Below are 288,358 nucleotides of genomic sequence, written 5' to 3' on the forward strand. Positions count from 1 at the left end.
TGTGAGATGCTTGTGCCTGTTTCACCTTCTGCCATGAGTAAAAGCTCCCTGAGGCCTCCCCAGAAGCTGAACAGATGTCAGTGCCAAGCTTGTATAGTCTGCAGAGGCATGAGCCAATTAAGCTTCTTTTCTTCGTAAGTTACCCAGTCTCAGGTATTTCTTTATAGTGTTAATAAAAAAAAAATGATGACACAAGTCTCAATCATTTTAGGAGGTTTATTTGCCAAAGCCAAGGACAGGAACTCATGACACAGCCTCGGGAAGTCCTGACGACATGTGCCTAAGGTGGTCGGGGCACAGCTTGGTTTTATACATTTTAGGGAGACATGAGACATCAATCAATATATGTAAGCGGTGCATTGGTTTCGTCCAGAAGGGTGGGACCAACTCGAAGCAGGGAGGGGGCTTCCAGGTCACAGGTAGGTGAGAGATAAATGGTTGCATTCTTTGAGTTTCTGATACACCTTTCCAAAGGAGGCAATCAGAATGTGCCTCTATCTCAGTGAGCAGAGGGGTGACTTTGAATAGAATGGGAGGCAGGTTTGTCCTGAGCAGTTTCCAGCTTGACTTTTCCCTTAGCTTAGTAATTTTGGGGCCCCAAGATTTTCCTTTCACAATAGTAACACAAGAAAAGACTAACACAATATCTCATTCTCATGGATTAGAATAATTAGTATTGCTAAAATGTCTATACTACTTGTATTAGTTCTCACACTGCTATGAAGAAATACCTGAGACTGGGTAATTTATAAAAGAAAGAGTTTAATTGACTCACAGTTCCATATGGCTGTGGAAGCCTCAGGAAACTCACAATCATGGCGGAAAGCACCTCTTCACAGGGCAGCAGAAGAGAGAATGAATGCCTAGCAAAGGGGGAAAAGCCCCTTATAAAACCATCAGATATCACGAGAATTCACTTACTATCACAAGAACAGCATGGGGGTAGCTGCCCCCATGATTCAATTAGCTCCCACTGAGTCCTTCCCACAACATGTGGGTGTTATGGGAACTGCAGTTCAAGATGAGATTTGGGTAGAGACACAACCAAACCATATCACTACCTAAAGCAATCTACAGATTCAATAAAATTCCTATCAAAATAGAAATGACATTTGACACAGAAATAGAAAAAAACAATTCTAAAATGTATATGAAACCAAAAAGAAACACAAATGGCTAAAGTAATCCTAAGCATAAAAAGTAATCCTAAGCAAAAAAAAAAAATAAAATAAAACTGGAGGTATCACACTACCTAATTTCGAATTACACTACAAAGGTATAGGAACCAAAACAGCATACTACTGGCCTAAAAACAGACATTGACCAGTGGAATAGAAGAGAGAACCTAGAAACAAATCCACACACTTATAGCCAGTTCATTCTTGACAAAGATGACTAGAACACACATGGGGAGAAGGACAGTCTCTTTAATAAATGGTATGGGAAAACTGGATATCCTAATGCAGAAGAATGAAACTATATCCCCATCTTTCACTATATACAAAAATCAACACAAAAAGGATTAAAGATTGAAATGGAAAACCTGAAATTTTGAAACTACTGGGAGAAAACATAGAGTAAATGCTGCGGGACTTTGATCTGGGCAAAGATTTTGGAGGTAAGACCTCTAAAGCATAGACAATAAAAATAAAAGTAGACAAATGATATTACATCAAGCTAAAATATTTCTGCACAGCAAAATAAACAATTTTAAAAATTGAATATATATCCTATAGAATGTGAGAAAATATTTGCAAACTATCCATTTGACAAGAGACTAGTAACCAGAATATATAAGGTATTGAAACAACTCAATAGCAAAAAACAAAAATCCATTTTAAAAATGGGCAAAGGATCTGAATAAACATCTCTCAGAAGAAGACATACAAATGGCCAACAGGTATACAAAAAGATGCTCAACATCAATAATTATCAGGGACGTAAAAATCAAAACCACAATTAGGTATCATCTTACCCAGTTAAAATGGCTATTACCAAAAAGACAAAAATAATAAATACTGGCAAGGATGTAAAGAAAAAGAAAAACTTATACACTATTGGCAAGAATGTAAAGTAGTACAACTAGTATGGAAAACGGTATGAAAATCCTCACAAAACTAACAATAGGCCTACCATACAATCCAGCAATCTCACTGATGGATATATGCCACTCCCACCACCAAGAAAAGGAAATCCGTATATCAAGCAGACATCTGCACTCTTGTGTTTATTGCAGTACTATTTACAATAGCTAAGATATGGAATCAACCTACATTTCCATCAACAGATGATAGGATAAAGAAAATGGGGCACATGTACACAATGAACTAGTATTCAGCCATAAAAAAGAATGAAATCCTGTCATTTGCAGCAACTGGATGGAACTGGAGGTCATTGTGTTGCGTGAAATAAGCCAGGCACAGAAATACCAATTATCACATGTTCTCAGTCGTATGTGAGAAATAGAAAAGTTGATCTCATGGAGGTAGAAGATAACAATGGTAATTACCAGAGACTGTAAAGGTAAGTGAGAGTAGGGGAGGAGAAAGATAAGTTGGTTAATATTTGAAAACATACCATTAGATAAAAGGAATAAGTTCTAGTATTCAATACTACAATAGGAAAATTATAGTTAAGAATAGTGTATTGTATATTTCAAAATAGCTAGAACTTTAATGTTTTCAACATAAAAGAATGGTAATTGTTTGAGGTATCTCAATTGCCCTGACTTGATCATTACATATTGCATGCTTGTATCAAAATATCACATGTACCCCATAAATTTGTATAACAATTATATAACTATAAACATATTTTAAATGGGTAAAAACAAGTATGTTTTGAACTGAATTATTCTGTCTTTATGAACTTTCTTGTATAATTTACAAAAATATTCTGAGTTATTGATGTCTAAATTCTTAAATTTTAGTGTTTTGTAAAGCATAACACACTAAAGGTAGAAAATGTTAACTCTGAGTCAGAAACCACTTACAGATTTCTTAAAGCCAAGAAAGTAAACAGGAACAATGTAATCAGTACCACCAAATCTATATCCAAGTTGTAATCTACTGTGGTAAAATCGGCCGGTTTGGTAAACTGTGAATGGGTTAAAGAGGTAATGGTGAGCATTTGCATTCTTGTTTATACAAAATACGTCATGTCAATCCAATAAAGGCAATAAAGGCTATAATAAAAATAACCTATAATAAAAACATCTATTTTTGATAACCCCCAAATTCATTTCACTGCAAGCCCTGATGGGGCCAAGAATAGGAATAGGAAAAGTAGAGGATGCTGGATGATGGTAGTACAACTCCATGGCATCATGTGGAAAATTATCAGGTTGCAAGTTCTCTGGACTGGGCTTTCTACTTAAATACACAACATACATTCATTTATTCTTGTTAGTCCTGGTCCCCCAGAAGCAGACACCAAGATGTAGTCAGAAACTCAAGAGGTATAAGGAGAGTAACACTTGTGCAAGATAAGGAGTAAAGGGAGAAAGAGTAGGCAGAGATAGCCTACAGTCCACCATGCAAGTCCGACACCTGAGAAAGAAAAGGCATAAGGAAGAAAAATGGAGGGGGAAGAGCCTCAAACTGTGGTGCAGAAAATCTCTGTGGTGCAGAAAATCTCAGTGAGCCCAATGGGGAGCTCTAGTGCACAGATTGCTAACAGAAGAGTTTCAAATTGAGAGGAAATTGCCATGACCTAATATCCCTTCTTTGTTTAGTTATCTGGCACTCCTGATGTGCTTAGCGTCGCTAGGGAGCTGACTGAAGAGAGTTGGAGGCTGTCAGCTCACTACACTCTTTGTGGCAGGCTCTCTCTTGAGGAAAGATCTAACACATCTTCATGACTGTCACATTTCCTGTTCAAATTATAGTGGCCCTTGAAGTTTTCTTTCCCCATAATGATAACATAGCTTTTGAATGCCAAATGTAATATATACTATCTTAACAATATGTCATATGGACAATTTGATCTTGCACTTACTGTGAAAATAAATTATATACAAGAAAACTTTCCAAGAAGATGCAAAAAGATCATATATAATGGAGAAATAATTAAACTGACATCAGGCTTCTCAACAGCAACAACAGAAGCAAGGGGAAAACAAAGCAGTAGCTTTTAAGTGCTGAAGAAACTTTAAATTAGGATTTTGTGTCTAGATAATCATTTAAATGTAAGGTAAGTTGAAGACGTTCTCAAGCATATGAAGTCTCATGTTGCTGGAAGTCAGGGACCCTGAATGGAGGGACCAACTGAAGCCATGGCAGAAGAACATAAATTGTGAAGATTTCATGGACATTTATTACTTCCCCAAATTAATACTTTTATAATTTCTTACTCCTGTCTTTACTGCAATCTCTGAACATAAATTGTTAAGATTTCATGGACATTTAACACTTCCCCAGTCAATACTCTTGTAATTTCCTATGCCTGTCCTTAATCTCTTAATCCTATCATTTTTGTAAGCTGAGAATGTATGTCACCTCAGGACCCTGTGATGATTGTGTTAACTGCACAAATTGTTTAAACAATATGAAATCTGGACACCTTGAAAAAAGAACAGGATAACAGCAATGTTCAGGGAACAAAGGAGATAACCATTAGGTTTGGTTGCCTGAGAACCAGGTGGAACAGAGCCATATTTCTCCTTTCAAAAGCAAATAGGAGAAATATCGCTGAATTCTTTTTCTCAGCAAGGAACAGCCCTGAGAAAGAGAATGTGTTCCTAGGGAGAGGTCTCTAAAATGGCCGCTCTGGGAATGTCTGTCTTTTACAGTTGCAGATAAGGGATGAAATAAGCCCTGGTCTCCCGTACCACACCCAGGCCTATTAAGAGAGGAAATTCCCGCCTAGTAAATTTTAGTCAGACCAGTTGTCTGCTCTCAAACCGTGTCTGCTGATAAGATGTTATCAATGATAATGTGTGCCTGAAACTTCATTAGCAATTTTAATTTTGCCCTGGTCCTGTGATCTCACCCTGCCTCCATTTGCCTTGTAATATTTTATTACCTTGTGAAGCATGTGATCTCTGTGACCCACACCCTATTCTTACACTCCCTCCCCTTTGAAAATCACTAATAAAAACTTGCTGGTTTTGCAGCTTGTGGGGCATCATGGAACCTGCTGATATGTGATGTCTCCCCCAGACACCCAGCTTTAAAATTTCTCTCTTTTGTACTCTTTCCCTTTATTTCTCACATCAGCTGACACTTAGGGAAATAGAAAAGAACCTATGTGAAAAACGTTGAATTATCAGGGGTGGGTTCCCCCAGTAGTTGCCCAGGCTGGAGTGGAGTGCAGTGGCACCATCTCAGCTCACTGAAACCTCTGCCTCCCAGGTTCAGGTGATTCTCATGCCTCAGCCTCCTGAGTAGCTGGGACTAAAGGTGTGTGCCACCTCACCTGGCTAATTTTTGTATTTTTAGTAGAGATGAGGTTTCACTATGTTGGCCAGGCTGGTCTTAAACTCCTGACCTCGGGTGATCCGCCTGCTTTGGCCTCCCAAAATGCTGGGATTACAGGCATGAGTCACCACATGTGGTGGTGTTCTTCTTGCTTGCTTGCTTTCTCTCTCTCTCTCTTCTTTCATTTTCTTTCTTTCTTTCTTTCTTTCTTTCTTTCTTTCTTTCTTTCTTTCTTTCTTTCTTTCTTTCTTTCCTTCTTTCTTTCTTTCTTTCTTTCTTTCTTTCTTTCTTTCTTTCTTCTTTCTTTCCTTCTTTCTCTTTCTTTCTTTTCTTTCTCTTTCTTTTCTTTCTTTCTTTCTTTCTTTCTTTCTTTCTTTCTTTCTTTCTTTCTTTCTTTCTTTCTTTTCTTTCTCTTTCTTTTCTTTCTCTTTCTTTCCTTTCTTTCTTTCTTTCTTTCTTTCTTTCTTTCTTTCTTTCTTTCTTTCTTTCTTTCTTTTTCTTTTCTTTTTCTTTTTCTTTCTTTCTATACTTTTCGTATTGGTTGCCCTTTCAAATGATGAATACAGATGTTAATTAAAAAATCGTTTCAATCTAGGAATTATGAATATGCTGGATGAGTCTAGATCTTCTAGTCTTTCCACAGTGATCATTTGTAGTCATGGTGGAATTATCTGACCTTGGTAAGCTTACTCAAATATGAAGATGAAATCTCTAACTTTGGCTGGTTACCACTCTGCTTTTTCTATCCACATGCTATGTCATTAACTCTCTTCAGTTTCTTTTTCCCCCAAATGCATGGTGAAACTTCAAAGTTGATATCAACCATACAGGCACATTCTGGGGAAAGTGGTAGCAAGGATTTCAGTCCATGACCTCAGTCTTTTTCAGGCTCATTACAAAGACATTGGGAGGAGGTGTTAAGGTGTTCGTGGGCCCTTTTATAAAAACTTGTGTGGGAATATTAATAGCTTGGGTTTCAGTTAGTAGTAGTTCCCTGTAATATTATTTCAATATAATACTCTATTAAATAAAAACATTTCTCAGATATCTGTAAATCTGTCCATCCTTCTGTAATAGTTTATTAAGCTTTACAATATTTGTCCCAGAACTTTGCTAGGCTACAAGCTAAGGAAACAGGAAAAAATATGTATAGCTTTTGATGTCAAGGAGCTAAGAGGTTTGGAGAAGATGATAATGAAAACAAGAACCATAGGGAAAATAGGTGTTCAAGATAATAGAGGATATAGCAAGAGAAGAAGTTGAATGCTAATCTGGAGTGGAGAAAACTAAGAGAGGTTTTAGGAAAGAGGTATTACTTGAGCTGAGTTTAAAGAATGAATAAAATTGATCAGGGGCTTTAATTTATAAGCAAGTTAAGTGTAAGAGCTGGGGGTAGAGTATAAAATAAAGTTGGAGAGGAGGGCGGGGGCCAGTCTTCTCCATCTTGCTAAGGAGCAAGGACTTGATCCCACACAGGTAGTGGGGAACCACTGAAGGATGTAAACAAGAGAAAATCTGGACCACCCTTGAGATTTAAAAGATGACTTCACCAACTTTTATAGAGGACAGATTGCACTTGGATAGAGTTGGATGTAGAGATAGCAAAGGAGAGACAATGAAATCTTAAACTTGAGACATAGTAATGAGAAAAGGAGAGAAGGGGATGAATAAGAGACCTATCAAGGTACACACTAACTTGATGTGCTCATAAGGGAAAGGAGGGATTGAGGAAGCTTCTCAGATTTCTGGTTTAGTTTGGTTTCTTGGGAGTCTAATGGAACTATTAAACAGAAATAGGGAAGCTTAGAAGAGGAGAATGGGGCAATAAATCATAGTAATGAAGTAAGATTTTTACACGTTGAGTTTCAAATGCCTATGGGCATTCAGTTAGAGATGTCCATTAAACTGGTCGCAGGGCTGCCATGAGTTGTTATTGAGGTTGTCCACCATTCTAGCATGCCATTCTCTTGATCTGCAATGTGAATGTTGCTCCCTAGTTTGTGCAGAGCATTGTTTGTGCAGAGTATTGTTATAAGTGGTGACCATGTCACTGGTCTAAAACAGAAGGAAAGGATATGAACGAGGAATAAACATTTCATTTAATCTTTAACAAATTTTTGAGTGTGTGTGATGTGCCAGGCACTTTTCTAGGCACTAGGGATACAGTGGTGAGCAAATCAAAATCCTTGATCTCATTGGACTTACATTCTAGTGGAGAAAATACTTATTTGCTAATTTTATTTGCTTTCTTGTTATTTATTTGCTTATTTTATTTGCTTATTTTCTGTCTTCTCCATTAGAATATAAGTGCAATGAGAGGATTTAATGGCAGATAGCAGTATTATTAATACATCTGTAATTAATAAATAAGTAGTCAAGTGGATAACTATTCCAAGTAACTTAAAAAACAGGGAGTCCCTGAAGAAATAGCTGGTTCTAGATTTTAGACAGGAATACAAGAAGATAACCTTATAATATCTTCTTATTCAAGAAAGCAAGTGAGTTACCAAAGACTACGATGTTGTGTATGTCCAAAGGACTCAGGAGCCAACTTGAAGAAACTCTTTATCAACTCAGATTCAGACAAGAGAAGAGCCATGACAACTATTAGGGAAGCAGAAAGGTTTATGATAAGAATTGAATTTATATGAGTGTGGAAAAACTGGGAAGGAAACCAGAGGATCACATCATTAATGTTTTCAGCTTGAAGCTTGAAGTGGCTTGAAAGGCAAGAATTTGAGAAGAGTGTGAGAAGCTTTTAGTCTTCCTCCCACAGGCAAAATGGCAGCTCATGGAGAGCTCTGTGAAGCCACTGAATATCTGCTTCCACTTCCAACTTCCAAATTTTGCCTAAGTTACATCTGACTCCAAGCCACATAGGGAAGATAATTCTGGGAATTGTAGTTTTCAGCCATAGAAGATATGTCAGGAAATTCTCAAGTAAACATAGGACCCCACTCTCCAAATATGGACAACTTGAATATCAATGATGATATTGACAAATACATCACACAATCAAATCCGTGAGTTAATAATGATCTTAGAATAATGATCTGATAACTGGAATACTGATCTTAAGTCAGGCTGACTGCAAAAACAGCCTAAAGTATTCTCTTCCCTATATTCGTGTTCATTATGCTATATTGGCAGCTCCTTCCATAAAGAAGTATTTTTCCCCATCTCTTGAACCGGGACTAGCCTTATAACTTGCTTTGATGAATAGAAGGCAGCAGAAAAAACAGTATACCAGTTCTGAATATAGTCCTCAAGAAGTCTTGTGTGCTTTCTGCTCTCTTATACAATTTTGCTTTCTCATTTTTGCAACACTGCCACCACTGTGTGACAAAGTTCAGGCTAGCTTCTTGGCCAATAATAGATTACACGGAACAGAATTAAGTCATCTCGGCTGAGGCCTAGACCAGCCAGCTATCAGCTGACCAACAAAGCTCAGCCCAGAGAAGCCAAACTACGCAGCTTATTTTTAATTCCTATTAAAAAAAGTTTTATTGAAGTATAACAGACACACAATAAACTATACATATTTAACATGTACAGTCTGCTAGGTTTTGATGTATGTGTGCACACATGAGACCATGAACATGATGAGCATAGGTATCCATCATCCACAAAAGTTTTCTGAAGCCCCTTGGTAATCCTTCCTGCTTGTCCCTACTGGTCCTCAACCCCAGGAGACCACTTCCATGCTGTTACCACACATTAGTTTTCATTTTCTAAATTTTGTATGTGTGAATAAAATAGTATGTACTCTTCTTCTGGCTTTTACTCAGAATAATTATATTGAGATTCAACCATATGGGAGTGCTTATCAATAGTTCATTCCGTTTAAGAACAAATTTACCTATTGATGGAATTTGGTTGTTTCCAGAGTTTGGCTTTTACAAATAAAACTGCTATCAACATTCACGTACAAGTGTTTGTATGTATATATGCTTTTATTTCTCTTGGGTGGAATGTGGAATGTTTGGATCATAGAGTAGGTGTATGACAAACTTTTAAAGAAATTGAACGGCCTAAACTGGCAAAGTACTTGTACTATTGCATATTCCCACTATTATTATTCCCACCAGTATTAAGAACATTCCAGTTCATCCACATTCTCTCCTACATTTGATATAATCAGTTTTAAATTTTATTTTAAATATAGCCATTGTAATAGATGTGGAGTTGTATCTCAATGATTCTGGCTTGTGTTTCCCTGATAACTAATGATACTGATCGTCTTTTCATATGCTTATTTTCCATGTGCTATTTTCTTTGATAAAGTATCTGGTCAAATCATTTGCCAATTTTTATTGAGCTGTTAATTTTCTTACTATTGAGTTTCTTCAGACTGTCTGAATACAAATTTTTTATTCTATATGTAATTGGCAAATGTGTTATGCTTGTTTGTGGTTTAGAGATTATAGAAATATCAGTTTTTGTGTATTATTCCTCTATTCCGTAGACTTGCTAAGTTAATTTATATGTTCATAAATTTTTTGAAGATTTTATTGGATTTTATTAATGAATAGATTATCTACTCAACTGCTAATAAAGAGAATTTTACTTCTTTCTTTTCAAACCAAGTGCTTCTTATTTATTTTTTCTTGCCTATTCACACTGAATAGAACCTCTAGCACAATGTTGAATAGAAGTAGAAATTTTTGTGATTTTTTTTCTGATCCTAGGAGGAAGGCATTCAATCTTTCACCATTAAGTATGATGTTAGTTATAGATTTTTCATAAATGCTCTATATCTGATTGAGGATTTCTCTTCTATTTCTATTTTTACCAAGATTTAAACATTTTTTAATTTGATTACCGTTTATTTATTTTATTTTATTTTTTGAGACAGGGTCTCACTGTTGCCCAGGCTGGAGTGCAATGGTGCAGTCTCAGCTCCCTGAGCCTCCTGGCTCAAGTGATTCTTCCACCTCAGCCTCTGGAGTAGCTGGGACTACAGGTGTGCACCACCATGACAGGCTAATTTTTTTTGTACTTTTTGTAGAGACTGTGTTTTGCCATGCTACTTAGGCTGGTCTCAAACTCCTGGGTTCAAGCAATCTGTCTGCCTTGGTCTCCCAAAGTGCTGGGATTATAGGCGTGAGCCACTGTGCTAAGACTAAGATTTATTTGTTTTTTTAAAATCAGAAATGAGTGCTGTCAAATCTATTGAGATGAACATACAATTCTTAACACTTGGATTTTTAAAAATGTTAAACTAGCCTTGTATTTCTGGGATAAATACCACACTTGAAAAACAATGGTGAGTCAGGTGCAGTGGCTCACACTTGTAATCCCAGCACTTTGGGAGGCTGAGGTGGGCTGATCACTTGAGTCCAGGAGTTTGAGACCAGTCTGGCCAACATGATGAAACCCCATCTCTACTAAAAATACAAGAATTAGCTGGGTGTGGTGGCACGTGCCTTTAATCCCAGCTACTCGGGAGGCTGAGGCAGGAAAATCGCTTGAATCTGGGAGGCAGAGGTTGCAGTGAGCCGAGATTGTGCCACTGCACTCCAGCCTGGGTGACAGAAAACAAATAAACAATAATAAAAAAAATGGTGTATTTTTCTTTTACATATTGTTGGGTTAATTTGCTAAAATTTTGTTTAGAATTTTAAATCTATGTGAGAAATACTAGCCCATGGTTTTTTTCCTTATAATTTTTTTTTTTTTTTTTCCTCACAGTAATGCTGGCATCACAGAATGGACTGGTATGCATTCCCTTACACTGTGAGGCCTGAGATTCCATGGGTTGCCTTGACATCTTCAAGCCTCCTGGGCTTCCAAGGCCTAGCTGCGTGTTCCTGTGCTCTTATCAGATCTGCCTCCCACCAGTGTGAAAGTTTCTCTGTCCAACTAGTTCTTCTATTAGCTGGACCAATTGCACTCTACCTAGTCTTCAACCTAACAGGTTTTATCTCCCTGTCAGCTTGTAAAATTATTCAAAGAAACCAATCACATCCTCCCATAGGGACCAGTGGTCACCCCACCCTGTTTTCCCTACATAGCCTGCCTCCCACAGTTCCTGCTTTACTCTGTTCCTGAGTGCAAGCTTCATGTGGCCATGTGGCTTGCAGTATCATTTTCCCCAGTCTGTGAGTACTGTATATGTGACTAATCTTAATCTCTTAATCTCTTAGTCTCATCTGTGCAGTGTTATGTGTTGTGTGTTTGGCCATCTTGTTCTACTCAGGGAGGGGACCCCTCCTTAACGAACAGGGTGAGTAGGAAGTGATTAGAACATCTCTTCATTTCAGTTCTCTAGAAGAGCTTGTGAGGAGTTTGTATTATTCCTTCCTTTAATGTTCGGTAGAATTGACAGTGAAGCAAAGTGGCTTGGGGTTTTCTTTATGGGAAAATTTTAAACTATAGATTCACATTTGTTAATAGATATATGGTTATTAGGTTGTAATTTCTTCTTGATTGAGGTTTGGTAGTTTCTGTCTTTCAAGATTTTCTTTTTTTTCCCACTTCATTAAGGTGTGAATTTGTAGGCATAAGGTTGTTTGTATTGTTTGTATTTCCTTATCATTCTTTAGTAATTGTAGATTCTTTCATGAGGTTCCCTCTCTCACTGTATCTTCTCTCTTTTTCATGATCAATCTGGCTAGCGGTTTATCAAGTTTATCAATCTTCTGAAATAACCAACTTCTGGTTTCATTGATTTTTCTCTTTCTTACATCATTAGTTTGTGCTCTGGTATTTATGATTTCCTTTCTTCTATGACTTTGAGTTAATTTAATCTTTTAAAATAGTTTCTTAAGGTGGAAGCTAAAGTAATTTATCTGAGATCTTTTTCTCTTCTAATACTAGCTCTTATAATAAATTTCCTCCTAAGTAATACTTTACTGGTATTTCATCAAATTTGTTATGTTCTGTTTTCACATTCAATACAAAATAATTTCTGACTTCTCTTTAGTTTTCTTCTTTAACCTCTAAGTTATTTAGAGTTGTATCAATTAGTTTCCAAATGTTTGAGAATATTCCAGATAACTTTTTGATATTAGATTTTATCACGACCAGTGAACACATTTTGTGTGGCTTTAATCCATTTGAATTGAGACTTGCTTTATGTCTCAGAATACAGTCTCTTTTGATAAGTGTTCCATGTACACTTAAAGAGAATGTGTATTATGCTATTGTTGGATGGCATACTTCATAAATGTCTATTAGGTCAAATTCTAATATTCTATATCATGCATCAGTAAACTTTTTTTTTTTTTAAAGAGAAGATAGTAAATATTTCAGGCTTTGTGGGCCCTAGATACTGTGTCACATTATACTACTCCTAAAGTGGAAGCTGAAATCATTTATTCAAGATGCTTTTTCTTTTCTTTTTTTTTTTTTAAGACATTCTCCTTGCTCTGTCACCCAGGCTGGGGTGCAATGGCACAATCTCGGCTCACTGCAACTTCTGCTTCCTGGGTTTAGGCCATTCTTCTGCCTCAGCCTCCTGAGTAGCTGGGATTATGGGTGCCTGCTGCTATGCCCGGCTAATTTTTGTGTTTTTAGTAGAGATGGAGTATCACCATGTTGGCCAGGCTGGTCTCGAACTCCTGACCTCAAGTGATCCACATACAAAATCATTCGATGAAATGATTTTGTAACATTAATGATTTTAAAGGCTTTAAACTGTTGGTTTAAACTCTTGGCCTCCCAAAGAGCTGGGATTACAGGTGTGAGCCACTGCGCCCAGCCCTTTCTCTTTTTTTATAATGGCACATAGTACTATCGATTTTCCTCTAAGTACTGCTTTAGTGGTGTTTTCATTTTCATTTGTTACAAAATATTGGCACCTAGTGTCAATTTCCTTCTAAATCCTACTCTTCTGTTGTAATGTGAAAGCAGCCATAGATGCTATCTAAGTGAATGAACTTAGACACAATTTCAGGGATTGCTGGGTCAAATAGTCGTTCTGTTTTTAGTTCTTTGAGGAATTGCCACACTGCTTCCCACAATGGTTCAACTAGTTTACACCCCCCACCAACAGTGTATAAGAGTTCCCTTTTCTCTGCAACCTTGACAGTATCTGTTATTTTTTGACTTTTTAATAATAGTTGTTCTGACTGGTGTGAGATGGTATCTCATCATGGTTTTAATTTGCATTTCTCTAGTGATCAGTGATGTTGAGCTTTTTAACATATGCTTGTTGGCCGCATGTATGTCTTCTTTGGAAAAGTATCTCTTCAAGTCCTTTGCTCACTTTTTAGTGGGGTTGTTTGATTTTCTCTTGTAAATTTTTGTATATTCCTTATAGACGTTGGGTATTAGAGCTTTGTCAGATGCATAGTTTGCAAATATTTTCTCCCATCCTGTAGGTTGTCTGTTTACCTTGTTGATAGTTTCTTTTGCTGTGCAGAAGTTCTTAAGTTTAATTAGATCCCATTTGCCTTTTGTCAGTTTTTGTTTTTGTTGTGATTACTTTTGACATCTTTGTCATTGAAATCTTTGACCGTTCCTATGCCCAGGATGGTATTGGCTAGGTTGTCTTCCAGGTCTTCTACAGTTTTGGATTTTACATTTAAGTCTTTAACTCATCTTGAGTTGAGTTTTGTATATGGTGTAAGGTGGAGGTCCAGTTTTAATTTTCTGCCTATGGCTAGCCGGTTATCCCAGCACTGTTTATTGAATAGGGAATCATTTCTCCATTGCTTGTTTTTGTCAGCTTTGTTGAAGATCAGATGGTCTTAGGTGTGTGACCTTATTTTGGGGCTCTCTATTCTGTTCCACTGGTCTATGTGTCTGCTTTTGTACCAATACTACACTGTTTTGGTTACTGTAGCCTTGTAGTATAGTTTGAAGTCAAGTAGCGTGATGCCTCCAGCTTAGTTCTTTTTGCTTAGGATTGCCTTGTAGACACTGGGGCCTACTTGAGGGTTGAGGGTGAGAGGAGGGAGAGGGGCAGAGAAAATAACTATTAGGTACTAGGCTTAGTACCTGGGTGATGAGATAATCTGTAAATGAACTCCTGTGACATGAGTTTACCTGCATAAAAAACCTGCACATGTACACCCGAACCTAAAATAAAAGTTTTTTTGAAAGGAATTCACAGAATAAAACAATAAAATTGTGGTTGGTTGAATCCATCATTAAGATTTTATCTTAATGAAACAGAATTTTATCTCTAATTGATTCATTGACTTTTTATAGACCCTTAATATTTACAGTTACACTCATGTCTCCAAAGACTTGCAGATGTGGCCTGCCATTTCTCTCTGCTCAAGTCTTGCCTCTATTCCTTTTCTGGATGTGATGCCATCAGGGATTCTTGGGCAGTTTTCACGTGGTTCTGTAGTTACTGATTCTGAACAAGGAAGCCAACATCTCTATGTACACATCACGACCTGTTCATAAAAGACGAAATGATTTTGTAACATTAACGGTTTTAAAGGTTTTAAACCTTTTTAAAAAAAATCTCTTTGGACTTGTGTTCTGCATTTAGATTGAGATTCTTACAGAAAACCCCAAGTACAATTCATCATTTATTAGAGAAGATATTTGCCTTTCAGAAAAAAAATGAAAAATGTGGCCTGACTATGAGCTCTTGAAGGCAAGAATGGTATGTTTGTTATTTTTCTGTATTCACAGATGTGATCATTCACGATACATTTACATTGCAGCATGAATGAACAGATGCTTGATAAATGTTGTCCAATTGACTCACTGACTGAGAAATGGATGTTTCTTCATTTGTAAAATATAAAGAATAATAAAGCCTACTCTCCTCTCAAAAACAAACAAAAAAAAGATTACCCTGGTTTTGAGCAATTTGATTGTAATGTACCTTGGTGTATTTACCTTCATGATTCTTGTGCTTGGGGTTTGTTGAACTTCCTGGATCTGTGGCTTTATAGTTTTCATCAAATTTAGAAAAATTTCAGTTGTATTTCTTCAAATAATTTTTCTTTTCCCCCTTTTGAAACGTCCTTTAGGCACTTATAAATATGTGTACATTAGTCGGTTTCAATTGCGTGACAGCTCACAGATCTGTTCATTACAAAACGTTCCCTGTTCTCTGTGGTTTTATTTTGGATAGTTTCTATTGCTGTATATGCAAGCTTACTAATCTTCCAATCTCTTCTTCTGAAATGCTAATCTGCCATTAACTACATTCAGCATTTTCATTTTACACATTGTTGTTTTAAGCTCTAAAACTTTGGTTGGGGTCTTATAAATATCTTTTACATCTCTATTTAACTTTTCAAATGTGTGGAATACAGCTATAATTTTAAAAATATTGTTGGTTGCTAATTCTAACATGTGCTGACCATTCTAGCTTGGTTTTGATGGAGTGACTTATTTTCTTACTTCTCTCCAGGCCTAATAATTATTTATGGGTTGCCAGATGATGTAAATTTTACTTCGTTGGGTGTTGAATATTTTTGCATTCCTATAAGAATTTTTGAGCTTTGTTCTGGGTTACAGCTATGTTACTTGAAAACAGTTTGAGCTTTTGGGTCTCGAATGTTAGATTTCTTTGATGAGACAAGCTCAGTAGTTAGGCTAGTGCTAATTAATCCCTTTCATTGAGATAAGACCTTTCTATGTACTCTTCCCAATGTTTTATGAATCATAGGGTTTTCTAGTCTGACTCATGGGCATAAGCACTATTCTTGACCACACGTGAATGACTGGCACTGTTGGCTCTCTATATGTGAAATTCTCTATAATAGAATTAAAAAAGGGATAATGTCAGGGAAAGCAACAGAGCCATAATGAGTACTGTTTTAGTTAGGGTGGTCAGGGAAAGCCTTTCTTACGGGATGAGTTTTGAGAAGAGGCTTGATTGAAATGAATTAGCAACATGAAGATTAAAATAAGTGAAGTCTATAGTGTGCTTCAGTTAGAAAGCCATTGATGCCTTTATTCTATTTTACTGTTTTCAGTGGAGAGTGGGGGATGAAGTTTGAGTGAACTGGCTGAAAATGAGGAGGGGAAGACAGTATTCTTTTTTTTTTTGAGACATAGCTTTGCTTTTTTATCCAGGCTGGAGTGCAGTGCAGTGGTGGGATCTCAGCTCACTGCAACCTCTGCCTCCCAGGCTCAAGCCATTCCCCTGCCTCAGCCTCCCGAGTAGCTGGTACTACAAGCATGCACCATCACACCCAGCTAATTTTTGTATTTTTACTAGAGATGGGGTTTTGTCATGTTGGCCAGGCTGGTCTCGAACTCCTGATCTCAAGTAATCCGCCTGCCTTAGCCTCCCAATGTGTTGGGATTACAGGTGTGAGCCATTGTGCACGACCAGTATTATTCTTTCTAATAGTTTAGTAGAAATACCTTTCTAATAGGAAGGGAAGAGAAGAGAGCTGTTTTTCTTCTCTCTGGTGGGAAGGATACTAAGCATCTCTGATACAGTACAGAATTTTCCATGCCTCTGCTTGGAATTGTCATCTGACTGTAGCTTGCTTTCTGGGGCCACTTTTTCTGATCCTATTTCCTTTGAATTTTAGGTAGTTTTCTTTCTTTCTTCTTTTTTTTTTTTTTTTTCTGCCTAGTTATCTTCTTCAGCCCTGCATAATTCCCTCCTTTAGGGAGCCACCTTTGAATCTCTTACCAATACCAGGTACCATGTAGAGAGGATTACCAGAATCCTGTGCTGTCAGAGGCTTTTATTTCCTCAGCTTTTACACACATCGATTCTTCAATTGTTTGTCTTTTTACTTGTTTTCTCTCTACTGACTTTTGACTTCATTATTCACTTTCCATTTCAACCTTGTCTTGCCTTTTAGACTAGATTTTCAGCATTGTTTTCTTATCTATAATCTTGTCTACTTGGCCAAAAATTAGGTCCTTTGTATACACTTTCTTGGGACACACTGTCTTGGGATTATTTCAATGCCGTCCCAGGATCTATGTGCTGTTTACTGAAGTTAAGCTACTAAAAACCACACATTAGGTTGTTATCCTACAGTTCTGGATACCTTCTTGGCAAAACTATGGCCAGTTTGTGCTCAAATTAACATCCCCCACGGCTAGCTAACCTGTCATGAGAGGCAGAAAAACATCACTCTTATAACCAGAATCCCTGGGCCCAGTAACCAGTAATAGAGACCAGGGCAGAACTGCTGTTTCTGCATCCAAAGGTGCAACTCCACAGTTCTGGAAACTGTCAGAACACTGTGGTTTATTCTAAAGCACCCACTAAGGCATTTTTTCCAGCAGTTCAGTCCTGCTGTTTTCTAATGTTTTGTGTGATGACATGGGAAGTGTGCATAAAGCACTTTTGTTGAACAATGAGGATGACGATGGTTATCTTGAGAAAATCACTAGGGATCTAGTTTGAATTGCAACTGAATTATCTGCTTCTTACCATGGAATGTTTTTTCTACTTGAAAGAGTGACTGCCAGACAGACCATGGTTATTCAGATGTGTGCATTTGGAAAATACTTTCTCAAAAATGAATGAAATGAACTTGTTACTTCAAGAAAGCGACTGATAGTATTTGTTGTCAATGATAAATGTCAAGTTTTCAAGCAAAGGAGGATGCCTTATATTTATGGGGTTTACTTTAGTATTTTTTTCTACTTAACTTTTCTGTAAATTATCCAAGTGATGGCCAGGAAACGGCCTCTATTAAGCAACTCCTCCCATACGGTGTTCTGTTATTTGACACAACCAACCGGTACAATTCTTGTTGTGGTAAAGGAGCTATTTCTTACAAAATAGAATTTTAGTGGCCAAGGACTACACTTTAAAAATGTGATTTAGCAATTGTATTATCTTACCAGTAAGGGGCAGCAAATAACAATGTTTGTTGGAAATACTAAGCCATTATTGTACAGTAATTTGGAATCTGTCCTTTTCTTCTTTTGTTTAATGAATAAATCTCTGACTCCTGTCTCACTCTTCCTACTGATGTTAAAGTCAGAGAGATTGAGGATAAAAGGGATATTCTAAAGGGAAAAGAGTAAATTATAACATTTAAACTACAATACTAAGAAAAGGATAAAATCTGCAGTACTTTTACGCTGACAAATGGTGACTTTCTTTTCTAAGTTGGGTCTTAGTAACTGCCATAAACCAAGTATCTACAAAATGTATTCAGTCCACTAATGAATACATTAAAAGTAAAATGAATGAATGAATACCATTAATGAATACATTAAAGGTAAAAGTAATATCTTGCCTTAGTTCGGTATTTCTATCAAAAGATTGGTTTCTCATCTGTGCTTTAGCCATCTAGTTTAATAAAAACTTTTATGTCATTTTAATAAGTATTTATCAAGTACGTACCATAACCAGGGCCGTTCTAGGTATTTGAGACAAAGGATAAGCAAAATAGATTTAATACCTGTTCTTGGGGTACTCTGCTTTAGAGGGGAGAGTTATCCAAACTAAGGGAGGGGTTAGGTAGAACAGAAGAAATGATGAACACCCAACATAAACAGAGAGTAAGATGCTAGTGAAAGGATGGACAAAAGCCCAGTGATTGCGCTGGCAACATTTCTTCAGAAACTTCTTTCAAATCTTTCACTATTTTTTTCCCATCACAAACGCTGGTGTGGAATGTAATGTTTTTCTTTCATCTGGATAAAATCTCTATCTCCATACCCTTTTCTGTCTGAAGGATAAAGCTTAATGATTTTCAAGTAGACTTCATTGCTCCATGGATTTCTCAGTGTTTCACTTGACTCAAATTCAGAATCTGTTCTCCCTAACACTCGTTCACCTTAGGGTTAGGAAACAACTGTTGTTGTTGGAGCTGTCTCAATGCTGTGTTGTCATCTTTGAAACATAACTCATTGCATATGGTACTCGTGAGTTCTGTTTCCATGCTGACGTCAATATCAAGGTGTGAGTACAACCAAGATGTGATCTGCTGTGGTGCCTTCTGGCGCTCCAGAGGACCTCTGCAGGGCAGCTAATGGGCGTGCACACACGTGCGCGCTCTCTCTGTCTCTCCGACTTTTACATCCTTTCTGGAATCTTTCAGAATCCCCAAGCCAAACCGGGCTATAGGATGCTCACTGGGGCTGCATCAGATCTCTTACAGCCCCTATATCCTGTGTGGCTATATTTAAGAAATTGAACCTATATTCACCTCAAAAAGAAAATTACGTGGAAATATTCTGTGGAATAGAATATTTCAGTTGCTCAGGGTGCCATAAGTAAAGTAGGCTCAGAAACCGTTCACTTTTACAGTCCTTCATATATTCTGGGGGTTTCTATTATCCATACCTATACTTTGAAACTTAATAGTTGGAGGAATTAAATGAGATATACAGTCTTTTACGAGGCTTTTGAACTTGAGGGCTGATATTTGCACTTATTCCAGAAAAGTTTCCTTGAATGAGGGGTAGTCTAGTCAACTAATGAAAAGGAATTTAAAGGAAAAAAATGATTCAATATGAATCAAGCAATGATTTACAATTTGACCTACATGTTCAACTACACTGTTATTTAATAATCAAAATCAAACCAACACATAACTTCTATCTTAAGTATATTTCTCTTTTCTTTTTACTGCTAATCTTCTCAAAAGAGAAATACCTACTTCTCAATCATCCAACATGTAAAATTTCCCAGTCATATGGCATATATGAAATGGAAACAGAACTACTTTGCAATTTCATGAACAGTCTTATTTCAAGTTTACTAATGTTCATCTGCATTAGAAAGAATACAGAAGTTTCTGTGTTTTCCAGAATTCCAATATTGTCTGTAAGTTTTAGATTCACCTGCAGAGGGCAGCAAATAGCAGTGCAAATCCCTGTTCTTTAAAGGTTTAGACCTCAGGTTTGGTAGTAGCAATTGATTATGCAAGCATGAATGCTTGTTTACGTTACTTAAAATCAATACTGAAAGGTTTTTTTGACGTAAGAAAGATTTTTTTTGTGGCTACTTAAAAAAAATAAAAGTAAATGCTGGGCTGACAGTGAAAAAGACGTAGTCAAATTTATTTTTGGTAGCTCTTTATTCCTCTGGTACTTCTAGAGCTTTTTTTTCTAGACAACTATGACTCGCTCACTTAAATAAGTTTAAGGCAGAAACCATGAGAGAAAAGTAAAGCACTGACATTGGTTTTTTGCCTTAGTGGCATTTGCTGAGCACAGAAGATCTCAAGCATTTGTTGTTAGGGGTTCATGAATGGAAGACAAAGCCTATGACCCACTCAAGTTTGACATTATATCAGGAGATTCCTTCTAAACAAAACCAGAACCTAGTGTTATACTCCGAGTTTAAGAATGCATTAGAAATAAACTCTGACAGTAAACTGGAACAAAACAAAAAATTTCCTGTCTTGAAACTTGATTATTCAACCTTGATTCTCCTGGGAGGTGGAAAGAATTTCTCCTGAAGATTTGCAACCACAATTTGGCTTCTATTCAAGTTTGCATCCAGAATTCACACCACCTGGTGTTATGTAACACACACACACACACACACACACACACACACACATTCAAGCAAGAAACCTGAAGCCAATGATTTAGTTTAAATTGATGCAGCACTAATAATGTCCACAAATACCTGACAGAAGCAAATGCTAATCCTCCCATGAAGAAATCCACTTTCATCTCAGGCCTCATATAATGTCCACAGATAAAGTTCAAATGAAAATGAGAAAATTCAGGCCAGGGACGGTGGCTCACGCCTGTAATCCCAGCACTTTGGGAGGCCGAGGTGGGTGGATCACTTGAGGTCAGGAGCTTGAGACCAGCCTGGCCAACATGGTGAAACCCTGTCTCTACTAAAAATACAAAAATTAGCCGGGCATGGTGGTGGACGCCTGTAATACTAGCTACTCAGGAGGCTGAGGCATGAGAATTGCTTGAACCCGTGAGGCGGAGGTTGCAGGGAGCCAAGATCGTGCCACTGCACTCCAACTGGGGCAACAGAGTGAGACTTTGTCAAAAAACAAACAAACAAAAAAGAAAACAAAGAAAAGAAAATGAAGAAAATGAGAAAGCTCAAAGTAAGGAGAAAAAAAATCACTAAATATATAGGGAAACAAGACACTGTGAATGAGAGCAACTATAAACAATATTAAGGCTCAAAAGTCTTCATATGTAGGAATTCTAAAACTGAAAAAATAAAAATAAGCTTGTTTACAATGTTTCACACAAACATATAGAATGGTGAGTAAAAAGTTAATAGATGTGTAAAACCCAGCCGTTCTAGAAATGAAAAATATAATGAAAATGGACGATTTTACACAAAGTTGTCTGTAATTGAGACCCAGAGTTGTAAAGAAACAGAAAATACAAAAGAGACACGAAGGACAGAATAAGACGGTCTAATATTTATCCAGTTGGGATTGTAGAAGAAGAGAGAGATAGAGATAGAACATGAGGTAGAAGCTATATTTGAAGATACTGAGAACTTTTTAGAACTTGTGGAATAAAACAAGCATTAGATCCAGGAACTCTAGTGAACGAGGATAACTTAAGAGAAGTCAAAGTTAGAGGTTCAGCAAATTGCAAATCATTACACAAGAAAGAAGAAAAAAAAATAGAAAAAAAGAGGAAAATATTCTTAAAAATTTGATGGAATTTTTTCTGAGTAAGAAATTTATCCAAATCCCATTTCCTGCCATGTCCCTAAGAAATAATTTGTCTTATTCTTTTCCCCAAATACTTGGACAAGAGCTAGAAAAACCTGTACTGTAAATCGTATTCCTGAATAAAAGAAAATGAGAACATTTTTTTTGGGGGGGGGGGTATGGGTCAATTAGAAAGGTTTTATCTTAGTTGACACCTGTTAGATGCTTCTGGAGCAGTGTCAAGACGTGATGTGGACACCTCTATCTTTGAACAGGTAAACGTGGTATTACGTTTGTGCTAGTATCACAAAATTAAATTCAGCTGAGCTAAGCTGACAACGTACAAGATACAATTTGCTCTGAGAAAACCACCGTGCGGCATAATGGTTACCAGCAAGCTGAGTAACAGGCAATAAACAGTCCGGTTATTCTACAGTCAATTTACTTCTGCATGAACCCAGTCGCTGATGTGAAGGGGAGGGGTCAGCGTAGTTAGGGAATTTGAGGCTCCTGTGACTGCGCATGCTCTAAGCTCCAAGCCCACACCCTCCTTTGAACGAAGACTACCGCCAACGCTAGCGCAAGGGGGCAGATGTGGTTGTGGGTTTTGTCCCTGCAGAGGTAGAAAAATAGTCCATTTAACATCTTAGCAAGCAAGTCGCAGGAACCTTCCAAAGCTCCACCCTCTAAACCGCAGCTGTATATACGGAAGTGATACTGTAATCAAAATAAGGAGGAGGAGGGGGAGAGGGGAGAAAAGGGGATACAAAGATACAAATAAAAGCAAAAAAACTTCACTTTTCTCGAGTAAGTACAATTACCTGTTCACAAATATTTGGGAATAGGCGCAAAGATTTACTTTAAAATAATTTTTTTTAACATAGTTTCCTTAATAATTAATGAAGGTATACCTTTCTCTATTGAATACTTGCAAACATACTTATTCAAAGAGCATTCATTATAACTTTTTCTTCTCATTCTCTTAAATGCCAACAATGTTTTTCGCTTTTTCTCTGTCAAGATTTATTTTGGGAGGGAAAAGTTGAAGGAAACTTTCTCAAAATTTAATACATAATTCTACGTGATTACATTCAAAACTGTTCTTGCAAGATTTGAATTCAGAATATTATTTAATAATATTTCAGTAACTATGTTTACTTATTTTTTAAAAATTTAAAAAAGGAATTGTCTAGAATATTATTTAGTTATGATATTTCAGTAACTACATTTACTGAATTTTGTTTCATTTCAGAAAAATAAAAGGAATTGTCTTTGTTCTATATTGAGTTTTAAAAATGAGAATGCTAACTCTTTTGATTTTAGTGAAGTGAGGTGAAGGACCAGAGGTGAAGTTATGGTAGGTTTCATGGTCAAATGAAGGAGACTCATTTTAAAGTTCAGGCTGCCACAAACACTTTGGACAAACACTTGGACACTTTAAATTCATGTCTACTGCACACTGTTATTCTTCCTTTGTAGTTTTCTTAACAGGATGCTATAGGATGTTTTGAAATCATTAAGTTAAAGCCAACACTCGTTATTTGAAGAACATGGTTTATTTCATATTATATTATATTTTTGGGCTAAGCAACATTAAATTCCAGCATAGATTTATTTTTTTCCCACCCTCAACAACAGCAACAAACTGAGCAGATTATACCTCATAGATTCCTAAAATTCATGTTTGAACATTCTCTGTAGTTTGGGCAATTGGTGTTAAAATTGTTAAAATAAACTTGACTGTTTTTTCTTGTCTTTTTTAAATGAAAGAAAACAACTACTATATATTATTTTTCATTAATGGGAAAATTTTGAGAAAGAAAATGCATTTAAATTTTGGCTCAAGTTTAATTGCATACATACACAAGTCTCGTTCAGACAATACTCAACAGAAAATACAAATATAAGAAATCTGTTGTTCAACCTGAGCCTCTAAACATTTTGCATATGATATACTAATAAGAACAGGGAAAAGGACAGTCAATTCCTAATATATGCATGCATTTATAATTGAAGTTGTGTTTGTGTAAGTATGGCAAGTAGAATAGATAGTATTTAAACCTTTAGATTGATAGGATGATAAAATAGGAAAAAACCCCAAAGCTTAACACAAAAAGTCATTGTTGAGTTCAGTTTCATATTTTGAAACACTGAAACGAATAGAAACACAATAAATCAATCTATAAACTTGCAATTTACCTTTTATTCCCTTTTTTCTAGGATATGTAATGACAATACAAGTTTGTGAACAGAGGGACAACCATGACGAACAGGCTTCTTGGAGAACAAGGCGAGTCCAGTTCAGTTGCCAGAGTTAACATATAGTGTGTTTCCTGTGATTGGTGTGGTTCTCAGGTGCTTGCTGTAAATTTGGGCAGTGTTAAAGGGTTGGCATTTCTATGTTTGGTCAACCTGATAGTGCTTGTACCATAATCATATAGGATGGTGAAACAGGTGTGGGACTTAAGTCCTTAAGAAATTTAAGATCTAACTTTTTAAAATGTAAAAGATCTAATCTTTTATATCATTAAGATTTGATCTTTTAAGATGCTTGAATTAAGCGAAACTCATAAGAAACTGGTAAGTTGTTTCTCTAGCCTTTAAAAATATATGGAGTGAGTTCTATAATTCCTCAAGAGGTAAGAGCTGTTTCTTTTGAGCTGAAGAACATATCACATTTCCTATTTCATTGCAGAGATATTTCCCTACTTAAAAATGTTATCCTCTTTTCATCCACACAAAAATTGTGAAACAGAGGGGGTTGGGGCCAGCAAGGAAGTTATGAAGAAAAGTAATTTCACACTAGGTGGGCTGGAAGCCAATAGCTTAATTTTAATGTGACCAAGTAGATTATTTATTATTTATATCTGTTTTAATATAATAATAATTATAAAGACAATAATAAAAAATATTGTCTTTAAAATAGGTGATTTAAAGCATATTTATATATTGCATAAATGATTAATAATGTATGATTAGCAAGCAGCTTTTTGAAATTTATCATTATGCATAGACATTTCCAGAAAATTAGTGTTCTATGAATTTTATGTATTTCATTATCAGTAAGGTATTCTCTAATCCTTGAAAAATAAGCACTGCTTTTCTATTTTTAGCAACCTCTCAGTTTCCTTTTTGATAAGAGCTCACTTGTATTTCTTTTATTACATATAGAAGTGAAGATAAACATTTGGGATATATGTGGAAGGGACAGAAATAAACACATGTCCTTTAAGTAACTTACAGTACTCTTTATAGTTGGTATAAAAACCAAACACTCATGAAGAAATTGGAGATATTTAAAACAAATAAGGAATTATTGGAAATAATATTGAGAGATACTGACTTCAAGCGCAGTATGGATTCAGTTTCAAGGAGGAAGTGAAATTGAATCTGTACTTTGAAGGATAAGTTGCTTAACATCAAGGAGGTGGAGGGCACTTCTTGTGGGAGAGGAAAACAAAAAGCCTGAAGAGCAATGGAGACAAGAATGAGGAAGGCACATGGTGAGGACAGGGGAGAGAGGGACCAGACTGGAGAAGATAGCATTTGTTGGGACTAAGGAGGACAGTGGGAAGTAAGATTTTCCAGAGAGTGTACTTTGCTTATAAAGACCCTAAAAGCCAAGCAAGAGAGTCTGGATGCAGTGAAATAAGCAACAGAGAGACACTGATATTGAGTAGTTTCTTAAGTATTAATATTTGCATATAAATGAGTAGTATTTTTTCTAATACTTAATAGAACCTGAAATTACACCTCTAGTCTTGTTTTCATCAACTTAGAATTTTCATTTCAAATGAAAATTTCACCTTTATTATTTAAAGGATTGAAATAAAGCCCTAATCTAGAACATATGAAAAAACGTCTCTGAATGCATCAATAGAAGAAATTGCTCCTGGAATAATTGCAGTTATGAATTCAATAAGGTAGCATTACATTTTTCTAGAAAGCTAAACAAGCTTTGAGCATGCCAGTCTTTTAGTAATAAGGATGGCAGTATAGAGCAAAGGAAAAGACTGTGAGTACCCACAGGGTGGTATTTGTGGCTGTGTATGGGGTTATTGGGAGTTACTGTTCTACCATGGAGAGCCAGGAGCAGAAGGCCATCGACGACTTACCGGCTCTTCTCCACACTCAGAAACAGGAAACACATAATGCAGAACACCAGGTTGCATGTCAAATGCCCTCTGACTCACTCCTTAGTAGGGGGAATAGTGATAAAGAATGCAAATTCCTATTTTGTAGTCTTTTAGCATTTTTTCAAGAGCATTTGCTTTATTTCACTTTATCTCCGTAGTTGTTCATCTCTAATCTGAAGAAAGCAGGTTAGATGAAAGTTGCTTAGCATCAAGTTAATGATTAGCAGAAGAACCATAATTCAACTTCAGCCTTTTCTGATTTCAAATCTGGAATTTACCTTTGTAACAAGCATCTTTGGTGATTCTTATGCACATTGCTTTGGTTTTCTATGTCTATATAAATCAGTAAGGTAATTTTAGTGTCCTTGCAGAGGAAGAAACTCTGCGGTAAAAATTGGAACTGAAACTAAAAACAAGTTTTGATGAAAGATTGCTTTGACAAGATTTACCATTGTTACTGTTGATAAAATAATATGCTTTTTACTCAAACAAAAATTTTATCGTTTGTGGCCTAACCAAAGTGTGTAAATTCTTTGAAAAAATTCTATTCTTCCCAGATTGACTTCAAGCATGCCACATTTTGTACGGAGAAGATATTCTGTATGAATAACTCAGTATTTATTATAATGCTGGAAAATATTTCTCTCAACAATAAGTTTCTCTCATTTAAAATAATGAGAGAAAGCATATTGACTCAAAAGAGCAAGAAAAATTATCACAATATCATAAGAAAATATTTACTTTATTGATGACAAAAATATTAGTTTGTTTTTAGAATATTTTCTGGCAAAATAAAGGTCTGAATATAATCATTTTAGTTATCTAGTTATTAGAGTCTAGGACCACATTTTCTGAAACAAATTAATATGGACACGTTTTGAATTGAGCAGGATTACTTTTGAAGGACTTCAGGATATGTTAAGGAAATATTTTTCTTACTTCCTTTGTACTGCAAAGCAGTAAACCTAATTCTTTGACCTATAAGTTAAAAATAGTCTGGTATAAAGTCATCAGAAAATGGTTTCTTCCTTGACGTAGAGGAATGTATTTCAGCAATAACCTTATGATAATCTCCACTTTCATGCTATTGAGTGGAGCAAATCAATGCATTGCCTAGTAATTGGCTTCCGATTAATTCTCCATTTAGTTTTGACACAGGACTCTTTGGGTACAGAGGGACAAGCTTAACTTTGAGCCTGTGAATGTGGGGATGATTCTGTGCTAAGGGAATTTTAAAATTTGGAACTGACATAACTGATATAAACAAGGGACATACCACTTAGGGCAAGCTGAAGATGGGTGGGTGGGGAATCAAAATCACTACAAAAGGAAAAGGAAACTGGTTTTGGAGATTCAAAATGGAAATCGGCTCTACTTAAGGATGGACCCACCGACTGCCAGGACTTGGATAAACTGTGCTATAGATTTGACCCTGTGTGTTTATTGTAAAATAGAACAAAACCAAAACCAAAAAAATTCAATTAACTTAGACAATCCATATACTTAAACCAGTTCTACAGTTAAGACCATATTTCACAAGCAGAAGTGAATTTTCAAGCATAATTTTTACATAGGTATGTCTAATGGTAGAGTATTGGAGTGAATTTAGTTTTTAGTAGTGTGACTTTCTGTCTTTCTTTAGTCTCTTTTCCATGCCTTTCATCACTTGATGAATTTTAGAGGAGTGGAGCAAAAATAAAATTTTCACTTAATTTTCTAGTGCCAGTATACTTAAAATTCTAGCAGGAGGTAACTCTTCCTTATCTAGTATTTAGCTATTTCTATGATATTTATATTTTCTTTTTCTACCTTATCAGTTAAATACATAAATTCTTATATTGCTATATTTGTTGTAGGTGCCAAATATATATATATATTTCTGTAAAAATGCTTAGCTATTAGTAACTTGGAGGATTTTTCAATGATAGAAAAATCTCGTTGAAATCCTACGTATTCAGAGAAATATATCATGTTAATTGTAATCTGTCCTTCATAAGTTTCAAAGAAAGTACAAATTATAGATGATTAATCTCTACGTAACCTACCTGACCCTACCACTTTAAAGATATTAAAGAGAGGCCAGGTGTGGTGGATCAAGCCTGTAATCCAAATGCTTTGGGAGGCCAAGGTGGGAGGATCACTTGAGGCCAGGGGTTTGAGACCAGCCTGGGCAACATAGCAAGATGTCATCTCTACAAAAAGTAAGAAATAAAAAAAATTATCCCGGTGTGGTGGTGCATGCCTGTAGTCCCAGCTACTTGGGAGGCTGAGGTGAGAGGATCACTTGAGCCCCAGGGGTTCAAGATTGCAGTGAGCAGTGATTGCACAACTGTACTCCAGTCTGGGCAACAGAATGAGACTTTGTCTCTAGAAAAATAAAATGGGCCAGTTATGGTGGCTCACACCTATAATCCCACCACTTTTGGAGGCTGAAGTGGGAGGATCACTTGAACTCAGGAGTTTAAGACCAACCTGGACAACATGGTAAAACCCCGTTTCTACAAAAGATAGATAACTTAGCCAGGTGCAGTGATGCATGCCTGTAGTCCCAGTTACTCGGGAGGCTGAGGTGGGAGAATGGCTTTAGCCCAGGAGGCGGAGGTTGCGGTGAGCCAAGATCACACCACTGTACTCCAGCCTGGGCAACAGTGAGACCCTGACCCAATAAAATAAAATAAAATAGCTAAATATTCATATTCATATCTTTTGATGAAGGAAGGCATGTTCTGTACCCTCAGTATGTGGGGGAAACACATAGGTGAAGTGACAATAATTGGAATTTGTTGTGGTCCTTTGGATCATACACAGTAATGATAAACTTGATTCTCCTCTGAGCTCTGAAGGGATCTATGACTTTGTCACTTACAGTGTTATTTTCCTTGATTTGGGTCTCAGTCCAACTCAGACCAGAGGGCAGTATCTGTATTTGGGTGAGCCTTACTCTCCTTGGGTTGTTGATGGGTTGTGTCTCTTAGTTTCCCAGTACAAATACATAAATTTCTGAGATGGGTATAAATAAGTTAACTTAACAGATAATTTTAACTTTAGCAAAGTCATTGAATGAAGAAATCACAGAATTAAATTTTGGTAAGCGAGAAGAGAAGGGAAAGAGAAGTAAGCAGAGAATGACAGGGACTATGGCCGACTTTGGCCTGTCAACATAGCATAAGGGCCCTTGGGCGGTCAAGTGAAGTGAGGACAAAAGAGATGGCTGGGACACTTGTTTACCTGTCAGTTTTGAGGTCAGAGAGAAACCTCATCTACCTGTCAGTGTTGCTTGAGCCAGACGTGGTCATTAGTATCTATGAGCTCTGACATGTCTTTATGTGTTTAACATACCCAAAAAAGAAGTAACTGTTTCACCAATAGGCCCTTTCTGTTGGGTTCTTCATTTTGGTTAAGAACGTCATCTCAGTGACTGACGTCTCTCCCTCTGCTTGCTTATTAAAGAATTTGTTCTAACCTGAGGATTGTACTTCTTTCGTTCCATCGTTCATCTGTTTCTTTCTTTTCATTCCCATTGCTAGAATCAGGTTCAGGACTTCATCACCTCTTGCCTGGATTATTGATTTGCTTTCTAACAGGAAGTCATTATATCAATAATAACTCTGCTTTCTCTCTGATGGAATTGAGATAGAACCAGTTTTCTTTCTTTTTTTGCTTAGATTCACTCTAAACTTGTAATATTTTTGCTAAAAAGTATCAGTGATTACCCATCATTACCAATAAAATTGACTGTAGACTTTTTGTTCTGACATTCGAAGTCAGCCACAAAAATGCCCAATTTTTCTTTTAGGCTCCTTTTCCTCTATTGCTCTTAATAGTTGCCAAACTCATTGCTATTTCATGAACATGCCCCACCAAATACTTACGTGGTGCAGTTTGTATCCTGATGTTGCCATCACCTGGAGTGTGCTCTTCCACTTCTCTTGCCCCAGTGCTGTGTACTTGACATGTGTTCCGGATACATTCTTTGTGAAACATTTCTGATTTTTCTAAACAAGATGTAATCAGTTTTTCCTCTGTACCATCATAACTGTGTAAACGACTGCCATGCTAGATTTTAGTTTGCTCTTTTCTATTATAGTTTTAATTTTTCTTGTTTCTCCTTTTAGACTGTAAACATATTCAGGGAAAAAACCTGTATTTTATTATTTCCTGTATTTTCTATCTAGTATATGTCTCAATGCCTTGTATAAAACGGGAACTCTGTAAATGTTTGTTAGATTGAGAGTAATTTGTCACAGATATATATATATATATATATATAGACACATACACATACATAAAATGGATGTAATGTGCTTTTAAGCACACCATCAGGAAGGAATATTTACAATGCACATAAAGGTACAACTTTAAAAAAGGTATATATTGTTTTTCAAATGATCTTGGTTGATGATACGTCTTCCCAAAGATAGTCTATGACCTTGCTGGTTCAAATAGAATAAAATTCTCTCAAACTCATGGTTCTATTGTTTTCAAATCCTTATGTAAATATGGGAGAAAAACTTACGGAATTGCTTTGGCTCACTGAAGTAGTAGAGTGACTAATTATAAAAACATATATAAGTGTGTACATGTATTAATTAGTGCAATATGAGTCTTTTTGCCTGTTCATTTCTATCAGTTGGAAAAGTGGAAATATTTTAAAGTCAAGGGAAAGTTCTAAAAATTTCCATTACCTTCTGTCTAATAAAGGGGAAATAATGTTTAAATCAAAAGTACAGAAATACTGAAGTGCAAAGTACCACAGACAATGTAGTTAGTAACTGAGCTTATTAACATTAACAGAAATGAAATACATTTTATACTTTTAAAAAGATGTTAAGAGTATCATAACTGTGGTGAGTAATCTATGATATTTAGTGCCTTAAATTTGATTCCTAAGTAAACAAGGAGCAATTATAACAACGTCACCCATGCCCCTTTGTGGAGTTATTGTTACTAAGGTAAGGCTTTGATTTCAAATGCTGATAACATATGGATATGGTAATATTATTCTAGAAGTTTATTTAAACAAACATATTAAATATGCACAAGTTCAGTATCAAATTATTTTGCTGTACCTAACCCACTTTATGATTACTCTTTACTACCTAAACACAAGGACAATTTCAAGCTCTGACTCTTTTACATTTTCTCCAGTCACACTAAGTAAGAGTTGCCTCCTTCCCCCTCCCTTTTGCTCAGGGTGAGATGGAGAAGGGACAAGAATGGAGATAGGTGAAATGTGTGCTTTGTGATGAATTATATTTTCTTCTACAAAATAATAGAATTATATTATAGAACAATAGGACTAGATAGAAATTATGGAGGGAGGTATGTTGTTAATTGAAAACTCCTCTATAATTATTGTGAGACATAAACATGGAAAATCACTGTCATTAATATTGTGTATATATGTATTTTTTTTTCCAGTCAACTTTTAAGGAACATTGCATAGGCAAAATATTGTTTATAACCTACATAAATTATTTTCTAATTTTGAGTCCCCTAGAATAATGGTGATCAATAAATTTTATATTCACATTGCTATTAAAATATAAATTATAGCCTTATCATTTTAGCAGTATTCAGGTATTTCCCTCTAAAAGCTTAAGTGCTTTATTATTCAGCATTCATCTAGTTACTCCTCCCCTCAAAAACCCCCATCCTTCAATAATAAACATTTTTAAAACTAGCATCGACATCGCACAAGTTTTTGGAATGCTTTCTTGAAGTCTTCATTAAAGATGGTGTAAATCAGTGGATTTATAAGCGAATTGAGATATCCAAGCCATGTCAAAAAATTGGACATTTCTTCAGAAATTTTACATTTTTCACAAACATTAACAACTAATTCTTTTACAAAAAAAGGAAGCCAACATATTACAAATGCACCCAAGATTAATCCCAGGGTAGTGGCTGCTTTCCGTTCTCTTGTACCTGAGATCTTTTGCCTTCTCCAAGATTTCTCATGCTTGAATTCAGACCTGAGACTCCTCACTGTGCTATGAATTTTATCAAAGTCTGTTGATGGGTCAGTTAAAGACTTTTCTGGTGCATACGGTGTGGAAACTGATTTAGTGCTTTTCTCACCACTCTCCAAAAGGACTTGGCCATTCACCTCCTCCTTTGAAATCCTACTTGCTTGTCTCTTGTGGTATAATGTCTTTGCTGCTCGATATATTTTGTAGTAAAGGATCAAAATCAATGCCAGTGGGATGTAGAAAGCTCCAAATGTTGAGTAAATGGTGGAAACAATGTGGTCGTGCTTGATGATGCATTCATCATCTCTGCTAGTTCCTTGGTGCCTCCAGAATAGAGGAGGCATAGAGATAAAAACAGATATAATCCAAACTACTGTAATCATAATGCCAGCATGCTTCGGAGTCCTTTTCCTGGCATACTCAACAGCATCTGTGATTGCTCGATACCGATCCAAAGCTATAGCTGAGAGATGCAAGATGGAGCACGTGCAGCAGGTAATGTCAACACTCAGCCAGATGTCACAGACCACTTGCCCCATAATCCAGCTCTCTCTCACAATGTACACAATGCTGAAGGGCATCACCAGGACAGCCACAAGAAAATCTGTGACTGCAAGAGAGCAAATTAGATAATTGGCTGGATGGTGCAGCTTCCGGGTCACAATAATTGCAGCAATCACAAGGGAGTTGATAGTGGTTGTCATCAGTGCCAGCCCAGAGAGAGTGAGGGACACCAGAATTTTGGACGGCATTCTGTTTAACAGTTCCTCTGACGTCAAGTTTTGATCCGATGAATTTAAGAAATCCATTTTCTTTGTTTTAAAAGATTAGTGTTGCTGAAAAATGGATACCTGTAACAAGGGAAGAGAAAAAACAGTTCAGAGAAGGCTTCAAGAACTTTTCCTTTCGGAATAATTTTTAAAAAGTGTATGTTATGTTTTCCCAGAATATTCTATATATGAAAAAAATGAAGTTCAGATGGGAGGTTTTAGTTTTCCTTTTTATTTAATTTAAGAAATTCAATGAGAACAGTAAAAAAAAAAAACCCAGTAAATTCCAAAACATTCTTAAAATATAGGTTAAATACAATAATTTTTAATGGATACACTAGTTTGTTACTCAGTGAAATCTCTGGCATTATAGAATTGGTTTTTAAAACTGTATTAACTCTTGCTATGTTTTTCTCTTTGTCCATGTCAGAAAAAGTTTAACAGTGTGGCAGGCCCGGTCTCACTAACACAGGCCTCCATAACATCTGTCTCAGTACTACTGACTGAGTAGTTAAGTTAAATATTCAAAGCTGATAGAGTCAGTGCCCTTATTCAAAGACTGGAATATAACAAAGAGCCCACCAAGAGTTTTGCCTAGGCTTTTCCTAGGCTTGAAGCATGACAAAATAACAAAGGAATTCTTAACAGGATCCATTTAGGACTAACAAGTTTTATTGGGGGTCTGAAGAAACTCCACAAACGAGTTTACTGGGGTCTAAAGGAACTCCCCAAGCCTTTATGATTTAGCAGGAGACAAGAAAACGGTCATCACCCCAGCACCTTAGACCCATTTAGATTAAGTAAACTTACTGAGGCTCCAGAAGAAGGCCTTCAGGACTCAGGCCTCAGCTATAAATGAAAAGAAGTTAATCTTCTTTGTGTTTAGATGAATGCACACTTACACGCAGACATATAGCTTAGAAGGCGTTTAAGATCTGGAAAACGTTGTGATTTCCAGGTCTTTTCGCTGTAACCGGTTACAGAAATGAAAACTCTCTTCCTCCCCAGTTTATCTGCATCTCGTTACTGGGCTGTGAAAATAGCAGCCCGACCCTCGGTTTGGTGCGGGAACAAAAGCACGTGCCATTTGTGCACTGTATGATGTAATATGAGAAAATATATTAAAAACAGTATTCAAAATAATAAACAATTTTGTACTTAATTGAAAGTTACATAGAGAACATTATCATTAGGCTTGTGGAGACTAAAGGAACTTTTAATATATTTTATGTCAAGCTAAGGAGGTTATATAAAGAGAAATAGCAAAAAAAAAATTAGTATATCCTTAGGATTCCATGATCATTGTATGAAATTAGGAAACTGTCAGAGTGCTTACTTGTCTTTATGGATATAAGTAGTTAATTTGGTTTAAAAAGATAAAATAAGATTAGTTGGAGTCAAATAATTATACAACACTACCCATTATAATAATGACTACTATGACCAAACAACTCAGTTACCAAAGAAACTTGCTAGTAAGGACAGCTCCTAATGGCACTCACCCTGAAATAGAAATTCTTCTTCTGTATAAGTCACCATTGTAATGTCCGGGTTACCTTGCTTCTGAAAAAGGACTCTCCATTCATGGCTTATAAGTTTTGCTTTAGTCTGTGATATTAATTACAAGTCAATTAAGAACATTTGGACTATAATAAAATAGGATTAATATCTTTGATAAATAGCATATTATTTTTTATCAATCCTCTTCTCTTTAATAACTTTTTAGCAGTTACCTATATTTTAGGAAAGGACAATATGGAGACCTGATATTTTATTCTTAGTTAGAGCTATTAGTATATTTGCATATTCCTTAAATTAACTTTAAAGTAGTTCTATTTTATTGGAACTGATAAAATAATACTTTAAAATACTTAATATTTTTATATCAAGTACTTCATAAGAATATGAGTAATCATACATATAATGTGGTTAGGTATATTATAAAACACCTTGAACCGGGCCTGGTAGCTCATTCCTGTAATACCAGTACTTTGGGAGGCTGAGGTGGGCAGATCACTTGAGGTCAGGAGTTCGAGACCATCCTGGCCAACATGGTGAAACCCCGTCTCCACTAAAAATACAAAAAAAAAAAAAATTAGTAGGGCGTGGTGGCACATGCCTGTAGTCCCAGCTACTTCGGAGGCTGAGGCAGAAAAATCACTTGAACTTGGGAAGTGGAGGTTGCAGTGAGCCAAGATCATGCCACTGCACTCCACTCTGGGCGACAAAGTGATACCCCATCTCAAACAAACAAACAAAAAAACAAAACAGAAAACCTTGAAATGCAGCATATTTTCTATTCTATTCTACTTTGGGTACCAGTACTAAATTTAATTTTTAGTAACTGTTTGGGTTAACAGTACTAAATTTAATTTTTATTTTCAGACATTCACTGAAGGCAAGTGCTGTTAAGCAAATTGAGTGGCAGAAGAAATTTGAATACCTGAAAAAGAGCGATTGTCTACTGGGTATTTGAGAAGTAGTTGTCTTTCTATTTTTTTTTTATGTCAACATTTAGCCAGTTTTAAAGGGCAACTAAGACAACTCCTGGTAAAGAATGGAGGTTAAAGTCTTAGAAATTCTAAACCAGTAGTTCTTGAATTTGGAGTACCTCAGAATCACTTGGAGGGCTTGTTAAAGCAAATTGCTGTGTCTCACCCTCCGGAGTTGGTGACTCGGTAAGTCTGGTGAGCCTGGGGATCTAAAATCTACATTTCTAACAAGTTCCCAGATGATACTGATGCTGTCGGTCCTGGGAGTCAGGTTTCCGGGCATAATCAACAGGTTGTTTCTCATCGGTTTGTCTGATTTTTTTCAATGCTGCCACATCTGTGGGTTTCTCTCTCTTGATTTTTGTCCTCTGAATTTCATGCTATACAGTTTTTTCAGTGTCTCTCATTTTTACATTCTTATTTCTTGGAGTTTCCTAAATAAATTATCTTACACTGGCATGCACATATATATATATATACACACATATATATATGTGTGTGTGTGTGTGTATATATATATGCATTTCCCTATTTTTATTGCTATCTTCATCCAGCTCTTGGACTTTATTTTCTGGGTCTTTTAACTCCCCTTCTCTCATATTATTTCTATTCTTTTCAGCCAATATGAAAGTTATGTTCTGACCATATTTCCTAAAATTAGTATTGGATCACAGGGCCTATGATGTAATGGTGTGCTTAGGCACCATCAGGACAGAAATTAAAATTCTTGATATGTGTTTTTAGTATCAGTGAACCTCACATCTTTAGCTATTTTCCCTGGAAACATTTATAGAAGGTCAGTGATTACATGTAAAATGCTTACTTCAAAGTCAACAGGATGTATTAGTAATGTGGCAAATTAATTTCTACTTTACTTCCAATATTTCCTCTATTCCCTTATCATAAAATTTGCACTAAATATTAAATTTAAAAAACTGAATATTTTCTTAATTGGTTAATTCCTTTGGAATGGTGTTTGTTTGTTTATCTATTTTGTTTATTTTATTTTATTGTTTTGAGACAGAGTCTCACTCTATACCCCAGGCTGGAGTGCAGTGACATGATCTTGGTTCATTGCAACCTCTGTCTCCCAGGTTCAAGCAATTCTTGTGCCTCAGTCTCCCAAGTAGCTAGAATTACAGGCGCTTGCCACCACGCCAGGCTAATTTTTTGTATTTTCAGTAGAGACGGGATTTCACCATGTTGGCCAGGCTGGTTCAGAACTCCTGGCTTCAGGTGATCTGCCCACCACGGCCTCCCAAAGTGCTGGGATTACAGGTGTGAGCCACCATACTCGGCCTGCAATGGTGTTTATTTCGTGCTATGGGAATTGATTTAAAAGTACTGACAGTTTTCATAATATGAGCAAAAATAACTTTTCATTTTAATTTGCCTGATAAGAGCTCTTCAAGAGATGATTCCAAAATTACCTTTTGAATACAATTTTAAACAAGAGAAAGTGTCAGAAAGAGTTATGTGAGTTTCCAGAATAAAAATTAATTATGTAGCAAAATTGACAAGCTTAAAATTAGAAGGTGAATTAGTTGATAATTCAATGGATTTCCCTAAGCATCAAGTTGTAGCATTTAAATTAAGCTCAATAAAATGGTACCTAATGCCAAGAAAAAAAAATAAACATTTGGGGTCATATTCTAGAATTATATGACAAAACTTATCTGTCATATAATTATATTGTAGCTTTCCAGAAATCTTGTTAATGTTAAATTTAGAACTGTAATTAATCTTCTGATAGTTGTATTTATAGACAACAAAGAAAATAGAAAAACAAAGGCAACCAATGACATTGGGTTTTATTTTTAGTTTTCTCCTATTTCTCTTGCTATTTACAATGATAAATGTAATAAACCATCTACCTTTATTAATTTAGACATGGCCTCTGACCAGGTTTTTTAATGTTCCTTTATATCTTAAGTTCCGACTGTGCATCCTTATGGTGCTAGTGACTACTTCTGGGTTACTGGACATAGAGTATGTTACATATATCCCTCCTACTCTTAGAACATAGACTGCATTCTATATTTGAATGTCTCCACTGGGAAAGAATCAAGATTAGTTTGTAAGTAGAGCCCTCAGTCTCATGTGTTATATACAGCCTTCTTGATAATAACAGAGAAAGAAGACTTCCCCAGGTTTTATTCAACATGAATATTTGCCAATTTGTTGATTTAGCTGCATGATGCATTTACTCCTCTGCTTACTCAGTTTTTAAAATCTAATGCTTATTTACATTCAGGTGTTTGTTTGATCTTGATATCCAATTATATTGTCCTCAAGATTAAATTACTAGCTCCTAGCCACACAGTTTAATTCATTTTATATTGTAAATAGCCTGAGAGGGCTGTCATACACAAATAGTTTTTGTAATAACATTGTGAAGTAAAATTCAATTCTGTCGAGACCTCATGAATACCTACAAGTTGGCTGTTTTAATTAGAATAACAATAACATTCATCTTTCCTGAGTGTTTACTTCTGCATGCAATGTACTAAGTGCTTTCCATGCACTAACCCATTTAATCCTCATAGCTAACCTCTGAGGCAGGTACAATTATTGTCTTTCTTTTCATAGATAAGATAACTGAAGCACAGATGTTTAATAATCTCTACAATGACAACACAACAAATAATTGGTAGAAAAATCTATTCTTCTACCATCATTTTTCTCTCTGTCAGAGATGTATTACTGAATAGTTGTATTTCAGTCATGAGGCTTATCAAGTAACTACTTCTTCTTTTCTTTTTTTTTTTTTTTTTTGAGACGGAGTTTCCCTCTTGTTGCCCAGGCTGGAATACAATAGCGTGATCTCTGGCTCACCACAACCTCCGCCTCCCGGGTTCAAGTGATTCTTCAGCCTCAGTCTCCTGAGCAGATGGGATTACAGGCATGCACCACCACACCCAGCTAATTTTGTATTTTTAGTAGAGATGGGGTTTCTCCATGTTGGTCAGGGTGGTCTCGAACTCCCAACCTCAAGTGATCTGCCTGCCTTGGCCTCCCAAAGTGCTGGGATTACAGGTGTGAGGCACCATGCCCGGCCCTCAAGTAACTACTTTTTCTATAAAATAAAGATTATATAATAAAATGAGAAGGGTGTTCAAATGTAAGCAATTATCCAATAAAATTAATGTTTAAGGTAGCAACCAGGTCTACATGTGTTGATTGTAACAGTAGGAATGTATTCATAGCTCTTTCCATTTTTTTTTACTGCCTTTTCAACTCTGAGACTTACCTTTTGCTCTTATATTTCTTTGCTTTCATTTATTACTTTAAGAACTTTTTTAGTGAGTGTTATTTTTGTGCTAATAAATAAATCTGAGAGTTATAAAAATACCTCTTTTGGCCGGGTGTGGTGGTGCACACCTGTAATCCCAGCACTTTGGGAGGCTGAGGCAGGTGGATCACCTGAAGTCAGGAGTTCGTGACCAGCTTGACTAACATGGCGAAATCCCATCTCTTCTGAATACAAATAATTAGCTGGGTGTGGTGGCACATGCCTGTAATCTGAGCTACTTGGGAGGCTGAGAGAGGAGAATTGCTTGTACCTGGGAGGTAGAGGTTGTAGTGAGCCAAAATTGTGCCATTGCATTCCAGCCTGGGCAACAGAAGTAAAAGAGCAAAACTCTGTCTCAAAAACAAACAAACAAACAAACAAACAAACAAAAAACCTCTTTCCTACCACCACCAAGAAAAATCTACCCCTGGACAAAACAAAACAAAACAAAACAAAACAGCAAAACAAAACAACACTTTGCACTTGTCATTAAGAAGCTAGCTTTGGCAATGAAACCTCTTAACATATAGTTATAATACAATTATACAATGCAATAAAGGCATTATGGAGATATATATATAAAGTATCCTGGAAATACTGGTGAGGGAGAATTAATTAATCATACCATGATTAAACAGGGAAGGGCTTTGCAGGTAGAGGAAAAAGTGTGAGCAGAAGCAGAGGCATAAAAATGCAGGATGCATCAGACATGTGAAATTAGCAGTCTGATGTGCTACCTGCTTACTGCAAAGGCACTTTAGGGCTAGAGTTGGAGGTGAGAGATGAAAATTCACTGAGGAAGACAAAGAGGAGGCTTGCATGCCATGACGAGGACACTAGGTTTTATTTTGTAGGCAGTCAGAAGTCTTAGCAATGTTTAAGAAGGTAAGTGAAGGGATATCTGAGGTTTGGCAGAGTGGGGTGTGTAGGTGGCAAGGTACGGCTTGAAGAGAGTGGTGCTGCTGCTCCAGAGAAAGGCGTAAGCAAAAGATTAAAGAACGCTTTCGAGAATATAGCTGAAATTATAACCTTCAAAAGGTAACTGGAATAAAAATGGTCGATTTTTTTTACTCTTCCATTAGTGCTTGAAAATTAGGGTTTGTATTGCTAAGTAAAACATAATTCAATTTATTCAGGATTGGATCAAGAATTGGGCTGCAGACTGGGGTCCAAGGCCAAGGGAAAAGGTTGGTGGGTGTGCTGGATCAGTACTAGTTTCATAAAACAGCTGGCCAGAGAGGGCAACATGCTGAGAAAATAGGACAGCATTGATGGTCCTGATGAGCTTCAGGAGCAGGTGTAAAGTGGGCTCAGGTAATGTGCAAGGATGAAAAAAAGATGAGATTGTAGTTAGATTCTGAGCCTGGGATTGTAGAGCTTTGAATTTAGGGAACGATTGCAGGGCTGGAGTATGAAAATATGTAGGATTGCTGTGTAACTCTTCTGTACCAGTGAAGACCTGCTTACAGAGAGAGATGGGAAACCGCAAGGCTTTTACAGCACTTCAGTCCATGGAACCTTGCCTATATTTGCCATGTATATGTATACATTTTCTTTTCCCTATATTTTTAAAATCACTGCCTGCTGGATCTGGCCTCTAGGATCCTGACGTATACTTCTCAGATTTGTACACTTAACTTTTTGACTTTGAATACTCATCCCTTCCCACAATGTCTTGCTTTAACCGTCCATGTCCAACTTAGGGGTGTGCTTGTGTTTCCTAGATGTCTGACCTATTCCTTCTTAGTTTATGAAGTATCTTCCCTTTAGTTTGTCTATTGGCTCCAATGCCTTCCATCCATTTCATAAGAAAAATATATTCACCTGCTCCCTAAGCTCCCCCAAATCTCGTCTAATCATGGCACCAGTCTTGAAGTCCATGATCTCATGTATTGTATCAGGTGAAGAAACAGATGAGGCTCCACTTGAGGCTGCAATGCCACTTGACTCAGAGAGCTGTGAACTACACAGGCATTTTATCTGTTCTCCAATCCTTTATATGTAATGGTGAGTTGAGGGCAGGATAATTGCAATAGACACCTCCATTCAAAAAGATAAGGAAACGGGAAACACATAGTGGCCACTGACCTGAAATTCACCCAGACAAATATTATCAGAGTGCTCTCCTCTGAGGGTTAGAAATTCACCGTCATTAGTGTCCACTTCTGCTTCCTGATTTGGTTCTCTAATTCACTGCACTCCACGGCTCTTGAAACCCTCTCCAGGCTCTTGACTCTGCTCTTGAACAGATCCTGTCTGGTCTCTGGAAAGTAGTCTGGATTATAGCTAGATAGCCTTCTTAGCCTGCTTTCTGCCGACAGAAAGTCTTTTCATTTTGAGCTTTTTCCCTTTTAGTCCAAGTTAGTATAGTTTTCTTCAAAACTTTGTGTCTCTCTATGAATTGGATTGACAGTCACTACATGCCCCAAATGTCATATGCATAATTCTTTCCAAGACAGACTTTCTTCTTTTTCAGACGATTTCAGACTATTCTTAGACTATTAGGGCTGTGGGGCAACACCCTTAAGATTTTTAGAAGTCCCTTTCTCTAGCTTAGATATGTAGAAAATATCTGAGATATTTAAAAATATCTAGATATTTAAAAATGTTTAGAAAGAGCAGGGCGCAGTGGCTCATGCCTGTAATCCTAGTATTTTGGGAGGCCAAGGTGGGTGGATCATTTGAGGTCAGGAATTTGAGGCCAGTCTGATCAACAAGGTGAAACCCCAACTCTATTAAAAACACAAAAATTAGCCAGGTGTGGTGGCAGGTGCCTGTAATACCAGCTACTCGGGAAGCTTGGACATGAGAACTGCTTGAGGTGGAGTTGCAGTGAGCTGAGATCTGCCACTGAACTCTAGCCTGGGTGACAGAGTGGGACATTAAAAAAAAAAAAATTGGAAAGAAGAAAGCATTCTAATTTTAAATTGAATTTACATATACACACACTTCATTGCTCAGATGGATCTGGTTATTGTTTTCAAGAGACACCTGCTTGGTAGTCTGCTACACTTGAGAAAATAAATTGCAACAATGACAATCTTAGAGAAAATGACACCACATTCAATGAACACACTGAAACCAGCTACAGGAGTACCTGGTGTGGAAAAGAGAGCAAATACACGTGTACAGACTCAGTAGGTTGTACTATTTGCTTTGTTTGACTGTTGCTGAAACCTAAAGAGAAAAGAAGTTGAGTATGTGGGGTGGAACGTAAAGGAAGGGTGGGGAGATATGGCAGAAGTGGAGTTGTGAAGGTAACAGAAACTGATGTTTATTCCTGAGATTATGACTTCGGCTAATTAAGAGACTATCAACTATTGTGAATAAAACGCACAATTGTGGCCAGGCATGGTGGTTCATGCCTGTAATCCTAGCACTTTGGCAGGCTGAGGTGGGCAGATTGCCTGAGCTCAGGAGTTCGAGACTAGCCTGGGCAACATGGTGAAACCCCATCTTTAGTAAAATAAAAAAAAAATTACCCAGGTATGGCAGTGTGTGGCTGTAGTCCCAGTTACTCAGGAGGCTGAGGCCAGTGACTTGCTTGAACCTGGGAGGTGGAGGTTGCAGTGAGCTGAGATTGTGCCACTGCACTCCAGTCTGGGTGACAGAGCAAGACTCTGTCTCCAAAACAAACAAACAAACAAACCCAAAACATAAAACAAACCCACAAGTGCTAGTGATGGCAGTGATGGCCCATCTGGAGAGGCTGCCGCAAACCTACCAGCTGTGGCAGGTGCGGCGCAGGCTGGGTTGTGCACTTCAGGGAGCTGGTGGGAGTTGGGAGCAGGTGAGAACCCTGCACCCTTCTGAGTTGGTAGGGTGGGAGCCCCATCCCCCAGGTGCAGCAGCAGCCCCCAGCTATAGCTGTGGACATGGACATTCCTATGCTCTCAGGGTCATGGGAACCCTCTGTGCCCCCGAAGGCTCAGAAGTGCCTACTCTCATTGCCTGATCTCTCCCTACTCCCAGTGCCCACTCTCATTTAGGAGCAGAGTTGAAGCTGAGCCAAGTGCTGTGTGTATGCTCGAAGCAGTGCTGACATGTCAGCCCCCTGCCACCTTGGCATCCTCTGGACTTTGGGCACTGACAAGCATGGGAGGGAGTCCAAGGGGGAACCGAGGGCAGCTCGGTGCAGGCCTGCAGACGCCTCTCAGCATGAACAGCCTGAGTGCCATGGATGATGTAACTGATGGTGGCAGGAGGCAGACAGGCTCCTGGGTGGAAAGGAGCAAGCCCCCAGTGAAACTCCACCTTCAAGTCAGGGATGGCCTGAAGCCTGGAGGCTGGGCTGCCTGTTCTGTAGCCAGGAGTGAAAACTTATGGTGCTTTTTCCATGGCTGCTCATGGACCAGTCAGAATGCACTTCCTCCCTTCTGAAGCCCATGAAAACCCTGGACTCAGCCAGACTTGGAAAGATGACAGGATGACCTGCCCATGGATAGGAGCTACCCACTCTGGGTCTCCTCTCCACTGAGGGCTGCACAGATGTTGGGATGACCTGCCTACAGGCAGAAGCTACCCACTCCAGGTCTCCTCTCTGCTGAGGGGTGGAGAGATGCCATCAGGATGACTGCCTGCAGATAGGAGCTACCCACTCTGGGTATCCTGAGAGCTGTAATATTGCTCAATAAAGCACTCCTTTGCCTTATTTCCTCTCCAGTTGTCCATGTACCTCATTCTTCCTTGAAGCAGAACAAGAATTTGGGACCCACTGAATGGTAGAACTGAAAAAGCTGTAACACAAACAGGGCTGAATCACACCCTGCTGCTTGCCACAGTGTGGGCAATGAGGAAAGAAGAGCTGTGGCCTTTCCAGGAGCCCAGACCTAAGGGCTCCCTGAACCAGGGCTGTGACACTCTCTTTGGGGCTCTGCAGTTCCTGGCATTTTCAAGCTTCCGGGTACCACTGTATTCTCCTCATCTAGATGTGGGTGCCCACAGCAGAGTCTGCTTGCAGAGCATCTGATTCAGCTGCAGGGTTGCACAGAAGTGGCACCTGGGGCTGCCTGCCCTGCCACAGCAGACAGCATGCCTGGCTGTGTGCAGTAGCTGGATCCCCTACTCACTTGCTTATGCACCCCTTGCTGCTCCACTCCATGCCTGGCTCACCCTTGGAAGGCATGGAGTCTTGGCTGACAGCCAAGCTGAGAGCAGCCTGCCAGGCTGAGTGGGCAGAACAAGCCCAGTGGGCCGAGTAAAATTCAGGCAAAGGTGCCACTGGCCACAGAAGCTTCTGGCTGGAAAAGTGACAACCTAAGGATCCTGTGACATTTTTGGGGGCTCATCCAGGATCTGTGGAGGGGTGAGTACTAGCAGATTTGCTGCTTTATGTCCAGTTTTCAGAGTCCCTAAACTCTACAATCACCAGAATGAAAGGAAAATACTGGGCCTCTGTCGGCCAACTAGAAATGACTATCATTGCTGCTGGACTTAGGACACATAGGACAGGCTTGCCAGGGAGAACACTGTCAATCCCCCATCACCCTCAGGTGTTGAGAATGTGAGATTTGTTCCAATCCAGTTTCTCTTCATGGAGGTCTAGTGGTTGTGTGGATTGGAAGGAGGTCCTGGGGCAACTGAAGGTATGGCTGAGGCTACTCCTTGGTGTTATCCAAAAGCCCCTGGACTAACTCCAGTCCCTGACTGCCCATTAAGGTATACCACTAGGACCCTCAGTCTTTCCCCTCCCTCCCTCCCTCCCTCCCACCCTCTCTCCCTCCCTTCCGCCCTTCCTTCCTTCCTTCCTTCCTTCCTTCCTTCCTTCCTTCCTTCCTTCCTTCCTTCCTTCCTTCCTTCTTTCCTTCCTTCCTTCCTTCTTCCCTTCCTCCCTTCCTCCCTGCCTCTCTAGTCCCTGATTGCCCATTAGAGTGTAGCATAGGACCCTCAGCTTTTCCAATCTCTCTCTTTTCCTTCCTTTCTTCCTTCCTTCCTTTCTTCCTTCCTTCCTTCCTTCCTTCCTTCCTTCCTTCCTTCCTTCCTTCCTTCCTTCCTTCCTCCCTCCCTCCCTCCCTCCCTCCCTCCCTCCCTCCCTCCCTCCCTTCCTTCCTTCCTTCCTTCCTTCCTTCCTTCCTTCCTCCCTCCCTCCCTCCCTCCCTCCCATCCTTCCTTCCATCATTCCTTCCACTCCAGTCCCTGATTGCCCATTAGGGTGCAACAATAGGACCTTCAGTCTTTCCCATATCTCTCTTTCTTTCTCTCTTTCTCTCCCTCCCTCCCTTCCTCCATCTCTCCTTACCTCCCTCCCTCCCTTCCTTCCCTCCTTCCTTCCTTCCTTCCTTCCTTCCTTCCTTCCTTCCTTCCTTCCTTCCTTCCTTCCTTCCTTCCTTCCTTCCTCTCTCTCTCTTTTTCTTTCAAGACTGCCATGGCCACTGTCCTCTTCTTTACATACAATGTTAAGGGTGTTGTTACACACCACAAAGATAATATCACTGGGTAGAATGAGATTTTGGCTGTCATCAGTAGTGTAAATCAGAACAGTGTAGTATCTGTCTATCTTTAGAAGCAAGGAGGATGTCACAATTGAGACTTTTCTTTCCCATACTCAAAAGGAACCCATTTGCATAGGGCAAGAGGCTTTTCCCCCCAGGCACCTTTCCCTCCTCTGCACTCAAGTTGTTTCTTTCTTTCCTCCACTATGTCAGGAGTCAATACAGTCCTGTGAATACAGGGAGATTTTTTATGTGAGATATTGATTTTTTCCTTTTGGGAAGCATCTGATTAGGCCAGGTCCCCAATTCCCAGGACTCCTTTTCTCTCCCTTGTTTGGGAGGACTTGGTTCTACAGTGTCACCTGCTTATGATAAAGAAGCAATGAAAATTAAGGGGGATCTTGGCAAGTTTTCAGATGACCCTGTCAGGTATATAGAGGCTTTCCAGGACTTAATCCAAGTATTTAAACTCTCCTGGATAGATGTCATGTTACTTGAATCAGATCCTGACTACCATGGAAAAGCAGGCTGTTCTGCAAGTGGCAGAAAATTCTGGGGATGAGCTTTGTATCTCACGTAGTGCCAGGGAATGGGATGAGCCTTATCCAGTTGGAAGAATAGCAGTACCATTAGAGTACCTTAAATGGGTCCCCAGTGATGAAATGGGAGAATGGAAGAGAAAACACTTTCAGGTGGGCATACAGGAGGGAGGGCTGACGTAGGACTAGAACTAAGCCTCTCAATTACTCCAAGCTACCCATGATACTCCAGGGATTAGATAAGAATCCTACTGCCTTCCTGGAAAGGCTAAGAGGGCCATTGGTAAAGCAGACCTCTCTCCTAATTCAGTTGAGCGACAATTACTCCTGAAGTGTGAACGTATTATTTAGGCAGTCCCAGATATGAGGAAGCTGCAGAAACAGGCCATGGGGCTGGATAGTGCATTAGGGAACCTCCTGAAAGTGGTCATCTTGGTATTTTACAATAGGAATCAGGAGGAGGCCCAAGAGAGGGAAAGGAGACACAGGAAAAAGGCAAAGGCTCTAACAGCCACCTAACAGGCTCACAAACCCCAGGGTCCTTGGGACGCATCTGTTAACTGCTACAAATGTGGCAATCCAGGGCGTTTTAGGAAGGACTGTCCAGACAGCAGGAGGAAGCCACCTTGAACCTGTCCAATTTGCAATGGGGACCACTGGAGGGTGGATTGTCCCTAGAGACACAGGTCTCTGGGTCCAGCCCAAATCGTCCAGCAGGACTGACAGGTCCCAGGGCTCCTCTCCCTGGTTCCAGTGGTTCAGAAGTTGAAGGGAGGAAGTTGGACCTCTCCCTGGACACTGGAGCAGGAATTTGAGTTCTCTTCTCCAGTCTGCCCCCTGCCTCTCTTAGCATGATCATGGGGGCGTATCTCAGGAAAACCTTTAACCTGCTATTTTTCCCAACCCCTTAGTTGTAGTTGGGGAGAGCTTTTGCTTATTGTTCTCGCCTTTGTTCTTTTTCTCACCATAAGGTGTTTTTGTCAAGGACTCTTTAATACTGAATTCCCAAAGGATTATCTACTCCCCTAAATAGCTATTTCTCTCTTAAAATTTAATTGTCCCTGTACAAAATTCAATTTCTTCCACTAGGGTTAAACAGCTCTAGCCACAATATTGTTTTCCAAATAATTAGTCCTTTTTTTTTTTTTTTTAAGGTTTTTTCCTTTTAGCTCCTCTTTTTATAATACTCATATTTGGTCCATGCATACTTACCCTCCTTGTGAAATTTGTGTCTTCTCACCTAGAGGCCATCAAACTCCAAGTGGTCATGCAACTGGAGCCTCGGACAATGACTCCCTTTTAATGGAATAGGCATCTGAGAGAGATCTGACTGTCATTTTCCCCAAAACAATGCCCCTTGTCAGCATGAAGCAGTTAAAAGCAGTCGTTGTTTTTAGTGCCTACTGCCTCCCTGGAGAGGCTAAGAGGGCCCTTGGTAAAGCACACCTCTCTCCTAATTCAGTTGAGGGACAACTAATCCTGAAGTGTGAACTTATTATACGTATTATTTAGGCGGCCGCAGATATGAGGAAGCTGCAGAAACAGGCCATGGGGCTGGATAGTGCATTAGGGAACCTCCTGAAAGTGGCCATCCACCCTAACAGCAGCTGTATGTACTTCTTAAGAGTGGGAATTGATGGCAGTGGCAGCCCGTCTGGAGCAGCTGTCAGGAAGGTGCCAGCTACAGCAGAGAAGGTGCGACTGGGGCCATGTGCTCCACGAAGCCAGCAGGAGCCAGGAACAGGTGGGAACCTGCCACCTTCTGAGTTGCTGGGGTGGGCGTCCTACGTTTCTGGGAGCAGCTGTAACTGTCTAGCTGCAGCAGTGGACCTGGGCATCCTTGCACTCTTGAGGGCCCAGGAAGCTCCCCTGCCCCCTCAGGCTCAGAAGTGCCTGCTCCTACTGCCTGGCACCTGGCACCCTGCTCCCAGCACCTGCTTCAATTTCAGAGCAAAGTCGAAGCTGAGCCCAGGCTCTGTCGTGACCTGACCGGGTATCTGTGCACTCAGGTTGGCACTGACAGCCCCCTGCCACTCTGGCCCCCGCTGGGCTTTGGGCACTGACGAGCATGAGAGGGAGGCTGAGGGGGTGCTGATGGGCTGATGGTGGCTTGGCATGGACCTGCAGGCAACCCTTGGCACGAACAGCCTTGGTGCCATGGACAACATGATTGATGGCAGTAGGAGGCAGACAGGCTCCTGTGTGGAAAGGGGCAGGTACCTGGTAAAACCTTACCTTCAAGTCAGGGTTGACCTGAAGCTTGGGGGCTGGGCTCCCTGTTCCATGGCCTGGAGTTAGAACTTGTGGTGCTTTTTCCAGGTCCTCCCATAAACCAATCAGCACTCACTTCCTCCCTTCTGAAGCCCATAAAAACCCCTGGACTCTGCCACACTCACAGAGACATTGGGACGACATGCCTGTGGAGAGGAGCTATCCGTTCCTGGACTCCTTTCCGCTGAGGGCCACACAAATGTCAGGATAACCTGCCTGTAAATAGGAGGTACTGCGTCTCTTCTCCCCTGAGAGCCACAGACAACCTGCCTGTGGATAGGAGCCAACCACTCTGGGTCTCCTGAGAGCTGTACTTTACTGTATTGTACTGAGAGCTGTACTGTACTGAGAGCTGTACTGTTGCTCAATAAAGCAGCCCTTCACCTTGCCCACTCTCTAGTTATCATTCTTCCTAAACGTGGGACAAGAACTCAGGACCTGTCAAATGGTGGAACTGAAAGAGCTGTGACACAAACAGGGCTGAAACACAGCTCCCCCACTCATCAGGTTGTGGGTGATGAGAAGGAAGGAAGAACTGTGACCCATCTGGGAACTCAAGGAGCGGTGCACTTGAGATGACACGCTCTTTGGGGCTCTGCGATTTCTGGAGTCTTCCAGCTTCTGAGTGCCATCATGTTCCCCTCATCCAGAGGTGGGTGCCCACAGTGGAACCTGCTTGTGGTGCATCTAATCCAGCTGCAGGCTTATATGAAGCTGGCACCTATGCCAGCTCCTGGAGCTGCCCGCCCCTCTGCAGTTGCAGCTGTGTGCAATGGCTGGACCCTGCGCTCACTCACTCACTACCCCTTGCCTCTATGCATCTAGCTCTCCCTTGGCAAGCATGGGATCTGGTCCAGTTGTATGAACTAAGTGCAGCCTTCCAGGATGAGTGGGAAGAACAAGTCCAGTGGGTCTGAGTAAAACTGACGCAAAGACGCCACTAGCCACATTGGCTTCAGGCTGGAAAAGCGACACCCTAAAGATCCTGTGACACTAGATTTCAAGAAAAATTAATTTAAAGTGACTCCCCCACATAATAGTGTGAGCTCAGGAAAGTCATTTCAACTTTAAAAGACTCAGCTTCGGCCGGGCGCGGTGGCTCACGCCTGTAATCCCAGCACTTTGGGAGGCCAAGGTGGGTGGATCACGAGGTCAAGAGATCGATATCATCCTGGCTAACATGGTGAAACCCTGTCTCTACTAAAAATACAAAGAAAAAAAAAAATTAGCTGGGCATGGTGGCAGACGCCTATAGTCCCAGCTACTCGGGAGGCTGAGGCAGGAGAATGGTGTGAACCCGGGAGGTGGAGCTTGCAGTGAGCTGAGATCGCGCCCCTCACTCCAGCCTGGGTGACAGAGTGAGACTCCGTCTCAAAAAAAAAAAAAAAAAAAGATTCCACTTCATTATCTCTAGAGGGAAAAAATAAATGTCAAACATTATGAAGGGTTGTTGAAGATTATATATAAACCTGTTAGGTACCTGGCTTCTAAAACACTTAATATTTTTATTTGTCATCTGGAGTATAGGGCTAGCAACTCTACCTTTAGGATTGAGGTTAATGTTGTTAATCGTTATGAAATAAGTCTAGCTGGGTAAAAAGCATTTTAATTTTTACCCCAGTCTTCCTTTGATAGTATCTGTAGTACCATCATTGTCTAATATCAAGTTTTCTAATTCTACAATATGTAAAGGGGATGGTGGGAGGAAATACGGTACAATTACCATACATGAGGAATGGGGTACTCTCTCCTATTATGTAAGTTAAAATGAAAAACAGGTAATGTCTTAGCAAGCTAGAGATGGAAATTTTGAAAGCTTATGGTCGTGATCTTTTCCTCCGCCTTGACTACCATTCCCTCTCCTTGAGTAATAAACAAGGCAAATAGTTTTCTCCATGGTGACATTGGATCTAATAATAGATTATGTAAGTGGTTATCACCAGGAACTACACAAAGGGTCTGGGTATTCTGTGCCCTTACTGGAAAGTTACTAAAACGTTGTTTTTTAACTATGTGCAAGATATGAAAAATATTTTAAAACTTTTGTTTGTAAAGTTAGCTATCTGATAAATATCTTAATCTAGGGAAAAATATTGAGTTGGACAAGGTCTATCTCAAAATGGGGGGTGACAATAGCTATTTTTCTTAAACATGAATAAAAACATTATGTTAAATTATTTAGAAAAATGACATGCTTAGGGTGTGTTAAAACTTAATGAAAGCTTGTGATGTTTAAAAGAAAATTAATTTTAGTGATGATATTTGATTTAACAATTTCAGTTTTTTTTAAGAGATGGGGGTCTTCCTATGTTGCCCAGACTTGACTTGAACTCCTCAGTCTCCTGAAAAACTGGGATTATAGGCGTGTGCCATGGTGTCCAGCTAGATTTTTTTTGGATCAATAATAATTAGTGAACCAAGCTAAGCTGGCAAAGTTTAAGCAATTTCAAGTACAACATATTTATTTCCCTCTCTTTTATTTTTGTTTTTTACTAGCACCAGCAATTAGACTGTTACTTATATTTTATACAAATGTAATTAATGGAATAAAAGGTATTTCACCAGATCATAATGTAAGCTCTTCCATTGTATTCCATTTTTCTTTTGAAAATATGTTAAATTAAAAGTATTCATTCTCTTCTTTAGTCTTCAATCTACTTTTTCTCTTTTGATTCTCTTAAGCTTTATACTGAAAGTGCATTTTACATCAGGTAGGCTTAATAAGTACCAGATGATTAACTGAGTAGCATAAATAAGACAAATGATTAATACTGACATTTATCGGGCACTCATGGCTTGGTGGGGCTGGTGCAGACAGCAGAAGTCTAGTAACATAGCGTGAGTGCTAATTGCTCTCAGTTGAAATTGGGCAGTTGATTTGTCATCTTCAATTAATGGTATTACAGAATGTTCAGCACTCAACACAAGGCAGATGTTATATGGTCATGATTTGGAGCTCTGCTCATATGCAATCTGGTCTTTCAGTCTGCTCACTAACCAAGGCTGTCAATGAAAATATGAGGAAAAACTTACCTTTTAAACTTGGATAAGGCAGGCAGTGATTGGCTGAGACTTGTTTAGTATGTTTAGTATCAGTGTACACTGGCTTTATCTAAAGTTGAAAAAGGCCATGATTTTAAATAAGAAGGGTATCTTTCTATTTTTATTTTATTTTATTGGCTTTACTTAATGCTGTAGAATAAAATATCTTGTTTCTTCCTGTTTTATACAGTAAATTATCATGGAATGCAAAGATACACACTGAAGGACGGGACATAATTAACATACTAACGTATTGAGATTCAGCTCCAAGATAATTAGGACGCATTTGTCTGTATTTGAATGACAAGAAAGGAGAACTTTCTTCAAGTACTTTGACTTGACATTCTTTTTACCATTTGAGAATACTGAAATTGATACCAAATAGTATCAATTCTCCAAGATTTTTGGAGAAAAATCCAAATATTGGATTCCAAAGTTTGGATTTTTGCAAGGTTTGGATTTTTTTTGAGATTTGGATTTTTTCTCCTTTTTGGAGATTTTTGGAGTGTTCGTTTTCTCCAAGATTTTTGGACTAGCATTTTAAACTTAAGAAGTTCTTATGCAGTTACTCTGATTACTTCTGGACTTCGTTGACTTTGGTTACTACTGTAAGAGTAGCAATTATTATCTCTAGGTTGAAAGTATTTTAATACATAAGTACACTTGAGACAGATACTAATAAAATTCTTATGTTTTAGAGAAAATTATAAAAGATTATAGAGTATGTTGGATATTTCAGAAATGACATGGTTAAAGGATGATGGATTTATATATTCCCTAGCACAGAACAAATCTGAACTGTCATCTCAATGGAATTAAAAAATACTGGAGAACATAAATGCTAAACCTTTGAACTTGTTTCCTAAGTTTGGAGCATCAATCATTCAATGTTTATTAAGCAATACAGTGTGTGTTAGTTTCTATATGTAATACACGTGCATAAAAGATGCAGCTCATACAATCAGGAAGAACATTGCTTATCAGTAGTTTAGGAAAAGACACGTACACCTGCTCTGCAAACGTTTATTTATCCACCATTATAGTTGGCACTCTGGATATAAAAAGAATATGGCCTAAAACATTTTCTCAAATAGCTCACTATTACATATAGGAATCACCGCAATACGATGAGATAAAGGCATTCTGGTAGTCATTTTTAAAAAAAGATTACCAGGCATCTAAACCTGTTTTTCTTATACTAGTAGAGATACTAGCAGCCATATTTGTTGTTAAAAATATACAAATGCTTCTATACCAGTTGGTAAATAAAATATTAAGACTGTAACAAGCAGTAAATTTAATAACATGAACTCTGAAATAGACTCATTAGTACAAGCCAGTCAAAACAACTACGGAAAAATTGTTCCCTTAACATCCATTGATAATAGAAATATTGAATATGGAAAAATCTTGGCAGATTTTAAAGGCCAGCTTCAGCCGATATCTCAGCAGAAGCTGAGGGAGGATTCCGCATGATGAACAAGATAGCTGCTGTTAAGACATTTTCTCTACTTGAGGCCACAAGTTCTGCAAAGATGTTGCCCGTTGGCCACAATGAGGTGGGAAATAGGATCTGGGCATGGCTTCTGCATGGAAACTAGTTTCCCTGGTTGCCTGCTGAGCAGACGAGGTTTCAGCAGTGGCATAAGCAATTATCATCTGCTGCTCGAGAGTTGTCTGTCACACCAAATTGGCACTGGTGGCTCGTTGGGACTTGTCTCTGGGTCCAGGTCATGTGTAATTCTGACATCTAAGTTCATACCTGGCCACAGTGAACAGGCATCCCGTCTAGACTATTGATTAAGCTCCCTTACCCACACCACCTCTTTATAAATAGTTCTTACATAAATATGTTCTTTCTGCATTATCCGAATTTGAGCATGCCATCGGTATTTCCCATTATGAACCTGATGGGTAATAAAAATCATAACTCCTTGGCAATGACTGTTAACTAATAATAATGATTAGTTTAGTAGGGCATGTGTCCAAAGGCAAGTAAATCCTAGTAATTTTACAGGAGTTTCCAGGAAGTAATTTTTATTTTTATTTTCTCTCTGGACAGGCAGCAGTGAGTATTTAAGCCTGGATCTCTTGAAATCCCTTGCATCCACATGAGACACAAAGCACAATTTATTATCTGAAGTAGCCTATGCATTATATGTATTAATGAATGTGTTTTTTAAAAGCCATTATCATGCATAGATGGTTATGGCAGTTTTGCCTGGGAGGAGTAGAAAAGATGTTACACTGAAGTTTTAAATTTAAGCTAGGCTTGGGTAATTAGTTTATTGACTCAATAGATGGTTGGGGGGAGTAGGCTGCAGAGAGAGTCTTTTTGGGAGAAGAAATAGAATTTGCAAAGTTATAATATCAGGAAGAGTATGGTAGGAGAATAATTTGAATAGGTTACGGCAGTTGAGGATTGAAAAGTTGAATGGAAAGGAAGCTCTTTACATACTACAATCCTGGAGGCAATGGAGAGCGACTGAAGATGAAGCAGAATAGGTAAAAGATTAGAGACCACGATAGGGATTATTATTACTTATCTTTTTGATATGGAGTTTTGCTCTTGTCACCCAGGCTGGAGTGCAATGGTGCAATCTTGGCTCACTGCAACCTCCGCCTCCCGGGTTCAAGCGATTCTCCTGCCTTAGCTTCCCGAGTAGCTGGGATCACAGGTGCACATCACCATGCCTGACTAAATTTTCTTTTTGTATTTTAGTAGAGATGGGATTGGCCAGGTTGGTCTTGAACTCCTAACCTCAGGTGATCTGCCTGCCTCAGTCTCCCAAAGGGCTGGGATTACAGGTGTGAGTCATCACACCAGGCCAGTTATTATTATTAAGTAGTTGAGATGACAGACAATGAGACTCTAGCCAACAAAATGAAACAAGGTGATGGAGAGAAAGAAAACAGGTTTCAGCTTCTTAAGTGTATGACACAATTCTATAGCTTATTTTTGGAGGGGAGAAGGTGAGACTTGAGGAAGAAGGAGGTTTGATTCCTACGTTACTCAGTGGGCAACTAGTGGATGATAATGTCGTTTACCTGATTGGGAACATAAGAAAAGGAGGTTTAGAAGGGATTGAAAAGGATATAGGGTCAGGGAAAGTAATAAGTAGTTTCAAACACATTGAGACTAAGGTATCATGAGATAGACCACATGGAGTTGTCTAGAAGACAGATCTGGATTGAAATGTAATTTAAAACACATAAATGATTAATCACAACCTTGTGCATCTATAGTCACCAGAGATTGGTGAAGACAATATATTGAAGGATGAATAAAAGATGAAGAAATCGGGAAAATATATGTGAAGTGTTCATTTAAAGATTTGGTTACTAACAAAATACTTCAAATTTAGAAATTTGAAAAAAGGCAAACAATAGATGGAAAGTTGAGAAAATTGATTTTTTTAAAACACGAAGATACTTTGATATATGTATGTGGTAACGGAACTAAATCCGGCAAAGTAAAAATTTGAATTACAAATTTAACCACCATTTATAATTTATTATATGTCTTCCCTCATTAGAATGTAAGATCTAGAAGGGTGGAGACTTTAATCGCTGGGCCTAGAACAAAATTTGGTTCCACTAGTCACTCAAAAATTGTTTAATAAATGAATGAGCGAATGAAAAACACTGTGTGTTAATTGAGGGTGAGGAAAAGCATGCACACTTACACATTGCTGACATAGATTGGTAACCCCAGGGAGACAATATGGCAATCATTTTGATCCAGTCATTCTAAAAACTTTCCCTATAAATAAATTTGCACGTGGTATGAATGAATATGTATATCAATAGAAGTAGGCAAGTAAGTTATTGTATATACTTAAAATGAACAAAGCAGCTCTTTATATTTTGATATGAAAGAATTTCCAAAACATATTTTAAAGTGAAAATAAGTGCTGAAAAGTGTACATGGCAGGTTACTATTTATGTAAAAACAATGTACTTGCTTATTTGTATATGGAATATTTCTAGAAAGATACACAAGAGGTGGTTAACTGTGATTGTCTCCAGGGAATGTATGTCTAAGAAAACAGTTTGGATAGACTCTAAAATTTTGCACCCATTATAGATTTGTTACTTATTTTTAATTTAATTTAATTTAATTTAATTTTGAGACAGGGTCTCCTTCTGTCACCCAGGCTGAAGTGTAGTGGCATGATCACAGCTCATGTCAGAGTCAACCTCCTGGGCGCTGGTGATCTTCCCACCTCAGACTCCCCAGTAGCTGGGATTACAGGCACTCCCCAGCATGCCAGGCTAATTTTTATAGAAACGGGGTTTTGTCATGTTGCCCAGGCTAATCTCAAGCTCCTGGGCTCAAGTGATCCTCCTGTCTTGGCCTCTCAAAGTGCTAGGATTACACGTATGAGTCACCATGCCTGGCCATTGCTACCTATTTAAAAAAAAAAAAGAGTGAAACGAACCAACCAAATGTATTGAATACTTCGATTGGTGTCAAATACTTTTCCAAGTACCTTACCTTGTCCTATTTGAGGTCAGAAAGAAGAAGGTAAGTGAAGGAAGTAAATTTACAGCTGGTGAATATGTGAGCATGTATGTGTTAAGGTGGTGGTAGAAAATGGCAGAAACTTAAGGGTTTTCATGTGTCCTAATTTCTATTTTCTCTTTGGATGGAAGGTAGTGTCATCTGTGGAAGGGGAGGAAGCAGGGATCATGAAGGTCGAGGAACATTCAGCACAGTTGCTATAGGAAGGAAGGTGAACAAAGGCAGATAAACGAATTCTGTGTATCATTTAAAGTTGAATAGGCATCAATCTATACTACTGTGCAATTTTTCTTTGGAAGTGTTCAGTAGCCATGTAAGAGTGGAAAAGAAACATTGTTGGATTATATATGTTGCTGTGGGGAAGCACATGGTAACAAGAGAGCTGAAGATATTAACAAAAAAGTAGCTAAAGTCAAATGTAAATAAAGACATCAATAGGGAAATAAGTTTAGATTATAAGGGAAGGAATCAGTGTCTTGAAAACAAGGGTGAATTTCATTAGTTGAGAGAAAGTGAGAATTTCAAGGCAGAGCTCTTATCTTTTCCGATTGATCACAAAAATTCTCCCCTCAGGCCACAATTTTTTGGTTCTCATCCCATAGGCTCTGAAGGGAGCCCTCTTGAGTAAAATTATTTTAGAATAGTTCCAGCTATTTCCTGCACGGCCCTCGCTCAGGGAAACATTTATATTTCTCATGTACATTCCCACTTTGGGCTTTTCCTCTACCTCAGCAATTTTCAAAGTGTAGTTTCTGGATCAACAGCATCAGCATCACCTAGGAAATTTAAGAAATGCAAATTCTTGTCCCCATCCCTGACACTGAATCAGAAACTTTGGGAATGAAACTCATCAATGTGTTTTAACCCCTGCCCCCACCAGGGGATTCTGATACATGCTTAACTTAGAACCATTGTTCTAGCTGTTCCCCTATATCTTACCTGAGATAACCACTTGGTTAATTAACTCCAACTCCTTCAAATCTTTGCTCAAATTCCCACTACTCTGCTTAATTTTGCAACCTACATTTACCTCTCATCCTCCATGAATTAGTCTGTTCTCACACTGCTGATAAAGACATACCTGAGACTGGGTAATTTATAAAGAAAGACAGGTTTAAAAGACTCACGGTTCCACGTGGCTGAGGAGGCCTCACAATCATGGCAGAAGGTGAAAGGCATGTCTACATGGCAGCAGGCAAGAGAGAGAGCATGTGCAGGGGAACTCCCCTTTATAAAACCATCAGATCTCTTGACACTTATTCCCTATCATGAGAACAGCATGAAAAAGATGTGCCCGATGATTCAATTACCTCCCACTGGGTCCCTCCCACAACATGTGGGAAACACAGAAGCTACAATTCGACATTTGGGTGAGGACACAGTCAAACCATATCATTCCACCCCTGGCCCCTCCCAATATCATGTCCTCACATTTCAAAACCAATCATGCCTTCCCAACAGTTCCCCCAAATCTTAACTCATTTCAGCATTAACTCAAAAGTCCACAGTCCAAAGTCTCATCTGAGACAAGGCAAGTCCCTTCTGCCTGTGAGCCCATATAATAAAAAGCAAGTTAGTTGCTTCCTAGATACAGTAGGGGTAAAGGCACTGGGTAAATACACCCATTCAAAATAGGAGAAATTGGCCAAAACAAAGGGACTACAGGACCCATGCAAGTCTGAAATCCAGCAGGGCAGTCAAATCTTAAAGCTCTGAAATGATCTCCTTTGACTCCCTGTCTCACATCCAGGTCATGCTGATGCAAGAGGTAGGTTCCTATGGTCTTGCGCAGCTCTGCTCCTGTGGCTTTGCAGGGTACAGCCTCCCTCCCGACTGCTTTTACGGGATGACATTGAATGTCTGTGACTTTTCCAGGCACACAGATGCAAGCTGTCAGTGGATCTATCATTCCAGGGTCTGGAGGATAGAGGTCCTCTTTTCATAGCTCCACTAGGCAGTGCCCCAGTGGGGAATCTGTGTGACAGCTTTAATCACATAGTTCCCTTCCACACTGCCCTAGCAGAGGTTCTTCATGAGGGCTTCATTCCTGCAGCAAACTTCTGTGTGGACATCCAGGTGTTTCCATACATCCTCTGAAACCTAGGTAGAGGTTTCCAAACCTCAATTTTTGACTGCTGTGTACTTGCAGGCTCAATACCACGTGGGAGCTGCCAAGGCTTGGGGCTTGCACCCTCCAAATCCATGGCCCAAGCTTTACCTTGGTCCCTTTTAGCCAGGCTAGAGTGGCTGGGATGCCAAGCACCAAGTCTCTAGGCTGCACACAGCAGGGGGGCCCTTGGCCTAGGCCAGGAAACCATTTTTGCCTTCTAGGCCTCTGGTCCTGTGATGGGAGGGGCTGCCACAAAGGTCTCTGACATGCCCTGGAGACATTTTTCCCATTGTCTTGGAGAGCAATATTTGGCTCCACATTAGTTATTTTAAATTTCTGTAGCCAGCTTAAATTTCTCCTAAGAAAACGAATTTTTCTTTTCTACCACCTTGTCAGGTGGCAAATTTTCCAAACGTTTATGCTCTGCTTCCCTTTTAAACTTAAGTTCCAATTCCAAACCATATCTTGTGAATACATAAAACTGAATCCTTTTAACATTTAAGTCACCTCTTGAATGCTTTGCTGCTTAGAAATTTCTTCTACCTAGCCAGGTGTGGTGGTTCATGCTTGTAATTCCAGCACTTTGGGAGGCCGAGGCAGGTGATCACCTGAGGTCAGGAGTTTGAGACCAGCCTGCCTAACATGGTGAAATCCTATCTCTACTAAAAATACAAAAATTAGCTGTGTGTGATGTCAGGCACCTGTAATAGCAGCTACTCGGGAGGCTAAGGCAGGAGAATTGCTTGAACCTGGGAGGTGAACCTTGCAGTGAGCCAAGATCATGCCATTGCACTCCAGCCTGGGTGACAAGAATGAAACTCCATTTCAAAAAAAAAAAAAGAATTATTCTGCAAAGTGCCCTAAATCATTTTTCTCAGGTTCAAAATTCCACAAATCTCTAGGGCAGGGGCAAAATACCACCAATCTCTTTGTTGAAACATAGCAAGAGTCACCTTTACTCCCGCTTCCAACAAGTTCCTCATCTCCATCTGAGACTACTTCAACCTGGACTTTATTGTCTATATCACTGTCAGCATTTTGGTCAAAGCCATCCAACAAGTCTCCAGGAAGTTCCAAACTTTCCCACATCTTCCTATCTTATGAGCCCTCCAAACTATTCAAACCTATGCCTGTTGCCCAGTTCCAAATTTGCTTCCACATTTTCAGGCATCTTTACAGCTGCGCCCTACTATACTGGCACATATTTACTGTATTAGTCTATTCTCATGCTGCTGATACACATACCTGAGATTGGGCAATTTATAAAGAAAAAGAGGTTTAATGGACTTACATTCCACATGGCTTGGGAGGCCACTCAATCATGGCAGAAGGTGAGAGGCATGTCTTCCATGGTGGCAGGCAAGAGAGAAAGCATGTGCAGGGGAGCTCCCCTTTATAAAACCATCAGATCTCATGACGCTTTTTCACTATCATGAGAGCAGCATGGGAAAGACCTATCCACCCTGCCATGGTTCAGTTACCTTCCACTGAATCTCTTTCATGACACATGGGAATTATGGGAGCTATAATTCGAGGTTTGGGTGGGCACAGTCAAGCCATATCACTCCTCAAGGTACCACTTTCCCTGTGTATTTTTTTGTTTTGTTTTGTTTTTGTTTTTTTTTGGGACAGAGTCTCACTCTGTCACTCAGGCTGGAGTGTAATGGCACAATCTCAGTTCACTGTAACCTCCGCCTCCCTGGTTCAAGTGATTCTCCTGCCTCAGCCTCCTGAGTAGCTGGGATTACAGAAGTGTGCCATCATGCCTGGCTAATTTTTGTATTTTTAGTGGAGACAGGGTTTCAAAATGTTGGCAAGGCTGATCTCAAACTCCTGACCTCAAGTGATCTGCCTGGCTTGGCCTCCCAAAGTGTTGGGATTACAGATGTGAGCCCCCGTGCCTGGCTGAGGTCTTGATGTTTTCATTCAGGAGGGGTACTATAAGAAAAAGAGTTAAATAAATGTCATTTAACCCATTTCTATTTAAATTTCTTTACTATTAGGATAGACTTAATATTTTCATTGTATGTAGTAGAACTTTTCAGCCAATACATTATGTAAATAATTCTGTAAGCAAACTTCATTTGTAGGTTTAATTTATTTGCATTAACTCATATACTCTTAACTACTAAATAGCATAAAATGGGAGTATATGAGTTAATGCAAATTATTTCTTGGAAATCCTCAGTAGCCATATGAGAGTAGAAAAGGAACACTGTTGGATTATATGTCTTGCTGTAAGGCAGCACAAGGTATTTTTGTAAAACGTGTGATGGCATTCTACTCTTACCTAATTAAGAGTATGTGAGCTAATGTACTTAAGAAATTTTCTATGCCATGACAAAGCAGTTATCTTTTATCTTATTAGTCTTAAGAAGTATGTAATGTAATTAATGAGCAAGTATTTACTTTAATTCTTAGATAACTAATGAAGATGATAAAAATCACTTGAATTGAGTCATCAACTTAAAATTTAACCCATTTACCATTTTCTGTCCAATATTAATTGTCATAAAACAAGGTTAAAGAAAGTACAATGCAAAAAGTGTCCAAGTGACAGACCATTATTTTTCTATCAAAGGTGAAGTTTAACATGCAACAGACATAAGACATCACATTTAGCCATCAATTTTCTTCTTTGGATAGAAAAAGCTCACAAAAGTGGGAAAGACTGATCCAGAAGTTAGTTATATAACAGTTCTGGTGTCTTTCTGCCAAGCTGTGAATTGTTTATGTCTACCCAAATTTATACATTGAAATCCTTACTCCGGAGGTTATGGTATTAGGAGGTGAGGTCTTTGGGAGGTGATTAGGTCATGGGGGCAAAGCCCTCATGAATGGGATTACTGTCTTTATAAAAGAGGCTTGAGAAAGTTCCTTGACTCTTTCTACTACATGAGGTTAGAGTGAGAAGGTGGCTGTCTATGAGGAACATAGGCACCGAATCTGCTGGTGCCTTCCTCTTGGACTTCCCAGCCTACAAACTCTGAGAAATAGATTTCTGTTGTTTATAAGCCACTCAGTTTATGTAATTTTGTTATAGTAGTCTGAATGGCATAAGAGGCTCTTTTAATGTCCTATTATGTCTAGGAGGAGGAAGACATAATATGAAGTCCCTAAAGGACATTTTAGTAAAGAATTTAATAAGCCATCTGAGATGCAAGGGAGCTAAGCGAAGAGGGTGTAGTGTTAGTTTCAGCTGATGTGGCTCTAATCTGTGTATAAACAGCTTTAGTCAATAAGCTTTTGGCATTGATTTGAAGAACAATTCAGAGACACATTTCTTGCCTTAACACTCCTTGCTAAATTTTGTATTGTGTAAGCTATCTAAAATTAGTGCTTTGAGGATATAATCTCAGGCATTTGTGTTAATTCTGTGCTTGTTTAGTATCTTCTTGCAAAAGTTGTTCCAAATAAGGTGCGTCATCAGTTATTATCTTAAAGACATTATTACCTTGTGTCCCTGGAATATGTCTATTGACTTTATTTTTAAGAAGCCAGCATACTATCAAAAGGCTTTTTAAGTGTATGGAAGGTCCAAAAGGAAATGATGTGCCATTTTCAAATCTTGCTTTAGTCCAATTTAATCTCACAATTTTCATCCTCCTATTTCATAATTTGACAACACTTATGTCCTTTGGATTGATATTTAGTTTTGCAATATATGTGAAAAAATGTGAATTGTGCAAAAAATGATAGGAGATGTGTATCAAACAGATTTTGAAACATCTTTTTAGACTCCATAATGTAGAATATTATTTGCTTAGAAATGTATGTCACCAATTCAGACTTTCTGCAAGTTCATGTTATTAATTGAATTAATCTGGGTTTATGAAAGACATTACTGTTTATAAAAAATGAAATCCAATTAAATCAGCTTAAGAAAAAGAGGTCGTCAACAAGTGACTTCACAACACACAGGGACAGTATATTAGTCTGTTCTCATGCTGCTAACAAAGACGTACCTGAGACTGGATAATTTATTTTAAAAGAGAGGTTTAATGGACTCACAGTTCTACGTGGCTGAGACCTCACAATCACGGCAGAAGGCAAAGGAGGAGCAAAGGCACATCTTACATGGGAGCAGGCAAGAGAGCTTGTGTAGGGGAACTCCCCTTTATAAAACCATCAGATCTCATGAGACTTATTCACTATCACGAGAACGGCATGGGAAAGATCCACACTCATGATTCAATTGCCTCCTACAGGCTCCTCTCATGACACCTGGGAAATATTGGAGCTACAGTGAAGATGAGATTTGAGTGAGGACACAGCCATACCTTATCAGGTGGGAAACAAAGTATAGCTGGGCTACTCAGAGGACTGGAAAGGAAACTGGAAAGGAAGATCTCTTACTATCATTCCAGATCCTAGTGGTCTCTCCCATCCACATTTTTCTTTGCTTCTCTTTCCCTTTACTAACCCTCTGTTTTCAGTCCTGGCCCCGGTGTTGTATAACCTTTCTGTTCAATTGTGTGGCTTCATCCAGCAGTTAATTTACTCAATAGCTCTCTGTCCTATTGGTAAACTCTGAGAAGAGGGTTTGGATTGGTTTCAGAGTAAGGTGCTATCAGACGTCATCTGGAGAGTGGAGTCAGGAGGGCAGCAAAAGGAATTTCAAAGAAGGAGCGATTACTCCAAACTATGTTGATTAACTTTTAATATCAAATAGTGTTTTAGAATTTTATTACTTCCATACTGCTTATTTTTTATTGGTATGCTTATGGCCAGGGTAAATAAATGACATCAGAGCTATAGGAGTGATTTACTTTGGCCTCATGTATACCCAGAAGGAAGGAATTCAGATTAAGGGTGAGGAATATATTATCGTTTTATATTCTAGTATTCAAGGACAATTATATAGCAGTTTTACAGTTAATCCAAATCCTTAGGTGGAAGTAAGTGGAGAACTGTGATAATTGAGTTAAAGCACCTCGCAGCCAATTTTAGGGAAAAAGAGCCTCAAGGGGCTTGTGAGGGTGTTAGAGGAAAAAGACATTAGTTTGGGTTCCTGAGTCCTGCTGCAAGGAAAGCAAGGAAAGCTGGCCTGGACTGGAGAAAGTTCCTGGAGCTAAATGAAAGAAAGATGCATTTGACTCCTTAGTATTAATTTCTGAATTATTAAGGAACTCCCACCAAGTATGAACCTGGTGCTCTGGGGCTCTGAAGAGTAAGAATGAAGTATAGACCTTGCTTCCAAAGGGTTTACAGCTCAGTTGGAAACACAAAGTGCATATGTTGCTAGATAGGTTGGGATAAACCATGCCATACATTTACAGAAAGTTAAGATCTCTAACCCTGAGGTGCCAGCATAGATGCTTTTTCTCAAATCCTTTCACTTCCATTGGGAAGATGAGGGATCATAAACTCAGAGCTTCTTAGTTCTCAACTACAAAATCATGGATTTCCTACAAAGACCTAATATTGTAGAAAACGTTTGAGGCCCACAGAAATGTCGAAAGGCATAGAATCTGGAGGTTGCTGCGTTGGAGGAGAGAGGATAGTTATTGTCATCTTGGAGGACAATACACAGCAAATGGCTCATTGTTTTATTCCTTGTGGAGTTTCACTTTTGGGACAAATAAAGATTTAGTGAAAGTAACTCTGAGTTTTAAAAATTCTTTATGTTTAGGCAATTAGGCACATCAGGATAACTCAGCATCTTCTTCTTGACTAATATATTATAAGAAGCTTTCCTAGAGATAGTTGTGGCAGGAACAGCTCTATTTACAGTGCAATACTTTCTCAGAAATAGTATAACTGTTTCTGATTATTGTCCAGAAGCACAGGAAAATATTCTTAGGATAGATTTGGCTTGTACATTAAATTATCAACTATGAAAACCAAATGAAGAAAACGAGGATGCTTCAATAAAGAAAAAGTCCAATAATTGACATTTGGTACATTTATTTAGCCAGAAGGTTAAAAATGTCACTAACCCTTGCCCAAGACCATTAATTTTCCATGTATTAACAAATTTTGTAAAATACCATTATCAGAGTATAAATCAGTATTTTTAATCTTTAGCAAATTACTGAAGAGGATTAAATTACACATGATTATTTGCTCTATTAAGAATTTATCAAGAAAGTAAAAAATGTAATTTTCAGTGTTGTTAAAATGATATTTATTGTCTATTAGTATCACTAGGTTAAACTACAACCAAAGAGAGAATATCTGGTGAGGGGAAGGTTGTCTGCATTTGCTTAAGAGTTATTTGGAAATAATTTAATTTTCATTATTTTAAAATGTTCTTTCCAAGCAAGGACAAAATAAATTGTCAGTTGTATTCTGTGTTTCCATTTTTTCCCATTAGTGGGATACTTCAGAGATTCTGTATTCTGTCTATATAAAACTGAAGAGTACAAACATTAAAATACAAATCAATACCATTTGTAGTTTTCAAAGGAACTTCTGATTACTTCATATCCTGCTAATATAAACATAAAAGAAAAACATCTCTTATGTTTATAATGAATGAATTCATAACACTGGCATACATTTAACTTCCTTTTTTATTTTTAGAAATAGTTCTCTGACAGCACAATTCTCACATGTTGACTTAAATATAATGAAGTTCATGTCGTCTCTTTTGTGCATAAATTTCTCTCTTGGCTTATCTTTAGTTTTATGCTAAAAGAATTTTACATTTATTCAAATAAAAGCTATTTATTGATTCGTAACACAAATAAATTGCAGTTTGAAATAGGTTTTGTACCTATTTTTCACACTGTCAATCTTTATTTCTCTAAGCAGTTCATGCAAAATTTAATTAAGATTTGCTTTTTAGTTTTCCATTTTCCCCCTTGAATATTACTGTCCTAAGTAGTAGCCAAATCAGCTATTCTGAATTCTCAGACTGGTCCTAATTTTCATCATCTGTTTGCAAAAAATCCAAGTTGTCTCTCTTTCTTTTTCTCTTTTGGCATGCCAATGTTTGAAAACTAGAAAAGTATCTGTTTTTCTTTGCTTATATTCAATAGACGTCATTTTTGATGCAATGTAGATAGCACATTGAGGTTGCCAGGTTTAGCAAATAAAAAAATAAGAATGCTCAGTTAAATCTGAATTTCAGATATACAATGAATAATTTTTTAGTATGTCTATGATATTGCATGGGACAGGCTTATACTGACAAAAATATGTATTGTTTATCTGACATTCAAATTTATCCTGCTGTCCTATATTTTATCTGACAACCCTTATACATTTTGTCATAGTTGGTAGAATTTCTGTAAACCTTCTATTCTTTTTTTAGATCTTATCACCTCTCTTTTATACTATCTCCATTATTTTCCATTTTTCAGGTTACAAAATAAGAAAACAATGGATTTGATTGTATAATTTTTTGTCACACAGTGAAGTTGTCTCACTGGGTGAGATATTAGATACTATATTCACATGTAATACATTAAAGTTCAAAAAAATTTTTAAGTTATGTTTTATTCATTCATTCATTCATTCATCCATTCATTCAGAATAGAGATGGGTCTCACTATGTTGCCCTGGCTGGTCTCAAGCTCCAGGCTTCAAGTATTCCTTCCATCTAGGACTCCCAAAGTGCTGGGATTATAAATGTGAGCCACAAAGCCCAGCTGAAGTTATAAAAAAATTTAACAGCACAAGTAGCCAGGATACTGATGACACTTTCAACTTTAAATCTCTAGTTTAACATTTTGTCTCAAAATTTAAAATCTCTCCGACACCTTTTTGGCTTCCTCCTTTGATTAGAGTTGGCTTGGAATGTGGTCTCTTCCAATGACAAGGAGGAGTATATCAAATTAATTTTCTTGCTTTTGAGTAGTCATCAATAATATAATTCATTAGTATTCTCAATCTGTGCTCTTTGCACTTGGACTACTATAATTGTTGATTGGTGCTTGTAGTGGGGAAGGGGTGGTCAAATAAAATTGGGAAATCCTGGGTAAAAAAGGCATCTTGACTGAAGAACTCTGAAACTTCAGTATTTTACTTTTCACTGGACATCACTAATAGGAGAACCGCAGTATACTGCTTTTCTCTAATTTATTTGACATCAGAAAGTTTGTGTGTGTGTGTGTCTGTGTGTGTGCACGCGCATACCATACCAAGTACATTTTTTTGCAACATTAAGAGTTTTAGAAAACACAGTTAGGAAATTCTAAAGAGGGTTCCAGCAACTTTTTATCTGATTTCCAGGTCACAAGTGGCTTAAAGAGTAAACTAGCACGAAAGTCATTAGTAACCAGTCTACCACAATATAGGTCGGGCTGCATCAACATGACAGATTTCAAATGGCTCACTCTGATTACAGATGGGTTAATTTAAATTTAATAAACCCAAGTCCGAGTAACAGAGAATGGGAAAGGCATAGAGGTAGGAGAAACTTGGAGCTAATCTTTGTTGTGCACTTACTGTGGCACTTGAATCCATGCAAGATGCTTTTATATAATTTATATAAATTATGACTTCATAATACCCTCACAACAAAAATATAGCCTTATGTAGATGAGGGAACTCAGAATGGTCTAGTGATTTGTTTATTGTCCCATTATCAGTTAAAACTGCACAACTGAAATTCAATACAGGTTCTGTAGGCTTCAAACGCATATTCTTTCCCTACTCACAAAAATCCACTTAAAGTCGATTTCCTTTGGCTTCTGCTATTCCTAGAAGGACCTGGACTACTCCTTCAGTTTTGAGAATTACTGTCTAAAGAAGCAATGATTCTTCCATTTATAAACCATCTGGGCAGCTACTATTTTCTGATACTTACAATGACCACTTCTTTTTGTGATTTATTTAGGATGTTTTCCAAATTGCGTATTAGTAACCACTCACAGGGGTAAATGAAGGCTCATCAAGTAGTGAAAAGGCAGCTGTTCTCAATTTGCTGGCTGCCACTGGAATCATCTAGTGACCTTTAAAAATGTTGATGCCTGCTTTTCAGCCCCACAAATTCCAATTTAATTGATTGGGGTATGGCAAAGGACTTGGGATTTTAAAATACTACCTAGGTGATTTTAATGTGTAGCCAGGCTGAGAACTATTGTTTTTTAGGGATCAAGATGAGAATGTAAGTATTTCCATAAAGAAGTAAAAGAAATAATGTTACTATTTATTTAACAAGCCCAATGTTTTGAATAGCTGCTGAATTTAAGGACTTTTTCAGGTGGAAAATAAACAATTTAAAGTTTGATGTCTTTTTCTATATAAATGATATTTGTATTCATTTGGGGAACCTGTTTAAATATGTGCTTATTTCACTAGTTAGGTTACTGAGTCATTCTTATTTAATCTGTAAAACACATAATTCTAAAACAAAACCATGGCGGTCTCACATCATATCCCAGTGTAGATTTAATTATTACACTAAGAAATTCACATTTTCAGAACAGCATGAGCTATCCCTAAATCAATGTCTTAAATCCTTTCAACAATGCACTTTTTACATCTCATATTTGTCTCTCTCATATTGACGTTGTTGAGGGTTTAACAAAGTGAATTTAAGTAAAGTACCACTCTCTTGATGTAACTACAGTATTTTTCAAACCATTCTTTAATTTTGGAAGTTAATTTTTTTTCTAATTGGCAAAATTGCAGAAAAAGAGGCTCTATTAGATTTCTACTAGAAATAATCTACTTAAATATTAAAGTAATAAAGTGATCATACAATGGGTTGAAAACAAAGCATTCTAATTGCCAGGCTTTGGCAATGAATAGATATAGGAAGCAAGGGATAATCTGGATATTAGAAGGAGGGCAAAAATGTATGGTGTACTAATTGCCTTATACATTACAGTCTCATTAAACTCCTAATAATACTAGCATTTAGGTACTATTACTATTCCAACCATACAAATGCGAAAATTGAGTCTCAGAGAGCAGGTTTTGAACTCAGTTTATTTCTAGAGCTTGTGGTACTAACCATTATATGTCATTGCCTTCCTCTGAATGATAATATTTTCTGCTTGAGTGACTAAGAGATTGATTACATCAAACAACATAGATATGTAACTCAAGTGAATTAAAACTTTCAGAGTAGGGTATATATGTCTAAGTAAATAAATATGTCTAAGTTTATACTTAGACATATTTAATTTGGGTGCAGGGATTTTACCTGAGAAAACAGTCATTAGTCAGTTGACAATATGGATCTGACAATCACTTGAAAGTTCAGAGATGAGGAAGACGGAGTACCAAATGCATGGTGCTCATGGTTGAGAAAGTGGCAGTGGATAAAATAAGGGAGGAAATATAAAGTAAAAAGAGTTTTAACATATGATCTTGCTGGAACACCTCTAATTGTGACGCAGATAAGGCACAATTGGATTGGCAAGAAAGATGGCACAATAACAAAGAGACTACATCACAGAAACCAAGAGAAGAGATGTTTTTAAGAAAGAAATGGTGATAGCAGTGTCAAATGCGGCAGAACTGGACTAGGATAAAGTGTGGGTAAAGGGATACTGGATTTGGCAGTTAGAAAGTCATTAGCAATCTTCTAAAGAATGATTTTAATATCCTTGTAGGGCTAAAATGGAGACTAGGTTAGCCTCCAGAATAAACAAAAAGTGTCTGTTTATAATTAGTTAATGTTTGTGGAGTGCTTCCTATAAGCCATGTGCTGCTCAAGGGTTTTACATGTTTTTAATGAGCTGACAACCCTACTTGGGGATTCAGTGTACTCAAGGGCACACAGAATTAAAGAGATTCAGTGTACTCAAGGGCACACAGAATTAAAGAGACACAAATAGTCACTCCAACATATTAGAAGTTTTAAAAAACTCTTCTCTAAGCGAATGATGGAACAATTAGACCAGAAAACAAAACAAAACAAAAAAAAAAACAAGACCAAAACAAAAAATCACCCAAAGAGTTTATATATAAAGGATCTAAACAACACAATTTTCCACCTTGGTCTAATTTATATTTAGAACACCCAACAACTGCAGAATACGCATAAGATATTTAACAAAATCGTAAGTATTTGAAAATTGAACAACATATATCTAAATAATCCACAACTCAAATAAAAAATTACAAGGGGAATTTAAAATAGTTTAAACTGAATGTTAATAAAAATACCGTATGTCAAAATTTTGGGAGACAACTAAATTATTCTTAGAAGGAATTTAGAGCTTATTATTTATATTAGAAATCAATGACCTATGGTTTTATCCTAATAAACTAGAAGGAGGAGAGCAAACTAAATCCAAGTAGAAGAAATAAAATAATCAAATAAGAGCTGACATCAAAGACATAAACAACAGACAAAAGAAAAAAGTCAAAAGATGTTTGTTTAAAAAGATCAACAAAAGTAATGGAATTCTAACTATACGGATTAAAAAAAGTCAAGTCAACAATATCAGAAATGAAAAACGGGTTTTCAACATAAATCATATGAATATTAAAAGGATAAAAAGAGAGTATTAAGAGCACTAATGTCAACAAATTAGGCAACTTAGATAAAATGGACAAATTCCTTGAAAGATGCAAAGTAATAAAGTTTACTGAAAAAAAAAATAGTTAAGTTGGAGAACCTTATTTAATTAGTCATTAAACACCTATCCAAAAGGAAAACTATGATTCCATATGGTTTCTTTGGTAAATTCTATCAAACAGTTAAAAAAGAAGCAATATAAATTTAATACAAACGCTTTCAGTAAATAGAAGAGAAACATTTTCATCTGATTTTCTGATTTCAGAATTATCTTGAGACCAAAACCAGAGAAAGACACAAAAAACAAAACCAGAAAAAGACCCACCGTCCCCGTGAAATTAAACTTTAAAATCCTTACCAAAATATTAGCAGCTGAATCCTGCAATATTTACAAAGGATAACATATCCTGACCAAGTGAGATTTATCTCAGGAATGAAAAGTTACCTTAAGATTAAGAAATCAATCAATATAATTTAACTTATTAAGAGAATGAAAGAGATATACCATGATATCATTTCACTGGAATCAGAAAAAAATCCATCTGATAGAATTTAACATCTATTCCTGATAAAAAAAAATTCTTAGAAAAGTAGGAATAGAAAGGAACTGCCTCCATCTGATAAGAGGCATTTATAAAACATCTGCACCTAACATCATGTTTCCTTCTGAAAGTCTTAATGGTACTCTCCTAAGACTGGGAACAAAGATGCTTACTTTTACCGTTTCTATTCAGTATTGTATGTCATAGACCTGGCTAAAAATGCCAGAGAAAATAATTCATGAGGATCAGAAAGAAAAGATAACACTGTCTCCATTTGGAAATGATGAATCTGTTTACTTTGAAAATCTACAGGAATCTAAAAATCAACTGTTAGAGTAAGCAAATTTTACCAAGTTGCAGGACACAACGTTAATAAAAATCAGTTGTAGTTTTATATAATAGCAGTAAATAATTGGTAAATGAATTTTTTTAGAAGTCATATCTAAGAATACTAAAATCATAAAGTACTTGGGAATTAATTTTTCAAAGATATACAAACCATCTGCTCTGAAAATTATAGAACATGGTTGAGAGAAACTTAAAGAAGACCTAAATAAATGGAAGGCCTATATTTAAAGACTCAGTGTAATTAAAATGTTAATTATTCTGAAATTTATCTCTAGATTCCACATAGTCCCAGTCAAAATTCAAGTGGGGTTGTCTTTAGAAGCTGGCAAGCTGGTTCCAAAATTTACATGGAAATGTAAACATATTTTAAGAAAGAACATAGTTTAAGATACACAGTTCTTGATTTCAAGACTTACTCTAAAGTTGTAATACAGACAGTGTGGTATTGGTGAAGAGTAGAGACATACGTCATAGCAATACTTTAAAGAGTCCTCAAATAGACTTGCAGATATATGTTCAATTGATATTTGAAGATGGTGCCAAGATAATCCACTGGAGTGAAGGAAAGTCTATTAAATACCTGGTTATCCATATGAAAAATAATGATTATCAGTTCTTTACAGATACACAAAAATTAACATGAAATGAATCATAGACATAAAAGTCAAAACTATAAAGCATATCAAATATAACATTGGAGAAAATTTTAGCTACATTAGATTAAGCAAAGGTCTCTTAGTATAAAGGAATACAAATTATAGTGGAAAAAATAATTAAATTTGATTTTACCAAAGTGTAATAAAGCTTCTGATTTCTAAAAAACAGTTAAAAAATAAAGTCAAGCCACAGAATGGGAGACAATACCCGTAAGACTTGAGAATTATTTACATGATAAAATATTTGCATCCGGACCATATGCAGAACTCTTATATGTTAACAGTAAGACTAATAATTCATTAAAAAAACTCACTTAAAAAATAGACACAAAATTTAAACAGATACCTCACAAAAGAAGATATTTGAATAGCCCAAGTCTCAGGGAATGTGGTCAACATCACAGTCTTCAGGGAAATATAATTTTAATTGATAACGAAATACCAGTTTATACTCATTAGAATGGCTGATGATAAAAAGATGAAAAATACCTACATTGGTGGAAATATGGGGTGTACAGAATCTTCATGCATTATTAATAGTAATATAAAATGGTACAACTACTTTGGAAAACTATTTGGCATTTTAAAAAAAGGTTAAACATATATGTCTGACAATATGACCCAGCCATTCCGTTGCAAGGACTTTACCCATGAGGAATGGAAGCATATGTCCACAAAATATCCTGTACATGAATGTTCATTGTATTCATAATAGCCTCAAACTAGAAACAACCCAATTCATCAATGGTGAATGGATAAAAAAGATGTGCCATTCACACAATTGAATGCTACTTATCAATTAGTACAAAGCAGCAAACTACTGATACATGCAACATGGATGAATCTCAAAATCATTATGCAGAGTTAAAGAAGCCAGACATAGAAAGGGTCCATTTTGTATTATACTATTTACATAAAATGCAAACTAATATGGGTGCAAAAAAGCAGATGAATGATTGCCAGGGTCCAGAGACAAAGGCAGGGAAGGACTGCAAAGAAACCTGAGGAATCTTTTAAAGGTGGTTTGAATGTCTATTTTGATTATGGTGGTGACTTCAGGATATACATAACCATTAAAACTCACAGAATTTTGCATTTTAAATTAATATAATTTAACTTATGCAAATTATTCCTCCATAAAGTTGGTGAGGCAAAAAACAAAACAGATGGACACCAAACAACTGAGACAGTAAAGCAGGGGTAGCTAGAGTCCAGAACATTCTCCAAGCAGAATGTAGCATAAAGTAGAGCAAGTGTATCTTGGAGACACCAGAAGATCTACAAATACTACTTGTGATGTTGAATGGGGTTGAAATCAGGAAAATGAGTTGAAAGTTTAATAAGTTCCTTTCACTACTTTAAAAAAGCTTGTGTCAGAAATAGCCTACTGAATTTTTGCTGTGATAGATGATGACTTAGTTTATTACTTCCATTATTCCACCTGCTAAGCCCCATTCTCCATATATGTTTGTACCAGTATTTAAAATGTTTTAATTGGTTATCTTCATGGCTTTCAGTAACACCCTATCAATTTTCTCTTTGTTTTCATTAACAACAAAATGTAGGTTTTGACTCTGTACTGTGTGAAATGATATTCATCAACCCCTATTGATCCCTTAAATTTTCTTTTGCTTTTTTTTTTTTTTTTTTTTTGAGACGGAGCGTCTGTCGCCCAGGCTGGGGTGCAGTGGCCGGATCTCAGCTCACTGCAAGCTCCGCCTCCCGGGTTCCCGACATTCTCCTGCCTCAGCCTCCTGAGGAGCTGGGACTACAAGCGCTGCCACCGCGCCCGGCTAGTTTTTTGTGTTTTTTAATAGAGACGGGGTTTCACCGTGTTAGCCAGGATGGTCTCGATCTCCTGACCTCGTGATCCGCCCGTCTCGGCCTCCCAAAGTGCTGGGATTACAGGCTTGAGCCACCGTGCCCGGCCTCTTTTGCTTTATACTACAGAATTTCTTCTTTTACATTGTTGAGGTTCATAACATTTCTCAATTTTCTTATCATTATTAAGTTTACATAGCTTAGAACAGGTTTAATCTAAAAAGTCAAATACATAATCGTGGCTATGTAAATATTATTTATTGCAGAACCAGTGGCTACTAATATTATACGTCTCATTTATCAGCTTTTGTCTTTCTTAGAGTTTCTAGTTTTCCCACTTTTTAATTGATACATAATATACATATTTATAGTGTCCATTTGATATTTTGATACATGTATATAATGTGTAATGATCAAGTCAAGTGATTTAGGATATATATCACCTCAAACATTTATCATTTATTTTTGTTGGGAACATTCATATCTTCTCTTCTAGCTATTTTGAAATATATAGTATATCGCTGTTAACTATAGTCATCTCACTGTGCTATCAAACGTACAACTTACTCCTTCTAGCTGACTGTTCATTTGTATCTATTAACCTACCTCTCTATGCTGTCTCCACTTCCCCACCACCCCACCACCCATTCCCTGTCTCTGGTAACTATCATTCTATTCTCTACCTCCATAAGATTAGCTTTTTAAACTTCCACATGTGAGTTAGAGCTTTGACATTTGTCTTTCTATGTCTGTCTTATTTTACTTACCATAATGACCTCAATTTCCATCCATATTGCTGCAAATGACAGGAGTCCATTCTTTTTAATGACTGAATAATGGTCCATTATGTGTATTTACCACATTTTCTTTATCTGTTTATCCACTGATGGGCACTTAGGTTGATTCCATATCTTGGCTATTGTGAATAGCATTGCATTAAACATGGGGGTGCAGGTATCCTTTTGATATACTGATTTTCTTTGCTTTTGATAAATACCTACTAGTAAGATTGCTGGATTGTATAGTAGTTCCATTTTTAGTTTTTGAAGAAATCTCCCACTGCTTTCCATAATGGCTGTACTAATTTACATTCCCACTAACAGCATGTAAGTATGCCCTTTTCTCTGCATCCTTGCCAGCATTTTTGTTTGTCTTTTTGGTAATAGCCATTCTAACTGGGGTTAGATGATATTTTATTGACTTGCGTTTCCCTCACGATTAGTAAAGTTGAGCAGTTTTTCATATATCTGCTGGCCATTTGTATGTCTTCTTTTGGGAGATGTCTATTCAGATTCTTTGCTCACTTCTTTTCTTTCTTTCTTTTCTTTTTCTTTTTTTTTTTTTTTTTTGCTGTTAAATCAATTCCTTTATATTTTCTGGTATTAATCTCTTGTCAGATAAATATTTTGCAAACATTTTCTCCCATTCAACAGGTTGTCTCTTAAATCTGTTGATTGTTTTCTTTGCTGTACAGAAACTTTTTAGTTTAATATAGCCTCATTTTTCTCTATTTTTGTTTTTGTTGCCTGAGCTTTTGAAGTCATAGTCATAATATCTTTGCTTAGACTAATGTCCTGAAATGTTTTCTCTATATGTATTCTAGTAGTTTTATAGTTTCATGTCTTGTGTTTTAAGTCTTTAATACATTTTGAGTTGATTTTTATATATGTTGAGATATATAAAGATTGGTTATATGATTTCTGTAAACCTGTATCCTCATTTTTCTTAGTTATTACTTATTTTGATGAAAAACATACTCAAGTAATTGTAGAAAATATACATGAGCTAGCTTTTATGTGTCCTTGTATGGCTGAAAATGTGGTGTAATTAGGATGGGAAAAAACAAGTTAAAACGCATAGAGGTAGCCGCCTCTGGAGAAAGCAATTGGGATTTAGAAGAGACGTGGCGGGTGACCATTGCTTTTCACCATCCCAAAGCTTGCATTATATTGATTATAAATATTTAACAAAAGTTCCTGGTGACTTGCTTTATTCTATGCATTAACCATTTTCGGAATTTTGTCAGAAATTACACGTGTAAATTGCAAATGATGCAAAACAATTTGAGAAACAGGTTTTTAAATTTCTATGCGAAGTTATCATGTCCTTTATTGCTCTTAGGGCTGATTGCAATTTACTGATGCTGGTAATGTTTTAGCACTTTTTGTACTTGTCTTTACATCTTAAAATACTTTTATGAGGAAGACACTATTTTTAATCCCCATTTTATAGACGAGAAAAGTGAGGCTCAAAGAGGTTTCCCAAAGTCTGCCTGTTTCCATATCAACATCTGTGTTGTATTAATGAGATTCTGAAATTCTGGTAGCCTCAGTTGCTCTTTGGGGATGAATTAAATGCTTTAGAAACTATAAGGCCAGGTATAAAAACTGATAAATATTAAAAAGGTCTAATTATTGCTGTTGTTAAAAAATAAATTTTAAAATAGTTCCATTTTGTTGGTGCAAGTTAGTAAAATACAAACACGCTTCATTCAAGTCTAACCTGAGTCAGTGTAGAATGGGACCTTGTCTACTTTAAATATTGATATCAGGACTCAACTTGAGAGGATATGAGTTAATGCCACTTTGAAAACAATCTTAACCAAGATTTCCTTTAGTAGCTCAATAGATTAACTGTGGTACATCCAGACAATGGACAATTATTCAGCGCTAAGAGGAAATAAGCTATCTAGTCATGAAAAGACATGGAAGCAATGTACATGCATATTACTAAATGAAAGAAGCCAATCCAAAAATACTACATGCTGCATGATTCCAACTACATGACATTCTGGAAAAGGCAAAACTATGGAGTCAGTACAAAGATCGCTGATTGCCAGGAAACAGGAGGAGATGAACAGGCAGAGCATAGAGGATTTTTAGGCCAGTGAAACTACTCTGTATGATACTAAAAGTATGTATATATATCTATCATATACAAAATGATGGATATATATATCCATCATATATATGCATATAATTATATATTTGCCTACATCTATAGAATGTACAATATCAAGAGTGAACCCTAATGTAAACTATGAACTCTTGATGATGATGTGTCAATGTAGGTTCCTTAGTTGTAGCAGATATCCTACTCTTGTGGGGGATGTTGATAATGGAAGAGGCTATACATGTATGGGGCAGGTAGTATGTGAGAAATTTCTGTAACTTCCAACCAATTTTTCTGTGAACCTAAAACTGCTCTAAAAATAAAATCTATTAAAACAATTCTGCGGTAATGTACCAACACACTTTAATTTCTTTAGTAAGTATTTATTGAATGGTATCAACTTCCTCATGCTTACTTTACTTATTTTTATTAAGAGAAAGGTAATGGTATTGACCTCATAGGATTGCTAAGAGGATTAACTAAAATGATGCATCTGAACTGTGCAGTGTCTAGCGCATAGTAAACTTTAGTATATTACTATTGTTCATAGTAATGCTGTTATATGTATTAGACATTATGCTTGATATCTTTGATAGAATGGTGTGCAAAAACTTACAGTCTGAAATCACAGAGATCATATGTAACCTGAATCCACCTGCACTTAGCAGTATTGGAGTGAGAGTAAAACAGTTGTTAGGGTTTTCCAAGTTTTGGAGGTTGGCTGTCGGATGGGGAAATTTGAGACAGTGGAGGCTTCTGAAAGCAGAACTAATGTGAAAGTCGCAGATACCAGGATGAAATTACTTTTGTTAGATCCAGACAAAACAGGGCCAGGAAGGACGGAAGGAGAGGAGACACATTTATATCTGAGATAAGAACTTGTTTCCAAGGACTGTCTAAATACCCTTAATGCATTTCCTGCTTTGATAAGGCTTATCACTAGACATTATTTAGGACTGCATTAATTCAGACACAGCGTTCTTAAAGAACACTTGACCAGTAATGACATCTCCACCAATGAATTGACAACAACTCTGACTGTGAAACTCTGAAACCAATGAACTCTGTTTCTAAGCAGCACATATAGTTTTTTTTTGTTTGCAATAAAAGCTCCCCTTTCCCCTTCCCATACCAAATGTACTGATGGCTTGCTATTCCATGCATTCCAGATTATAATCATTCTTTTTATTCTCAAGTAAACCCAATATATTTGGAAATAATACTCTTTACTCCTTCCTTTTTTTTTTTTTTTTTGAAAGTGGACACTATCATTATTGAGGTCTAAGATAAATCTGTGAAAAAATGACATCAGGGCATCCTGATCAACTGAAGAACCGGAAGGAGTCAAGACTTGGTTATGTATGAATGAAGCGTTGAAAGAAAAAAAGAAAAGATGGTTTTAGAGTACCAGATTTTGGAATTAGGTTTTCAGTGGATTAGAGTGGTGTAATAAGGAAGTCCAAGACAGAACTTTTGAGAGGACAAAATAGAATATACACAAAAGTTGTTTGCTATGGTTTGCATATAGTTTATTTATTTACACCAAATCTCATGTTGAAATTTTATTTTCAGTTTGGCAGTATTGGGAGGTGGGGCCTAGTGGGATGTGTTTGGGTTGTGTGGGCAGATCTCTTATAAATTGCTTGGTGCCATTCTTGAAGTAGTGAAAGAGTTCTTGCCTTTGTAAGAGTACATTGGTTCTCAAGGGAATGAATTAGTTCCTGGGAGAGAAGACTGTTACAAAGCTAGGGTGAGCCTCAGGTTTGGTTCCTTCTCATAGATGCCTGCTTCCCCTCTGACTTTCTCTGCGGTGTTTTGAGGTAGCACAAAAGCCCTCATCAGAAGGTGAGCAGATACCCGCCCATGCTTCTCGTCCAGCCTGCAGAACCATGAGTTAAATAAACCTCTTTTCTTTATAAGTTGCCAAGCCTCAGATACTCCTTTATAGCAACATAAAGTAGATCAAGACATTGTTCGAATTGGGAACTGTGAGGTGACCCTGTCTTATGTTTTGAATTCCCAAGGGCTCTCACAGAAAATGAAAGAAAATGAAGATTTACTTGAAACCTATGGTCTCTGATATTTAGGTCAGTAGATGGTAATTAGAGTGGTTACAGGAAGGGTGATGTAAAAGGAGATGGTATGGGTTTCAAGAGTGAGGGGATTTTGGAGTCACGGTGAGAAGGCAAAGGTCTGGAAGTGGCAATAAGAAACAAAAAGACTGTCAGTCATCCCTTCTGGATTCAAGAAATAAAAAGGAGAGATAATTGTGGCTTTTATTTGAACTTTATAACCTGCAATTAAACTGTTTGCTTTCTCAATGTCACTTCTTTCCCTAACACATACATCAGACTTGAAGGAAATCTGTGTTCCTTTAAAGGAGCCTGTCTTTCTGAAGGAGTCCTCTTCTCCTAAGCACTGGGTAGAAAAAGCTTTGATTTATACCTTACAAAGACCTTTTCTAGATATGCAGTGTCAGACTTTTAAACTGCTGCTATTAGAAACTGACTGAGCTGTCAGAAGTAGAGGTACTTAGGTAATTAATAATTGCATAAGTAGTTAAAATGAAATTATTTGTAAGACAGTGTTAGAAACTACCCTAAAGGATCTTTGCTCTACTTGGCAATACAATTAGCTTCTATCATTGTGTGTGTGTGTTTGTCTGTGTATATACAAACTCTTTTGGCTTTGAAGAACAAATTTACATACACACTTTATCAAATTCTAGTTCGAGAATTTTTTTTTAAACAGTCATTTCCAAAATCTAAGCAGAGCTAAACACTGATAGGATATAAATAGATACACAATTTGGTTTACAACAGAATGGTTTATGAAACTGATCTGAAAATAAATATACTGCTGAATAAGACTTTAGTGTTTAGCACATTCAAGAGGGTTGTTATTGTGCATTATTCAGTACTTCTAAAGCAAGGTTCCATAATATGGCTATTGGTACTAAAAATATGGCATAACATTTAAAATTAAAGTCTTCTCAGAATAGTTCTCAAATAGTAATATTAAAATAATAGTATATTAAAAAGACTGGGTACAATGGCTCATGCCTGTAATCACAGAACTGGGAGGCCAAGTTAGGCAAATCGCTTGAACCCCAGATTTCGAGACCAGCCTGGGCAACATGGCAGAACCATCTCTACAAAAAATAAGCAAAATTAGCTGGGCTTGGTGTGAGCCTGTAGTCCCAGCTACTTGGGAGGCTGATGAGGCAGGAGGATTGCTTGTGCCCAGGAGGTCAAGGTTGCAGTGAGCTGTGACTGTGCGACTGTACTCCAGCCTGGGCAACAGAGTGAGGTCCTGTCTTAAAAAAAAAAGCATATAAAAAAGAATTCTAGCTGCCAGGAGAATTGAAATGTGCCTTTCCTCTTACTTGAGACTTTCAATTTATGCATAAATAAATGTAATGAAGAAGTAATTTAACAGGATAAATAAATACATTTTTAGATACAATAAAATACAATGTCTCGGAGCCTTTTTATTCTAGTGACCTCTGCCTTTCTAATTAAGTATAGCTACCTTTTGGTCTTTCAAGTTCATTTAGTTCACAAAAGGTATTATAATAATTAGTTAGGATGCTCTGAAATTGGGGAACAGATCAGCAAAAATGAATGAAGCACTGAAAATAGTCAAATTTATGATTCAGAATCTTTAAAATTGAAGGCTAAATACTTTTTTTACTTTACTTTTCTAAGATGATAGGATAAGCCTTAATGTTTTATAACATTTTTCAGAATGTATTTTTTTCAATGGAATAAACATCCAAGATTAGTAATACTAGATAGGATTTTTTTCACTCATTGACAAAAACATACATATGAGTGGTTTAATATATTTTTAAAAATAGCAGAAAATTTCAGCCTGACCAACTCAAATGTTGATTTTGCACTATTAAGACAAATTTAAAGTGACATATCAACATTATTTTATTTGAGTGTATTAAGAAATATATTAGCATTTCATTAACCAAATTTAATAACTATGCTTATCAATAAACATAATAGTTATATAATAAATATGAAGACGATTAATATTTTTGAGCAGTTACTTTGTGTCAAGCATTTTAGTTTTTACTTTATTTTATTATTATTTTTTTTTGAGATGGAGTCTCACTCGGAGTGCAGTGGCACGATCTCGGCTCACTGCAAGCTCCGCCTCCCCGGTTCTCGCCATTCTCCTGCCTCAGCCTCCCGAGTAGCTGGGACTACAGGCGCCGCCACCACGCCTGGCTAGTTTTATTTTTTTATTTTTTTGTATTTTTAGTAGAGACAGGGTTTCACCATATTAGCCAGGATGGTCTCGATTTCCTGAGCTCGTGATCCACCCGCCTCTGCCTCCCAAAGTGCTGGGATTACAGGCGTGAGCCAACGCGCTGGGCCACATTTTGGTTTTTACATACATTATGTCAATTAATCTTCACCCCAAAATCCTACACAGTGGATGTTATTGTTATCTCATTTTATCCAAAGGGTTACAGCTAGGAAGTGGCTATTGCTGGCCTTTTTGGGTCCAGTACTCAAGCTTTTCCATACCATGCTATAGATGCTCTCTTATATTTTTTGTACCTTTGACGTATGTGGTTATAACTGAGAAACATTTCTATGTTTCTAAATGTTATGACTTTATGTAATACTGTATATGAAAATAGTTCCTTTAAAGTTCATTGAAAAAAAGAAAATTATCAATTTCCTCCTACACTTAAAATTACAACTTCAGACTTGGAGAGGAAAATTTTATTTTTCACTTGTTTGTGAAGAGAGAACTATTCTAGTATTCCACATATAATCGTGTCATTTTTTTTCTGTACTTTGACATTTAAGTTAATAAGATTTGAATGTAGAAGACTTCTATCTAGCATAGTCCTTCCCGTAATAAAAATTTCAAATTTCTCTGAATGAAGAGAAGAATATATGATAGCATTAATATTACTTTAAAGGCAAAAATATGCTAAAAACACTACAAATTGCTGAGTTTAAAATATGTTTTATTTTAATAAGAATTCAAAGCTACTCATTGAAAGACACACTTGAAAAGAAAGGCAAAATTTATTCTTAGATTCAAAATATTCACAACCGTTTTCAACACAATGATTAAATAATGAAATTAACTTTTCAGAGTATTTAGGGACAGACCTATTGCTCCTTCCTCACTCCTTTCTCTGATTTAATAATATATATGTAAATTACCTCTATCTTTTCATCTATATGTGTTAGGTACATTACATTTTCTTTAGTGTAGATAAGCATTTGATTTTAGAAAAGTTAGAAAAACTTATATTTGTTTTATTCTTATAAATAAAAATAAATGATTTTTGCCTATTAGAAAATGTTATGTTCCTTGGGTACAAGACTTCAGGTTCTTTTATTTGATTATATTTTTAAATTATTTTTCAAATTTATAGAACTTCAAAACAAATCAGTATACTAGGAAAAATAAATAACATATTGGCATTGCAGTTGTAGCTTTATCTCTTTACCTTCCTTACCAAATTACTGTATTTTTCTGTGAATAATCGATGTGTACAATGAAAACCATGAGACATTTCAATATTCTAAGTATGACATTATAACAGAATATTTATTATGTAAAATCAAGTATAATCCTTTAAATTCCATGCTAATATTCAGTATTTTCAAATTTCATTTCTTTGATTCTTATTAAAAGGATGATATTTGTATAGTTTATATGAACTAATATATTGTCAGTATTTCCCCAAATATCAATAAAGATTCCGTAAGTCCTTATTAAAAACATTTGTGAGTCAATCAATCATGCTTCGTATATTTTAGAAACATTATTTTCCAATTATTGAAGACATTTTTATTACAAAATATGTAAACTTAAAAAACAAGAATTAAAATATGGAAGGGAAAAACCAAACCAAAACGAAACAAAAAACCCGCAGAAATATGAAGACCACAGATCATTGGAAAGGAGAAATAAAATTCCCATAATCAACACTATAATTTTTTTTAAACTTTTATTTTGGGTTCAGGGGTACATGTGGAGGCTTGCTATATAGATAAACTCATGCCATGGGGGTTTGTTGTATCGATTATTTCACTGCCCAGGTACTAAGCCTAGTACCCAAAGGTATTTTCCCTGTTCCTCTCCTTCCTCCCACCCTCCACGCTCAAGTAGGCCCCAGTGTCTGTTGTTTCCTTCTTTCTGTACATGAGTTTTCATCATTCAGCTCCCACTTCCGAGTGAAAACATGTGATATTTGTTTTCTGTTCCTGTGTTAGTTGGCTAAAGATAATAGCCTTCAGTTCCATCCATGTTCCTGCTAAAGACATGATCTTATTATTATTATTTTTTTTTGTGGCGTAGTATTGCATGGTGTATTTGTGCCACATTTTCTTTATCCAATCTGTCATTTGTGGGCATTTACATGGATTCCATGTCTTTGCTATTGTGAATAGTGCTGCGATGAACATTTGTGTGCATGTGTCTTTATGGCAGAATGATTTACATTCCTCTGGGTATCTACCCTATCATGGGATTGCTGGGTCAAATGGAAGTTCTGTTTTTGGCTCTTTGAGGAATCACCTTACTGCTTTCCACAATGGCTGAACTAATTTACACTCCCACCAACAGGGTATCAGTGTTCCTTTTCTCTGCAGCCTCGCCAGCATCTGTCATCTTTTGACTTCTCAATAATAACAATTCATTCTGACTGGTGTGAGATGATATTTCATTGTGGTTTTGTTTTACATTTCTCTAATGATATTGTGCTTTTTAAAAATATGCTTGTTGGCTGCATGTATGTCTTCTTTTGAAAAGTGTCTATTCATGTCCTTTGCCCACTTTTTTTTTTTTTTATTATACTTTACGTTCTGGGATACACGTGCATAACGTGCAGGTTTGTTACATAGGTGTACACGTGCCCTGGTGGTCTGCTGCAACCATCGACGCTTCAGGTAAGGTGATGCCTCTTGCTTTGGTCTTTTTGCTTAGGATTGTCTTGGCTATTAAGGTGCTTTTTAGGCTCCATATGAATTTTAAAATAGTTTCTTCTAGTTCCATGAAGAATGTCATTGGTAGATTGATAGGAATAGCATTGGATCTATAAATTGCTTTGAGCAGTATGGCCAGTTTAATGACATTGACTTTTTATACCCATGAGCATGGAATGCTTTTCCATTTGTTTGAACCATCTCTGATTTCTTTGAGCAGTTTTGTAGTTCTACTTGGAGAGATCTTTCACCTCCCTAGTTAGCTGCATTCCTAGGTATTTTATCCTTTTTGCCAATTGTGAACAGGACTGTCTTCCCGATTTGGCTCTCCGCTTGCCTGTTGTTGGTGTATAGGAATGTTAGTAATTTTTTTCGCATTGATTTTTGTATCCTGAGACTTTGGTGAAGTTGTTTATCAGCTTAAGAAGCTTTGGGCTTACACTATGGGACTGTCTAGATATAGAATCATGTCATCTGCAAACAGTGTTAGTTTGACTTCCTCTCTTCCTATTTGAGGCCCTCTATTTCTTTCTTTCTCTTTCCTTCTCTCTCTTTCTCTCTCTTTCTTTCTTTCTCCCTTCCTCCCTTCCTCCCTTTCTCCCTTTTTCCCTTTCTCTTTCTCTCTTTCTCTCTTTCTTGCTTTCTTTTCTGTTTTGAGGTGGAGTCTCACTCTGTCACCCAGGCTGGAGTGCAGTGGCACGATCTCGGCTCACTGCAACCTCCGCCTCCTGGGTTCAAGCAATTCTCCTGCCTCAGCCTCCTGAGGAGCTGGGACCACATGCTCGCACCACCATGCCCAGCTGATTTTTTGTATTTTTTTTGTAGAGATGAGATTTCACCATGTTAGCCAGGATGGTCTCGATCTCCTGACCTCCTGATCCTCCTGCCTTGGCCTCCCAAAGTGCAGGGATTACAGGTGTGAGCCACTGTGCCCGGCCCTATTTCTTTCTTTTACCTGATTGGTCTGGTGAGGACTTCCAGTACTATGTCGAATAGGAGTGGTGAGAGAGGGCATCCTTGTCTTGTGCTGGTTTTCAGAGGGAATGCTTCCAGCTTTTGCCCATTTGATATGATGTTGGCTGTGGGTTTGTCATAGATGGCTGTTATTGTTTTGAAATATGTTCCTTCAATACCCAGTATAGAGATTTTAACATGGAGGAATGTCGAATTTATCAAAAGCCTTTTCTGCATCTACTGAGACAACCATGTGATTTTGGTTTTAGTGCTGTTTACCTGATCGATCATATTTATTGATTTATGTATATTGTACCAACCTTGCATCCCTGGAATGAAGCCTACTTGATCATGGTGTTTAACGTGTTGCTGGATTCAGTTTGCAAGTATTTTGTTGAAGATTTTTGCATCAATGTTTACCAAGGATATTGGCTTGAAGTTTTCTCTTTTTGTTGGTTTCTGTCAGGTCAGGATGATGCTGGTCTCATAGCATGAGTCGGGGAGGAGTCCCTCCTCTTTAATTTTTTTGGGTAGTTTCAACAGGGGTGGTACCAGTTTCTCTTTGTACATCTAGTAGAATTTTGTTGTAGATATATCTGGTCCTGGGATTTTTTTGGTTGGTAGGCTATTTTGATTCAATTTTGGAGCTCATTATTGGTCTGTTCGGGGAACCAATTTCTTCCTGGTTCAGTCTTAAGAGGGTGGAGAGTCTAGAATTTATTCATCTCTTCTAGGTTTTCTAGTTTGTGTGCATAGAGATGTTCTGAAATGAAATGCGTATCTCAGTCAAATGAATGGACTTGTGTGTATAAATCTCCTAGTGGGTAGTAAACAGGCTTGCTTAAGAGCTCTGGCTATCCTGAATCCCCAAACAAAACATTTCAGTTGTTTATGCTGTGATTTAATGTATGAAATCAACTAAATTATAGATTGTTGTGCTTCAAAGGTCACTCTAGCTCTTATTTTATGTTTTATAATTTACCATCTTATAGATCTTTTGCTGAAACCGTGGTCAGAAACATCACAGATGTATAAAAGATAATAAAAATTATCTTTTTCTAATTCATTTATTCATTTATTAAAACATTAAGTGTTTATTATATTTTGTAATGTGGTCAATAACTAGATGATAAGTTTTTAAAAAAGATAAATCCTAAAGCAGTCATGGAAACCCAAGTGGCTTAGAGGAAGCAAAATTATTAATCTTTCAATTGAATACAACTGTATTCTATAGTGTCATTTACAAATCTTTTACCTTTGTTTGCTTAACTTCCTATATTAAAAAGTTACAATAGAGGACAAAAAATTTAATTTTAGAATACTGAATGCACAATTGTATTCTTTTAGAAAATTATTCTTGTGTAAAACTTCTCAAAGTATAAAATATATTATTTGAGGTGTGTGATAGACCGAAGGCATCAGCAAACATTAAAAAATCCTAAAAACAGGCCAGGCGCAGTGGCTCACACCTGTAATCCCAGCACTTTGGGAGGCCGAGGTAGGTGGATCACTCGAGGTCAGGAGTTTGAGACCAGCCTGGCCAATATGGTGAAACCCCATCTCTACAAAAATAGAAAAAGTAGCCCGACATAGTGGTGGGTGCCTGTAATCCCAGCTACTTAGGAGGCTGAGGCAGGCGGACTGCTTGAACCCAGAAGGCGGAGGTTGCAGTGAGCTGAGATCATGCCACTGCACTCCAGCCTGGGTGACAGAACAAGCCTCCATCTAAAAAAAAATTCCTAAAAATGTGGGAAAATATTATTAAGTCAAAATTTTTTCCGAGAGAATAATTATTTGTCCAAAGCATTTCACTTGCAGCCCATAAAACTTCTAACACAAAGATGTTGAATAAAACCTTTCATAATTTTATGATTTCAGAATATTTTTCAAAAAAAATGGAAAATTAAACAGTGAAATGGTTTGTTTTTAGATTATTCTCTAACTTTAAATTTTAATTTGAGTACATTAGATAGAAAATTTTAACCCAGTTAGGATTTTCAAGTAGTTGATTTCCAATTTTGGAGGTAGGTCTTTCGGCTGAATGAAGCAGTTTCATTTAGTGGAAGACCTTTTTTTAATTCTTGTTTCTCATTTAGTGGAAGATCTTTAATGAGGATAAGATACTTGCAGGAGCCTCATCCTGGTGGAATTATTTAGGTAAAAACTGGGGGAAATGCGGATAAGTTGCCTGCTCTCCTTTGAGAGGAAAGGAGTGAAACTGATGCTTAAAGAGCAGTCAAGGCAATGCAGAGTCACTAACAATGGAGCCTGTTGGTGAGAGACAATGATGGGAGTATGGAGGAAGTAGGATGCTACCCACATTCCTTCCCTTTTTTCTCTTAGTTTTTGGGTCCTTGTTAATACTTCTCATGTTGTTGTCTCTGCCTTTAGAGTCCAGCTTTTGTGAAGTAACAGTTAAGAACCAGAGACGGTGGTTCACACCTATAATCCAAGCACTTTGGGAGGCCAAGTCAGGAGGATCACTTGATTCCAGGGATTTAAGACCAGCCTGGGAAATGTAGTGAGACCTTGTTTCCATAAACAAATGAAGAAAATTAGTTGGGTCTGGTGGAACGGGGCTTTGGTCCCAGCTACCTGTGAGGCTGAGGTGGGAGGATCACTTGAGTCCAGAAGGTCAAGGCTTCAGTGAGCTGTGATAGTGTCACTGTACTCTAGACTGGGTGACAAAGTGAGACTCTGTCTCAAAATGAAAACCAAAAACAGTTAAGAGCATGAGCTTTAAATTCAGACATTCTGAGTTTTTAATGCAACACTGTACTTCTTAGGCTGTGAAGTAAATTGCTTAACTTCCCTCTTGGGGGTGATGTGAAGATGAAAAGAGATACAGCATTGCAAAGTGCTTCAGTCTTATGTTTGATTACTCAGAGACAGATCCTGGAATGAAGATTTGCATGGACGTGATCGTTGAAGTCATCTTGGGAGAAACCAACAAAGGAGTCAGAGACGAAGTCAAGCAAAGGTGTGACTTCTTGTAAAGTCCCACTGAGGATAGTTTCTGCATGACCCTAAATAGCACCTTAGAATAGTCATGACTGATCCACAGGAGCTGAGGTTTCATGACTGCACTAGCCCGTCATTAGCCTTTGCCTTGAGATCAGGGAATAAAAACTCCCAAGCACTTCTGGTTTTTTTACACAGACAAAGCAGTTCCAGATGGTTAAGGGAAGGGCAGTCCTCCATGGAGAGTCAGAGATGTGGACTGTTGGAGTGGGGACGGAGGGTGGGCATTAGTGATATGACAGGATTCAGGTGAAACACCAACAGTGTATGCTACAACTTTGCACAGTGCTTGGCAATGTTAAACTCGCAGCATGTGTTAACCCTTATTGTTATTTTTCACACTATTTTTCTCTTTCATTCATTCTTTATTACTGTTACTTCACTAGTGTTTTCTTGATATGCTTTGATTAACAGTTACTGTTCATGGGTTCAAGTAGGTCAAGATAGCTCACTGATGAATAGCTTGTGGTTAGAAAGAAGTATGGGGAAGAAGACTAAGAATGTGGGCCAAAGACTAACCAGGTATTATGAAGTGACATACAGCAGGAACAGTTTTCCCAGGGACTGGAAAAGCTGACCAATAGAAATTTAAGGTGGCAATATATAAAATGATGCCAGTGGAATACATGTGTAGGCTGATCCCAGGAAGTCTTGTCTTCTCATTATAATCTGGAAAGTATCTTGGCAGAGCACGTTACTGCCCATGACTTTCAAACAGCTGGAATGGAATTAATTTCCTTGTGTGTTGGTTTAAAGAAAGACTATGGCACAGTATGCAGTCATTAAAAAGAGTTATTTGACTCAGAGGAATTTCTGGAAGGTCTTATTCACTTATCGAGTGAAAAACCGAGATGTACAAAAGTGTGTAATATAATTCTGTTCTTGTAAAACATCAACAAAATGTATAGATGTGTATGTAAATAAGTGTATATGTATAGGCATGTGTGTAAAAAAATAGTAGTAGTAGTTCACATGTATATAGTGATAATTATGTGCTAGGCACTGTTCTGAATATTTATTATTATTATTATACTTTAAGTTCTAGGGTACATGTGTACAATGTGCAGGTTTGTTACATATGTATACATGTGCCATGTTGGTGTGCTGCACCCATTAACTCGTCATTTACATTAGGTATATCTCCTAATGCTATCCCTCCCCTCTCTCCCCTCCCCACAATAGGCCCCGGTGTGTGATGTTCCCCTTCCTGTGTCCAAGTGATCTCATTGTTCAATTCCCACCTGTGAGTGAGAACATGTGGTGTTTGGTTTTCTGTTCTTGTGATAGTTTGCTGAGAATGATGGTTTCCAGCTGCATCCATATCCCTACAAAGGACACAAACTCATCCTTTTTGATGGCTGCATAGTATTCCATGGTGTATATGTGCCACATTTTCTTAATCCAGTCTGTCACAGATGGACATTTGGGTTGATTCCAAGTCTTTGCTATTGTGAATAGTGTTGCAATAAACATACATGTGCATGTGTCTTTATAGCAGCATGATTTATAATCCTTCGGGTATATCCCCAGTAATGGGATGGCTGGGTAAAATGGTATTTCTAGTTCTAGATCCTTGAGGAATCGCCACACTGTTTTCCACAATGGTTGGACTAGTTTACAGTCCCACCAGCAGTGTAGAAGTGTTCTTGTTTCTCCACATCCTCTCCAGCACCTGTTGTTTCCTGATTTTTTAATGATTGCCATTCTAACTGGTGTGAGATGGTATCTCATTGTGGTTTTGATTTGCGTTTCTCTGATGGTCAGTGATGATGAACATTTTTTCATGTGTCTGTTGGCTGTATGAATGTCTTCTTTTGAGAAGTGTCTTTTCATATCCTTTGCCCACTTTTTGATGGGGTGGTTTGTTTTTTTCTTGTAAATTTGTTTGGGTTCTTTGTAGGTTCTGGATATTAGCCCTTTGTCAGATGAGTAGATTGCAAAAATTTTCTCCCATTCTGTAGGTTGTGTTCTGAATATTTTACATATATGATTGATTCATTTAATCCTCACCAAGTCTATAAAGTGCAAAAATCCTCAACAAAATACTGGCAAACTGAATTCAGCAGCACATAAAAAAGTTTATTCACCATGATCAAGTAGGCTTCATTCCAGGGATGCAAGGTTGGTACAACATACACAAATCAATAAATATGATTCATTACATAAACAGAACTAGGAACAAAAACCACATCATTGTCTCTCAGTAGATGCAGAAAAGGCTTTTGATAAAATCAACATCCTTTTATGTTAAAAACTCTCAATAAACTGGATATTGAAGGAACACATCTCAAAATAATAAGGGCCACCGATGACAAACCCACAACCAACATCACACCAAATGGGCAAAAGCTGGAAGCATTCCCCTTGAAAACCAGCATAAGACAAAGATGCCCTCTCTTACCACTCCTATTCAACATAGTATTGGAAGTCCTGGACAGAGCAATCAGGCAAAGGAAAGAAACAGAGGGCATCAAATAGGAAGACAGGAAGTCAAACTATCTCTGTTTGCAGATGACATGATTCTATATCTAGAAAACCCCATAGTCTAAGCCCAAAAGCTTCTTAAGCTAATAAACAACTCAGCAAAGTCTCACAATACAAAATCAATGTCTAAAAATCACTAGCATTCGTATAAAACAGCAATAGCCAAGCTGAGAGCCAAATCAGAAAGGCAATTCCAAAAGGATAAAATGCCTAGGATTACAGCTAACCAGGGAGGTGAAAATTCTCTACAAAAACACTGCTCAAAGAAATCGGAGATGATACATAAACAAATGGAAAAACATTTCATGCTCATGGGTAGAAAGAATCAATATTATTAAACTGACCATACTGCTCAAAGTAATTTATAGATCCAATGCTACTCCTATCAATCTACCAATGACATTCTTCAAAGAGCTAGAAAAAACTATTTTAAAAGTCATATGGAGCCCAAAAAGAGCCTGAATAGCCAAGACAATCCTAAGCAAAAGGAGCAAAGCTGGAGGCATGATGTTACCTGATGTCAAACTATCCTGCAAGGCTACAGTAACCCAAACAACATGGTACTTGTACAAGAACAGACACATAGACCAATGGAACTGAGTAGGGAGCTCAGAAATAAGTCTACACATTTACAACCATCTGATCTTCCACAAAGCTGACAAAAACGATTAATGGGGAAAGAACCCCTTAATCAATAAATGATGCTGGGATAACTGGCTATCCATATGCAGAAAATTGAATCTATAAAGTATTTCCTATTATTACCATTCCCAATACACAGAAGTTAAGTGAATGTTGGCTACAGTAACCAAAACAGCATGGTACTGGTACCAAAACAGAGATATAGACCAATGGAACAGAACAGAGTCCTCAGAAATAATACCACACATCTACAGCCATCTGATCTTTGACAAACCTGAGAGAAACAAGAAATGGGGAAAGGATTCCCTATTTAATAAATGGTGCTGGGAAAATTGGCTAGCCATAAGTAGAAAGCTGAAACTGGATCCTTTCCTTACTCCTTATACGAAAATTAATTCAAGATGGATTAGAGACTTAAATGTTAGACGTAATACCATAAAAATCCTAGAGGAAAACCTAGGTAGTACCATTCAGGACATAGGCATGGGCAAAGACTTCATGTCTAAAACACCAAAAGCAACGGCAGCAAAAGCCAAAATTGACAAATGGGATCTCATTAAACTAAAGAGCTTCTGCACAGCAAAAGAAACTACCATCAGAGTGAACAGGCAATCTACAGAATGGGAGAAAATTTTTGCAATCTACTCATCTGACAAAGGGCTAATATCCAGAACCTACAAAGAACTCAAACAAATTTACAAGAAAAAAACAAACAACCCCATCAAAAAGTGGGCAAAGGATATGAACAGACATTTCTCAAAAGAAGACATTCATACAGCCAACAGACACATGAAAAAATGCTCACTGGCCATCAGAGAAATGCAAATCAAAACCACAATGAGATACCATCTCACACCAGTTAGAATGGCGATCATTAAAAAGTCAGGAAACAACAGGTGCTGGAGAGGATGTGGAGAAATAGGAACACTTTTACACTGTTGGTGGGATTGTAAACTAGTTCAACCATTATGGAAAACAGTATGGCGATTCCTCAAGGATCTAGAACTAGATGTACCATATGACCCAGCCATCCCATTACTGGGTATATACCCAAAGGATTATAAATTATGCTGCTATAAAGACACATGCACACGTATGTTTATTGCAGCACTATTCACAATAGCAAAGACTTGGAATCAACCCAAATGTCCATCAGTGACAGATTGGATTAAGAAAATGTGGCACATATACACCATGGAATACTATGCAGCCATCAAAAAGGATGAGTTTGTGTCCTTTGTAGGGACATGGATGCAGCTGGAAACCATCATTCTTAGCAAACTATCACAAGAACAGAAAACCAAACACCGCATGTTCTCACTTATAGGTGGGAACTGAACAATGAGATCACTTGGACTCGGGAAGGGGAACATCACACACAGGGGCCTATCATGGGGAGGGGGGAGGGGGGAGGGATTGCATTGGGAGTTATACCTGATGTAAATGACGAGTTGATGTGTGCAGCACACCAACATGGCACAAGTATACATATGTAACAAACCTGCACGTTATGCACATGTACCCTACAACTTAAAGTATAATAATAATAAATAAATTTAAAAAAAAAAGTTAAACAGCTAGTAAATTTTGAAGCTGATTTTCATCTAAAAATAGATGAAACCAGATATAAGTAATCTGGTTGCAATATATGTTATATGTTGCTTGTATACAATTATATTACTGTGGAGCCAGCAACAGGAGGAGGCTTTGCCCTGAAGAAGAGCTTCATAACTGTTTTGCTGAGAATCAGTGCATTTTTCTCTACTAGTGACATGCCAGGTGCCATGTGCTTTCTATTCTTGGCTGTTGGTTACTTTTACACTCACTGCAGCTACCAACATCATCTAAGTTGGGGGGGAACACCTCATTTGTTTCCAGACAATAGCTAATTCCTGTTAGACTTGAGTTCTCACTCACCAAATCTAAATCTGTCATACTTTGTATGCTTCTTTACCTCCAGCTGACAGGTGATATGAGGAGAAAAATGTCTCATTTCTCCAAACTTACATACTACCTTCTTGTAAATAAAAGTGGATATGATCTTATCACATTATCACCAGTAGAGTTGCTCAGAGCAGCTTTTAGGCTCAGACAGCTCTTTTTCACTGACGGCTTTCTTGGTACCTGGATTACACTGGAAGTGAAATGCTGTACCCTTACACACAGAATGTATATTTCTTTCTTCTTCTTTAAAAGTTAATGTTTTCCTTTTTTTCCTCCTGTTTATCAGTGGTCTTGCTTAGTTTCTGTATTATCTTGTAGAAATAAAAGTAAGCTCATAAAAGACAAATGGGTACATGAAAGAATGAATAGTCCAAAACCAAAACATAAAATAGGAGAATCAAAAGCTGTGGAAGGTGGTTCATTTCAGCATTGATACTAATGGTTCAGCATTGATACATGGTGCACACATAATTATGTGTGCACCATGGCAAATAGCAGGACTTGGGTCTGGAATATAGATTGATTATGCAAATGAATGTGTCTGTATAAGTGAAAATATTCATTTTTAGGGACACACAAAATCATATTTAGTCATGAAATAAAAAAATATAAAATAGTATATGAACAAGTGATACAAAATCACCTATATTATTACTTATAAATGCCACAGCTGTCCAAATAAAATGTTCAATTCACAAATTTCACCATATAGCTGAAGAAACCATACATATTTTTCAATTAAAAGTAAATCAAGGGCCTGGTGTGGTGGCTCATGCCTGTAATCCCAGCACTTTGGGAGCCTAAGGCAGGTGGAACACTTGAGGGCAGGATTTTGAGACCAGCCTGGCCAATGTGGTGAAACCCCATCTCTACTAAAAATACAAAAATTAGCCAGGCGTGGTGGTGCATCCCTGTAGTCCCAGCTACTTCGGAGGTTGAGGCATGAGAGTTGCTTGAACCTGGGAAGCAGAGGTTGCAGTGAGCCGAGATTACACCACTGCATTACAGCATGGGTGACAGAGCAAGACTCTATCTCAAAAAAAAAAAAAAAAAAAAAGCAGATAAAGATATTGAACTATTGATATTTGTACATGTAATTTAAGGCATAGAGAGTGATTTATGAAATCATTTATTAAGTTTATTATGGCACTAATGGAGATTATTTACATATTTCTTGATTACCTTTGATATAAAAATTTTAAAAAGTTTTAAAATTAATGCACTGGAGAATCATCCTCTGTAAAATTATTTAACTAGTATTAATATTTATGCAGTTTATTGAAGTCCCATTTGTTATGCACTTTTACCTGTGAGAAGAATGATAGCATCTCTCTTATTGATGTGTGTATCTCCAGTAATTAGCACTATGCTTTGTACAGGTAGGCATGAATAAGTATGTGTTGCATAAATAAACAAATGCAATAATTTAGTTGAAATATTTGATTGGTATTTGTAGAGGTGGTACAAATGATTAGAAAGAAATGTCAGAATAAATTTGTACTACAAAGGTTCATATTCTTTTTTTCTTTCATTTTTCCAGTAAAGGTAGCTCTATAAAATGTGATTATTTAGATTTCTAAATATAATATACCATTTAGGAAACTCAAATGGTATAATATACCTTTTTTTAAGTGAGATTATAGAGATCAATGGAAGCCTTATTTTTTTATGACATATTTTATGGATCTGTATTACATGTACTTCTTTTCACTGGGAACATTCAAAATGTGGACTGCTGAGCATATTTTTAAAATATTAAAAAATTATATTTACATTTAAAACCAAGATGAATAGATATTTTTCTGTAATCAACATCAAACGACCTGTGATCAACATTAGGGGTCTTGTTTTCCCCTTCCTTTCACAGTCCTCTCTAGTGCTCCAGGAGATAACCATCTTTTAATCAATCAGCTATTTTTCAGGCTCTTATTGTAACTGCATCCTTTGCAGACTCACCGGTGATCATCTGCACTTAAGTTGTGGCATATACCCATGGTACTAGTTTTTTTGTCCGACAGGTTGGAATTTCTGAGTTTGGGCAAGTCTTCTGAGAGTCCTCTACAAAGCCCAGGCTGTGGCTTTCCACCACTCCCCTGGCAATTTTTCTCTTTTCTCTTTTCATCAAAGCAGTGGCAGCAGATTCTACCAAAGCAGCAACTCTTGCCATTCTTATCACCTCTCCCAATTCTCAGACTTGATTCTGAGCCATTTTAACTAACTTATATTTCCTAGTAGATCCTGAGGAGAAATATTTTACTGAGTAATCTTCAGAAGAGAAGATAGCAGTGCCAGGATACCTTACCTATCACCCTGTCTTCCTGATTGTTGCACAGGTGTGGGTAGCAACTCTTCCTAAGTGAAACAATATTTTTTTATTTTATTAAATTTAGTATTATGAACCCCCGTGGGTATAGTGACAATAAATCTTACCAGTAGAGGTCAATGGCTCTTTTCTAGCTTAAAGATCTTTCAGTATAAAACGATCTTTCTGTATACACTATATGAGGGCAATATTTTTCCCAGAGACTAAAAGAGAAGAAATCAATGTTATTTAATAATTCTTTTTCATTTACTTCTTTGAAATTTACTATGTAGTAGGCATTTATGCTTTGTCTAAAATACAAAGATTAATGAACAATGTTTCATCAAAACAAGCTCACAGGTTAGGGGACATATAAATAAACTATTCATTAGAATATTATTAGTGTTCTGATAAAGAGAAAAATGGAATGCTATGGGAGCATAGAGGAGAGTCACCTACATAAGACTGTGCTGATAAGTGTGAAATAGTAAAGATATGTTCCAAGTGGAATTTTCTCTCTGTACATATCCTACTGTCTAATCTAAAATATCTAGTTAATCTAAAGTCCCTATTAAACTTCAGAATCAACACTGAATGAACTGCAGTGAGTACTTTTTAAAAGGATCTTGTATATAACTTAAGGTAGAAGACCTATTAATACCAACTTTATCCACTGACATACTCTCATTTCAGTAATGTCAAAAGCATGTGAATATGTGAATATAATTACATTTCTGTAAAAAACATGGATTTAAGCCTATGTCTTAAAATATGAAATAAATGTATCTGCTTTTAGGAAAAGCAAAGTGTAAGTAATAGATGATATCAAGATAGCTGATTGGAGGTGTCCAATGCTCATCTTTCTTTATTAAAAAATGACAAAAACAACAAATACATAACTACATTTCAAGTAAAGTATCTAAGGGAGAACACTGGAATTCAGTAAGAAGCAGCACAGTCTTCTGAAGCACAAAGACTCAAGATGGCAGCATAGAGAGAAGTAAAGAACCCCGCCAAGATTGTGAAGAAATGGTAAAGGGGAGCTCTCTAGCAGTGTCCAATACCACTACAGATACCTGCAATCATAGCTCCAGAAAAAGACCACATTCCATGCAGGCCCTGAGCCACATAAGATGATCTTTGGAGTCCAAGTGGCTGCACTACTCCAGAGAAGAAAGCCGTGCAGGGTCCCCCTACTCTCCAGGATGGAAGCTGCTATGGCATGACTTCATTTTGAGAACAGAGACATTGTTATGGTGCATTGTAACCTGGGAGCTCCTGCATCTCCACATTCCTAAGACCCTCCTTTCGTCCCACTTTTATTTCCCTATGCCCACGCCAAAGGCTAGAACACCATTACCCCAGTTAGATCAGTGGTACAACTGTGACTGTAGTACTTAAGGCCATACAGTCCCCTGCATCCCCCAAAAGAAGTGGTCCAGCACAGCAGGGAGGTCACCTCCAAGACCCAAGTAACTGATATGCACATCCTCTAGAACCCAAGGACTGACCACCCAGCACCCACAACTGCCAGTGACTCTGCCTCCACAACCAGAAAGTTGTTCTATGTGCCCCCTAGAGCCTGAGGACTGGCCTGCCCAACATCTGCCACCTTTGGTGGCCCCACTCCCTTGACCAGTGGAGCCTTCCAGAGCCTAAGAACTGGCTTGCTCAGCAGCTCCATCCCTTAGCAAAGCCACACTGCTGCCTCAACAAACACCCACAGGCTAGGTCACTGGGGCATTTACAGTTACCACTGATGTTTATTACATTTGAAGAAATCATGAGGAGACCAAAAAATAAACAGAACAAAAAAGAATGAATAAAACCTATGGGACTTAGGGAGCACCATATTCACATTACGAGAGTTCCAAGGAGAAGAGACCAAAACTAAAAAAAAAATATTAAAAAGCATAGTAAACCTATTTAATGACATAATAACTGAAAATTTCCCAAGTCTTGAGAGAGTTAAATACATCCAGATCCAAGAAGCTAATAAATTCCTCAATAGATTCGACCCAAAAATGTCCTCTCTGAGGCACATTGTAGTCAAATTGTCAAGTCACAGATAAAGAGAGAATTTTAGAAATAGTAACAGAAAAGCATCAAATCACATATGAGGGAACCCTCATTAGACTGACAGCAGATTTCTCAGCAGAAACCATACATACCAGGAGAGAATCGGATAATATGTTCAAAGTGCTGAAAGAAAAAATACTGACAGCCAAGAATAGTGCACCCAGCAGTGCTATCCTTCTGACACTAAGGAGAAATAGTCTTTTCCAGACAAGCAAATACATGGAATTTGTCACCACTTGGCCAGCCTTACAAGAAATGCTTAAGAGAGTCTTAGATCTGGAAGTAAAAGGACAATAACTACCATCATGAAAACACATGAAAATATAAAATTCACGGGTAGAGCAGACACAAAACTGAGAAAGAAACCTTGTCACCACAGAAAGTCACAAAACTGGAAAGGCAAGCAATAAGAAAAAAAGCTACACAAAACAAACTAAAAACAATTAATGGAATTAATTATACAAGTTAATCTATCAATAAGAACCTTACAAGTAAACATTAAATTTTCCAGTTAGAAGATATACACTAAGTCAATGGATTAAATAATCATAACCTAATTGTATGCTTTGTAAATAAAAAATAAAATTGCAAGGCCCTCAACCATCTGGATAGACCCCTCCTCTCATTCAAAGGTTAACAGAGTTAAATCAGGTTAACCAGAGTTAACCTGAAAATCTAGTTCAGGCCATGATAAAAGAAGGGGTTGGACATGCCTCATTATATCCCTCCAGCATTAACATTAACATAGACTTTAAGTTTGATAAGACATATTTATAATCTATTCTCTCTGAAGCCTGTTACTTGAAGGCTTCCTCTGCATGATAAAACCTAGGTCTCCATAACCCCCTATTAATATCCAGACATTCCCTTCCACTGACAATAACTCAACCAATTGCCAATCAGAAAAATTTAAAATCTGTCTATGATCTGGAAGCCCCTGCTTTGAGGTGTCTGCCCTACTAGATCAAACTAATGTAAATCTTACATGTATTTACTAATATATTATGGTTCCCTGAAATGTATTAAAGCAAGTTGTATCCTGACCACCTTGGGCACATGCCATCACAACCTCCTGAGGCTATGCCATGGGTGTGTCCTTAACCTTGGCAAAATAAACTTTCTAAATTGACTGAGACCTGTCTCAGATATTTTGAGTTCACAACTTCTTCATACAGGACATTCACTTCACTTATAAAGACACATGAGTGAAGATATTTCATGGACTAAAATGGAAAGGATCAAAAAAGATATTTCATGCAAAACTGAACCAAAAATGAGCAGCAGTAGCTATAACTGTATCAGATAAAATAGACTTTAAGTCAAACACCATGAAAAGAGACAAAGAAAGTAATTTTATAGCAATAAAGAGATCAATTTGGCAAGAGGATATAACAATTGTAAACATATATGCATCTCAAACTGGAGCACCCACATATTTCGTGAAGCAAATATTATTGGATCTAAAGGGAGAGATAAACTCCACTGTAATAATAGTTGGAAACTCCAACACTCTACAGCATTGGAAAGAGCATCTAGACAAAAATTCACTAAAAGGCATTGGATTCAAACTGTACTATAGACAATATAGAACTAAAACATTTATAGAACATTTCATCCAATTGCTATAGTAAATTCTTCTCATCAGTGCAAAGAACATTTTCTGGGATGGATAATACGTTAGGCCACAAAACAAGTTTCAACAAATTTAAACAAATTGAAATCATATCAAGTATCTTTTCTGACCACAATGGAATAAACCTAGAAGTCAGTAACAAGAGAAACTTTGGAAAGTGTACAAATAAATGGAAATTAAACAACATACTGATGAATGACCAATGGGTCAATGAACGTATTAATAAGAAAATTTAAAAAATTATTGAAACAAATAAAAACAGAAATATAGCATGCCAAAACCTATGAGCTATGGCAAAAGTAGTACTAAAAGGAAAATCTATAGAAATAAACATTTACAACAAAAAGTAGAAAGATACCAAATAAACAACCTAGTGCTAAAAAAAAACCTAGTGCTGAATCTCAAGGAACTGGGAGAGCATGAGCAAATCAAACCTCAAATTAGTAGAGGAAGAGGAATAATAAAAATCAGAGCAAAAGTAAACAAAATTGAGAATAAAAATTACAAAATACAAATGAAACAAAAGTTGTTTTTGTCAAAACAATAAAATCAACAAATCATTAGTTAGAAGAAATAAGAAAAAAAGAGAGAGGACACAAATCAAATCATAAATGAAAAAAGAGACATTACAATGGAAACCATAAAAACACAAAGGCTCATAAAAATCATAGGCTACCATGGACAATTATACATCAACAAATTGGTCAACCTAGTGGAAATGAATAAGTTCCTGGACACATACAATTTACCAATGCTGAACAGGAAGAAACAGAAAACCTGAACAGACCAAGAACATGTAATGAGATTGAATCATTAACAAAAAGTCTTCTGAAAAAGAAAAGCCCAGGATGAAATGGCTTCGTTGCTGAATTCTACCAAACTTTTAAGGAAGAACTACTACCAATATTTCTCAAAGTATTTTAAAAAATTAAAAACTTGAGAATGCTTCCAAACTTATTCTACAAGGCCAGCATTACCCTGATATCAAAAGCAGACAGGGACACAACGTAAAAAAGAAAACTACAGGCCAATATCCTCAATGAACAGAGATGCAAACATCCTCGACAAAATACTAGTAAGCCAAATCCAATAGCACTTAAAAATAGTATACACCTGGTCAAATGGGATATATCCCAAAGATGCAAGATTGGCTCAACACATGCAAATCAATAAATGTGACATATCACATAAATAGAAGGAAGGACAAAAATTATAAGATCTCAACAGAAGGAGAAAAAGCATTTGCTAAACTTTAATATCCCTTAATGATAAAAACTCTTAACAACATAGGTGTAAAAGAAACATACCTCAAAACAATGAAGTTCATATATGACAAACCCACAGCTAGCATCATACAGAATGTGGAAAAATTAAAAACTTTTCCTCTACGAAGTAGAAAAAGACAAAGACGATCACTTTCATATCACTTTTATTCAACACAGCAGTGGAAGTCCTAGCTAGAACACATAGGCAAGAGAAACAAATAAAATCCAAATTGTAAAAAACAAAGTCAAATTGTCCCTGTTTGCAGACATGATTTCATATGTAGAAAAACCTAAGGATTCCATCAATCAACTCTTAGAACTGAGGGAAAAAATCAGTAACATTGCAGGGTACAAGTTCAACATTCAAAAATCAGTAACATTTCTAGATACCAATACCAAACGAGTTAAAAAAATAGAAAAAGCAATCTCATTTATAATAGCTATAAAAAATACCTAGCAATAAATGTAATCAAGGACCAAAAAAAACTCTATGATAAACGCTATAAAACACTGATGAAAGAAATTGATGAGGACTCCAAAATGGAAAAATGTCTTGTATTTATGGATTGTTAAAATGATCATGCCCCACAAGAGATCTGCAGATTCAATGCAATCCTTATTAAAATACCAATAACATGCTTCACAAAAATAAAAAAAATTCTAAAATTCATGTGGAAACCACAAAAGACTTTAAATGGCCAGTGGAATCCTGAGCAAAAGAAGAAAGCTGGAGGCATCATACTACCTGACTTCAAAATATTCTAAAAAGCTATAGTAACCTAAACAGCATAGCAGTAGCATAATAAAAGATACATAGACCAATAGAACACAATAGGGAACACAGAAATAAATCCACATATTAACAGCCAACTGACAGATAAATACTCCAAGAACATGCACTAGGGAAAGGACAGTCTTAATGAATGTTGCTGGAAAAACAGGATATCCAGATGAAGAATGAAACTAGATCCCATCTCTCATTATATATAAAAATTTACTCAAAATGGGTTGAAGACTTACATGTAAGACTTACATGTAAGACTAAGAAACGACTAGAAGAAAACATAAACGCTGCATGACATTGGCCCGGGCAAAAACTTTATGAATTTTATAAATAAGATCTCAAAAGTACAGGTAACAAAAGCAAAAACAGATAAATGGATTATATCAACTTAAAAGCTTCCGCACAGCAGAAGTAACAATCACCAGAGTGAAGAGACAATCTGCAGAATGGGAGGAAATATTTGCAAACAATTCATCTGACAGGGGCTTAATATTTACAACATAGAAGAAACCCAAACAACTCAAAAGAAAAAAAATTTGATTTCAAAATGGGGACTGATATAAATAAAATTTCTGAAAAGATTCCTATAAATGGCCAAGAAGTATATGAAAAAAATGCTCAACACCACTAATCAGGAAAACGCAAATCAAAACCAAAATAACATATCATTTTATCCAAGTTAGACTGGCTATTATATAAAAACAAAAATAACAGATTTTGACAAAGATGGAGAGAACGGGAAACTCTTATGCACTGCTGGTAGAAATGTAAATTAGCATGTTCATTGTGATGAACAGTATGAACTTTCTTCAAGAAACTAAAAGTAGAACTACCATATGATCTAGCAGTCCCACCACTGGGTATATATCCGAAGGAAAGGAAATCAGTATGTCAGAGATATCTGTACTCCCATGTTAATTGCAATACTATTCACAATAGCAAAGATGGAATCAACCTCTGTGTCCATCAGAAGATGAATGGATAGATAAAATATACTATATATACATAATGGAGTGCTATTCAATCATTAAAAAGTGAATTCTATCAATGTTGGCAACATGGACAACCCCTGAAGTCTTTATGTTAAGTAAAGTAAGCCAGGCACAGAAAGACAAATAGCAAAATGTTTTCACTTAATATTTCTGTGGGAAACAAGTCAATCATAGAAGCAGAGAGTGGAATAGTTGTTACTAGAGGCTGGGAAGGATAGAGAGGAGAAAGGGTAGGGAGATGTTGGTTAACGAATACAAAATTACAGCTAGATAGGAGGATTCTAGTGCTCTACATCACTGTAGAATGATGAGACTCAACAATTATTTATTATATAGTTTCAAATAGCTAAAGAGATGGTTTTGAATCTTCCCAACACAAAGAAATGATAATGGTTTGAGGTTATGGATAGTCTAATTACCTTGATTTGATCATTACACATTGTAAACCTATATGGATATATCAATCACACTGTACCCCATAAACATATACAATTATAGCATGTGTATAAAAAAACCCATGTTATATCTTAAGTTAAAATGTTCATGACCTTCTGGAACTTGCCTTGCACATAAACCATACAATAATCCAGTAGTTAATATTTTGCCTTTGTGGCTAATATCAAACAGAAACCAAATTCTTATGATAAATGATAATCTACTCCTCACATGAAAGAGTGTAAGGTAAATCCAATCAATGTATTTAAACACTAGATGCCCTGTCATTTTTAATTTTGATATAGGCTGTTAACACAACAGACAGAATTATGTTCTGTTATATTGAATGGTTTAATCTGAATTTTAATGATTCACCTCCAACCTCTAGCAATAGACATCTACTTGTAGGTCATCAACAAATATGGAAGATAGCCTCACTATTTCAGTTATAATGAAACAGTGTGTCTAGATAGCCTCACTATTTCAGTTATAATGAAACAGTGTGTCATGTATATAATATACAGAATAACATTAAAGACCAAGTATTGAGCTTTAGGGGATGCCATGTGAGACAGTAAGATAGTAAATTAAAACCTAAAGAAAGGATAATCAGAAAGAAAGAGGAGAAGCAAGAGGGCACAGTATCATCTTAGAAAAAGTGTATTTTTTAAAAAAAGTTTTATTTTAGGTTCAGGGACAGATGTGCAGGTTTGTTACATAGTTACTCGCATCATGCGGGTTGTTGTAGAGATTATTTTGTCACTGAAATGCACTACTCAATAGTTTATTTTTATTTTTTATTATACTTTAAGTTCTAGGGTACATGTGCACAATGTACAGGTTTGTTACATATGTATACGTGTGCCGTGTTGGTGTGCTGTACCCATTAACTCGTCATTTACATTAGGTATATCTCCTAATGCTATCCCTTCCCCCTCCCCCCACCCCACGACAGGCCCCGGTGTGTGATGTTCCCCACCCTGTGTCCAAGTGTTCTCATTGTTCAATTCCCACCTATGAGTGAGAACATGCGGTGTTTGGTTTTCTGTTCTTGTGATAGTTTGCTGAGAATGATGGTTTCCAGCTGCATCCATGTCCCTACAAAGGACACGAACTCATCCTTTTTTATGGCTGCATAGTATTCCATGGTGTATATGTGCCCCATTTTCTTAATTCAGTCTATCATTGATGGACATTTGGTTTGGTTCTAAGTCTTTGCTATTGTGAATAGTGCTGCAATAAACATACATGTGCATGAGTCTTTATAGCAGCATGATTTATAATCCTTTGGGTATTTCTTGTGGAATAGTGTCAATAGGATTGGTACCAATTTACCTTTGAATGTCTGGTAGAATTTAGCTCTGAATCAATCTGGTACTGGACATGTTTTTGTTGTTGTTGGTAATTCTTTACTTACTATTTCAATCTCTCTGCTTATCATTGGTCTGTTCAGGGTATCTAACTCTTCGTGATTTAAGCTAGGAGGGTTGTAGCTTTTCAAGAATGTATTCATCTATTATTGGTTTTCCAGTTTATGTGCATAAAGGTGCACATAAACTGTATGTATGATCTTTTGTATTTCTGTGGTGTCAGTTGTAATATCTCCCATTTCATTTCCTATTGACCTTATTTAGATTTTTGTCTCTTCTTTTCTTGGTTAATCTTGCTAACAATCTATCAATTTTACTTATCTTTTCAAAGAACCAGATTCTTGTTTCATTTATCTTTTGTATTTTTTTGTTCCAATTTCATTTAGTTCTGCTCTGATCTTGGTTATTTCCATTCTGCTGCTGGGTATGGGTTTGGTTTCTTTTTGTTTCTCTAGTTCCTTAAGGTGTGACTTTAGATTGTCTGTGCTCTTTCAGAATTTTTGATGTAGGCATTTAGGGCTATGAAATTTCCTTTTAGCACCGTCTTGACTGTATCCCAGAGGTTTTCATAGATTTTGTCATTACTTTCATACGGTTTGAAGGAATTTTAAATATCCATCTTGATTTTATTTTTAACCCAATGATCATTAAGGAGCAGGTTATTTAATTTCCATGTATTTGCATGGTTTTGGAGATTCCTTTTGGAGTTTATTTCCAGTTTTATTCCACTGTGGTCTGAGAGAGTGCTTGATATAATTTCAGTTTTCTTAAAATTATTGAGAATCATTTTGTGGCCTATCACGTGATCTATCTTGGAGAAAGTTCCATGCGCTGTTGAATAGAATGTTGTTGGATGGAACACTCTGTATATATCTGTTAAGTCCATTTGTTCCAGGGTATAGTTTAAATCCATTGTTTCTTTGTTGACTTTCTGTCTTGATGACCTGTCTAGTGCTGTCAGTGGAGTACTGAAGTATTATTGTGTTGCTATCTCATTTCTTAGTTCTATTAGTAATTTTTTTTAATAAAATTGGGAGCTCCAGTGTTAGGTGCATATATATTTAGGATTGTGATATTTTCCTGTTGGACAAGGCCTTTTACCATGATATAATGTCCCTCTTTGTCTCTTTTAACCATTATTGCTTTAAAGTTTGTTTTGTCTGATATAAGAATAGCTACCCCTGTCCATTTCCATGAAATGTCTTTTTCCACCCCTTTAATTTAAGTTTATGTGAGTCCTTATGTGTTAGGTGAGTCTGCTGAAGGTAGCAGATAGTTGGTTGGTGAGTTCTTATCCATTCTGAAGTTCTGTATCTTTTAAGTGGAGCATTTAGGCCGTTTACATTCAAGGTTAGTATAGAGATGTATCCAGAGAAACTAAGTTACCATTCCATTCATCATGCTATTTGTTGCCTGTGTACCTTGTTTTTTTGTTTTGTTTCGTTTTGTTTTATTTTTGCTTTTTAACTTGTATTTTTTTATAGGTCCTGTGTGATTTATGCTTTAAAGAGGCCCTTTCTTGATGTGTTTCCAGGATTTGTTTCAAGTCTTAGAGCCCCTTTTAGCAGTTCTTGTAGTAATGGCTTGGTATGGTGAATTCTCTCATCATTTGTTTGTCTGAAAAAAGACTGTATCTTTTCTTCATGTATGATGCTTAGTTTCTCTGGATACAAATTTCTTGGTTGACAATTGTTTTGTTTGAGGTGGCTGAAGATAGGGCCCCAATCCCCTCTAGCTTGTAAGGTTTCTGCTGAGAAATCTGCTGTTCATCTGATAGGTTTTCCTTTATAGGTTACCTGGTGCTTTTTTTCTCACAGCTCTTAAGATTCTTTCCTTCATCTTAACTTCAGATTACTTGATGGCCATGTGGCTGAGCGGTTATAGTATTTGCGATGAGGTTTCCAGGTGTTCCGTGTGCTTCTTGTGTTTGGATTGCTAGGTCTCTAGCAAGGCTGGGGAAGTTTTCCTTGATTAGACCTCCAAATTTGTTTTCCAAACGTTTAGATTTCTCTTCTTCCTCGGGAACACCAATTATTCTTAGGTTTGGTCATTTAGGATAATCCCAGACTTCTGGGAGGCCTAGTTCATATTTTCTCATTCTTTTTCTTTGTCCTTGTTGGATTGGGTTAATTCAAAGACCTTTTCTTTGAGCTCTGAATTTCTTTCTTCTATTTGTTCAATCTTATTGGTGAGACTTTCCAGAGCATTTTGCATTTCTATAAACATGTCCGATGTGTCCTCAAGTTTTGATTGTTTTTTCTTTATGTTCGCTATTTGAATATTTCTCCCTTCACTTCTTGTATCATTTTTTTTTTTTTTTTGGGTTTCCCTGCATTGCACTTCACCTTTCTCTGGTGCTTCCTTGATTAGCTTAATAATTAACCTCCTGAATTCTTTTTTAGGTAAATCGGATTTCTTCCTGGTTTGGATTTACTGCTGGTGAGCTAGTGTGATTTTTTTGGGGGGGAGGTGTTATAGAACCTTGTTTTGTTATATAACCAGAGCTGGTTTTCTGGTTCCTTCTCCTTTGGGTAAGCTTATCGGAGGGGAGGTCTAGGCCTGAAGGCTGTTGTTGAGATTCTTTTGTCTCACAGTACGTTCCCTTGATGTAGTACTCCCTCCCTTTTCCTATGGATGTGGCTTCCTGAGAGCTGAGCTGCAGTGATTGTTGTCTCTCTTCTCGGTCTAGCCACCCACCAAATTTACCTGGCTCTGGGCTGGTACTGAGGGTTGGTTGTCTGCATAGCAGAGTCCTGTGATGTGAACCATCCTTGGGTCTCTCAGCCCTGGATACCAGCACCTGTTCTGGTGGAGGTAGCAGGGAGGTGAAATAGACTCTGCGAGGGTTCTTAGCTTAGGTGGTTTAATGTTCTATTTTTGTGCTGGCTGGCCTCCTGCCAGGGGGTGCTGCTTACCGTAGAGCATCAGCTGTGGCAGTATGGGGAGGAAACGGTGGTGGGCGGGGCCCGAGAACTCCCAAGAGTATATGCCCCTTGTCTTCAGCTACCAGGGTGGGTAGGGAAGGCCCACCAGGTGGGGGCAGGGGTAGGTGTGTTTAAGCTTAGACTGTCTTTGGACAATCTTGCTGGGGCTGCTGTGGAGGATGGGGGTGAGGTTCCCGAGTCACTGGAATTGTGTACCTAGGAGAATTATGGCTGCCTCTGCTGAGTCATGCAGGTTGTCAGGGAAGTGGGGGAAAACTGGCAGTTACAGGCCTCACCTGTCCCCCACACAATCTGAAAGGCTGGTCTGACCTGCACGGTGCCCTCTCTAACAGCACTGAGTGTGTTTCTAGGTCGTGGGTGAGCAGGGCTTGAGAACTTGTCCCAGGATACCCACCTCCGCTGTGAAAGAAAAGGGCTTTGATTCTTCTCCTGCCCATGGAATCTGCATATCAAATTGATGGCCTCTGCCGAGTTCTGGCCAGGAGGCTTCTCGATCAGTTCAAATTGTTATAAAATTCAGCTGGAGATCTCCTTCTCCTGTGGCCTTTTCCCAGTGCCTCTGGCCGCCCTCCTGAAGGTCCTCTGTGAGGTCAGGCAAAAGCGGCTTGGTAAGGGACCCAGTGAGCTTCCGGGGGTTTTCCTGCTGCCTCCTCTACCCCTGTGTTATGCTGGGCTCTCTAAATTGACTGAGCTCCAGGTAAGGTCAAAATCTTCTCTTGTAATCTAGGCCTTCAGCTTCCTGGACAATCTCCCTTTCCCACTTCCACAGTTTGGGCATCACAGTATTTGGGGTGTCTGCCGGGTCCTGCAGGAGCAATCCACTTCCTTCAGGGGGTCTGCGGATCTTCTCAGGTTTCCTGATTTATTCCTTCAGTCGTTCTAGAGCAAAAATTCATGATGGGAGCCTCCACATGCTGCTCTGTCCGTCCAAGTCGGAGCTGCAATCTAGTCCTGGCTCCTGTCTGCCATTATCCCTTTGATATTTTGTTTTCTGTTCCTGTGTTAGTTTCCTAATAATGGTCTCCAGCTTTACCCATGTTGCTGCAAAGGACATGATCTCATTCTTTTGTATGGCTGCATAGTATTCCATGGTGAATTTTTTTGTACCACATTTATTTTATCCAATCTGCCATTGATGGACACTTAAGGTTGATTCCTTTTTTTTTTTTTTTTTTTTTTTTTTTGCTATTGTGAATAGTGGTGCAATGAACGTATGCATACATGTGTCTTTATAACGGAACAATTTATATTTCTTTGGGTATATATCCAGTAATGGGATTGCTGGGTCAAATGGTATTTCTATTTTTAGGTCCTTGAGGAATTGCCACACGGTCTTTCACAATGGTTGAACTACTTTACACTCCCACCAACAGTGTATAAGTGCTCCTTTTTCTCTGCAACCTCATCAGCATCTGTTATTTTTTTACTTTTTATTAATAGCCATTCTGACTGGTGTTACTGGGTCTCTCATGGTGGTTTTGATTTGCGTTTCTGTAATGACCAGTGATGTTGAGCTGTTTTTGGTAACACTGTTGGCCACATGTATATCTTCTTCTGAAAGGTGTCTGTTCATGACCTTTGTCCGCTTTTTAATGGTTTTTTTTTTTTTTCTTGTAAAGTATTTTAGGTTCCTTATCGATGCTTAATATTAGACCTTCGTCAGATGCATGGTTTGCAAAAAATTTCTTCCATTCTGTAGATTGTCTGTTCAGTCTGTTGGTAGTTTCTTTTGTTGTGTGGAAGCTCTTAAGTTTAATTAGGCTCCATTTGTCAGTTTTTGCTTTTGTTGCAATTGTTTTGAGGTCTTCATCATAAAATATTTGCCTATTTATCTGTCCTGAATCATATTGCCTAGGTTGTCTTCCAGGATTTTTATAGTTTTGGGTTTTACATTTAAGTCTTCAATCCATCTTGGGTTGATTTTTTTATGTGGCATAAGGAAGGGGTCCAATTTCAATTTTCTGCATATGACTAGCCAGTTATCCCAACACAATTTATTGAATAGGGAGTCCTTTCCTCATTGCTCGTTTTTGTCAGCTTTGTCAAAGATCAGATCATTGTAGGTGTGCAGCCTTATTTCTCGGCTCTCCACTCTGTTCCATTGTTCTATGTGTCTGTGTTTGTACTAGCACCATGCTGTTTTGGTTACTGTAGCCCTGTAGTGTAGCTTGAAGTTTACTAGCATGATGCTTTCTGCTTTTTTTTTTTTTTTGCTTAGGATTGCCTGGGCTATTCCGACTCTTTTTTTTTTTAAACTTTATATGAACTTTTAAATAGTTTATTTTTCTAGTTCTGTGAAGAATGTCATTGGTGGTTTGACAGGAATAGCATTGAATCTGTAAATTGCTTTGATCAGTATGGCCAGTTTAATGATATTAGTTCTTTCTATCCATGAACATTGAATGTTTTTCCATTTGTTTGTATCATCTCTGATTTCTTTGAGCAGTGTTTTGAAGTTCTACTTGTAAAGATCTTTCCCCTCCATGGTTAGCTGTATTCCTGGGTATTTTATCCTTTCTTTAGCAATTGTGAATGGGACTGCCCTCCTGATTTGACTTTCATCTTGGCTGTTGTTGGTTTATAACAATACTAGTGATTTCTGCACATTAATTTTTTGTCCTGAAACTTTGCAAAGTTTTTTTTTTTTTTAATTAGCTCGGGGAGCTTTTGTGCTTAAACTATGGGGTTTTCTAGATATAGAATCATGTCATCTGCAAACAGGGATAGTTTGACTTCCTCTCTTCCTACTTGGATGCCCTTTATTCTTTCTCTTGCCTGATTGCTCTGGTCAGGACTTACAATAATATGTTCAATAGGAGTTGTGAAAGAGGACATTCTTGTTATGCTGATTTTCAACGGAATGCTTCCAGCTTTTGCCCATTCAGTATGATGTTGGCTGTCAGTTTGTTATAGATGGCTCTTATTATTTTGAGGTATATTTCTTCGATACCCAGTTTATTGAGGGTTTTTAACATGAAAAGAAATTGAATTTTATCAAAAGTCTTTTCTGCATCTACTGAGAGACAATCACAGTTTTTATCTTTAATTCTGTTTATGTGGTTAATCATATTTACTGATTTGTTTATGTTGAACAAATCTTGCATTCCAGGGATAAAGCCTACTTGATTGTGGTGGATTAGCTTTTTGATGTGCTGTTGGATACAGTTTGTGAATATTTTATTGAGGATTTTTGCACCAATATTCATCAAGGATATTGGCCTTTTTTGTTGTGTCTCTGCTACATTTTGGTGTTAGGATAATGCTGGCTTCATATCCCTTCTCAATTTTCTGAAATAGTTTTGGTAGAAATGTTAACCAGCTATTTGTACAACTGGTGCAGTTCTGCTGTGAACCTGTCTGGTCCTGATAGGCTATTTATTACTTATTCAGTTTTGGAGCTTGTTAATTGTCTATTCAGGGAATCAATTTCTTTTTGGTTCTGTCTTGGGAGGGTATATGTGTCCAGGAATGTATCCATCTCTTCTAGGTCTTCTAGATTGTGTGCACAGAGGTGTTCATAGTAGCCTCTAATGGATGTTTGTATTTCTGTGTGGTCAGTGGTAACATCCCCTTTACCATTTCTAATTCTATTTATTTGGATCTTCTCTTTTTTCTTCTTTATTAGTCTAGCAGTGGCCTATCTTGTTATTTTTTTTAGAAAACAAACTCCTAGATTTGTGGATCTTTTGAGTGTTTTTTCGTGTCTTGGTCTCTTTCGATTAAGCTCTGATTTTGTTTTTTTCTTGTCTTCTGCTAGCTTTTTAGTTTGCTTTTGCTTCTCTAGTTCTTTTAGTTGTGATCTTAAGTTGTTAATTTGAGATTATTCTAACTTTTTTGATGTAGGCATTTAGTGCTATAAATTTCCATCTTAATATTGCCTTAGCTGTGTCCCAGAGATTCTGCTTTGTTGTATCTTTGTTCTCATTAGTTTCAAAGAACTTGATTTCTGCCTTAATTTCATTATTTACTCAAAAGTCACTGAGGAGCAGGTTGTTTAATTTCCATGTATTTGGATGGTCTTAAGCAATTTTTAAAGTATTGATTTCTATTTTTATTGCTCTGCAGTCCAAGCTTGTGTTTAGCATGATTTCTGTTCCTTTGAATTTGCTGAGGATTGTTTTATGTCTGATTGTGTGTTTAATTTTAGAGTATGGGCCATGTAGTGATGGGAAGAATTTATATTCTGTTGTTTTTAGGTGCAGGTAAGATTCATTTGGTCCAATGTTGAGTTTAGGTTCAAAATATCTCTGTTAATTTTCTGCCTCAATGATCTGTCTAACACTGTCAGTGAAGTGTTGAAGTCTCCCAATATTATTGTGCGGGAGTCTAAGTCTCTTTGTAGATCTCTAAGAACTTGCTTTAGGAATCTGGGTGCTTCTGTGTTGGGTGCATATATATTTATGATAGTTAGGTCTCCTTGTTGAATTGAATCCTTTACTATCATGTAATGCCCTCCTTTGTCTTTTTTGATCTTTGTTGGTTTCAAGCCTGAAAAATAATGATGGTTAGATGCCACAAAATAGGTGGCAATGTCTTAACCATGTATGTCTTGTCATGCCCGAGGGGCTCTTCCATCCTTGTCAAGGAGTGTGGTAACCTTTTCTCCTTTCATACAACACAGGAAAAGTTTCAAGTTGTAATTGGTGCCAAATAATTTGGGATAAAAAGCTTCCTTAAATTTATCAAGAAAAGAGAGAATGTATACTTAGGAGAGTAATATCAATAGGTATATGAAGAATAAGAAGGGATATGTTTAGATATTTAAACAGCTAAAAGAATATATAATATAGAAAATTATTATAGATAACATAGGATACAATTTTGGCAGGAAGTATGGTACAGATTGTAGTTATTCTGTATTAAGAATAGATTCATCTCTTAATCAGTTAATATGTATTAATCAAATAATAAGAAGAATAAAAGACCATGGAGTATGCTTAAAGAAAGCTGGATAGTATACTCTTTTGTCATTTTCCTTTTTCTCTCGCTGAAGACCTTCATGCCAGTGTAATGGTTGGAGCATCAGCAGTTCTTAGACCAACTGAGAGACCTTGAAAATAAAGTCATGAATCGAGGACTATAGCAGAAAGGTAGGAGCCTGGATTCCTGAAGACATTGTGGCGCTGTCAGTTTAGACCTAGGTATGAAGCTTAGCTTCTTTACATAAAAGAAAAAATAAACTTCTATCATGGTTTAGAAAATCTTATTTTTTATTTCTGTTTTATGCAGCTGAACTTGTTCTTTCTGATAAAACTGATTTTGCATCTCCAAGCCTCTTGAATTTTACAAAGTGTTTGTCACTAGTAGGCTTCCAAAGGGAAAGAGAATGGGAAACTGATTTGATGCACTGTCTTTTCAATGCATATCAGTGAGTTGTTCTGCTTTTATTTTAAGCAGAGGAAGCATATCGTGAGCACTTAATGAGTTGACTTTTTTGACCGTTAATGGAAGTATGTGTGGTCATGAAGAAAGATTTTGTAATTAGATACTGACCAGAGGTATACTGAAGCACATTGGCTAGGTTACACTGTAAACCACCAGCATTTCAGTAGCTCAAAGCAATACAACTTATTTCTTGCTCACTATACATGTTCAGCATGATTTGACTGCGGATTCTTTTCCATATAGTCACTCCACACCCTATACTATCTCCTTTGCACAGCAGGGGAAGAATGGGCTAAAGAGTTGGGCACTAGTATTTACCACTGGTGACTCACATGTTCCCTCACATCTCATTTGCTAGAATTAGTTACATGAACATGACTAACTCCAAGAAAGGAAGCAGTATAGGCTTCCTCATACACAGAAGTAGGAAAGAGCTGGATATTTAAAAACATTAATTATATCTACTACTCTACTAAAACATAAAATAACCTGTGCAAACACTTTCAATGCACAAATACGTTTTTATCTTTTGTTAAATTAATTTCTTTAGAAAGGTTTTCCTCTAAAAAAGAACAAAATAAACCATTGCCAGATGAGAATTTCTACAAGATTAATCTCTCTTCGGCAGGTGAAAGACACTTTAACTGAGAAATAACAAGTCTCTTTGTTTAAGAAACAGATGAGCACTAAATCTTAAAGATTAACAAACACCCACACAAGTTTATTCATCCATTCATTTTGTAGACACTGATCAAGCATCTGCTAAGTGCGGTTCTGATGAAACCTATTGAAGTTAGAACGCAGGGTGCCAGATTTAAAAAGGGGAAATGGACATGACTCTAAATATTTCTAAAATTCTTTCTCTAAATAGAATTTTATTCAAAATACAGAAACTACATTATAATCTCCAAATACATTTACGTTACCAGATAGTTCTTGGAAACTAATTATATTACTATGATTAAAAATATCACAGTGACATTCATCCCAACTGGGAAACGTTTAACAGAATATATTTAAGAAAACACGTCAGAATCTCTGGGAATAAGGTACTGAGAAGACTTTCCTGACCAGCTGACTCTAGCTAGCTGCACACACATTTCATAATAATAACTTAGCAATATGGTTATTTTCCACAAAATAGAAATTCACTGGTTTTTAATTTAAGAGATATCAATCTACTTCTTTTGTTTTCTTACGTGGTATTTATTGAACTGTTCTACATAAAGTATCACTGTATCGGAATCTCCTATGACAGATTAATAGTAACATAAGGCTATATTTCAAATATCAAATTGAATAAAATCTCTGATGGGAAACTTCTCAATAGATAGGTTGCCAATTATACTTTTATGTTCTATATGTGTTGGTATAACGCTTCTGGAAAGATTTGAAAAAGTATTTCTCCAGATCCGGATTATTTTCTTAGGATAGATGACTTGAAATGGCAATATGAGTTCAAATTTATAAGAACATAAATTTAAAAGAATAAATTCAACACATACTTTCAAATTGTTTCCAGACAGAAACTTATGCTAATTTGTACTCCAACATATGAGCACTCTACTGACGGCTCTTTATTTTGGTTAAAAACTTTATCAAAAATTATTCTTTCTTTGCTATTCCATTGCTTTCATCTTGAGAAGGTACTTCTCTATTCAGAAACCATGTTATTACTTACCTATATTTAATTCTAGTATTGTGATTTTGTTTTACTCTATTGCCTCCAATCTATTTAAGTAATATTTACTTTATTCCTTTAAACTGTAGGTTCTTGAGAGCAACGACTTTCCTGTATACCTTTTAAACAAGAGTCTGTCTCATGGTGGATATGGTGTGAATATTTCTAGGATAAATGGGGACTATGATGACTTTTACCTTTTGAACATCTCATGAATTTTCTATGCCTGAACATGATTTTTCAAATCAATTTTGTTTTAGACAAAACGACATTTTAATCTTTTAATTATGAAAACATAGCTATGTTGATTTCATATTTTTTGGTGTGTTTAAACATACAACCAACAAAGGACTAATATCCAGAATCCACAAGGAACTCAAAAAAATCAGCAAGGAAAAAACAAACAATCCCATCAAAAAGCGGGCTAAGGACGTGAATAGACAATTCTCAAAAGAAGATATACAAATGGCCAAAGAACATGAAAAAACACTCGACATCACTAATTATCAGGGAAATACAAATCAAAACCACAATGCAATACCACCTTACTTTTGCAAGAATGACCAATAATAAAAAAAAAATAGATGTTGGCATAGATGTGGTAAAAAGGAAACACTTTTCATGTTGGTGGGAATGTAAACTAGTACAACCACTATGCAAAACAGTGTGGAGATTCCTTAAAGACCCCAAAATAGGACTACCATTTGACCCAGCAATCCCACTCATAGGTATATACCCAGAGGAAAAAAAGTCATTATATAAAAAAGATACTTGCACACACATGTTTATAGTGGCACAACTGGCAATTGCAAAAATATGGAAGCAGCCCAAATGCCCATCAATCAACAAGTGGCTAAAGAAATTGTGGTATATATATATATATACCATGGAATACTACTCAGCCATAAGAAGTAACAAAATAATGGCATTTGCAGCAACCTGGATGGAACTGGAGACCATTAGTCTAAGTGAAGTAACTCAGGAATGAAAAACCAAACATCATATGTTCTCACTTACAAGTGGGAGCTAAGCTATGAGGATGCAAAGGCATAAGAATGATACAATGGACTTTGGAGACCTGGGGGAGTGGGTGAGAGGGGGGTGAGGAATAAAAGGCTATACATTGGGTACAGTGTACCCTGCTTGGTTGATGGGTGCGCCGAAATACCAGAAATCACCACTAAAGAATTTATTCATGTAACCGAATACCACCTGTTCCCAAAAGCCTATTGAAATAAAGAAAAAGAAAGAAAAAAGTCAAAAGAATTCTTCATTAATTATAGTTCAGTTTGGTAGGCAGCATTATTTATCAGGAGACTGTCAACAAGAAAAGATTTTTATTTCAAAATTGAATGTGAGAAAACACTATAAAATTATTCTTTCTTTGCTCTATAGGAATTATGGAAATATTGATCATAATAATCACATAATGACTTGTTCAATCATATTATTTCTAGTTTCCTGAAAGTGCTTGTTTTTTACAATGCATACAGTTTCAATACAGATAAAGAAGGGCAGGCAAGTTTTACATAAGGCCTTATACATAAAAAAACTTCAATTAAAGTTAGTTTCAGAAGACCAAATTTCAAAAGTTACTCTACAGCCTTAACCTTTGGTATTTTTACCCTGAATTATATATTGGAATGCTTTTTTTTTTCCCAAATGACAATTTAGCATTTTATGTTCTTTTTTCTTTTACTGTAAAATAAAGCACAACACAATAATGTATAGTTCAATTAATCCTTATAAGGTGAATGTTCTTGTAACAATCATCCAGGTCAAGAAATTGAACCTCGCCAGCCATCCCAAAGTCCTCCTTTTTTCCTGATCCCAGTTGCCTTCATTTTTCCTCCAACAGGAATCATTGTCTTGACTTAAATCCATATCATATCTCTGTGTTTCCTTGCAGTTATCACCCAAATGTGCATTCATAGGCACCACATTTTAGTCTTCAAACATTCTACTTCAAAGCTTTAAAAAAATGCTGTCTTTGCACCAATTTCTCTGAAGAAAGATTAGAATGATAATTTCCATTTATTATTATTATTTATTTTTTGCTAAATAAATTCTTTAGAAAAGGTTACACCTCTGAGTCCTCCTTGAATGGAATTTACATTGCTCTCACAGTCACACAAAACAGAGACAAATTGTAATAACATTCTTTAGAAGAAATTCATTTCAAAAAATATGTTTCAGTGACAGTCAGTATTGTCAAAGGGGGCATCCCAACTTTCTACAATTTGTTATGATAGCAATTATGTCTTTGTGTAGACTGCACAAAGTTTCTGTTACTACTAACCAACCTATATACTCATGAAAAAGAAAATGTACATGTTTTAAAAATTAAGGGGCAATGAAAATGTCAGTGAAAAAAGTCAGGTTTTGAGTAGAGAATTTGGTTGAGTCTAAGCCAACAATTAATGTAAATGGCACCAATTTCCTTTTCTTGGTGATTTTTTTTAGACAATTTTTTTTTTGAGGGGGGTTCTCACTCTGTTGCCCAAGCTAGAGTGGCACTGGCGTGATCATAGCTCACTGCAGCCTTGAACTCCTGGGCTCAAGAAATCTTCCAGCTTCAGCCTTCTGAGTAGCTGGGACTACAGACATATACCACCAAGTTCAACTAATTTTTAATTTGTTTTTAAGAGATGGGGTTTTGCTATGTTGCTCAGGCTGGTTTCAAACTCCTGGCCTCAAGCTATCCTCCCACCTCAGCCTCCCAAGTAGCTGGAGTAATAGGTGTGAGCCATCATACCAGGCCTGGACAAACACTTTTATTGAAACAAAACTATATTGAAGAATACATAATTCATCACTGCACAGCTTTTATGAATTTTTATGAAGGAAAAATATTATAAGCCACCCCTCAGATCAGGCTGTAGGACACTATAAGCAGTCAAAATAATAAGTATCCCTATGTGTTCTCCAAAACATTATCACTCCAGCCTCCACAAAATGTAACCACTATACTAAGTTCCATCAATCTAGATTAGCTTACTGGTATTTGAAACATGGAATAATGTGGTATAATGTGTATGCATTCTATTGCACTTGGCTTCCTTTGCTCAACATTGTGATAGTGAGTTTCATATTGTTGCATGCAATAGTAGTGCTTTTTCTTGCTGTGCAGTATTGTATGGTATGACTATACCACAGTTCATTTATTCATTTTATTACTGATGGACACTTCGGTTGTTTTCAGTTTTTGCTTCATTAAAAATAATGCTGCTAGGAGCCTTCTTCTACTTTTCTTTTGGAGAATATATATATATATATATATGTACACATTTCTGTTGAGTAAATAGAAAGCAATGAAATTGCTTAATGAAAGAGTATTGAGTGTCCCAATTAGCAGATATTGCTAAACAGTTTTCCAACAAAAATTTTTTTAAGTGACTTACCTGGGTTCACTCAGCCAGGAAGCAGTGAACAGAGATTCAGAATCTGCATTGTATCCACTATGCCATGCATCGAATAGCTGGAGTGGATGCCTTTTTGCTGGTGTTACATTTTTGCCTCCTGGTATTCTTGCTAATTGCCAATCCACACTTCTCATCTCTTTTTTTTCTCTCTCTCTCTCTTTTTTTTTTTTTAATTACACTTTATGTTCTAGGGTACATGTGCACAACGTGCAGGTTTGTTACATATGTATACATGTGCCATGTTGGTGTGCTGCACCCATTAACTCGTCATTTACATTAGGTATATCTCCTAATGCTATCCCTCCCCACTACCCCGACCCCACAACAGGCCCTGGTGTGTGATGTTCCCCTTCCTGTGTCCAAGTGTTCTCATTGTTCAGTTCCCACCTATGAGTGAGAACATGCAGTGTTTGGTTTTCTGTTCTTGCAATAGTTTGCTGAGAATGATGGCTTCCAGCTGCATCCATGTCCCTACAAAGATATGAACTCATCCTTTTTTATGGCTGCATAGTATTCCATGATGTATATGTGCCACATTTTCTTAATCCACTCTGTCATTGATGGACATTTGGGTTCGTTCCAAGTGTTTGCTATTGTGAATAGTGCTGCAATAAACATACATGTGCATGTGTCTTTATAGCAGCATGCCTTATAATCCTTTGGGTATATACACAGTAATGGGATGGCTAGCTGGGTCAAATGGTATTTCTAGTTCTAGATCCTTGAGGAATCACCACACTGTCTTCCACAATAGTTGAACTAGTTTACCATTCCACCAACAGTGTAAAGGTGTTCCTATTTCTCCACATCCTCTCCAGCACCTGTTGTTTTCTGACTTTTTAATGATTGCCATTCTAACTGGTGTGAAATGGTATCTCCTTGTGGTTTTGATTTGCATTTCTCTGATGGCTAGTGATGATGAGCATTTTTGCATGTGTCTGTTGGCTGCATAAATGTCTTCTTTTGAGAAGTGTCTGTTCATATCCTTTGCCCACTTTTTGATGGGGTTGTTTTTTTCTTGTAAATTTGTTTGAGTTCTTTGTAGGTGCTGGATACTAGCCCTTTGTCAGATGAGTAGATTGAAAAAATTTTCTCCCATTCTGTAGGTTGCCTGTTCACTCTGACGGTAGTTTCTTTTGCTGTGCAGAAGCTCTTTAGTTTAATTAGATCCCATTTGTCAATTTTGGCTTTTGTTGCCATTGCTTTTGGTGTTTTAGACATGAAGTCCTTGCCCATGCCTATGTCCTGAATGGTATTGCCTAGGTTTTCTTCTAGGGTTTTTATGGTTTTAGGTCTAACAGTTAAGTCTCTAATCCATCTTGAATGGATTTTTGTATAAGGTGAAAGGAAGGGATCCAGTTTTAGCTTTCTACATATGGCTAGCCAGTTTTCCCAGCACCATTTATTAAATAGGGAATCCTTTCCCCATTTCTTGTTTTTGTCAGGTTTGTCAAAGATCAGATGGTTGTAGATGTGTGGTATTACTTCTGAGGGCTCTCTTCTGTTCCAATGGTCTATATATTTGTTTTGGTACCAGTACCATGCTGTTTTGGTTACTGTAGCCTTATAGTATAGTTTGAAGTCAGGTAGCGTGATGCCTCCAGCTTTGTTCTTTTGGCTTAGGATTGTCTTGGCAATGCAAGCTCTTTTGTCGTTCTATATGAACTTTAAAGTAGTTTTTTTCCAAATCTGTGAAGAAAGTCATTGGTAGCTTAATGGGGGATTGCACTGAATCTATAAATTACCTTGGGCAGTATGGCCATTTTCACAATATTGATTCTTCCTATTCATGACCATGGAATGTTCTTCCATTTATTTGTGTCCTCTTCTATTTCATTGAGCAGTGGTTTTTAGTTCACCTTGAAGAGGTCCTTCACATCCCTTGTAAGTTGGATTCCTAGGTATTTTATTCTCTCTGGAGCAATTGTGAATGGGAGTTCACTCATGATTTGACTCTCTGTTTGTCTGTTATTGGTGTATAAGACTGCTAGTGATTTTTTCACATTGATTTTGTATCCTGAGACTTTGATGAAGTTGCTTATCAGCTTAAGGAGATTTTGGGCTGAGATGATGGGGTTTTCTAAATATACAATGACGTCATCTGCAAACAGGGACAATTTGACTTCCTCTTTTCCTAATTGAGTACCCTTTATTTCTTTCTCTTGCCTGATTGCCCTGGCCAGAACTTCCAACACAATGTTGAATAGGAGTGGTGAGAGAGGGTATCCCTGTCTTGTGCCAGTTTTCAAGGGGAATGTTTCCAGTTTTTGCCCATTCAGTATGATATTAGCTGTGGGTTTGTCATGAATAGCTCTTATTATTTTGAGATATGGTCCAACAATACCGAATTTATTGAGAGTGTTTAGCATGAAGGGGTGTTGAATTCTGTCGAAGGCCTTTTCTGCATCTATTGAGATAATCATGTGGTTTTTGTCTTTAGTTCTGTTTATATGCTGAATTACGTTTATTGTTTTGCATATGTTGAACCATCCTTGCATCCCAGGGATGAAGCCCACTTGATCGTGGTGGATAAGCTTTTTGATGTGCTGCTGGATTCGGTTTGCCAGTATTTTATTGAGGATTTTTGCATCGATATTCCTCAGGGATATTGGTCTAAAATTCTCTTTTTTTGTTGTGTCTCTGCTAGGCTTTGGTATCAGGATGATGTTGGCCTCATAAAATGAGTTAGGGAGGATTCCCTCTTTTTCTATTGATTGGAATAATTTCAGAAGGAATGGTACCAGCTCCTCCTTGTACCTCTGGTAGAATTCGGCTGTGAATCCGACTGGTCCTAGACTTTTTTTGGTTGGTAGGCTGTTAATTATTGCCTCAATTTCAGAGCCTGTTATTGGTCTATTCAGGGATTCAACTTCTTCCTGGTTTAGTCTTGGGAGATTGTATGTGTCCAGGAATTTTATCCATTTCTTCTAGGTTTTCTAGTTTATTTGCGTAGAGGTGTTTATAGTATTCTCTGATGGTAGTTTGCATTCTCTGATGGGGTCGGTGGTGATATCCCCTTTATCATTTTTTATTGCATCTATTTGAGTCTTCTCTCTTTTCTTCTTTATTAGTCTTGTTAGTGGTCTATCAATTTTTTTGATCTTTTCAAAAAACCAGCTCCTGGATTTATTGATTTTTTTGAAGGGTTTTTTGTGTCTCTGTCTCCTTCAGTTCTGCTCTGATCTTAGTTGTTTTTCCCCTTTGCTAGCTTTTGAATGTGTTTGCTCTTGCTTCTCTAGTTCTTTTAATTGTGATGTTAGGGTGTCAGTTTTACATCTTTCCTGCTTTCTCTTGTGGGCATTTAGTGCTATAAATTTCCCTCTACACACTGCTTTAAATGTGTCCCAGAGATTCTGGTATGTTGTACCTTTCTTCTCATTGGTTTCAAAGAACATCTTTATTTCTGCCTTCATTTTGTTATGTGCCTAGTAGTCATTCAGGAGCAGGTTGTTCAGTTTTCATGTAGTTGAGCAGTTTTTATTGAGTTTCTTAATCCTGAGTTCTAGTTTGATTGCACTGTGGTCTGACAGACAGTTTGTTACAATTTCTGTTCTTTTACATTTGCTGAAGAGTGCTTTACTTCCAACTTTGTGGTTAATTCTCAAAAAAGTGCCATGTGGTGCTGAGAAGAATGTATATTCTGTTGATTTTGGTTGGAGAGTTCTTTAGATGTCTATTAGGTCCATTTGGTGCAGAGCTGAGTTCAAGTTCTGGATATCCTTGTTAACTTTCTGTCTCGTTGATCTGTCTAATGTTGACAGTGGGGTGCTAAAGGCTCCCATTATTATTGAGTGGGAGTCTATGTCTCTTTGTAAGTCTCTAAGGACTTGCTTTATGAATCTGGGTAATCCTGTATTGGGTGCATATATATTTAGGATAGTTAGTTCTTCTTGTTGAATTGATCCCTTTACCATTGTGTAATGGCTTTCTTTGTCTCTTTGATCTTTGTTGATTTAAAGTCTGTTTTATCAGAAACTAGGATTGCAACCCCTACCTTTTTTTGTTTTCCATTTGCTTGGTAGATCTTCCTCCATCCCTTTATTATGAGCCTATGTGTGTCTCTGCACGTGAGATGGGTCTCCTGAATATGGCACACTGATGGTTCTTGACTGTTTCTCCATTTTGCCAGTCTGTGTCTTTTAATTGGAGCATTTAGCCCATTTACATTTAAGGTTAATACTGTTATGTGTGAACTTGATCATGTCATTATGATGTTAGCTGATCATTTTGCTCATTAGTTGATGTGGTTTCTTCCTAGCATCAATGGTCTTTACATTTTGGCATGTTTTTGCAGTGGCTGGTGACGGTTGTTCCTTTCCATGTTTAGTGCTTCCTTTAGGATCTCTTGTAGGGCAGGCCTGGTGGTGACAAAATCAGCATTTGCTTGCCTGTAAAGGATTTTATTCCTCCTTCACTTATGAAATTTTGTTTGGCTGGATATGACATTCTCGTTTGAAAATTCTTTGCTTTAAGAATGTTGAATATTGGCCCCCACTCTCTTCTGGCTTGTAGAGTTTCTGCGGAGAGATCTGCTGTTAGTCTGATGGGCTTCCCTTTGTGGGTAATCCGACCGTTCTCTCTGGCTGCCCTTAAGATTTTTTCCTTCATTTCAACTTTGGTGAATCTGACAATTATGTGTCTTGGAGTTGCTCTTCTCGAGGAGTATCTTTGTGGCATTCTCTGTATTTCCTGAATTTGAATGTTGTCCTGCCTTGCTAGGTTGGGGAAGTTCTCCTGGATAATATCCAGCAGAGTGTTTTCCAACTTGGTTCCATTCTTCCCGTCAGTTTCAGGTACACCAATCAGACGTAGATTTGGTCTTTTCACGTAGTCCCATATTTCTTGGAGGCTCTGTTCATTTCTTTTTACTCTTTTTTCTCTAATCTCTTCTTCTCGCTTCATTTCATTAATTTGTTCTTCAATCACTGATACCCTTTCTCTCAGTTGATCGAGTCATTTACTGAAGCTTGTGCATTTGTCACATAGTTCTCGTTTCATGGTTTTCATCTCAGTCAGGTCATTTAAGGACTTCTCTACATTGGTTATTCTAGTTAGCCATTTGTCAAATCTTTTTTCAAGGTTTTTAGTTTCTTTGTGCTGGGTTTGTAATTCCTCCTTTAGCTCGGAGAAATTTGATTGTCTGAAGCCTTCTCTCAACTTGTCAAAGTCATTCTCTATCCAACTTTGTTCCATTGCCGGTGAGGAGCTGCATTTTTTTGGAGGTGGAGAGTTACTCTGATTTTTAGAATTTTCAGCTTTTCTGCTCTGGTTTCTTCCCATCTTCGTGGTTTTATCTACCTTTGGTCTTTGATGATGGTCTCATACAGATGGAGTTTTGGTGTGGATGTCCTTTCTGTTTGTTATTTTTCCTTCTAACAGTCAGGATCCTCAGCTGCATGTCTGTTGGAGTTTGCTTGAGGTCCACTCCAGACCCTGTTTGCTTGGGTATCAGCAGCAGAGGCTGTAGAAGAGTGAATATTGCTGAACAGCAAATGTTGCTGTCTGATCATTCCTCTGGAAGGTTTGTCTCAGAGGTGTACCCGGCCATGTGAGGTGTGAGGTGTCAGTCTGCACCTAGTGGGGGATGTCTCCCATTTAGGCTACTCAGGGGTCAGGGACCCACTTGAGCAGGCAGTCAGTCCATTCTCAGATCTCAACCTCCATGCTGGGAGAACCACTGCTCTCTTCAAAGCTGTCACACAGGGACATTTACATCTGCAGAGGTTTCTGCTGCCTTTTGTTTGGCTATGCCCTGTCCCCAGAGGTGGAGTCTACAGAGGCAGGCAGTCCTGCTTGAGCTGTGGTGGGCTCCACCCAGTTTGAGCTTCCTGGCCACTTTGTTTACCTACTTAAGCCTCAGCAATGGTGAGCACCGCCCCCCCAGCCTTGCTGCCCCCTTGCAGTTAGATCTTGGACTGCTGTGCTAGCAATGAGGGAGGCTCTGTGGGTGTGGGACCCTCCAAGCCAGGCGCAGGATATAATTTCCTGGTGTGCAGTTTGCTAAGACCCTTGATAAAGCGCAGTATTAGGGTGGGAGTAACCCAATTTTTCAGGTGTTGTGTGTCATGGTTTTCCTTGACTAGGAAAGGGAATTCCCTTCCCCCTTGCATTTCCCGGGTGAGGTGATACCTCGTCCTGCTTCAGTTCTCGCTCATTGAGTTGCACCCACTGTCCTGCACCCACTGTCTGACATGCCCCAGTGAGATGAACCCGGTACCGCAGTTGGAAATGCAGGAATCACCCGTCTTTTGTGTTGCTCACGGTGGGAGCTGGAGGCTGGAGCTGTTCCTATTCGGCCATCTTGGTGCCACCTCCTCCTTTTCTCCTCTCCAATGAATTTAAACCTTTTTACACTCTCATCAGCAAAGTAAGATTTCCACTTGCTTGTCATTGTCATGAACACTTGGAATTGTCAGCCTCCTAAATTTTAGGTATTTTGTTAGGTGTGCAGTGATATCTCATTGTGGTCTTTTTCTGAGGATTAATGAGGCTGTAAACCTTTTTTAAATGCTTATTAGCTACTGCCTATCCTTTTTTTGTGAAATATTGGTTCAAGTCTTTTCCTCATTTTGTGTTTAACTGGATTTTCTTTTTTATTTTTAGAACTTTTTAATATATTCTGCATATAAGGGTTTCATCAGCTAGATGTATTGCAACCATCTAGTAACCATGGCTTAACTTTAACATTCTTAAATAATCATTTGGTTATTAGACATGATTAGCTGTAATCAAGTCCATCTTTGTCTTTTTTTCCCTCTTTTTGTCCTGTTTATAAAACTTTGACCTACCCAAGGTCATGAAGTATGTTACCTTCTAGATGCTTTATTGCTGTCTTCTTACATTTAGGATTATGATTTATTTGGAATTGCCTTTTTTTTCCCCCCAATCCTTTAGGGTAGGAATCAAGATTCATATTTCTCTCCAGTGAAATTAAATTTTTCTGGAGCAATTCATGAAAAGAATAACTTCCCCCTTTGCATAGTGGTGGTATGTTGATTATAAATCAGGTGACTATTTCTGAGTGAGTATCTTTTTAGGGTCTCTGTTTTGTTCTATTGTGCTAATTTCCTGTCCTTACAACACCACTAATCTTAATTACTGCAGGTTTATGTATTTGATATGTGATCATTTAAGATGTGTGGTTTTTATTGTTTTATGTATTGAAGAGTATGTTATATATAAATTTTAGATTCCAATTTCCACCTAAATTCAACTGAAATAATTTTGATCAATTTGTGAAAAATTAATATATTTATAATATTGATGCTTTCTAACTATGGTTTATTACTGCATATATTCAGATCTTTATCTTAGTAATGTTTGGCAGTTATTTTACAGAGGTCATGCTGATCTTTTGTTAGATTTAATCCTAAGTACTGGATACTTTTGAAGCTAATGTATCAGAGCCTAAATAAAATATGTCACTAGAAAAGTCATTCCAGACTGGAAACAGATGATAGAGGAAACTAGATATCCTCCTACAGAAATAGTTATTCTCATAGAATACTAAGTAGAGACCTTTTTTTTTTTTCCATTTTTGGAGAGTATATATGTAAATTGTTAATATTTAAGGAACAATTATATCTAATACATAATCACTTAAGCAGCTAGCTTAATTTCATTCCCTACATCTGTCTTAATATTACAAATAATAGTAATAATAATAGAAAGTTGAAGCCAGAAGTAAGCCCCTTAAGAAGTCTAGAAAATCTCAGGCCACTACTAATTATTGGGTGGCTTGTACAACAGAAATGTATTTTTCTCACTTCTGTACGCTTGAAGTCCCAGATCAAGGTGTCAGCATGGTTATTTCTTCTAAGATCTCTCTCCTTGGCTTGCAGATGGCTATTCTTCTCTCATCTCTTCATGTGGTGTTTCTTTTGTGTGATGGCGTCCTAATCTCCTCTTCTGATAAGGGCACCAGTCATACTGGTTTGGGAACCCAACTCATGAGTTCAATTTATCTTAGTTACCACTTTAAAGCCCCTATCTCGAATACAGTCACATCCTGAAGCCCTGGATGTTGGAAAAGGTTTCTTGCCATAATTTCAACAAATGATGGGGTATGAAAACAAACTAAAGTAACAGAATATTTTTCAGATGTTTAATTGAGCCATATAATTGTACTCTAAAACAACTGTGTTATTGTAAAATAAGTGCACTGTGGCAAAGTCACACTTGATACTGTGCTTTTTCTCTTTCCTTCTGTTGGTACGTCTATCCTAGACCCAGTCCTTGGATGTCTTTCTCCTCTATGTGTACTATCATGGCATTTCTTACTATGTATGTATATATCCTCATGACTTCCAAACTTACCTATTCTGGGATCCTATACATATAAACACAACTATCTACTTAAAATTTCTGCATGGATGTCTAATACACATCTCAAATGTAACATGTCCAGAAACAAATTTCTGCTCCTTTCTCCAAACCTGCTTCTCTTGCTGTCTTGGTTAGTAGTAACTCTTTCAGATGCTCAGTATAAAACCCATGGGGACTCTCCTTAACTCTTCTTCTTCTCTTTTGCCGTATATATTTAACCCATCAGCAAATTGTATTGGTTTTCTAACTTTAAAATATATTCAGAAACAAATTCTCACTGCCACCTCTAGAATCTCTCAAGTCCACTTCCCATTATCTCTTGCACCCAGGCTTATGTTATATTCTTGCTAATTTTTTCCCTGCTTCCACCCTTACCACCTTCAGTGACGGAGCAGTCAGAGTCACCCTGCTGAAATGTAAGTCAGATCATACCCCTCCATTGCTGTGGATCCTCCAATTACTTCCCATCTTGTTTAAATTAAAGGTTTCTACAATGCCTGATTCCCCCAAACTTGTCTGAATTAATTTCTGACAACTCTTTCCTTCACTCAGCTCCAGCTAGATGGGCCTCCATGCTATTCTCTGAACAGAGACGGAGTGTACTTTTTGATTCTTCTGCCTTAAAAGTTCTTTCCAATATATCACAATATATCTTTTCTATTGCCCCCTTCAGATCTTTGTTTAAATGGCATTCAATCCACGAGACTGTGTGACTGTGTTGTTTAAAATTATAACATTATACTACTCCCTTGCCTCCTTACTTCCTTTTCTTTATATTAATACTACTTATCCCATTGAAAATACTATCAAATGAACTGAATTATTTTGGTTTTTATCTGCCTTTCTGCACACATGTGTAGAGCCTATGTAGATAGTAGTTTTTATTTATTTGACTCATTGATGCATTCCCCACATATAAATGATAGACTGTGGTTTTTGTTAGGAATCTCGCTCTGCCACCCAGGCTGGAGTGCAGTGGTGCAGTGGTGCAATCTTGGCTCACTGCAACCTCCATCTCCGGTTCCAGCAATTCTCCTGCCTCAGCCTCCCGAGTAGCTGGAATTACAGGCACAAGCCATTATGCCTGGCTAAATTTTTTGTATTTTTAGTACAAATGGGGTTTCACTATGTTGGCCAGGCTGGTCTCGAACTCCTCACCTCAGCTGATCTGCCCGCCTCAGCCTCCCATAGCCGGATTACAGGCGTTGAGTCACCGCACCCGGCCATGATATACTGCCTTAATGCAATAATTAGGCTATTTAAAATTACTATGTAAATTATAGAAATTACAAAAGGATTTAGCTTTCCTACAGAGCTTTAATGTTTATAAACATATAGAAGTAACTCCTACGTAAATTAAAAGGTATTCAGCTGGTTTCCATGTTATGACAAGTAAAAACAAAAATGAACAAACTAGCTACCAGGAATAGGGAGGTGTGGGAATTTCTAAAATGCTGTTTTAATGCAAGAATTCTGGTAGTATTTATGATGGCTAAAGAAAAGTGAACCTAAACTATACCACAGTGTATAAACAAGGCTGATGACACAAAAATACTGAGCATTGTCACCTTTGTGTCTGAGACTGAGGATATAAGTTGTTCTAGTTTCCTTGATACATTATTTGGCTTGCCTCGCATTGTCAAAGGACGGTATTTACTGAAGTTATTTAAATTAATTTTGAGAATGAAAAATTCATAAGGCTGAAAGAGGGCCATAGAAGATAAAAATTAGTTCACAGAAAATGTAATGTCAACGCTTACTTCCTGGAGCATGTTAATATATTCTGTTTTGTTCTTCACAGCAGAATCTTGTTAGAATTTCAGAACAGAAAAGGAAATAGATTCCTTGTAAAGAGACTGACTGTGTATCTTAGGTAGGAAAAACATACACAAAAGTAAATGTTTTGCCTCAGAAATAACTCGTATAACACTTTCAATATCCAAACATTTATTTTTAAAATACAATTTGGATTTCTCTGAGTTGCTTATAAATAAGCAACATTTCTTATAGGAATAATTTCAGCAAGAAATAACTAAGATGAATACATAAAATGTTATATGTATGCAAGTTGAAAACATTTAAAAAAAGAAATACCCCTCAGGAAAAAAAATATTGGTCAGCTACTATATCTAACTAGTTATATCTGCTAGCCTAGTGTATGGTAGTTACTGATTTTATATTTCTAAATGAAAAAATAAATTCATCTTCCATATAAAATTATTTTTACAATTAAACTACAATGTTAGAGAAGAATTGAATCACATTACAGTAACATTATACCTTTATCTTATTAATAATCTGTCGAGGCGTGAGTTATGGTTTTAGTTTTATGACATGTGCCAATTTCTTCCTACCCATTCTCGCTTTGCTTAGAAAAAAACATCAGCATGAGCTATAACAACTTTTAAAGACTAAATGACCTACACAAGGCCTCAAGAGATTTCATAATTCTGGGCCTTATTTTCTGTATCTGTAAAATAAAAGGCTAGGAGTAGAAGACCTAAGATGAATTCCAGGCTCTATCATCCCACAACTCTAAGACTGCACGAATAACTCACCTGATATAGATCTGTAGTAATCTCGCTCAGAGCTCTTATCACACTGTATTGTAATCTGGGTTCTTATTTATTTTTAGCCCATCTTGTTCCTTGGTAATACTGGAAGGGGATTTCCACTCTGTCTTACCTACACCCATCCAACTATCCATCTAGTGGTACATGCATCTATTTTTCATCCACCTATTTATTCATCTAACAATCCACTCGTCATCCATCCTTTGATCTATTCATCTGCTCATTTATTCATCAACTAATTATTGATCACTTGATCTGTGTCAGGCTTACACTGTTGGGGAGACATGCATGTAATCCAATTATAACATAGTGGAATAAGTATAATAAGCAGGTTGCATAAAGTAATATGCATCCCAAAGTTGGTTGGAGATAGATAAGAAAAATTTCCTAGAGGAGGTACCAGGAAGAATTTCAGGACACTGTGGGAAGATAGAATGGAAGTGAAGAAGTGATGTATGCAGGAGTGTGAAAGAACATGAAGAGTGGATAAAACAAATTGTTGCTTCTGGGAAAGTCCACGTGTGCTTTCATGGAGAGGCAGGAAACAGGGAGGTCATAAGAATTTAGGCTGGATAAATTGGTGTCATCAGATCATGAAGGGTTTTATATGCCATAGTGGGTAATATTAAGTTAATGTAAAATCTTCATAGGACAGATATGAGTTAATAAGCTCAAAATGAATAAAGTAATATTTTCATGGATCACAATATCCATTAAGAAATTAAAAATGGTTTTTGTTTTTCTTTTAAACAAAACTGAATAAGCCCTCTTATCTGACAAGGTTGCACTGATATATGGCCTGTTTATTGAAGAAATATATTTGACCTTTTTTTTGGATTTCACATATAAATGAGATCATGCAATATTTTCCTTTTTTGTGTGTCTGGCTTATTTCACTTAGCATTCTGTTTTTTTATGTCTATGTTGTAGCAAATGGTATAATCTCCATTTTAAAGGCGGAATTATATACTATATATAACATATATATATGTTTACATATTATATAAACAGTTTCTGTAACCATTTGCTCACTGCTCATTGGCAGGCACCAAGGTTGTTTCCACATTTTGGCTATTGCGAATAATGTTGCAGTGAACATGGGAGCACAACATCTTCAACAGGTGGTCATTTTATTTCCTTTGAATATATATCCAGAAGAGGGATTTCTGGGTCATATGGTAATTCTATTTTGAATATTTTCGAGGAACATTCATATTATTTTCCATAAGGGCTGCAATAAGCTACATTCCCACCAATAGTGCACAAGGGTTTCCTTTTCTCCACGCTCTCGCCAACATATATCTTTGTCTTTGTGATAACAGCTATCCTGATGGGTATAGTGGCTTTGGCTTTGATTTACGCTTTCCTGATGATTAGTGATGTTGAGCAACTTTTCATATACCTGTTGGCCATTTTCGCATCTTTGGAGAAATGTCTATTTAAGTCCTTTGTCCATTTTTATTAGGTTACATATTTTCTTGATATTGAGTTGCCATATGCATTCTTTATAAATTTTGGATATTAATCCCTTTTCAGATCTATGATTTACAAATACTTTTTCCTAATCTATAGATCACCTTTTCACTTTGCTGATTGTTTCCTTTGCTGTGCAGAAGCTTTTCAGTTTGATGTTGTCTCATTTATTTAGTTTTGCTCATTTACCCTGAGCTTTTGGTGTGATAGTCAGGAAATTACTGCCAAGGCCAGTTAGATAGACCTACTTTTAAGTTTAAATCACTTAGTGTTCTTTGAGCTAATTAATTTGAATAAAGATACACAACATGTTCTATCTTGGGCAACATCATGTAACGATGTGATTACAACTGTCAGGCACAGTACCTGGCACACATTAGAAACTCAGATGAAACAGTAGATGGACTGTATGTCCCTTCTCTGAAGCCTGGTTAGGCTCTAGGCTCCTTCCCACTCTTCAGAAGGAGGCCCAGGCTGCTGCTATGACTATTGGTGTATGCATTGAGCAGGTAAAGGTCTTTTCAGTTAATGTCCCTGAGGTGAGATTGGTTGACTGGTGAAGAGTCAGAGTGGTCCTTGTTGAGCAGCACTAGGAGACAGCAACATTGAGAGATAAGAAGGCCATCTGTTGTCCTTAGCAATGTCACTGTTTCAAAGTGGGGGAAATAAATGATTCATAACCGTTTCTCTTTCCCATTTTATTTTAAAAAGTATTTCTAATGTAGCAATATAGATATTTTAAAGCACTCTTCTTATAAATACATCTTTTGGAAGGGCTTCAATTCATTGCTACTATAAATCACTTACTCATCACACCACCTGCCAGTGTTTCTCTCTCCCTGCCTGTCTTTTTTCGGTTCCAGAGCTATTAACTCTTATCTTACCTGTGCCAAATGTTATGAACGATTAGAAAGATGTCAAAAATTCACCAAAGTCTTAACTTCATTTTAAGGAGTTTCTAGAAATGATAAATGCTCAAGTAAGGAAAAGTTTTTCTATCTACAAGGATGACATATTCACTCATTGAATCTGGCAAATGAGTAATGTGAAGATGATGGTTGAAAACTATGAGGTGCAGAAATTGCTTAAACTCAGTTTCTTTTCTTCTATAACTTGAACTTGCTATTAATCTGGTACAATCCAAAGATGTATTTTGTATCATGAGGAAATCATTCCTAACAGTCAAATTCTTTTGAAGAGAAAGATCATTTAGTATAATATATTCAGATCATATAATACCCAACAGAGAGTTGGTATCTCATCAATATTATTTGTGTGTATATGTACACAAATAATATGTGCATATGTATGTATATATAATACAGGTATATGAGCTTCTTTTCATATACCTGTTGGCCATTTTTGCATCTTCTGAGAAATGTCTATTCAAGTCCTTTGTCCAGTTTTAATGTGTATATTTAATGTGTATTAAATGTGTATTTAATCTGTATAAAGTGTATATATAAATATTTACACACATATTATTTCATCTACTTTTCACAAGAATCCATGAGATAGGGGATACACTTCATGTTATTAAGAGAGAAATCAAATAGCTTGGTCAGTGTTATCCACCTAGTAAAAGGCAAACCTACATCTGTGACTTCAAGTCTGTGCTCTTTTCATCACCCCTGTCTGAGTAGATACCCTTTCAGTTTTTGAAGTTTGCAAACTACTTAATCCCCTTTAATCCTTTAGGAATAATACCCAATTTACTATTTTGTCTTTTCAATAGTGATAGTAGTAATAATACCATTCACTAAGCCTTAATCGTGAGCCAGGCATCACGCTAATAATGCAGTACACACTATTCTATCCTTTCAAAAACTCCTTGAGGTATTTAAAATGACCGACATTTGTGTAGCCATTCTTATTTGCTAGTGGCTTTTCTCAGCAGTTTTTTCAGCATATTAACTGTCTTAATCCTCATGTGATTTGTATTATTTTATACCCATTTTACAGTAAGGGAAACTGAGGTATAAGGAGACTAAGTTATCTTGGTTAAGATAGCCCAACAGGCAAATGCAGAGATGAGATTCACATGGATCCAGAGTCCTTGCTCTTTACTTTCATTTTGAAAATGAGGCTGGGCACTCCAGCCTGGGCGACAGACAGAGACTCCATCTAAAAAAAAAAAAAAAAAAGAGGATGGGCGCCATGGCTCATGGCTCACCTTTGTAATCCCAGCACTCTGGGAGGCCAAGTTGGGCAGATCACTTGAGGCCAGGAGTTCGAGGCTAGCCTGGCTAATATGGTGAAACCCTGTCTCTATAAGAAAACACAAAAATTAGCCAGGCATGGTGGTGTGTGCCCATAATCCCAGCTACTCTGGAGGCTGAGGCAAGAGAATGGCTTGAATCCGGTAGGCAGAGGTTGCAGTGAGCAGTGATCATGCCACCGCACTCCAACCTGGATGAGAGTGAGACTCTGTCATTGCATGTTCTTACTCATAAGTGGGAGCTAAGCTATGAGGATGCAAAGGCATAAGAATGACACAACAGACTTTGGGGACTCAGGCGGAAAGGGTGGGAAGAGGAGGAGGGATAAAGACTACCATCTGGGTTCAATGCATACTGCTTGGGTGATAGGTACAGCAAGATCTCACAAATCACCACTAAAGAACTTACTTACGTAACCAAATACCACCTGTTCCCCCTAAAACCTATGGAAATAAATAAATAAATAAACAAATAAATAAAAGCTATCCAAAGCAGAAAGGAAAAAAATGAGCAAACAACTCACAAAATTTAGGTAAACTGAGGAAGATGATTTGGATAAAATTGGCCAGGTAAGGACTGTAATGCAATGTGTATGGACAAGTGGCCAGTCTCAAGGAGCATATGCATCTTTGCTTATGTAGCATTATAACAAAATTAATGACATAACTTGTAATCATTTTAGATGGATACTTGCTTTGTCTTCTTAGAGAAGAATGCAGAGCATAACTTTCTGAGATGACTTAGGAACAGTCTCGTGAAAGAACACCTGTTATTGTCACGGATTGCAAAGCAAAGATGCTGTCAAGAGCCACTGCCATGGATAAGGTTATTCGTACTAGCATTAAATCATCCCAGGCCACTGCACTTGAACACGTCTTCTTCGTGGCCAGGCATTCTGGCCAGCCACTTGCTGCTGTTGACATTGTGCCTACCTCTAGCAGTCTTTTAATTTGGTATGCTGAAATCAAGTATCAAATAGATGAGTCAATGGATTGATATTTCTCAAATAATAATCTGCAAAATTGTAGAATCTAAGGATGTATTAGGATTCTTTGACTTTAAAAAAAAATGAGTTAATATATTACTCAATTTAGCATTGTAAATTAAGCACGTAACTGTAGGTGGAATCTTTTTGAGGAATGATAAACAATGTGAACAGACTCATACATGTACTAGAATTCATGCTTGGGGTTGATACCAACAATTTTGGCGATTCAGAAATATACTTATTTTGTTTAATTATACTTGATAGGTTTGAGTTTCCAAGTAAGTGACTTATAGATAAAAAATACTAGTAATGTTTGTGTATATATCACTCACTCTTCAGATGTACTGTCACTGGACTAGAAATTAAAGTGCATCAGGACCAAATCCCTTTATATTTTTAGCCAATTGTCCCTTACAATTAAAAAACTTTATCAACTGTATTACAAACTTTAAAGATCTACACTGTAAAACATTCTATAATAAATCATACTTAACTTACACATGTATATATTTTTCCTTTTTTGGTATGTTCCCTTCTCCTTTCAGGAAATTAATTAATTATTCATAGGAAATTTTGACAAAGGTAGGCCTGACAGATGATGGTAGCAAACTGTTTTTTATTTAACAATTGTGATATTAGCTACATCCTATAAATATTTGCGGCTATGCCCAAGAGATCCACATGCAAACTAAATGACCTTTATTACAGTATAGAGGAAAAAAATAGCCCAAAAAGAGTGCACAATGATATAATTAATTGTGTTTTATGCATTTGAACACGCAGTATTTTCTAGATAATTAAAACCACAAGTGAATCTAAGTTGAAAATTAATGCCATGAAAATTAACATTTCTGGAACACCTACCATGTGCCTACGAGTGTACTGGGTAGCTTTATAGATGTTGTTTCCTTTCAAGCCCGATTTTATCCCCTTGTTCAAGATGAGAAAATTGAAGGTCAGAGAAGTTATATAAAAATATCTTGATTTTGAATTCAGGTCTCTGATTTTGTAACCCAAATTCTTTCCACTGTGTCTTGCCACCTTTGTGGTAATTGTAAAGCAAACAAACATAACAATGGATCTGGATATTAAACTGAAAAATTTTAATAATCATTGGAAATAAAAATGTTAAATGAAACAGATAGAGGCTTTAACATCTCCTAGGGAAAGTGCCAGTAACAGAACTAAACTAATTTTTGCTGTTTTGCAGCATACTCCATTTTATAGCTTTCACAATTTTATCTATGCCTTTATTGTATCATAACAATATTTCCCTGATTACAAATCTTTGGCTTTTTATCTAAATTAAATAAAATTATGCCAGTGATACAGTTTATCCTCAATAATAACAGAAGTCACAGACCTATTGATAGGTTCTAAAAAGGCAAAAGGAGGCTGATACCAAAGATGGGGTTAAAACACTCATGTGAGTTTAATTTGATTTTTCCCCTTGAGGTTTCTGCAAGATCCAGGAAATAAGAGGAGATACTACTATGTGGGAGGGTGAAAATATGTCTTGAGTTGGCAGCTCGACAGGAACGTGAGCTTGCCTTAAGTCATCTGTGTTTCTCCCTCTCCTGGCGTTGTACAGTAGTCAGAGACTAATTACAGTGGTGATTATAAAGTTAATGAAGTTGAAAAATTCCTGGAAATAATTATGTCTGAATGAATGGGATAAAGAATGTGACATACAAGACATAATGACTAATCAGACACTGAAAGACCTGATTTTGTGAACATTCCTTCATGAAAAAGAGCTCAGTGAGAGAAACATATCGAGAAACAACCAAGTATCAATCACTTGACCTGAAATAATGATGGGTCTGACAAACAAGAAAGTAAAACATAAAGAGGGTTTAGAAGACAACTGGATAATAAGCAGATTCTTTGAGGTGAGTTAAGGATACTGAATCCAAATTCTTTTCAGGCAATGAAAAGTAACGTAAGGGTTTTGCAGGAAAAGGAGAACATTTGGAAAGTTCCATTGTTAAAAGAAAGGAACTTAGATTAGATTTGTAAATTATTCTTGTTAGGTGCTTGAAATGCTTGAAGGATTTAGGTGTTAAAATTTGTAATTGAAATTTAAAATGTATAAAGAAATTGAATTAATGAGGTTCATAAGTGGTGTTAAATGTTTAGGGAAAATTAATCTGTCGACTATGTCAACTGAGCACTGATCAAAGAAAAAAAGGGAGAACGACTTTTTTTTACTTTAACAAAAACACTCAATTTATATGTACATTTACTAGATATCTCTTTGAAGATTTGAAAAGAATTAATTTAAATTATAATTTTAACAAATTGAATTCAAATTAAAGTGAGTAACTGTAAGTACTCTTTTGTGTACATATGCATAAAATTGTCTTGGACATTAAGAAATAATTGAGCCGGATGTGGTGTCTTATGCCTGTAATCCTAGCACTTTGAGAGGCCAAGGCGGGGGGATCACCTGAGGTCAGGAGTTCAAGACCAGCCTGGTCAACATGGTGAAACCCCCTTTCTGCAAAAGCACAAAAATCAGCCAGGCTTGGTGGCAGGTGCCTGTAATCCCAGCTACTTGGGAGACTGAGATGGGAGAATCACTTGAACCTGGGAGGCCCAGGTTGCAGTGATCTGAGATCATGCCATTGTACTCCAGCCTGGGCAACAGAGCAAGACTCTGTCTCAAAAAAAAAAAAAAAAAAAAAAGAAAAGAAAAGAAATAATTGATTTGTAGTCAAATCAGGGATCGCTTTCAGCTGGAACTTTAGTCCTACCATCAGTATTTGTGTACTTTTTAAAATAATAAACTCATTTTGGAATAAGTTGAAACAATAAGACTTGCATTTCTCATCCCATCATGTCAGTGGGTACATGATATCCATATGACATTACTGGTGGTGTTTATCTTGATTACTAAGTTAAGGTAGTTTTGCAAGTTTCTCCACTGTACAGTTAATATTTTTCCCATCTAATACTCTATTCTAAATCTAGCCCATACTCAAAAAAAAAAAAAAAAAAAAAAAAAAAAAAAAAAAAAAAAAAAAAGGATCAGGGGCTAAATTTCACCTTCTGGAGAGGGTATTTACATACATTGTTTGGAATTCTTCTGGAATAAAAGCTTTGTTTCTTGTTTTGCAATTGTTTACTAAACCTCTTAGAACCCTAATCTCTAACATTACTCACGCTTCACTCCGCAAAAGATTGTTGTGAGGACCCATAATAGAGATAAAAATTTTATAAAAGCTGCAGAAGTTGCAAGTGATTATATTCCCTCAGGTATATTTCTGAGATTAAGTATAAACATACATATGTAAAAATAAGAGTAAATTGTATTTTAGTGTGTTAATGCACTGAATATCACTTTGAACTATTTTTGCTTCCTTCAGTTGACACGAAGAGCAAATCCTTCATCAATGAAGTGCAGATTGTGGATTTGGATGACACATTCTTTAAAAGAAGCACACTGCATAGGTCTTATATGTTTACCTTATATTACCTGGGTACATACAAGGTATATATCTGGGTATACAAGTACACACCACAGGGTTCTAAACTTTCCACTGAAATAATAAGATCACTTTGTGTCTTTTGACAATTTGATACCAGGAAATATTTATAAAGCATTTTTATGACATTTTAGAATGTGTTATTACTTTCATAAAATCCAAATTATGTTTTCAATGGAGGTGCCTGGTGCAACACTTGTGATCTAAACTCAAAGGCTATCATGTCTAAATGACAGTTAAATTATTAGTCTCATTTTCATATCAGAATTTTACTTGTCAGATTCAGCAAGTTGGCAATTACTGAGTGCAATAGGTTTCCAGACATTAAATAATAAAATGGTAAATGTCAAATTACCAAACATGGCTCATTTAAAGGAAACAAAAAAATCAAATTTTATATGGTTTGGATTATCAGGCAAAACAGCCCTTGTTTTCAAAGGATCTTTAAATAACTGCCTAACATTTTCCTTGTGACATCTCAAACCCAGATATGTGAGTTTTTTTTCACCTCCAAATCTTCTTAGTCAGAACACTTGTCCTAATTTGGAGGAAAAAAGAGATGTTCTCTATGCTTAAATTGATAAAATTAGATCTTTTGTGTTTTAGAAACAGTGAAGAGACTTGTTTGAATATCCTAAAATCTAAACATGAAATAATCTTCTGTTATAATTGGGGAATGGCAGGTGATAAGATGAAATATATATATTTTTTTGTATTGCAAATTTAGTCATTCACAATTTTATGAATATAACTTCTGCCTTAGTCTGTTTAGTGTTGCGCTAAAGGAATACATGAGGCTGGGTAATTTATAAATAAGAGAAGATTATTTAGTTTATGGTTCTGTTGGCTGGAAAGTTTAAGACTGGGCATCTGGTGATGACCTCAGGCTGCTTCCACTCATGATAGAAGGTGGAGGGGAGCTGGGGTGTGCAGAGATTACATGGCCAGAGAAGCAGCAAAAGAGAGTTAGGGAGGTGCCAGGCTCTTTGTAACAACCAGCTCTCATGAGGACTAAGAGTAAGAATTCACTCTCTTGCCCACCAGGAAGAGCATGAATCTATTCATGAAGGAAATTCCCCCATGACCCAAACACATACCATTAGGTCCCACCTCCAACAACAGGGATCACATTTCAATATAAGAATTGGAAGAGACAAACTATAGCACTTTCAGTTCTTCCTAAAATAAGAGTAATTACAGATGCTAATTTTTTTTTGAGTCCTTATTTTGTGGTAAGTACTGTGCTAAACACTTTAAGCTCATTATCTCACTTAATCTTTACAAAAACCTTAAGGTAGGTAGTTTTATGCTCCCCATTTCACATATAAGGTCAGTCAGTTTAAAGGAAGTTAGACAGCAAGGAATGAACAAGAAACAGACCACAGAGCTTATGCTCATAGCCACTAATTATTTAGTGTTATACTTCCACAATATAATTCAGTAACTGCATTTCCCAATGTGAACATTTGTGACATCAGATGGAATTTTGATGAAAATCCATAAAGTCCATATTCTTTGTCTCACAATGTTTTTTTCTTATACTCAATGTATTTAGTAATTTCATACTTCTATTTTATTTTATTTTTTTATTATATTTTAAGTTCTAGGGTACATGTGCACAACATGCAGGTTTGTTACATAGGTATACATGTGCCATGTTGATTTTATGCACCCATATAGTGATGTTCCCCACTCTGTGTCCAAGTGATCTCATTGTTCAATTCCCACCTATGAGTGAGAACATGCGATGTTTGGTTTTCTGTCCTTGTGATAGTTTGCTGAGAATGATGGTTTCCAGTTTCATCCATGTCCCTGCAAAGGACACGAACTCATCCTTTTTTATGGCTGCATTGTATTCCATGGTGTATATGTGCCACATTTTCTTAATCCAGTTTATCACTGATGGACATTTGGGTTGGTTCTAAGTGTAAGCTATTGTGAACAGTGCCACAATAAACATGTGTGCCTGTGTCTTTATAGCAGCATGATTTATAATCCTTTGGGTATATACCCAGTAATGGAATGGCTGGCTGGGTCAAATGGTATTTCTAGTTCTAGATCCTTGAAGAATTGCCACACTGTCTTCCACAATTGTTGAACTAGTTTACCCTCCCACCAACAGTGTAAAAGTGTTCCTATTTCTCCACATCTTCTCCAGCACCTGTTGTTTCCTGATTTTTTAATGATTGCCATTCTAACTGGTGTGAGATGGTATCTCATTGTGGTTTTGATTTGCATTTCTATGATGGCGAGTGATGATGAACATTTTTTCATGTGTCTGTTGGCTGTATGAATGTCTTCTTTTGAGAAGTGTCTGTTCATATCCTTTGCCCACTTTTTGATGGGGTTGTTTGTTTTTTTCTTGTAAATTTGATTGAATTCTTTATAGGTTCTGGATATTAGCCCTTTGTCAGATGAGTAGATTGCAAAAGTTTTCTCCCATTCTGTAGGTTGCCTGTTCACTCTGATGGTAGTTTCTTTTGCTGTGCAGAAGCTCTTTAGTTTAATGAGATCCCATTTGTCAATTTTGGTTTTTGTTGCCATTGCTTTTGGTGTTTTAGACATGAAGTCCTTGCCCATGCCTATGTCCTGAATGGTATTACCTAGGTTTTCTTCTAGGGTTTTTATGGTTTTAGGTCTAACATTTAAATCTTTAATCCATCTTGAATTAATTTTTGTATAAGGTGTAGGGAAGGGATCCCGTTTCAGCTTTCTACATATGGCCAACCGGTTTTCCCAGCACCATTTATTAAACAGCAAATCCTTTCCCCATTGCTTGTTTTTGTCAGGCTTGTCAAAGATCAGACGGTTGTAGATCTGTAGTGTTATTTCTGAGGCCTCTGTTCTGTTCCATTGGCCTATATATTTGTTTTGGTATCAGTACCATGCTGTTTTGGTTACTGTAGCCTTGTAGTATAGTTTGAACTCAGGTAGTGTGACACCTCCAGCTTTGTTCTTTTTGCTTAGGATTGTCCTGGCAATGTGGGATCTTTTACGGTTCCATGTCAATTTTAATGTAGTTTTTTTCCAATTTTGTGAAGAAAGTCATTGGTAATTTGATGGGGATGGCATTGAATCTACAAATTACCTTGCGCAGTATGGTCATTTTCATGATATTGATTCTTCCTATCCATGAATGTGGAATGTTCTTCCATTTGTTTGTATTCTTCTTTATTTCGTTGAGCAGTGGTTTGTAGTTCTCCTTAAAGAGGTCCTTCACATCTCTTGTAAGTCAAAATTCCTAGGTATTTTATTCTCTTTGTAGCAATTGTGAATGGGAGTTCACTCATGATTTGGCTCTGTTTGTCTGTTATTGGTGTGTAGGAATGCTTGTGATTTTACACATTGATTTTGTATCCTGAGACTTTGCTGAAGTTGCTTATCAGCTTAAGGAGATTTTGGGCTGAGACAATGGGGTTTTCTAAATATACAATCATGTCATCTGCAAACAGGGACAATTTGACTTCCTATTTTCCTAACAGAGTACCCTTTATTTCTTTCTCCTGTCTGATTACCCTGGCCAGAACTTCCAACACTATGTTGAATAGGAGTGGTGAGAGAGGGCATCCCTGTTTTGTGCTAGTTTTCAAAGGGAATGCTTCCAGTTTTTGCCCATTCAGTATGATATTGGCTGTGGGTTTGTCATAAATGGCGCTTATTATTTTGAGATATGTTCCATCAATATCTAGTTTATTGAGAGTTTTCAGCATGAAGGGCTGTTGAATTTTGTCCAAGGCCTTTTCTGCATCTATTGAGATAATCATGTGGTTTTTGTCATTGGTTCTGTTTATGTGATGCATTATGTTTATTGATTTGTGAATGTTGAACAAGCCTTCCATCACAGGGATGAAGCTGACTTGATCGTGGTGGATAAGCTTTTTGATATGCTGCTGGATTCGGTTTGCCAGTATTTTATTGAGGATTTTGCATCAATGTGCATCAGGGATATTGGTCTAAAATTCTCTTTTTTGGTCATGTCTCTGCCAAGCCTTGGTATCAGGATGATGCTGGCCTCATAAATGAGTAAGGGAGGATTCCCTATTTTTCTATTGATTGGAATAGTTTCAGAAGGAATGGTACCAGCTCCCCTTTGTACCTCTGGTAGAATTCGTCTGTGAATCCATCTGGTCCCGAGCTTTTTTTTTGGTTTGCAGGCTGTTGATTATTGCCTCAATTTCAGAACCTGTTATTGGTCTATTCAGAGAGTCAACTTCTTCCTGGTTTAGTCTTGGGTGGGTGTATGTGTCCACAAATTTATCCATTTCTTCTAGATTTTCTAGTTTATGTGCATAGAGGTGTTTATAGTATTCTCTGATGGTAGTTTGTATTTCTGTGGGATCAGTGGTGATATCCCCTTTACCATTTCTTATTGCATCTATTTGATTCTTCTCTCTTTTCTTCTTTATTAGTCTTGCTAGTGGTCTATCAATTTTGTTGATCTTTTCAAAAAACCAGTTCCTGGATTCATTGATTTTTTGAAGGGTTTTTTGTGTCTCTATCTCCTTCAGTTCTGCTCTGATCTTAGTTATTTCTTCCCATTTGCTTGCTTTTGAATTTGTTGTTGCTTCTCTAGTTCTTTTAATTGTGATGTTAGGGTATTGATTTTAGATCTTTCCTGCTTTCACTTGCGGGCATTTAGTGCCATAAATTTCCATGTACACACTGCTTTAAATGTGTCCCAGAGATTCTGGTACGTTGTGTCTTTGTTCTTATTGGTTTCAAAGAACATCTTTATTTCTACCTTCATTTCTTTATTTATCCAGTAGTCACTCAGGAGCAGGTTGTTCAGTTTCCATGTAGTTGTGCAGTTTTGAGTGAGTTTCTTTGCAGGTTGTTCAGTTTCCATGTAGTTGTGCAGTTTTGAGTGAGTTTCTTCACGCTGAGCTGTAATTTGATTGCACTATGATCTGAGAGACAGTTTGTTGTGATTTCTGTTCTTTTACATTTGCTGAGGAGTAATTTACTTCCAACTATGTGGTCAATTTTGGAATAAGTGTAATGTGGTGCTGGGAATAATGTATATTCTGTTGATATGGGGTGGAGCGTTCTGTAGATGTCTGTTAGGTCTGCTTGGTGCAAAGTTGAGTTCAAGTCCTGGATATCCTTGTTAACCTTCTGTCTCATTGATCTGTCTAATATTGATAGTGAGGTGTTAAAGTCTCCCATTATTATTGTGTGGGAGTTTAAGTCTCTTTGTAGGTCTCTAAGGACTTGTTTTGTGAATCTGGGTGCTCCTGTATTGGGTGCATATATATTTAGGATAGTTAGCTCTTCTTGTTGAATTGATCCCTTTACCATTATGTAATGGACTTCTTTGTCTGTTTTGATCTTTGTTTGTTTAATGTCTGTTTTATCAGAGTCTAGGATTGCAACCCCTGCTTTTTTTGTTTTCCATTTGCTTGGCAGATCTTCCTCCATCTCTTCATTTTGAGCCTATGTGTGTCTCTGCATGTGAGATGGGTCTCCTGAATACAGCACACTGATGAGTCTTGACTCTATCCAATTTGCCAGTCTATGTCTTTTAATTGAGGCATTTAGCCCACTTACATTTAAGGTTATTATTGTTATGTGTGAATTTGATCTTATCATTATGCTGTTAGCTGGCTATTTTGCCATTAATTATTGCAGTTTCTTCCTAGCATCGATAGTCTTTACAATTTGGCATGTTTGTGCAGTGGCTGATACCTATTTTTCCTCTCCATGTTTAGTGCTTCCTTCAAGAGTTCTTGTAAGGCAGGACTGGTGGTGACAAAATCTCTCAACATTTGCTTGTCTGTAAAGGATTTTATTTATCCTCCACTTATGAAGCTTAGCTTGGATGGGTATGAATTTCTGGGTTGAAAATTCTTTTCTTCAATAATGTAGAATATTGGCCCCCACTCTATTCTGACTTGTAGAGTTTCTACCAAGAAATCCGCTGTTAGTCTGATGGACTTCCCTTTGTAAGTACCCGACCATTCTGTCTGGCTGCCCTTAACATTTTTCCTTCATTTCAACCTTGGTGAATCTGAAAATTATGTGTTTTCGGGTTGCTCTTCTCAAGGAGTACCTTTGTGGTGTTCTGTCTTTCCTGAATTTGAATGTTGGCTTGCCTTGCTAGGATTGGGGAAGTTCTCTTGGATAATATCCTGAAGAGTGTTTTCCAACTTGGTTCCATCCTCCCCGTCACTTTCAGGTACACCACTCAAACGTAGATTTGGTCTTTTCACATAGTCCCATATTTCTTGGAGGCTTTGTTCATTTCTTTTTACTCTTTTTTCTCTAAACTTGTCTTCTTGCTTTATTTCATTAATTTCATCTTCAATCACTGATACCCTTTCTTCCACTTGATCAAATTGGGTATTGAAGCTTGTGCATGCATCACGTAGTTCTCATGACATGGTTTTCAGCTCCATCAGGTCATTTAAGGTCTTCTCTCCACTGTTTATTCTAGTTAGCCATTCATCTAATCTTTTTTCAAGGTTTTTAGCTTCCTTGTGATGGGTTCAAACATCCTCCTTTAGCTCGGAGAAGTTTGTTATTACTGACCTTCTGAAGCCTATTTCTGTCACCTCGTTAAAGTCTTTCTCTATCCAGCTTTGTTCCCTTGCTGGTGATGAGCTGTGATCCTTTGGAGGAGAAGAGGCGCCTTGGATTTTAGAATTTTCACCTTTTCTGCTCTGGTTTCTCCCCATCATTGTGGCTTTATCTACCTTTGGTCTTTGATGTTGGTGACCTAGAAATGGGGTTTTGGTGTGGGTGTCCTTTATGTTGATGTTGATGCTATTCCTTTCGTTTGTTAGTTTTCCTTTTAACAGTCAACTCCCTCAGCTGCAGGTCTGTTGGAGTTTGCTGGAGGTCCACTCCAGACCCTGTTTGCCTGAGTAGCACTAGCGGAGGCTGCAGAACAGCAAATATTGCAGCACAGCAAATATTGCTGCCTGATACTTTCTCTGGAAGCTTTGTCCCAGAGGGGCACCCACCTGCATGAGGTGTCATTCAGCCCCTAATGGGATGTGTCTCCCAGTTAGGCTACATGGGGGTCAGGGACCCACTTGAGGAGCCAGTCTGTCTGTTCTCAGAGCTCAAACACCATGCTGGGAGAACCACTGGTCTCTTCAGAGCAGTCAGACAGGGATGTTTAAGTCTGCAGAAGTTGTCTGCTGCCTTTTGTTCAGCTATTCCCTGCCCCCAGAGGTGGAGTTAACAGAGGCAGCAGGTCTTGCTGAGCTGCAGTGGGCTCCACCCAGTTCGAGCTTCCAAGGCTGCTTTGTTTACCTACTCAAGCTTCAGCAATGGTGGATTCCCTTCTCCCAGCCAGGCTGCTGCCTTGCAGGTGGATCTCAGACTGCTGCGCTAGCAGTGACTAAGGCTCTGTGGGCTTGGGACCCACTGATCCATGTGCGAGATATAATCTCCTGGTGTTCCATTTGCTAAGACCACTGGAAAAGCTCAATATTTAGGCAGCAATGTCCCGTGTTTTCCAGGTACAGTCTGTCATGGCTTCCCTTGGCTAGTAAAGGGAAATCCCCTGAACCCTTGCACTTTCCAGGTGAGGTGATACCCCATCTTGCTTCAGTTCGCCCTCCATGGGCAGCACCTACTGTCCAACCAGTCCTAGTGAGATGAACCAGGTACCTCAGTTGGAAATACAGAAATCACCCGTCTTCTGCATCAGTCACACTGGGAGCTGCAGATTGGAGCTCTTCCTATTTGGCCATCTTGGAACCACTCATACTTCTATTTTAATGCTTTATAAAATACGTTCTCATACGACAGTATTATCTTTTCCTGGGTTATTACAATTCCAGTGGGCAGGCTCATTAAGATGAATTGGTAAATCTCCGATTACAGTTTACAACTGTTCACATTGAAAATCCCAAAACTAGAGAAAAACTGAAAAGAGTAGTAAAGTGAGAACTCATATAAGCTTACCTATTTTTGTTACTTTGCTTTCTATTTAGTCTCTCTGTCAGCTTCTCTCTCTCTCTCTCTCTCTCTCTCTCTCTCTGCCTGCCCACCATATATGGACATACTCCTCAGTACACATACACAAACACACACACACACAGACACAGACACACTTTGTAGTTGAACAATTTAAGAGTTAGTTGCAAATTTTAATTTTAGGTATCAATGAATAAATTGAAGAAATATTTTTTGAAAAGAATTTACTCCTGTAAAGAGAGTAATCCAGTTAATTATTTCTAAAAGCAATCCTTTAATTATGCCAGGTTTCTAATACTCACTATTTATCCTAAGAAAGTAAGTTTTCCTTTATTCAATTTATATTTTTGGCATTTTCTGTATGCATTTTTGTTGATGATGTCTTTTAAAGAGTTGATTCATTTTGATGAAAATTATCCTTAAAAATTTTTTATTGAGATTAATCTATGTACAATGAACTACATCCATTTAAAGATACAATTTGATACTTTCTAAAGACATATACAACTTTAAACCACACCACAATTAAGATACGAAAGTTTTCTCTTACTCCCCAAAGTTTTCTCATGCCCCTATTCAGTCCATCATTCTTGTTGTCCTGCACCCAGCCTATCACTTACCTGTTTTTATGCCACTATAGAGCAGTTTGCAGTTCTTAAAATTTTGTAAACTGAATCACAATGTATCAACTTTTTTCGTGCCTAGCTTTTTGCACTCAGTAAGAAAAGTTAATTTTATTGGGCCTTAACTCTCAGATTTTCATTTTATATGAAAAATACTGTTTAGATGTTAAATTTTATATCTCTTTTAAATAGGAGGAAATATATTAGAATCACCAGACAGGAAATTCGTAATGTTCTGTTTGTACATTTTATAGTTATGAATAGATAACAGAAAAAAATATGCTATCATTACAATTTATGTATTATTAATGGTGTGAGAAATAAGATAGGCTGATGTTGTAAGTATAGAAGCTAAAAAAATCTTGTTTAACTAAACTTTACTTACAAATTAATGTGTCAGTTTTATGTGACAGTGAAATATTCATTTTGTGGAAATATGGGTGATACTTTATAATGTATTAGAATAAATTATGAAAAATTTGCTTCTTGAAGTAAAAATTTAAGAATCTTGAGAAACTGGCATATTTTTCTTTAATGAACAATTCTACATATCCTAGAATGTTGTTATGATGCCATTACAGTTAAATTTAATTAAAAATATCATTCAAGGGTATGTGTGGGAAGGGAGAGGGGTTGTGTGCTAGGGAAGATTCTTGGCTAATGCACTACCAGGTTGGCATTGCAATAAGGTGATTTTACGCATAAGGAACCTCTGTAAAGCTATGGAGAGTAATGGGTTAATACCCAGTAAGTAAAAAAAAAAAAAAAGATATTTAATATCTTGATATACATCAGTACTAAGAATGATGTTGTACAAGCAAAAATGGGAAGTTAAAATATGATTAAATGCATTATACTCTCAGGGTGAATATTTTAATTGGGAATTTGCAAATTTTTATTGCAATAAGTCAAATTTTAATTCTGTTTAACAATTACTAATGCTATACAACATGATTCCACTTAGATTGCAGATTATGTTACCACTTTTGACTTTTAGCATTCTTTTAAACTAAAGAAAAAGAAATTACTTAGCTGAAATCTTCAGGTAATCAGGAAAAGATTCACAGTATATACTATTTGAAAAAGTTCTGTATGATTACTGTGCAAATACTTAAATAGCACAAATCAAAATTTATTTTCTACTTAAAAATATTTCTATCTATATTTACATATACTTAACAGTTGTTTTAGGTGTTAATTACATAATTTCTGCAGAAAGATGAAAAGAATAACACACTTCCTACTGTGTTTCAGAATATTAACAAAGTGAATGCTGCTTTTCTCAACTACAATATGACACCTATGAGATGAACTATAGTTCAAGCAAAGATCTAAAGCAAGATATAAACCAACGAGCAACACACAACTTTTACTTAGTGGAGGAAAACAGTCTAAACATATTTTTTTTTTGTTTTGTTTTTCTCTTTACTTTTCTCCATTTCAAAAAAATCTCTGTGTGTGTGTGTTTGCGTGTGTGGTGTGCGTGTGGCGTCTGCATGTGTATACTTTCAAAGAGCAAGATCAATACAACAGAGTAGATCTGAAAGCACAATGCCTCCTCATTTCTACTTAGAGATATGATGGGCATTTTTTAAAGCTTACTGCCTCTGCCTCATCCTACAATTTTAGGTGAAACAAAACAATGAGCAAAAGTAAGAGTCTGATTCATTTGAGGAGGGCAGAAATTCTCTTTTATTCTATCTTTGTCCTGCTGGAAATAATTTTTTATCAACATTTCTGTTTCAATTAGACATTTCACATACACATAAAATGATTTAGCATTTACTTCCTGGGTATACCAGGCTTCTTCTGGGAGCACTACTCTGGACACTGTTGCAATACAACCATCTTAAGTAACATCTACTGTTCTTCAAGATGATTTAACGCTCAATGATCTGGATCATAAATGGTCTGAAATTGCGTACTGGACTCCTGACATGTTTCAGCTGAACTTTTTCAAAGCAAAACCTCTGCTCTAGAATGACTAATTTTGTTATTGGTTACAAAAGTCCTCTTATTTTTACCTCAGAGCCCGTTCCTAGACACTTAATCTATTCAAACTTAATCCATTCTCAAGACCCTGTCCATTCTCTCTTTTTCATTAAAACCACTATCAGTCATTCAAGTCTATACTTATTTCCTATTGGTTAATCGTTTTAGAAGACCTTAAATAATGAGGTATTAAAACTGAGAGAGAAATTGGGTAAACTTTATAAAATTCATTGTGTTGGAAGTCTGAAAGAGGTGGAAATTTAGAAGTGGACAGGAAGGGAAGGAGCTTTGCTAGACATTTCTCCGTTCTCGTATCTTTACCCAAAGATAAACATTGTTCATATTTTCATGGATTTCTTCTTCTATGCAAGCCTGCTTTACACATTTGAGCTCATCCTCCATGTACAGTATAGTATAGCAGCAGCTGGGAGCTTGAGCTTTAGAGCTAACTCAGAGTCAGATGAAGCTCTGCTCTTACTGTTAATGGCTGGGGCCTTGGATATCACTTAGATCCTTGAAACCTCAGGTTCCTTATTGGTAATGGGAATAATAATAGTGCCCTTTTCATGTTTGTTGTCAAAATGATATGATATAAAGCAATAATATATAAAGTGCTTAGCACATTGTAATAACTTACTCATCATTAACTTTTACATAAAAATTAATAATTTATTAAATAACTTCTTATGTAACTAATAAATCCTCCATTTATGGTTTTGGAATGGTTTTTCTTTCAATTCACTGAAAATTGAGTGGGTACCCAATCAATTTTCAGTGAGTTGAAAGGAAAAGGGAAAGGACAAATAAAATTCATCGTCTCCTATGATCAGACACAGCACAGGGCTAGAAAACTCAGGCACATTACTCCATTTAATCCTTATCACATACTAAGTAGTGGGTAACATTATCTTATTTTCTTTTATTACAAACAAACAAACAAACAAAAAACAGGATTGGAGAAGTAATATCATTTGGCTAATGTCCTAGAACCTGTATGTGGCAAAATGATGGTTTCTTTCCAGAGATTTTAACTCACTACAAATCTTGTATTCTTCTATATCAGTTTGTTCTCCTCTTTTAGCTGAAATAAATGGAATGACTCTATGAAAATAGGATGATTCATTCTAAATAACTTTGTAGACTATATATTTAATATCCTAGGCCTAAAATTACTTTTTGAAATGTTTATTTCTTTTTTTATTTTAGTAAAAAGCACATATAATTAAATTTACCATCCTAATCACAATTTACCACCTTCATGATTTTTAAGTGTACAGTACAGTTTTATATATATGAACTTTATGTGGCTTTAATGAAAATGTGGGAATGAATAGGGCCTTAAGAAGCAAATTAAGTTTGAATAGACTGAGAATCTAGGATATACATATGAACTATATATATATATATATATGTTGTTCTTCAATAGATCTCTATACAATTTACACCTTGAAAAAGTGAAACTCTATATCCATTGAGCAACAAATCCTGTCTCACACCTCTCCCTGGTCCCTAGCAATAACTACTCCACTTTTAGTTTCTGAGAGTTTGACTATTTTGTATATCTCATATAAGTGGAACCATGCAGTCTTTGTCATTGTGTGACTGGCTTATTTCACTTAGCATTTTGTGGCTTATTTCATTTAGCATTTGTCATTTTGTGATCGGCTTATTTCACCTAGTATAATGTCTTCAAGGTTAATCTATGTTTTACTATGTGACAAGATGTCTTTTTTTCTTTTCTTTTTTGAGACAGAATCTCGCTCTGTCACCAGGGCTGGAATGCAGTGGCATGATATCGGCTCAGTGCAACCTCCACCCTCCAGGTTCAAGAAATTCTCCTGCCTCGGCTTCCCAAGTAGCTGGGACTACAGGTGCCCACCACCATGCCCAGGTAATTCTTTTTGTATTTTTAACAGAGTTTCACCATGTCAGCCAGGATGGTCTCGATCTCCTGACCTCCTGATCTGCCTGCCTTGGTCTCCCAAAATGTTGCGATTACAGGCGTGAGCCACTGCGCCCAGCCATCTTTTTTTTTTTTTTTTTTTTTTTAAGGCTGAATAATATTCCCTTGTATGTATATACCACATTTTCTTCTTGTTTTCACATTTTCTTTATCCAGTCACCCATCAGTGGACATTTAGGTAACTTCCACTTCTTGGCTATTGTGAATAATGCTTCAGTGATCATAGGTGTGGGAACATCTCTTCAAGATCCTGTTTTCAATTATTCTGGATATATATACCCAGGAATGGTATTTGTGGGTCATGTGGTAATTTTACTTTTGTGAGGAATGTTCATACTGCTTTCCAGAGCAGCTGCACTATTTTATATGCCCATCATCAACACACAAAGGCTCCAATTTTCCACATCCTCCCAACACTTGTTGTTTTATGAGTTTTCTAAATAGTGGATATTCTAATGAGTGTGCAGTGATATTTCATTGTGTTTCGATTTACATTTCTCGATGACTCATGATGTTGAGCATCTTTTTATAAGCCTATTGAGTATTTGTATAACTTAAGAGAAATGTCTATTCAAGTCTTGCCCATTCTTAACTAGGTTATTTGATTTTCTGCTGTTGTGTTCTCTGAGTTCTGTACATATACTGGGTATTAACTGCTTATCAGATATGTGTTTTATAAGTGTTTTCTCTCACTTCATAGGTTGCCTTTTCACTCTGTTGGTTGATTCCTTTGCTGCGCAGAAGTTTTTTTGTTTTTTTGTTTTTTTTGAGACGGAGTCTTGCTGTGTCATTCAGGCTGGAGTATAGGCGTGTGATCTTGGCTCACTGCAACCTCTGCCCCCTGGGTTCAAGCAATTCTCCTGCCTCAGCCTCCCAAATAGCTGGGAATACAGGCACCCACCACGACGCCTGGCTATTTTTTGTATTTTTAGTAGAGACAGGGTTTCACCATGTTGGCCAGGCTGATCTCGAACTCCTGACCTCAAGTGATCCACCTGCCTCGGCCTCCCAAAGTGCTGGGATTACAGGCGTGAGCCACCACACCTGGCCTGCTGTGCAGAAGTTTTTAAGTTTCATGTAATCCCATTGTTCTATTTTTGCTTTTGTTAACCTGTGCTTTTGGTGTCATATCCAAAAAATTATTGTCCAGACCAACGTCAAGATGCTTCTTCCCTATGTTTTCGTCTAATAGTTTTACAAATTCAGGTCTTCCGTTTAAGTCTTTAATCCATTTTAAGTTGATTTTTATATATGGTGTAAAGTAAGAATTTAACTTAATTATTTTCATGTGGATATTCAGTTTTTACAACATCTTTGGTTGAGGAGACTACCCTTTCCACATTGTGTAGTCTTGGCACCATTATTGGAGATTATTTAACCATATGCTTCTGGGCTTTCTATTATGTTCCACTGGTCTATATGTCTGCCTTTATGCCAGTGCCATAGAGTTTTGATTGCTGTAGCTTTGTAATACATTTTGAAGACAGGAACTGTAAGATTTCTAGCTTTGTTTTTCTTTCTCAAGATTGTTTTGCCTATTTGTTGTCCTCTGAGATTCCATATAAATTTTGTGGGTTTTTTTCTATTTTTGCAAAAAAAAAAAATGCCATTGGGATTTTGGTAGGGATTGTATTGAATCTGTATATTGGTTTGGGTAATAAGGGCACTTTCACAATGTTAATAAATCTTTTAATTCATGAATATGAGATGTCTTTCCATTTGTTTTGTCATCTTTAATTTCTTTCAGCCATGTTTTGTAGTTTTCCATGTACAAGCCTTTTCCTTTCTTAGTTAAGTTATTCCCAAGTATTTTATTCTTTGTGGTGCTATGGTAAGTGGGACTGTTTTCTTAATTTTCTTAATTCGTTTTCAGATTGTTCATTGTTAGGATATGAAAATACAAATGATTTCTGTGTGTAGGCTTTGTATCCTGCAACTTCGTTGAATTATTCCACTAGTTCTGACAGGTTTTTTTTTTTTTTAATTTATATGTATGCGTAGAATCTTTAAGATTTTCTACACAGAAGATCATAGTATCTGTGAACAGAGATACATTTATTTATTCTTTGCCAATTTGGTCACTTCTTTTTCTTTTTCTTGCCTAATTCCTCTGGCTAGGAACTCCAGTATCATGTTGAATAGAAGTCATGAAAGTGGACATCTCCTTGTCTTGTTCCTAATCTTACAGGAAAAGCTTTTACTTTTTCACCAATGAGTATGATGTTAGCTGTGAGCTTGTCATATATGGCTTTTATTATATTGAGGTAATTCCTTCTATTCCTATTTTGTGGAGTGTTCTTTTCATGAATGTGTGGTAATTTTTGTCATGTACATTTTCCACATCTATTGAAATAATCATAGAATTTTTATCCTTAATGTTAATGTGGTGTATTACATTGACTGAGTTTTGTAAGCTGAGCCATGCTTGCATTTTAGGAATAAATCCCATTTGGTGATGGTGTATAACCCTTTTAATGTGCTGTTGAATTCAGTTTGCTAGTATTTAGTCAAAGATTTTTGCATCAATATTTTTGATGGTTAATTATATATGTCATTGTGACTGTGCTAAAGAATGCCCAGATAGTTGATAAAACATTATTTCTGAGTGTGTCTATGAGGGTGGTTCTGAAATAGATTAGCATTTGAATCAGCAGCCTGAGTAAAGATGACTGGCCTTATCATCTTTACTCATAATACATCTTTACTCATAATACATAATGTATTATGAGTACATAATACATAATGTACGTAATGTATTATCAATGCAGGTGGGCATCATCTAATACATTATATCTTGAATAGAAGAAAAAGACAAAGGAAGGGGTATTTTCTTCCTGTTTGAAGTGAAGCATTCATCTTCTCTGCTCTCAGACATTAGTGTTTCTGCCTCTTGGGCGTTCAGACTCCGACTCGTACTTACACCATTCATCTCCTCCCTCCACTCTCATGGTTATTAAGCCTTTGGACATGGACTGGGACTTACCCCATTGGCTCCTCTGATTCTCAGACTTTTGGACTTAGATTAAGTTATACCACTGGCTTTTCTAGTTCTCTGGCTTGCAGATGGCAGATAATGGCCCTTTTTGGCCTCTGTAAGCATATGAACAAATTCCTGTAATAAATCTCATAAATATATCTCTCTCTCTATATATGTGTGTGTGTGTGTGTGTGTGTGTGTGTGTGTGTGTGTTCATCCATCGTATTGATTCTGTTTCTCTGAAGAACCTTGACTAATAAAATATTCATCAAGAATATTGGTTACTAGTCTGTAGTTTTCTTGTAGTATCTTTGTGTGGCTTTTGTATCAGCATATTTCTTGCCTCATAAAATGAGTTTCAAAGTATTCTTTCCTCCCATTTTTTTTGGAGAGTTAGAGAAGGATTGGTGTCAATTTTTCTTTTTCTTTTTTTCTTTTTTATTATACTTTAAGTTCTAGGGTACATGTGTACAACATGCAAGTTTGTTACATACGTATACATGTGCCATGTTGGTGTGCTGCACCCATTAACTCATCATTTACATTAGGTATATATCCTAATGCTATCCCTCCCCCTTCTCCCCACCCCACAACAGGCCCTGGTGTGTGATGTTCCCCTTCCCGTGTCCAAGTGATCTCATTGTTCAATTCCCACCTGTGAGTGAGAACATGCGGTGTTTGGTTTTCTGTTCTTGCGATAGTTTGCTGAGAATGATGTTTTCTAGCTGCATCCATGTCCCTACAAAGGACACAAACTCATCCTTTTTTATGGCTGCATAGTATTCCATGGTATATATGTGCCACATTTTCTTAATCCAGTCTGTCATTGATGGACATTTGGGTTGTTTCCAAGTCTTTGCTATTGTGAATAGTGCTGCAATAAACATACGTGTGCATGTGTCTTAAAAATTTGGTGGAGTTGTCTTGTGAAGCCATCTGATCTTGGGCATTTCTTTGTTGGGAGGTTTCTGATTACCGATTTAATCTCCTTACTAACCATAGGTCTACTCAAATTTTCTATTTATTCGTGGTTCAGTCTTGATGGGTTGTATATTTCTAGGACTTTATCTGTTTCTTCTAGGTTATCCAATTTTTTGGCAATGTAATTGTTCATAGTAGTCTCTTATAATCCCTTTTATTTCTGTGGCATTAGCTGTAGTGTCTGCTGTTTCACTTTTAGTTTTTGTTATTTAGTCTTCTCTTTTAGTTAGACAAGCTCGGTGTTTGTCAAATATATTGATCTTTTCAAAAATCCAACTCTGAGTTCTGTTTATTTTCTATCACTTTTTCTATTGTTTCACCTTTTTATGCTTTAATTTTTATTATTTCCTTTCTTCAGTTAACTGTGAGTTCACTTTGTTCTTATTTTCTTGCTACTTGCATAGTAACAAGAAACTTGCATAGAAAATAAGTCAGGTTGTTGATTTGAGAGCTTTCTTTTTATTTAATGTAGGCAGTTGCCACTATAAACTTTTCTTTTAGTATTGCTTTTGCTTCAGACATAAGTTTGGCATGTTGAGTTCTCCATTTCATTTGTCTCAAAATAGTTTTTAATTTTCTTTGTGATTTTTTTCTTTGATTTATTGGTTGTTCAAGAGTATGTTGTTTAATTTCCACATATTTGTGTATTTTACAATATTTCTTTTGTTATTGGTTCTATGTCCATTTAACTGTGGTCTGAAAAAACGTTTTGCATGATTTCAGTCTTTTCAAATGTGTTAAGACTTGCTTTGTGACCTAACATATTACCTATCCTGAAGAATGTTCTGTGAGCTCTTGAAATAGTTCATTCACTGTTGTTGGGTAGAATATTCTGTATATATGTTTGTTAGGTCCAATAAGTCTGTAGTGTTCAATAAGTCTGTAGGGTTGTTCAAGTTCTCTGTTTCTTTATTGACCCTTTGCCTGGTTGTTTGACCTATTATTGAAAGTGAGATACTGAAAACACCTACTGTTAATGTGCTGCTTCCTATTCTCCCTTCCATTCAATATTTGCCTCATATATTTGCGTGCTCCCTTCTGCCTATAGAATTTCTGCTGAATAAGTCACTGATAATCTTATGGGAGCTCCGTTATATGTCATGAGTTGCTTTTTTCTTGTGGCTTTCAAGATTTTTTTTTTTTTTGCTTTTGATTTTTGACATTTTGATTATAATGTGTCTGTCTAGCTGTGGGCCTCTGTGGATTCATCCTAGTTGGAACCCATTATGTTACTGAATTTAGATGTCCATTTTCTTTCTCAGATTTGGAAAGTGGTCAGATATTGTTTCTTCACATAAGCTCTTTGTACCCCTTCTCTTTCTCTTTTCCTCCTGGGACTTCTGTAATTTATATACTTCCCCAGTAATTTATATATTTTTTATATATATATAAATTTATATATTTATATATATATATAAAAATATATATGTATTTATATATATATATTTATATATGGGACCCCATAAGTCCCATAGGCTTTTCTTCATCCTTTTTTCTTTTTCCTTCTCTGACTTGATATTATGAAATGAGGTCTTTTCAAATTCACTGATTTTATTCTGCTTGATCATGTCTGCTGTTGAACTCCTGTAGTAAATGTTTCATTTTAGTTGTTGTACTCTTCAGCTCCAGAATTTCTGTCTAGTTCTTTTTAATAGTTTCTATCTCTTTATTTATAGTCTCATTTTGTTTCTGCATTATTTTCCTGATTTTTAAGGTTTCTATCTATCTGTGTTTTCTTGTAGCTTACTGAATTTTAAAGATATTTATTTTAAATTATTTGTGAGGTAATGCATTGATCTCCATTTTTAGGGTTGGTTTCTGAAGATTTATTTTGCTTCCATGATTGAGCCATATTTCTCTGTTTCTTCACATGATTTTTTTTTTTTTTTTTTTTTTTTGCTGAGATTTGAGTATTTGATAAAGCAATCACCTCTCCCAGTCTTCATGGACTGGCTTCATACAAGAGAAGACTTTCACCTATCATCCCAGCCAGTGATTCTGGGGACCTTTCAAACTTTTCAGGGCATGCATTTTCTCTGGAATTGTGTATACAAATTTCCAATTAGAGATGTATGTTGGATCCTTTTTCAGAATCTTGTAATAACTTGCTTCTTCTAGCATCTACCTGTGTTACTGTGGTTTCTCTGGTGCTGCCACAAACTCCAGAGCTCTTCTTTGTTCTTAGTGACCCCTAGGCATCCAACGTATGCTGTATCTCCATCAGTGCTCTGAGTCAGACGAGACAGAAACCAATTCCTCAGGCAGCCCCATGAAAAGCCAGAACATTTGTTGTGTGTTCTACTTTGTTTCTCTCTCCCAAGAGAGAAGCTGTCAATTGGGCATTTTTTTTAATTGCACCAAGCTGTGCTGGTTTGGGAAGGGCTATTATGAATGAAATCCAATAGTTTCTCTTAATTGTTTCATGTCAGTTGTTCTCGGCTTGATGCATGTCTCTGGGTATGGCAACTTCTAAGCTGGTTTCTGAAGTCCTTGTAAAGCTTTTTGGCTAATATACTGTTATTAAGTTACAGTCTTAGTTGGAGAATTTTTCCGTCTTGCTACTGTTGCTCTGAAAGTTTGATGTCTTTACACAAAATCTGGAGCATCCTGAGAATACTCCTTGAGATATAATGATAACTTGTGAGGAAAGTTTTGACAATGAATCTTACATACTCCTCACTTGGAATATAGATCTTGCTTTTATTATTAAAATAATTATAGAAAACTCACTTATAGTTTTCAGTTGTGAAGTATGTACAATATCTGTCACATAGATGGTGCTCAGTAAATATTTGGCTTCTTCCCCTTTAAGAATAAAATGTTTCAATGTAAACAGAATTTCATTGCATTTTATATGTAGCAATCATTGAAAACACATAATTTAGAAATAATTTTTACTGTAGCTTACTAATGATGGGATAGCAAATTGAGAATTGTATCTTATTTGATCAAATGTGATAATGAATTAGAATAGGAAATTTTCATTCGCATCTATGATGATTAATTTATGTGTCAATTTGGGCCACATGGTATCCAGATATTTAAACACACATTATTTTAGATGTTTTTGAGAGGTTGTTTTGGGTGAGACTAACGTTTAAATCAATAGACTGAGCCAAACAGATTGCTCTTCCTAACCTGGGTAGGCCTCATCTGATCAGTTAAAATCCTAAATAGGACCAAAAGGCTTGTCCTCCCACAAGTAACAAAATTTCTCCTGCTTAGTATCAGTTCTCCTTGTGTCTTGATTTTGGCAACCTTTGAAGTAGAACTCTGCTGTTTCTTAGGCCTTTGAACTTGAACTAAAAGTACATCATCAGCTCTCACGGGTCTCCAGTTTATCGACTCACCCTGAACATCTTAGGACTTTTCAGCCTCCACAGTTGTATAAAACAGCTCTTTAGAATATCTATCTATCTATCTATCTATCTATCTATCTATCTATCTAATCTACCTTCTTATTGGTTCTGTTTTTTTCTGGAGAACCCTGACTAAAGCACTCACCTAACATACTATGGTATGGACAGCTTTCAAATAATGTTCATGATAATTAAACTAGGAGATATCTTACAAGGGCCTATTTGAATTAGCTGGACATATTAATATATATTTAGGGTAAGTGCTATGGGTTTCAGTAGTTTATTTGCATTATAAAGCTGTTCTATTATATATATTCGTAGTTGTATGTGCAAAATTTAAGACTGTTTCTTAGGTTGTGATAACAATAAAGTTCAAGGATTGAGGGAAGTTACTTTCTTCCTCGTTATCTTACTATTGTTTATTCAAATATGAATGCACATGTATAATAGATAGCAACATTTGAAAAAATTCAAAGGTCAATGCTATTTCGATTTTTCTTTCTTTTACATTGTTAATCCTTATATTAAAAATCAACACCTTATATTTATTATTGTTCATGGATTACCAATAATTTAAAAAGTCAAGACTGCATAATGTTCAGATAATTGACTAGAATGTTTGTTGTAAGTAAATGTACATTGATACCCAGTGCAATTAAGCTAACTTCATGGACTTGCTAGATCCTTAAGAGGATTTAACTGAACTATGCACTTTATAGAGAAAAAATGAAAATAATAAATATCATTGTTTGCATGATAGATGCAGGCTTAAGAGCAGACAGAGGTTTTTCTCTAATTCTCTGGTAAGGCTATCTATTTTGGAGTTTCATTTTATTTAATTCTTATCTAAAATATATATTCTAATTTTTTCCTGAAGTTTTGAAAAGTTTAAATTTTATGATAATTTAGATAGGCAATATTTTACCTAAAAAACAGAATATAATCAAGATACCAAATGTGAATAAAGACAAAAAATACTTTAAGAAAACCTGCTACTAATATTTGTGTTGCATTCATTCTTCTATTTAATCATGCCTGTCTTAGCCACTTCTTTCTCTAAGAAAATCCTTTAACAAGTGTTAGTAGCTACCATATATAAAGTGAAATCACATCTAACCCAAATTTCAATCAGAGAAAAAAATCATACAATTAATGCAATTAGTTCTTTATAGTTTTTCATGAATTGGTTAACTGTTAATCTGAGTGAAAGTCATTGGTTTTATTATCCAATAAAAAATTAAAAGGGCTAGAAGAAACAATGAGATCCCATGAATGTCAGAAATCTCCAAGCTAAAAGCCACTATGGCAACAAAATCATCTTCTGAAGAAAGTGTCAGAGGTTGTACATATTTTAGTTGACGAATTGATGTGCTTAACTAGAGAAAGACAACGGTTAGTAGTGCATTAAAAAATAACACGGAAGAAAATGCAAAAACCTAAAATAATAAATGGATCTTTTAAGGCAAACCAGATCATAATCCATAGTAAAATCATCTATATTATTTAGAGCTAGTTTATTCCATTTGTACAGCAGAATCACCATTTAAATATAAACTTCTAATTCATGATTTAGAAAAGAATAAAGGGAAACTATGAAATCAAATCCAGATATGAAGTTTTCTGATGAAATTATTATATATCAAGATCCCTATTATTGTGTACAATGTGGTACCATTTTAAACCTCAACTATAGTGTATTTCTCCAGTGAAGAAAATTAGAACACTTTTAGTAATATGATTTAAGTAGAATTTGATATTATTTAAACAAAGAAACTCCAAGTTGCATAGAAGAATTGACAGATTTTCACTGGATAGCAGACCTCTAGTTTCCTGTAGTGAGGACTGCATACATCTTGGAGACATATATACGTTGGTTTTCAGGGGGTGGTCACTCAGAGAAAAAATATATAATTAATTTTCCTGGAGTATATATTTTACTTTGATATTTTGGAATAAATATTCGATTTTTGCCACTTTTGAAAAAATGAAAATTGAGTCTTGTTTTTCCTGCCATTTTAACTACTCTGAAGAGATCTGCATGGGTGTGTGAAAAAAAGAGCAAACCTGAGAGAGACAGACAAAGAGAGAGAGAAAGGTAAGATAGAACATTTCAATGTACAATGAGAGATTTAAAAGTTTGATACCTCTATGTTCTGCAAGAACTTGCTGTTTTTACTACCACATTCTTATCAAAGGTGAAAATGCCAAAGAATGTGAAGCCAACACCATTGATGCACACAAAAAGTGCAAATGTGCTGCCCTAGGAAGCAATGAGATTGAAGAGGGAATTTCCTAGCGAGTTCTGGAAGATTTCATGGCTTGGCATTTGAAAAAATACTTTGACACATTACGAGCTAGTATTAAGTTTTTGAATTCTATAATACTTCTCATGGATCAGTTCAGTTTTTTGCAACAATCATATTGCATCAATATTTTGTTTATAAACTTCATTATCTAAGCTATTACTTCAGGTTCAAACTGATGTTTTTAATAGAAATACTGCTCAGGGGAAAGCATAAAGAAATATAGAAAAGTGGTACTATGCACCTTTTCTTCCACCTTAACAACGCTGCTCCCTGAACACACACACACACACACACACACACACACACACACACACACACACGCACGCACGCACACACTGGTGCTCATGTATAATAATGTGCTCTAATAAATTCTAACCCAAACAGTTTTCCTGCCCTTTGGAAATAGGTTAAGAGAAACTGTAGTCAATAACTGTAAGAAAACAAACATTCAATTTTGCAGGAAAGGCACTTGAAGTTTTTTGGTTTGGGGTTTCTGTTTTGCAAGTATGAGAGAAAAACTGGCTACAAGAAACAATAGAGTGGAAAGCGTAATCAAACTAGCAAACTCCTTGTTTTCTGAAGTGTCCCTGTAGGTTAGTTACTGAATTCCCTTACAGTGTAAAGGTCATAGTGTTGGGTAAAATCTGGCGATGGCTTGTAGTACAGATAAAGACATATTTTAATATTCTCCAAAAGCCTTCTAAAGGAGCTAGTTATTTTTCAGTCAAAGGATTTATAACTTTGCTTATGGATGCATTAGAGTTAAGATAACTGCCTGATCAGTCTCTTTCCATCAGGACTCTGAATCCAAAGTCATGCTCTGACTAGCAGCTCTAAATCCTACCTGAGGAGACATTCGGACCCTACCTCTGATGGGGCGTATGTTTGTAACACCTCAATACAAAATATCTGCTTTTGCATTTGACTCCTTTATTTTAAGTATTCTAGTTGGAAATATTGAACAATTATTTGACATTGTCTCAGGACACTGGATTATTGATTTATGGAAATTATTTTACAAAACGTTTTTCATTTTCCTCACGTTCCTCATTGGTCCTCCTTTTAGAGAGAAAATGTCTGGGTTAAGGAGGCTAGAACAGAAAAACTTAATTGGAAAAATTTTCTGGCATTGCATCATAAAAGCAAGGAAGTATTGGGAAGGATGTGCAGCAAATGAAGCCCTCATTCATTACTGTGATTGATAATCAGCTTTTTGGTAAGCTGTTTGTCAGTATCAACTAAATCTGAACATATGCAAGCCCCATATGCCAGCAGTTCCACTGGTGGATATATATGCAACAGGAATTTATATACATTAACACTAAGAGGCATGCACCAAAATGTTCATAGTAGCCTATCTGTAATAGTCCCATGCCAGAAACAACCAAAATATCCACCAAGAGTAGAACAGATACATAAAATACAATTTTTTATATGAGAGAATATTATACACTTGGGAGAATATTATACACTTGGGAATAGTGTTAAAATGAATAAAGGTAACTGAATAAACCATTGCTACATACAAACAATTTTTATGATTCTCAGAAATATAATGCTGGGTGAAAGAAACTAAACACACAAAAAATTCATATTTATTGTGTGTTCATATATAGTTCTAGAATGAGGAAAACTAAGTAGTGATGGTAGCAGTCAAGATAATTATTAGCTTTAGGGAAGAGTGTTTATGGTGACTGGGAGATGGCATAAGGTGATTGTTGGTGGCACTGATAATATTCTATTTACTGATCTGGATGTTGGCTACTATGGTCTGTTTATCTCGAGAAAAATTCATCAAGTTGTACACTTGTTATCTGTGCATTTTTCATAATATATTTTGAATTTCAATAAAAATATTTTCCTAAAAATATCTGACAGCAAGAGAGACTGCATTAGGTACTAAGAGAGTTATTATGAAAGAAAATGAGTGATACAGGTGATGATGTAAGGCAAAAAAAAAAAAAAACATTGTTTTATTGGAATTTGACATATTGAAGCAAGTAAATAAAGTCACCAACAAGTTTAAAAATGAATATCAGGGCTTCTGGTATGACCAAATAACTCAGATTAACCCTTAGACCAACCTTCGTGCAGATAACAGTTATATTTTATCTCTGAAGAAAGACAAAAATTCCTGAAGACAGTAGACACTGTCAAAAAGCAGACAGATGCTAGAAGAAAATAAAAACTTTGTAGAAGAGAATTATGCTAAATGAGTTTTCCAGATATATTGCTTTGCTTTTCTTTCTTCTTCTTCTTTTTTCTTTTTTTTTTTGAGATGGAGTCTCGCTCATTCACCCCGGCCGGAATGCAGTGGCTCAACCTCAGCTCACTGCAACCTCCACCTCCCAGGTTCAAGCGATTCTCCTGCCTCAGCCTCCCAAGTAGCTGGGATTACAGATGCTCACCACGGCACCCAGCTAATTTTTGTATTTTTAGTAGAGATGGGGTTTCACCATGTTGGTCAGGCTGGTCTCGAACCCCTGACCTCGGGCGATCTGCCCTCCTGGGCCTCCCAAAGTGCTGGGATTACAGGCATGATCCACCATGCCCGACCGATATATTGCTTTTCAACTGATGACAGGCACCAGTCTTCATCTTGTAGGGGAGCTAAAACTCCAGTAGAAAACCTACAATCTTTCTAGCTTGAAGAACCTGAGGACAGAGTTTGGGTCAACCATAGTTGCTGAATAATGTCAGATAAGATCCTGGAAATAAGAGAACCTGTAAGGGAGCGTCCTGAATTCTATGTATAAACTCTAGCAGTTTTCTGGCTGACCTGAACAACATATATGTGGTGCAGACTCCTAGAAGCATATCTCACACTAAAGGAGTGAACTGAGATTTGGGCTGCCACCATTGCAAAGAAGGTAGTGTGAACTTTAAACTGGCTATGGTAGGCCAAATAATAGCTTTCCAAACTGTCCATGTTCTAATACCCAGAAACTGTGAATATGTTAAATTACATGAAAAAGTGGAATTAAGGAAGCAGAGGGAATTCAGGTTGCTAATCATTTAACCCAGAAAAAGGGAAATTTTTCTGGATTACATGAGTGAGCCCAATGTAATCATAAGGGTCTTTAAATGTGGAAGATGCAGGCAGAAGTATCAGTTGCAGAGTGATGCAATATGAGAAAGAATAGACTAGCCATTGTCGGCTTGGAAGATGGAAGGTGGCATGAGTCAAGGAATGTGGGCAGCTCTTAGACGCTGGAAAAGACAAATATATATATATATATATTCTGGGTTGGGGGTCTTCAGAAAAGAATGCAGTGTTGCTAGTGCATTGGCTTTAGCCCAGTGAGAACCATTTCAAACTTCTGATGTCCAGAACTGTAAGATAAATATGCATTATTTTAATCCACTTAATTTTCAGTAATTTGTTACAAAACCCACAGAAAATAATACAGATTTTTTGTACTGGAAGTGGGATACTACTGTTACAAATATCTAAAAGTGTAGAAGTGGCCTTGGAATTGGGCAATAAAAGCTGGAAGAATTTTAAGGACCATTATAGAAAAACTGATTTCCTTGAAAAGGCTGTTAGTAAAAATATGGATGTTAATAACTGCTAGGGAAAACTCAGAAGGAAATAAGGAACATGTTATTGGAAACTGGAAAAAAATAAATCCCTGATATATAGTGGCAGAAAATCTAGCAAAATTATATTCCGCAGGTATATGGAAAGTAGAATTTGTAAGTAATGAATTTGGATATGTAGCTGAGGCTATCTCATCCAAGCAAATGTCAAAACTGGGCTCTGATTTCTTTTTGCTTCTTATAGTAAATTATGAGTGGAAGGAAATAAAATGTTTGGAAAATCATTAAACAAAAAGTACTAGGATTTGATCACTTTGGAAATTCTCAGCCTATCCAGATTGCAAAAGACACTAAAAGATTAACTGTCAGGAAAATGTGCTCTGGAAACAAACCAATAAAACCACCCCCAAACTCAAAGCAAGTGAGGGTATGGTTGGATGACCTTTTGCTAATCCTTCAGAAAGATCATTAGGTCATAAAATTCATTCATATAAAAGACTCTTTGAAAAAAGTAAGTATGTGGCCAGGCACAGTGGCTCATACCTGTAATCTCAACACTTTGGGAGGCCAAGGTGGGTGGATCACTTGAGGTCAGGAGTTTGAGACCAGCCTGGCCAAAATGGTAAAACCCCACCTCTACTAAAATACAAAGATTAGTGGTGGTGGTGGCACATGTCTATAATCCCAGCTACTCTGGAGGCTGAAGCAGGAGAATTGGTTGAATCTAGCAGGCTGAGGTTGCAGTGAGCTGAGATTCTACCACTGCACTCTAGTCTGGGTGACAGAGTGAGTAACTGTGTCTCAAAGAGAAAAGAAAAATAATTAAAAGAAAAGAATAAATATATGAGTCAGATTAGCCATTTCAACAGAAGTCAAAAATAGAGAAATTAAAGAAAAATGATGCATTATATAGAGAAAAACACACAATTTCAATGATTGCAGACTTTTCATTAGAGACAGTGGAAGTCAGGAGAAAGCAGACCATAAAGTGCTGGTTTCTAGAAAAGATCCGTGGAAGAGGCACTCGCCTAATGAAGTAAATGTGTGTGTCATATATTGGAGATCCATGCATTGGTCTTGAAAATTTTATATCAGCAGAAGCACTGCCAGTTTGAGTTAAAAAGTACAGAAAGAGTACAAAATAAAGGAATGCTGTTTGTCTTCCAAGATTCTGTATGTAAGATAAAAGATGGTAAAACTACTCAGCTTCAAACACATATTATCTTTCACAATAGGGAATGATTGTTCATGAGGGTTCGGTGATCCCAGAGGGCAGATTGTTAAATTATAGAAAACTGTTTTCAGGTGTTAAAAACAAATGACGTTTACTTGGTTGGATATCAAAATTGCTTGGGATTGATAACTTATCAACCAAGAATTCTATATCCATTGAAAACGTTCTTAAAGAGTAAAGGTAAATTACAGATATTTTCAGGTAAATGAAAACCAGTACATTTGCATTATAAAAAAATGCAAAAGAACATTATTCTGGAAGATGGCAATTGATACCAGATGATTCTTCAGGAAGGGATAAAACACATTGGAAATGGTAAATATGTGGTTAAATATAAGAGGTTATTTTTCCTCCTTATAATTTGTTTAAAATACCATTAATTGCTTACAGAAAAATTATAACATTTGATTGTGGGATTTATAACATATTTAAATGTGATATACCTGAATGGAATAAAGGATAAAGAAATAAATGGACCTATATGGCTATATGGTTTTGATATTTTATGTACAGTGATATAATATTAATTGTAACTAGAATGTGAAAAGTTAGGAATCACTAGAGCACTTGTCTAGCATTATTTCAAAGAATTATACCTAAAAATAATAAATAAAAATTAATATCAGCAAAAGCTTAGAAAAACACAAATTGATGTAAATAGAAGAGCTATGGAAAGGAATTGGCCATCTAATTTTCACCATGCAATGGAAAAGAGCTATTTATGTGTTTTCTAAAGTATTTATGAGCTCCGAGGCCTCAAACTTTAGCAAGAGAAATTTAAATCTTATATAATAAGAACTGTGAGGCATGTTAAATATTGTTATTCTGTACAAGCACAGAAAGTGAATTGTGTGTCTATGCTGGTAAAAGTCAATAATAATTGCTAGTATCATATATGTATGGAAATACAGTCCTTGGAAAGTATAAAATGAATGTGGCAATAATTTTGATTTTTTTCTAATTGAAGATTAAGGAAAATTGTCATTTTCAAGGAGGTAAAGCTCTTCATCCTTACTTGTGGGGCCTCATTTTCTAATGTAATTATTTAGACTGTATTCAAAATGGATTTAGTATTCACAGTGATAGGAAGAGTGAACAAAATGTTCTCAGTGAGTAAATTTAATTCTTAGTAAAACAAGTGGAATCACCATCTCAACTTTTTACTGATGAACAAAATCCAAAATTGCAAACTTTCTTAGATATAATCGTTTCTTAATTGATAATAATATTTTATTTTTTTTGAGATGAGATCTCACTCTGTGGCCCAGGCTGGAGTGCAGTAGTGTGATATTGGCTCACAGCAAACTCTACCTTCCGAGATCAATCAATTCTCATGGCTTAGCTTCCTGACTAGCTGGGACTACAGGCACCCGCCACCACGACTGGCTGATTTTTTTATTTTTAGTAGAGATGGTGTTTTGCCATATTGGCCAGGCTAGTCTTGGACTCATGGCCTCAAGTGACCTGCCCATCTTGCTTCCCAAGGTGCTGGGATTACAGGCATGAGCCACTGCAACTGGCCTGATGTTAATATTTTTTATGTAAGTCAAAGTAAGTCACTTTGGCATTCTCTTATGCAGTTACTTATTTGACTTCTCACTTACTAACAATGAGTCTAAGGATTTCTGAAAACAAAATTTAAATATTCTAGTCATTATGCCATGTCCTTATGCAAGCAAATGAATGCTGAACTATGATTGAGAAGAATTCAATATGCTTTTCTGATTCTTAGCTTCAACCTTAATAAAATAGAAAAAAATGGATATCTCACTACGTGTATTACTTCACTGATGACGAGAGGGAAAAATTTAATATAAAATTCAATATACACGTTAGTTTTTCAAAGCAACTAAGAATGGCTTTGAATTTAGAAAATAATAACAATTCATAGGGAAAAAATGTGAGTGCCAAAGGAAGCATGTCTGAATAAAGATGTGGCCTGATGTCAGAGTTCTATTGAGAAAGGACAGTGAAATAATTCCCAACCCAACATAATGTTCTCTGCAAAAATACAATCCAGTGTATGTTATGCCTCAATTAAATAGCAACAAAAACTATAACCCAGTGTGTCACGGCACAATGTATTTACATGTTGTAGAAGCACCCTTGTATTTATCAATTGCTATAGTAAGTTTTAAAGTATGATTATTGCTTTCAATCTAGAAAAGAGAGTTGATTTTATAGTGACTTAATTTCATTTAAAACTTTCAATTTTCCACTTTAAAAATGCATATGCTACCTAGAATGTTATTAATGTAAAATGGTATATGCAGATTATTATGATACAGATTTCTCAGCAAAATTCTATATCTATGCAGAATATTTTGAAATTTTCTAAGTTACCTTCAATGCCAAAGTGTATATTTTTCAAAACTGGCCACTTCTGAAAGATTACATCCTTAGGAACCACATTTGCAGTGAAAATTAAATGTTCATATTTCTCCCTTTTTGTTATTATTGTTGTTTTTATTCTTGTTTTGGAGTCTATTGGATTTCTAATAAGATATCAATTTAGGTCAAGGCATAAATATTCATGATTTTGATCTCTGGATGAAAATGCAGAGTGAAATATCTAATTCTTTCCCCAGCTTTATTGAGGACTAGACTTGTAACCTGAAAGGAGATTGAGCTTGCCTCAGTTATGATTCAGAATTTGTTGGCTTTTATCAAGATATGGCCTAGGCTGAATGAATTAAGTTAAAACGTAGTGGTGTGTGCCTGTGTGAATGCAGCAAGATGGAGGCTGAGCCACTGTGGAGAGCACACAGGCTCTGCCTAGGAAACCTCATGCTTCTTGTATGCTTGCCACACCAGATGTTGCACTTTCAGCAGCTTTTTAAGTTCATTGAGCATTGCTGAATCACCAGCAATAGGCCAGGCTGCTCCAAGGACACGTAGGTAATATAAGTTCATTTCCTGAAATGATTACAATTTTGTTAATATGCTTTCATTGTGTGATTGTTCCTACAAAATTTGATTTGGTAAATCTTAAGTGCCTTATTAAGGGGCAAAGAATGCTGAAGTACTTAGCTTCCAAAGCAATGATAACTGTTATTCAAGTTAGTATTAAAGCACTATCTACAGCAAAATTTTAAAATCAGGATAAATGTACATGCAAGACAACCTCAATCACCTAATCAATGATATGTAAAATATTACTTTTGGTGCTACCAGCAGATACAGATGAAATCAGTAGAAACAACAGAACAGTATGTGATTTACTTGCAAAATTAATTGTGCAGAAAATAATTATCGGAATTTAGAAAAAGAGGAACACCTATTAAGCTGGGTAGGTATAAAACAAAGGCAAGGAAAGAAAGGTCTGGCTTCTCTGGTAGAATTACATACACCACAAAACTACTCTCTAGAGTGGTGCTTGTCAAATTCTAATGTGTTGAATGAATCTTCTGGGGATATTTTAAAACATAGATATTGGATTCTGATTGGGACAAGGTTCTAAATGCTTTGTAAGCTCCTAGGTAATGCCAACGTTGTCTACTAAGTTCCTAAGTAACGTTAATGTGTCAGAGACCACACTTCAGAGCAATTTATGTAACAACTTTTCTCTAACATAACCCCTTCCTCAGAAATGAGATTTATATTGCTATCTGGCATATTGATAGTGACACTGTTTTAGGCAAGAACTTAATCCTTAGGAATAAATATCAAAGTAGTAGATAATACAATTCCTTAGCTAAAGGAGATGGGAGAAAGAATGTTCCTTTAATTTATGGCTTCAGTGTTTCCTTAGGATTTTATCTAGAAAAAACAATCAATATCATATGGCTCTACAGATGACATTGATTTGTGGTTCTACTGTAGAAGCAGCATTCTTTTAGTACCTCATTCCTGTTGCTGTCTGTAGAGTGGCACACTACATATCAATAAACCAGCTGGTCTTCTTGTCCTACCCCCAGAACCCTGAGTTGGGACAATTTAGAAGTATGAAGTATTTTTTTTAGACTGAGTGACTGTTTACTTGAGACTAATACACTATAGTGATGGACAGCAACAATAAATTCCTGTGCCAAAATTTCTCTTTTTTAGTTTAACTTTTTTTTTTTTTTTTGACATGGAGTTTCACTCTTGTTGCCGAGGCATGATCTTGGCTTACTGCAACCTCTACCTCCTGGGTTCAAGCAATTCTCCTGCCTCAGCCTCCCAAGTAGGCTGGAATTACAGGCACCCGCCACCAAGTCTGGCTAATTTTTTGCATTTTTAGTAGAGACAGGGTTTCATCATGTTTGCCAGGCTGGTCTCGAACTCCTGAGCTCAGGTGATCCACCCTACTTGGCCTCCCAAAGTGCTGGGATGACAGGCATGAGCCAGCACACCTGGCCCAAATTTTCTTAAACTCAACAAAGGAAATGCACTGGTGAAAACAAAAACTGTTTGTCTCAGATCTGTAATTTCTGCAGCCGGATTTGTAAAGGAACTAGAAATAACGTGACCCATTACAGAGAATGTGCTAACTTTTATGGTAAAGTATTTCTTTATCATTCTTAGTAAAGGTATCACACTTGCTTTTAGGCAAAAAGGAGGCTATGAATGAAAGTTACACAAAAGATTCCATGGTAAAATAAAAACCCAGAATATCCATTTATTTCAGAAAAATTAATTTTACAAACAACTACAGGTGCTTGCAAGAATTGAATCAACCACATCCATAAATGTAGTACTTTAGTCCCCCAAAATATAGGTACTGATTCTCAAGAAAGAGTTCATGTTAGACACGGGATTAGGATGAATCTATAAAAAGTAAACCATGGAGAGGAAAAAAGCTGAACTGATGTGAAGGGCACGCCACGTCGACAGACAAGCTCACAAGAACAGATCTGTCTTCTTGGGCAAAGCAATGTAACATGATGGCTGAGGGTGAAGTTTTTCTTGACCCAGTCCTAACATAGACAGGCTTCTGCAGACGTTCACAGAGAATCACAGGCCATGATGACATAGAACTATTCAGTCTTGGGCACACTTTGTACCCGTTGAGGTACACAAAATTTTACAGTGCTCTATACATGCCTTTGCTCAGTAAAATTGTAGACTTGCACTCAACAGATCGGGTGTATTTATCAAGCCATAAACTCCTTTGTCTACAACAAATCATTTAAGGTTTACTGAAAATAATCAGAACAGAGCCCGAGTTTGTGGGACTAGGGTAGAGAATAGATTAAAATTCGTTTTCTCCTTTTACTATTGCAATCCCTACCAAAGGACTGATAGAGTAATAATACACTTTACCATTTTTCTTTATTATTATGATTTTTTAACTTTACAACATAAGAATACTGAAGCAATTCAATTGAATAATAAAAATAGTAGTGATATTACCATATCTTGTGGTAGGCAGAGTAATAACCCCCCAAAAAGTTCCATACTCTAATCCCCAGAGCCTGTGAATATGTTCCCTTACATGGCGAAAGGGAATTTGCAGATGTGCCTTAATCCATAGAATGTACAACACCAAGAGTGAACCCTAATGTAAACGATGGACTCTGGGTGGTGAAATGTCAATGTAAGTTCATCAGTTGTAACAAATGTACCACTCTGGTGGGGAATGTTGCTAATGGGGGAGGCTATGCATATTTGGGGAAATATGGGAAATCTCTGTACCTTCCTTTTATTTTTTCTGTGAGCCTTAAATTACTCTGAAGAGTCTTTAAAAAGACTTGGGATAGAGATCATGGACATTTACAAGACATACTAAAATATCTTCTTTAAAATGAGCTATTCCCTGTTTTTCTATTTTGGGTCTATTTATTAAGGAAAAATATCACTAGAATTATTCTTTCTTTTGGAAGGTATTTGTCATATGTCATAAATCTCCATGACTGGCTTTAGGTGGAAATACTAATTTTAAAAACATGAATTACATATTTTATATTCTTCCTATTCAGTATTCTCTATACTTGGAATGCAAATTGTAATGATTTAGTAATCTGTATTCTATTTTTTTTCCATAACCAGATGTTTGGTAAGAATTTTTTCTGTTTATTGGAAAATATTTTAATTTACTCCAACATAAAAATATTTGTCAAGTTGTATTTCTGAGAAACCTGAGACAGTTTTCTCTGCTTGTCTCCATTCTGCCTGATGCTCATTATGCTCTTCAAGCAGAAAAATAAAATAATAATAAATAATAAAATAATTTCTTGGTTTCACAGAACAGTCCTAGGTACAGCCATATCATAAAGAAATACAGCAAGAAATAAAAACACTAATAAGTCTGGGGAAATAACAGGATGACATAAGCTGTAACTCTGTGAAAACATTGGCAGGATCAGTGGAAGCTGGTACACATCGTTAATGTTGTGCTTCAGGGCCATTATAAAGAAAAATAAGTGTTACTTGAACACAAGCACTGTGATACTGCGAGAGTTAACCTAATACTGAGAGGGCTGAGTCACTAATAGGCAGAAAGTGTGGACAGTGTGGATACACTGGACAAAAGGGTGATTCACATTCCTGAGAGGGACACAGCAGGATGGAGAGAGATTTTATCATGCCACTCACAATGACGTACAACTTAAATCTTATGAATTGTTTGTTTCCGGAATTTTCCACTTAATATTTTCAGACCATGGTAGATTATGGGTAATTGACACCAGGTACAACAGAACAGCAGATAAGACAGAACAACTGTATAAGTAATACAATGGACAGAGAAAAAAAGATTCTAAAAATATGGCCCCCTAATGTATCCCACTTTTCTCCCACTGTCAATATCAAATCAAATTCAATCTACCATTCAGACTTGCTGGGGGAGTTACAGAAAAAGCGATTGGAGGATTTTCATGCTCTGTTTTGGAGAAAGGCGTGGAAAGCAGCCTTGGAGGCCTCTGGGGTAAAGATCTGAACAAAGCTTTTTCTAGGAAGAACTTGATCCATGAGGATCCCTGGATTATCAGGAAAAGGAAAAGATTAATAAAAGTTCCTCAGATCTCCATGTTCTGTCTTTAGCAAGCCAAAGAGTAATTAAACAGGTGAGAACTAAATTCTATCCCCACTTAAGGCTTCAAGAGCACAAGGGAACAGAGGAGCAGAGAGTCACCTCCAGATGCTTTGGGAGACTGACAAGCTGATGCTAATGTACCACTGCATACAAGAGAAGTTGCCATAGCACCATCCACTACTGACTGTCTGGGCAAGTGGAGCAGAAGCCCATTGAATATATGAAGAAATGTATAACATGTCTAAGTGGGGAGAAGATAACAATGAGAGAGAGAGAGAGAAAGAGAACATACAACTAGGAAAGATGCTCTAATGAATAGATCTGCTTGAGGAGACATAAAGCAACCTGACCAAAAAACAGCAACCACAACAGATATCTGAAACATTCAGGAACAAAACAATAACATTTCTAGAATGACAAACATAATTTTTGAACAAAAAGTTAATAGATATGAATGTCAAGACACGTCTTAAATTAGTGGGCTGAAATTTCAAGAGGAAGAATGTCTCAAACCACAGAACAAAAATGCAAAAAGAGTATACCAGTAGGTTCAATTTCATCTGTTGCAAAGAAATTTTTATTTTTTCTGACTATAATCAGTAATAATGAAAATACATAATAAAACTGTGTTTTTCCAAATATGTTACTACATAGAATTTAAGAAGAAAGGAGGATATCAAAACCGGCATTACATTTTTAAGGAATTAAACATTTAAACTTTCACATCAGAATGAATGAAAAGCAACAAAAATTGTACTCAGAAGCAAATATATAGCCATGCTTACCCTAAGTATTAAAGAAGTCAGACTAAGAAATAATAAATATTAGGAGTAAAGATAGATAAAAAGGAATCAGTGAAGATAAAAACTAAATCAATTATTTAGAAAAAATCTTGGAAATTAAAAACAAGTCTCAAATCTGATTCTTATAACTCAAAACAACTAATGAGGTAGATAAGACACAAATAAATACATTCAAGAAAATAGAAAATCACAACTATGAAAAAAGAGAAAGGAGTCCTAAAACTACAATTCTTTTAAATAGAAACACTAAAACAATTTTCAGGAAATGCTACATGAAATATATTGGAAATGGGGTTTAAATTCTACATAAATGATTTTCTATAAAAATATAAATTACTAAGATGAGCATAAGAAGAAATGAACAAAGTGAACGATTGCTGTAGAAATAAATGTACAGATATTAAAATGATGACATTGAAAAGGTACCAGGATAACATAGAGTTATAGCCAAATTTTACTGGCTTTTAAGAAGCAGTCATTCATGCATCTGACAAAGGTCTAATATCCAGCATCTAAAAGTAACTTAAACAATTTTACAAGAAAAAAACAAATAGCCCCATTAAAGAGTGGACAAAGGACATGAACAGACACTTTTCAAAAGAAGCATACATGTGGCCCACAACTGTATGAGAAAAAGCTCAATATCTCCAATCACTAGAGAAATGCAAATCAAACCTCCAATGAGATACCATCTCATACCAGTCAGAAGGCTATTATTAAAAAGTCAAAAAACAATAGATGTTGGCAAGGTTGCAGAGAAAAAGAAACGCTTATACACTGTTGGTGGGAGTGTAAATTAGTTCAACCATTGTAGAAAGCAAAGACCTCAAAGACCTAAAAACAGAAATATCATTCGAATCAGCAATCCCATGACTGGGTATAAACCTAAAGGAATATAAATTGTTCTACTATGAAGACACATGCAGGCAAACGTTCATTGCAGCACTATTAACAATAGCAATGACATGGAATCAACCTAAATGCTAATCAGTGATAGACTGGATAAAGAAAATATGGTACATATACACCATGGAATACTATGCAGCCATAAAATGAAAAGATCATGTCCTTTGCAGGAACATGGATGAAACTGTTATCCTAAGTAAACTAATGTAGGAACAGAAAACCAAATACTGTGTGTTCTCACTTATAAGTGGGAGCTAAATGATGAGAACACATGGACAAATAGAGAGGAACAACACACACTGGGGCCTACTTGAGGGTGGAGGGTGGGAGTGGGTAGAAGATCGGGAAAAATAACTAATGTGTACTAGGCTTAATACCTGCGTGACAAAATAATCTGTACAACACACTCGCATGACATGAGTTTACCTCTATAACAAACAAAGAAACTAACAGAGTGGGAGTCTATAGAATCTGAAGTCGAAGCACATATTATAAAATCTATTGAGTGGAATTGATCTGAATATTTAAAAAGCCTAATGAAAGGCTACTCGGGAGGCTCAGGCAGAGAATTGCTTAAACCCGGGAGGCGGGGGATGCAGTGAGCCGAGGTCACGCCACTGCACTTCAGCCTGGGCAACAGAGTGAAACTCCGTCTCAAAAAAAAAAACAAAGCAAAACAAAACAAAACAAAAAACAAACCTATTGGTTTGAGTTGCTGAATTGCTAATGTTCAGAGATTTTTCATTTTACAGAAGAATGAATATACAATGTAAGCTTAATGGGAATGAAGAAATTCTTTTCCAATCTAATCAACTTTTAATTTCAGGAAGAGAGGGGAAAAACGTTACTAGGAGTGAAGTCTAAGCAGAAGCTCTTGGGAAATCTTCAAAAGATGAAATTTATGTTAGTTTAGTTTTTTGTTTTTTTTTTTTCCGAGACGGAGTCTCGCTCTTGTTGCCCAGGCTGAGTGGAGTGGCATGATCTCAGCTCACTGCAGTCTCTGCCTCCAGGGTTCAAGCGATTATCCTGCCTCAGCCTCCTGAGTAGCTGGGATTACAGGAGCGTGCCACCACATCTGGCTAATTTTTGTATTTTTAGTAGAGACGGGGTTTCATCATGGTGGCCAGGTGGGTCTCGAACTCTTGACCCCAGGTGATCTGCCTGCCTTGGCCTCCCAAAATGCTGGGATTACAGACGTGAGCCACTACACCCAGTCCTATGTTAGTTTACTTTTTAAGGACGTTGAGCTTCACAGAAATCTAGAATTTCAAATACCATATAGACGATGCATTTTCTTTAAACTAGTTGCTCCATTGACAGAGTTCCCAACTCCCCTTGCACTTTCATATATCTGTTAATACAATTAGTGGGAGAATGGATTAATATTTTAGTTCCTGTTAAACATATAATGCAATTGTAAGTAAAAAAGAATATTCACTGCCAGATTTGATTAAAAGGATTGATTAACAATGGGAATTTCAGGGACTAAGAAAATCCTAGAGAAGTTTTGCTTTAATGTTTACAAGAGATTCTATTTTTTATTTATTAAATTTTTAAAAGTTTTATTTTTAATTGACAAATAATTTTGTCATATAATAATTTTATTAATAATTGACAAATAACAATTGACAAATAATTATATATTTATGGGGTACAATGTAATGTTTTGCCATGAGTGTACAATGTAGAATGATTAAATCAGGCTAATAAGCATATGTATGATCTCAAATATTTATCATTTCTCTGTGCCAAGAATATTTAAAATCTTCTCTTTAAAATAAATAATACATAATTATTAATTATATTTTCTTTGCTGTGCAATGAAACACTAGAACTGTGTGTCTCTTATCTAACTGCAGCTTTGTAGCCACTGACCAGCATCTCCCCTTTTCCCATCCACACTCTCTTCAGAGCCACTGGTAACTATCTTTCTATTTTCTACTTCTATGAGTTCAATGTTTTAGATTCCACATACAAGTGAGATAATACAATATTTGTCTCTCTGTACCTGGTGAATTTAACTTAACATAATACCCTCTAGGCTCAGCCATGTTGTTGCAAATGACAGAATTTCCTGTGTTTTTAAAGCTGAATAATATTTTATTGCATATATACACCACATGTTAAAAATATTCATCTAATGATAAGCAATATTGAGTTATTGAGAATAATGCTGCAGTAAATATGGGGGTGTGGATATCTTTTCAGCATATTAATTTCAAGTACTTTGGTATATTCCAGTAGTGGGATTGCTGGATCATATGTTAATATTATTATTATTATTGTGGGAAGCTTTTTACTGTTTTCCAGAATGGCTGTGCTAATTTACAATACTATCAACCCTGTATAAGTGTTCCCTTTTATATACAGTATAAAGCTTCCCTTTTCTCCATATTCTCACCAACATTTATTTTCATGTTTTTCATAATAGCCAGTCTTACAGATGTGAGGTGATCTCTCATTGTATTTTTAATTTGCATTTCTCTGATAATTACAGTTGAGCATTTTTTCATATATCTGTCAGCCATTTATATGACTGCTATAGAAAATATTCACAAACTATGCATCTGACAAAGGTCTAATATCTAGCATCTATAAGGATCTTAAACAAGTCAACAAGCAAAAAACAAATAACCCTATTAAAAAGTGGGCAAAGGACATGAACAAACACTTCTGAAAAGAAGACTCAGCAATCCTGTTACTAGGTACACACTCAAAGGAAAATATATCATTCTACCAAACAGACACATGCACCCATTTGTTTATCACAGTGCTAATCACAACAGTGAAGAAATGGAATCAACCTAGGTGTCCATCTATTTGTCCATTGGTGGTGGATTAGATAAAGAAAACATGGTAGATACACACTATGGAATACTATGCAGCCATGAAAAAGAATGAAATCATGTCCTTTGCAGCAACATGGATGCAGCTGGAAACCTATCCTAAGCAAATTAATGGAGAAATAGAAAACCAAATACTGCATGTTTTCATTTACAAGTGGGAGCTAAACATTGGGCACACATGGTCATAAAAATAGGAACAATAGACACTGGAAAATACAAGATGGGGGAGAGTTGAAAAAAAACTACCTATTGGTTACTATGCTAACTACTTGGGTGACAGATTCATTTATACCCCAAACCTCAGCGTCACACAATATACCTTTGTAACAACCCTGTACATGTACTCCTTGATTCTAAAGTAAAAATTAAAAGTGAACAAAACAAACAAAAAATTCCAATGACATTTTTTTAAAAGAAAAATATCCTAAAACTTGCTTACAATCACAAAAGACCCCAAATCATCAAAGCAATCCTGAGTGAAAAGAGCGAAGCAGGAAGCATCACACTAGCCAACATCAAAATATATTACAAGACTATAATGATCAAAACAGCATGGTACTGGCATAAAAACAGACACACAGAACACTGGGGCAGAATACAGAACTCAGGTGTAAATCCATACATTTTTTATAAAGTTGCCAAGAATACAAACTGAGGAAAGGGAAGTCTTTTCAGTAGATGGTGTTGGTAAAACTGGACATCTACATGCAGATGAATGAAATTAGATCCCTATCTTACACTATCTACAATGAGCAACTCAAAATGAATTAATGACTTAAACATAAAACCTAAATTGTAAAACTATTGAGAAAGAAACACATAAGATATACAAAAAAGTTCCATGACATTGATCTAGGCAATGATTTTTTTGAGTATGAACCCAAATGCACAAGCAACCAAAGCACAAGCAAAAGAAAAAAAAAAAAAAAAGATTAAATCAAACTAAAATGCTTCTACACAGGGAAAAAAAAAAAAAAAAAAATCAAAAAGAACAATTAACAGAATAAAGAGACAATTCTTGGATTGGGAGAAAATATTTGCAAATTATACAGCAGATAAGCAATTAATATCAAAAGTATACAAGAAACTCAAACTACTCAACAACAAGGAAACAGCCTTACTTAAAAATGGGCAAATAGCCGGGCGCAGTGGCTCAAGCCTGTAATCCCAGCACTTTGGGAGGCCGAGACGGGCGGATCACTAGGTCAGGAGATCGAGACCATCCTGGCGAACACGGTGAAACCCCGTCTCTACTAAAAAATACAAAAAACTAGCCGGGCGAGGCGGCGGGCGCCTGTAGTCCCAGCTACTCGGGAGGCTGAGGCAGGAGAATGGCGTAAACCCGGGGGGCGGAGCTTGCAGTGAGCTGAGATCCGGCCACTGCACTCCAGCCCGGGCAACAGAGCCAGACTCCGTCTCAAAAAAAAAAAAAAAAAAAAAAAAAAAAGGGCAAATAATTTAAGAATTTTTTTTTTTAGGAAGGAAGTTTTCAGACTCAGATTATGGCATTAAGGAAACTGTTCATTCCTTCCAGATTTTGCCATTAGATTTGAAGAAAGTGGAGTTATTCCAATTGTGTTTTCATAATGCATGTGCACAGTTCAACTGGTTTTCATTTCAGTCCATTATTGAGAGGATATTGCAACAATTTAAATGTAAAATTCTTCAGTTACAATGTAACAAAAGGTAATCACAGCAATCAAGGAAAAATTATTGCTATATACAATAACTTGAATGGATCACAAGGGTATTACGTTAAGTAAAATTAAAAAAAAAAAAAGCCAATCTCAAAATTTCACATACTGTATTATTCGACTCATATAGCTTCTCAACATGACAAAATTATAGAGATGGAAAACAGAGTAGTGATTATGAGCAGAAAAGAAAGAATTATGGAGAGAGGTTGAAGATAAATGGGGGCAGGGGATATTTGGTAGATTAGGGTCCCTGAAGTGGCTGGCAGGGATGGAATACAGAACAAAGAGAAAATGTTTATCCTGACACGGGTGGGGTTCCTCTACCATTGACAGGAGATAGAACATTATAGGAGTGGTGTTTTGACTAGTAGCCACTTCCTCCAGCAAATACTCCAGATGATCAGCCCTTAACATCTTTCTTCCCTAATGGTCAATTTCTATTAGCAATTATTATATCATTAAGATTCTTTTTCTTTATTATTTAATGAATGTAGCTTTATTGAAGTTTGACTCTGGTTTCTCTCAAGAGATCTTAAAGTAAATAAGCATTTTATGTTCTGAAATAAATTGTTCCATAACCTCAGTTATTATTTCCATATAGTATCCACATGGATAAAATCTAAAAACATTTGAGAAAGAAATAAGAAATTCTAAAAATATAAGAAAATGGAAATGAAACATATTGATTATGGATAAGAGATAAAATATTTTTCAATAATAGCTATACTGCAACAATAATATTTTATTGTCTAAAGTCAAGGAAGAGCTGTAGCACATTCAATGCCACTTAATGCCAGAAAATGGGCTAAGTACCTTCCACTTAAAATATATGTGATATTTCCAATAGAAAATATGAGGTGAAAAATTAGAAAATTGTCACACATTATATAGTATGCCTTTAATAACAATAAATTAACAACAGATTATCCAATGTATTTAGAATCCTTTATATTCATGTATTTCTACTGTTAAACTGTGGAGGACATTTTTGTTTTCCTCTGTGGAGGATCCAGTTTCCTCTCTGTGAGTAATGGTGTCTTTATTTTCCTGAGGGAAATATTCCTCTCTAATTTTTTCCCTTGTGGTTTGTGTGATGTTGGACACATACTCAGCTTCCAGGTTGTGAACTTGCCTCAGATTGGCTCATCAAATAATTACAATGATGCTCAATTTCAGATTTTTGCTGGACCTGTAAGGAAAGAGGTCCCCTGTTCTGTTGGCACTGTTAAACTAGTAAGGTGTGATCCTGGAGTTGCTGACGACTGCCTTATTTCTATAAAATAATTCATAATAAAGTGAACACAGAGGAAAGCAGAAGTGAGAATATGGAAGAAGAATTATGACACTGTGAGATTCTGATTCCTTGACCTGTTCAGTTATGTAAGCTAAATTCCTTTTCTTCTTTATTAACAGAATAATTGGTTTGCTAATAATTGCAACATAAAAAAGTCTATTTAATAGTAGTGAAAGTGAATATCCGTGAAATTTAGGAAATTAATATTGACTAGTAAACCATGTTAAGGAAAAAAGTCCTTCTGAATTCTTTGTAAACATAATAAATCTGTGAAAAAATTTGATGTTTCTTATCATAAAAAACTAACAATATATCACTGACATGAAATGTTCTTCCCGTAATCTACAAAGTATCATTTTATTTTAATGATACTATATTAATAGCTTAAAGATAAAACTTACTATAATTAATTTTTAATTGTGGAACTAAGGATAGGAATAAGTAGATACTGAAATACAAGAGGAAAAAATGGGCTTCAAGATTTTGTCCTGTTTTTCGTTTTTCTCTCATGTTTCACCCAAGCTCTCTGACCCTTAGTTTTAGAAGATGTAGGAGACAATTGGTACATATATTTAAAACTTTTTCCTCAGAGAGGTATCTGGAAGATCATTGAATTTCTTCTCATCAGTGCTGTGAACTTTTCTAAGATTGGGACACTCTGAATATAACTTGGAGTTATAATTCGATGGGAGATGTCAACATTCCAAGAAATACCAGTCTTTAATAAATTGCAAACGAATGAAATTTAAAATATTAGGAAATTCTGTAGCTTCACTTTTATTCAACACTTACTGGATGAATCTATTATTCATAACAAATTGAAACACCACTTATGGATATTAAAATTATTTTCTAAATAAAATTGAGTGACTCAATGTGAAACAAAAATAAAATCTTCTGAGAAATTGTTTACTAGAACACATTATTTTATGACTCTTAGCAAAAAAAAAAAGCTAAAAGAAAAAATACCCTTTTTCATATCAAAAAACCCAACATCTCAATGAATGAGAGTATTCTCTTGCTAATGATAATTTTATGAGTACATTAAGTTTACTGACAACCTCAGATCTCTAAGATAACAGAATAGAATTATTGCCTTTCCTAAAATGGTGAATTGGTTGACTAGAATTACAAAGATTCCCTAAAGGAAGCTGAACACTAGCATGGAATCCATCTGGCCAAGGGCGTACATGTTCACCACTTTGCAGATAATAAAAGAAATGAATGGGGGGGCGGAGCAAGATGGCCGAATAGGAACAGCTCCAGTCTCCAACTCCCAGCGCGAGCGACACAGAAGACCGGTGATTTCAGCATTTTCAACTGAGGTACTGGGTTCATCTCACTGGGGAGTGCCGGACGATCGGTGCTGGTCAGCTGCTGCAGCCCGACCAGCGAGAGCTGAAGCAGGGCAAGGCATCGCCTCACCTGGGAAGTGCAAGGGGGAAGGGAATCCCTTTTCCTAGCCAGGGGAACTGAGACACACAACATCTGGAAAATCGGGTAACTCCCACCCCAATACTGCGCTTTAAGCAAACAGGCACACCAGGAGATCATATCCCACACCTGGCCGGGAGGGTCCCACGCCCACGGAGCCTCCCTCATTGCTAGCACAGCAGTCTGCAATATCGCCGCAAGGCAGCAGCGAGGCTGGGGGAGGGGTGCCCGCCATTGCTGAGGCTTAAGTAGGTAAACAAAGCTGCTGGGAAGCTCGAACTGGGTGGAGCTCACAGCAGCTCAAGGAAACCTGCCTGTCTCTGTAGACTCCACCTCCGGGGACAGGGCACAGTAAAAATAACAAAAACAGCAGAAACCTCTGCAGACGCAAACGACTCTGTCTGACAGCTTTGAAGAGAGCAGTGGATCTCCCAACACGGAGGTTGAGATCTGAGAAGGGACAGACTCCCTGCTCAAGTGGGTCCCTGACCCCTGAGTAGCCTAACTGGGAGACATCCCCCAGTAGGGGCAGTCTGACACCCCACACCTCACAGGGTGGAGTACACCCCTGAGAGGAAGCTTCCAAAGCAAGAATCAGACAGGTACACTCGCTGTTCAGCAGTATTCTATCTTCTGCAGCCTCTGCTTCTGATACCCAGGCAAACAGGGTCTGGAGTGGACCTCAAGCAATCTCCAACAGACCTACAGCTGAGGGTCCTGACTGTTAGAAGGAAAACTATCAAACAGGAAGGACACCTACACCAAAACCCCATCAGTACATCACCATCATCAAAGACCAGAGGCAGATAAAACCACAAAGATGGGGAAAAAGCAGGGCAGAAAAGCTGGAAATTCAAAAAATAAGAGCGCATCTCCCCCGGCAAAGGAGCGCAGCTCATCGCCAGCAACAGATCAAAGCTGGACGGAGAATGACTTTGACGAGATGAGAGAAGAAGGCTTCAGTCCATCAAACTTCTCAGAGCTAAAGGAGGAATGACGTACCCAGCGCAAAGAAACTCAAAATCTTGAAAAAAAAGTGGAAGAATTGATGGCTACAGTAATTAATGCAGAGAAGGTCCTAAACGAAATGAGATGAAAACCATGACACAAGAAATACGTGACAAATGCACAAGCTTCAGTAACTGACTCGATCAACTGGAAGAAAGAGTATCAGCGATTGAGGATCAAATGAATGAAATGAAGCGAGAAGAGAAACCAAAAGAAAAAAGAAGAAAAAGAAATGAACAAAGTCTGCAAGAAGTATGGGATTATGTAAAAAGACCAAATCTACGTCTGATTGGGGTGCCTGAAAGTGAGGGGGAAAATGGAACCAAGTTGGAAAACACTCTTCAGGATATCATCCAGGAGAACTTCCCCAACCTAGTAGGGCAGGCCAACATTCAAATCCAGGAAATACAGAGAACGCCACAAAGATACTCCTCGAGAAGAGCAACTCCAAGACACATAATTGTCAGATTCACCAAAGTTGAAATGAAGGAAAAAATCTTAAGGGCAGCCAGAGAGAAAGGTCGGGTTACCCACAAAGGGAAGCCCATCAAACTAACAGCAGATCTCTCGGCAGAAACTCTACAAGCCAGAAGAGAGTGGGGGCCAATATTCAACATTCTTAAAGAAAAGAATTTTCAACCCAGAATTTCATATCCAGCCAAACTAAGTTTCATAAGTGAAGGAGAAATAAAATCCTTTACAGATAAGCAAATGCTTAGAGATTTTGTCACCACTAGGCCTGCCTTACAAGAGACCCTGAAGGAAGCACTAAACATGGAAAGGAACAACCGGTACCAGCCATTGCAAAAACATGCCAAAATGTAAAGACCATCGAGGCTAGGAAGAAACTGCATCAACTAACGAGCAAAATAACCAGTTAATATCATAATGGCAGGATCAAGTTCACACATAACAATATTAACCTTAAATGTAAATGGAATAAATGCTCCAATTAAAAGACATAGACTGGCAAACTGGATAAAGAGTCAAGACCCATTAGTCTGCTGTATTCAGGAGACCCATCTCACACGCAGAGACATACATAGGCTCAAAATAAAGGGATGGAGGAAGATTTACCTAGCAAATGGAGAACAAAAAAAAGCAGGGGTTGCAATACTAGTCTCTGATAAAACAGACTTTAAACCATCAAAGATCAAAAGAGACAAAGAAGGCCATTACATAATGGTAAAGGGATCAATTCAACAGGAAGAGCTAACTATCCTAAATATATATGCACCCAATACAGGAGCATCCAGATTCATAAAGCAAGTCCTTAGAGACTTACAAAGAGACTTAGACTCCCATACAATAATAATGGGAGACTTCAACACTCCACTGTCAACATTAGACAGATCAACGAGACAGAAAGTTTACAAGGATATCCAGGAATTGAACTCATCTCTGCAGCAAGCAGACCTAATAGACATCTATAGAACTCTCCACCCCAAATCAACAGAATATACATTCTTCTCAGCACCACATCGTACTTACTCCAAAATCGACCACGTAATTGGAAGTAAAGCACTCCTCAGCAAATGTACAAGAACAGAAATTATAACAAACTGTCTCTCAGACCACAGTGCAATCAAACTAGAACTCAGGACTAAGAAACTCAATCAAAACCACTCAACTACATGGAAACTGAACAACCTGCTCCTGAATGACTACTGGGTACATAACGAAATGAAGGCAGAAATAAAGATGTTCTTTGAAACCAATGAAAACAAAGATACAACATACCAGAATCTCTGGGACACATTTAAAGCAGTGTGTAGAGGGAAATTTATAGCACTAAATGCCCACAAGAGAAAGCAGGAAAGATCTAAAATTGACACTCTAACATCGCAATTAAAAGAACTAGAGAAGCAAGAGCAAACACATTCGAAAGCTAGAAGAAGGCAAGAAATAACTAAGATCAGAGCAGAACTGAAGGAGATAGAGACACAGAAAACCCTCCAAAAAATCAACGAATCCAGGAGTTGGTTTTTTGAAAAGATCAACAAAATTGACAGACCACTAGCAAGACTAATAAAGAAGAAAAGAGAGAAGAATCAAATCGACGCAATAAAAAATGATAAAGGGGATATCACCACCGACCCCACAGAAATACAAACTACCATCAGAGAATACTATAAACACCTCTACGCAAATAAACTGGAAAATCTAGAAGAAATGGATAATTTCCTGGACACTTACACTCTTCCAAGACTAAACCAGGAAGAAGTTGAATCCCTGAATAGACCAATAGCAGGCTCTGAAATTGAGGCAATAATTAATAGCCTACCAACCAAAAAAAGTCCAGGACCAGATGGATTCACAGCTGAATTCTACCAGAGGTACAAGGAGGAGTTGGTACCATTCCTTCTGAAACTATTCCAATCAATAGAAAAAGAGGGAATCCTCCCTAACTCATTTTATGAGGCCAACATCATCCTGATACCAAAGCCTGGCAGAGACACAACAAAAAAAGAGAATTTTAGACCAATATCCCTGATGAACATCGATACAAAAATCCTCAATAAAATACTGGCAAACCGGATTCAGCAACACATCAAAAAGCTTATCCACCATGATCAAGTGGGCTTCATCCCTGGGATGCAAGGCTGGTTCAACATTCGCAAATCAATAAACATAATCCAGCATATAAACAGAACCAAAGACAAGAACCACATGATTATCTCAATAGATGCAGAAAAGGCTTTTGACAAAATTCAACAGCCCTTCATGCTAAAAACGCTCAATAAATTCGGTATTGATGGAACATACCTCAAAATAATAAGAGCTATTTATGACAAACCCACAGCCAATATCATACTGAATGGGCAAAAACTGGAAAAATTCCCTTTGAAAACTGGCACAAGACAGGGATGCCCTCTCTCACCACTCCTATTCAACATAGTGTTGGAAGCTCTGGCTAGGGCAATTAGGCAAGAGAAAGAAATCAAGGGTATTCAGTTAGGAAAAGAAGAAGTCAAATTGTCCCTGTTTGCAGATGACATGATTGTATATTTAGAAAACCCCATTGTCTCAGCCCAAAATCTCCTTAAGCTGATAAGCAACTTCAGCAAAGTCTCAGGATACAAAATTAATGTGCAAAAATCACAAGCATTCTTATACACCAGTAACAGACAAACAGAGAGCCAAATCAGGAATGAACTTCCATTCACAATTGCTTCAAAGAGAATAAAATACCTAGGAATCCAACTTCCAAGGGATGTAAAGGACCTCTTCAAGGAGAACTACAAGCCACTGCTCAGTGAAATAAAAGAGGACACAAACAAATGGAAGAACATACCATGCTCATGGATAGGAAGAATCAATATCGTGAAAATGGCCATACTGCCCAAGGTAATTTATAGATTCAATGCCATCCCCATCAAGCTACCAATGAGTTTCTTCACAGAATTGGAAAAAACTGCTTTAAAGTTCATATGGAACCAAAAAAGAGCCCGCATCTCCAAGACAATCCTAAGTCAAAAGAACAAAGCTGGAGGCATCACGCTACCTGACTTCAAACTATACTACAAGGCTACAGTAACCAAAACAGCATGGTACTGGTACCAAAACAGAGATATAGACCAATGGAACAGAACAGAGTCCTCAGAAATAATACCACACATCTACAGCCATCTGATCTTTGACAAACCTGAGAGAAACAAGAAATGGGGAAAGGATTCCCTATTTAATAAATGGTGCTGGGAAAATTGGCTAGCCATAAGTAGAAAGCTGAAACTGGATCCTTTCCTTACTCCTTGTACGAAAATTAATTCAAGATGGATTAGAGACTTAAATGTTAGACCTAATACCATAAAAATCCTAGAGGAAAACCTAGGTAGTACCATTCAGGACATAGGCATGGGCAAAGACTTCATGTCTAAAACACCAAAAGCAATGGCAGCAAAAGCCAAAATTGACAAATGGGATCTCATTAAACTAAAGAGCTTCTGCACAGCAAAAGAAACTACCATCAGAGTGAACAGGCAACCTACAGAATGGGAGAAAATTTTTGCAATCTACTCATCTGACAAAGGGCTAATATCCAGAACCTACAAAGAACTCAAACAAATTTACAAGAAAAAAACAAACAACCCCATCAAAAAGTGGGCAAAGGATATGAACAGACATTTCTCAAAAGAAGACATTCATACAGCCAACAGACACATGAAAAAATGCTCATCATCACTGGCCATCAGAGAAATGCAAATCAAAACCACAATGAGATACCATCTCACACCAGTTAGAATGGCGATCATTAAAAAGTCAGGAAACAACAGGTGCTGGGGAGGATGTGGAGAAATAGGAACACTTTTACACTGTTGGTGGGATTGTAAACTAGTTCGACCATTATGGAAAACAGTATGGCGATTCCTCAAGGTTCTAGAACTAGATGTACCATATGACCCAGCCATCCCATTACTGGGTATATACCCAAAGGATTATAAATTATGCTGCTATAAAGACACATGCACACATATGTTTATTGCGGCACTATTCACAATAGCAAAGACTTGGAATCAACCCAAATGTCCATCAGTGACAGATTGGATTAAGAAAATGTGGCACATATACACCATGGAATACTATGCAGCCATCAAAAAGGATGAGTTTGTGTCCTTTGTAGGGACATGGATGCAGCTGGAAACCATCATTCTTAGCAAACTATCACAAGAACAGAAAACCAAACACCGCATGTTCTCACTCATAGGTGAGAACTGAACAATGAGATCACTTGGACTCGGGAAGGGGAACATCACACACCGGGGCCTATCATGGGGAGGGGGGAGGGGGGAGGGATTGCATTGGGAGTTATACCTGATGTAAATGACGAGTTGATGGGTGCTGACGAGTTGATGGGTGCAGCACACCAACATGGCACAAGTATACATACGTAACAAACCTGCACGTTATGCACATGTACCCTAGAACTTAAAGTTTAATAATAATAAATAAATTAAAAAAGAAAGAAATGAATGATATCTCCTTTTCTGCTGGGTGGAATCCTGGAGAATAATATCTAGAATTTTTATAGGTTTAGTGTAGTTTTAGTGTTGGTTCAGTGTAGGCTTAGTTCTTGTGAACATAAAATTATCACGTTAGGATCCTTTGCACTGGCACACTACAGCTAATGCAAGGGTGCGGGGAAAAGAAAGAGAGATCAGACTGTTACCCCTTGAGTCACCACAGCACATGTCTCTTGCAAGGACAAGGTTGGGGGTAGGGTCATAGATTAACAGCATCTCAAATACAGAACAAAATGGAGTCTCTTATGTCTTCTTTCTATATAGACACAGTAACAGTCCAATCTCTCTTTCTTTTCCCCACACAAGGGTCTGAAAATGCCCCAAGGAATGTTCCTCATTTGCTTTATAATGTGCAGACCCAGAGGGTACAGACAGCTGATAGGTGCCCAGGGAAAGCCTTATTCACAAAGAACAAAAATGGCTCTAAATAATGGCTCAATTTATCTGTAATTTGGATGTCTCTTTAGGGCAATGTATGATCCAACCATTGATGAAGTTCATGCTAAAAAGGAATTTGGTCTCAAGAATAGGGAAATGACATTTAGTCTTTTATGATAGGAATGCTACTTCTTGATTTAATACTAGAAGGAAGTAGAGGAAATTGAAAAATAATCAGCCAAGAACATTGCTAAGTGCTTTTTATGCATGGTCTATTGTGACTTCCAAAGTTTTTGAGACAGATATTATCAACTACTTGGCATCACTATGAAAATAGGGGTTCAGATAGCTTCTTTAACTTGTGACGGCATCATATTTCATTATGTTGTAATCTGGCTTCATGGAATTATAACCAGTGTGACCAGGCTCAGAGAAGTCCCACACTTGGGGTTTAATGCTCTGTGGTTGCTATCTTGAGATTCTTAGTCATTTCGTTTTGGAATTTAGATGCCATCTCCATATTTCACTCCTGTCTGCCCTGGGGGTGGGGTTGGGTTTGGAGGGGGTTCTTGGGGGTAAGGGTTCTTCGCCATTGCCAGACATTTTCCTTTTGCCTTGAGCCCCACAAGTTATGTAGCCAGTCCTGAGCAGAGTCACGATTTAAATCCAGTTCTGCCTAACACCAAGAACCTCTGGAGCAGGAACCAAGATGTAGGGTCCAGAACGAAAATCCATTTTCTAGGCTTAGAGAAGTACGGAGAAAATGGCATTGAATTCGGAGTTCAAACACCTATCGATGATTCCAGATACATAATTTACATTTTTGTAGCCCTCTGGGCAAGAGAATCTTTCTAAACTGAGGCATCCGTAGACTTTCTGTAAAGGGTCAGATATTAAATATTTTCAGCTTTGCAGGCCATATGGTCTCTGTGGCAGCTACTTAACTCTATCATTGCAGCACAAAAGCAGCCATACAAAATACTTAAACAAATGAGCATGGCTGTTTTCTAGTAAAACCTTATTCATGGATACTGAAATTTGAATTTCCTATAATTTTTATATGTCATAAAATCTTACCAACCTTTTGATTTTTAAAACAATTTTGAAATGTAAAAACCCTTCCTAGTACCAGGGATGTAAAAATAGGCAGCAGGCTGGATTTGGTCCTGCAGGTTATACTTTTCAGACTTCTGGTCTACGCTATTGGTTTTCATTCATTCATATGTCCATTCATCACTGTTCAAAGTGTGTTTATAACTGGATTAGGCATTAGGGATCAAAAGACATGGATTTGTATGATGTAGACCTTGAAGTTCTTAAGCGCTACCTCATGTTGACTTTCCCAGGCCTAAACAAACAAATGAAAACAAACTAATGGGAAATAGCTTGGGGAAAAAAGAGAGCTAAGTGTTTCCTAAAATAGCATCTGCTTTTTAAGTCCCAAATTGTTTTCATTTTTAATATATGTATATATTCACATTTATATGAGTATTTGTGTGCATATATATACATATATACACATACATATACACACATATACATGTATTATTCCCACCTTATGTGTACATGTACATATATGAAGACACACACAGTATTTTACAATTCTGAATTAGAAATTCAATCACATTGCATGTATAGCATAGTGATTAGAGGAATCCAGCTTGGGTTTTATATCCAAATATATCATCCCTGTCCTAGAAATAACAACCACTGAAACAAATTACAAACAGTACTATCGGATAGTTTGTAACAATTAGGAATACTCATCCTATTAAGTAGTTTCTTGCCATATGTAACACAAAATGTGCACCTGAGTAGAGCAGCCGATCTATATATTTTTTGAAGATAAAAGATAATTTTTCTTTAAAGACAATCAGAAGTGAACATGTAAGCTCTGATTACAGAGTTAATTGAAAATGGAAGTCAATACTTTTTCAGAGAAAAAAGCTTAGAATCTTTGTGCAAGTATCAACTACAGACAAATATAAGAAGGACTTAAAAAAAAAAGTGCTTTAGGCCGGGCGCGGTGGCTCACGTCTGTAATCCCAGCACTTTGGGAGGCCGAGGCGGGTGGATCACGAGATCAGGAGATCAAGACCATCCTGGCAAACACGGTGAAACCCCGTCTCTACTAAAAATACAAACAAATTAGCCGGGTGTGGTGGCGGGCGCCTGTAGTCCCAGCTGCTCGGGAGGCTGAGGCAGGAGAATGGCATGAGCCGGGGAGGCGGAGGTTACAGTGAGACGAGATTGCGCCACTGCACTCCAGCCTGGGCGACGGAGCGAGACTCCGTCTCAAAAAAAAAAAAAAAAAACCACAAAAACAAAAAAAAAGTGCTTTATAGGCCAGGTATGTGGTGGATTATGCCTGTAATCCCAGCAGTTTGGGAGGCCAAGGTAGGAAGACTGCTTGGGGGTGGGAGGAGGACTGCTTGAGGCCAGGAGTTTGAGACCAGCCTAGGCAATATAGTGAAACCCTAGCTCTACATAAAATTTTTAAAAAAATTAGTCAGGTGTGGTAGCTACTTGGGAGGCTGAGTCAGGAGGATCCCTTGAGCCCAGGAATTCAAGGCTGCACTTAGCTACAATCATGCCACTACACTCCAGCTGGGCAATACAGCAAGACCCTGTCCCTATTTTTTTTTTTAAGTGCTTTATAAATACAACGTGGGGTCAACTGAGTTTCTTGTTGAAACAGTATACTGTTTCCCTGGTTCCAGCTCAGAGGTTCTGACCCAAAAGGTCAGGAATGAGGCCAAGAAATTTGCATTCTTTTAAACAAGTAGATTAAGATATTTTAATATAGCAAGCTCAAGGACAACACTCGGGAAATGGCTTTAAAAGAAAAATAGTGAAGGTTTTCACTTTTTATATTTCCCGAGTTCCAGTTTGGCGACATTCTGGATACTTAAGGGAAGGAGAAGTCTCTTCACCCGATATGCCTTTATCTAGAATCACCTCCTGAAGGAAGCAGAGTCTGCTGGTGGAAACAATGACGATATTGCAAGCAGAACTGGGGCCAGAAGAAAACACTGCTGAGAAGAACAGAGTGTTATCCTTTGCAGCTTAAAAATTCTAAGCAAGAGGCAAAAATCTCTCATATGCAGCTTTTCCTTGACGGCTGGAGAAAGGTGTCGTTAAGACCCTCACACCTTAAAGAACCTTTGAGTAAGGAAACTGTGATTTCAAGACACTTAAGCCCTGTTACAAGAATCTGAATACAAAAGCAAACAAAACAACAGACAGAATAAAACTTGGCAAATATTTTCTCTATTTATCTACTCATTATACAGAAGGTTTTCATTCCTGGAACTCTTGATAAAAGTTTCAAATAACTCAAATATAAGTTTCAAATAACCCAAATATAACTTTCAAACATTATTTTGTTACTAATATGTAATCTTGATAATGGCAAATGTGAAAGAAACTCTGACTATCTGACAATGATGCGTGCAGCTTGATTCTCCCAAAGAGGTGAAAGTTTTTGTCTATATTCATGAATTCATTCGTGAACTAGTTACTGTGATGAGCAATTCTTACAAGAAGGGGTATTCTGGCCGTGCGCGGTGGCTCATGCCTGTAATCCCAGCACTTTGGGAGGCTGAGGCAGGCAGATTGCCTGAGCTCAGGAGTTCATGACCAGCCTGGGCAACAGGGTGAAACCCCGTCTCAAATACAAAATACAAAATACAAAAAATTAGCCAGGTGTGGTGGCGTGCGCCTGTAGTCCCAGCTACTCAGGAGACTGAGGCAAGAGAACTGCTTGAACCCGGGAGGTGGAGGTTGCAGTAAGCTGAGATCGCGCCACTGCACTCCATCCTGGGCAACAGAGCAAGACTCCGTCTCAAAAAAAAGAAAAGAAAAGAAAAAAAAAAGAAGAAGGGGAATTCTTCTGTGTGTGTTTGTGTGTATAATACATATTATACATCTACATTACCTATAATTAATTATTTCTCCTATCACATTAATTTAGTGAAGAATACTTTTCTAAATTATCCTTGCCTTTGACAATGCTTTTAAGACACATGGAAGATATGGATTTTAGCTTTAGTTATTGGATACGAGTTCTCTTTTAGCTTCTAAGCAGGTGGCACAGTATAGTGGTTATGAACACAGGCTCTTGGCATTAGAGAGCTTGAAATTCTTACCACCTGTGTGACAAGTAATTTAATCTTCCTAATTCTGTTTCCTTATGGGGGTGAAACTAGTACCTATCATACTGTTAATAGTAATAATAGTGCACGGCGATGATTTTGGTACCTACTTCATGCAGTTGTGAAGATTACAATAATCCATTAAGTTTCAAAAATTTAGCAGTGTGGCTCATGAAAATATAAAATAAACGTGTCAAAGATATTATTCCATTTCTTAATTAATGAATAAACCAATCAGATGGCAAGGCTGATTCAAAGAGCATTTTGAAGATCTGAATATTTATAGGCCTTTTGAGAAAATATTAGTATAAGATTTCTGCGTATGAGTCAAAGCTGGTTAATGATGCCCTATGGGATAATAATCTATAGCACTGAAGTTTGTTTTTCTTCTGGATAGAAATAATTTGTAGCTGTGTTGGGAAAAAAAATCTACAAGTAGACATGGAACTTCACGAAGTCTGAAATTTTCCTCAGTAGCAGTGAATTTAACAAATTGTATTTCCTAGATGATGAAATAATTTGGAGTGGGCCTGTTAGATACTGAAAGTGCACCCCTTCTCTTGTTTACATGTCTTAAATAATTTTTCGACCAAGCATGGTGGCTCAGGCCTGTAATCCCAGCTCTTTGGGAGGCCGAGACAGGCGGATCACGAGGTCAGGAGATGGAGACCATCCTGGCTAACATGGTGAAACCCTCTCTCTACTAAAAATACAAAAACTTAGCTGGGCGTGGTGGCGGCGCCTGTAATCTCAGCTACTGGGGAGGCTGAGGCAGGAGAATGGCGGGAACCTGGGAGGCGGAGCTTACAGTGAGGCGAGATCGCGCCACTGCACTCCAGCCTGGGTGACAGAGTGAGACTCTGTCTCAAAAAAAAAAAAAAAAAAAAAAAAAAAAAAAAAAAAAAAATTCTTAATATCTTTTAAAGTACAAAGACGCTACTAAACTTAGTTACTAATATTTGCATTTTATTTATTTTGTATACCAAAATATTTTATTCACCTTAGATTATTACTTCATTGGAGCATGATGTTTGTCCATCATATTAGCAAATTCTTCTCATATATATAAGAATATTTAAAGAGTTATTTAGGGTGTACTGAGACCATGCACTACCAGAAGCCAGAAAAATAGCTATGAATTTACCATCTCCATAGATTGATTCATTGATTAATTTTCCATTTATCAACTATTAATTCAGTTTCAGCCTTGGAGGATATTACACTGCATAGGACACAGTCCCTTCTTTCATGGAACTCTATGTAATATGATTTATATGTAGTAGTTACTTAAAACTAATTTCTACTTCAAATATCAATACATGTGCCATAAACATTGCTTAGAGAAAGAACTCATTGTAAAATATTTTTCAGTAATATTGATTTTCACCCAGGAACTTCTTTACTTGACTTTAAATCTCTGGTGCAAGTCCATCTGTCTCTTAATGCAAGATACAGGTGGTGATACGGTGTTGGTGTTCACAGTTAGAGCTCTCTAATGCTACACATTATTTTTCTAAAACATCCAAAACGTTTTTCTGTGTAAAAATATAAAGTAACCAAGATTCAGTGAGATGTTGCTAAATGCACTTTAATGAGATCTTCTCAAATCTATTTTGCTGCCACTAATTTCAAGATACTTATTTTTTCAATAAAGGATTATTTCCATAGATTGCATGAGAAATCATGAGAAATTAATGTCTTCATGATGATAAACCAGAGCATAGGAAAATGAGATAGTGAATATTAAAGTTATATCATTATAATACATAGTTCTATGACATGACCAAGAATATTCCTATTATTCTGAAAATATACTGATGTGCATATGCTGATGGACTTATCACTACTTCATGTGCTTTAGTGAGTCCATACATATGCATATTTTTTCAGTATTAAAAAACATACTGCCTGGAGGAATTTACACATGATTGAATAGATTTCATTTTATGTCATGGTTCTGAGGAAAACTGTTCTACCTTTTACACCAGAATGATATAATACCAGGACACGCATATTTTTGCATACAATTTCAAGGAACTTACAGACTCTCTAGAATTATTTCCAGGTGAAACAAATATGTCACAAAAAGACTATGTCAACATTAAATATTTAACTACCCAAGATTTTGTTTTTATGTTCTACCAAATTATTTTCAAAATAAAAATTCATTTTCAAATGAAATATAGGACTCAATTTATTTTGTACATAAGACTAAAAAATGCTTAAATTAGGGAAATACTATTGTATATATCAGACTAAAGATTATTTTAGGATAAAAAATTTTAAACAAGGAAAAGTGATTAGTCAGTTTTTAAAGATCATAGTTATGTTTCCGTTGCAAATATTAATTACTGACTTTAATTGAGCCTATCAGTAATCTATGACATACTTACAAATTGTACATACCTTTGATTAAATAACGGTAAATTACAAGGATAAATGATGTTATTTATTTTATTAAGTAACATCATTATTTTTGCAAATTTCCTTTTCTAAAGGAAGACCTATATATTATCTCTATGAGCATAAAAGTGTGTTTTGAATGAGTGGCTGGTTCACTTGAAGCAAAAAAGAGTAGTTAATAACATGTTTGGTGAGTGGAGCACAAGTGTGCAAATATAGATGAATAGTTCCTTAAGTCCCTCAGGACAGTGTGAATGTGCAAATGCAGTCAGAGAGATCCCTAAGGAAAGAGGGAATCCCAGAGTAATGACCGTGAAGGCTAGTGGTCCGACTGCCTTCTCCTGAATGGGGAGGCTTTCTCCTTGGCCAAATTTGGAGGACTTGGATTTCAGCGTTTTAAGGAAGATCAGAGCGTTTTAGGCACATTCTGAATATCACATATGCTTCATTTGACAGTCTCAGTACTGGATTTCAGATTCTGCTTGTTACATACAAATGTAGAATATTACTTATATTTAAATGATAATAAATGGAACTAATTTTTTTTGTTTGTTTGTTTGAGACGGAGTCTTGCTCTGTGGCCCAGGCTGGAGTGAGTGGCGATCTCGGCTCACTGCAAGCTCCGCCCCCCGGGTTCCCGCCATTCTCCTGCCTCAGCCTCCCGAGTAGCTGGGACCACAGGCGCCGCCACCACGCCCGGCTAAATTTTTTTTTATTTTTAGTAGAGACGGGGTTTCACTGTGTTAGCCAGGATGGTCTCGATCTCCTGACCTCGTGATCCGCCCACCTCAGCCTCCCAAAGGGCTGGGATTACAGGCGTGAGCCACCGCGACCGGCCGAAACTGATTTTTAAAAGAAATTGGTGGATAATTTCCAGGAAGGTAACCACACCAGGCCCAGTGAAACTGATTTTTTAAAACAAATTGGTGGATAATTTTCATGAAGGTAACCACACCAGGCCCAGTGAAACTGATTTTTAAAAAGAAATTGGTGGATAATTTTCATGAAGGTAACCAACAATAATATCAGAGTTTGGAGACCAAACTGAGGTGCAGCAAACAGGCAGAAGGACGTGTCTTTGGTTCTTTTCTCTTTGAAAAGGCTCATCACTCAACCAAGAGGTAAAACAAAGATAATCCAACACAGCAACAGCCACAGAAGTCTCCTTCACAGCCTCACAAATACAGCATAGGACAGATCCTTTATTTATTTATTTATTTGATTTTTTTTTTTTTTTTGGTATGCTGACTTTGCCACAATACATTTTAAAAAATTACTTGTCCACCCTAGAAATGAACCACATGTCAGCAAGTGATTTTCTGTTGATGAAAAGCACCTGAAGAATCCAGGAAGAAAAGGGAAACATTTATTTGTTTTGTTATTGGGAAGGGATGGATTTGGTAAAGTATGACATAGTTCTAGCACTGTTTCATCCAGAAGGCTGAATTAAATATATTAATCTATGTTTTCAAGTAACAATAGAACAGGAGATCTTTTTCAGAAAACCCACACACTCAAAAAATGTTTTGTATTTAGTTCTGTCTTAGAACATCTATTGCTATTATAAAACTAAAATGAAGATATACTTCATTTAAAATGTTCAAGGGTTAGATGTAAACTTTGTGGTTGATTCAAGTGCTCAGGTTTCTGATTTCCGTCTTTCTGGCTGCTCTATTCAGTACCTAATTTACTGCTGATCAGCATTTCTTCCTTGGGTGAGGTGTCAAATAAAAGGTGATAAAATCCACACAAATTAATTCTTAGTTCTAAGCAATGTTAAGAGCTCATTGGGAGCAAAGGTTTAATGTGCTCTTTAAAATAAAATTTTGAAATATCTTTAAATTCCAATTTTCCATTCCCGGTTGTTGTGGATAATTAAAAGTTGTATTTATACTTAAACTGAATTTGTTAGAAAATTCCTTTTAAAGTAAGAGAAAGAGGCTAAAAACATAACTAATCGACCTTGAATGACACTCCCAGTTTATGTTATGCCAGGAAATATAAGTTCCTCATTTTGTCAGTTATTTTACAAAGTGGGTTTTTGAAAGTTCTCATCTACCAACTGAAGAATGCAGAATGCAGAGACAAGCTATAAATTACTAGACTTTTTGAGAAATGGAACAGAATTTATAAAATGATCTTATAATGAAGTAAATAATATAAACACATCACAGATATGGGAGAGAACAGTGCAATTACCCTCCTCTACCCGGATGGAACTATAGAACCCTTCAAACCTAGTACACATCTGCCATAGAGTAGGCTTGCTTGCTACATATTTAAATGCTCGGCTCTCTCTGGCCCTCACCTGAGTGATGAAGATCCTGTACAGGTAGCCACGGAAGTTCATTAAGTTACCCCAGGAGAGAAGGGTACAGTTCCTGTGAATGTGTGGTGCCTTTTTTCCTAGTTGTACTGAAACTATGATACAACAGCTGAATGCGAGTTATTCCTAGATCACCTCACCCTTTTCCAAGCAAGGAGGTTTTCTCTCAGGACCGTCATGGCAGGGCTATGTTTTCTGGCACCAACTTGCAATATAAAAGAATTTAGGAATAGAATGTGAGTGCGTATTTGGAAGGTTGTTAAATTATGCTTCATTGCTTTCCAATTCATTTATTTAAAAAACTGGAAAAATATGATTAATTTTTCTAAGGATTTTTTAAACAAAGGCTTTAGAATTTCTCAACTTGAAATCTCAATTATGCAATGCTATTTTCATGCAAATGAGAGAAGCACACATACTGCAGTTTTCTTCTAGGTTTTAAAGTCTTGGTGTTTAGAATTATATAAAAATAGTGCTTGCATTAAAAATTACACTTGTTTATGTCAGAGGATACAAAATGGTAGCACAGTTTGACAAAGAAAATTCAGCTAAAAATGTGACTGCCTGGGAAAGAAAAAAAAATTAACTTGATAAGGGCAATGAAAATAGTGATAGTGGAAGTGGGAGTTGAGCATTGAGAACACAGGGATGCAGGGAGGGGAACAACACACACTAGGGCTTGTTGAGGTTTGGGGGGAGAGGGGAGGAAACTTAGAGGACGGGTCAATAGGTTCAGCAAACCACTACGGCACACATATACCTATGTAATGAACTTGCTTGTTCTGCATATGTATCTTGGAACTTAAAGTAAAAACAACAACAACAACAACAAAAACATTAATAAAGAAAATAATGATAGAGGTGGCTCAAACATGTAATTCCCACACTTTAGTAGGCTGAGGCTGGCAGATGACTTGAGCTCAGGCATTTGAGACCAGCCTGGGCAACATGGCAAAAACTTGTCTCTACAAAAAATACACAAATTAGCCAGGCATGGTGGCCCATGCATGTAGTCCCAGGTACTTGGGAGGCTGAGGTGAGAGGATCTACTGAGACCAGGAGGCAGAGGTTATGGTGATCCAAAAGCACACCACTGCACTCTAGCCTGGGTGAGAGAGCAAGACCATGTCTCCAAAATAGTAACAATTATAGCAACACCTTCCATTATCTGCTACTTGTGGACTTTCAAGTACATTCTAGATGCTGTGGTCTGTTATCTATTCAAGGAATTTACAGGATAGTGGGTAAGACAAATAGTACCAATATGGCAAGATACAGGCTTAAAGAGACGTATCAAAGTGCACTGCAGGGATAGGAACACTAAGCTGGAGAACGCCTACTTTCTGAGATAAAGCAAAGATTGGCAATGCTTTGTAGAGGACTCGATCTGAGGATAATGGGCGTTGACAGCACATTTAGGCAGGGAAAAGCATTCTAATTGGAGATGCTGGCTGTGGAAAGTACCGAGGATTAAAAGAACACGGACTTTACGAGAAAGCCAAGCAGGCAACAAGAATGACTAGCAAAGCTGATTTCGTAAAAATATGCAAGGGTAGAGTAGAAAAAGCTATGAAATATTTATTTTTGCTTGTAACCTAGGGGAAATCAATCACTGATATATGAGCAAGAAAATGGCATGAAGAGAAACAGTTTCCAGCTATTCTAGAAAGAAGATTTGCAGAAGCATTGATCAAACAGGTTCCCTGAGACAGAATATGGTCTCACACAGGTCCTCTAATACTGTTTGAGAAATAAAGATATCCTTGGTCGCCAAATGATGGCAGGACAGGAGAACTAGGAAAGCAGGCAGAGTTTCTGCAGACAGGTTCTGGTACCATTGATGGTGCCTAGAAGTGGTAGGAGAATGCAAGAAGGAAATTATCCTCTAGTGAGCGTTCAATACATTACAGCAAATATTTTTTAATACACATGATCTTATTTAGTCTTCACAACAATCCTATGAAATATGAATTATTATCTCAAAGTAAAACACAGTTAAACTAAGTTCCAGAGAGGCAAACTTATCCAATACTACACCACTGATAGAGGTGGTGGTATGCCCCTAAAATGGGATCTAAAACCCTGCCTGTCTGTCTGGTATCACAACTTACACTCTTTCTGTAGAATCTCCTGTCTCAAATGGTACCTCTGTCGTTGGGTATATAGCAACAAGACAACCATTTTGCTTTCAGGGAGAAGGCTTTGTGACATGATTCTAAGCTAATTCTTCTCTGATTTTATGGCAAAGTGGTGGCAGTGTTAGAAGCCAGGTGAGTGCACCTCTGTGAGACTAAAATGGGTTAGTTTTTAAAGGCAGCCATGGTACTAATGAAAAGAGCATAAATCCCAGAACCATTTTGTATGATGAATTGAGAAGATCAAGTAACCAACTGGATATATGAAATGAAGGAAAGCCAGGCATTAAGGAATGTCTCTTCTGGCATGAGAGACTGGAGAAAGAACCATCAAACAACATATGGAATATAGAAAGGGAAACAAGCACCAGATAAATGTGACATGAAAGCAACAATACATATTTTAGTGATTATTAGATTCAGGAGAGAGAAGTCAGGGATTTTACAACCGCACATTTCATATATGTCTGGTAATTAATATATTTCAGGCCCAGGCAAACTACAATATAAAGGGCTGTAAAACTCATTATCAGTGAGGTCAGGACAGCTCTGAGGACGATTATTTGGGATCGTTTAAATATACCATACACAACTGTAAGTTCTGAAACAGACACTACTCTTGTGATGGGAGAGATGCAAATCACGCTTGAGAGTCCACTTATTATAGCTGTTGTCTGAAAGGTTGTTAGGGCAAATAAGACATTACAAAGAGTAGGAAAACAGATTTATTGCCATGACATATTTTTATGTGCTTTGACTATTGCACAATTTGAAATAATTGGCATAATAATACTTCTTATAATCACTATTATCAAGTCTGAACATCATTTTTAGTTATGGGAAGAAAGACACAAAATCTGTTCATCAGTGTAAAAATTCAGAAGCTAGAGAGGGGTGGCTGGAAACATGAAAAATTCAAAATAGAATCAAAAACAGTTTCTTTTGCCTTGTTTTGGGAGCTTTCATACTTATAGAATTATCTTGAGTTGAAAACAGAATTTTATTATTTATTTGAAATAATTTGACATTTTTGACTCTGAAGTCAAAAGTAATGCCAAGAATGTATTTCATAAAGAAATAATGTGCATATGAAAACACACCTATACACATGTCCCAGTCCAGGACGCTGATGGTCATGTGCAGCTGTCAATCTCATTCCCATCAATTCTAGGCCTGTTTCATTCAGGGATTCATATTACAGCTATCAACTCATTCATTCATTCGCAAGGTTTATTGAGTACTTACCATAATTATGCTAGGCACTATTCCAGTTCAATATATTGACTTAAGAATAAAACTGAAAAAAAATATTTTCCTAATAGAGAGAGAAACGTAAATTAACAGAGAAATAAAATTTCTAGGAGGGATAATGTGCTATGAAGAGTGATAAGTAAAAAGGCCTGTTTTATGTAAACAAGCTTGAAATACTGGCCAGGGATCCAATCACGTAGCATTTTAAAGGGCATCATTAGGGGTATGTATTGGAGTAGGACACATAGGATTTGCTGATGGGTTGGACATAGGTAAGACCCCCAAATTTTTGGTCTAAGCAACCAAGGGTATAGTAGGACTATAATAGGAAAGATTTGGGGAGGAACAAGTTTAGATGGAACATCAAATAGTTAATTTAGTAGATATCTATTTTGAAACATTAAGGAGACATACAAGGAGAGATTTATAGCTCTTTGATATCTAAGTAAGAAATCATAGGGGATTCAGGGCTGGATAAATATCTGGGAGACTTTTGCATATGTTAGCTTTTTTTAATTTTATTTTATTTTGGAGACAGAGTCTCACCCTGTCACCAGACTGGAGTGCTGTGGCGCGATCTTGGCTCACTGCAACCTCTGCCTCCTGGGTTCAAGTGATTCTCCTGCCTCAGCCTCCCGAGTAGCTGGAATACAGGCACACCGCCATGCCCAGCTAATTTTTGTATTTTTAGTAGAGACAGGGTTTCACCATGTTAGCCAGGATGGTCTCCATCTCTTGACCTTGTGATCCACCCATATCGGCCTCCCAAAAGTGCTGAGATTGCAGGTGTAATCTCACCGTGCCTGGCCTGTTTTTGTTTTTTTTGTTTTTTTAAACCTGTAATCCCAGCACTTTGGGAGACTGAGGGGGATGGATCACTAGAGCTCAGGAGTTCGAGACCAGCCTTGGCTGGGCATAACAGTACACACCTGATGCCTGTAGTCCCAGCTACTAGGGAGGCTGAGGTGGGAGAATAACTTGATCCTGGAAGGTGGAAGCTGCAGCGAGCTGTGACTGTGCCACTGCACCCCAGCCTGGGTGAAAGCATGAGACCATGTCTCAAAAAATATATATATGGGACCCGTTGAGAAAACCTGAGTGGAGATATGGATAAAGAAAGGAAGAGGGCTGAAGATGTATTCCTAAAGTGTTCCAACATCTAGAGGTCTTGAAAAGGAAGATGAGCTACAAAGTAGACTTTGCAGGGGCAAGCGGGTCTTGAATCAGTAACTGTTGATATTTTCCATCATAATTGAGAATCAGTGTACTTGGAAAATAAAAACTTTTAAAAAAGAATACTAAGGAGAATGGGTACCATTGAGATTTTCAAAATCTAATGTGTAGAATTATAAATTACTATAAACTTACAACATTTGCAATAGACAGTACATTACTGTCAACCATTTAATTAAAAAATCATTTATTAAATATATACTTTTAGTTTTGTGACAGTAGCTTACGTGACATATGTCATGCTGTCTCTTAAAGATATTAAAATCCATATATGTGACAAGTGACTATCCTATGGTTGCATTAATCTTCTGAATAATAATGTGCATTTATATAAAACTTAAAATTTTACAAAACATTCTTTGACTAACCCAGAAAACTGTGTAAGATTGGGAAGGTAAATATTATTGTCACCATTTCCCTAAGAAGCACTCTGGATTCAGAGAGGCTAATTGATATGAATAGTATTATCCAGCTAGGAGTGAGCAGATCTGTGGCCTGAATGAAGATATTAGGGCTCCTAATCCATTGCTGTTCCCAAGAGTAACATTTATTATGTTGTTTCATTTCTTATGTACACATATAATTGGAGGCAACACGTATGGGTTGTGCAGGTTGTGCATCACATGGATAAGCCATGAATGGTCCCATCACACTGGGCAATAAGCAACCTGAGCAAAATAAGCAGTAGCTGTTCTTAAAAATCAGACTTTGCCTCAAATAAACTCTGAAACATGGAGATGTAAGAGTTAAAACCAGTCTGTCATCTCACTGAGGGTAATTATCACCCTGCCAAATCATATAAAAGAAAACATTAAATTTTCAAAATCATTACTATAATTGAGAAGATGGCTAAATATAAAATCTGCAGGTTTTTATCTGATTTAGTATTTTATGTCTACCTTTCATTTTCTATAACCATTTTTCTTAATTCATTTTTTCTTTGATTTATGTTCACTTGCCCAAATGTTCTCTTAACACCATTTCCAAGTCTCCACCCTGTTTTCTTCCTATTGGCTCCCGGACCCAGCCTTCCTTTCACCTTGAAACACTATTGGCCATTAGTGAACCAATGATCAGTGGGACTGGCCTTTCCTGGAAGCAGGACCCATATGGACTTTCATCCCTCCGGAGTCCATTTTGCATTATGTTCTTTGATTTACCACTTTTTTTCCCCCCCACTAATTGTCAATTTAGTTTTCTTCATGGTTTAAAGCTGGGAATGCTTACCGTATTGTGGTAGACTGAATTGTGCATTTGCATCACCATTTTGCCTCCTCATGTTCCTGTTCTTTTGAGAAGTTCATGAAAGGCTGACGGTCCAATTCATTCTCCCCTAAACTCCTTAAAAAAGAAAAGAGTGACACAAATTATTTCTTTTCTATTCTCCTGAAATTTTCCCAGCCATAATATACCCTGGCTGATCTACTGAAACAATTGTTACCTTTCTTTTCCCCTCTCTGACCACTAACCACTTTTGAAATAAAATAATCAGGTTTAGAAGTCAAGAAAAGAAAAAAAAAAAGTCTTTTTTGGGGGGAGATGAAGATCAGCTGTAATAGCTGCATTATAAAATGTAAACTAAATGAGAACATTTGGCTTATTCCTTTTGTAATTAACGTTTATTACTATCTATTAGATATTTGATTAGAGAATAAATTAGATAATTGGAATTAAATTTAACTATGACATTTGGGACAGTGGTTTCTCTCCTTGTGGCACTATCATCCCCGACACAGGGGAGCAGGAACAGTGTCATCAAATAACTAAAAAGTCAATCGCTAATATTTTGGGATTTGAGGGATGATGGAAATATATCTAGAAAGTAAGGGACATCACGTTATCAACATTACGAACATTTTAATATAAAATAAGCTAATGGCATGCTACATTCTATGCTTTGTGGGATTCAAAGTAGGGTATCATAAGATGAAGACTGGATATGTAAGATAGGCTCAGTTTCTCATGAGAAGACGAAAACAAACAGATGACGCTGCCCTTTTCTATTTCATAGAGTAGACATGAGCATCAATGCAGGTAAGGTACTTGGAAACACTTTGGAAAATAAAAGATTCAAACAAAAATGTAACTTATGGGTTTCTGGAATTCTTTACAGGGGCTTTCAATTAAAAAACAGTGCAGAAAGCTTATGGATCTTAGAATCTAAACAATATATTTCATATAATTTAATTTAAACAATCTCTGTGCACCAAAAATATACATCATTCATTCTTTAGTATTTTTAGGTAGAAGTAAAATCTTGAATAAAGCACAACTGGTATGAAATATCAAATATTACCAAAGGGTTGGTTTATTCATTGGGAATTCTATTATTTGTTGTCTAAATCAGTTTGAAAAGTCAATTATTACCTTCAGTTGAAAGACAATTAGTTGATTTGACATATTCAAGAATGCTTACTGACTGACTTTTGATTTAATCATATACCACTCAAGATAAATTTTAATTTGATTTACCTGTTAATAGTCATGCAGAACTTTACAAAACATAAATAAGGCTATAAATACCATTGTTACGTGAATCTGTAAATCTTAGCCACTTTATTTTATGTTCATTCCTTCCCAATTAAGAAAGAAAACTGGTAATGCTAATTATAATAAATTTATTAAATTGGTTTTAATCAAGTATACTAATATTGTATACTTTCAAGTATTTGAGAGCATACCAACTCTCAAATTTAGTAAAATTTACCTTTTAAATTTAAAGAATGTGAAGATATTTTATGAAGTACTATTGAATAATTATTCTAAAACTTTTTAGCATATATCCAAATGACTAATTACATCTTTGATGGTATTTAACTATCTTGTTTCATATTTCTTGACATCTTGATGACATACATATTTGGGCATAAATCATGTTAAAATAGGTCATGATTCCAGGAAACCAAGTTATTGGAATCTTTAGTCATATCTGTTATTTTATCTTTGATCATCATGTTTTAGGATTTGGACTTGTTCATTATTATTATCTTTTGAAGTTGGGTTAAAGTGTTTCTATTCCTCCAAAAGAAATTCACACATCTACACAGAAGTATAAACAAGCAGAATATTAAAATTAAGAATTAAATTTATATATAGCATTGTAATAACCTTGAAAACAGGTGCAATAATTTTAAGAGTTAAATTGTTTGCATTTACTATTTAACTTTTTCTCATTGTACTTAAATCTGTAGTTTGTCAACAGTAATAATAAATTTTTGGTTGAAAAACTAATTAATATTGAGTCTCACTTTGGGAAATTTATAATATATGAAAATATTTTTGCTCCTATTAGCTAATATTCTTTTATCTTATATGCATTTTAAAACTTTATAACCTTATATATTGGCATGATGGAGATACTGGTCAGTTGTAAAGTTTGTTCATTAATAAATAATTCACATATTCCAATTTTAATTCTTTATACAACTTGCTGAATTTCAGCATAGGTATGAATGTGGAAAATAAGCAGAAAAATTATTTGTAACAAAGGAATAGCATAATGATGATATCCAAAGACTTTTTAAAAAAAAAAAGGCAAGAGAGAAAACAAAACTGAGAATTTAGTTAACATGAGGTAATTTGCTAGTATTCGTCCAGGATGCCAGAATATTCAAACATACAAACTAGATGAAAAATAAAACTGCCCTCTAGAAATAAGTCAAAAGATGAAACAACCAGCATAAACATGTAACATATTCCACAGTTAAGCAAAAAAAAAAAAAAAAAAAAAAAAATCTTATTGTATAACAATGGGATTTGTATACCACAAACACGAATACCTATATGTGTGTCTGGTTGGGGGAAAATGAAAACAACCATGCAAGTTCATAGTGACAATTGGTAACATTATTTTAAATAGAACCTTGGCAGTATCCAATGCCTCCCCCCAAATTACTGATAGATTATTGCTGATAATCTTATTGCTGATACTAAACATGCAGAGATAATTTAAATGAAGTAAAACAGTGTGCACATGAGATAAGTCACTGAACTGTGTTTCACAGTGAAAAACTGGGAGTAAAGTCTCTCTGTCGTTCTGTATGTAACAGGATATTGCAGGATATTTTTTCTGTTTCCTGGAATTGTAGGCCAAAGCTGAAGACGGAGGGGAACGAGTATGCAATATATGTTTATTAAACCAGCAATAAGGTGCTAGTTGTTGAGGCTGGTTAAATTCCTGCAGAGGTTAAGGAGTAGATTCCAAGTTACCCAGGTATACCATGCTTTACCTCCAACACCTGGGACTCTGGTGAACAAATGAGGGGTGTAGGGTGCAAAGTTAAAGAAGCACTTGCCCAACCCTGAGTGAGTGCCTTCATAAATTTTGCACTCTAGGCTTCTTTCCCATTGGACAAGGGTTTGGCCTGTAGACTTGATAAGATATGCCTGTAGATGGGTAAACAGGGGAAAGCATAATTTGCGAGAAGCAGGGCTAAGGAAATAGAGGACAGGGTTCTGAGAAGAGAGGGGCAGTGGAGGAGCCTGTTTGCCTACTGTTTGGCATGGCAGGACTGCAGGTCTCTTGTGGATCAGGTGCACATCTAGGATGACATTTAGGTTTGAGCCATCATCTTCCACCATTCCTACTGCTCCCCAGATTTTTCTGCTGCTGGAGAAGCCTCACTTTGCAAGTAGCTTTCTTGGTGCAGTATTTGGCAGGATGGCTTAAATAGAGGTATGTTTTAGGTTCTTCAATTGACATAGGAAATATGCAACCCTGCTGTGCCAAACAGTGGGCCTGACGCTGCTCCATTGTCACCCTTCCTTTATGCCCATTCCCTTGTGCATCTGTTATGTTTAAAACTCTCTGGTCTGTATGTTGATTTGTATCGATAATGTAAATGCTAGAAAAAACTTGAAGCTTTTGTCATATATATGAATGTATTTAGTACAGCTCTTTGCAGGTGGTATGATTCATTCAGAGGGCTGCTTTACATCTTAGCCAAAGTCTCTTTGCTGAGAGCTTCTTCAACAAGATGCAAATAGTATGTGCAGAATCCCCAAAGTTAAACTGTTTGTATAATTCATTAAAACAGCCAAGGCTAAATTACAATAACTCTTGTTTTTCTTAAAACCTAAAATTGTAGAGTGCCATTTCTGAAGGTTATCAGTTTCCACAGAATTTGTACTTGTCAATTCCATCTTTGATGAAAAATATTTCTCTACTAACTCTCTTGAATTTGATAGAGCTGTGCTTTATATAGCATAACTTCGTCAATAACATGAGCAATAGTACTGAGGTGGCATCGGCAAACCAATAAATGATGAAAACTTTGCCATACAGTTACATCATCTCAGTAGTCTTACCATTTGTCTACTTTAACTTTTTAAATTTAAACTTTCTTTATGTCACTTGGAGTAAAGGCATCTACAAGATTGCTCACAACAGCAGCAAAGTCACATTTAAGCTATGTGTCTCATTTGTAAAATTTAAGTTTGCAGTATTGCCGAAAGTGTTGGTTAGTTCATATTCAAAACGACAACAAAATGTCAGAGCACTCAGTAATGCAACAAGTGTAGTATTCCCGACTGGTACGGTTTCAAGGACTGGTAAATAATGTTTTGCTAGCTAAAATGCATACCATTCTGTGTAGGAATTTGCAGTGGGAATGGTAAGAACTGTTGCCTGACTTTTCTAATTGAATATCAACTTTGTATTGCTTTTGATCATGTCTATTACCATTCAGAAAGTTATTCTCACTATCCAAGACACTTGGTATTGACTGTTTTTGTATAATGATATACTGCACACTATACAGAGATGTACTTATCATCTTTCAAGAATTTAAAATATAAGATAATAATGATGTAGGTTAATATGATTTAAAACACATTGTCAAATGGAATAACTGTCTCCCCCATGATAGCATTCAAGTATGGGGGTACCAAATCAACAAAGTTGATAATTTTTCCACACATTGATACATATAAGAATTAATAAAGATAGGAAATCCAGCAACATTTCATTTTATTTGTGGGATATCTTGTGTGTGCACTCACACGTGCATGTGTGGCTATCTGAAACTTTAGTAAAACTATAAGCTCCTAACATTCAAATTGGTCTATTTTTCTACACATAATACCTTACATTTATAAATACCTTTGTAACCAATATTGTTATTTTGATACCAAAATATTATGAGATTTTAAAGGGGGGAGCATAATTATTATATCCATTTTTCAGGTAAGTAAACGAAAACACAAAAAAGTTTAGAGACTTGACCAAGATGGTATTACTAATAAGAAGATCAGGTAGTATTAGTTCATTGAGCTTTCATTTTCTAGTTAAACATGCATTTGCTAATTCTGTTAACCTTATTTTAGTCACTAGTCACTACGTACAGAAGGATTAAAGGCATGTTCTTTGCTCATTCAGACTGAGGATGGGGGAGATATTTTGTAGACATAAACTATACATACATATAGTAAGTTCAATTATAAATTTATATAAATAACAGCTGTAGAATCCCAGTAAATTAACTAGCAATTTCTGCAGACACTCTAGGTAGCTTTTATTGAGAATATGATTGTTAAGTACTTCTGAGCTGAGAAAATCAAAATGGTAAATTAATCTGGTCTAGAGGTAAAGTTGGAAATGCACACGGGGCCAGATTGTAAAGAATGTTTACATCAGGTTAAGAATATTTGATTTTTCACTCTTTTACCCATTTGCTTTTTGCCACTTCCTGTTGACCTCCAAGTACTACCAAAACAAAAAACAAACAAGCTAACAAATTCTATAAAATATAGAAACAATGCTTAAAATGTAAAAAAAAAGTCAGGAGAGCATTGCTATAGAAACTAATTAAAAATATTTCCAGAAATAGTTTCTGTAAGTCATGGTCAAATGCTGCCAAATGATAAGACAGGATGAGGGCTGAAGATTGTTTTGTGCATTTATCAATTTGGAGGTGACTGAAGATTTCAGTAAGAACACTCAGAAGAGAGTGGTATTTCCATAGCCACTCAATTAAGCCCCTCTTCTTGCATAGAATTGTGTTTGGAAACTTAGTTCTTTCCTTAATTACATTTTCCTGTCATGTTTCAAATTTGCTCAAGGTTCACTTCTCTGCACATGAAACTGAAAAATGAATCTAAACTAGTGCATTTCATGAGAGTAGATGGATTAACTTATCCCTCAATGAAAACTTGCATTTAATAATTGCCTAGATAACTTTTGTTTTATATACCAGAAAAGGCAAAAGCCCCTTCACTGATATGCTGCAACGAGGGAGGTGAGTGAAATGCTGGGGGCTGGGTGTCACTCTTGTTTTTAGAAGGAATGTTACTAAGACATTACCATATGCTATATGAAGAATAAACCATTGACATCTATAGTAATCAATAGCTTCTAAATTTGCCTTCAGTGTAAAGTAAGGCAAGAATTTTAATTTGAGAATGTCAAATAACTGCAGGAACTTACATTTTCCATCATGTTACTTCCCTTGTCAAAAACTTTCAATGTTTCTTGAGTGATAAATTGTATAACCTTAGATCATCAATGTAAACTGGTCATCAGTTCCTTCTTCTATACAAATGGCATGATGCTTTCTTTTTAGTATCATTTGGGATTTAAATAAAACATAAATAAAGCAGTTAATACAGTGTATGCATCTTCAAATATGGTCATTATATAGGAAATAAAAGACAGATCCATAGGCTCATTTGCTAACCTAGTACCAAGCTAGTACACTTCCTGATGCTACCCTAAGCTTACTTTGCATTTGGAATATGTTAAGCGACTTACCTTTTAATTAAAAATTAATCTTTTCAGTTTATATATATATATATATATTTTTTTGATTCACCCACAATGTTCTAAATCTGACCATCTTCATTCATTAAAACACTGCAGACATATTTTTAATGTCAGGTTTTAAAATCACCCCTGTTTATTATAGCCAAAAGTTATTTTCTTTCATGAATTCCCATGACACATCATTCCCACCTTTTACAGAATTGTATTTTTGTGGCAAATACCATAGGTTGGCCCACTCAATACCCCTTCCACATTCTTTGACTTCCTTTTCCTGAATCATAGAGGCTACACAATAATAAGTAACAAAATCAGGTCATGAAGATTATCCATGTGTCATTGCCCATAGCTTTTTAAATTTTGTCAAAGATGGAAAGGAAAATGAATTTTGGTACTGAATTCCTCCTTTGGTGCCTGCATTTCTCATGAACTCTCCCTCCTATATAAGAGTAATTTTCAAGTAACTACGTAGGTATATTAACAACTAGAGTCATATCATTCCCTTGCTAATTATAATTCATATTCTGACTTCAATTTATATTTTCTATTGAGTAAGGACAGCTAGAAGGAAACAAGTGGTATAGAAGCTGGAAGAAAAATAATAATTCCTATTTATATACCAGATACATTCATGTTTATTGGCTTTATTGTGTCTTTTAATCATTTTAAGATGTTTGCTAAATAGTTCCAATCTTGCAGTATTTTACAGATGGATAATTGAAGCCTTAATATTTGGAATCAAAAAGGATTAAACTCAAAGAAACAGGATAGAATGGTGGTTACCAGGGGCTGGAGAATGACAGTTGGTCATAGATCACAAAAATATGAGTTGGATAAGAGGAATAAGTTCAAGAGCTCTATTGTATAACATGGTGACAATAGGTAATAACAATGTATTCTATACTTGAGAATTGCTAAGAGAGATTTTAAGAGTTCTTAACACAAATAATATATGAGGTAATACATATGTGAATTAGTTTGATGTAGACATTCCATAATGTATACATATTTCATGTTGCACACCATAAATATATACAGTTTTTGTCGATTAAAAATAAATAAATGAAATAAGACAGATAAAGTAGGTAATTTTGTTAAAATCGCATACTAGGTTACGATGCTGGGATTCAAATCTGTGAGTTTTTGATTTTATGATCTCAATCATTTTCAACTTTACCACATTGCCTCATTCGTTACTTTAAATGTGAAAGTGAGTACCACTAGGCACAAGACACCTTTTACCTTTACCAATTAGATCTTATCTAGCCTAGTAACCACTTTTTAAAATGCTGTAAAGATTATCCCAGTGGTTTTCTGGTGTGTTAGGCTGTTTAGCACTGCTGTAAAAACCTGCACAAGACTGGATAATTTGTTAAAAAGAAAAAAAAAGAGGTTTAATTGAGTCATAGTTCCACATGGCTGGAGAGGCCTCAGGAAACTTAAAATCATGGCAGAAGGGGAAGCAGGCATATCCTATATGGTGACAGGAGAGACAGCATATGAAGGAGGAACTGTCAAACATGTATAAAACTGTCAGATCTGATGAGAACTCACTATCATGAGAACAGCAGGGGGGAACGACCCCCATAATCTAATCACTTCCCTCTCTCTACATGTGAGTATTACTGGTCCTTCTCTTGACACATGGGGATTACAATTTGAGATAAGATTTGGGTGGGGACACAGAGCCAAACAGTATCATTCTGTCCCTGGCCCTTCCCAAATTTCATGTCTTTTCACATTTCAAAACCAATCATGCCTTCCCAACAGTCCCCCAAAGTCTTAACTCATTTCAGCATTAACTCAAAAGTCCACAGTCCAAAGTCTCATCTGAGACAAGGCAAGTCCCTTCTACCTATGAACCCATAAAATCAAAAGCAAGTTAGTTACTTTCAAGATGTAATGGGGATACAGACATTGGATAAATGCTTCCATTCCTAATGGTAGAAATTGGTCAAAACAAAGGGCCTACAGGCCCCATACAAGTCCGAAATCCAGTAGGGCAGTCATTAAATCTTAAAGCTCCAAAATAATGTTTTTTGACTCCATGTCTCAAATCCAGGGCATGCTGATGCAAGGGATGGGCTTCCATAGCCTTAGGCAGCTCCTTCACAGGCTGATATTGAATGCCTGTGACTTTTCCAGGCACACAGTGCAAGCTGCTAGTGGATCTACCATTTTGGGGTCTGAAGGATGGTGACATCTTCTCACAACTTCACTAGGCAGTGACCAATGGAGACTCTGTGTGGGGGCTCTGACCCCACATTTCCCTTCCACATTGCCCTAGCAAAGTTTCTCCATGAGGGCCCTACCCCTGCAGCAGACTTCTGCCTGGACAACCAGGCATTGCTATACATTGTCTGAAATGTAGGTGGAGATTCCCAAACCTCAATTCTTGACTTTTGTGCACATGCAGGCCCAATACCACGTAGAAGCCACCAAGGCTTGGGGCTTGCACCCTCTGAAGCAACTGCCTAAGCTGTACTTTGGTCCCTTTTAGCCACAGCTGGAGCTGGAGCAGCTGGGACACAGGGCACCAAGTCCTGAGTCTGCAAAGAGCAGAGTGGCCCTGGACCAGGCCCAAGAAACCATTTTTCCCTCCTAGGTCTCTGGGCCTGTGATTGTAGGGGCTGCCACCAAGATCTCTGACATGCCCTGGAGATATTTTCCCCATTGTCTTGGTGATTAACATTCAGCTTCTCATTACTTATGCAAATTTCTGCAGCAGGTTGAATTTATTCTCATAAAATGAGTTTTTCTTTTCTATTGCATCACCAGGCTGCAAATTTTCCAAACGTTTATGCTCTGCTTCCCTTTAAAACCTAAGTTCCTATTTCAGATCATCTCTCTCAGGTTCAAAGTTCCACAGATCCGTAGGGCAGGGGCAAAATTCCACCAGTCCCTTTGCTAAGGCATAGAGAGTGGCCTTTGCTCCACTTCCCAAGAAGTTCCTCATCTCCACCTGAGACCACCTCAGCCTGGACTTCATGGTCCATATCACTATCAGCATTTTGGTCAAAACCATTAAATAATCCTAGGAAGATCCAAATTTTCCCACATCTTCCTGTCTTCTGAGCCCTCCAAACTCTACCAACCTCTGCCCATTACCGAGTTCCAAAGTTGCTTCCACGTTTTCTGTATCTTTATAGCAGTACCCCACTCTTTGTACTAATTAACTATGTTAGTCCATTTTCACATTGCTATAAAAGACTGCCCACGACTGAGTAATTTATAGGTTTAATTGACTCACAGTTCTGCATGGCTGGGGAGGCCTCAGGAAATGTAAAATCACAGCAGGAGAGGAAGCAAGCATTTCTTACATGGTGGCAGGTGAGAGTGTATATGAAAGACAAACTATCAAACACTTATAAAACCATCAGATCTCATCAGAACTCACTCACTATCATGAGAAAACATGGGGGAAACTACCCCCATGATCCAAACACTTCCCTCTCTCAACACATGGGGATTACAATTCAAGATGAGATTTGAGTAGGGGCACAAAGCCACACCATATCATTTGGAGATTACTTTCACTGGCTCATGAGAATCACTGGGCGCATTTCTTTCTGACTCTGTGTTCAGTGACTTCATGCTGAGAGCTTGAAATTGATCATATTGGGAATATTTACACTATGGAAATTGGCAAACTTCATGAATCAGGGCTTTTCCTCTTTCTCCCCAAGCTTTGTTTTTAAACATTTCCCAGAACACCACTAGTCAAAACACTTTCATTTGGAATACATCTTTTCATAATTTTAATATTAACACTTTTCTTTTGCTATTATATACAATTCAGGACTGTTTCATCTGTTGACATTTGAGAAATCATTGTCATGTCCTTTATGTTTCAAAGACATCCCATTATTTTAAAAAAGCCCAGTAATTTCAATTTTTCCCTATTTACTCCTAGATCTCCTTTGTTCTTTTTTAAAATTGCAGTTTCAATGTGCAGTCCTGCCAAGAACTATCACATTGAAGTAGTTTGAGTGTTTGTCTGTAGGGAGGCTTTTTTTTTTTTTATTAAAATAGAATTCCATTGAATAACCTGGAAGTAAATGAACTGCAAGGGTAGATCTATGGTAAATCATTCAGAGAAACCAGTGAGCCAGAGTACTGGATAATCTCCAATTTTGCCACTATGGTTCATATATAATTTTAAGTATTTAATATATGATAATCCAAGAAGTATGAAATGAGGAACATTTCTGAACTAAGGGAAAAAACAAATTAATAAGTTATCTGAAATCAGGATTACTTTCTAGTACCTACTATATGGCCTATTGGCACATAAAAACAAAGTCAAGTTATCTGGGGAATAGCAAGAGGAAGTTTTAATATTCTAAGCTTGTAAGAGCTGATAGAAGATCTATCTCAGATGAGTTCCATGTCAGTATATACACATACTAGTCAAATGCTTCTTAAAATTAACTCCTGTGCAAAGTAACTGTGATTTCTTCTTCACATGAAATATAAACTGTGTCAAAGTCACAAGTTGGGGAACATACATATTTTCAAGATTGCATGTACTTCCTCATCTACCTGAGTTCAGATTGAAATACTTTATAAACCAGTAAAAGAGGAAACAACAGAGCCATTTTTAGAAAATGACTAGTGATACCAATATCTTCCTGGTCAAAGTTTCAGGAATTTCCATTGAAATAGTGTGATTCAGTTTGATGGAAGCCACAGAGGATGGAAATATAACAATATTAAATTTCACCTTCAAAAAAGCTGTCTAGAAGGTAGATAAAGATAATGCTGGCTGATTCAATCTTCCACACCCTGAGTGAATGGGTCAAAGAATGGCATCAAAAGAAAGTATGGGGAGAAATGGAAGTCATTTCTATGCCCACTGTCTGCTTGGGACCTTGGGAAAAATGCCTACATCCAGAAATGTGTGGTTTGGTCAAGCGTAAAATGAGGCACTGCTAAAGTTTATTATAGTAAAGACAGCAACATCAAATGGAATGAACAACGACGTTTCCGATGAAAGAAGTTTCTTTTGGGACTGTTTTTTCCTTCCATTTCCTGTCAGGCTATAAGATCTGAAAATGCTAAGGAATTCAAAGCATGACCTATATCAGTTTCTAGTAGAATCCATATAAACTCCATTTGGCTATAAGTTAAAATTGACTAAACATGTATTTTTTCCAAAAGAAGAAATAAATGAAGAAATTATTCATCCATAAAAAGAGACAATGACAAAAGAGAAAGAAATGACAAAAGAAAAAATAAAACACTGAAACTTGTTTGATCAGGTAAAATGGAACCTGATATTTATGGTAGCTAATTAAAAAATAATGTGAGTTCATCTACTGAAAGGAAAAACATAACCAGATTGTGTATCCAGATTGGGTAAAAAACTTTAACAATATTTTGCTTTTAAGAAAAATTCAATAAAATGACTCAGGCCCACAAACTTTAGGCAGACTTAAAGGAAAAATAATAAGGCTAACATTAGACAAGATGAATGTAATAAAATAAAGTAAATTTCTCATAGAAATATCGGACAATCATGTATTTTTAAGTGCCCCCAAATCGAACACCATAGCATACAAATAAGCATAAGATGGTTAAGTCCAGTGGAAGATAGACAAATATTATTATAGAAGGAGACTTCAGTGCATTTCTAGCAATCATATACAATAACATAAGAATATGGAATGCTGAATACAATGCTGTGTTATCAGTGTAGTATCCAGTATGTAATTTGCTGTTTGTCAAATGTACAGTGGTACTTATTACAAATTAAATGCATATAAATCAAAAAAGAAAAGCTTAGTTAAGCATGTCAATTAGAAATCATGCTAACTACATTTTCTAGCCAAAATGTAATATTAAAACTGTGCATCAACTGAAAATACTTAAAACTCCAAATATGCATGTTTGAAATAGCTTCTTAAAAATAACTTTTTGAGTCAAAGAAGGACCCTTAATTGAAGGACACACTATTTGGTTTGCACGATTGAGAGTGATTTATAATACTTAAAATGGGCTAGCTCTCTAAATATAATTATATGCTATTATTTAGTACATGAAGCAGAAAAAATATTGCTGAGTTAAAAGTTTTACATTCAAAATATTGTCTATTATTTTTAACCCCATTTTCTATGTGATGATATATTGACTGGTTTAAATAGCCAAGAAAATCAAATAAAAATCTATTCATATTAATAAGAATTAAGCAAATTAAATAGATAAAAGGTAAATGAATAAAAATATATGACTTTTCTGTAAACTAGCCGAAATCAAAAGAAAATGTAATAATATGTTAGGACCCAAAACAAGTCTCAACGAACTTTTAAAAATAGAAATTACACAAAATATTTTCTCAGACTACAATAAAACTAGAAATCAATAAAAAGAGCAACTTTGTAAACTATACAAATTAAATAACTTGCTCCTGAACAACCACTGGGTCAAGGAAGAAATTACAGTGGAAATCAAAACAATTCTAGAAACAAACAAAAATTCAAACACAACATATCAAAATCTATGGGATACGGCAAAAGCAGTGCTAAGAAGAAAGCTGATAGAATAAATGCCCACATAAAAAAGTAGAAAGATTTCAAATAGACAATTTAAAGATGCACTTTAAGGAGCTAGAAATGCAAGAACAAACCAAATCCCTAATAAGTGAAGGAAAGAACTAATAAAGATCAGAGCAGAACTAAATAAAGTAGAGGCAAATGAAAAAATGCAAAGGATAAATGAAATGAAAAGTTTGTGTCTTGAAAGATAATCAAAATAAATAAACCACTTGATAGATTAACCAGGAAATAAAAGAAAGAAGGCCCAAGCAAAATCAGATATGAAAAAAAGACATTACAACTGATATCACAGATATGCAAAGGATCATCAGACACTATTATGAACAATTATACATTAAAAAATTAGAAAATCTAGAGGAAATAAATTCCTGGACTCATACAACTGAACAAGATTGAATCAGGAAGAAATTAAAAATGTGAACAGATCAATAACAATAAGATTTAATTAGTAATAAACAGTCTCCCAACAACAGAAGTACAGGTCCTAATGGTTTCACTGCCAAATTCTATCAAACTATCAGAGAAGAACTAACTCCAATTCTCCTCAAACTATTCCAAAAAATTGGAGAGGAGAAAATTCTACCTAACTTATTCTATGATGCCAGCATTATCCTGATACCAAAACCAGACAAGGGCACAACAAAGGAAAACTACTGGCCAATATACTGATAAACATAGATACAGAAATTCTCAACAAAATGCTAGCAAACCAAATCCAACAGCACATAAAAAAATAATATACCACAATCAAATGGGATTTATCCCAGGGAAGCAAGAATGGTTTGATGCATGCAAATTAATAAACATGATACATCACATCAACAGACTGAAGTACAAAAAACATATGATGATCTCAATAGACATGGAAGAAGCATTTAATAAAATTCATCATATCTTCATGGAAAAATTTTTCAACAAACTAGGCATAGAAGGAACATACTTCAGCATAATAAAGGTCAAACATAACAAACCCCAGGTAATACCATGCTGACTGAAGAAAGACTGAAAGCCTTTCCCCTAATAACCAGAACAAGACACAAGGCTGACAATTTTCACCACTCCTATTTAGTATATTACTGGAAGTCCTAGCAAGAGCCATCAGGCAAGAGAAAGAAAGAAAAGGCAATCAAACTGGAAAAGAAATCAAATTGTCCCTCTTTGCTGATGATACGATCTTATATATAAAAAAACCTAAAGATTCAATCAAAAACTCTTAGACCTGATAAATTCAATAAAGTTGCAGAATACGAAATCAGTGTATAAAAATTGGAATCATTTCTATATGCTAATTAACGTACTAATAAATAAATCAAGAAGGCAATCCCATTTACAATAGCTACAAAAATAAAAAATACCTAGGAATAAATGTAACCAAGGAAATGGAAGATTTCTAAAAGGAATACTGCAAAACACTGTTGAAATAAATTAAAGGGGACACAAAAGGAAAGATAGTCCATGCTCATGGATCAGTAGAGTAAATATCCTTTAAATGATCATACTGCCCCTTGTGATCTACAGATTCAATGCAATCTCTAACAAAATACCCATGAGATTTTTTAGAGAAATAGAAAAAAATTCATAAAATTTGTGTGGAACCTAAAAGAGCCCAAATAGCCAAAGCAATCCTGAGTGAAAAGAACAAAGCTGGAGATACCACACTACTTGAACTCAATATATTACAAGGCTATGGTAACTAAGATAGCATAGTACTAAAACAGACACAGAGACCAATGGAATAGAATACAGAACCCAGAAATAAGTCTACATATTTACAGCCAACTGATTTTTGTCAAGGGTTCCAAGAACATACATTGAGGAAAGAGTCTCTTCAATAAATGGTCTAGGAAAACTGAATGTAGAAAGTGAAACTAAATTAATCTCTCTCACCATATCCAAAATCAACTCAAAGTGGATTAAAGACTTAAAGATTAGACCTAAAACCATAAAAACCCTAGAAGAAAACCTAGGCAATACCATTCAGGACATAGGCATGGGCAAGGACTTCATGACTAAAACACCAAAAGCAATGGCAACAAAAGCCAAAATAAACAAATGGGATCTAATTAAACTAAAGAGCTTCCGCACAGTGAAATAAACTACCATCAGAGTGAACAGGCAACCTATAGAATGGGAGAAAATTTTTGCAATCTACCCATCTGACAAAGGGCTAATATCCAGAATCTACAAATAACTTAAACAAATTTACAAGAAAAAAATCAAACAACCCACCAAAAAGTGGGCAAAGCATACGAACAGACACTTTTCAAAAGAAGACATCTATGCAGCCAAGAAACACATGAAAAAATGCTCATCAGCACTGGTCATCAGAGAAATGCAAATCAAAACCACAATGAGATACCATCTCACAACAGTTAGAATGGCGATCATTAAAAAGTCAGGAAGCAACAGGTGCTGGAGAGCATGTGGAGAAATAGAAACGCTTTTACACTGTTGGTGGGATTGTAAACTAGTTCAACCATTGTGGAAGATAGTGTGGTGATTCTTCAAGGATCTAGAACTAGAAATACCATTTGACCCAGACATCCCATTACTGGGGATATACCCAAAGGATTATAAATCATGCTACTATAAAGACACATGCACACGTATGTTTATTGCGGCACTATTCACAATAACAAAGACTTGGAACCAACCCAAATGTCCATCAATGATAGAACTGGCTTAAGAAAATGTGGCACATATACACCATGGAATACTATGCAGCCATATAAAGGATGAGTTCATGTCCTTTACAAGGACATGAATGAAGCTGGAAACCATCATTCTGAGCAAACTATCACAAGGACAGAAAAGCAAACACCACATGTTCTCACTCATAGGTGGGAATTGAAAAATGAGATCACTTGGACACAGGGCAGGGAACATCACGCACCAGGGCCTGTCATGGGGTAGGGGGATTGGTGAGGGATAGCATTAGGAGAAATACCTAATGTAAATGAGTTAATGGGCACAGCAAACCAACACAGCACATGTATACATATGTAACAAACCACATTATGCACATGTACCCTAGAACTTAAATTATAACAAAAAAAAGTAAAAAAAAAGTTTTAAAAAAAGACTTAAATGTAAGATTCAAAACAATTAAGCTCCTAGAAGAAAACAGGCAAAGCACTTCAGGACATTGGTTTAGGAAGAGATTATGGCTAAGTCCTCAAAAGCATTGACAAGAGAAACAAAATTGGACTATATTAAACTAAAAATCTTCTTCACAGCAAAGCATTAATCAGCAGAGTGAAGAGACAACCTGATGAATGGGAGAAAATATTTCCAAACTCTTCATCTGACGAGGGACTAATATCTAGAATATATGATGAACTCAACAGAAAAAATAAAACAAATAATTCCATTAAAAAGTGGGCAAAGGACAAGGAAAATGTAAATCATAACCACAGTGAGTTATCATTTTACCCAGGTTAAAATGGCTATTTTTAAAAAGACAAAAAATTACAGGTGCTCATAAGGAAACAGAGAAACAGAACTTTTATACACATTGATGGGAATATAAATTGTACAGCCACTATGGAAAACAGTATGGAGATTTCTCAAAAAACTAAAAATATAATCCAGCAACTCTACTACCAGATATGTATTCAAAGGAAAAGCAATTAGTATATCAAAGCATACCTGTACTTAAATGTTTATTGCAGCATTATTCATAATAGCAAAGATACGGAATCAACCTAATTGTCCATCAGTGGATGAACAGAAAAAGAAAATGTGGGATACATACACAATGGAATACTATTTTCCAATAAAAAAGAATGAAATCATGTCATTTGCAATCATATAGATGAAGATGGTGGTCATTATGTTAAGAGAAATAAGCCAGACACAGAGACAAATTTCATACGTTCTTACTCATATGTGTGAGCTAAAAGTAGTTGATCTCGTAAAAGAAATGAATGTGCGTGTAAATGAGGCAAAGAAAAGTGTTTGGTTAATGAGTACAAACATGCAGTTAGTTAGAAGGCATAAGTTCTAATGTCTGATAGCAGAATATGGTAACTATAGTTAGCAACAGTGTACAGCACATCTGTTTTTATTTTATTTTATTTTTTTAAGTTCCAGGGTACACATGCAGGAGGTGCAGATTTGTTACACAGGTAAATGTGTGCCATAGTGGTTTGCTGCATTTATCAACCCATCACCTAGGTATTAAGCCCAGCGTGCATTAGCTATTTTCCCTAATTCATATTTCAAAGTAGCTAGAAGAATTTGAAATGTTCCCAACACATGGAAGTGATAAATACCCAAGCTGATAGATACTCTAAATAGCCTGACTTGATCATTACACATTTTATCCATGCAACAAAATATTATATGTACTCTCTATATATGTAAAATACTATACATCAATTTTAAAATAAAAAATGATATGAAACACACAGGAAAAACCCGAATAAGAAATGTGTGGAACTCACAGGAAGTCAATTATAAAACTTTATTGACAAACATGAAACATCTAAATTAATTGAGAGACAATGTATTTCCCTGTGAGAAATCCAGTCAGTCATTTCACATTCATCTATACTCAAACTGCTATTCTAATAAATACCTTAGCTTTTTTGCTATCTCACAAAATTGCCCATGCTCACTAAGGAGGAACAAACAGAAGAGAATAAAGAAAATTTTGGAGAAGAGTGGTAAAAAAAATCCTTGCTCTACAAGTTGTTAATATATTATAAAATTTACAATAACTAAAAGTAATATATTCCTGCTGCAACAATCAAATAAGGGAGCAATTAAATAGAACTCATCATGTTAAACAGAAACACCCAGTAGATGGTAAAATTAATGTTTCATAACAGTTGGGATAGAATGACTTTCAAAGATATGGCATTAGTGTTGACTCTAGAAAAAAAGATTATGATAACAACTTATCACACATGATACATAAAAATGAATTTCAGCTTCATCAAAAGTCTAAATTAAAATAAATAAGGTAATAAAAATCAGAAGATATAAAGAAATGCCCAACAGATCTTTAGATGGAAAGTTGCAAGCTTACTGTTGGTTTTAGAAAACTGAAACCAAACCAAAGTAAAAAAGTTGAAATGTTAAACTACATAAAATTTAAAATTACTTATCATCAATAATTTCCATGAAACAAGTTCAAAGACATCAACGGAGGAGAAAATTTGCAGCATACAACAGACAAAGCTTTGGAAAAACAAATACTTCTATAGTAATATGAGCAAAAAGCACTGCCAGATAACTCAAAAAGGAGGAATTCAGGTAACAACAAAAATAAGAAAAATACTGATATTCAACTTTCTAGATAATCAAATGGGAAATATACTAAAATCAAGAATTGAGATATATAATTTTGGCTATCAACTCAGCAAAATTTTTTATAAAGCTAAGATATACCACTCAATAATACTCAATTGTTTTTTGAGAATGTTGTTGTAAAATTTTAGAGAATTTTTTTTCTTTTTTGAGCAATGAGGTCTTGCTGTGTTTCCCAGGCTGCCCCAACACCTGGGCTCAAGCATTACTCACATTTCAGCCTCCCGAATAGCTGGGACCACAGGCATGCACCACCAAGCCTTGCTTTTATTTTATTATTTAAAAAGTTTCATAAATATATGCATGTTTTCAACAATGAAGAAAATGTTATTAAAATAAAATCACATTTTTATATATCAGAAACACCTGCACGGTGAGAAATGAGAAACAAAATACTTTTTAGTTTTAAGTGTAAATATTGCAATTCATTATTATTTTAAACCTGACAAATAATAAAAAGATAAAACACATAAATGAAATCCAAGGAGAATACAGTTTTTTGTCTAGTAACTTAGGGTCAAAGAGCAACAAAATATATAGCTGGAAAATGATAGGACTGAGTTGTAATGTGGATTTGTGTGCCCAGTTTCACCATTTATCTGCTCTTGGCTATAAAACAAACCATCTCTGGGAATCACTTCCCTCTTCTGTAAAATGGGGATAATCCTTCTTGTCCACCCTTGAAAATAACATGTAATAAAATATCTAAATGAAACCGTAAAAATAATCAGTTTATTCTCAAGTTACCATGATTGTACTCATGGAATTATATATAGTTCTATATTATTCTTCTACCTACTCAATTGTTTGTATACTAGGCAGAAGAATTCCTTCTACTTTTCATTTTGGAAGATCTGATCTGACTTTTATATGCTTTAGAATTCATTCACTCAGAAAGCACTTCCCTACTGTAACACGAATTGTACATATTTTGTATCTTATGTCAAATTAGATGCTTATTCTGAGTAATGTTCCCATATATGACACTGGTTTTACCATAACCTTTCTGAATATCACTGCAGAAGTGAAATTGTCTACTTACAATTTCACAATAGTATGATGCTTTCATATACTTTTTTTTTTTCATTAATTTTAACCATGACCTGAGAAACTTGGGATATAACTTTTTTTTTTCTTTTATCATACTTTAAGTTCTAGGGTACATGTGCACAATGTGCAGGTTTGTTACATATGTATACATGTGACATGTTGGTGTGCTGCACCCATTAACTCGTCATTTACATTAGGTATATCTCCTAATGCTATCCCATCCCCCTGCCCCCACCCCACGACAGGCCTCGGTGTGTGATGTTCCCCTTCCTGTGTCCAAGTGTTCTCACAGAGAATACTGTAAACACCTCTATGCAAATAAACTAGAAAATCTAGAAGAAATGGATAATTTCCTGGACACTTACACTCTCCCAAGACTAAACCAGGAAGAAGTTGAATCCCTGAATAGCCCAATAACAGGCTCTAAAATTGAGGCAATAATTAATAGCCTACAAACCAAAAAAAAGTCCAGGACCAGACGGATTCACAGCCGAATTCTACCAGAGGTACAAGAAGGAGCTGGTATCATTCCTTCTGAAACTATTCCAATCAACAGAAAAAGAGGGAATCCTCCCTAGCTCATTTTATGAGGCCAGCATCATCTGATACCAAAGCCTGGCAGAGACACAACAAAAAAAGAGAATTTTAGACCAATATCCCTGATGAACATCAATGCAAAAATCCTCAATAAAATACTGGCTTTCATATACTTTTTAAAAAGTGCCTCAATCTGGACAGAATTTCCCCCCTTAGATCCTGAGGATAGCAATGATGTTCAATGAGACATTGCACCTGCTTTTAGTGAGAGGGTAAATCGGGAATATATATATAGAAAGGAAGTTTGCATAGAATTGAGCTAAATCTTGGTAAACTTCTTTAAGACAAAAATGAAGTTTGTAAGGATTTTAATCCATACACTTGAAGGCCCTTTCCAGGATTATGACTAAGATAAATAATATTTTTTCTCTTCTGATATCTTCTAAAATTGATGGTGACTGAGTGAACTTAATCAGGAGAGAGAGGGGAAAGGAAAATTCACAGATGAATTTGAGAGAAAATGGATTTTGGAGCATTTGAAATCCTGGTTCCTTTTCTCAAAACAGAAAGGCTCCAAATCATACAATCTAGACTTTATTTATGAAAGGTAAGAATAGACAGCTCCATTGCTTTTATTTCAACCAGAATTACTAAGATTGAAGGGTCCTCCTTGGCTTGTCAAGCAGCTGCCAAGATTCTAAAAAACTGCCAAAAGATGCCTTGAATTATTAGTGCTGTCTTGTGGTAGCTGCACTTGATGAAACATAAACAGAATGTTGCAATGGGCACTTTCCAAATCTGCGACTTATTATTTCAAACATTATTTAATAAAAAGGCATGAAAATATGCAACTAACCTATTTACTTTTACATGTACCATAAAACTGATCTCCCCTTGCTTGTAAGCATGTGCCAAATTTGTCTTTTTCTGATGTTACTTAGCTATTAATACAATGGTCAGGAACTGTGCTTCCTATGATAATCAGAAAAAAATCAAGCCAGGAGCGATGGCTCATGCCTGTAATCCCAGCAGTTTGGGTGGGCCGAGGCAGGAGGACTGCTTGAAGTCAGGAATTTAAGACTAGCCTAGGCAATATCATGACATACTGTCTGCACAAGGAAAATGGAAAAATTAGCCTCGCATGGTGGTGTGGGCCTGTAGTTCTAGCTGCTTTGGAGGTTGAGGTGGGCAGATCACTTGGCCCCCAAATTTCAAGGTTGCAGTGAGCTGTGATCATGCTACTACTGCACTCTAGCCTGGATGACAAAACAAGACCATGTCTCAAAAAAAAAAGAAGAATGAGAGAAAGAGGAAAGAAGCAAGGAAGGAAGGAGGGAAGGAAGGAAAGAAAGAAGAAGGGAGGGAGGGAGGGAGCAAGGGAGGGAGGAAAGGAAGGAAGGAAAGAAGAAGGGAGGGAGGGAGGGAGCAAGGGAGGGAGGGAGGGAGGGAGCAAGGGAGGGAGGGAGGGAGGGAGCAAGGGAAAGAAAGAAAAATAAAGAAAGAAAAGGAAAGAAGGAAGGAAGGAAAGAAAAAGAAAGAAAGAAAGAAAGAAAGAGAGAGAGAGAAAGAAAGAGAAAGAAAGAAAGAAAGAAAGAAAGAAAGAAAGAAAGAAAGAAAGAAAGAAAGAAAGAAAACAAAGCCATGCTTTATATATTTTCCTAAATATCACAAATGACTTAAAAACAAACTATTAAAGGATCAAAACATAATTATAAAATAAGGACTTTTCATGTCTAGGTATTTGGATATAATCTCGACTAGTTTAATGTATATACTGCTTTTTACTTCTATAAACTATCTATCTCCAATACGAAAGGAAAATATCTTGGATCCCCAAAATCACTAAGGAAAACTCAAGCTGCAAGCTGCTTAGGGCAAACCTGCCTCCCATTCTATACAAAGTTATCCCTCTGCTCACTGAGACAGCCTCCTTTGAAAAGGCTAATCAGAAACTCAAAGGAATGCAACTGTGTGTGTCTCACCTATCTGTGATCTGGAAGGTCCCTCCCCACTAGTCTTCCTTCCCTTGCTTCAAGATGTCCCGCCTTTCCAGACTGAATCAACGTACTTCTTACATATATTGACTGATGCCTCATGTCTCCCTAAAATGTGTAAAACCAAGTGGTGCCCTGACCAGCTTGGGCACATGTCGTCAGAACTTCCTGAGGCTGTGTCACAGGCACACCCTCAACCTTGGCAAAACCAACTTTCTAAATTAATTGAGACCTATTTCAGATTTTCTGGGTTCACACAAACAAGATTTTACTCCACTAATTTTTCACTATAAGTATGCTACTACACTGATATACTATAAGGTATAAGATGAGGAGATAACACAAAAAGAAAAAGAAAGATTGAAGCTAAATTAGCGCCAAAGACCTTTGAATCCTAGATAAGCTAGAAAGGTAAGCCTCTGCAAAAGATGAGTGCTTATTAATAACTCCAGATTTAACTCAGATATTTTTGTTCAATATTGGTTGACATTGTTTTGAAATAGATGAAAGTTTGATATAAGGAAAATGTAACCCCATAATCATTTCCAAAAAAGGAATAGAAATAACTATAGTAATGTAAATTTATATTGTATACAAAAAATAAAGGCAGTTTAAAGTGGGTTATTGAGTGAGGCTATATACTTTTCATTTCTTGATATTTTGTTATATAAGAGAAACAGCCATCTGTCTTAAAGACTGTAGGTACAGAAGATTACATTAGGAAGCTTCTCTGGGGTTTTATTTTGTCTTTTTATGAAAAAGTTTGAAAGAGAGAAATGCCATAGACAGAGTCACCAATGAACAGAGAAAGACAATTTTTTGAGATGATTTCTAGAAAATCACTCCTACTCAACGGTAGTTGTAAAGTGTTACATAACATGGCTTGTTTACAGTTGCTCTTAACTTAGGCAACAGGGGAGTCACAGAAGTTTCCCTTTGATACTGTTTGTGCTGAGCACTACAGTTCATTCAGTCTGTAAGATACAGAGACAGAAACGACTCCATTTCTGCCTTCCAGGTACTCACTAGCCTAACTGGAGAGAACAGATATGTAAATTAATAAAATACAAATAGCATGGTGAATGCACTATGGATATTTACAAAAGGTTCACAGCTAGTTTAGAGGAGTGAATTACTTTTTAGCAAAGGAAGAAGTCTGGGAAGGAAAACAAATCCATGTAAATTTCGGCAAATGACTAAGAATTTGCCAGGTGGAAGGAAGGATATTCAGAGCTGAGAGAAGAAAGGAAAACCTTTGTCAGAGAAGTGTGAGTAGTTCCCTATTGCTGAGCATAGCTAGTGGGCTGGCAAGGAAGAGTGGCTGGAAGTAAAGTTGGAGCAGGAATTCAGAGGAAGAAGGACTTGGAAGGATGAGCTACAGGGCTTGGCTTGTTTCCAGAATGACATGAGGAGCCACTAAAGGATTTTAAGCATGAGACAGAACTAATCCCTAAAATTAATTTGGTGGCAGTATGGGGAAAATGAATAATGAGGGCAAGGTTAGATTCAGGGAGATGAGTTTGGAAGGTATTAAAAGAGTCTAGGCTAAGCATATTGACTAAATAAGTAATGAATGATCAGGAAAGTATAGTATATTCGAGACACCCATCTAACAGTAGACTGACTGCATCCAGTTGAGTCTGGAGGAAAACTTTAAAAAAGAAATTTGGGAGAGTCTCTCTAATAGAGTATGGACTATATGAGGCTTAAACATTTAGGGGAGAAAGATGAGTTTAATTATGAACCTGTTAACTGAGCATAGAGGTCATCCATCTGTCCATGTCGCCATCTTAAGGGCTTTTAGTTTAATAGGGAGGATTGGGCTGGACATGCAGAAGAGAGGGGAATTTACCCCAATACTGGGATGTATCCTACTGATGCTACTCAGTGGACTACTTGTACAAGCTCATGGAATTACATAATGTTGTATCAGATAGTGACGGTTTTATTCTCCTTTCAATTTCCTTTCCCTTTGGATTAACCACTTCGAAGACTTCTAACTTGGTGGAAATTTGTTCTTAACTTTTGCTCATCTACTTTTTACTTCAAGAGAATGTTAGCCTCAGGCTCAAGTCTTTTAGCTGACAATAAATACCTAATTAAAATTTCATAGTATCACTATGTTGTTTGCTAGATTCTTTTTATCATTTCATCTTATATGTTTGGAGTAGTATCCATTTTCCATTAACAATATTGATAAGAATTTTATTTTTATTGATATTTTAAAATATGATTCAATTTAAAGAAATGATATAAAGAAGAAATAGTGTTGCGTGCGGGTCTGAAAAAAATCATGAAGGCAGTATGTATAAGGACTTGGATACGCAAAAGGGGACTATTAGTGGGTAATGCTAGAACTGAGAGTCACCTTCACATTTGGACAAACTAGGATTCATCATCTCATTTGGAATTGCTGAAATTACAGTAACTGATGAAATTTTTGTATAAGAAAGTCTAGGAAAGATTCCCAGCTCTCACTGATGGGCTTCAGTGGTCTGCTAATTGTCTAAAATTATCTGCAAATATTTGTATCTATGTGCATTTTTCCCTTGGGGAGAAATGACATAGTTTGTTTTTATTTTCATTTTTTCCTGTTTTTGTTTTGAGACTCTCAAAGGGATCTTTGACCAAAACGTAAAATGGAAGTGAATGAACAAGAGAGCTAAGAATGGGCAATGGAAAAGGATCCCCAAACGAATGGAGAAGTAAAAATCAAAGATACAGTAAGGGGACCGAGAGAGTGCTGTTAGAGATTTCACAGGAAAGACAAGTATCTCTGAGCCTCAGGAAAAATAAGGCATGAATGATTAATGGTTAGCTCTGTCCAGTGTTCCTGAGTCGTTCAGTGAGCTGAGGTTTCAGGGATCAGTAGCTTCTGATTTAATAATATAGTGACTGTTGCCAAAGTAGTTTCATGGCTTGGTGGGAGTGGAATCCGTCCTGTGATGGGAGAGGAGTTAATGGAAGTGGAGGAGCTGGTGACAGGAAATAAAAATTAGCTTTTTTTTTTTTTTTTTTTTTTTTAAGAGAAGATAGCTGAGCAAAGATCAAATGGGACTCTAGCTATGGCGGTGGGGGCTCAGGGTCATGACAGCTTTGCTGTTTTTATGGATGGGAGTGATATAATCTTAATACCTTTAAATAACAAAGTCATGAAATACAGAAGAGGCTCAAGTTGCAGGTGGTTAAAAGAATTGTTTATGAAGCAAAATTCAGATTGGAGTGGGGGCAGTTGTGGGACCCAGAGCAGAGAGGGTGGTCAGCATGGCAGTAGACCTGGAGGGAAGCAGAGGAGCTTAGCAGATAGACATACAGGAGTTGGAACTGGTGAGGGAGATTCATTCCTGAGAACCTCTGAAGTCCCAGTAAAGGACTGTCCTGAGACTGAAGGGAGAGGGGGCAGAGACAGTGTTAGTTTGGAGCATGTGGGAAACTGGAGGGAGTGGCAACCAATGGTAAGAAAGATTTGATGAGAGGTTGACGATCTGAACAACAAGACCTGAGACTTTATGATGCCATCAACTGCAATCGTTCATACAACTGTCCCAAGCACACTTAGCTTTAGGAATGTAGGATGCTGGCCAAAGGACAGATCCAAATCTGGGAGTTTCTGGGAAATGGCACTGTCCCTGTTCCTCATCCTGCTAGTTCCCTCTCTTACTAGCACCAGGCATGCCATCCCCTACCACTTATTAAAGGATTTGCTCCCACAGTAGTCCTTTTTGTGCCCCCGTCAGCTTTGCCTTCTGTGTAGTTTATCCTCATTGGTTTACTTCTGACATTAATAACTCCCATTTTAAAAACAAGTATCCAAGGCCCACTCCAGCTACTTTTAATCTTCTTTTTGAAACTTTTTCAGAGTTATGTTATACATAGTATTCATTTCCTTATAACCCATTCTTTATTTTCTTTTATATTTTAAACTACATTTTTTTTTTCAGATTCATGTGTGAAGTTTTATTTAGGGTTTTGAATAGCTAATCTATGTGCACATGATTCAAAGGTATTAAAGTATATAAAAATAGAGTTTATCTTCCTTCTATCATTTTACCCTACCATCCAGTTTCCCTCCTTGTAGAAAACTACTATTATCTACTGTTTTTAAAATATATTTTCACATAAAGGCTCATTTTTCTTCGTTCTGTAATAAATGAAAGTATTTCAAACATACTGCATTGCAACTTTTTCTGCTAACTTAGCAGACTTTGCAGATCTTTTAATTTTAACATATGGAAAGCTACCTAATAATTTTAACACCTGGACAGTATTCCATTGAATATATATACAGTTGTTCCTAGTTATCTATTAGGCATAGGCCCACGCCCCCCTCGCCCCACCCAGTGAATGCCTGAAACCATGAATAACTCCAAACTCTCTATATATACACTATGTTTTTCCCTATCCATACATACCTATGGTAAACTTTAATTCATCAATTAGGCACAGTAAGAGATTACCAACAATAACTAATAACAAAGAACAATTAGAACAATACTCAGAATGACATGCAATTTACAACATGATTTTTGTATGTCTGAGATTTTCCATTTAATATTTTTAGACTGCAGTTGACTGCCAGTAGCTGAAACTAGGGAAAGTGAAACTGAATAAGGAGGGACTACTATATATAGATTATTTGGCTTGTGTTCTATGTATACGTATTTATGTTGTTTTCAATTGTTTGCTTATATACAAAACTGCAAAGAGTAACTGTGAACATCTATTATTATTTTACTTAAGTGCAGACATATCTGTAAGATAAATTCCTAGAACTGGAATCACTAGGTCACCAATCTATGTTCAACTCTTAAAGATCAATCTTGTCACTACCATTTTGACTGAAATAGCTTTTATGAAGGTAATGTAAAATTCCAAGATAATTCTTTCCCTTTACATAATTTTGTACTTTAGCAACATTGGACACAGCTGATCATCACTTCCTTTTTTCTTTAAAAAAAAAATTCTTCTTTTGGCTTCCATAATATCACACCCTTCTGGATTTTTCCCTATTCCACTAACTGCTCCTTCTCAGTTTCCTTTTATGGCTCCTACCCTCTTCAATATCCATATTTTGGACTGCTCTAGAACTCTTTTCTCAGCTTGATCCTTTAAATACATTCTTCCCTGAAATTATTTCATAAAATCCCATTCTTTTAAATGCCATTTATATAATGATGACTCACACATTCTTATCTCCAACTCTGGCTTTTTCCTTGAGCTCTGTCCCATCTACCCCTGTTATGCCTGCACCTGGATATCTAGTAAGCGGCTCAAAATGTAACTGTTCCTTAGTCTTCTTTTATCAGTTGGTGACAACTGCATTTTTTTCCTGTTGCTCTGGTCATAAATCTAGACATGAGCCTCAATTCCTTTCCTTCCAACACCAACCATATCTAATCTATCATCAAGTCTTGTCACCTTTGCCTCCAAATACATCCAGAATTCACACACTTCTCACCATCTCTACAATACATCCTGGTTAAAGACTAGGCTGGCAAACACTAGTGACTGTCTGACAGCCTTCTTCCTTCCCCTCTTGTCTTCCAACAGAAACTCTCCACAGAATAGCAAGAAGTCATTGGTGAAACAGTTTCCTGCTGAAATGCTTTCACATCTTCCCACTGTACATAGAAGAAAACAGGAACTCTGTACCCTAGGTTAAATGGACACATATTACTTCTGAGAGAAGGACATAACACAAAGAAATTGGAAAGATTATGAAATTCATAGAGTTTCCCCTTTTACATACTCACTGATGTAATTTTTGCCTATTTATGTTCATTTCTAGGCTCTAAAATATGTCCCTTTTGTTCCTTTTCAAGTGGAAGGATCATGTCTGTTTCAGATGTCAATTTTGAGTTTTCCTACTGCACTTCAAGGGTTCTTCACTTTTAGATCAGAAATTAGTATTTCTTCTCTAATTTAAAGCTGAGGGAATGGAAAAGCAAAGTTTCCACTTCCAGGGCACAGGAACTGTGGTTCTAGGTTGGATCACTACATATGTTTCCCTAGGGGTTTCTGGACCTGGCCATTAAAAGATTAATAGTGCTTTCAGCTAACAACCAGAAGGCAACACACAGCATCTTGTTTACCCTGCCTCAAACAGCATCCCATCCATCTTTCATATAGGAAAAGAAAGAGAATCCTGCCATGGTTTTGCAAATATCGCTATGTCCATGTTGTTTTACATTATCCAGTTATTACTAATGTACCAGAGAGTGCCCTTCAAACATCCTTAAAATGATTCCAGTAAAAGTTAATCAAATTAAAAAAAGACCACATTTGCTAGATAAGAAAATTTAAACTATCACTCCTTTTATTTCGGATTAAGAAGTAAGTTGGCCAGGCGCTGTGGCTCACGCCTGTAATTCCAACACTTTGGGAGGCCAAGGCGGGCAGATCACAAGGTCAGAAGATCGAGACCATCCTGGCCAACGTGGTGAAACCCCGTCTCTACTAAAAATACAAATCAGCTGGGCGTGGTGGCACATGCCTGTAATCCCAGCTACTCAGGAGGCTGAGGCAGGAGAATCACTTGAACCAGGGAGTCAGAGGTTGCAATGAGCTGAGATTGCACAACTGCACTCCAGACTGGTGACACAGAGAGACTCCATCTCAAAAAAAAGAATCAGTTATAATTTTGAAAGTCTTTGGAAAAATATGCACCCAACTTTAAATAAAAACAAAATATTTTCTAAGCAAAGTATGTGTATAATTTTAATTAACAGCTTTATAGTAGTCTTTATAAGAACAATAAAACCTTAATATAACTAGTTAAGTAAAACAATCATTTTTAAAAAGTGAACAAATTGACTTTACAAATGTGCTGTTGCTCAATCCCACCCATTTATATAATAAAATTTGGCTAATGAGGCAAAAATGGCAGAAAGTGCATTATTCTTTAAAGTCCTCATTCCAACAAATAAGTTATTTGTATGTTGTTGAAAGGGAACAACCCCTTAATATAACTTAAGCTCATTAGCTCTGTAATAAGCCTACGTGGATGAAACGTGAATAAATGATTCATACTAACTGAAAGATGTGTGGAAAAATACACTGAACTTCCTTGGATTAAAAATTAGTAAAATAAGTTATTTTCACAGGAACTCCTAAGTTAATATTAGGCAAGTGTAAAATTTATTCTAGAAACATCCGAGTTTGTTCCTTCATTGAACCACCTCTCCCAAAGCTTAGAAAACCCCTTTTGATGGCAAACAGTGAATAAATACTTTCATTCTCAAGACTGACTTTGAAACAAAGATTAGAACGGGGTTGGGGGGGAAGCAAGAACGACTCTTTCCTTAGGGAGGGCACGAAGTGGTGATGCTTGGACCTGTTTATGAGTTTTGGGAGGGGAAAATGGAGAGGAGGAAGAGGAAGAGACTGTAAGCCCACAGGCGATGGCAGAGTCTTCCTCAGATTTGCTTCTGCTGTGGATACCCTCACTTTATCAGCGGAAGGTAGCCCAGAGTCCATTCCACCTCTCGCAAGAAACACACAGACAAATGGGGCACACCAAACGTAAGCATCATTAGACTGTTGATCATCAAATCAAATTTCAAAGACTTGTATGTAAACGGAACTAGAGCGAAACCCATTTTAAAATTTGTACTGTTTTCCTGTTTTCTCTCTCTCTCTCTTTTTTTCTTTTTTTTTGGCATAGCACATCTACTAAAATTTAATCAAATTGCAATAATTATATATCTGTTCCAGAAGATGGGGGAGAAGTTAATGCCACCTGCTGATGTCATCTTAAATATTCACCTAACAAATCATCTTAACTATATTACCATCGTCAAGGTGCCTGGGAAGTAATTAACATGCAGGAAAAACAAAATCTATTCCGTAGGGCTTCTTCCAAAGTGCCTGTCCTTGGGAAAGGCTCTCTTATCCAGGGCCCCATCAGTGGCCACCTCTTTCATGCAAACTGAAATAACCTCAACATCAAATCCAGCATTGGAATCTCCCCAAATGCCCATCTCCGTTTGCATTTTTTTCTCCTCATCCCTGAGGTCTCCCAGCCCCTTTAGGGGCAGGAACCCTGAGGATGAACCCTCATTCTGCCGGCCTCTCGAATTCCTCTTTCTCTTTTTCTTGATCATCCCTCCAAACAGGAAGGCGCCGACAACCCTACCTTGAGTCAGACCTGCGGCAGCCAGGCAAGCTGCAGCTGCGAGGTGGAAGCTCTCTCCGACCCTTTTACCTCAATGGTTCGTACCCGCGGGAAATTAAGTTGGAAAACTGCAAGCGATTTCCGATCTACGGCTTCTTCCAGCTCCTCACATTTATCTTACCGTCCCCCACGTGAATCCTCCCAAGATCCCACCGAGAGATGGATTCGAAGACTCTCCCCTCTTTCTACTGCTGGATTCTGGCCCGTGCCCGGTCTCTCTCCACCCCAGCGGCTCCCCGAGGTAGGAGCGCCGGGAGCCTGCGCCCTCAGTGGGATCTCGCAGGCTTGGACTGCCACCCCTCGCCCTTGGGCCCGGGTCAGACCCCTCCCTCCCTCCCAGCCTTGACCACTGTCTCCGCCTAGCACCACGAAACTTCGCCCCCAGGGAGCAGGGGTTGTGGGCAGAAAGAGGAAAGGGCAGTTCTTGAATTCCTGCGCTGTTGGATCAAAGTAGTGTGGGAAAGGACTTGGCGCCGGCTTCCCAGCGTTTCCGCGGAGAGCAGGCGCTGTCCAGCCTCCCACTCCCCATGTCCCCACGCCCCTTCCCCACCTGCGCGCCAGCTGCGGGCGTGATGCGCACTCCCGGGCTCAGCGCTGTTCCGCACACTCACCCCCAGCGCTCCCTGCAGCAGTCGGAGCTGGCAAGGTGGCGCCCCCAGCCCCGGGGCGCGGGAGGGCAGGGGCGACCCCACGGGGCGGGAGGACAGCGGCGCCTGTCGCCAGCTTTCGGGGCCACGGCGGTGACTGCGCGCGGGGGAAGTCTTGCGCCGCCCTTGCGGGTCCCGTGCGCCTGCGGGCAAGCGGAGGTCCGAGGCTCTCCAGCACGCCTAGCACCCCTCTCTTCTTGCCTTCCTCGCTTCCTTCCTTCAACACCCCTCTCTCCCTTTCTCTCTTGCTTCTGTCACTTTTTCGCCTCCCTGCCTCTTCGCTCCTCCGTCTTCTCCCTCCCCTTTCACTGATGCGTGGAAAAGGGCGGGGGAGAAAAAGAGTCCCGTCTCTTTAACTTGAGTGGTACCTTGGAGATTATCTGTTCATGGCATCTGAAAATGACGTGAATCACTTTTCCGAAAACATTTAAAATAAAATGATTTTTGCCTCATATTTTTTCATCTTTGCGTCTTCTTCCCAGTGACTCTTTTTATCCAGCTGGGTGGCTAACAATGAGAGAGGTCAGATAAAGAAAGCAAAACGGGAATTATAGGTAGCGGGCTTTGGAAGTGGGATCGTGAACAGCCCTTGAGTGGGCCCAGGAATTAATTTACCCACAATTTCATAAAGAAGGCACTTTCTGAAAAAGAAGTGGTGTTGGAGCATGAGAAGGAAGATAGGCAAGAGAATAGGGTCAGGATTTATTCACAATTTTATTCTCAGGCATCTCTGATGGTTTATCCAGGAGATGCTTTAGCATATGCTTGTAGTGCTTTGACCCGGAGAGAATATGTGAACTTTTCCGTTTCTGGCCTTAAATCTTTTTCGACTAATGTTTGGTAGCCTGAAAAGATTCCAGTTAGCCTGCCAGGAATTCCCCAAACCTGCTTTAAAAGACCTTAGAAACTTGAATGCTTCTTGGAAAGTGGCAATTTTTCACCACTGGAGCAGGTCTCCAATGCTGAGAAAGATGGGACAGATTTTTTTTTTTTTTTTTTTTGGACAGAGCACCGCCTATGTAGTCCGCAGATGCACCTTCCCAAGACTGAGTTTTACTCTGAGATTGATTGTCTTAGATTCATATTCCCAGAAAAGAGCTACTGTTAACGAGAGGTCTTTTCTGTTCTCCCATTTCCCAACTCTAAGTTGATCTTAGCTAGATGAGCCTTTCTTATAGACCAAGCCTGTGCTTTCCAGCCCACCTTCCATCCATTGGTGAAGTCATCCATGATATTCTTCTGGTGTCATATATTTAAATAAGCTAGCGTATATCAAACACTAAACATAATGCTTGGCACTTAGTACTCAGAAATGTTAGCAGAAGTATGGGTAATGATGTCAGATTATCATTAGCATTTATTTTATGTTTTAATTCTCTCACATAATTCTTTAGCCTCAATTTCCTATCCCGTGACTTGCCCAGTTCTTGTGTTTGTCCCTTAGAAATATATGACAGTGTGTTTATGGCTACTCTTAGCAGAGGACAGTGAAAATAATTTCAGAGGAAGTCCTGATTTATAACTTTCATAATAGGACACAGTAATTTCTCTGGAAGATATGATATTGACCGCCTTGATTTTACATTTGTAACTGAAAGTAATTTGTAACAAATCTTGTAGATGACAGCCATGGATAAAGTCCAAAGTTATATTTCGTCAACAAGCAGATTAGGAATATCTCCACTTTATACACAGAGTTTCTGCAATTATAGTGCAAACAGCAGGTTGTCCAATAGGAACCAACCTGCAATCTGGAGAACCGAAGACCTCAGCTTTAAGATGTTTCCAGATGACATATTTGAACTTACACAGTTGGAGTTTACAATTTAATGATATATCTCGGGAGTAGTTATGTTAAGTGAAGGTGCGGGAAATACCCCATCTATGATGCAAAAGGAATATACAGTTTCAGATGTTTCTGCTGTTGCCACTGCAGCAAACAAATTGGTTAGGTATCGGTGATGAAAATGCACCTTGCGTGCTGCAACAGGACATTGTGCCCTAGAGGTATTCCATTTGCTATTCAGTGCACAGATATGTAACCTGGCAGGCAGGACACAGTCACAGCACTCAGCAAGGGATTCTGAGTAGCGGATGCCATAGAATTAACACTGTAGGCTGCTGCTTTGGATAGACTACATTTTAGAGGCCTCGCTCTCAGTGAGAAAGAGGCCAGAATCTCAGTTAACTTTTAAGTTCACTGCTTTTAAGTTGTTTAAAGTGAATTAAAGTTCAGACAAGTTCTTTCTGAATGCTTAGGAGAAAGATCCAGAAAACATTGGTGCTTTTAAGATCTTATTTATTTCTAATTTTAGATACACAGAATGAGGGACATGTCTGAATAGGCGACACACTTATTGTCTGTTCTTTGAGCTTTTGGCAGAAAGGATATTTTATTAAGGACAAATTGCACTAATTTGGTGATATCGATCTCAGTTTAAGACGAAGTTGAATCTCTCTTGTTCTTTTCAATTAAGCTGACTGTGAACTGTAAAAAACAGTCACAAAGTGTAAAATTAAGGAAAAAAAATCCAAGAAGTTGTAAAAGGATGTAAGTAGTGTAGACAAAACTAGTACAAATAGTGCAGGCCTAAATAGCATGACTCTTAATAGTTTATGTTTTTCTTGAGTTATTTGGTTAACTGCGGAAGACTAACCTCATTTCAGATATCTCATAAGATATACTGACTCATCCCATGACATCAAAAGGTCAATTTTTAGGTGCATTATTTTAAGTACCTTTTAACTGTATTTTGAAAAAAATACTGCAGAGTAAAATAAAAATTCGCAATGCAAATAAAAGCAATCAAATAAGCAACTGCTTCCTGGCTTATGGGAAAAACATTTTAGTTTTTTTTATAATTAGTCAGATGACTGTGTGCAATCATTAAATTCAGGTAATTGCTTACTTCTCCTTTTGGAAGGAAGTCAAATAGAAAGATATGAGAATGTTAAATAAATATACTTATAATTTAATAATTCCATAATATGTAGGTTAAGACTGGATTGGAAATAATCTTTATTTGCTTGTAAGTAGAAAATATCCCTAGGCTATTCTCTAGAAAATATTATCATATCTAAAGCACTGACCAAAAATTGGGTTTATCATTTAAATTCATTTTTTATAGAAATATTTTTTAAATTTTTAAATTTTTTATTTTATTTTATTTTTTCAATTCTTATTTTAAGTTCTGGGGTATATATGCAGGATGTGCAGGTTTGTTACACAGGTAAACATGTGCCATGGTGGTTTGCTGCACAGATCAACCCATTGCCTAGATATTAAGCCCAGCATCTATTAGCTATTCTTCCTGATGCTCTTCCTCCCCCTGCATACCCCCTAAAAATGACAGGCCCCAGTGTGTGTTGTTCTCCCACATGTGTCCATGTGCTCTTGTCGTTCAGCTCCCACTTATAAATGGGAACATTCAGTATTTGGTTTTCTGTTCCTGAGTTAGTTTGCTGAGGATAACAGCTTCCAGCTCCATTCATGTCCCTGCAAAGGACATAATCTTGTTCCTTTTTGTGGTTGCATAGTATTCCATGATATACATGTACCACATTTTCTTTATCTAGTCTGTAATTGCTAGGCATTTGGGTTGATTCCATGTCTTTGTTATTGTGAATAGGGCTTCAATGAACATGTGTGTGCATGTATCTACGTAATAAAATGATTGCTAGGTCAAATGGTATTACTGCTTCTAGGTCTTTGAAGAATCACCATGGTCTTCCACAATGGTTGAATTAATTTACACTCTCACCAACAATGTAAATACATTCATTTTTCTTTACAACCTCGCCAGCATCTATTATTTCTTGACTTTTTAATAATTGCCATTCTGACTGGTGTGAGATGATATCTCATTGTGGTTTTGATTTGTATTTCCCTAATGACCAGTGATGTTAAAAATCATAGACATTCCCATTCTAGTTCGATAAATTTACGAGTTATTTTCCAGACATATGCAATATGTCTGGAATGTGACAGATAGTGAAGGAGATGACTGAATGAGAAGGTCCCAGGTGGGTCATTATGCAACAATCTTGTCTTTGGCTGTAGTTAGCTCATCTCTAATATTGGGTGGGTCAGTAGTGAACAAAAGAACACAAGTATCAGAATGATCTCTTATCTGTTGCTGCAGTGTTCCTTGGTGCCAGAACTGAAAGAATTGTAGCACAACGTTTTGCACATGATAATGAGTGATATGGCTGGGCAAAAATGTTAAACACTATGTGATTTGCATCTACTGTGATGGAAAAGTAACAGTTGATCAAATTTACTTTAAATAGATACTAATGATACTAAACTACTATATAATCAAACTCTCCAGCTAAAAACCCATTATCTCAAGACATAGTCAATGTCAGTATATCCATGCCTCTTGAAAATTCTAATGTTATTCTCAGTTATATCATAGTTGTATTTTACCTAGAGTCATTGTTTGTATTAGTCTTAATACTTTCAATACCATTTCATAATCTCTCACTTATCCTGTATGTGGTAAGGCAATAAGAAAATTTTAGTTATATCTCTGCATTCATGATAAATCTGGTCATAAATATCACAAAGGACCCTTGCAGTAGACTTGAATTAAATTGGCTGTTGATTTCATTTAACCATTAACCTGCTTGATGACTTAAAAAGATACTTAATTTCAATTCAATTCAACATCTTTCAATTTCAACTTCCTAATATTTAATATGAGAATAAGGCAATTCTATCCATCTCCAGAAGTTACCTTGAGTATACCAGAGTGTAGTATATGGACTTTCATAAAAAGGGTAATGTATTTCACAGTATAAGACCAAATTTATGTGATGAATCTAGCAATAAAATCATAACAAAACCATCTGGCTTTTGTTGGAATATCAATAAAAACACCTGATGGAGTATCTTAGAATCTGCTAATCTTTGGGTTAAAATTTTGTCCTGTCAACACAAAGCAAATTTTAAAGGGAAAATATTTCATAGAAATGTAAATTGCTACTATAAAGCTTCAGGACAACCGGATAGGGTGACTTGTATGCATTTCTACCAGTGGCTACTCCGTCAATTGTAGTACCCTATGATAACATTCAGAAAAGTTGTATATATATATAAGGTAAACAGGTTTTTCCCTCTTCTCTTCACAATTGCTACTGGTCAGTTTTATGTAGTTATATAGATAATACCAAAACAAAATAAAGATGCTTTTGAAAAATCAGGATAAAACCCATACTGGATAATTGCCCGTTCTTCATAGTATGTGTAAAATAGTGTAATTAATGTCTACTCCTGGAGTTTTACTAGAACAAAAGAATAGACCCTGAGTGCTTGACATGGAACCCAATTATCCCAAAACATTAGCAATTAGGAGATTGTTTAATATGTGTCCTTGATGGAGGAAAAAAAATATGATTATTTAGAAAATACTATTTGTTACATCTTTATATGTATTCTTCTGGTGAATGTGAAATGAGACAAATTAACTAACAGCTTGCTAAAGCTGTTGATGTATTATTATTGCTTAATTAAGTGCAATACTTGAAGGGTTTTAATACAATTTGTTCAAAGCTCATTGCCAATTCTTTAACCATTTAAAATTCCTTTATCATAATGGCACAAAGTTGGAAACAGCCCAATCCAGCTGTAGATTAACATGAATGTGCTCTACTGTTACTAAGATCATCTGATGAAGTAGAAAGTTTCTTTGAAATAGAGTTTACATATAAGTCTTTTAGTTTTCAAAGGGAGAAAAGGTTTTCAATATTTTTAAATTATACAATTTTTCTTATATGATCTTGAAAAGTGCATATTTATCTGTGTAATGGCATTAGTTAGTTTTAAAGTATGTCTTAATCCTTCTTTGGGAAGAAGACTCTCCCAAACATTTAATTATTTTTTCCATATGATGCCTCACACTATGCCTATCTTATTATTTTGTCATTTGTCATACTTTATTATATTTTATCTCTGTGTGTATGTTTGTACATGGCTCTTTTCCTCCAGAGTTTTCGCTGCCCTAAGGAGAGACTGTTTTTTTCATCTTTGTTTACCCTTAGTAATTTGCCTAGTACCTAGAAAGGAGAGTCACTCGGTAATATTTGAAATGCATGGGTAAATGAAGGTATCAGGTACATATCTTTAACCTTTACATTAAGTGAGACATATCAGCTGCTATTTTCCAAACAATTAGTATTTAACAAATGGTACGAGTTATCAAGAGTCTTTTCCGATATCACCCAGTGATGTTACATAAGATAGCCCTCTCCTCCTACCTAGCTACCCACTCTCTGCTTTATATGTTGGAAGTATCTTCAAATGTCTGGTGTTCTTTGGATGTCCATTAATATTCAACAGTGGACACAGAAGATCTGTGTGCCAAGGTGCATCTTCTTAAGACAGGGCTTCATTAAATTTGGTTGGTTAGTGAGCTGGTTATTCCGTGAGCAAAAGAGAAGCTATTCTCTGGGCTGTTCAATTACTATAGTTAAGAATCTTCTAGTTTTCTAGTTTTTTTTTTTCTTGGAGATATTCTGGGAATAGTAAGGAGTAATGGAACTGGAGATTCCACTCTTTATTACTACGTAGATCTTTATTTAACCCACCTATGCTGTGCCTTGTACCTGGTAAATCTCCAATTTCTCTCCTGGAATGAGACTAGAGAAAATACTGCCTAGCTACAAAGCATGGTCTTGGGACCCAGCCATGGTTTTCCATAGCATAAAAGACGTATAACCTGTTTTCAGCTCTGTGCTACACCTCACCTTTTCAGATGCCGTGTGTTTTTTAGTGCCAAGCCTTTCATGAGTACTCAACGGTGCACCACCACTCATTTATCTGCTCTCTTTCATTATCTACCAATTTTTCTATCTCCTAGAAAAATACAGAACTGTCTTTTCTGTTTTCATGTTATTTCATTCCTGTGGCTTAATGTCATTTCCTTTCTTTACTGCCATTTTAGCAGGGGTGTTATGGATGAATGCACAAAAACATGATGCTTAATTAACCTTTCAAAGTTAAAGGAGAAACTCTCTGTAAAATAGATAGGCAAATATTTGGGCCTAAGTATTATGAAATATTGTATACTATGCTCTGTCACAGAATGTGACATATATAGTTTTACATATTACAACATATATAGTTTTACAACATATATAGTTTATGTGTGTTTTTCCTATGTTATTGTCGTGACTATAAATCTCCATTTAAAATATTGACAGAGTAATAATTATTTGCTTTCAGTTGCATGTTTTTTCTTGCTCTTCCTCTCCTTTTTGAAACTTCAATTTCTATGTCTCCTGTTTTCTACACATCAAACTTTATTTTCTTTTCCAAATGGTAACAGAACCGTGAGAGAATTATGTTACCGTGTAATGATTTACCATTGGCTTGAATTCAGTTATTTATGTTTACTTGCTCCCATATTGTATATAAAATAAAAAATATTTGCCATTTCATAACTGTTTGATACGAAATAGAAAGGAAAAGCTTTTTTAGCTACATCCTCCAGTAGGGGCTAGAAAACTATCCTATTAAATAATGCAGTTTGAATTATCCTATTGGCAGAGCTTCACTGGAATATGGCAAACTGGCAGTAATGATCACTTTGTATGATAATGATTATTACTACTACTTCTAGTAACAGCCACCATTTGAGTCCAACACCATGCCAGATACAGGAACCTCATATGTATTGTGAGGGTAAGAGAGAAGTATTAGTGTCCCCATTTCACACACTACAAATGGTTTTTCCTAGGGTCAACGAGCTAGTAAGTGGGATATATTGGATTGAAACCATCTTATGACTGATTTCAAAGTATACTTTTCCCCTAAAATACCATTAATAAAAAACAAGTATGCATAGTTATGTAATTTTAAAGTCAACAATGCTGCTGAGAGTAGTTATGTGGACAATTAATATTTTAAAGTTTGAGTTGTTGTTTTCATAGAATCTCTAGCACAATTCTACCAGCTCAAATCCCAGCCCCTTACCTTGGTGCTCAGCTTTGTCCCCAGGCCTGTTCTTTTTCTTCTGCCCATTCTCTGCTTCTTTACTGTTTCACTAGTAGAAGCTCATAGCCCAGGTACAGTCTTTTTTGTATAACAGCTTTACTGAACTGTAATTTATATACTATAAAATACACCCACTTAAAGTCTGCAACTCAGTGCCTTTTAATATGTTCAGAATTGTACAGCCAACATCATAATCAATCTTAGATAATATTTGTCATCCCAACAAGAAACTCCATACCCATTAGCAGTCACTCTCCACGGTCTGTCCCCTTGTCCTAGGCAACCACTAATCTACCTCCTATCTCTATAGACTTGCCGATTTTGGACATTTTATATAATTGGAACCATATAATTTATAGTCTTTTGAAACCTTGCCACTTTCACTGAGCATATTTTTCAAGGTTCATCTATGTTGTAGCATGTGTCAGAACTTTGTTCAGTTTTAGTGTAGAATTGCATGGATATCCCATATTTTTGTAGGAATGACATATATTTTTATTTATCCACTCATTAGATGGAGGGCATTTGAGTTATTTCCAGTTTTGACTGTTATGGATAATGATGCCATGCACACTTGTGCAGAAGTTTTTGCATAGTCATATATTTGTATTTAATTTATCTCTATCCTTAGGAGTAGAATTGGTGATCATATGGTAACTCTATATTTAACCTGTTCAGGGACTGCCAGATTGTTTTCCAAAGCATCTGTACCATTTAACATTCAATGTGAGGGTTTCAATTTCTCCATATCCTTGTCAAATGTGTCTTTTTAATTATAGATTTCCTACTGGGTGTACATGGTACCTCACTGGTGTTTCGATTTGTATTTCCCTAATGAGTAATGATGCTGAGCATATTTTCATGTGCTTATTGGTCATTTGTATAGCTTTTGAGAAATATCTATTCAAATATTTTGTCTATTTTTAGTTGTATTATATAATAGTAAGAGTTTTTAATATATTCCAGATACAAGTCCTTTATTTGATATATGATTTGCAGACATTTTTCTCCAATTCTATGGGTTGTCTTTAAAAAATTTTTTTTTTTTTTTTTTTTTTTTTGAGACGGAGTCTCGCTCTGTCGCCCAGGCTGGAGGGCAGTGGCGCGATCTCGGTTCACTGCAAGCTCCGCCTCCCGGGTTCCCGCCATTCTCCTGCCTCAGCCTCCCGAGTAGCTGGGACTACAGGCGCCGCCACCACGCCCGGCTAGTTTTTTGTATTTTTTAGTAGAGACGGGGTTTCACCGTGTTAGCCAGGATGGTCTCGATCTCCTGACCTTGTGATCCGCCCGTCTCGGCCTCCCAAAGTGCTGGGATTACAGGCTTGAGCCACCGCGCCCGGCCTAAAAAATTTTTTAATTCAAATTATAGTAGTATATATTTATGGGGTATGAGGTGATATGATTTATGAATACAATGTAGAATAATTAAATCAAGCTAATTAACATATCTAACACCTTAAATACTTATTGTTTTTTGTGGTGAAAACATTTGAAATTTATTCTCTTATCACCATGCTGTGCAATAGAACTCAAAAACAAAAACAAGAAAAGAAAGAAAACCCAAACTTATTTTTGCTGTCTAACAGAGGCTTTGTATTAACCCCGGCCCTCAGCCTCTGGTAACCACCATTATACTCACTACTTCTATCAGTTCAATTGTTCTAGATTCCACATAAAAGTGAGAACATGTAATATTTGTTCTTTTGTGTCTATCTTATCTTATTTAGTGTAATCTTCTCTAATTCCGACCATGTTGTTGTAAATTACAGAATTTCTTTCTTTTGTAAGGCTAAATAATGTTCCATTGTGTATATATACCACATTTTCTTTACCCATTTTCTATGGATAAACACTTAGCTTGATTCTATATCTTGGCTGTTGTGTATAGTGCTACAATAAACATGAGTGAACAAATATATCTTCAGCATACTGATTTCAAATCTTGTGAGTAAATGTCCAGAAATATGAGGGCTGCATCATATAATAATTCTATTTTTAGTTTTTAAGGGAATCTCCATACAGTTTTCCTCAACGACTGTACTAATTTACATTCCCACCAACAGTGTATAAAGGTTCCCTTTTCCTCACATCCTTACCAACACTTGTTATCTTTAGTCTTTTTGATAATTATCATTCTGAATAGGTGGGAGGTGATATCTCATTATAATTTTAATATACATTTTCCTAATGATTGGTGATATTGATCATAATTTTACATATACATTGGCCATTTGTATGTCTGCTTTTGAGAAATGTCTATTCAGGATCCTTGCCCACTTTTTAATCAGATTATTTATTTTTCTTCTACAGAGTTGTTTGAGTTGCTTATATATTTTAGGTATTAGACCCTTATCAGATGTATTTTGCCAATATTTTCTCCCAATCTATAGGTTGTGTCTTCATTCTGTTGTTTCCTTTGTTATGCAGAAGCTTTTTATTTTGATGTGATCCCTTTTATCTATGTTTTGCTTCTGTTTCCTGTGCTTTTGGGGTCAAATCTAAAAAATCACCATCCTGACCAGTGTTGTGTGAAGTTTTTCTGCTATGTTTTCTTTTGGTAGTTTTATTGTCTCAGGTCTTACGTTTAAGTCTTTAATATCTTTTGAGTTGATTTTTGTGTATGGTGTAAGATACACAATACCTGATTTATTCTTTCACATTTAAATAATCAGTTTTCTCAGCAGTATTTATTAAAGAGACTGTCATTTTCCCATTGTTTATTCTGGGCACTGTTGTCAAAAATCAATTGGTGGTACATCCCTGTGTTCATTTCTGCGTTCTTTATTCTTCTGTTCCACTGGTCAATGTGCATATTTTTATGCCAGTACCATGCTGTTATAATTACTGTATTTTCGTAGTGTAGTTTGAAATTAGATAGTGTGATGCCTCCAGCTTTGTTCTTTTGGTTCATAATTGTCTTTATTATTCAGATTTTTTTGTCATTCTTACAAATTTTAAGATTTTTTTTCTGTTTCTAAGAAAAGTGACATTGGAATTTTGATAGGAATTACATTGAATTTGTGGATTGCTTTCAGTAGTATAGACATTTCACAATTCATATTTTCATCATACGAATTCTTTCAGTTCATGAACATGAGATATCTTTTCATTTATTTGTGTTTTCTGAAAGTTCTCTTAACATTTTATAGTTTTCAGTGCATAAGTCTCTCACCTTTTTGGTTAAAGTTATTTCTAAGTATTTTATTTTGTATAGCATTTGTAAATTGGATTGTTTTCTTGATTTCTTTTTTGGAAAGTAAGTTGTTAGTGTATAGAAATATTAGTGATTTGGGTGTATCAGTTGAGTATCCTGCAACTTTACTGTACTCCCTTATTAGAGTTCTAACAGTTTTTTGGTCAAACCTTTAGGGTTTTCTATGCACAGTCATGCAGTGCATGAGGACATTTTGGTCAACAATGGATCACATATATGATGGGGGTTCCACAAGATTGTAATACTATATTCTTATTATACCTTTTCTGTGTATAGATACACAAATGCTTCTCATTGTGTTACCATTGCCAGTAGTATTTAGTATAGTAACATTCTGTACAGGTTTGTAGTTTAAGAGAAATAAGCTATAACATACAGCCTAGGTGTTTAGTATACTATACCATATAGGTTTGTGTAAGTACACACCATGATGTTCACACAATGACAAAATTGCCTAAGGATGTATTTCTTAGGACACATTCCCATCATTATGCAATGTTTGCTGACTAAGATCATATAATCAGTGAACGGTGGAAATTCCACTTCTTCGTTTTCTGTTTAGAAGCCTTATTTCTTTCTCTTGCCTAATTGCTCTGCCAAGAACTTTCAATGCTGTGTTGAACAGAAGTGGCAAAAACGGGCATTCTTGTACTTGTTTCAGATCTCAGAGGAAAGGATTACAGTTTTTCCCCATTTAGTGTGATGTAACCTGTAGTTTTATCATATATGATCTTTATTGTGTTGAGGTATGTTCCTTCTATAACTAACTTGTTGAGAGTTTTTATCATGAAAAGATGTTGAATTTTGACAAATGATTTTTCTGCATCTAATGAGATGCTCATATGGTTTTTGTCCTTCATTCTGTTAATGTGATAATCATAATGTGTTAAATCACATTTGTGTCCTAGGTATCAATTCCATTTGATCATGGTGAATGGTCCTTTTAATGTGTTGTCAAATTCCATTTCCTAGTATTTTGCTGGTATTTTGTTGAGAATTTTTTCATCTATGTTCATTAAAGATATTGGCCTATGATTTTCTTTTTTACGATACCCTTGTCTGGCTTTGGTAAGACAGGGTAATGTTGGCCTCATAAATAAAGTTTCAAAGGATTCCCTCTCCATCAATTTTTTGGAAGTTAAGAAGGATTGGTATTAATTCTTTAAATGTGTGGTGGAATTCGGCAATGAAGCCATTAGGCCTGAGGCATTTCTTTGATAGTAGACTTCCTATTACTGATTAAATCTTCTTACTCATTATTGTTCTGGTCACGTTTTCCATGGGTTATCTTTTAACTTTCTTAGATAGTGTACTGTGAAGTTTTCAAATTTGATGAAGTTCAATTTATCTGTTTTTATGGTGTTGTGCTTTTGTGTCATATCTAACAAGGCTTTGCCTAAGCCATGGTCATAAAATTTACTCCTATATGTTCTTCTAAGAGATTTAGAGTTTTAGCTTTTACACTCATGTATTTGACCCATTTTGATTAGTTTGTGTATCTAATGTGAAGAAGAAATCCAGCTTTAATGTGAGTATTCAGTTCTCCCAGCGTTATTTGCTCAAAAGATGATTCTCTTTCTGAATTGTTTTATACCTGTTGAAAATCCATTGATCATAAATGTAAGGGTTTACTGTTTGACCCTCAATATTATTACATTGAGCTATATATTTATCCTTATGCCAGTAGTACTCTTCCCTGATTACTGTAGCTTTGTGATCAGTTTTGAAATTGAAAAATGTGAGTTGTCCAAATTTGTTCTTCTTTTTCAAGATTATTTTTACTATTCTCCATCTCTTGAATTTGGAGACTGAGAATGGTAAAATTTTCAAACGAATTTTAGAATTACCTTGTAAATTTCTTTACAACTGGGGTTTTGATAGGCATAGTGATAAATCTGTAGATCAACTTAGAGAGTATTGTCATTTTAACCATTTTTGTCTTCCAATCCTTGAACATGGAATGGCTTTCCAATTATTTAAGTCTTTTTTAATTTCTTTCAACACTATTTTGTGGTTTTCAGACTATAAATTTTATGGTTCTTTAATTAAGTTTATTTCCAAGTATTTTATTATTTTTCATACTACTGGAAATGAAATTCTTTTTTTGTTTCTTTTTTTTTGGATTATTTATTGCCAGTGTGTAGAAATACAGCTGAATTTTTTAGATTGATCTTATAACCTGTAACCTTGCTGAACTTCTTCAATAATTTTAATAAATTTTGAGTAGAATCCTAGAAATTTATATAAGGTTATATAGCTCTGCAGTTATAGTTTTACCGTTTTCTTTTCAGTTTGCCTACTTTTTATTTTTTCATTTTCTTGTCTAATTGCCCTGGATAGCACCTCTAGTATGACACTGAAAAGATGTGGTAAGGAGAATATCTCTTTTTTTCCCTGATCTTAGGAAAAATCATGTAAGTTTTCACCATTAAGTATGATGGTAGCCATAAACTTTTCGTAGATCCTTTTTCTTATCAAATTGAAGAAGTTCAACTTTATTCCTAGTTTTCTGAATGTTTTTCACTAATGGGTGTTGGTTTTGTGGCTTTTGTACTTTATTATATTATTAAGGTGTATTGTAATAATGAATTTTTGAAGGTAAAACTAACCTTACATTTTTGTGATAAATCCAACTCAGTAATGATATGTTGCTATATGTTGTGGGTTCTGTGTTTCTAGTATTTTGTTGAGAACTTTTGTATCAATATTTATAAGAGATATTGGTATGTAGGTTTGTGTGTGTGTGTGTGTGTGTGTGCATGTGTGTGTTTTGCTCGTAAGGTCTTTTTAATTAAGAACACTGTCCTCATAGAATAAGTTAGGATACGTTACTTTTTTAGGTTGTGGAGAAGTTTGTACACAGTGGGTATTAATTCTTAAATGCTTGGTTAAAATTACCAGTTAAGCTATTTGAGATTCTGCTTTTCTTTATGGGAAGTATTTTAATTACAAATTCAATCTCTTTACTTGTTATAGATGTAATCAAATTTTCTATTCCACCTTGAGTCAGTTTAAATTTTTTTTTATCTATACTTTTTATTATACTTTATGTTCTGGGATACATGTGCAGAACATGCAGGTTTGTTACATAAGTATACATGTGCCATGGTGGTTTGCTGCACCCATCAACCTGTCATCTACATTAGGTATTTCTTCTAATGCTGTCTCTCCCTTAGCCCCATACCCCCGGCAGGCCCCAGTATGTGATGTTCCCCTCCCTGTGTCCATGTGTTCTCATTGTTCAAATCCCACTCATGAGTGAGAACATGCAGTATTTGGTTTTCTGTTCTTCTGTTCCTGTGTGGGTTTGCTGAGAACAATGGTTTCCAGCTTCATCCATGTCCCTGTAAAGGACACGAACTCATCTTTTTTATGGCTGCATTGTATTCCATGGTGTATATGTGCCACATTTTCTTTATCCAGTCTATCATTGATGATCATTTAGGTTGGTTCCAAGTCTTTGCTATTGTGAATAGTGCCGCAGTAAACATCCATGTGTATGTGTCTTTATAGTAGAATGATTTATAATCCTTTGGATATATACCCAGTAATGGGATTGTTGGGTCAAATGGTATTTCTAATTCTAGATCCTTGAGGAATTGCCACACGGTCTTCCACAATGGTTGAACTAATTTACACTCCCACCAACAATGTAAAAGCATTCCTATTTCTCCACATCCACTCCAGCATCTGTTGTTTCCTGACTTTCTAGTGATCACCATTCTAACTGGTGTGAGATGGTATCTCATTGTAGTTTGATTTGCATTTCTCTAATGACTAGTGATGAACTTTTTTTCATACGTTTGTGGGCTGCATAAATGTCTTCTTTTGAGAAGTGTCTTTTCATATCCTTTGCCCACTTTTTGATGGGGTTGGTTTTTTTCTTGTAAACTTGTTTAAGTTCCTTGTAGATTCTGGATATTAGCCCTTTGTCAGATGGATAGATTGAAGAATTTTCCCCATTCGATAGGTTGCCTGTTAACTCTGATGATAGTTTCTTTTGCTGTGCAGAAGGTCTTTAGTTTAATTAACTCCCATTTGTCAATTTTGTCTTCTGTTGCCATTACTTTTGGTGTTTTAGTCACAAGGTCTTTGTCTATAGAATTGAATAAGTAGAAGAAATTCAGAGCTCAAAGACGAGGTCTTTGAATTAACCCAATCCAACAAAAACAAAGAAAAAAGAATAAGAAAATATGAACAAAGCCTCCAAGAAGTCTGGGATTATGTTAAAAGACCAAACCTAAAATAACCAGTGTTCGTGAGGAAGAAAAGAATTCTAAAAGCTTGGAAAACATATTCAGGAGTATATTGGAGGAAACCTTTTCTGACCTTGCTAGAGACCTAGACATCCAAACACAAGAAGCACAAAGAACATCTGGGAAATTCATTACAAAATGATATTCACCTAGGCACATGCTCATCAGGTTATCCAAAATTAATGTGGAGGAAAGGCTTCTAAAACCTGTGAGACAGAAGCACCATGTAACCTATAAAGGAAAACCTATCATATTAATAGCAGATTTCTCCATCAGAAAACCTACAAGCTAGAGGGGTTTGGGGCCCTATCTTCAGCCTCCTCAAACAAAATGATTATCAGCCAAGAATTTTGTATCCAGCAAAACTAAGCATCATATATGAAGGAAAGATACAGTGTTTTTCAGACAAACAAATGGTGAGAGAATTTGCCATTACCAACCCATCACTACTAAAAGGAGCTCTAAATCTTGAAACAAGTCCTGGTAACACATCAAAACAGAACCTCTTTAAAGCATAAATCACACAGGACCTATGAAACAAAAATACAAGGTAAAAAGCAAAAACAAAAAACAGAAAAAGCACACAGGCAACAAAGAGCACAATGAATGCAATGGTATCTCATATGGCAATACTAACATTTAATATAAATGGCCTAAATTCTCCACTTAAAAGATACAGAACCACAGAATGGATAAGAACTCACCAACCAACTATCTGCTACCTTCAGGAGGCTCATCTAACACATAAGGACTCAGATAAACTTAAAGTAAAGGGGTAGAAAAATGCATTTCATGCAAATGGACACCAAAAGAATAGGCTTATATTAGACAAAACAAACTTTAAAGCAACAGCAGTTAAAAGAGAGAATGAGGTACATTATATAATGGTAAAAGGCCTTGTCCAACAGGAAAATATCACAATCCTAAGCATATATGCATCTAACACTAGAGATCTCAAATTTATATAAGAATTACTAATAGACCTAAGAAATTAGATAGACAGCAAGCAACACAGTAATAGTTGGGGACGTCAATACTCCACTGACAGCACTAGACAGCTCACCAAAACAGAAAGTCAACAAAGAAACAATGGATTTAAACTATACTTTGGAACAAATGGACTTCACAGATGTATACAGAACATTTTTATCCAACAACTGCAGAATACATATTCTACTCAACAGTGCATAGAACTTTCTCCAAGATAGACCATATGATAGGCCATAAAGCAAGCCTCAATAAGCTTAAAAAAATTGAAATTGTATCAAGCACTCTTTCAGACCACAGTGGAATAAAACTGGAAATTCACTCAAAAAGGAACTTTCAGAACCATGGAAATACATGGAATTTAAATAATCTGCTCCTGAATGAGCACTGGGCCAAAAATGAAATCCAGATGGAAATTAAAAAAATTCTTTGAACTGAATGACAGTAATGATAAAACCTATCAAAATATCTGGGATACAGCAGAGGTGATACTAAAAGGAAAGTTCGTAGCCCTAAGCACCTACATCTTAAAGACTGAAAAAGCAAAAACTGACATTCTAAGGTCACACCTCAAGGAACTAGAGAAATGAGAACAAAGAAAACCCAAACCCAGCAGCACAAAGGGAATTACCAAGATCGGAGTAGAACTAAGTAAAATTGAAACAAAAAGACAATGCAAAGCATAAATGAAACAAAAAGCTGGTTATTTGAAAATATAAATAAAATTGATAGACTATTAGCAAGATTAATTAAGAAAAGAAGAGAGAAAAATCCAAATAACCTCACTAAGAAGCAAAACAGGAGATATTACAACTGACATCACTGAAATACAAAAGATCATTCAAAGCTGCTATGAGCACCTTTACACACATAAACTGCAAAACTTAGAAGAGATGGATAAATTCCTGGAAAAATATAACCTCCTAGCTTAGATTAGGAAGAATTAGATACCCCGAACAGACCAATAACAAGCAGTGAGATTGAAATGGTAATTGAAAAATTACCACACACACACAAAAAAAGAAAGTTCAGGGCAGATGGATTCACAGAATAATTTTGCCAGACATTCAAAGAATTGGCACCATTCCTTTTGACACCATTCCACAAGACAGAGAAAGAGGGAACTCTCCTGAATGTATTTTATGAAGCCAGCATCACCCTGATACCAAAACCAGGAAAGGACATAACCAAAAAAGAAAACTACAGACTGATATCTTTGATGAACATTGATGCTAAAATTCTTAACAAAATACTAACTAACCAAATCCAACAACATATCAAAAAGATAATCCACCATGATCAAGTGGGTTTCATACCAAGGATTTAGGGATGTTTTAACATACACAAGTCAATAAATGTGATACACTACATCAACAGAATTAAAGACAAAAATCACACGATCATTTCAACAGATGCAGAAAAAACATTTGACAAAATTCAGCCTCCCTTTATGATTAAATCTCTCAGCAAAATAGGCATACAAGGGACGTATCTTAATAAAAGCCATCTATGACAAACCCACAGTCAACATAATACTGAAAGTAGAAAAACTGAAAACATTCCCTCTGAGAACTAGAACAAGACAAGGATGCCCACTCTCAGCAACCTTCTCCAACATAGTACTGCAAGTTCTAGCCAGAGCAATCAGACAAGAGAAAGAAAGGGCATCCAAATTGGTAAAGAGGAAGTCAAATTATCACTGTTTGCTGAATATCTGATTGTTTACCTTGAAAACCCTAAGAACTTCTCCAGAAAGCTCCTGGAACTGAGAAAAAATTCAGCAAAGTTTATGGATATAAGATTAATGTACACAAATCAGTAGCTCTTCTATACATCAACAGCAAACAAGTGGAAAATCAAATCAAGAACTCAACCCCTTTTACAATAGCTGCAAAAAATATATACTTAGGGATATACCTGACAAAGGAGTGAAAAGACCTCTACAAGGAAAGCTATGCAACACTACTGAAAGAAATCATGGATGAGACAAAAAAAAATGAAAACACATCTCATGCTCATAGATGGGTAGAATCAATATTGTGAAAATGACCATATGGCCAAAAGCAACCTACAAATTCAATGCAGTCCCCATCAAAATACCACTGTCTTTCTTCACAGAATTAGAAAAAAAACTTCTAAAATTCATATCAAACCAAAAAAATGCCCACATAACAACAGTAGGACTAAGCAAAAAGAACCAATCTGGAGGCATCACGGTACCTGATTTCAAACTATACTATAAGATTATAGTTATCAAAACAGCATGGTACTGATATAAAAATAGGCACATAGATCAATGGAACAGGATAGAGAACCCAGAAATAAACCCAAATACTTACAGCCAACTGATCATTGACAAAGCAAACAAAAATATAAAGTGGGGAAAGGACACTGTTTTCGACAAATGGTGCTGGGTTAATTGGCTAGCCACCTGTGGGAGAATGAAACTGGACCCTCTTCTCTCACCTTATACAAAAGTCAACCCAAAATGGATTAAGGACTTAAACTTAAGACCTGAAACTATAAAAATTCTAGAAGATAACATTGAGAAAACCCTTCTAGACATTGGCTTAGACAAGGATTTCATGACCAAGAACCCAAAAGCAAATGCAACAAAAACAAAGATAGATAGCTGGGACCTAATTAAACTAAAGAGCTTTTGCACAGCAAAAGGAACAGTCAGCAGAGTAAACAGAAAACCCACAGAGTAGGAGAAAATGTTTGCAACTGTACATCTGACAAGGGACTAATATCTAGTTTGTTGTAGAAACAAACTCAAACAAACCAGTAGGAAAAAACCGAACAATCCTCTTAGAAAGTGGGCTAATGAATAGACAATTCTCAAGATATATGAATGGCCAACAAACATATGAAAAAATGCTCAACATCACTAAGAATCAGGGAAATGCAAATGAAAACCACAATGTGATACCACTTTACTCCTGCAAAAATAGACATAATGAAAAAAATAAAAAAAAACAGTAGATGCTGACATGGGTGCGGTGAACAGGGATCACTTCTACACTGCTGGTGGGAATGTAAACTAGTACACCCACTGTGGAAAACAGTGTGGAGATTCCTTAAAGAACCGAGAAAGTAGTACTACCATTTGATCCAGCAATCCCACTACTGGGTATCTACCCAGAGGAAAAAGAAGTCATTATTCAAAAAAGATACTTGCACATGCATGTTTTTATTCACTATTATTCTAAGTGAAGTAACTCAGGAATGGATAACCAAACATGGTATGTTCTCACTGATACGTTGGAGCTAAGCTATGAGGACACAAAGGCATAAGAATCATTCAATGGACTTTGGGGACTTGGGGGGAAGAGAGGTAGCGGGGTGATGGATAAAAGACTATAAATATGGTGCGGTGTATACTGCTCGGGGTGATGGATACACCAAAAGCTCACAAATTACCCCTAAACAGCTTACTCATATAACAAAATACCACCTGTACTCTAATAACTTATAGAAAAATAAATAAATAAAAATAAATTTAAAAACAGCTGTAAAGTAAAAAGGCTTGTTTTTATGGCCCAGCATATTGTCTCTCCTAAAGAATGTTCCTTGTGTGCTTCAGAATATGTACTCTGCTATTGTTAATGGAGTGTGCTATAGATGTGGGTAGGTCTAGTTGGTATATAGTGTTGCTCAAGCCTTTCTTACTGATATTTTTCCTCGTTGTTCCATATCTTAATGAATGTGGGGGTAATATATTCTTTGAATCTTATTGTTGAATTGTTTTTCTGCTATGTCAGTTTTTGCTTCATATAGTTTTGGGACTATGTTGGATCTGCATTTATCTTACTTGGATTTCATTTTACTTTTGAATATGTAGATTTATGTTTTTAATAAAATTTGGGGAGTGGGCTGAGAGGACCCTGCCAGCCAGGATAGGAGGCAGTCACTTGTTCGGAGGGTCTCCAGATGGGTATTTGCAATCTATTCTTAAGCAGGGAGTAGACTCCACACTCAGACCTGAGAGGTGAGTATGATGTGTGCTCCAGCTGTAAGTGTGGTTGTTGGGTGCTCCCCTTTCACAGGACTGGACTGGGAGGCGTGTGGCCTGGGAGCTATGGTTTTATCCTGGGCAGGGAGTTTAATGGCATTAGCAGTCTTATGATGTGAAGACAAATTGCTTGTGACTTGCCTGGCTGTCTCAGCTTGCTACCAGTAAGAGGCCACAGGAGGGAGCCCACTAAGTGGAGAGCATGGAATGGAGGCACTACTGCATGCTAACATTTGGAGCCCAAACTGCCCCTCCTTCCCTATGTTAACTCATAGGACATCATCAATTGCTCCATTTCTTCCTGGAGAGTTCTCCAGAACTGCCTTCTAACTCCCATCAGGGCCAGCACTTGCACCTGCCATTGCATAACCCAAGTGCAGACTTGCTTGTCCTAGTCCTGCCAAGCTTTGCAAACCCACCCCCATCTTGGAAGCAGAGCACAGGATTGGAAACACCGGAAGTTCCAAGGCCCAGCCCATCACCTGGGACACCCAAGTATATCTCCTGGTTATCAAAGATCAAGCATAAACTTGACTGCTACCACTGCAGCTGGCTTTCACTGACAAGTGCCACCTACTGACTGGCAGGTCAACATGCACAGCCCATTACAACATCTGCTGACACAAGTGCATGGTGCTCATAGTGTCCCACAAAACAATTACACAAAGGAGAAAGAGAAAGAAACAAAATGGCAACACACTTGAACACCAAACCATAAAGACAAAAAGAAAAAAAAAGAAACAAAGAATCTACAAAGCAACTAGATAACAGTTAAGATTATGACAGGAAAAAAAACTTCACATATCAATGCTAACCTTGTATATAATTAGGTTAGATGTTCCATCTAAAAGATATAGATTATAGAAATGGATAAAGAAATAGGAACTAACTATATATTCTTACAAGAAACTTGCCTTACTTTTAAAAACACTTACAGATGGAATGTAAAGAGGTGGAAAAAGATATTTCATGAAAATGGAAAGCAAAAGTGAGCAGTAGTGGCTATATTTATGTAGATAAAACAGACCTCAAATAAATAATAGTTTTAAAAAAGACAAAGAAGGTCATTATATAATAATAAAAGCATCAATTCACCAAGAAGATATAATGATCCTAAATACATATGCACCAGCACTGAAGCGCCCAGATTCATAAAACAATTATTAGACCTAAAAAAGAGATAAACAGCAATACAATAATAGTGGATGACTTCAATGCCCTACTGACAGCGTAAGACAAATCATCAAGACAGAAAATCATCAAAGGAACACTGGACCTAAATTGGACTTTAGAACAAATGGACCTAACATATATTTGTAGAATATACAACTGTAGAATATACATTCTTCTCATCTGCACATGAATCATTCTCCAAGACAGACCATATGTTAGGCCAGAAAACAAGTCTTAAAAAATTTAAAAATGTAAAATCATGCCAAGTATCTTTTTGGACCATAGTGGAATAAAAATAGAAATCAATGTCTAGAGGGACTCTTAAAATGATACAAATATATGGAAATTAAGCAACATACACTTGGGTCTTTGGCTAAATTAATCTTTGGGTCAATGGCTAAATAAATACAAAAAATCTAAAATATTTTTAAATGAATGAAAATCAAGATATAACATACCAGAACTTTTGGGATACAGCAAAAGCAGTGCTAAGAAGGAATTTTATAGCATTAAATGCCTACATCAAAGTAATAAAAAGATCACAAGTTAACAACCAAAAATTTTACCTCAAATAACTAGAAGAACAAGAACAAAACTAAGCCAAAAGCCAGCAGAAGAAAAGAAACAACAAAGATTAGAGCAGAACTAAGTGAAATTGAGAACAAGAGAACAATACGAAAGATCCATGAAATGAAAAGTTGTTTCTTTGAAAAGATAAACGAGATTGATAGATCACTAGCAAGATGAACCAGGAAAAGAGAAGATCCAAAATACACATATTCAGAAATGAAAAAAGGAGACATTACAACTGATACCACAAAAGCAAAAAACAATCATCAGAGGCATGTGAAAAACCATACATGCACAAACTTGAAACCTGAGGAAATGGATAAATTCCTGGGAACATACAACCTCCCAAGATTGAATGATAAAGAAATAGAAATCCTGAACAGACTAATAAAAGTAGTGAAATTGAATCAGTAATTTAAAAAATCTTCCCCTCTAAAAAGCACAGGAGCAGATGGATTGACAGCCAAATTCTATCAAACATCCAAAGAAGAAATTATACCCTTCCTCCTAAAACTCTTCCAAATAATCAAGGAGGAGGTATTCCTCCCTAACTCATTCTATGAGGCCAGTATTACCCTGATACCAAAGCCAGGCAAGAACACAACAGAAAAAACTCCAGACCAATATCCCTGATGAACATAGATGCAAAAATCCTAGCAAACCTAATACTAACAAAGCAAGTCCAATAACGTATTGAAAAGATAATTCATCATGATCAAGTGGATTTTATTCCAGAGATGCAAGGATAGTTTAACCTATGCATATCAATAAATGTGATTTGCCACATAAACAGAAAACAAAAATCATATGATCATCTCAATAGATGCAAAAGAAGCATTTAATAAGATTCAGAATCCTCTTGATATAAACCCTCAACAAGCTAGGCATAGAAGAAACATACTTCAAAATAAAAACATCCATATAAGGCAGACCCTCAGCAAACATCATATTGAATGGGGAAAAATTGAAAGTATTTCCCTTAAGAACTAGAGCAAGACAGGGATGCTCATATTCACCACTCCTATTCAACATAGTACCAGAAGTACTATGATTGCCAGAGCAATCAGGCAAGAATAATTCAAGAATAATTATATGGATGTTCAAAATAATAACATCCATATAAGACAAACCCTCAGCAAACATCATATTGAGTGGGGAAAAATTGAAAGCATTTCCCTTAAGAACTAGAGCAAGATAGGGATGCTCATATTCACCACTCCTATTCAACATAGTATTGGAAGAACCTGATTACCAGAGCAATCAGGCAAGATTAAAAAAAGGTACCAAATTGAAAAAGAGGAAGTCAAATTATCTGTTTGCTGATGATATAATCTTACATATGGAAAACACTAAAGTGTCTTCCAGAAGACGCCTAGATTTGATAAATCTAAAGTTTCAGGATACAAAATCAATGTACAAAAATCAGTAGAATTTCTACACACTAGTAACCATCAAACTGAGAACAAAATCAAGAAACCAATCCCATTTGCAATCACTACAAAAAATAAAATACTTGGGAATATATTTAACCAAGAAGACGAAAGATCTCTACAAGGAAAACAGCAAACATTGATGAAGGAAATCATAGATGACACAAGCAAATGTAAAAACATGCCATGTTCATGGATCAAAAGAATCAATATCATTAAAATGATCATACTTCCCAAAGCAACCTACAGAATCAATGCAATTTGTACAAAAAATCAACATCATTTTTCTCAAAATTAGAAAAAAATCCTAAATTCATATGGAACCAAAAAAGACCCTAAACAGCAAAGAACACCTAAGCAAAAAGATCAAAGCTAGAGGCATTACATTAATGACTTCAAATTACCTCAGGGCTATAATAACCAAAATAGTGTGGTTCTGGTATAAAAATAGACAAATAGATCAATGGAACAGAGTGGAAAACCCAGAAATAAAGCCACATACCTAAAGCCAACTGATCTTTGACAAAGGCAACAAAAACACACATTGGGGAAAAGACATCTTATTCAATAAATAGTACTGGAAAAAATGGTTTGCTATATGAAGAATTAAACTGGATTCTTACCTCTCACAATATACAAAATTAATTCAAAATGAATTAATGACTTAAGTATAAGACCTGAAACTATAAAAAAATAGAAGAATACCTGGGAAAAACTCTTCTGAACATAGGTCTTGGCAAAAAATTCATGACTAACACCTCAAAAATGAATTTAACAAAACCAAAAATAAACAAATGAGATTTTATTAAATTAAAAAGCTTCTGCATAGCAAAAGAAATAATGGAGTGAACAGACAACCTACAGAATAAGAGACGATTTTTGCAAAACATGTATTCAACAAGGGAATAATATCCATAATCTATAAGAAATCCAAACAGTTCAACAACAATTTTAAAAATCAAATAACCTCATTAAAAAGTGGGCAAATTATATGAACAAACATTTCTCAAAAGACATAGAAATTATCAATAAACATAAGAAAAGACTCAACATCACTAATCAGAAAAATAAAAACTCAAACCAAATGAGATATGATCTTACACCAGTCAGAATGGATATTATTAAAAAGTTGAAAAACAACAGATGTGAGGCTGCAGAGAAAAGAGAACACTTCTACATTGTTGGTGGGAATGTAAATTAGTACAATCTCTACGCGAATATCTAGATTAGGTAATTAGTACAATAAAAAACTATATGTTGTCAATTATAAGTGGGAGCTACATAATGTATACACATGAACATAGAATGTGGAATAATGGACATTGGAGACCTGGAAGGTTGGGACAGTGGGAGAAGGGTAAAGGGTGAGAAATTATTTATGTACTTTATTTGGATGATGATTATACTAAAAGGCTAGATTTTACCACTACACAATATATCTGTGTTACAAAACTGCATTTGAACCCCCTACATTCATACAAATTAAAAAATAAGTTAAAGAATAAAATAAAATGTGGGAAGTTTTCAGCCATTATTTCTTTGGATATTTTTCTTCTTTTTTCTTAAATTTGATGCTCTTTGCCAGGGTAGTCTTTGAGACTCAGTTTTGGTTTTCATTCCAACCCAAGAGGACCCTCTTACTACCCATCACTGTCTCTAGCTCTCTTTGTTAGATTTCTATATGGGAAATTGTTTAGCTCACACTCATGGAACTCCCATTATCCTCTTATTTGTTTTCAAGATTGTCCCTAAGCTTGAAATTCCCCATACTCTTTTCCAAATGAAGTCAGGTCTTTTGGGGAGTGTTTCAGAGCTCTCTCTTCTTATTGTCTTCTCTCCCCATGAACAAAATCTGTGCACCACTGCTCTAAAGCTGAGTGTAGGGATATTGGTTCACTTGTCTTTGAGTGACACACTGTTTTACAAGCAGGAAACTGGTGGGAATTGCATACCTTTGTTCTTCTTAGTTTGTTCCTCCCAGCGTGGAATGGACAAGCTCACTCAGACTTACGGGTGAACTGGGATGAAGGTTAACAAGTTCTCAGCATTGTGCAACTCCTGTGACTGGGGTTTAGCTTCTGTCCTAGAATGGGGGCTAGTTGAAACTGTCAGTTATTCTTGCCTTGGAATAGGGCTACTGTAACAGAGAGCTGGGTGGCATGAGAAACGCTGATAGCCTGCCTCTCCTGGGAGATATTCTAGATTTTAATTGACCTTAATTCTCCTAAGAGATATTGCAGCTGGAGGGAGAGGGAGTCTATGTTCTTGGTTGCTCCTGACTAGATTGAAGCTTCTACTATGCTTAGGTGGGAGGGAAAGGAAAGAAATGGGTCATTGTTCACATGTCACAAATGCTCCTTTTTCTTATTGTGTGATTATTTAGATTGTCTTGAATAAATGTTTCTTTATTTGCTGTATGCTTTTAGGATAGTTTGCAGTTTTTAAACATATGCAGACATACACACAAACACACACATACTTTTCTTTCTTTAAAAGGTATGCTTTCTTCACTGGAGACAGGGTCTGTGGAGTTTCTTACACCAACATTTGGAAGATAGGCTTAGGATTGGCAGGGAGGGGTTTGCCTCCTTGCAAACTATAACTTCTAGACAGCGGTTCTTAAAGTGATCTGTGGACACACAGTAGTCCCTGTGACCTTTTCAAGTTTACCACAGGCTAAAATAATAATAATAATGATAATTATTTTGATAATAATGTGTTATGTTATTTTACTTTTTTCACTGTGTTGATGTTTCCAACAACAGTGGAATAGCAATGGGGATAAAACTATGGTGTCTTGGCATGAATCAAAGCAATGGAATCGAACTCAATTAATAGTCACTGTCCATTACCACCACTCAGTCACAGGAAAAAAAATACAAGTTTTAATTAAGAATATCTTTCTTGAAGCAATAAATATTAATTTTACTAAATCTCTACCATTAACCATGTCATCACTTTTGTTACATACCAAAATATGACAGTTGTTCTGAGAGAAAGCATGTGTACCATTGTTTAAATTACAAGCTAAAATAAGTCTTTCATGAAATAAAAGTTTTTTTTTAACTTGGAAAAATTATGGAGAAAGTTTGTTTATTCAGATTTGAAGTTTTGAGACTTTTTTGTCAAAAATGATGAAATGGGCTTGTCACTTCAAGGACATTAAATGGCAATATTCTCTCAACAATAAGATATGAGATATCAACCTAAAATTAAAATTAGAATGTCTATCACTTTGTTATTCTAGTACTTAAAGACTTTTATCATAGAATTGGTGGTGATATTAATTAACAGGATTGTTAAAAACTTAGAGTAATAAGAGAGTCAACATTTTGTAGGTATGAATAGCTTAGTAAATCAATGTTTTCCAAATGACCAATGCGTGGTCTTATAAAGTTATGACTGGATAAAGAACTATTCAAAGTCCAAGAGAGGCATATAAATTTTAGTGTAACAGAGTTTATAAAGTTCATTGACATGGTTTCCTATTCTACATTGCAACTACCTTTTGAGAAACTATGACATGATGAGTATTGATGTAGCATTTAAAAATAATATTCACAATCATCTGAAAAGCCTATTAAAATGTTCTTATCTTTTCCTACTACATATCTGTATAAGACTGTATTTTCTACATATATTTAAACCAAAACAACATATACCTTGAATGCAGAAGCATATATGAGAATCCATTCATCTTCTAGTACTTGACATTAAATAAACTTACAAAAATGTAAAATACTTCTTTTTGTTTTGAAAAAATATATTTTCATAAATACATATTAATTATATCTTACATAATGAATTCACTTTGGTTTTTGGAAAAGGAATTGATGTTTTAGAACTTTCTCTGCTTTAATTTTGAATACAGTAAATATTGATATTATATATGTCAATTTTATACCACTCATATAAACAGTAGCTGTTTGGGTCCTCAAAAACTTTTAAGAGTGTAAAGGAAGAGAGCTAGGGCAGGGGTTGGCAAACTTTGGCCAGCCTGCAGACTGAATTCTGCCCTCTGCCTGTAGCCTGTTTTTGTGTGCCCCCAGAACTAAGTATGGTTTTCCCATTTTTAAAGGGTTAAAAATAAGACAAAAGAAACAAGATACAAAAACAAAACAAAACGAAACTAAAAACCAGAAAAATATGTGACAGAGACCATGTGTGGCCTGCAAAGTCTAAAAATGCTTTAGAGAAAAATTTGTCAATCCCTTTTCTAGGTCATCAAACTTCTTTTACAACATCATTTTACAACAGTGTTTCAAATTATTTTGTTAAATAAAACATTTTCCTTCTCTTTAGAGGAAACTTCTGACAGCTATTTTTTTTTTTTTTTTGCAATTTATTAGTAATTTTCACAAAAATCAAGTTTTCTAGATAAGGATAGTTCCACTCTTCAGAGTTTCTATTTTTTTATTTTTTTATTTTTTATTTTTGGACATTCTATTCATTGGGAAGGAGAGAGGCACCACTAGAATTCCAAATGGAATACATTTGGGATTCTAGATGTTCTGCAGTTAGCAGAACCATCTCACACCGGAAAAAATGCTTCCATGCCTTATAACTTTTTGATCTCTCTCATCAGATTCTTAATTAGATTTGGGCACATTTTATTTCAGTGAGCCTATAGACTAAATCCAGAGTACTTATTAAACAAACCTTTGTACAAAGGCTTAATGTACACTGAATTGTGAAGGAATACAATATTATGAATATATGGATACCATTCACTCATTATTTATTCAGTCATTCAACAAATATGTAGCGACTAAGTGTTAGTAGTTGTCTGATGTTATGGGAATACATACATTAACAAAAATGAAAAAGAAAAAATATTATTGCTCTCATGGAGGGAATGTATTGTCAAGATCAAGATAGTTTAAATTATGCTTTGGTGACAAGCAACCCTCTAAGCTCAGTGGCTTAACACAACAAAAGTTCATTTCTCACTCACGGACACACTGCGAGTCCATCATGGTTTCTAGAGGTGATGATATTCATGAGTCACTCAGGAATCCAGGTTGATGGAAACTCCTTTATTCAGTAATTGTGCCTTCCAGAACACATAGCCTCCTCCTTGAATACTTCAGCATGGGAAGAGACCCTACTTTTAATGTTTAGCCTGGACATGGTGCATGTCATTTTGACTAGAAGAACTAGTCACATGAATATAGGCCATATAACCAACTGGCCTTGCTTAACTTCAAATGATCTGCAAAATAAGGGGGGCACATTAATGTTTGTGAGCTCTGGCACAAGATACAGAAAATAAATCACATTTTTAAAAAAACCTGTACAGCATACTATAGAAAAAAAAGTCAAAGAAGAGTAGAGAGTGCAGACTATGATGGGAAAGGTTGGAATTTTAAACAGACAGTAGGATAAGGCCTCACTCAAAAGGTAACATAAACAAAGTTTTAAATAAAGTAAGGCAATAAGCCACGTGTCTATCTGGGAAAAATGCACTCCAATCAAGTGGACAGCAAGTGCAAAGATGATGGACTAGAAGAGTCCTGGCATGTTAGAGGAAGAGCAATGAGGACAGTCTTGCTGAAGAGAACTGAAAGGAGGAGAGGTTAGGTGAGATGAGGTCAGAGAGGTAAAGTCTGGGGGTGTAGTGGTTAACTTTAGTGTGTCAGGCCATTTTAGGACTTTGGCTTTTATTCTAAGCTGGAAATACACTGAATGTTATTAGATAGATGAATGTCTTTTTTTTTTTTTTTTTTTTTTTGAGACAGAGCCTCACTCTTTTGACCAGGCTGGAGCACGGTGGCATGATCTTGGCTCACTGCAAGCTCCGCCTCCCAGGTTCACACCATTCTCCTGCCTCAGCCTCCCCAGTAGCTGGGACTACAGGCACCCGCCACCACGCCCGGCTAAGTTTTTTGTATTTTTAGTAGAGACGGGGTTTCACTGTGTTAGCCAGGAGGGTCTCGATCTCCTGACCTTGTGACCCACCTGCCTCGGCCTCCCAGAGTGCTGGGAGAATGTCATATTTTAACAGGACCACTGCTACTGTGTTGAGAATAGACCTGGAGAGACAAGGATGGAAGCAGTGAGATCAAGCAGGAGATTATGGCATAATCTATGTGAACATTGTTGATATCTTTTATTAATGTGTAATAGACGGGTGAGAAGTAATTGAACTCTGGATATGTTTTGAAAGTAGAGTTGAGATTTGCTAAAGGTAGGACATGAGAGAAAGGAATAAGTCAAGACTGAATGGAAGGTTTTAGCATGGACAACTAAAAGAATATTTGAGGTCTGGATAGAATAAATTTGAGATACTTATTGAATATTTAACTGACAATGTTTAGCAGGCATTAGATCTAAGATTCTGAAGTTCAGGGAAGAAGTGCAGAATGGGGATAATGTTCTGGGCAACAGGCAAATAGATAGTGTTAAAGCCATGACAGGAGAAAGAAGATACCCAAGAATCAACACATGGGACAGATACTATAGTAATAAAATATGAAACAATGAGAGGGAGAAAATCTAGATAAGGTAATGAGAACAATTTTTGTAAAAGAATAAAGAGGAGCACTTCCCATTTCTCATAGAAAGTTTCTAGTACTGGCTGGGCGCAGTGGCTCAGGCCTGTAATCTCAGCACTTTGGGAAACTGAGGTGGGTGGATCACCTGAGGTCAGGAGTTGGAGACCAGCCTGGCCAACGTGGCGAAACCCCATCTCTACTAAAGATACAAAAATAAACCATGTGTGGTGGGGCACGCCTGTAGTCCCAGCTACGCGGGAGGCTGAGGCGGGAGAATTGCTTGAACCTGGGAGTCAGAGGTTGCAGTGAGCCGAGATAGCGCCACTGTACTCCTGCCTGGGGGACAAAAGCGAAACTCCCTCTCAAAAAAACAAAAAGAAAAAAACAGTTTCTAGCACTGATATGGCAGGGGGGCAGGGAAGTGCTAGGTAGAGAAGGGCGGGGTCCCTGGCAAGGGCTCCACCCTCGGGCTTGTGCCCATGGATCTAGGTGAGAACAGGCACTCCTGTTTTCACAACCAAATGTTGCATTTTCCGAGACCACTCTGTCCCACCACACCCCCTACCCTATGGCCATATACACCCGTGAGACCGTAGCGGGCACACAAGCAAGCACTGGACATCAAGAGGAGCAAAGGAGCAGAACACACCGACAGACACCACAGACGCCCGCAGGCCATCGACGGTGGGTCAACGTGGAATTCGGTCAGGGACAGTCGGAAGAGAGTCCGGCCGCTGAGTGGCCCAACTCCACCGCAAGACCACCTGCTCACTCCATCCCCCTTCTGGTTCCCCACCTACCTCGCTGAGACAACTTCTACTACTCCATAAAACCTTTCACCCATCCTCCAAGCCCACGTGTGATCCGATTTTTCCAGTACACTAGGGCGAGAACCCAGGATACAGAAAGTCCTGTGTCTTTGCAATAAGGCAGAGGGTCTCATTGAGCTGATTAACACACGCCGCCTGCAGACAGCAAAACTGAAAAAGCACACTATAACACAAGCCCAGTGGGGCTTCGAGAGCTGTGAACGTTCACTCCTAGACACTGTCGTGGGGTCGGAGCCCAAAAACGCTCCCCACGACCCGCCCATCTGCATTCTCCTCCCTAGACGTGAGCCACACCCCTGTCGCACCCCCTGCTAGGGGGATAACGGAACTCCTCTCGTTTCAGTACCATCTGAATAACTTTGTTGTACATTTTTTGTGGCATACTTCTGCTGGCAATGAATTTTCTGTTTTTCTATGTGTGTAAAATATCTTTTGTCTCTATTTTTATGAAAGCATTCTTGCTGGGTTTAGATGATGAGTTGAGAGATTTCTCTTCTTTTTTAGACACAGGGTCTTGCTGTGTCACCCAGGCTGGAGTGCAGTGGTGCAATCATAGCTCACTGTAACCTCAAATTTCTGGTCTCAGACAAGCCTCCTGCCTCAGTCTCTGGAGTAGCCAGGTCTACAGACATGTGCCATCATGACCAGCTAATTAAAAAAAATATATATATATATCTATATATATATAGAAATAGGGTCTTGTTATGTTGCCCAAGCTGGTCTTGGCCTCCAGCAATCCTCCTCCCTTTATCTCTCAAAGAACTGGGATGCTGAGATTTTAGGTGTGAACCATCATGCCTAGCCAAGAGGTTTCTTTGTTGAAAAACTATTTTTTTCCTAGCAGTTTTGTGTTCATAGCAATATTCAGAGGAAGTTTCTGAGATTTCTATATGTCTCCTGCCCCCATACAGTTAACATAATTTACATTAGGGTTCATTCCATAGTTTACGCAAGAGTTCATTCATAGTTGGAAAAGTGTATAATGACATGTATCTATTATTATACTATCATACAGTGAAGTTTCACTCCCCTAAAAATCCTTTGTGCTCTACCAATTTATCATCTCTCTCTTCTTCCTAACTCCTGGACATCTCTGATCTTTTTACTGACTCTATTGCTTTGCCTTTTCCAGAATGTCATACAGTTGGAATCATACAGTATGTAAACTTTTCAGATTAGCTTTTTCCACTTAGTAATATGCATTAAAGTTTCCTTTGTATCTTTTCACAGCTTCATAGCTGATTTCTTCTTAGTCCTGAGTAATATTCTATTGTCTGTGTGTACCACAGTTTATCCATTCACCCACTGAAGGACCGCTTGTTTGCTTCCAAGTTATGGAATTGTGAGAAAAGCTGCTATAAACATCTGTGTGAAGGTTTTTGCATACACATAAGTTTTTAACTCCTTTGGGCAAATATTAAAGAGAACAATTGCTGGATCTTATGGGAAGAGTATGTTTAGTTTTATAAGAAACTACTATCCTGTCTTCTGAAGTAGCTGTATCATTTTGCATTTCCACCAGCAATGAATGAGAATTTCTGTTGCTCCGCATCCTCGACAGATTTGGTTTTAGTGTTCTGGATTTGGCCATGCTAATACATGTGTGGTGGTATCTCATTGTTGTTTTAATTTGCATTGTCCTGATAAAGTAAGATGTGAAACATCTTTACATGTGCTTATTTGCCATCTGTATATCTTCTTTGGTGAGGTGTCTGTTAAGGTCTTTGGCCCATTTTTTAATTGTGTTTTTCTTTTCCTTACTGTTGAGTTTTAAGAGTTCGTCGTATATTTTGGATAACACTTATTCATCAGGTATGTCTTTTGCAAATATTTTCTCCCAGTTTATGACCTGTCTTCTCATTCTTTTGACATTATCTTTTCACACAGCAGATATTTTAAATTTTGCAGAAATCTAGCTGACAAATTCTTTCTTTCATGAATCATGCCTTTAGGGTCATGTAAAAAGTCACCACCGTTTCCAAGGTCATCTAGATTTTCTCCTGTTCTGTTATCTAGGAAGTTTATAGTTTTGTGTTTTTCATATAGGTCTGTGATACATTTGAATTAATTTTTGTGAGTGGTGTAAGGTTAGTATCTAGATTTATTTATTTATTTTTGTAGGTGGATATCCAATTGTTCCAGTATCATTTGTTGAAAAGGCTATTTTTGCTCTATTATATTGCTTTCTTCCTTCATCAAAGATCAGTTGACTGCCTGTGGGTCTCTATTTCAGGAATCTCTTTCTGTTCCATTGATCTATTGTTCCCTTCTTTTGCCAGTGCCATAGCATATTGATTGGATAGCTTTACAGTAAGTCTCAAAGGTGAGTAATATTAGTCCTCCCACTTTGTTCTTCTCCTTCAATATGTGTTGGCTGTTATGTGTCTTTTCCCTCTTTATATAAGCTTTAGAATCAGTTTGTTGATATCCGCAGAATAATTTGATGGGATTTTGATTGGAATTTCATTGAATATATAGATCAAGTTGGGGAGAATTGAAATCGTTACAACATGGAGTCTTCCTATCCACAAACATAAAATATGTCTCTATTTATTTAGCTCTTCTTTAATTTCTTTTATCAGAGTTTTGTGGCTTTTCTCACATAGACCTTGTAATATTTTGTTAGACATATTTGTTAGTATTTTAGGTTTTGGGTGCTAATATTAATGGCATTTTAAATTCCACTTACTACTTGTTGTTATATAGCAAAACTTTTGCATATTAACTTTGCATCTTGCCACCTTACTATAATTGCTTAGTTGTTCCAGGAGCATTTTGTCACTTCTTTCAGTGCCTGGCATCTGCTCCAGGTAAGCAAGTACTTGTGTCCAGTTTGTCCTTGGCTTTATTTGTGTTTGCAAAGATTCAGAGTTTGTTGTTTGCTCTGTGACATCAGTTATACATTGTATCTCAGTAAAGTTATAATTTTAAAGATTGTCTGAGCTTTTTGTTGTTGTTGTAAGAGTGAGCATAATACTCTTTTCAGTATTCTCCACCATAAATCAAAGATCTCAATTAATATAAAATGCTTAAATATCTTCTGACCCCACAGAATTCTATTAGAAATCAATAATGCTTGATTCTTATAATTGATAATTGACAATAAAAATAATTAAACTATAACATCAAAATTTGTTCCACATCAAAAATTGTGTGGTATATCTAATGCTTTTTTTGAAGAAATATCCTCTAAGTTTAAATGTTTATATAAAAAATAAAAAAGATAAAAAATCAGTAAGCTGAGGTTTTATATCAGGCAGCTAAATCCAAAGAAAGTAGAAGGAAGGAAATAGGTAAAGTAAGAAGAGAAGAGAGAAAAATAAGTGAGAAAGAAAAACAGGCAAACAATGGAGGAAAGTAAGAATATATTTAAAAATTATTAAACCTCTAACTAAACTGATCAAAGAAATAAAAAGAGATAACACAATCACAAATATCAGGAATGAAATAGGAGTTATCACCACATATTCTAGAATATTAAAGGATACTAAGACAATGTTTGAAATTCCATTATATACTTAGAGGATACTGCATCATAAGCAAGTGGTGTTTATTGAAATAATGCAAAGTTGGTTTGACATTCTAATATAAAATAATGTCATCCATCATAGTAACAGGTGATAGGAGAAAATAATATGATCATTTCAGTAAATGCAGAAAAGCTTTTGATAAAAATAAATCTGCATTTATGATTAAAAGTCCCAGTAAACTAAGTTGAGATCCCTTTTATTAGGTTCAGGAAGTTACTTTCTATTCCTAGTTTGCTTATTTGGTGTAAGTTCACGATGGCTGCCTTGATTCTACTGTCTCCTAATCTGTTAACTCCCAGAGAAACCTATGGGGCTCACTGGATGTGAGCACATATAGGGTGGTGAGGGCTACTCACAAACCATCTCTTCTATAGATGTTGCTTTACAGGATTTTAAACAATTTAAAGATAATAATACATGTCCATTATATAAGTTTCAAGAAGCATAGGTTTAAAAAGTCAGATGCTAAAAATCCCCACAAATTCTTCCATAAATACGAGATATTTTCTATACATTTTGTCTTCAATGAACTTTTTTTGACATTTTAGTTTTTAATAAATTTACATGTAAACACATAGAATTACTAAATATTTTAAACATTCCATGGTTATAGAGTTTTTTACATATTCATCTTCATAGATTAAAAAAAATTTTATAATGTAGAAATAACATAATTTACATAAGAACTTATCATTAGAAATTTAGGCTGTTTCTAATTTTTTGCTGTTATAAACAAACCTGAAATGAATATTCATATAATATATATGGCTTTTCATTATCTAATATAAAATTTTCTAATATCTTTCTTGGAGTTATTGCCAACATATTTGTAAATTATATTTTTAAATTTACATAGTTCACTTCTTCCTCATTTTTTAGTTTTTAGAAATCTTTCCCTTTTAATATGCTTCCTAAATGATTGTTTATAGTTTTCTAATGTTTTTATTTTAGGTTTCCTGAATATCATAAAATGTAATTTATCTGTGTCTCATTTAGAATATGTTTTTAAATCTTTCACCTATTGTGAGTTTATATGCCTTTCTAAGAATACCTGTTCTACTGTTTTCATTGCAAAGATTATGGCCACTGTCAGAGAAAAAACAAAATAACCATTGAGGAGTTTTACTATTTTATTTATTCATCAGCAATTATACCTTTGGTCCCAAACACTGAGACTATCTTTCTTTATCTTATTCCATTTAAACTCATTTCAAAAGAAAATCAAAAAAAGAAAAAGAATAGTTTTTTCTTTTATGTAGACTTGTAGTAAGCCTCATTTTTGTCTTAAGACTGTGAAATGCTATAATTAGAAGTCAGTTCCCTTGTTTCATAACTCGCAGGGAAGTGGTACTTTGGATTTTGAAATATTGCCTTCACAATTTATCTACTATTTAAATTTGGACTATTCAACTTCTTTTTGCCTCAGTGTTTGCATCTATGCAATGGAGACAACATTCCTCCTATTGCATGGGTTTTGCATAATTAATTAAACAAGTTAATTTATATAAAGAGCCAAGAATAGTGTCTGGTATACAGAAAATTCATTAAATATTAACTATTATACTTATTTTAAAAACCTGCACTTGCAGAGAACTCCTTGTGCAACACCATTTTGGTACTTTTGCTTGTTTGTTTATTGTTAAGAACCACACTTCTTACTCAACATTTGGATTATATATACAATCAAATTTTATTTCCTAGAGCTTCCTAATTTTCTTTTTTCATATAGTCTCTTCCACCCCAGAGGCTCATTTCATAAAATTGTGCCAATTATGTTTGTTGGACTTTTGAAAATCTGCCTGCCTTAAGTCTGGAGGACATTCAAAATATAGCCCAATGCTTCTTTAAAATGCATAAGAATCATTTGGGAGATTTTTAAAAAGTGTAGATTCTGATCTGGTCAGTTTTAGATGAAGCTTGAGATTGTGAGTTTCTAGCAAGCATGAAGGAGATGGCAATGTTGCTGCTGGTTTCAGGGCTACACTTTGTATAAGGTACTAACCTATTCCTTTGTGATTAAAACACATTTGCTTGCTCACTTAGTCATCCACAAAACATTAAGAAGCAGCTCTTTGCCAGTCATTGAACACCTGACTGGGGACACAATGTTGAACAGAGTCTGAGGAAATGAAGTTTAATCAAATCATCACAGAAATACAAACAAAATTACCTTCTCTCCCTGTCCCTTCTTCCCTGCACACAATGCTGAGAGCTGAAATGTATGTCTTTGTCACGAAGCTCATCTTCTCTGTGGAGACAAGGTGACTGGGTCTCCCACTGGTGTGCCACTTTCTGCATCTTTTTTTTCCCCACTCATATTTTCTCATTTTCCTCTCCTACTATGTACTTTCTTTTCACCCCCTTGATAACAATGATGTAGATCTACTCAATGTACCTCTAGGTTGCAGCTTTGCTCTACCAAATGCCCCGACCATCTGTTTTTCTCTTTGTACAATGCAGACTGCTGAATGTAGAGTATAGCTTCCTATCTCTTCATTCATAATTAGTATTTTAAGTATGTTTGAAGCATGAAAGACTTTAAAAGAAGTATATTATTGCCATTGACACTGATAATTTAAGGAATTTTAGAATGGCATACAAGCTAATATAAGCATCTAATATTGAATTTTTATAAAACATGGCTATAACTTTGCACACAAAAAACAGCTATGGTTTGGTTAAACTGTATCAGACTTGCTTTGGTATGTTTCATAAGATAATGTTTGGCTAATTTTCATTAGAAAAAACTATATGAGACTTGTTTTAATATGTTCAATAAAATATTGCTCAGCTAATTTTTTAAATAAAACATACAGAGATACCCTTCCAAAGAACAACAATAAAATCTCCACTCGATTTCTAATAAATTGCATATTACTAATTAAATGAAAACATTCCATGACATTTACTGTGTCACCCCACATATAGTACCATATAATTAAGAAAATATTTGATACTCAAATTTGGAGGTTAGCATTCTAGGATAATGTTTGTTATTAACACGTATCATTTTACGTGATTAGCCCATAACATTTCATCGGAAATATTAAATATTTTTTCTAATCTATGGCAACCACACATGCAATTTGAAATAATTTAAAATGACTGCAAAACTGCAGCAATGCTATCCAGTTTCAGAAAAAAAAGTGATTTGCAATTAACTTGAAGATAAATAGCTGTATCTTTGATATTAACCAGCTGCAGTATACCTCTGCCAGACTTCACCCCAGGTTAAATGTCTACACTATGCATATTAGAATTTAATGGGTAAGTATATATATAAACTTCCATCATTAATTTCTTATGTGAATAATAATGTGTGCATAATAAAAGCCAACATAACCCATTTAATATGGGCAGTTTGAATATTCATAACCCTGTTTGCCATTTGGCAAGTCAAAGTAGTCAGTGAAAGTCAGTCAAGCTGGTTTTGGATTAACTAACATTTTTTTGCATAAATTTGCTTATATAGCTGATGGACATAATGATAAACTCACTCAAGAAACAGTTGTGTACTTTCCAAAAATGGACAGTGTGATAAAATGGACTAAACACATGCCATTGAATATGTAGGTTTAGTTTGACCACCATCTGGTTATATAGGTTTAGACATTAGTTTATTTTTCATTAAAATGAAGAGATTAGATTAATTGTTCTCTGAGGTCCAATACTGCTTTAAATTTTGATGGGACTATTGAATTCTCCATTACTTTTATGGTTTGCATTTGCAAAGAATCACGATATTTATGGTGTTTTGTTTCCTCCTACATATTTGCCTTGCAATTGAAACAAACTCACACCAGGAGGGCATAGTCCTGTCAGTTTGACAAGTCTTTTCACGTGTAGTTAAGAGTAATAGCTTATAGGATACTTTAAAACTTTATTTTCTGTAAAAATTTAAATCTCTGAAAAGATAACTGCAAATAAAATGTAGCTCCTCATTTGTATCATCTACAAGGTCATACAAGTATATGGTTTCCAGAAATAAAATATTATTATTAGCTGATCCCAGGCCCACATAGCGTCTAGAAAATGGCGTGAACTCTTATTTACCATTCCTATTGATTATCTCTTAGCTTGATGCTGGACAATCTAGGAGCCTCTTCTCCGTCTAATCAAGGGGTTTTCTTTTGTGGAATCTAAAGAGTTGAGAGGGTTGGGCAATGGAGAAAAACAGTAACAGAGAAAAGAAAATTCTGGCCTGACTCATACTGTTTAAATAGCAGAAATTCTGTTTAAAAGGGTGGAAATATCATTCTGATTATTATTTAAGGAGCTTAGAATGTCAGTATAATCAACAGCCTTTTCCATTATACTTGCATTATTGTCAAAGACTAATCTAATCCTGGTTTTATTTTTATTCTAGAGAAGACACAACTAAATCAACCTATGCCTTTTCTTCCCCCCAGGACTTTGGATGATGCTTACATTTTACTCTTAGACCTCTAGCCACCATCCAAACTCAGGAAATCTTTTGATAGCTTGAGTGCTCTTCTCTCTTCTCCCCTCCCTGTTCCTCGCCTCCTTTCCTCTCCCCTTCTCTCCTCCCCCTCTATACCTCTCATCTCTCCCTACTTCCCTACCTCCTTGCTTCCAATGACCATAAAACTTTAGTCTATTGTTCATACTTAATATATTTGATAGTTTAACAACTCAGCATCTTTTCTTTGACAGAAACCTGCCTTTAAATTTCATATGGCCTTGCAGAGGTTAAAAGCATGACAGTATCACGACTACATAGTATGTCATAAAATATTATCTATATTCAATGTAATTGTAGTACTGAGTGATGTTATGGCATTCAAGTTTTTCAAAATCAGTAATTCACATTTATCCATCTATCCATCCATCCATCCATCCATCCATCCATCCATCCATCCATCCATCCATCTGTCCATTTTTCTATCCATTCACAAATGTTATTGCATATCCACTTTATGTTGGTATCAGTAATTCACATATGGATTTATCCATCCATCTATCTGTCCATTTTTCTATCCATTTACAGATGTTTTTGCATATCCACTTCATGTTGGTTATTGTATCTTTGTTGTAACAAAATAATGAGGAAATCACAGTCCTTGCTCTTGAGATGCTTATAGTAGAATTGTTACTACCTAAACTTTTTTGTTCACCAGTAAAAGTATGACAAAGTAAGATTGCATTTTCTAAACATGCTAGGCGATAGAGATTTTATTTTGTGCTGTGGCAGATGGTACTTACCTACCCCAAATCCATGTCTTCCCTTATTTTTTATTATTGTACTTCTATTCTGAATTCAGGAGAACAATCATCACAGCCCTGAGTAATGCATAATGTTTGGTTTAATCCAGTTGCTAGAATCCTCTTCTTTGTTTTCCTAGTCCTTTTTGAAGTTAAGAATGGCCATTGAGACCTTAACAATTGTATGTTTAGGAGTTTCCTTTCTTAAATAGGGAACAGTGGTGGCCAACATCATTCTTCCTAATATTTTTTAGCCTTGAAAGCAGACAGGATGTCTGAGATATATTTTGATCATAATCTGGGATTCATAGGAAAAGATCACATGATAAAGATGTCACAACAGAAGAGACAGAAAAAGCAATTATTTGATGATGTTATAGAGCTGCGGAGCCAACTACAGCTACCTCCTACTTTCAGATTTCTTACTCTGTGAGAAAAATAAACCCCTACTAGTGAAAGTCATTATAAATTTGGTTTTCTGTTACTTATAATGGAACACATTTCTAATACATACACATATACAAAAAGATCAATGGAGGGTGTAATATGGTAACATAATAGCAACTCTTGCAGAACAAATTTTGTATTTCTAACAAACAAATTAAATGGATCATTGGTATGAGCTTGAATATAATTACTTATCACATTAATTTTTGTTTGTATTTGGATTTGAAATGCAGTACAAAATATTAGTAATTTATTCTTAATAGAGGGTGTAATCTCTTCTGTAGGGATCAGTGGTAGTGGCTACACATTTATATATATTTTTTTCCTACTTCCCTTGCCTTCAGAACTAAAAGCAAGTTTATTAACTAAGGATGAGAAAAGTTCAGTAACTTGAACTTCAAAGGTACTCAAGGTCTCGCTACAATATGAATTTTTTGTTTGTTTGTTTGTTTGTTTTGAGACAGTGTCTCACTCTGTTGCCCAGGCTGGTGTGCAATGGCATGATCTCTGCTCATCACAACCTCCTCCTCCTGGGTTCAAGCAATTCTTCTGCCTCAGCCTCCTGAGTAGCTGGGACTACAGGTGTGCACCACCATGCCTGGCTATGTTTTTTAGTTTTAATAGAGACAGGGTTTCACTGTGTTGACCAGGCTAGTCTCAAACTCCTGACCTCGTGATCTACCTGCCTCAGCCTCCCAAAGTGTTTGGATTACAGGCATGAGCAACCGTGCCCAGCCTGCAATATGATTTTTAAAAGTAAGACATTTTATTACTCTTGTTCTGGGTCATGAACTGTTTTTCTTTATTTATATGATTATTTACGTGATTTATATGATTAAGAGACATTTGAGGAACAAAGGGCAAGAAGGATGACTGTAATTTTGTACTTACTTATAAAAAGGGAAAGACTCAATTTGTGTTTTAAATTTCATTCCTTCACAGAAAATATTGATGAAGTGAGTCATTAGAGAAATCTTGCTTAACTGAAAAGCAGTTCCAACTTTATTATCAATACAAAGGACTTTATGGGATTTCTATATCTATTTATGATCCGGAAAAGCTAATGCTATGCATACTCAAAGGTGTAGTGTTAAACTTGAGATCTCGTTAATGGGCGTTTTTCACACTTATTAAAGAGCTAACTGCAAAAAAAGACTTCATATTCAAAGGACCTTTATTCAGTTAAAGCAGATGACAATTGCCATGGGTGGAAGTTGAGGTCATATGGAGTTGTTGGTATATGTTATTCGTATAATAGCTATAATGCTAAGAAAACCCAATAAAAGCTAGAAAGATAACCCTACTATAACCCTGAAGTGTTTTTTTTTTTTATGGTATAGGCTCTTGAGGTCTCATGGAAATAAACCAAGAATGATTTGAAGTTATTTGCAAGTTATTTTACCTTTATTTATAATATCATCCTCTAAGTTGGGACTGTTCGGTTCTCCCCTGGGAGCACTTGCAAGCACATATTTGTTAAGTACTTAGTGTGTTTCAGCCACTGCTTGTGTTATTGGAGAAGCATAGGTGATATACACCGCTGCTGGTTGCTCAGTGCTTACAGTTCATATGGGAGAAAAACACTTTAAAAATAACACAGTTCAGAAAGACCGTGGAGCAGAGCTCCTATGTCTGACTGGGAAGGTCAGAAACAGTCAACCACAGCCAGGGGTGGGGGCTCATGCCTGTAATCCCAGCACTTAGGGAGGCCAAGGCGGGCGGATTACCTGAGGTCAGGTGATAAAAAAATTAGCTGGGCTTGGTGGCCTGCACCTGCAGTCCCAGCTACTCTGGAGGCTGAGGCAGGAGAATTGCTTGAACCTGGGAGGTGGAGGTTGTGGTGAACTGAGACTGCGCCACTGCACTCCAGCCTGGGCGACAGAGTGAGATTCTGTCTCAAAAAAAAAAAAAAAAAAAAAAAAAAAACAGTCAACCACCTCTTTCATATCCTATTCAGGACACACTTCTCCATTTGTGCTCTTGATTCAAACTTATCCCAAGTCTTCTAGAACCCTCTGAGTCAAGTTTGTTGTTGTCTTTCTTACCTGTATTTTGAAATGGTTTTTCTCTAGTGTTCTTTTGTCGCACAGCCTAAACATGATCATTCTCACCTCAAAAATATAAGATGTCTTGAGACGGGCCTCTCCAGAGTGACTTACTTTTTCTTATCCTGTTCTTTAGGGCCATGATTCTCAATGTTTCACACTACAGTTGAGGTCTTTACTTCCTTTCATTCCTAATGCTGAGACTTTGCCCTCACCACTGCACTGAAACTGCTTTGTTAAATGTGAGAAATGGCCCATACAGATTCTGAGCTCTGTTAGATAGGAGCTTTGCCTGTTGCACTATGTATTCTCAGCCCTCAGAACAGCACCTCATACAGAGTCAGACCTTAATAAACATTTGTAAATGAATGACTGATGTCTTTTCTTGCTTTCTGTTTATTGATAATCCTTATTCTCTCCTGGTCATTCTTTCCCTCCTTGGTTTCTGTTACAGCATCCTTTTAGTTCTCCTATTACTTTCCAGGGAACTTCCTGTATTTCATTTATTGGATAATTTTTCCTCTGCCCATGCATGAAATATTAGTTCTCTTTCTGAATTTTATTCTTTTTTTTATTATGACTCTTTAGGTATTTATGGTTCTCAAATTCACGGTTCTAATCCCCAAGGTTACTTCGAGTATATCCAGTGATTATTTGACATCTCCATTTATATTTTTTACACTTGCTGCAAAATTGCCACGGCCAAATCTTCTTGAAGGTTATTTGACCCCTAGAATTTCCTGTCTAATCAAAGACACTATATCCAAAACCCTGTAATCTATTGATAACCGTATAATAATCTCCTTTTTGGCTGAACCCTCCTCCCCAGGCCAAAAATCATTAAGTCTTATAGGTTTAATTTTCTCATTATGTCTGGTATCTGATTCTTCAATCAATTGTCTGCAAGAGGCCTTCCTCATCTCTCATCTGGGATACTGAAGTAGGTTTTTGAGAGTCATCTGACTATAACCTTCTTCTTTTCAAATTCTTTCCATACCTGTGGCTTGAATGGCCTTTCTAAAGTATAAGACATAATAATACATCTCTAACTAAAATATTTCAATGACTTCTATAGGGTGCTGTATTAGAAAATTTAACACAGACTATATCTAAATGATAAAGTAAATGGACTGAATCTTCTCACTAAAATACAGGGTGAGACTTCTACACTTTTTACCTGCTTTGCTTTTGATTCTCTCTTTTCTCTATTAGCTTCATCCTTAGGCTTATTTTGTTCAGCTGAACATGGGACGAGGAGCCTTCTTTTTCAGAAGAAGTAGAGTTTTAATCAATTCTCACAACTATATAAAAAGGCCCTTAGCTGCATACTGACTGGACCTTCTTCTTTAAACAAATCCCGTGTGTTTTCCTCTGGACCCCCTACGAAGGCAAGGAGAGTGGTGGCCTCTACCTTTGAACTCGGAGTACGTAAATCCCACATGAACATTTTTCAGCAAAGTGATAAGAAAATACCTGAGCTTCTGTAATTAAATTAGTTACTTTTTATTGGTATAATGGAAAAATTGGCAAACTATTTCACTGCTTTAGATAAAGAAATTGTTCTAATTTATACAGTTGGGGAGCTGGGAAGCCACAATGATAGTTCTCAATATATAGAATCAAGAAGACTGCTTAAGTAGGTGATTCCTTCAGTGACTCTACCTAAGTGACTTGGAGATGTGAGCAATGGAATGCCTTGAACTCTGTAAAAAAGACACGGTATAAATAGAGATCATTAATTGGCCTGTATCTTGCCTCAAATGCTTAATAAAATAGTATTAGTTACCACTTTTACATTTAATTTTTCTGTTTGAAAACAGTCTTTCTTGTGCTAGTCAGACATTTCCATCTAGGGAGTATAATTCAAATCATCATTTCCGCACCAAGTCCACTTTCTTTAACAATTCCAAGGCTTACTCCTACCACAAACCATTAAAGTAGGAAACAAAAGAGGGTTTAGCTCATTGTGATCTGGAAAAGATGTTGCCACAGCCTCTCAAATGCCACACTCGTGGCAATTAGATGTTTCGTTTTAAGAAATGTGATTATCTGCTTCTGAATAAATCTGAATAACAACTAAGTAAACAATGTAATAATAGACTCAAATGAAATAGCATACAATGCCCATCTTTTTTTCCCCTAGAAGGTCTAACATAGCTCCTAGAAATTAATTTCACTCTTTGGCTGTGTATCTGCAAAGAACTTCCAGAATATACTTCATGATTGGAGGAATTAATATGTGAAAATCTACACATGGAGCCTGAGCTGGGCCAGTGCTTACAGCACATTCACTTCACTGACAGGGACCTAACACCTTTCAGAATCTCACACAGCCCTCATGTCTTAGAACTTGAGATGGAGCAGAGACCTTCTTATGGGCCTGCCAGGCATCCCCCCACCAGGCATAGAAATAAAGAAAAATCTTGAATTTCTCCAAGGGAAATTGCAGATATCTAGCTAGCCCTAGGAAGTAAATAAGCAACTTGATAAACAAGATGGTAATAGTAACTCAAAACAATAGTCAAGGAAGTTAGAGTCAGGAGATGTTTTGTTCTCTGTAGAAACTAAAGACGACATCTTAACACAATTCCTTCAATTGTGTTTTAGAAATCCAGATCCCCACCAAATTGGTCCACTGGGAGGCAGACCTCAGGTAAGGAGGAACAGATGACTAAACTCTGACCACCATTCTTTGTTACGAATTTCATCCTGAGGGATCTGGAGAAAGCACACCCACCCACAAGCCAGAGCTATTCTTTTCTGCTGATCCCAAATTTTAGACAAAGCATCACCTTTTTAACCAATTACAAATCAGAAAATCTTTGAATCTACCTATGAACTGTGCCCCTCTACCCCTTTGAGATGTCCCGCCTTTTCAAGTCAAATTAGTGTGTAGTCTCCATGTCTTGATTTATGACTTTGCCTGTAAACTCTGCATCTCTGCCTTTTAAACCTCCATCTGAAAGCCATTTGGGAGGTTGAGACTTAAGCATTAGCTGCCTGATCCTCCTTGCTTGATGGCCTGCAAATAAAGGCCTTCTTTTCTCCCACTGCAAATCCTAGTGTGGGTATCTGGTCTCAGTGTGTTGGGCAAACAGACTCCAGTTCAGTTTGATGAGAAATTTTGTCAACAAGAATCCCATTGCCTTCTCTATATTTGTAAAAATACCAAGTTTAGCATTTGATAATAATTAATAATGTGCTTTATTTCTATAAGTAATTGTAAAAATGTAAGAAATTTTATCAAAAATACATAGTCTTTTACCTAACATAAAGATAAACTCTCAGTTATATTTTGGAATAAAAAAATAAAAGTTGGCAAACTATTTTTCTAACTTAATTTTAATAGTAAGAGAGTTATGTTTTTCAGATTTTGGAAGGGGTTTTTACATTTCTATAGCTTTAAATCTAAAAATAATGAGGCATAAATTAGTACTGTACCATATTATAATTTTTAATGACTAAATTGATAATCCTGGTTTACCATAAATGGTTAAATGTATTCCAAATACTTTGTTTAAGAAGGCAAGAACATAGGCAATGTATTTTTAAAAGATACTGCTTTCAAATATTTTAAAATATAATACATTTCAATGCTTTTAAAGATACTTCGGTAATCTCTTACACAGTATTCAAAAAGACATTTATTCTTTTAGAAATATCAGTGCTACAGTAATGATCATTTAGTTCAAATCTCTACGTTTCTTTAGGTTCAGAAATTTAAGTAACATGGTTACTTAACCTTATACTGATAAAGGGTTTTGAATGCTCAATTTGTATCTATGATTGTAGATTCCAAAGTCCAATTTATTTTCAGTACATAAGGTAGTATGGGCAAGATTCTCCTTTTTATCTCATCTTAAAGACAGTTAGAAGCTTAAAGTTTCAAATAATAAATGACCAAAGAAAAATAATGAACAAATTTTGTAGAGGACTATGTGCTCCCAAATGAGACGTTCCCGATAAGTCCTGCTCTTGCAAACGAAGCAGGGCGTTCCTCCCCTGCAAACAGGGAGGACAAAGGAGCCAGCTGTAAACAGCAGACCCTGGGGGCTTGTTTATGTGTAAACATCTTGAAAATCCAGAAAGTCAGGGAAAGGTCAGAAAAACAACAATGTGTCTTGTGACTTGGCAACATTCCACAAACGACTATATAAAATAAAGCAGAGCGTGCCATTCGAGGCAGCCGCCATGTTTGTCTTGTCTTGTGTTGTCTTGTGTGTTCATTCCTTTGTTTAGGAAACATGCGGACCCCAACAAAATTTACAATTGTATCATCCAAAATTTTAAGTAAAGCCTGAAAAATGAATTTATTTATAAGAACTTTTATAATATGCCAGGAATTGTGACAGATATTTTTATTTCATTTGTCCATTTCAGTAACATTATCCACATTTTCAGAGAAGTAAAAAAAAAAAAAAAAAACTATAACACTGAAGGGTTCTGATTTTCCCAAGGTCATTCCTTTCTTAAGTGGCATATCTGAAATTGGTACTTACATCTTTCAGATATACTCTATATGATTGCCAAGACCATGTTAATGACAGAAATAATCTATGGTGACTTGTATCAGATCATGCCGGCTGGTTATGAAAATATGAGCAATCCTATACACACATTAGTTTAATTTCACAAATTTGTACCACTTTTTCTAAGTGAATGACTTCCATTATAGGTAAAGCTTCCCACATAATACTTGTGAATAATAGGTCAGTTATCTCCCCAGGAAGTTTCCCTAAGGAATTGAGAGTGACCAGTTTGAATAGATTTCCACAATCATCACTCACAAGTTACATCAATTAAAGACTGAGTTCCCTTAAACACTTGAAGGCCTCGTAACCACTCCTAAGTTGCACATCACCACAGTTTCTGTAAGGACTGGGCAGAAACAAAGTACCATGAAATTTGGTTTCTTCCATTTTAGGATAATGGCCCAACTTTTGGCAAGGGTCCCAAGTCTGGCATGTGTTGGTTGGCCTCTGTGTCAATAACAGAATTCTTTCCTTTATGTTCAGCTGATGATCATGGATGTGTCATGAATTAGTAAGGTGGTGAATCCATGTAGTGATTGTGGCTACTTGGACAATGCAATCTTGATCAGCAGTATAATTCTAGCTGGTTTCATCAGGGAATGTACACTTGGCATTGCCATCTACAAAAATGACTGCAATAGTTCAATTAGCAGCCTGAATTTGTTTTCATACTACATGGCACCAAAGAAATGTGTCTTTAATCTGAAATGTGTCTTTAATTTAATCCATAGTTTTTCAAGTGGCTGGCTAAATCCCTAGCCTTTTGCAACAGGTCAAAAGTCAGTGAAAGTATAGCAAGGTTTATCAAGGGCAGTATTTGACTGATCCTGGGAATGGCTTCAGATCTGCTCACTGAGTTGACCAACCACATCTCTTTTGAGTTTGGAACAGGTGGCAGTGAGTATGAACACCTGCAGAAGCCTTGTACACATGATCAGCTTTCAGTTTAGCAGTGCCAGTAAATCAGGTTCAGGTATTTTGAGAAATCTCAGCTATGTGAGGACTCCTTGGGCTGTTGAGTAGACAGCTTTTCTTCTGGTATTGGAATGGGGAATAAAGTATCCCCTTTGCCTTTTGCCATGATTATACGTTTTCTGAGGCCTCCCCAGCCATGACTGTGGGTCAATTAAACCTATTTCCTTTATACATTACCCAGTCTCAGGTACTCTTTATAGCAGTGAGAAAATGGACTAATACAGAGTCCATTTTGACTAAAATGTCAAGTCCATGTGTTGATTAAAAAGACAAGGTGTACTCAATAAGCCTCTCTTGTCAAGTGGAAATGGCATATTTATCCTGCCCACAGCAGAATTTTGGCTTTACATGAGAAAGTGGCAGCTGTACCATAGTTTCAGGAGGGGCTAAAGTTAATAATGGCATAAAAGTACCATCCCAAGAGTGGATATAGATTCTTGAAAAGAAAGTGTTGTTTATAATTTCACAAATCCCCCATGTGGGACCTATGTTACTCAGGAGATACTGATTGACAATGTCCGTCACAGGGTCTCCCCACCATCTGCTGTAACTCCTACTTCATTCTGAAGAGCTGAGTCTAATTCTTGTTCTTGGAGAAAGTGTCTTGAGGCAATTTGGCCAATTTTTCTGGTTCTGCAAGGTCACCATTGGCTCCATAGAGCATCAGAGATATAGCTATAAGCATGGGTGTGGGAAAGAAGTATTGACAAATGCTGTATGAGGAAGCTGTGAGAGATGAAGCCTTCCTCTACTGTTTCCAATAGACTTATTGGTATGGGTAAGAGAAATGGTGATCAAATCATCATCAGAACCCTCTCAGGAGGATAGAAAACCAACCAGTTTGGAGTTAAAACAGAACATTGTCTTTCACAGGGAAGACTCACAGGGCAATTCTGAAAGGCAAAATATTCATATTTCATGCTCACTTTGGCAGCACATGTACTAAAACTGGAACAATATTGAGAAGATTAACATGGTTCCTGTGCAAGGATGACACAAAAATTCATGAAGCATTTGTATTTTTACTGAGACAGGGTCAATTCTGCACATATCAATATTAATCTTGAATGTAAATGGGCTACATGCCCAAATTAAAGGGCACAGAGTGGCAAGCTGGATAAAGAAGCAAGACTGAATGGTATGCTGTTTTCAAGAAACCATTTCTTATGCAATGACACCCTTAAGCTCACAGTAAAGAGACGGAGAAAAATCTACCAAGCAATTTGAAAACACAACACAGCAGGAGTTGCTATTCCAATTTCAGGCGAGATAGATTTTAAACCAACAAAGATTTAAAAAAGAGAAAGATGAGCATTACTTAATGGTAAAGGGTTCAATTATTTCACTGCAGATTATGTTCTCAAGGTTCATCCATGTTGTGGCATCTGTCAGAATTTTCTTCCTTTTTAAGGCTGAATAATATTTCATTGTGTGAATGGACCACATTTTGCATATCCATCCATCCAGCCAGCCAGCCAGCCATCCATCAGTGAGCACTTGGACTGCTCCCAAGTTTTAGCTGTTGTGAATAATGTTGATTTGCATTGTTTTAAATAGCAGAACTTACAGAAGGGATGAGAGAATTTTGATTCACTGGCCCTCTCTTCCATGGACATTCTAGGCTCAGAAGACTGGGTTACTAATAGGCAAAAGCTGAGAAAACACTTTTGTCTTGAGATGTCTGTTGGCTTCTCAGCATTTTACTGAACCTGCAATTTAAAATGGCCTCTTCTACCTCCTGATGGAAACAGATGCTCCAAAAAGTAAAATAGAGCAAGTTTACCTGTTTTTTCATGGCTGAGATTCATTCTGTGTATTTTTAAGCACAAGCAGATGCACCCTTGCTACAAGATAAACCAGAATTCTTCATGGCCAGGTAGTCTGAACCTCATTTAAAGGTACCTACAGTAAGTCAAATACCAAAGGGACTTTTTACTAGGAGTTGTACCCTACAAGGTGGTTCTGGATGACAGGATTATAGGGGGGCTGTGTTGCTAATGTTATACTCTACCTACAGAAACCTGTGCAATTTCAGAAACAGTGGCCTGCCAGGGGTGGGGCGTCCAGGGTCAGTGAGCTCTACTTATCAGGGCACTGCTGTCAAGTATCACTTGGAATCCCTTGGGAAGGGCAGTAGGGAGAACATTTTCAGGGATGCATACCTGAAGTTACCTGTGCTTCTCCTCTGTGTAGTGAAAACAGTGAAGTGTATAGGAGGATGTCTGTGAGTAGTCCAGCTTAGAGAATTTGACTTTGGTGGATTGGAAAGGCAAACCCAGAAATAATTAGTGGTATATTTAACATATTTATTAGGAACCAAAGCCAAGAATCCTAGTGTTGCTAAATGGTCCTAAGTGGTGTTTGCTTTTGCATTGGGACAGGAAATATTCCTTATGCCTAGTGATTATTCATTTTATTATTTATATCAGGTTTACATGTTTAATGTCACATCACTTTTTAAGATCATTTCTACAAAATCTAATTTTTTTTGTTTTCTGTAAATATTGTGTACAAAATCAATGTCACACTTGGCAAGAATGAACAAATAATTTTATTATTTAAATAACTTCAAACTGATATTCTGTATAGGCATTTTCTTATCATTGTTGAACACGATAAATTGCTGTTTATTCAGTTTTCTTTCAGTTCTAATAAACACACATGCTCCTTTTTGTATGCACGTGACACATTTAATGTTCTTTTAATCAAGAATGATTAAGTGAAATTGCAGGATTTTCATCTGATCTGTTCAAGTTCTGAATTTGAGGAGATACTTTTTTTCTCATTTTCATTATTTTGATTAAAAAATAAATCTTCATTAAATTAATCATTTGTAGTATCCTGTATGCTAAACTTAGCTTGGTCATGTTTAAGTAAAATCTAGTTTCTTTCATTTTTTTCACTTAAATAAAAATAAACAAATTACCATTCTAAAGAGTTTATTTTTTCAACTTGTTTGGCTCTTCACTTTTATGTATACTATTATGACATAAAAGTGAAACTCACTTTCAATCATCTGAAAGACTGTAATTGTTTTCCCAGTATAAAAAATTACATTTTCCCCAAAATATATTAATGTAAAAATAACTAAAACTTATTTTCCAAAAAGTTTTATCTTGAAATTAAAATGCAAAATATAACTTATACATTATAATTTTCAAAAAATATTTCAAATCATTGTATTCAACTGAACATTTTAATTTAATGTTCTCATTTAATTAAATCCTATTAAACATTTAATAAAATAATGCTCTTTTACATATTACATGAAAGTGAAGTATTCATATGATGTTAAGTCTAGACCTAGTAATGAGAATTGTTTAATATAATAAATTTGTCATGTCTACCTTCTATGACTGTTAGGGTTGTATGTAGAATGGGAATTTTTTTGCTCCGTGAGAATGTATTGTATTCATGCCGACAAGAAGAAATTGACTAGTTAATTATATTGGTTTTTCTCCTATTTAAGCACCTCTGCTATTCATATCCTCCTCTCTCTCAAGCTGTGTGTGTGTCAGATAGGGAAGCTATAGAATTCACACACTTTCTGGCAGTTGGATGCAATCACCTTTTGTTTTGGAGGACATGGGCAAGAAATGTTTAAAAGCTTTTTCTTGGGGCCTGAACAATTATTAGGCACAAGAGTTGATGCTGATGTTTAGGGTTAGGGTTATAGATTCTGTTATTAGCACTGAGTGTTGAATTCTGAGATTCAGAACCCATTTTTTTTTAAGTAAATGATATTTATGATATGTGAGACTCTCTAAAACTTATGACCCTGATCAAAGATTCCTTTTGCCTGGGTCTATGGGCAACAATGGGGAAAATGTCAATTTTATTTTTTCTAATATATAAGTGAATAAATTGATCTATTCATTTTGTCATTCTATTTTTTAATAGTTCAATATTAACTGTACCATGGAGAACATTGTCACACTTATAAAGGCTTTACTTTCAGAGAAATAGTTGAGAGTCATTTCGAAGAGTGTGAAGTTAAGCAGAATTTGATGATAAAATCTGATTTTCCCTCCTTGTTTCTATTTCAAAGATAAAATCCTGCAAATTTTAGCTAATGTAAAATATTTTAAATATATTTTACTAAGTTCAATTAAGTTACTGTATTCAATTTAGTTGAATAAATGTTCAATTTTTAAAATGAGTTAAAAATATTATTCTAGAATGTGATTTTTTTTTTTTTTTGCTTGATAGCAAATGAATTTTGACCAGTAAGACAGTGAAGCAATTTCATAAAAATGAAATACTAATTGGAAGCTCCTATCTGCATTGGTTGATCTGACAAGTTGTGTATATAGAAACAAACCTATATGGAGACACGAATGTCAAAAGAAGTTTTACTGACTATAGAAATATGAGATGGCCATTATATATTCTTCAAGAAAAAAAAAATATGGCAAAGGATAATAAAGGTAATGCTGCTAAAAATATCCAGATTGTATTGAAGAAAATTTTGAAAAGAAGGACCAGAGTCAAGGTTATTTTTCTAGGTTAGTACACTTGTTAAAACATAATCATGGCCGGGTGTGGTGGCTCACGCCTGTAATCCCAGCACTTTGGGAGGCCAAGGTGGGTGGATCACAAGGTCAGGAGATCAAGACCATCCTGGCTAACGTGGTGAAACTTGTTGCTACTAAAAATACAAAAAATTAGCCAGGTGTGGTGGCATGCACCTGTAGTCCCAGCTACTCAGGAGGCTGAGGCAGGAGAATCGCTTGAACCCAGGAGGCGGAGGTTGCAGTGAGCCGAGATTGTGCCACTGCACTCCAGCCTGAGTGACAGAGTGAGATTCCATCCATCTCAAACAAAACAAAACATAGTCATATTGGCCGGGCACGGTGTCTCACCTCTGTAATCCCAGCACTTTGGGAGGCCCAGGTGGGTGGCTTACCTGAGGTCATGAGTTTGAGACCAGCCTGGACAACATGGTGAAATCTCCTCTCTACTAAAATACAAAAATTAGCTGGGCGTGGTGGCAGGTACCTGTAATCCCAGCTACTCAGGAGGCTGAGGCAGGAGAATCGCATGAACCCGGGAGGCAGAGGTTGCAGTAAGCTGAGATCATGCCACTGTACTCCAGCCTGGGTGACAGGGCAAGACTTCATCTCAAAAACAAACAAACTAAATAAAACCATAATTATATCAATGGATGAGCCCACCAACCAATAATGCAAATAAAATGCAAAGCTGAATTTATTGCTGACTTAGGTAAACAATAGTTATGAGAGTCCAGCAAAGTCTTCTCAAGCAAAGCAGATAATTAATCTTACACAGGACTTTGGGGGATGCATAGTGTGGAGGGAATGGTAAATTTTCAAAGGTAGGAGTGAGCTAATGCCAGCTTTAGAAATGTGGTAACTCAGAAGAGAATGTTGTTAATTGGCTGCTATGAGATTCAGGTTTATTGGAGTATGACCGTTGCTGATTTATTAAATACATTTAAGATGTGCTCTTCTGGTTATTTGTGGTTCTAGAAAAAGATTAATTTTTCTATGGTGAAGGAAATGATAATATTTCATCCCAAAATGTAGTTCTTTGACATATTTTGAGATGGTTATTCAGAGAACCAGCATAGAGAGGTAATCCTCCAGAGCGTCTTTTGTGAGGGATGTTTGCATCTGAAGAGAATCTGGGCCAGGTGCGATGGCTCACGCCTGTAATCCCAGCACTCTGGGAGGCTGAGGCGGACAGATCACGAGGTCAAGAGATTGAGACCATCCTGGCCAACATGGTGAAACCCCATCTCTACTAAAAATACAAAAATTAGCTGGGCATGGTGACGTGTGCCTGTAATCCCAGCTACTCGGAAGGCTGAAGTAGGAGAATCACTTGAATCTGGGAGGCAGAGGTGGCAGTGAGCTGAGATTGCGCCATTGCACTCCAGCCTGGGTGACAAGAGTGAGGCTTCGTCTCAAAAAATAAAAAATAAAATAAAATAAAAAAAAAGAGAGAGAATCTGGCACTGATGCAATCAGGTTTTCTCTGAGACCCTCCCTTGTCCAGATTTAGGAAAAATTAATTGAGAGACTGACACCTTAAAGGTCTGAAAGAAACATTTACCATCTATTCTCTCTGAGGGCTGCTACTTGTGAGGTAACAAGACCCCTTTGCTAGCCATGCCTCCTCGTTTCTCTCTCTTATAACCTGTTTTGTTACTATGACTTGACTTACTTCCATAACCTGGTTTTGACCAAGATCCAAGCCCCCATTCTTTCTATAACCTCAAGGTGGTATACAAGCTTTTGTACTCCATTGGGAGTTGGAGTAATCACTCTGAGGTTCTTTCTTTGCACAATAATTAATTTGTATGTCATTTCTCCTATTTATCTGCCTTTTGTGAGTTTTTTTTTTTTTTTTTTTCAGTGAAACTTCAGAGGATGAAGAGAAGGCTTTCCCTTGGCCCCCAGAGTAGCCATTTTAACAAATAATCACCAGAACCAGTCTTAAATCTATGTCATTATTATTTTAATAGAAATAACAACTGGCTGGGCACACCTATAGTCTCAGCACTTTGGGTGGCTGAGACAGGAGGATTGTTTGAGTCTAGGAGTTCAAGACCAGCTGGGGAAACATGGCAAGAACATATCTCTACAAAACATAAAAAAAAAAAAAAACAAACAAAAACAAAAACTAGCTGGGCATGGTGGCACACACTTGCTGTTCTAGCTCTTAGGAGGCTGAGGCAGGAGGATCACTTGAGCCCAGGAGTTCGAGGTTATGGTGAACCATGATCATGCCACAGCACTCCAACCTGGGACAGTGAGACCTTGTCTTTTTTAAAAAATTAAAAAGAGAAAAAGAAAGAAAGAAATAACTTCTCAGTGACTTACAGAACATTCAGGATAAGGAGTTTTGCATGAAGATGTATTCAAAATATTTTATAACAAATAACAAAGTTTTTTTTTTTTTTTTTTTTTTTTGAGACGGAGTCTTGCTCTGTAGCCGGGGCTGGAGTACAGTGGCCGGATCTCAGCTCACTGCAAGCTCCGCCTCCCGGGTTTACGCCATTCTCCTGCCTCAGCCTCCGGAGTAGCTGGGACTACAGGCGCCGCCACCTCGCCCGGCTAGTTTTTTTGTATTTTTTTTAGTAGAGACGGGGTTTCACGGTGTTAGCCAGGATGGTCTCGATCTCCTGACCTCGTGATCCACCCGTCTCGGCCTCCCAAAGTGCTGGGACTACAGGCTTGAGCCACCGCGCCCGGCCAACAAAGTTTTAACTTTGTGATTAAGGTTGAGTAAACAAAGTAAAAAAAATCTACAGATTTCAGGACTAGAGGAGAAGAGGCTATGGAGAAGGAATTAAGAAATACATTCCTTGTTCATGGGAAATTAGAGAGTTTATTACTTTTTCTAACCCACAAAGAATTTTTTTTTTTTTAATCACAAAGAAGTGAGTTTGTGAAGATATAATTGATTTTCCTTTTGGATCCAAAAACTTTAAGGCTGTTCTATGAGAAAAAATAAGCAGCTTTGAGAAGTGTAAATTAAAGATGTCATTAATTCAAAAACCACAGGACAGTGATCTTTCTTGCTCCTACAATCTCTTCAGCGCCTTTTTAAAGAAATGTTTTAATAAGATTGATTTGATTTCAGTTTGAACATATATTCTGTGATGTACCATAATTTATATACTGAAGATAGAAATCTGTGTGGTCTTTTTAAGCCTGTCTTTAGTTTATTCTGATTGCAGAAGTGGTTTTTGTCTATTTAATTCTATCTTCATCTTATTCGTGCCTTTTTATTACTATGTGGCATTCTAAAGTAATTTATATTTTTATTAGTATTTAACCATTTATTAATTTATTTAAACAACCTGGTGTTGATGAAAAGACTAACACTCCATGAAACATTTAAAGATGATTTATTCTGAGCCAAATTTGAGTGACCAATGGCCCATGACACAGACCCCAACAGGTCCTGAGAACATGTGCCCAAGGCAGTTGGGTGACAGTTTGGTTTTACACATTTTAGGAGATATAAGGAATCAATTAATACATGTAAGATGAACATGGATTTTGTCTGGAAAGTTGGTAGAACCGGAAGTGGGGGCTTCCAGGTCATAGGTGGATTCAAAGATTTTCTGAAGGACACTTGGTTGGAAGAGTTATTATCTAAAGACCTGGAATCAATAGAGAGGAATGTCTGAATTAAAATAAGAAGTTGTGGAAACCAAGGTTTTATTATGCAGATGAAGCCTCCAGAGAGAATATATTGTAAATGTTTCCTATCAGACTTAAAGAGTCTGTTCTATCAGTCTTAAGGTTCCTGTTTTAATGTTAATGCTGGTCAGCTGTTTCTAAATTCCAAAGGGAGGGGGGCATAATAATGCATGTTCGACCCCTACTTCCCATCATGGCCTGAACTAATTTTTCAGGTTAACTTTGGAATGCTCTTGGCTAAGGGAAGTGTTCTTTAGTTGGTTCAGGGGTTTATAATTCTATTTTGGTTTACATTGGTGAAGCAGGTCACTACATTTTGCAAGAATTTATTATTTATTTTGGTTTGGGAAATTTGAGCAGACAATTTAGACATTTTTTTCTAGGATGCAAATAAGATAAAATGTTTTGGCATTTTCCCCCAAGCCTCCAAAGGATTTTCATATGTAAGATAGTCTACAATTTGTTAGCTTATATTTCTATAAATATAATGAGGTCTCCATTCATAAAATTATTTGGTATATTAGAAGTTGATCAAATAATAGTCCCTCCACTGCAGCTCTCATGGGTTGGAGTCACCTGCCTGTAGCTCACTCAAACTGAAATCACACACTAGGATGCTCTGATGGTTTGGGGTCTCAAGGGTGGCCTCATTCTCATGGCACCATCAGCATTGCACTAGTGGGGTCTTTCTGTGGTAGCTCTGCTCTCATGGTGGCGATGCACCCAAGGCTTTTGGCGACTTTATCCTTGGAAATCTAGGTGAAGGTAGCTACATCCCCATGGCTAATGTACTGTGTGTGCCATTAGAGAAGTGGTCACTGAGGTTGCTGCTGTATGTGGGCTAGCTAGAGCAAAACCTGGGGTAGGTGAGTAGTGCTGTGTCAAAATATGGGGATCAGAGTCTTGAGACAGCACGGGGTAGTGTGTGCTAAAGTCCCTCATGTGCCTTTGGGCCCTCTTTTGAAATCATTTTGTCCCTTAAACCCTGACTTTCTGTGCTTATGATGGGAGGGGCTACCCTGATAATCTCCAAAATGCCCTCAGTGTCTTTCTTCCAGTATCTCAATGATAAATACATGTTCATTCTTCCCTTATCTCAATGAGAAACACCTCTTCAGCATGGATGCTACCATCCCTCACTTGAAAACCCCACCTGGGGTTTAAGGACTGCCCCACTCCCACGCACCATGAATGGTTCCTACTTTCACCATTGTGGGGATTGAGCACAAGCCCACCTGGACCATCTTTGCCCTTTCCTTTGAGACTGCGCACATAGCCCAGGGTCTTGGAGATTGCCCAACATAATCCTCTACCTTGGGCACCTGGGCACACTTCCTGGGGATCTGAGTTTGTGCCTAAACTCCTACCACTAACACCTCAGCTGTAAGAGCCACCTGTGGGCGTAGAGACCCTGTGCCCAGCCCATCACAACTACTGCCAATGTTAATGCATACTGCTTGAGACCAAGAGAATCATCTGACCATTGCTACTGCCAGCACCCATCACCCAGAGGCCTGACGACCCTTCCACCGATCTGATCCACCACTGCCACTATTGGAATCTGTGCAAACCACCTAGAGGGCCAAGAATCAACTCACCAATAACTACCAACACAAGTGGTAGCATGCACTTTCCTGGGGCACAAAGGTAGGCATGGTCAGTCCACCAATGCTCCTACTGGGTCCTAAAGACTAGCAGCCAACCTGCCATCCTAGTCTCTTAGCACAATTTCACCACAGTTTCCACTAATAACCGTAGCCTCACCCACCTAGGAAATAGTAGAGATCATCAAAGCTTTTTAAAGCCAAAGAAATTATACAGAGACTACGCTACTGCATGCACCCAGAATCAATGCCAAAGTACCCTACCCAACCAACACCATAGATACATCTGCAGGAAAAAGTTCTCCCCTATAAAAGGAAGTTCAAAAATAGGAGGAAGTGACTGTTACACCAGATAAACAGATATCTTCTAAGTACACAGCAATCATGAAAAAGCAAGAAAATATGACACCTCCAAAGGAACACAATAAATCTCTAGTAATAGATCAAAATCAAAAAGAAATTTTTGAAATCTCAGATAAATAATTCAAAATGTTAATTTTAAAGAAGCTCAGTGAGATACAATCAAATTCTAAAAACAAAAAAAAAAACAAAAAATCAGAATAACGATTCAGGATGTAAATGAGAAACTTACCAAAAGGATAGATTTTTTTCAAAGAACCAAATAGAAGTTCTAGAACTGGGGGAGTCATTAAAGGAAATACAAAATACATTTGACAATTTCAACAATACACTAGATCAGGCAGAAGGAATATTCTCGGGTCTTTTCAAATTATCTAGTAAGACAAAAACAAATAAAAATGAAAAATAATGACATTTGGAATGACATAAAGTGACTGAACTTATGGATTATTGGTATACTGCAGGGCGAAAAAAAGAAACGATTAGAAAACCTATTTAACATAATAATAAATAAAAACTACCCAACTTTAGCAAGAGATTTACTCATTCATATACAAGAGGCTCAGCGATCCCCAGGAAGATACAACACCAAAATGTTTTTGCCACAGCACATTATAATCAGATTATCTAAAATCAATGTTAAACAGCAAATACTAGAAACAGCAAGAGAAAAGCATCTAGTCCCCTATAAAGAAAATCCCATCAGACTAACAGTGGATTTCTCAGCTGAAACCTTAAAGACCAGAATATAATGGGATAATATACTCAGAGTGCCAAAAGAAGAAAACTGCCACCCAAGTATATTATAGTTAGCAAAATTTTCCTTCAAAAATCATGAAGAAATAAAGTAATTTCTAGGCAAACAGATGCTGTGAGAATTTGTTACCATGGGACCAGTCCTACAAGAAATCAAGGCAGTCCTAAACCTGGAAGTGAAAGGACAATATTTACAATAAGGAAAAAACACATGAAATTATAAACCTCACCAGTAAAGCAAAGGAGAATGAGAAAGGACTCGAATGGTACCATTACAGAAATCCACCAAACCACAATGACAAACTACAAGAGAAAAAGAGAGAAACAAAGAATATATACAGCAACCAGAAAACAACAATGTGACAGGAGCAAAGCCTGACATATCAATAATAACCTTAAGTACAAATGGATTAAATTTTCCTTTTAAGGGATATA

The 288,358-nt window shown here is 36.6% G+C and overlaps 1 protein-coding gene, 1 long non-coding RNA gene and 2 other non-coding genes across 8 annotated transcripts; 2 read left to right on the plus strand and 2 right to left on the minus strand.

The window, feature by feature from the left end:
* The first annotated feature begins 22,249 nt into the window (after nucleotides 1–22,249).
* Nucleotides 22,250–152,383, plus strand: LOC139362087 (uncharacterized). The gene is made up of 3 exons (XR_011620424.1): nucleotides 22,250–22,717; nucleotides 24,131–24,200; nucleotides 146,838–152,383. It is a non-coding gene; the product is annotated as an uncharacterized lncRNA (long non-coding RNA).
* LOC105477400 (5-hydroxytryptamine receptor 1F) lies at nucleotides 23,447–229,640 on the minus strand. Of its 5 annotated transcripts, XM_071092566.1 has the most exons (4): nucleotides 228,787–229,176; nucleotides 198,516–198,629; nucleotides 34,291–34,396; nucleotides 23,447–32,869 (listed from the first exon to the last, which is right to left on the minus strand). In XM_071092566.1, the coding sequence occupies exon 4, from the start codon at nucleotides 32,825–32,827 to the stop codon at nucleotides 31,727–31,729; it is 1,101 nt and encodes a 366-aa protein (XP_070948667.1). In that variant the 5' UTR covers nucleotides 32,828–32,869; nucleotides 34,291–34,396; nucleotides 198,516–198,629; nucleotides 228,787–229,176; the 3' UTR covers nucleotides 23,447–31,726. The 5 variants fall into 5 exon arrangements, with proteins under 5 accessions (XP_070948667.1, XP_011732170.1, XP_011732167.1 ...); XM_011733868.3 differs by lacking the exons at nucleotides 34,291–34,396; nucleotides 228,787–229,176 and adding an exon at nucleotides 229,277–229,640; XM_011733865.3 differs by lacking the exons at nucleotides 34,291–34,396; nucleotides 228,787–229,176 and adding an exon at nucleotides 229,216–229,640.
* Nucleotides 109,483–109,608, minus strand: LOC112425895 (U6atac minor spliceosomal RNA). The gene has a single exon (XR_003017080.1). It is a non-coding gene; the product is annotated as a U6atac minor spliceosomal RNA (small nuclear RNA).
* Nucleotides 229,641–277,947: 48,307 nt separating the features above from the next.
* Nucleotides 277,948–278,054, plus strand: LOC112425885 (U6 spliceosomal RNA). Its single transcript, XR_003017072.1, has one exon. It is a non-coding gene; the product is annotated as a U6 spliceosomal RNA (small nuclear RNA).
* The last annotated feature ends 10,304 nt before the right edge of the window (nucleotides 278,055–288,358 follow it).

The sequence above is a fragment of the Macaca nemestrina genome, chromosome 2 (genome assembly GCF_043159975.1).
Source record: "Macaca nemestrina isolate mMacNem1 chromosome 2, mMacNem.hap1, whole genome shotgun sequence".
NCBI classification, from domain to species: Eukaryota; Metazoa; Chordata; class Mammalia; order Primates; family Cercopithecidae; genus Macaca; species Macaca nemestrina.

What these genes read in the sequence shown, in the direction of transcription:
- LOC105477400 (XM_011733868.3), bottom strand. Translation starts at nt 32,827, where the DNA reads ATGGATTTCTTAAATTCATCGGATCAAAACTTGACGTCAGAGGAACTG.